This window comes from Pieris rapae, chromosome 17 (genome assembly GCF_905147795.1).
Source record: "Pieris rapae chromosome 17, ilPieRapa1.1, whole genome shotgun sequence".
NCBI classification, from domain to species: domain Eukaryota; kingdom Metazoa; phylum Arthropoda; class Insecta; order Lepidoptera; family Pieridae; genus Pieris; species Pieris rapae.
Window position 1 is genome coordinate 6665344 of NC_059525.1, and position 236606 is coordinate 6901949.

The 236606-nt window shown below is 32.2% G+C and overlaps 11 protein-coding genes, 1 long non-coding RNA gene and 2 other non-coding genes across 22 annotated transcripts; 5 read left to right on the top strand and 9 right to left on the bottom strand.

Annotated features, from left to right (window-relative positions):
• Nucleotides 1-47989: 47989 nt before the first annotated feature.
• Nucleotides 47990-48063, bottom strand: Trnat-agu. Its single transcript has one exon. It is a non-coding gene; the product is annotated as a tRNA-Thr (tRNA).
• A 23588-nt stretch (nt 48064-71651) lies between these two features.
• Nucleotides 71652-71725, bottom strand: Trnat-agu. Its single transcript has one exon. It is a non-coding gene; the product is annotated as a tRNA-Thr (tRNA).
• A 17207-nt stretch (nt 71726-88932) lies between these two features.
• Nucleotides 88933-92176, bottom strand: LOC110994160 (D-aspartate oxidase). Its single transcript, XM_022260676.2, has 2 exons — nt 92047-92176; nt 88933-90651 (listed from the first exon to the last, which is right to left on the bottom strand). The coding sequence occupies exons 1-2, from the start codon at nt 92109-92111 to the stop codon at nt 89628-89630; spliced, it is 1089 nt and encodes a 362-aa protein (XP_022116368.2). The 5' UTR covers nt 92112-92176; the 3' UTR covers nt 88933-89627.
• A 718-nt stretch (nt 92177-92894) lies between these two features.
• On the top strand, nt 92895-94185 carry LOC110994162 (protein transport protein sft2). Its single transcript, XM_022260681.2, has 3 exons — nt 92895-93198; nt 93298-93449; nt 93673-94185. The coding sequence occupies exons 1-3, from the start codon at nt 93016-93018 to the stop codon at nt 93941-93943; spliced, it is 606 nt and encodes a 201-aa protein (XP_022116373.2). The 5' UTR covers nt 92895-93015; the 3' UTR covers nt 93944-94185.
• LOC110994163 lies at nt 93944-96493 on the top strand. Its single transcript, XM_022260682.2, has 3 exons — nt 93944-94067; nt 94819-94906; nt 95234-96493. The coding sequence occupies exons 1-3, from the start codon at nt 94016-94018 to the stop codon at nt 95388-95390; spliced, it is 297 nt and encodes a 98-aa protein (XP_022116374.2). The 5' UTR covers nt 93944-94015; the 3' UTR covers nt 95391-96493.
• Nucleotides 96494-96587: 94 nt separating this feature from the next.
• LOC110994158 (fragile X mental retardation syndrome-related protein 1) lies at nt 96588-109983 on the bottom strand. 3 transcript variants are annotated; one of them, XM_022260673.2, is made up of 15 exons: nt 109865-109983; nt 109443-109495; nt 109198-109351; nt 102736-102899; nt 101875-102042; nt 101244-101330; nt 100880-101027; nt 100503-100646; nt 99907-100044; nt 99604-99760; nt 99333-99426; nt 98886-98994; nt 98523-98637; nt 97829-97906; nt 96588-97395 (listed from the first exon to the last, which is right to left on the bottom strand). In XM_022260673.2, the coding sequence occupies exons 1-15, from the start codon at nt 109913-109915 to the stop codon at nt 97271-97273; spliced, it is 1785 nt and encodes a 594-aa protein (XP_022116365.1). In that variant the 5' UTR covers nt 109916-109983; the 3' UTR covers nt 96588-97270. The 3 variants fall into 3 exon arrangements, with proteins under 3 accessions (XP_022116365.1, XP_022116364.1, XP_022116366.1); XM_022260672.2 differs by having other exon boundaries at nt 97829-97921; XM_022260674.2 differs by lacking the exon at nt 97829-97906.
• A 1095-nt stretch (nt 109984-111078) lies between these two features.
• LOC110994161 (GDP-L-fucose synthase) lies at nt 111079-116590 on the top strand. Of its 3 annotated transcripts, none has more exons than XM_022260677.2 (8): nt 111079-111265; nt 111485-111645; nt 111937-112051; nt 112412-112540; nt 114008-114081; nt 115269-115408; nt 115678-115806; nt 116338-116590. In XM_022260677.2, the coding sequence occupies exons 2-8, from the start codon at nt 111488-111490 to the stop codon at nt 116571-116573; spliced, it is 981 nt and encodes a 326-aa protein (XP_022116369.1). In that variant the 5' UTR covers nt 111079-111265; nt 111485-111487; the 3' UTR covers nt 116574-116590. The 3 variants fall into 3 exon arrangements, with proteins under 3 accessions (XP_022116369.1, XP_045487883.1, XP_022116370.1); XM_022260678.2 differs by lacking the exon at nt 111079-111265 and adding an exon at nt 111283-111398; XM_045631927.1 differs by lacking the exon at nt 111079-111265 and having other exon boundaries at nt 111281-111645.
• A 377-nt stretch (nt 116591-116967) lies between these two features.
• LOC110994159 (glutamate dehydrogenase, mitochondrial) lies at nt 116968-124758 on the bottom strand. Of its 2 annotated transcripts, XM_045631909.1 has the most exons (11): nt 124425-124758; nt 123621-123744; nt 122649-122756; nt 122249-122341; nt 121840-121926; nt 121099-121265; nt 120639-120776; nt 120342-120503; nt 119199-119403; nt 117685-117827; nt 116968-117153 (listed from the first exon to the last, which is right to left on the bottom strand). In XM_045631909.1, exons 1-11 carry the CDS (start codon nt 124716-124718, stop codon nt 117037-117039), a joined length of 1638 nt encoding a protein of 545 aa, XP_045487865.1. In that variant the 5' UTR covers nt 124719-124758; the 3' UTR covers nt 116968-117036. The 2 variants fall into 2 exon arrangements, with proteins under 2 accessions (XP_045487865.1, XP_045487866.1); XM_045631910.1 differs by lacking the exon at nt 122649-122756.
• Nucleotides 124759-126386: 1628 nt separating this feature from the next.
• On the bottom strand, nt 126387-130254 carry LOC110994165 (phenylalanine--tRNA ligase alpha subunit). Its single transcript, XM_022260684.2, has 6 exons — nt 129897-130254; nt 129433-129787; nt 128958-129235; nt 128279-128419; nt 127769-127976; nt 126387-126631 (listed from the first exon to the last, which is right to left on the bottom strand). The coding sequence occupies exons 1-6, from the start codon at nt 130167-130169 to the stop codon at nt 126411-126413; spliced, it is 1476 nt and encodes a 491-aa protein (XP_022116376.2). The 5' UTR covers nt 130170-130254; the 3' UTR covers nt 126387-126410.
• Nucleotides 130255-130666: 412 nt separating this feature from the next.
• LOC110994166 (saccharopine dehydrogenase-like oxidoreductase) lies at nt 130667-158898 on the top strand. Of its 3 annotated transcripts, none has more exons than XM_022260687.2 (10): nt 130667-130873; nt 149449-149614; nt 150435-150619; nt 152669-152798; nt 154240-154342; nt 155104-155190; nt 155261-155461; nt 156327-156510; nt 157515-157609; nt 158581-158898. In XM_022260687.2, exons 2-10 carry the CDS (start codon nt 149449-149451, stop codon nt 158681-158683), a joined length of 1254 nt encoding a protein of 417 aa, XP_022116379.2. In that variant the 5' UTR covers nt 130667-130873; the 3' UTR covers nt 158684-158898. The 3 variants fall into 3 exon arrangements, with proteins under 3 accessions (XP_022116379.2, XP_022116377.2, XP_045487811.1); XM_022260685.2 differs by lacking the exons at nt 149449-149614; nt 150435-150619; nt 152669-152798; ... (4 more) ...; nt 157515-157609; nt 158581-158898 and adding exons at nt 131958-132123; nt 134770-134957; nt 139190-139319; ... (4 more) ...; nt 143241-143335; nt 144487-145899 and having other exon boundaries at nt 130701-130873; XM_045631855.1 differs by lacking the exon at nt 130667-130873 and adding an exon at nt 148722-148844.
• Nucleotides 158899-160546: 1648 nt separating this feature from the next.
• LOC110994168 (saccharopine dehydrogenase-like oxidoreductase) lies at nt 160547-166618 on the top strand. 2 transcript variants are annotated; one of them, XM_045631858.1, is made up of 8 exons: nt 160547-160798; nt 162402-162589; nt 163067-163193; nt 163626-163731; nt 164073-164147; nt 165191-165566; nt 165921-166008; nt 166505-166618. In XM_045631858.1, exons 1-7 carry the CDS (start codon nt 160630-160632, stop codon nt 165960-165962), a joined length of 1083 nt encoding a protein of 360 aa, XP_045487814.1. In that variant the 5' UTR covers nt 160547-160629; the 3' UTR covers nt 165963-166008; nt 166505-166618. The 2 variants fall into 2 exon arrangements, with proteins under 2 accessions (XP_045487814.1, XP_045487812.1); XM_045631856.1 differs by having other exon boundaries at nt 165914-166008; nt 166505-166615.
• Nucleotides 166619-166911: 293 nt separating this feature from the next.
• Nucleotides 166912-201207, bottom strand: LOC110994157 (homeobox protein Hox-D1). Its single transcript, XM_022260670.2, has 2 exons — nt 200334-201207; nt 166912-168851 (listed from the first exon to the last, which is right to left on the bottom strand). Exons 1-2 carry the CDS (start codon nt 200899-200901, stop codon nt 168466-168468), a joined length of 954 nt encoding a protein of 317 aa, XP_022116362.2. The 5' UTR covers nt 200902-201207; the 3' UTR covers nt 166912-168465.
• On the bottom strand, nt 171482-180961 carry LOC123689908. Its single transcript, XR_006750779.1, has 3 exons — nt 180952-180961; nt 176696-176699; nt 171482-171676 (listed from the first exon to the last, which is right to left on the bottom strand). It is a non-coding gene; the product is annotated as an uncharacterized LOC123689908 (long non-coding RNA).
• A 16059-nt stretch (nt 201208-217266) lies between the features above and the next one.
• Nucleotides 217267-224253, bottom strand: LOC110994169. The gene is made up of 3 exons (XM_022260689.2): nt 224127-224253; nt 222982-223653; nt 217267-217839 (listed from the first exon to the last, which is right to left on the bottom strand). Exons 1-3 carry the CDS (start codon nt 224139-224141, stop codon nt 217666-217668), a joined length of 861 nt encoding a protein of 286 aa, XP_022116381.2. The 5' UTR covers nt 224142-224253; the 3' UTR covers nt 217267-217665.
• Nucleotides 224254-236606: the final 12353 nt, after the last annotated feature.

The window sequence follows — 236606 nt, forward strand, 5'->3', positions numbered from 1 at the left end:
CTATAAAGTCCATTGAAAACTGCCATTCTTTTCTCATAAACAGGTAAAACAACGTAGATACGACTACTTGGAAACAAAAATCTGAAATTGACAGACTTCACAAATAGCCTTTAGGATTAAATTCTCTTTAAATCCTCGATTTCATGAAGACCATTATGTTTTCTTATTACACATAGAAATTGAGTAATTTATAAAAGTAGTTAAAAATTCGGTTAAATTAAAAAAAAAATTAAAAACTTGCTTTCAAATATGATTAATAAATTACAGTCTCCGAAACAATAAAAACACTTGTATAATGTTTGCTGAGCGGATTTACAAAAAGTACATATGTTTAATGATACATTTTATAAATTATAACATGTAAATCGATATTGTATAGTATTATTATTTTTCCTAAGGATATTGTTCATTCTACATATGTTAACAAACAAGATATTTATTTTGTATGACTTACTTACATTGTATGTTTTATGTACAATAAATTTTATAATAGTGTTTAATAAATATCGAATAACTTCTAAACTATAAGAATTGTGTAAAGAAATACATATTTCATTTCATCTTAATTGAAAAACCGCCACGCACAATTAATTAACTACTATTTAATTATACATAATTAGTGCAAAGGGAGCGTAAAATTGCTTGACCCTTACAAGATTACTGGAACTGATGTTACAAAATGGAGTACAAAATGTGAACTAGGGGGCTTATACGTGGAGAAAATGATTAAAACTGGCCAGTTAGAAATATTACTAATGAAAACTTTTTTGAATTTCAATTTTAGAACTCTTTAGTAACCTCATGTAGTATATTGTATTCATTTGTCATTCGTTTTTGTGAATTGGCGGCAAAAAACTCTTGTTATACGTGAAAATGAATTTAACTTGAACTGACGACGAGTTGAGAGAAACGGAGATTACTTCGATAAACAATAAAAGTATTGGCAACTTTCTAGATTAAGCCGTTCTTCTTTTCCTTAACATTTTTAGTGTTACCTAGGTACAACCACATTAGATGCCCCCTGGGACACTTTAGATTACCCTACGCACTATTTGGACCTGTGAAAGAATTAAACAGAAGATGTTAGGAAGAAAAATATTTAAAGGCGTGTTTAATTGAGAATTCCGTGATGATACATTATATTGACAGTTTGTCATATCAAAATCCCATAAATTTCAAAATAAGACAGCTTGTTTTAGGTGTGCTTAACCAGTAACAGTGATGAGGTTAATGCAAATCATGTCAAAATTCCAAATAAAATTTGTATATTTTAGCCAGAAAAAGTATCATTTGGTTTTGTAATCTATTATGACGCTTTTAAAGTAATTCAAGATTTTTCTAATGAAAAACTATACTTATAGTACCAAGGGAAAACATTTTATTATGAAAAACTTACTCGGAAATATGACGCCATTACTGAAATTACTCCGAGTTGCAATCTATCATTGCAGATTCCTATATATTACTAACCCGGCGTCGTATAGGTGCAATCCACTAATGTAAAGTTAGAAGTGCCTCGATTCTTCTAACCTAGGCCTATAGAACATAATATTTTATTAAAATTGAACCGTATTCCACTATAGTAAAGTTAAGAGTGGCTTAAAACCGGCAACAATCCAACTGATTGACACGTTAGGGCAATTCACTGAAGACCAGCTACATAAAAATTTTATTATTTTCGGAAATCGCCATCGTAAGACAATTATATCTTGTCTGTCCATTATCTGATAATGTTTGTTTGCAGATGTTAATCATAAAAACCTTTGGCAAGTTATTGCCCTTTTATATACAATAACTGCCAAGCGAGCCTTCGACTGGAATATTAAAGCCAAAAAAACGTAGCCGTCCAAAACCTGGTAACGAAGCATAATTGCAGACGTGAAAGAAGCTGGAGTGACCTGGAGTAAGTGCGAAGAGTTGCCCATGATCAATCCGGCTGGTGTTCTACTGAGGGAGAGGGCATTCAGCGGACGTAGGACTCTAAAGAGAGGAGTCATATCTCGGTGTTTTAACAATATTTTTAATGCCTATCAATATGCAAAATTTAATAACCAAGAGAGTCAGTGTAATATTTTAAGTAACGAAAACATAATCAATGAAGAGGTTTTAGTTTAATTCGTATATACCTATTTTTTTACTATGCTCGTAGTAACGGATTATAGTAACATTACTTTTTAAGATTACTCTAAATCCAGTAATACATTAATTACTTACTCTTTTACATGTAATGTTTTTTCGTACAACTTCATAAATAAAATAATTATATATTGGAAATACCGATGCGTTTGAAATAAGTGAGAACCAGTCGACTTCGTGAATAAAAGCTTAGATAATAAAAATCGAAGTACCTTACATGAGTCGTTGACTCGACAATTCGTACCTCAGGTGCCCGTGGAAGCTCACTGTAAGGGCTTCTATAGTTCAATCGATCTGCTATAGGGCTGCCACTTGGTTTAGAATAATCGTAAAGAGCACGTTTAGACTTCCATTTGAATTCTTTCATAACATCTGTGTACCAATATTATGAATGAATGATGATGATATACATATTATTAAAATAATAATGCCAGGGCATTATTTTGGCTTGCTATTTCCTTTTTATTTATATTTTTATACTAAACTTTCCAATTACGGTCACCATCTAGGATGCTAAATGAGAACACGTCACACTGTCGAGGACGTTACTTTAACAAGATCGACACCATTTCTAGACCAGCCCCACTCAAGTAATCCTAGGCCTATTACATTTTTCGTCTATTTTCTGAATAAAATAACATATTTGAAAACGATCATATTTGGTTATGGTTTTCAAAGCGTTATTAATTTATAAATATATTTTTGATTAGTCAACCCTACTATCTCTTAGTCCTCAGTAATGTGATTACGAGGCACCGGGCGCTTACACAAGATGATACCCATTCGATTACATCAAACAAATGATCGCTATCATCTTTCGACTTTTTTCAACATTAACGTGACATGAAAGAGAAGATCGTGTCTTAAAGATAACGCTAACTTTGTAATCACTTAAGTTTCCCCTACTCTTAACATGAACGATACTAAGAGTATTGATTAATTACACTTACGGAAAACCAACCAAATACGGTCAGACCACAACACCGCTGAAACAGTTATTTACTTCACAGTAAAATATACTTTTAAACAAACACAAATTTATATAACTACAGAAATAAAGAAAACAAATGAACTGTGCTTATCAGTCTAAATAAAATAGTGACGATAGACTTTTGTATTGAGCAGTAGTCTAAAGACCAAAGTTTGAAACTAAACGGTACGAAACTAACATTGTTCGCATTGAATTCGTTAAACCATAGAAATTATTTGGAGAATTGATCGGTTCGAACTAAGAACGAGAACTGTTTTTTGAAGAATGAGCCATCAGTGTATGTCATTATTGAATTGGTGTATGCGAATATGAACTTAAACAAAGTGTTTTAAAAAATTGTTAACTAATTTATTTCATTTGTATCTTGGGTTAATATTGTATTCAATATGATAACGGAATACTTTAGCATATTTTACACGTGATTATTAGTTTTTAATATTTATTTATTTATTTCAGATATATACACAATATCTTTACAGCCTAAGCTAATACGACAATGTGGATATGTGGTGCACATTGTATTGAAGGACTTCAGTTTGTAAATATGTGAATTATTGTTACTAAAGATTTAAGTTCCGATAAGAATATCCCAAAGCTAGGCTCTTTGTGAAATAGAGTCATTTTTGAGGTTCCTCGCTCAAGGAAAGTATCGAAAATCCGCGAGGAATAAAAAAGTACACTAAATAATATTGTAAATGCTCTATATTTATATATTTAATCTAAATTATTTTTATAACTTTTGGTCATTTTCGTAGGATGATATATCTTTGCCATGTACCGATTTACACATTCATAATTTAGCGATGTATGTGAAATTAGTGAAGGTTTAATTCTGACATCAAAGCCAATGGACAACAAAAGCGAACACAAAAAAGTATTGAGTTAAAATCGTAGTTCACCCTCAAAAGTTTCCAAGCGCATTGCAACAAAAGTTGAAAAAAAAGACTGACAGTTGCGTTCGAAATGTTCCCTGAAAGTTGTTGACGATTTTCCAGTTTGCATTTTGGGTTTTCATAATCCCTCTGGGATTAATATCCTTCTTAGGAATTGATTTCTTAATCAGTATTATTTTTTTACAGTCCACCCACTAAATTTACTTCTCACTTAAAGATAGAATAAGGATTCGATTGGACTCACCTGAAATCTGTGATAATTTAATGGTGATTATTTTGTCAATAGTGTTTATATATTTTGAAACAAGTCGGAGATTCTAAGCCACGCTGTTGACGTTTTGTGTCTAAGGCATGTCAATTTCCTCATATTGTTTTCCTCCACTGTACAAACGAGTGTTTCATGTGCACATATACAGAGAGTCCTTTGGTAAGAATGACCTTAGGGTTGAGAGTCCAACACTGAAGGCCAGCTATGCCGATCAACTACTTATTTCAAAACTAATGAAGACAAATCTGTGCCTCACACCTCATTGAACGGTCTTAAACCGTAATATTTCAGTCCTTTGAGGCCGACGTTTAATTTTCAAGGGCTCGTATTGTTTCGATAAGATTCGCGGGAACAATGGACATGAAATTAAATTTTCTCCCCAAGGGGGGAGGAGGCGAAGGAGTTGGGATTCTTGTACCCTTATGGTGACTGCGTTTGAGATTCATTTACTTACAGAACCGCTCTTAATTGAAGCAATGTACATGAAAAGTGACTAGCATGACATTAATTGATATTATATAATGCTAATTGATTAAATTACTTTCTATGGGTCATATGTGCATGAATACACGCTTTTTGAAACTAGGGAAGTTCAGTTGCTTTATTATGTTTTTCATTTACCAACAGGAGACTACCAAGAACTAAGCCGGGATTATAATGCATAGTCTCAAGTTAGACTTATTTTATATATGAAATATTATTTTATTTTATTTTATATATATTTTATAACATGTAAAAAGAAGTTAACAACAATGTTTCCAAACATTTCCACTCAAGAAAAGAGTGTGTAATGTGTATACTGCGTTTGTCCTTGTTTTATTGTCCACCTGGGCCTCATTTATAATGATTAGGTATATTAACGTGCGTCCTTAATATCAGTGAATTCGATTGGATCAAAATTAATTAACGAAACCAATTAATGCAAGATGTTTTCTTGGAACTAAGCATTTCAAACGATAATTTTCAAGTTAAGTGAATTTGATGATGGGCGCTGTAACCAATGTGCAAGTTCAATTACCGCCGATTTATTTATTTAGGGTTGGTAGTCATAGTTATCTTCTTGTCTATACTGAGATATGAGTTATAGTTTGGGGAAATTCAGTGGAAGTAAATAGGGCTCAAAATAAATGTATTCGATCAATTTGTGGAGCAAAGTGTATTGATAGTTGCGTACCTTTGCTTAAGAAGCTCAAAATTTTATCTCTTCCATGTATTTATATTTTAGAAATGTCCTTATTCGTGCACATAAATTAATATTTTTAAGTCGACGTAAGAAGTAGACATTAGTAGAAATCAATCTGCAAATATTCAGGAAAAACACCTTTGGTATTGCAATAAGGATTTACAATAATTTACCAAAATAATTAAAAGATATTCCGAGAAAGACTCTAGGTCTTTAAAAATCGACTTGGTGTATTATTTTTAGAAAAAAATATATTAATTAATATATGATTATTTGCGTAAGACACTGTAGTTGATATAAACTTAATAATGTATGATATGATATCTACGATACAAACAATATAAGAATTGACCTGTTCATATGACTAATAATGTGAAATTCCTTCAGGGACAAATTCGCGCGCCATTGTGCGGCAGAACTCCCACCAACTGACACAGTACCATATTCTTGCAATAAATTATTATTATTATAAAAACACAACCCTACCTGTGCCTATAGTAAGTACATTAAAGCTATAACAAACATATAATTTGAGAGAATGATAGCAATAAAGAGAGAACAGGAGACCAAAATAACTAAATTACAATTAACAAACGCTTTACGTTGCTTTAATTTCAAATCTGTTTAAATTAGTGAACTAAAAGTAATTAAATTTACTTTGCAATTAGAAATAGCCGAACTAAATTTAACAATTAAAGTGGATTATACGGATAAATGAATCCTACGCCTAAAATTCATAATTTCAGAGGGATTACGATGACTTTTAATTTCCAACCAGACCGCGCACAAAAATTTAGTTTTTTCTTCAGAAAGAAAATTTTAATTAAAGATTTTTGCTTGTTATCAAATCATAGACAAGGAGAGTTCTCTTTGTATTTTATTTGTAATAACCGTCTCAGTGGATATTTTTGTAACAAAAAGATATATAGTAAATTTTAAATAATTATTAATAGTGAAATCAAAATCGAAATATTTATTTCACTATGTTTTCGGTTACCGTAAGTTATTTAGTAGGTACAGCCGTGTTCCGAAGCTTCACCAAAAATTTTCAGCATTTTTGAGAAATCTGAGGTCTTTAAAAATCTAATCTAGCTGATAAGATTTGATGATAGATTTTTTTCAATGCCTTGTTTTTTCCTGTTCCTAAGACACGTAATACGCGTGCATTTCCCAAGAGCGCAAAAATCAACCAAGTATATATTAAATATTAGATCAATTAGATTTTAATTGAACTAAATGTTTTCGTTCATTAGAATAGAATACGGTTAACTAGCAGTTTGTGAAATAGTTGGAGCGATTAATCAATAATGTAAATTAAGCTTAATTCAAACACCAAGTACTGGATTGAGGTTCTAATTAGTAGTCAATTTAAGGATTTAATTTTAATTAGTATGTATCTAGTATTTAAAGTCTACTAGCTATTTTTAGATTTAAACATAGACATAATTTTTATAAAATTAAAAAATAAAATAAAATAAGTTTATTATGGAACATAAGATAGGTATCCATTAATCGACGTTATTAAATTTGAACCTGTAGGCATCCCTACTCATCGGCAAAGAAGACAGAGGGTGAAGGCCGAGAGAAAAAGCCGGCGTAAAAATGTCTCGGTACTCTTTTAAAAAAGCAAATCATCAAACAACACTTATTTTAAAACAAATATATCAAATGAATTAGAAGTAGCCTGCCCAGCCCTAGTCCCAGACTTTTTTATCAACTAGATAAATCGCTAACTTTATAGTAAGCCTTTTAATACCGCTTTTCTTTAATAAATTTCTTAAATTTATTAAAAGGCAGAGATAAAAGAGCCTCTGGGTTTTTATTAAAGAAGAGTATCCCTTTTACAAAACCCATGAAAAATTATTTCAATGTTTTGTTTAGTTTCAATACTGCTGTTAATATTAAATTCTGACATATTTTTTAAAATAAAATTCAATCAATGTCATTACTTTGGACATTACAAGACATTGTCAACCAGGCTCATGTTTCGCAGTGGTTATAATAGCCTTATTCTAATGATATTATATGTAGCACTAGCTACTCATTCGCTTGCCAAGTGGAATGGGCCTCTTCCTCTCTCCTGTATTCGCTTTCATTTCGCCATAAGTTTTCCGTCATGTTTATAAATATCTTCGATATAAAGAATTCGATTAAAAATACCATACAGGAACTAAATTATATTATATGTGTAAATGTGTGTGTCCCTTTTGAGTAAGTACAAATTACATGTGCCAAGAGACCCAGGTCTTCCGTAAATTATTGGTATAATTGGTAGTTTAACTTTGCAGACTAAGGTAATTTCTGGCAGTATATTGTAATAATGTTTACTTTATTACAATATACTGCCTCATTTCGCTAGATGAATTTATATAAGATTACTTAGCTACGACCGGTGACTATTTCTGCTTACTAGTAATAAAGTATATAATTTTAACAGCCTTTATATTTAACACTCGATTGGTGCCACGTAGACATTTTTAAATCGAATTCTAAGGAAGTATGAATTAATAATATAACGTACTATTTCTAAAATTCTTGACAAAACAATCGATATTTTTTTTCTAGATTAGATTCTGATACAATTAAAGGATAAAATAATTTATAGTAACAAATAAACGTTAGCGCGATTTTTTAAAATTAAAGATACAAATTAATAATTAGGAATATTATAAAAACTGTCAATACATTTTTAGACCACTGAATATTATTGAAATCGCTATTTAATCTACATCGTTCCTTAAAAACGGGTCATATTCAATAAATTTAAATATATTTGAATAATATTTAGCAAGAAGTTCTTTGATGTTACCGTTTGGCTCCTTTCAAAGTGTACGTTCAAATATATTTTGTAATTTCACAAGCATTTCTTTTATGCTCCAAATAAATTTTGATTTATAATAATAATGCTGATGTTTCACATCGTTATTACGATTTCGTAATTAACCAGTTAATTATCTTGTCAAGTTAATAACTTCAGATGTGTGAACGACTAAGTTTGTAGATATCTGTAATGCGAAATGAAGTTTGATTTATATTTATATAAAACCACATTACACATTATATACAATATATACTATTTAATTAAATAAATTATATTTTAAACTATGCTTTAGATACCACCATACATATGGTCAACAGAAATTGTTGCAGCAATGAAAAATCACCTTTATGTAATCTATAAATATATTTTTTAATATTTTTGAAGAACTTGATTGTATTTATTATGAAGGTAGGTGCCTGACTTGGACCATGGACACTTACACTGCCAAAAGGTTTGACGGCGTGCTGCAGGGCAGTTGAGAATTGGTATGGTCATATCTTGCAGGACCCTAAGTTGAATTGGTTCAGAAATTCTTCAATAAGGCATAATAATAATAATAATAATATTATGTGCTTGCTAAGCAATTTTCGTTAGCTTGTAATATTTTAATTTTGTTAAGGAGCTAATTAAGTCTAAGGAAAAAACAGGTCCCTTGATACGTAATGTTATCTTCTGTCTTATCAGGTTTCAGTAATTGTGTAAGACGAATAAGGGTCGCTTTATTTCAACATTCACTCCAACTGTTTCACGCCTTGATATTTCTTAAATTCGTTTAGGAAAGCTTTTCTTCACAAATAGACTTAATACAAATAAAGCCATTTCTTCAATTAAATCTTTCAGTTTTCGGATAAAACATGAGCATTTGTAACTTCTCAAGTCATACATTTTACTGTATTTATTTAATATATTTATGAGGTTTTGAGGCCAGATAGAATGCGTTTACAGCACGACCTTTTAAGGGCGAACGCTTTGGAACTACACTACACGGGTCAGGATCAAACATCACTCTGAACGCAAGAATTTGTGTTGCAAACACAATACAGGAAGGATATTCCTCATATAAAAAATATAAGAGAGTGCTGACAACTCTCTGTCTAAGTTTTGGATATTAACTCCAATGACTTTGTCGCATTGACAGCGCCTACAAAACTAAGAATCACAGTCACAATCTTACTTCTTATATACATATTAATATCTTTTATTCTACTTAATATTCACGATTACTGTAAATAGAAACTGTAACAGTGTTTACAACACAGAAACTACAGTATCGATTCAAAAATTTGATACATGATTATAAAGCTAAGTAATGATATATCTATTACGACAATTATTATTTAGTGTGAAACTGGGATAGTCCGCAAATTATAAATGCTTAAATAATAACGTCTGTGATGGTCAGTTAAAACTTTATTGAAACTATATCAGTCTTATTGCGCCATTTTAGCTAAAGTACGTTTCTTAATTACAGCGTTAACACAATATACAAGAAACAAAGAAGTACTTTAGTTACAGAGCACAATTAGTCCTTTAAAGTTTTTTTAAATGCTAGAATTAAATTTTAACGACAAACAACGTTTACACGTAGAACTTCGTATTTATTTATTATTTGTTTATTAAAAATTAAATGTATAATAGTGAGATGTTTTCGGCTTCCTTTCAGTTAAAGCAAAGAGAATTTTTGAAATAATACTTTGGTAAATTTAATTCCTGTCACCGTTAAATCGACAGTCACCGTCACAATTTAGGAACGTCCGCACGTCACGGTGGCTCAAATTGAATGTCTCTATTTTTTTGTTTTTTTTTTTAATGGAATCTCGCTGTTGGCCTTAAGGGCCCTAACAGCTCAGCACGGGCTGTTTGGCGTGCTTAGCTCAGCCTGAAATGTCTCTAAGTGCGCCGACAGCGCCCTTTATATCACGTCCTACCCTCCGTTATTTGTGACATCTAACAATACATACAAAAATTATAATTAAAAAAAAAATATAAGAACATTCCTTTTAGAGTATAAATCTCACAAATATTTTTACAGCATAATTCGAAATGCAGCTACAGCAATATAATGCAATACAAACATCTCATACAATATCAGATGCAGCTTTAAATTCCGAAAAGAAAATACATTTAAAACAACAACAAACATCCCGGGAACAATGGAGGCTTCATAAATCATAAACTGTATAAAATTTCACCTGTAGTACGACGCAGGCGCGAAGCATACACTCCGAACTAACTACCAAATGGAACTCAGTACTGTGCCATTTTCCCTGGTAGACGACGTCTTTACTTTGAAAACAAATCCCGATTTGACATCAAAACACACTTTTATAACTTAAAATACTACTGATAAGTTAGAAAAATATTATTAGGTTCAAAACATAGCAATATTATTGTGTATTTGTGCTTTGTGAAAGTTTAGAAAAACTTATCATGTGGTGGATTCTACGCAGAGCGAGGTTGACTGGAGCATCGTTTTTCAGCTCGGCTTCGTCTACAAATAATAATAATAATGCAAAAGCAGGTAATTAGACAGATATTGCGTCTTAATTAAAATGATTTACTGACAAATTAACTATGGATTAATTTAATTCAATATTTTCAACATTCAAATAGTAATTTGATACATAAGTATTCAGATAACGACAATACTATTTTAGGAGTTTAGTTAAGTTAGTTGATCTATAAATAAAATATATTTGTACTGTTGTTTTGTGTGGTGTTGGCGCCAAAATCGTAAGACGATTATGTGTTTTTAAGATTTTTTAAAACATTTTTTAAACAGTGTGGTATATAAAAGTAAAAAAAATGAAATTTGGCGCATACATTTGATACACTTAACGTAAAATTAAAATAATATAATTATATAATTTCGTTTCATTTAATTTATTTCGTATATAATTATAATCCAATTGCGATAATTTTAAAACCCAAATTAAAACAAAACAACTAAGTAAAATTATTTTTATTAAAAGTAAGATATTTCACTTTTCTTTGATATTGCAGCTTCATATAAAAATCTTCTGTGAAAACTCAATAATTTGGTAAGAAAATTATGAATGATTATTTTTTCAGGTAATGGATTGCCCTAATTGCTACACAAGGTTTGTAGTACAGACACAAAATAGATAAACATTCGTTTTGAATAAAATACGCAACGCATAAAAACGATTTAACTATATTAGTGAAATGATATTTTTTACTACCGAGATTTTCAAAAATGATGAAGAAAGGTCCTTCTTGTTGCGATCATACAAAAAGAAATTTGGGTATTTATGGATCCATAAATTGGGCTTGCGGCCCATTGCCGGACGCAGTTAGGAAAGTGGGGATTAGGTTACAGATTTCCATGTAATGTCACGATGTAATGGTTTCTTAGAAGATAAAAGTAAAACTAGATTTTGGAAGGTTGGTTTACAGTTGTTCCGATGTCAGACTATATATTTTATTCACTGTATATTTGCTAATTAAATGACATTGACTGTCTTAGTATAAAAATGGACTAAACAGGTGTGTTACCATGGTTACGTTTTTACATAAAAAAGAGATTGTATTTGTTATACAAAGTTATATTGTATAAATTATTATATGTATATTTTGAAATGTATTGTTATACTTATTTAGTACATACGATTGAATAACCATTAAATTGTACTATGATTTCTAAAAGAAAATGATTAACGAGTGTACAAAGTTTTTAAAGGCCGGCAACGCTATCGCGGGGCCTCTGGCATTGAGGGTGTCCATGGCGGCATTATCAATTAACTTCAGGTGAGCCTATTAGCTCTATATTGCCCAGTAATATTACCATCAAAAATAATTTTCCCTTTCTTTACCCGTATTATTAATTAATAAATAATAAACGTATAAATTCGATCACATATTAATTTAGGAAAACTAGTAAAGCCAAATCCCAAATCATTAATCTTATTGAGTTGTAGACAAAGGCAAAGGTGAATGTATTGATCGTGATACAATAATCCTTATTTATATCCTAATATTGCCCAAATTATTTGTAAGAATGTATATTCATCTGACTCTGAATAAGGATAACTCCAAATCTCTTTTCTCCTATTTAAATCAACTTTCTAGTTATTTAAGATGCAGATTGACTATATATATATACACTACACTAAACAACATTCGAAAACCTGAAGTCCAATAAAATCTGTACGCAGCACTTAGTGGCAACTTCAGTACTGGTTTACTAAATATTAACCATTACATACAGTATACACATATATATATACATAGGTTGGTGGATTTAAAAAAAAGGTTTATAATGGTGGAAACGTAAAAATGACTTCAAAAAATGATTTATTTTTTTAATAAGTCTTGAACAAATCAGACTGAATACTTTTCGTTAATATAAATTTAATATTTTCATTCCATTCATTTGGCACTTTACCAACGTAATTTAATTTTATCAAGAAGCGTATAAAAGCTTAATAGAAAAGTTTTCTATATCGTTGTAAATTTTGTTGGAGTGACGTGCTACGACAAATGTAAAATTGTGCTACGGCATGGTCATTTACACGCTCCAAAAATCATTTCTCTAGATGTAGAAATCGCACAACATATTACTACAGTACTAATATCACATATTAATGCAGTTAAATAGAAAGGCGGGTGTGTATTGAAGTGTGGTCTGAATTTCCGCACTTAGACGCTAATCTGGTCCTTTGTGCGTAAAGTCCTGACTAACTGTTAGATAGGTGAAAATTAAAATTAAAAATTAAAAAAAGTCCAAATTTTTTATGTAAGTATTAGGGTAGGTCACCGCTATTATTAAGGGAAATTAGATATAAATTATGCCCCGCAAAAAAATCATATAAATTGGTCCAGTCAGGTCAACCAACATAAATTCAAAATTAAAAAACTACTTTTGTATGCATTTGTCGCGTTCCTAAACAAGACTGCTATGGTTACTTTAATACAAACCACAGCGGTTTTCTAATGTAACATATTGTAAGATACTATATCATTTTGTAAAATAAAGATAAAAAAAATTATTTTCCACCAGTTTACGATTTGTCTTCCAAGCACATAATATCAAAATATAATTGGTAACTTTTTCATAGGTCTAGAGTATGCGTTGACGAATCACAGAATGTTTCATATAAACCATTTTACTATGCCCACATATGTTGTTATTTCACGTTGTAAACTGTATAAGAATTTTCTTGAAACAATAACGTTCAACGATAGAAGAGTCTGAAAAGGCCGTATAGTCAAATGCCATAACCCAGATAGATTTAAAGCAGTACATGAAGTGCATCTCGAAGACAAAGTGTTGGCAGGTTTTGGCTCGGGAAAGGCTTTGTCACTGCTCGGTCAAGGGTCCTCTGACGTGCCACTTTGCATATTAGAACATCGCCGTTCTAATTAGCGCATACTCTTTGTGATGGAACCAAAAATGTAGGCGATTTTCAAGGTACTTTTCGCGATTAAAGTCTTTGATGCGATTGGAGTTATGTTTTATTTGTTATACTATTCAATCTAATTATAAATTTAAGAATGATTACTTTATTATAAGTAATTGTAGATATTATAGAAGACGTGCAGATGTTTATATGTGGAAAGTGAAGAAAACTAATTAATCATTATTTTAATAGATAATATAAATAAGAAGATTTTAAAACCCATTTTAGTATATTCATCAGTGACATTGGTACATACAGAGTTGTATTTTTTTAAATTACGTATATAGTAAGTATTTTATAAGTTAGTCAGTCACTAAAAGATCAAATTTTAATTATTGTTTTTTACACACAGCCATTTTTCTACAGATTACAGCCAAATCTCATGGATATTTTTTATAGGGATCAAATTACTATCAGTAAAAGTAGAAATGACATTAATAAATTAATACATTTTTTATAAATTAATCCATACATTATATTTCAGTGTATTACAAGAAAATGTCTAGACACAAAGTAGCTGTAACGAGAGCAGTCATTTGTCAGTTCTCAGCCGGAAGCCGTCATTTCAGGCTTTTAGCCACCGCCGGATGTGGTTGTACAACTACAAAATGGCTCAGATCAAGTGCAGGTCATTAATCACGTGTAAAGGACAACTTATTATACGTTTGAAAGAGTAGACAAATGTAGGTAAAACGATTTAATAATAAATCTTAGGATGAGAAGAGCACGGCAATCACCAATTCTGTATTTGACACTTTCCCGTAGTTGTTTTTTTATATTGTAGCTTTCTCGTTCATCAATTTAGACTTTAAACTAGTTGCCCCCGCGAACTTCGTTTCTCCTTCGTTTCACAAAATAAATTTAATTTATACTTTAGCCTCAATAACACATGGTAATCATGATATTGAATTGTAGCTTATATGACACGTTTGTCGGTTTACCATAGTACTTACTCAATCTAGTGGAAAAGTATCGACATCTTTTAGAATCATTTGGAGTTAACAGATAATTGTGACTGTCAATTAATTATAGACACATAATTTGCAATAAAATAAAATTGCGACTTTAATTAAAGATCTAAGCTGTCCTATCTCTTAAGTTGACCAGAATGCTCACGGTGTGTCAATTTAATTTAAAATCGGTTCATTAGTTCAGGAGTCCATCGCGGACAAACATCGTGACAGGAGATTTATATATATAACAAACTAGCTGCGAACTTCATGATTTTTTACTAAGCCTACCTTTTTAGTAGTTACATAGTCACTTATGGAACATTCTGCTCCCTTTCCGGAACATAAATCTAAGTGCTAAATAAAACTATTAATTTCTCTCCATAAAAAAAAATGTCCAGCCGTCTTCGAGCTTTGCGCTTAGCAGCATGTATTTTCATTTAAATAAGTGTCAGCAGTATTTATATAGTAAATTTAGTATGTGGCTTAGCAAGCTAATTTTTTTAATAATTGAGAGTAAGAACTTACAACTTTGTGGATCCCTAAATTTTGTAGGTCTATTTAATATAAACATGGCCATCATAAATTACTCTTGCGGTTTTAGCAGCAGAATAGCTCGCAGATGATTTTTAAAAATCTACCATCAACAAACAATGCACAATTGGTTCAATATATTTATAAATTGTTGCCTATGTGTTATTCTTATGTATAACCAATGTTATTGGAAATTTTCATTAAAATCGATTTGTTTTTTTATTGTGTTGATTACGTGAAAGAGTAACAAAAATCTATCCATATTAATTTTATAATATTAGTGGGATAACCCAATTATTCCAAAAAATACCTTGTATTAGATTGTTTTTGCTAAACTCTGTCTCTTACTGTTGAACTTCGTTTACGTTGCGATAAAAAGGGATGTAGCGACAAGCTACGGTTACAATCACAGCGAGACATACTCAGAAGCGCTAAAAGGTATTCCGACCGCTAATGATATATGTTCTTCTAACTTCTTTGCTACCTTTAGGTTGTAGGAATTCCTCATTATCCTTCCTCTATAGAGACATAGCTTTAGTGAAAATGGTGTAATTAAGCTAATTTTACTACGAAATATTTATATACCTAATTATAAGTAGATACATATAATTAGGTATATAAATTATTAAATAAATAAAAAATTAATTCAATTTTGAAGTCCGGTTTAAATGTTCAGTATCGTTGTAGGTGCGGATTTTATAAGTTTCTCAAAAATTTCATCCCCTTAATTCATAAAAATAACGTGTGTGCACTTAAATAAACGCGTTAGACGTTATTCTTCTTTGGCGTAACAAGATACAAATCTTTTCAAAAATTGTATTCTACGTTTGTGGAAAAACCGACACTAACAATAGAAAAAGGTGTTTAATACATTTAAAGTTCTAATATAACGTATTATCTAGTTAAATAAAGTTTATATAAATCAAATAAAATCAAAAATCATTTTTTCATATAGGTAACATAATGTACACTTGTGATCGTCAAAAAAAAAGAAATATACATTAAATGATTCTAATTTTACATTTACTGCCAGTTCTCAAATCAAGGGCGTAGAACGGAATAGAAGATCTGGCAATAAACTCTCCGCCACTCTTTTTTATCGTCAAATTTTTTTTACACAATGTTCGTAAGGAGCTGCAACCATTACACCATGTTCCATATGACATCTTGAGTAATAAAGAATAATAAAATAAATAAAAAAAAGCTTCGTCGCAGTTCTTAGTAGTCTGTACACTTTTTATTCATAAGGTAATATCGTAATAATAATGACGTAAAGACGTTATCATTACAATTGTAATAACCATGAAGGTTAAGACGAAATTGTCAGTATATGTAGGTAATATCCGTATAATCAATTTTTTTCTTTGTGGTAGCTTTAATACTACACTATACTTAATAAACAAGAAAAAAATGATTCTTTGAAAACTTAATATTTCTATTTTAAAATATTCTTTGAGTTGAAGAGTAATAAAGTAGATTGTAGACTGCTTACTTTGTTATCTCGCAGACAGTTTTTCTTGGGAAAATCCTCGGTAAGCATTATATTATATTAGAAGATTTTTTATATTATGACCTGATGAAATTTTCATTTTATTCAATCACCATCTAAACAGTAAATTGTATTCTAATTACCAATTTTCGAATTTGATTAAATTTATTGTTTTGGGTTGAGAGAGAGAAAACAATTTAATTATACAAGTTTGGCAATCTGTTATAGATTTCTAACTAGGTCAAGTTTCTAGTAGACTCCTATATACTATTCAATACTTTTTTTTAAAGTTTAGACTCTAAATCGTACCTTATGTATTAGTACACACAAAGTTGTGTTTTTTTTTTAAATTAAATGTATATTTTTGTATCGGATTTTGTATTAATAAAATCTGTCATCGTAATTAATATTAAGTCCTGTATATTTTTCAATTACCGGCGTGTCTCAGACGCTGCAGGCAGCCGACGATAATTGCGATGCTGTTGACTTCATTATGCACAGCCAGATTCATTAAGGCTACATATTTATAGCTGACATCCTTATAATGTTATTGCACCCGGCAGACTTTTCAGGTCTTAAGATTCTAGCTTAAGAGCTGACCATGCTTTTAACAAATTCTACTTATGCGACTTATATAATATGTTTATACTTCTTTTGACGGGTTAGAGAAAAATGATGAGAGTAAATTTTAAAATTTAGGATGCGCGCACACCCTATCTAAAAACCGACACCCTAAAGTTAATTATAGTCAATATTTTAGTTATTTTTGTATTGTGTCCTTTTTTTCTACGAACTAAGAAAACGTGAAAGATAAAATGTTTGAGAAGATTTTTATCTTATTACGACAGGAAGTAAAACTTCTAACACGTTTTTTTTATAAAACAGGGAAAATGGGAGGCTTGATACAGCCGATCACTTGCAGTGCAAAAAGGCTCGCAAGTATATTGTTGCGTTTAAAGAATTGGTACGCTCTGATGGACCCTAAGTCAATTGGCTCGGGAATGCCTTGACAGGCAGCTGGTGCTGGTGGTCTGCAAAACGATCAGTTGTGGATATCGAGGTGATATGGGTGGAATTACATACTCTGCTTCAATGCCCGATAAAACTCAGTAATGGGCACAACTTGGATATGAATTGTATTACGTAGATTATAATAGTGTTTTACATATACCTAAAGTTTATAAAAATATAGTTATGAGCTGTGCTGTCAACACCATTTAGGTAGCCTAAATGATAGAGAGAATTCATTAAAAAAAGTATAGGCCAGTAGCGTTTACAACCCGATTGGAATTATGGTGAACTTCTTTAATCTTTGCAAAATCTACAAGCTGAATTTTATAACAAGAAAGTTATGAAAAAATACAATACTTTTTTACGACGTAAACAGCAAATAATCCCTTTATACCGTAACAAAATTTCTATATTCTATAAAGAATACATATTTTTTTAAATATTTATCAACAAAAAATTAGTACGCTGATGTAATACATAAATTATAGCGATAATTTTAATTAAAAAAAGACTAGTCAGGAAAAAAAAGACAAATGTTTACAAATCGCCGGTAAACAAATATTTCGAAAAATGAGAACCTCCTTTGTTTGTATTAAACATGCTAATTTGTCTATTCCTGAAAATGACATATTGCTAAATGACGTATCATTAATGTCTCGTTAAGCAATTCAATATTGATAACAAAACTTTAGATCAAGGAGCAATGTTCAATGTTATTAATATTTAAATAGGTACACGTAATGCTAATATGGATTGATAATGTTAAATATTTTTGATTTACAAAGGTACTGAATCCTTACTTTATTCGATTTCACAAAGCTTTGTCGTTTTTATCTGGGATTATTTATTTTGAGTGTTCCTGTCCTTAGGGGCTGAAGTAAATCTAAACATATCGAATATCTTTGTCAGCTACTACTATAGACAATAGAGTTATAGATGATAGATATTATATATTCATTATTCTCTTCTCCTACTTATCAAATATACAGTAAGGTACTAAACAGCTGCGAAAAAAGTTATTGTTAAATAACTTACAAGTAATAAAAATTACAAAATATTATTTATCTGATATTAGACTATTGATTGTCAAAGTGTTTATATTTGTAATTTTAATATATTGGCGTAATTTTAAGAAAGATTTCAAACTCTAAATAAATTTCGTTATAAAATTGCTCATAGAATAGTACCACGAATTTACATGAACATTAAACAAATTTTAGTAAAAATATCCAATGAGTTTTATGATATTTTTCTTGTTTTGTTATCATTTTTAAACTCCAATCTTCACTATCTATGGCTGGGCTTACTTCGGCGCCATGAATAATTTATGCTTGTCATATTGAACTTTTATTAACTAATTGGTTCAACGAGATAAAACTACAATTATAGATTTTTTATTTTTTTTAAACATGCCCCTATCGGTTGCCATTTAAAAACCGTACGGTTTTTAAATTAAAAAATATATTAAAGTGTAAAATTTATTTTAATTGAAATAACATACGAACTGATAAGCCCTCAAAACTAACGAACGAACTAAGCAAATATAAGACTTTATTACAATAATTTATGATTACCCAAGCTAAGTCTGTGTCAAGATAAGCGTTCAAGTCGAAGGATTACGCATTGACCCAGTTTTCAGCAAAAAGCCGACTAAACACTTCTAAGGTTTAAGGGTTTGCTTAAGGTGCACAAAAGATTGGGTAAATGTTGTTGAAATACTATCTAAATTCAAACATATTCCGCTGGCTCTGCGAGCCAAAAAGTGGCTTGACCCCCGAAATGAGAGTCTACCAGCGTCCTTACCCAACTCCAGCCTATTTTCAATGTGGCTTTAAATTCTCACTCACCAAGTTCAGATCCCATTTAGAGATCGTAGTCTAAACTTAGTGCAAACACACACATACACAAACACACACGCATACACCATGTGGTTTCCTTATAATTAATATAATTGTCTATTCTTTACATATTATCATTTTATCGATCCGAAGTGGTGGAGGCCTGATGACCTGTAACACAGGTGCACAACCTTTAACAGGCATCAGTCTCACTTAAGCAATAGCAGTGCTCCTAAGAAGAATGACAATTATTGTATATGTTTTTGTGAGAAATAAAATAAATATTATTATTATTATTATTATTAGTGCGGTAGAAGTCATCTCGGTTTAAATTTTTTTTATTACGCAATTTTTATTTTATTTAGTTATACATTTACGCCCTTTTCTGGAACTAGACTGTTCACGTATTTCACTTATTCTACCACACGTTTCACCACACATACTTCGTAACTCTCATTTCAACAATATTTATTCTACTTTAATTTTTACTCTGCCACACCCAACATCATCATCATCTTCGTCAATACTCATGTGAGGTCTCTTGGCTACACATTAAGGAATATAATAAGTAATGTGATTTAAAAAGACACCTGTGAATTGTAACTTGAAACAATATTTTAGAGTTTGACTTGACGGCGCGCTATGAGAGCGCAACGGACTTTAGTATAAATACAATTTCAATAAATAAATAATTAATATTGAATCTAAAACTTGCGTAAACATTTGTGAGTGTTATTTTTTATGAATATTCGCTTTATTGGTTTACGGCAACATTTATTTATTTTCGTATTAATACAGAATTTTGTTTGGAGGTAGATTGCTTTATGTCAATGTAACCTACTATGTAGGTTAAGCTAATTGTAAATTCTGGATTTATGATTGTAATCAATAAAATAATTATTCGCTAATATTAATATACAATTATACATACATAGATTTTCAGATAAAACCAATAAGACTATTATACAAAATATATATGTGAATTATTCGTGAGTGAGCCATAATGTATCGAGGATAAAAAAAACAATAATGTTTAAATAATATAAAAATAATAACCATCATCCTATATAACAAAGGACTTAAAAAGATCTTCGCAAAATAATCATTATATATTTTGAGAACAGCGTATATTACTACATCAGACTGTTTTTGTATATTGCCAATAGTCTGCTAAGTATTTAAAAGCACTGATGCTTCGCTCATATTGGTTGTTGCGTGATGTAATATCGCTATATTTATTACAAAAACATTTATTTTATTTATTTCGAGGTTAATGTTTGAATAAATAGTAAACTTTACCTCTGAAACGTATTATTTGTCGGATTGAAATTGAGTCAGTTTTTGAATAAATTATTTAATTTCCTATTATTACATATGTTTTAAAATAGTATTTGTCACTTATTGTATACTGTTTTTTCGTTAACAGCTGGAGCGAGAAACTCACATCCCTAAGGGTCAGTAGGTTCAAATAACTAACTAATTAAATGCAACAATGGAATAACTTACTGGTACGGTGTAGGAAAAAGTTGTGGAACCCAAACTAAGGCCTAAAAATGCGTATTTCAGGTACAGAATTTGTAAAAACTGCTGCTGTAGTAATTTATGCAAACAATATATGGAGACAAATATACCAATACCGTTTGAATTACTTTACGACAAATACATGAAACTAGTAGTTAACATCGTCATATTTGTTTAGTTAGTTATACCGTTCATTTGCATGTAACTCATATCTGTATAACTGAAATTTGAATAATGTGGGGATTTCAACTAATAAGAAAATCCTTCTATCCTTACTTCCACAGTAAATTAATTTATATTATTTATGGTAGCGCATTTATGGAAGAGTTTTTATGATTGTGGGCAGCAAGCAATAGAGGACCCAACGCCTCTTTTTAGTGCGTCTCATACTTATATAATTAATTCCGACATCAACGCGAGTTCGTAATTTTAAATAGCTATTATGAAATTTTTTACCTCACTATTGAGTTCTAGTATCTTGTAGTTACTGCGTCCCAGTGCTATAATGAGACTTACAAATTAATAAACAAAAAGCATCGGGCTTTGCTACTGTACAGCAGGTACTAGGAATGTATTATTTTAGAACGGGCTGGAGGTCGGTCTAATGTTAAGTGATACCGCCGCCCATGGACACTCTCAATACCATAGGGCTCAAAAGTCTGTTGCCGCCCTTTTAAAACTAGTACGCTCTTTTATTGAAGGTCCCTTAGTTTAATTGGTTCAGTTTAGTGAGCAGCTGGTTCCAAATTGTGATGGTGCGCGGAAAAAACTGTCTAAAAATGCTCAGTTGTGGAACGACGAAGGTTGCGGTGATACGCGTTGTATTTTGTAATCTGCCTCAAAGTCCGGTAATGAAACAGCTGCGTTTATTAATATAAGAGGTCATTGTCTACATACAGCGGCAAGCTTATAATACTTTGCTGCTAACATACATTAATTAAGCTATTACAACTATTTCTTATATATTATCAATCAGGTAATACGATTTAAATGTAAATAAGTTATTAACAGATTGGGCAAATATCTGAATAATAATATTTTTTATTTAAGTAACATGATCATTAGCCCGTATAAGCTATGTGTCAATTTATTGAGGTATTTGAACAAACACCATTTTTACCGTCCAATGCAAATGTAATCTAGCGATCCTTCTTAACCAGCATCAAAGAAATGCATTTCTAAGAGTATAATATGTATATGGCTGTAGAGTTTTAAGATAGTAAAAACTGTAGACCAGGATGTTAGTTTCTTTGAAGAGGGGTTATCTGAAATTTACGATGCCCTAATTCTGCAGGTTGGCTGCCAGTTTCAATTCTATGCTTCACCGGTTTCATTACAAAGAAAGTTATTTTTGACTTTAGAATGGGTTGATCATATATGCACAACATTCATTATATCACTAAAAATATGGATTTAATTACGTCTCTGTCACATTTGAAATATTCCAGTGAGATGTTCTTTCATATTTTAAATACATACACTATACATAACTTTTAGACGGAATAATATATATGTTTATATAAATGTACATGTAAGTAGCATTTACATAAGTTTGTTCATTAACGTGTCACACACCATATCAGATCAGATTTCAGTCAATCCTTTAACCCACGTTTAAGCAGATAAACTTTCGTTTCTTAATTTTATTCCGAGTAAGTTTTAGAACTGTATCTTTAATTTTCTTATATTAATTAATGAATTAATGTATTCGAGAAAAACCTTATATAATATTGGTAGTTTAATAATTTTAGTAAGTTTCAAGAGTATCTGATAATAATTGTACCTGAAATATTTGCTAGAGGGGACTACGATGCTGTATATTAGTTAAATTTTAATTATAACTGCCTACAAAGAGAAAAATAATTAAAATCAGATTTTTTTAATAATTACTATATGGAGTTTTTATTCGCTTGTAAAAAGCAATTTGCAGTATGTAACTTGTTAACAACACTATCCAAGTAGACACTGGTTTAAGCCTGGGATTGAAAACAGTCTGCACAGATTTCCACAGCCTTTGACATACAACACTCATTGATTTAATTTCGCTACGAATCTACGCTGTGGCTACGAAGCGGATCCCATTACGTTCTACGAATTTATGCTACAGACAAATTAAAAAGTTCTACTTTAAGGTTTCTGATGAAAATACTTTCAATATTGTGTTAAAATTAATTAAGTGATTCATTATTTTAATAACGTTTAATTAAGTTCAAAATAATACTGTCTATAGTTGTAATAAAAGTTTGATTTGATTGCAGTTCACGATAGTAATTTTTTTAATAATTATCTAAAACGAATTTTAATTAATAAACGATGAATTAATTATCAATCACTCTCGCTGTCTAGTTCTCACATGGCTTTATAACAATTACTAAGGGCCTGTTTCACAATGTCCGGATAAGTTCCAAATGAGCTTTTTATTACTTATTGGTAGGATAAACTAATGTTTGTTGCGTTTCACGACTGTCAGATAGCGCTATTTGTCATGAAACGCGAAGTTTCTTATTCGGAACTTTTATCTTCCAAATAATGTATGTTTTGCATAGCTATTTGGAACTTTATCCATACATTGTGAAACAGACCCTAAGTCTGTCAACATTTTAGAAAAATATATGAAACAGAGTCACACCTGACCCGAACTTGACCTAAAGGGTCACACGACGCATTAATTTATACTCTGTAAAACATTTTAGAGTTCAAGCGTGCGATGCTCAGCCCTTAAGCGGTTTAACCACGACTGTACTTCAATTTCTGTAATTTGCAACGCCATTTCTCGTGCCATGTTAGAACCTTGTAGCGAGAGCGAAATATAAAATGTTGAGTTGACTTTATCCTGGAAGTTCCATGAGCAAACGTCGCGCTAAGTCTTACCATTGGATGTAATAAATTGGCTTTGAAAATGTTGAAAGGTCGTTGGATGTAGACAGCAATTTATGTAAAACGACTCTCAATAGGCAAGTCTCATTACAAAGCCAAAGATTTCGGAGACCATATAATACAGAAGCCAGAATTATGTAGTAAAACCCCGGCGCTTTGATCGATGAAGTGTAGCGCCCCTTGAATATTGAGTGCTATCCGTACACGATCATATTGCCTCAATTTTCCGGACCGGACTATAGAGATGACATTACATCCCCCGCTGCTGTTTTATTTGGAACTTGTTCTTAAGTTACTATTATGATGGTGATACAGGGTGTGTCGTTATCGTAATTGGACGTTTGAAGACTTAGATTCAGAGTCGAGAATTTATGTCAATATATGTGTCAAAAATAAAGTAAGTTAATAAGGGAGGTATTGACTTTCGTTATAAATAATATTTACTTCGACTTTTATTTATTTCGACTCTGGTTACATATACCTTAAGTGCTAAAGATGACTTATTTTATTGTTGCAAACGCTCGGCACACTGATACATTGATAAAAGGACCACAATATACAATTTTAATGTGGCAGGCACTTGTAGAAAAACAAACAAAACAGTGTATATTAAGTGAGGGTCAGTGGTGTATCCAAAAAAAACGAAATATATTTAAATTCTTTTAAATAAATTGCTAGAATAATTCAATTCAATTTCAAAGATTCTTTGTTACAATACACAAAAGTTAATGATGCTACATATCCAGTGTACATAAATTTCCTGGAATGTAACTTAGAACTATACAAGTTATTAAAGCCGGTTTGCTTTTTTAAAAACATATAAAACAGATAAGACTAAAGTTATAATGTTTCAAAAGGTTTAACAATAACAAACTAAATTTAACCATGACTGACGTACCTGGTAAATATGCAATCAGTACACGATATTTACATTTTTAAACTACAATAATTAACTTATTACTTGTTGAGAATTTAATAATTAAATGTATACGTAACATGTATGTCAACACGAAGAAATAATATATTAAAATTACTAACGGTTACAATTACAAAAACTAAACGAAAAACGATTTTAAAGAGTGAGCTAATTCAGCTAATCTTGGAATTCTGCGAGCCATATGTTTTTACCACGCACCACCATATGTGGAACCAGCTACCCACAAGCATTTCCGAAACAATTCAACTTAGGGTCCTTCAAGAAAATAGCGTTAGTACGCTATTTACGCTTTTCTTAAAAGAACACAATCGCAGGTCCGCAAGCATTGGGGCCATGGGTGGGTAGTATTTAATATGTATCAGTGAGCATCCTGATTGTTTGCCCCCTGTTCAAAAATAAAACAAATTTATTTAGGAATTACTCATTTGAAGTGCTTAAGGTGCTCAGAAAGGGCCCAGAATTTTATGATTAGTATAAACAGGACGAACTACCCTACTTGTGTCTCTTTGTCTCTTTGACTATATTTAGAAGGCATTACCTGCGTCGGCTTTTTTAATACCTTAGTTTAATAACTACATAATCCTCTATATTCTGTTAAATTTACCCGAATTAATAATAATTTAAATTAAATACGATATTTGTCAACTGAATTACAATCATCTCGTATTTCGTATTCCTATTAGTTAAATGTGTGAATTTATGTTCATTACAATACAAATAATACAAAGATGAAATATGTTTTAATGTTTGCTTTAAATACGATTCCATTAGTGGTAAAAACGTTATCCGCATTCCTCACAAATCATTTTCACGATTTGTTATAGCTTAAATAAAATAAAATTACTCGCGTATTTAGTAATTTGTTTATATATAAATTAAATATCATAACAATATCAATCAATATTTATGTATTTTATATACAAAATTAGATAGTTTAGTAGCAGTATATCAGCAAGTCCACTAAATCCGTGCTTGAATTTTATATCAAAAGTGAAAATGGTTTCGATGTCGTTTAAGTCAGGAAATAGAATGACGTCTGATTTCCCGTTGGCTTCCGAGTGAGGTCAGACTGTATTCAATATACCTAGCTTTTGTAAGCTATGGAAACGTTAATCTATCTATGATACCTGAAGATCTGTAACCGAACTTTTATAAAATGCATTTAATTTAATTTATTTTAACTCTTTTATTTCACCTATAATTACTTATGTAAGTACTTAAGTTAATAATTAGAAGCTCAAATGTAAACAACGTTACGCTTGAAGCAAAAACGAGCCCTATAGTTTTTTATACAGTCATAAATTGAAAATATCTTTCTAGTTTTCGATAGTGCCCATATTGCAAGAGACATACATTTAAGAACCCAAAAATAAGTCAAGTCTTGTAAATCCAGCAACCTCTTTTTTTTTACTTATATAGTTTAAACGATTAAAGTTGACACCTAGCTTTAAACGAAGTGTTTTGTTTTATTTGGACATCCTTCCAACACCTCCACCGAATTCGTTAATATTTTTTTAACTCTGTTTGAAATATTGCCAGTTTCAACGTAAATGCAAATGACCTATAAACAGGATATCCGGGCAGATTTTGGGATGAAAGGTATAGCATAATTTTGATATTAGCAACAATATAAGCCAGTTTTTCATATTAATTTTGTTATAGAATAATGCAAATTATAAATTTATTATGTAACGAAGATTAAGACGGATTTGCCGTGCCCGACATAGATCCTCTATTTTGGATTTAGACATGGTTCTCTCCTAACATTTATCTTATTCTTTATATATAGAATGTAACTTAAACATGTTAAAAACATTATCTCTAACGAAAATACGGGCCAACAATTTATAAACAGGGATATTTTAGATCTAAGAAAAGTTTGCCTTTGTGATGCGAAAAATATAATATTTGTTCAAAGTAAATAATGAAAGTTCACGATTCCTTTGTCCTTTTGTGCGAGTTTTGATAAATATTTTTGACTTAAGTTACGATTTTAATTTCGTATTAACGTTCACTTTGAAAAGAATATATTTTGATAAGTTTTTTGTCATCAAAGAGCACGGCAATACAATTTAAACGATATTCCAAAAAAATCTGTATTTAGATATCCTTACTGGCTGGTAATGCAAGATTTATAAAATATCGTCTGAGGTTCCATATAATAATGACATCAAATTTGTCTGTATTTCCTTTATTTATTTACTCAATAGGCTCAGTAATAATATACATACTTGTCGCTAGATGAAGAAAAACATCGTGAGGAAACCGGCATGCCTACAACCCAAAAAGTTATTGGTTTGTGTCTTCTAAATTACAAAAGAAAAAGTCTACGAAACCAATACAAAAATGTGCGGCGTACGCCTAAAAGTTTGTATCAACACAAATCAACAATCATTAAAAGTTAAATTTTCAAACAGTATATGTAAAACGAAATTTCAAAATGTCAGAATGTATTATAAAAGTCATGCCTTAAATTAACTCAATTTAAGAGAATTCCAACGAATTAAACATTAATTATGCATATAAACATACAGGCGGAAATTCAATTTTCACGAGGCGCAGGGAACATTAAATAATACAAAGAACAAACAAATTGAATTAATTAACATCACAGCCGCGGTTTTAATTGTCTGTGCAAATAGATGCGATTAATTGAGTGTTACTATGTAAGTAACGATCAATTTTAGTTGTTCCGTTTTAGACAAAATAACGACAAGTTTTGTCTTATCACAATCAAACGAAACACGCCATTGTTTCGTCTTTTGTTTTACAAATTAACCTCATAAAGTTTAGTTTCTATATTCTCGGTAAGAATCACAGTCAAGGTTTAGCGCGAACAAGGAAACCCGAAATCCATTTTGCATACGTTTGTTGTAAAACCTTTTTAGCAATCTGAAAAAGGTTTTTACACAGATATGTACCTGTTTCTTTGATACTGTTTGCACATTTTGACTCCAATACAGATTCACCTTCTATTACTCGTAACTAGCTATAAATGTTTGGCCTGACTTTAAAAACGTGCATCCAGCTAAGCTATCACTGGAAAGATACCTACTGAAATACAGTTTTACAGCAAGAAGATTATTAATAAAAATAAAAAAAATACAATTGAGTTTTTTATTATTGTAATAATATTGTAATACGATCTCCGACGGAATGTAGGCTTCCTCAAAATTCTACCACTTGCCTCTCATCTGTCCTTCTATTTTCCTATCTTTCTCCACTATCTCTTTTATTTCATCTTCCCAGGTATCGGTGGGGCTTCTTCTCGTATTAAATGTGAGATCTTTGTCACTAAACGAAAACTGTTACTAATGTCAATCAAAATATTAATTGCACAAAAACAAAAAAAACAAATGCCACCAAGGCCGTAATAATAGCTATGTGACATCCTTTACAGCAAGTTAGACATAGACCTTCGTGAGGAGCGTAAACGAGACAACACATTTCGTAAACTAAACACTTGCGTGAAATTATACGTAATTGCCGTTTCTAAGCTTAATTGGAACACGTTAGAATATCATACGCCTGGCTGGTGTGGGGAATTGTTTCATCCGAATTAAATATCAGTTAATTAAATTGTAATTAAGACTGTGAAAATGACTAAGGGCTGGTGCATGTTGTCAATGTCAACTAATCTGGCCATAAATACCTACTGTTATATAATAAGTGTTCTTTTTTCAAGTTTTTGAATTTGGAACACGTTTATTATTTTAAAATCTTCTTCCGATTTTGCGCTATTTACATATTTTTTTCGTGTTCATTATCAAATTACAATATGGATAATGCTGTTAAGGCCAGAATTCTTCGAAACTCCAAACGAAATTCTTTCCATTAGGAAGTATAAAATCTTATCGCGAGAAATAAACATTCCCGCTAGGACTCTGTCGCGTATTATAGTAGCGAACTACCTAAGTCTGGCTTGAAACCAAGGTTCCGGATTTTATAAGAGCTGAAGACTGGCCCTTATGTAGCCCAGACCTCAACCCTTTAGACTTCAAATTATATAATACTAATATGTATTGTATATTTATATTTATATATATATAAAAATTTAATTTTAATTTTTGTTATGTGTGTTTTTGTATAAGGCAATAAAGGATAAATAAATATAAATAAATAATACTAAATGCTCACATTACTTGACTACACGTTCGGCAAGAAATTACATATTTACATAAATTTTAATAACATATGTATATTTAATAACAAACTAAGAAGGGTTGGGGTTATTATAACTTTCTGTCGAGGGACCAAAGGCCTAAATAGGCAAATAATCCTATTTATCAGACCGTGCAAAACAACTTTTATATTACGTTTCCATATCTATGAATGTTTGTATTATTTTTTACACGTTTTAATTTGTTTAGTGTTTAATTTATTGCATATTGAATATATTAAAGTAGTGATGTATTGAATCTTATGTATTCAATATACTTTGATTTTTGGCAATATCGTAAAACTTAGTATTGTAAACATAGTGTACATGTATTTTTATTAATAATTTTTGTTATAAAGAGCACAATCAGATACGGAAATATGTTGTAGAAATACGAAAATATTTAATACTAGTGCGAAAATAACATTAACTTAAGAAGGGCTTACCAAATCCATGCAAAATCCTCACAATTGATAAATAAATAAAACATTTTGCGTTTTATAATTTTTAGCTTTTTCGACGTTCAAACGATATTACAAGAATAGTATGTAATGACTTTATCGGTAAAGCAGTCTAGTAACCACTAATTAGAGTCTAGAAATACTTGTCAACTATCGGATTCAAATTTAGAAGGAACTATTTGGAGGATTCTAAATAGTTTCAGTCAACAAGTTTTAATCAACGTAAATAATTCGGCTTTACATACTTTAAATTACAAAACGATTTGATAGGTTATCATAGACACTAAATTAATGGGAAATTACGAGATGTACATAATGGCTTTGCTATGCTGGCAATCTCCAAGTCTAAAAATTGAAATCCGGCAACGCACTCGCGAGCCCTCTGGCATTGAGGGTGTCCATGGGCGGCGGTATCACTTAACATCAGGTGAGCCTCCTGCCCGTTTGCCTCCTGTTACATAAAAAACCCTACTAGAATTTTTTTAAATGTACCTGATAGTTGCAGAAATCTGAAGCGAAATCAAAAGGTAGTTAAAACAAACTCTACAAAAAAAACACTTAAGCTTGGTGCCTGAACAGCCATATACTTTTTAATTACCTACAACGAAACACCACAGCTTAAATAATACTATAGAATACAAAAACAAGAACATTTCGTACAGTAAAAACAATATTATTTACCTATAAAAGGTTACAGTGCAGTTGCACTTTATTATTATTTTTGATGTTAGTTGAAAGCTTGCGGTCCATAAAGTTTAATCTTCGCTGGAATTAGGTTGCCTAGATTACTGAATAGTGATTAGACAAGGGACTAGTTAAGAAACTTCGTCAAGTGAAAGTCACCCGATTAACTTGAAAAGAGCGAAGAGCTTAATGTGATTCTTATTAGAGCATTATTTGTGATTGTTACACAAGAAACCTTGAACTTTGCGTAGATTAAAAGATAAAGCAGTATCCGTTGATTTGGCTTATTAAAAGCTGTAGACTGCAATTGCGATGACATCATACTCTTCGCGCTAACGAAGTGTTTTCGACTGCAGAGTATGTTTGTTGATGAATCAATGAGTCATTCGAAAGGATCCTTTAGAGTACAAATCCCTTCTACAAAACAGAGACAAGTCGTTCAATAAAACCTTAAAACTGTATGAATAATAATGATAATCAAAAAAGACACAACTGAAAATTACAACTAACGAAACTTTTTCGTATTTTTTCGATTTAATATATAGGACCTGGGTGGTATTTTTTTTTATTAATCGTGTTTTTTTGGAAATTTTATTTAAGTACGTATTACATACTAATAAAATGATGAAATATGAACAAATAGAATATATATGCTGGAATAGCTGTAGTCTTGTTGCGTCGTTAAAGCTATTTAAAAAAATTGTATTATTATTCGCCGACAGATGTCAGGAAGATTCATTTTTCAGTTTAAATTGGGACTACTCAAACACCACCTTTTTGTTATCTTCTATCATTTATTCCTAGCTAGATCGATTTATAGCCCCCGAAACCCCCCGTATACTAAATTTCATGAAAATCGTTGGAGCCGATCCCGAGATTCCAATTATATATATATATATACAAGAATTGCTCGTTTAAAGATATAAGATATTGTAATTGTATATCATTTTTGGTCAAAACTGACTGAACGAAGACATTAAAAAATTTAGAGCTATAAGCATTCAGGCCTTATATTTCTGTATCTGTTTTGCGATCATTTGTTGAATTAACGGTGGCGGAACGTCGTGAAGCGCATCACATCTGCGCCTTCTACTACATAGCGTTCTCGACCGCTCTGGCAAGAGCGTACCGAATGAGAAGAAGAAGACGTTGTTATTTATCAGCAAGTAGGTGCCTGATGCCGTCGTCTTTATGTTTATCATGTCTCGAGAGATTTTCCTTAACCGGATGAGCGATAATTATTATAGATTCTTTGTTAAATAAATCACGATCGTTATATAAATATGAATATATTATATATACCCTGTACTTAGTAGAAAAGTGACAAGACGGAAGTTCTGCGGCCCGGACTTTGGTGCATAATTGCAAAGTTGTCTCAAGTTTCAGTGATATTTTACCCAAGCTACTTGTACAATGGTTAAGTTCTTGTTAGTGGTTGTCGACATAAATAGCGAACTTTGTTAATTTCGACATTCCACAATCTACGCCATTTATTAGCTAAACTTGCACAACCCTTCTGTTTAAAGTGTTAAAAAAAATGATGACGATTGTGATTTATTCGTAATAAAATATTTTTCACTAAAATGCATGTTATTAATTAGAATTCAAGGCTAAATATTATTATATTTGACATGTTTCTCACTAGCCATTATCATAAAGTATAAAAAAATATTATATGAATTGTTTAGACCTATATTTTTATAGATTGAGGAGAGAATGGGCAAGAGGCTCTACTGGTGTCAAGTGATACCTAAGTGCCTACTACAAGTGGTACCCTTTTTCTTTGAAGGATCCCAAGTAGAATTGCTTGAAAACTTTTACGCGGTAGGTGTCTCTGGTATTGGGAAACACTAATTAATTAATTATATTAGTACCTTGTATAATTCTTTCTCAAATGTGTAATATGTAAAGTCGTTACAATATTTAATTATTCGTTTAAATTGGAAAACGTCAAGACAAATAATTATAGAAATTATTATATAAATATCTTTAAGTCTGAATTTATTGTTAAATACATACATTTTTTGCAGGTAAAAATTAATTGAAGTATCATAATGATAAATTGGGAAAGGAAAATTTTCAAAATTGTACCCTTTGTTACGTGTTTAAAGTTATTTAATTGGAATGCGATAAAAGTATACATCCACAGTAAAATATCACATAACAAAATTAAAATGGTAAGGAACTTTTTTTATACAGAAGTTGACAGAAATTTGAACGCCTGCCTAGGACTTATTCCCGCATCGACACTCTGTAACTTCCAATAGCGGTCCTGACAGCGATACCGTTCTCAAAAATAAGTTTTTATTGCACGAGTGTCCACGGCGACATTAGCGCCACGACTATTGATACAACTTGTATATAGAAATGCATGCAAATACAATTTTTTTTTATCCAACAGTGTGAGTCAAAGCGCCGTTGTTCTAAATTCAAATTTTTGACAAAAACCTAGACAACCTATCAAGTGGTCAATACGAATATCAAAAATTAATACTACATTGACACTTTTAAAATCAAGGCTTACCTTAATAAACTCTCGGCCCGAGTAATGAAGCCAGCTTAATTACTACCGCCGTTGTTCGCGGAACTTTCTACTTCACTTCAGACAGATTAATTGTATAATTGTACCTCCTTATTATAAAAGAAGAAACAGAGACAGCAGAAACTGTCATAGTGTCAGTTTTGAATCTATAGTACATAGACAATTTTTTCATAATATGATGCTAAAAATACCACTGCTGCGTTTTGCAAAATAAAAACAATTTTAGTGGAAACATTATTATATATATATTATTATATATATATGGAAACATATTTGATAACAATATTATAAACATCTCATAAATCTACAACAATAGAAGTACAACTGAATTTAAAATCAAAAATTTATATTATTTAAATCCGGATTATTAAAAAACAACAACATATAATGATTTCTAAAATTATATAACATTTGACCACTTACGGGATATGCAATATTAAAATAGATAATAATACAGGTCTATAAATCTGTCTAGTAAATATTGTACTGTGAATATTTCATAAAATTACGGTGGTCGAAAGTCTCAAGCCTGGCTGCGTATAATAAGTTTAAATTTCGAACGCCTGTTGTAATGTCGTGAGATAGTAAACACAAGACCCACTTAAGTGCCCTTAATAAACGGTGTCCCGTTTTAGTGCAGCGTAGATAAACGTTCCTCCACACGTGTTACATTGTTTCTGGTTTGCTTTTAAGAACATTTAATCACTGCCGCTTGGCTAATTCTAAATATGGAAGCTAAAATGTGCGTATAATTCTTTAATTACTTTTACAGAAAGGATATTCTTTTGAATTTCTTCAGTTATTATAAAATTTCTAAAAGATTATTACAATAGAAAATAATTCGAAATGGCAAGTTTCTTTTTTTAATAAAGTTTTTTTTTATTTCGTAGGTACGTTTCGCATATTTGTTCTATTAACAGGATTATAATATAAGTTTTATTACTATCACATACATAGACATTAATATTATTATAATCCTAATGTCTGTAACTGAAAATACTATAATCGTATGAAGTCTGTATATGACATTTATATTGGATGACCAAATAAGCATAAAGTAAAATTTATAAAACAATATCGAATACTTGTATAGATATTTAGAAATAACTATTAAAGAACACAAATGTTTCAAATACATGGATAACTAAAGGGTGCAGTGAGGGAAGAACAATAAAAAACTTTGCATTATAATTTATTTTATTTTAATTAATAAAATAAAAATAAATTATTATCTATTAATCTTCGTATAGATAGCCGTAAGCAACCTGAAATTAAACCAATTATAAGTAAAAACAGGCGACTGATGAACATTATACAGATCTAGGATGTTTGATATGATTTTGGACTTAAAAAACGAACCTAAAAAGGCGTGTACCGTTGATAATACAAAGTTTTCCAACAAGTTCCAACTTGGCAAAGTAATCGTGTTTATTATCTAAAAAACTTATTGATATCATCCAACTTCAAAGTTTGTTTCAAACATTTCTTATATTCTATTTTGGTGGTTATATCTATAACATTGTTAAGTCTTTTATTTGGGTCGTATACCAGATTTAATTATCGCAGTGATACACAAGCTACAATATTTGAAAGCAAACATACATAAAATATCAAATTCAAAGGACGATTTAACCAGTTTCAACCATATTATCCAGTTCAGTGGGTCTTAAATTATATTTAAACTAGGTTCTATATGGAACAGATATTGTGAGACAAACGTGAGGACTTTTTTGTAAGTTTTAGTTCCTCTCACGACTGATGAGACTAAAATATTTAGTGATGACGTCACATCATAAACGCGATTGCTGCACGCTTCAGTCAGTGCTTAGTGTTCGAGAATCTTCGAGGTTGGAACTGTTCACTATGATTCGTAATGTTAATATTAAAATACAGTACTAAGACTAGTAATCTAAGCTGAATTTTTTAAACTTACAACAGTTCACATGCAATACAAAACCCACAAGTGATGAAGCTCTTGAGAGTGCTGTATTGTTCTTTCAACCATTTATTAATTTTGGCGGCAGTATCACTTAACATCTGGTGAGCCTGTCATATCCGTTACCGCCCTGGTTTATAAGAAAACCTAATAACAATAACCATATTTGTCGGTCAAATCAAATCGTTTATTTGCTAGAATTGTGGTATAATAACAATTAGTTACTTAAATTACAAAAATCCGCACAATCTGCCACAAATGTCATCTTATTTTATAATGTTATATGTAATACTAGCGGATCCGACAGACGTTGTCCTGTCTATACGTCTTTAATTTGAAAATTTTAAACTTTTTTTAATAAGCTAAAACATTCTGGACCATTTTGATGAAAATTATTATTCAAATGTTATGACAATATCTAACGATCCAGCACATGGTCTACAATAACACAATGATAACAATTATATAATTTTTTTTAATTTGATCGCAGCGCTAACTGTCAGGACAGACTAAAATTAAAATTCGAATTAAAATTTGACAGTGCGATGGTAGCGCCGTCTGTCGGATCCAATGTAAAACATTCCAAAATCAACAACTACTAATTAATTAAAAAAAACATTGTCCAGCGGACAAAATTGTGAATCTAAACCATTCTCGAATCTCCACGAACACAAACAAAAAATTTCATCAAAATTGGTCCAGTCGTTTAGGAGGAGTTCAGTCACATACACACGCACACAAGAAATATATATATTAAGATATATAACAATAATAGAAAAGTCAAGTTAGGTATTTAAAATCTCTGTCATACTTATAATCTACATATTCCTTCACGCTATAAAAAACACTGCCTTTAAAAATTTAATCACTATTTAAGAGCAAATCCTAAAAGCCTACCACGTATCTTCGTACCACAGAAGTTCCAACATCAGCTTTAATTATGAAACCATTATTAATTAAATATAACAATATTGTTTTTTATAACTTATAGATGCAATACGTAATACAACAAAGGGATTTTAAGAAGAAATTCAGAATCCGCAAACCCACTTATAGAGATAACGACACCAATATTAAGTATTTTTACCACGAATTTCTCAAGATCAGCGCTACAACTGTTTAAACATTAATAGAATTATCAAAATACAGATTTGACATTACAACGTCCTACAGATTAGCAATACATAATTTAACTTTAGCTTTTGAGTGATTTCAATCAAAAGTATTGTGCAGGTGTGTAGTGCAAGTAATGTCCAATTATTTGTTTAATGGCTCTGTTAAGTAAATTCAGTTGTCTGCGAGTGAGGGGGAAGGGAGGGCGCACGCGACGTCACTACTCGCAGTTCACTCGCAAAAAAATATAACACGCTATTAATCACTTTACTACGCAGGCAACTAATCGCCTGCACTAATCACTTGCACTCGCACTAATCAAAGTGAATACAGGCAAAGTAAAGTTAAAAGTCTGGGTATCTTAGCCATGTATGTGCCGCATCACGAGAATTAACGTATGTCCCCATATTATACATGGAGAATCCAAAAGCGTGCTCTCTCCCACATTTTTTTCATTACACTTTTATAAATTATGGAAGTCTGAATTAAAACTTTTCAAACAGGATTTTCTTAACATATATTTTATAAGCAAAAGCATCATTTATCGTAGAATTCGTAGCAATTTTTACCTTATCATATTTTTTTAAGGAAGCCTTTTGTGATGAGGGATGACGTGACTCGAAATAAATTATGTTTTTCGACTTATCTGAGAGTTGGGCTTATTAAAGGAAATGGCCTGCTAAATGAATAATAGACTGTTGAATCTAATTCGTGTATAAAATATATTTACAAAACTGTATGCTTTCCATGATACTTCTCTATCTACTAATTCAAAACTATTGCTTTGCCTGGAATCAAAGTAAAACGTACATACATGCTACGTATATATACCATTATGGCCTTAATTTAATTTATAACAATGTGTTAAATAGTTTTTATTGATAGCTCTCATACATACAACATTAGGATAACGTTTGTTGTATTTTCAAAAGGACACGCATGTTCTTCAAAAAAATGCCGTTTAATCTAACAATATATAGTTTTTGATTAAATCAACTAACATCAATCAAAACATAATTTTGCATAATGTACGTAAATCACGCAACTCACCTAGTGCCTTATTCCGCCTAGATAAATGTTACGCATTTACAAGTTTTCCAATATTTATGAGAAATGAGACAGGAGAGACGCTTCTAATATTTCCAGCGAGATTCAGAATGATAAACGGTCTGTCTGTGACGTCTACAGAGTTTCTATTCAAGTTATTACTCATAAAAATAACTAGCTTCTTATTTTGCAAGTATTATTGACTGTCCTATAGCCTGTAGCTGTGTTCGTAACAGTGCAAATTAAGCCTGAGGTTTGATAATACGTCGTCGGCATATTTTAATTTCTAAAACCATATCGTACCACTACTTTGTTGTATAATGGGCTAAATTTTAATTATTACACGTTTCTCATCCCAGTTGAAATAAGAGGGGTGCAACAATATATTTCTTTCAAAGTGGGAAGGTGTCATAATAATCTTATTATGATATATTTATCATACACAATAACTCAATTATAAGGCTTGTTTATTTTTATCTACACCACTCTAATGAACTATCGAGTCAGTCATAATGTTAAGTTCTGTTACAAATGAAAATCTGTTCAAAAAACCTTTATTAATTTTGTTTTTAATAAAGAAATGTAATAATATTATAATAAAAAAATATTTTTTTTAAGAATTGGAAATCAAATTTTAATTTGATAAGGGACACATAAAAATATGTGAAATAGCTCAAAATCGAAATAAGTTTATAAATAATATACGTGTTCCAAATTCAAAATAATTAAAAAGTTGAAAAACGAAAAGTTTTTATGTAACAGTATTTATGGCCAGACTATTTAGTTATCCTTTGAAGGAGAAAGGGTTTTTGTTAGTTTAGGTACGTTTATCTAGGCTTACTGATAATAATGAAGACGCTAATACTGATCTTATGTAATATTAAATGTTATATTTTGGGAATCGGTCCAGAAATCGACTTCTGTGTGAGTATCTATTATGTTTTTACTTATATTACAATTTATATATACTCGCGAGCCCCCTGTTCTATAAAAAAAATTGTACTCAATGTCTTCCCATTTCATTAAAGCTGTAGGGTACTTAGAGGAAGAAAAAAAAACACATTTTATTAATTTATAAATTATTCTAAGTTACCATTATTAATTTATATACTATTATTTTACTATAGTGATTTATAGCTAGTATGGAATTTCCTAACCACCAATTTTTAGGTCTAACCGGTGATTATATTCAAAAATCTCTTCAGAAATTGGTAAAGCACTTTACACAAACATTACCAACTTTCTTTAGTAAATATATCGAATATCTACTTTCTACATAAATTGATTTAGTTGGCGGCATTACAAAACCCCTGTGTTGACGAGCACATAATTGTTGGTTGTAATAAGAAAGTTTTCAGAAATTAACGCGGGGAACATCACTTCTGATGTTATTAAATACAAGAAAAAGAAGCCTAACGTTTAAATCGTTGTATTTTTTATATAAGAATTATTACAAATATTGGTGTCTAACTAACTCTGCGCTGTCATTTTTCTAAATGTAAGATTTAATAACTAGTCTTGTTATTCAATAAATAAATAAATAAAATATAAGATGACATTTGCATGCCTATTCATATGTGGCGGATTTTTTTAAATTTATGTAACTAATTGTAAGACTATTCTAGCAAATAAACGATTTGACTTTGACTTTGACTTGACTTTGAATTACCATCCGGAGTCACACATTTCTCTTCTCCGTCTCCGACCACCGCCAGGTTCAATAGTGAGAAGCCGTCGTGGTTTAATCGGTACACATTGAGATGAATGAGTCATAAGTTTGTCAAATATAAATAAAATTTAAAGTAATTAATGAACGAACTTTATCACAACTTAGAACGTTAATTACAACTAACAATACGAATGTATCAAGTTTACACTAAGCACCACTTGTGGCTAGACGAATATTAATTACAAAGGGGCTCAGTGTTAAGTATAACTCCGGTATGTCAAATCCAATACGTTTGTAATTAGTTTCCATAAGTTTCATCGTTTGAATTGTCCTCCAATGAGATATGAGACAATATAAATCATAACTTTTAGTATTCAAATTCTTCTTGGATAGTTGGAAGAAAAAATAGAGGATGCCCATCAGACAAGAATCCTGGAAAGATTGACTAAAAGAGGTAGCGGGGAGGGATTGGAAAATAATGGCAAGAATTCGAGACAAGTTGAAGTATTTGTAGGAGTTCAAGTACGACATATTTAAAAATGATGACATATTATATGTAATGACAATAATCTTTAATGTAAATGAATTACTCGAATAAAGGCTAATTTTATTTTTTTATTTTCATGGGGTGTTCAGAAGGCACATTTAGCCTGTCTGTTTATTCTGATTCTATTTCTTCAATAAACTCAGCCTTTTTTTAAAACCTAATTTGAAATACGGTATTTGTTACTGCCATTTATTTTACAAAAAAATAGGTTGTAACGGTAAGAAACATTTATTAATTTTTAGCCAAATATAACAAGTGTTTATGTTCATATATAATCATGTTCCTATAATCTTAATATTGAAAAAAAGGTTAAGTACACACAGATAGCTGGTCTCCTACTTTATTTAAAATTAACAATAACGTATCTGCATTAACATTTATGATGACTTTCAAAACTAGGCTGAGACCGAACCGATGTGTTTTCATTTGTTTTTCTAACCTCAGTCATTTAAAAAGTTCGCTCGCATAACATTGTCTATGCTCTACTTTTAATAACAATATGGTAATTCTTAATTTAAATACGCATTGTTACGGTAAAAATCTTTATTCGGACCAAATTGAATAATCGTTGGACAGCGAGCTATCTAACTGAGTCGGTCAGAGTTAAAACAAGACTAGGGCGCAGCTGATCTGGAAATAGGCAAAACAATCGCTAAGCCAATCAATTATGATTAAGATGTAGTAATAGTTTAATTGAAGGCTGGGCAGGCCTAGAAGTATCAAATCATATTGTAATAATACTTTTCTAATTATATTATCTAGATGAAAAAAAGTTCAATTTCAAAGCTAAAAATCATAAATAGAACACAATGTCTGTTGAAGTGGTTCAAAAGGCTTCTAGGGCTGGCAATTGGATGTATTGTCTGACATATGGAAGCTTGTGTCGATCCGAGAGCCGATTGAAATGGTGAAATGAAATTTTATATCTTTCAATATGAGGTTTATGATGTCAGAGTGTTCAGCTAGTAGGAGTGTAAATTGATTTTATTCCGATTATATTTTCAAATGAAATCTTAATCGATATTTCAAACATATTTTAATACAACAATGCTAGGTGATAAGTAAAGAGAGAAAATTTAGTTATTTTTGATATTAGGAACAACATATGAGAGTATGTATAACTTTACGCATTGTAACGTAATCTGTGGCTATGACTATTGCGGTGACCTCATATCTAAAATCGCGCGCAAATTAGTGTTCTCAACCGCAACCACTGGTGTGTTCGGGCCAGGCAGTCAGCGGTAAGACTAACCAAAAGGATTTTTACTTTAGGGTGGAGGCACTGTATACCATCCCTTCTCCATAGATTATAACAGCTACTATTTTTATTAACACATTGAATGCTTAAACAATGGATACAAAGTAATAAGCAAAATTTTTATGGCGAATTTTGATTAAGTAAATATGAAATTTTAAAAAGATATATATTAAAATTTCTATTTATAAATTTAATTATATCATATTAAAAAAACATTTTTCGGATCTGAGACGTCGGCGTGCTGTATTAGGTACCGAATACTCGAATCCGAGAGCTAGGGGTGGCAATGGTTTAAAAAAATAAACGGGATGCTAGCACGGATCCGAGTGGGCGCCGCTACGATGACCCCGCTCCACTCGTATTCGAGAAAAGAGCACTTAATGTGTTAATATATGATGATAGTATATTTTATAATATGTTAATATAGACTATTGTAATTATAAAACTAAGTATCAAACCTAATGAAAAATATTTCTAAGTACCAGTCGTTACAGTATTCACAACTTATTTTGTTCATGATCGTTAAATTGTACGTCATTTGACGTATTGAATTCTTGCAACTTAACGAATTTGAAATTTGTATGCAGTCGCAATGTCCAATTATTTCGTACTGTTTTCGTTTACAATTTATCCTAGAATAGGATGTTAAACAAAAATAATCCTTATTCATATCATTATCATTGGAAAGTACGATTTATGGCTAAAGTTCGCTTATATATACTTGTGCAGGTAGAAAAACTTTTAGGGTTTTTATCATTGTCTACGAAAACGAAAACGCGCTTTATCGCGCGTTTGAAATGAAAACAAAACACGCATATCATTTTAAAATAAATCGGTTCACCGCATGTCTCGCTTATCACTCAGCTTAGGGTACATCGCCATTTGGCTAAGCATACATCACAGCACAAGCACAAAATAATCTAATATATAAAAAGAAATACAGGAGACAGCACTTGTTTGTGACATGAAAACTTAATACAGCCACTTGCATTTTCCATTCAAATCTTATGACTGTTCCCTTGGAAGTTTCCGAGTCAAGTTCATAAAAGTTTATTCCTCGAGACAAATTTTCATTTGTTTTTCATACCAGCGTAGTTACGAGACAAGAAAATGAAGATTAAAATTTCATGTGTACCGTAAATTCATTATTAAGGTTTTTGTAAACTATATATTTATTCATGCAAATCGCATAAATCGTAGAAAATTTTAATGAATTTTGTACTTATTTGTGTGTCTGATTTCTAGTATTTATTCATCAACTGATTACGTTTTGCATGTGTAGAGCGCAAGCCGCGGGCTAACATTGATTCAGGCCGAGCTACTCTCGCCCGATTTGCCTGATTTGAGGCCCTTAAGACCAACAGTGAGATTCCATACAATAAAAAAACACTAATGTCTGTACAATATCTATATGTATAGCCTGATGACCTGTAACACAGGTGCTGTAACCTTTAGCAGGCATCAGTCTCACATAAACAATTATTATCCCTCAAAAGAAGAATGACAATTATTTACATACATTAATAAATAGTAACTTATCATATATGAAGTTATGTGAGAAAATAAATAAAGATTATTATTATCTATATTAGTTATAAACGGCATAACACAATACAATAATGATGTTTAATGTGCAGAAGATATATAGATATGACAATGACCATTTATTTAATGAATTAAATTGTAACAAATAAATTGTGCCAAGCCTTACCTTTTAGTCACACAATTAACTCTTGTCATAAGTAGTAGCACTATACTATTTATATATAGAAACAAAATTTACGAAACCATAAACTCACGGAAAACGTTCACAAGAAATGAGACCGTCAATAAAAAGCTCGAATAAAAAGTAAGTTGTGGAAATAGGAGGATGTAACAAAACCTTTGCGCTATAAACCGTGTGAGAGGCGCTCGGGGGCAACACAGGTGCTTTTATTGCTTTTCTAAGTGCCCAAACTTGATTACTTTTCATAGATTCATGGGTTTCAATCTAAAGACGAACTTTTATTATAAAATGTCGACTAAGAAGAATAAGACTATGTCTGTTACCATGGTTACTATTTTTATACGAAATAAATATCGCATTTGCGATTGAATCATATTCGAATTTTAAATATATCTTGTAACTTTGTAGAACCAGCTGCCCACTCAAGTATTTCCGAACTAATTCGACTTAGGGTCCTTCAATAAAAGGGCGTACCAATTCTTAAAAGGCCGACAACGCACTCGCGAGCCCTCTGGCATTGAGAATGTCCATGGGCGACGGTATTACTTAACATCAGGTGAGCCACCTGCCCGTTTGCCCCTGTTCTATAAAAAAACATAGTTTATTGCATGGAAAACGTGAGCAGCGCTCCCTTAGAATTAGGAACTAAACGTGGTCGTAACTCGATACATCGTACGAATAACAAATTATAACAATTAAAAAATATAACTTCTAGCTCTCAACTACGAGTAATACTGATAGTAATAAAGTAATGATAGTTGTTACAGAGAATATTGATTAAATATTTTTAAACAAGAATAACATATTTTCCCAAAATATTTTTTAAGAAGAAATCTCAGTAAATCGTTAAGTTCGACAACGCTTCAAAAGTTCTAAGTGACTTAGTTTTATTCCTTCCTAGTGTAGTATATTGTTCTCGCGGGACAACGTAAGGTACACAACAACTTTATCAAACTTTTGCAACATTCGAAGCCATTAGAATTCAAACCTTCAACAACGCTTATATAAGATTTTTTACCGGATTATAAGTCATTGCCACACCATTTTTTTTTTCATACAACTTTGACGGTATTATTTAATGCATCGACAACTGGGTAGTCAAAGAGCCATTCAAATTCTTATTGTTTACTTTTTGTCGGATATCGTAAACATTTACTTGCTCTGTGTGTCATACTTTCAATGGTTTTCTGACAAAACCGACTATGTTAATATAACAAAAGAAGAATGCAACCAGTTTAAATATTTCTTCTAGTACATATACTATCGACGATATTTTTTTTTTAACAAAAACACGTAAAAAGTACACTAAAGTTTAACTCTACTGTAGTGGGAGAATGAGTCCTTCTCCCACTTAATAGCTCATTGACTTGATGGAGATCTACCAAATAGCAATGACGGGACGCTGGTACCCGGTGTACCAGTTGTATAACGTTAATTGATCAGTAAGGTACAATGAAAATTAGAAAAGGATAATGTTTAGTGGCTATAAAACCTACTTAATACACTTTTTTTTATTACTACACAATTTTTTTTTAAATGAAAATAAAGATGAGGTAAGGAATACAATACAGAACTAAAATAAGAAACTAATTAATATTCAAACTGGTAACCAATTGCCTACTACTTTGGGATATTTAACTACAATGTAATCTCATAACCTTGTCATAACACACATTGGTATAGCATGTCATTCGTATGAAGTATGTTTAATGTATGCAACCCGATGCAACTGCATTGCTTCAATATTCCCATTCCACTGCGCTAGGTACATGGTAGAGGCGAAACGCGGATTCAAATATAATGAGTAGTAAAATATGTAATAGAATTGAGCTTTTCACCTTTGCCGCCACTCATGTTTATGTTTCTTCGTTACATTATCTATGTATTAGGTTTATTCTATTGTATGAGCGTAAAGAAGCGTAAAATCCCTTAAAATTAAGTACTATCAATCAAATACTTATATATTAGCATCTAAAATTAATAAAGAAATACGTTTATTTTGGAAGATAAGATCATCATGGTATCACTTATTTCACGTCATTAAATTCGAGCCTGTTGGCATCCCTACTCATCGGCAAAGAAGACAGAGGATGTTGGCCGAGAGAAAAAGCCGGCATAAAAAACTCTCGGTACTGTTTTAAAAAAAAAGCAAATCATTCAACAATTCTACAATATTTAAAACAAATATAGCAAATTAATTAGAAGTAGCCTGCCCCGCACTAGTCCTAGGCCCTTTTATCAACTAGGTAATTACTAACTTTATAGTAAGCCTTTTTACACAGCTTTTCTTTAATACATTTCTTAAATTTAATAAAAGGCAGAGATAGAAGAGCCTCTGGGATTTTGTTAAAGAAGAGTATGTATCCCTTTTCCCAAAAAAGAATTACTAACTTTAGACAGTCTAGTATTGGGAATTTGCAGCCTGCGTTTGTTCCGAGTATGTTTGTGAGTATGTTCTATTCTAGTATACTTATTACTATTTTTGTATACATACATAATATTTTCATAAATATATTAATTTCCTTAAATTTATCTCTCAGAGATTCCCTACATTTTAAATTATAGATTGCACGAATAGCTCTCTGCAGAATGAAAATAGATTCGACATCAGCAGCATGACCCTATAATAATAAGCCATCTATGAAAACATATGAAAGTCAAGAGGATTCATAGATCTTTTAAATGATTATAAAATTAGAAAAATTATAATAGAAAATTCCCGAGAATCTGCAAAGATGCCAGAAGTCTTCCACTTGCACCTTACCAGATACATCGGGTGAATTTTTAAAGTTCAGATGATATTGCTTCTGGATGAAACCGACAGCAGCTAGCTTTATGGTATGATTTCATAAATTTGTTTGAATTTGTTTTTAAAATATATCTTAGCTTTGAAATTGAGTTACTTTATACATAGAGTAGCAGTCGGGCTTCGTGCATATAAAAGGAACGAAAAAAATTAGGATTTTAATAATTAATATAGATGAATAAAATATATTATATTTACAAAAAGTAAACTGCGCGCTATTGTCATTCCCGCCGTAGACTACTTTTTGTAAACATAATGTACTCTGTAAAAGTAATGTATCCATTAATAATCAAATGTAATAAATAATTTTGAAACCCTAATCTTTTTTTAGTACGTTTGAACCTCTTTGATTTATTAATAAAGATTTATGAATACACAAACAAATAATGAATAGTCTGAAAGATATAAATAATAATATACAGTGTATTGGTGTATGATGCTATTCCTTTTTTCCCACCATTCTCACAGTTGAGTCGACGCGATATTACGAGTGTTGCGTAATAAACTAAAAATGAAGACAGCGAGAATAATATCAAAATTGAAATAGTTACATAATGGTATAGTATATAGTTTGCAACAAAACTAAACTTTTTGTGTAATAATAAGTATTTATGTCGCCTTCTATTGATATCGTATTGTCTACTTGTCTATCGTTATGAAACTGTTCTAGGATACTATAAATTTAAATTTTATTTCTTCTTTTGTTTGTATCGAAGTTATGTCGAACCTATTTCGAACCTATTTGTTTAGTTAGACAATAAATAAACATTAATATGCATCAGTTCAATTCGTGTATAACATGTGTGTGTTGGATGTATGGAAAATCGATGCGTTTAAGCTAAAAAAATTGTCTTTAAGTCTTATGTTAGATATACATATTAATTCAAATATTATCACGAAGTAACATTTATAAGTTTGTGGATTGGTGGTATTTATAAAGAAGCCTCTAGAATTTTGTGGATTGGTGGTATAGGCTTCTTTATAGCCTCTATAACTAATGATATATCTTGAACTTTTTTTTGGGGGGGCAACGGGCAGGAGGCTCACTTGGTGTTAAGTGATACCGCCGCCCATGGACACTCTCAATGCCAGAGGGCTCGCGAGTGCGTTGACTTTTAAGAAATGGTACGCTCTTTTCTTGACAGACCCTAAGTCGAATTGGTTCGGAAATACTTCAGTGGTTTCACAAACTTACAAGCATACTGTAATTATCAATAGTGCGGGAAAATAAGTAAAAAAACAATAAATTAACTGATTGTGTATCTGTGTAAACAAAATAATTGCTGAAACATTTACCTTATCAAATAAATTAAGCTAAAATTGTGCACTATCATAAATTAGCTGACATTATTATTAACGCTTCAGCCATTTGCATATTAACTCATTTGCATAATTAAAACACCTTTACCTTGGGAGATGTAATAATTCCTCTTCACTGTTAACATAATTTTGTTCCACGTCGAATTAATTAAATAAAAATAAAGGAATATGTCGTTTTATTATTACTGTAAGAATATTTATAACAAAACGATTTATATAAGGTGCAGGAAATAAATACTTTAAATAAATAATCCGGTTACGTTCCAGCCATAAATAATATATAAAATAACACCACTTTTGGTTATTATATTTAATATAAATAAATAATAAAAATAGCCTTTATTCGATAAACACTAAAGTTACACTAAGTCCAAGTCATTTATGTTTTCACTAGTACTCGACCTCCGACGGAGTGAAGGCCTCCTCCAAATTCTTCCACTTGTCTCTATTCCATTCAACAATTTTCCAATATTTACCGCTATCCTTTTAATTTCATCTTCCCAAGTTTTTAGTGGGCATCTTCTTTTTTATTCTTTCCACTAAGCCATTCCAATAAAGGGTCTTTTTGACCCATCTACCATCACAAATGTGGCCAATGTAACCGGCACATTTCCATTTTAGCTTTTTTGTATATACATATTACAAGTTGTTTTATTTTTGTACTGCTTCCTATACCAACGCGTATTTATCTTGTATATTAGTTTCAATTGAAGAGATATTATATCTCACAAAATAATATCTAATATATGCCACGTATAATTATCTAATACAATAGTTGTATACTTCACGATTATTAAAATTCAGTGAAAAAAACACTTTATTATATGATACGGTTGTATAGATTAGAATAGGAAATACAAGAAGCTACAGAAGTATTTTATTTAAAGAGCCTAGTTCAGATTCTAATTACTGATTTTAAAAAATCTCCACTCCACAGATTATCATTCTGACATATAAATCATCATAGGTGATGAGTATAATAATATTACTTATAAAATAGTTTTGTAACCTACAAAGTAATTTTCATATAAAAATGTTTTTTTACAAAACCTTGTAATGATGTTCTCGGCACATTTGATACAGTGGAACATAAAGCAATAAATACATGCTTTAATGTGACAAGCACTAATAGCCAATTATATAAATCACGAAGGGAAATGTCGATTAAAAAAAATATTAATTTTAAATAAAATATGGTAACCATGGTAACTAAAAACTAGTCCACTAAAGATTACGTTTTTAGTTTTATTGTATTACTTGGATAAAAAATTATTGAATGATAAGGTAAGTTGCCTTAAGCGTCCCATATGATTTAAATTCCCGCCGCGTTTGATCAGGTGCATCTTAATTGTACGTTCTAAAGAATTATAAAAAAGTAAAGTTTAATAAAAAAATATATCATCAATTACGTAATCGCATTAGGTATTTTATTTAATTGCAAAGGAATACAAACTCTTTGCATACACTTGATATGAATGCTAACAGCTGTTATTTTAATATTTCTATAAATATTTAACTGCATAATAGATCAATACGAAATGAACTAGCGCTAGGAGCATAGACAAAAATTATCAATTATGCTAATTTCCAAACGTCATTTCATATTCATTGTTATTTGACGTTTCGCATTTAGTATTTATTTAATATATTATACCGGAGATACTTATGATTTTCACCTGTGCTCTTATTTACATTGATGAATATATTATGAATGATTAATTAACAAAACTAATAAAGAATTCTTCAAGTTAAAAATTTGTCACGCTATTTTTAGTCATACTCAAGCTTTAACTTTAATATCTAAACACATTTTGATCACAAAAAAAAATGTCGAAAAAAATATAAAAAAACTAGGCACCACCGAGATTCGAACTCGGGATCTCCTGTTTACTAGACAGGCGCTTTAACCAACTAAGCCATGGCGCCGATGAACACCGATCGCCAATTTATGGACTGGTTGACTTGGTTTAATTTAATTAGTTCACCTTGACTTGATTTGTAAAAGCTGCATTATCTGTCTTGCCGCGTCATAATCCCGCAAGGTCAGGGGTGGTATAATAGGGCAATTAAGATTGACGAGACGTATAAAGACGTCAATCTGATTTTAAACACCAGCACATGGTAATTCAAAGCTTATTAAAATACTTACTTTAATTTTAATACGACTACTTTTCCTCGAGGATTTTGATTTGATATAAATGTTAACGTCGTATACCAATCCATAGAAATTGTGTTTTTTTTTTACAATTCTTGTTAAAAATTGGTTAACAACTCTAATGTCATAAATAAGTATATTACATATTACTAGCGGATCCGACAGACGTTGTCCTGTCTACACGTCTTTAATTTCAAAATTTAAATTTTTAATAAGCCATTTTGATGAAAATTATTATTCAAATGTTATGACAATATCTAACGATCCAGCACATGGTCACACACGATATAACACAATGATAACAAAACTTTTTTTAAATTTCGGGACAGACTAAAATTAAAATTCGAATATTATTTAAAATTTGACACTGCGATGGTAGCGCCGTCTGTCGGATCCAATGTAAAACATTCCAAAATCAACAACAACTAATAAATTGAAAATTAATTAAAAAAACATTGTCCAGCGGACAAAATTGTGAATCTAAACCATTCCCAGATCCCCTTGAACACACACAAAAAATTTCGTCTAAATCGGTCCAGTCGTTTAGGAGGAGTTCAGTCACATACACACGCACACAAGAAATATATATATTAAGATAATACAATTTGCACCTCAAAAATTTGTGAATTACGTCTTAAATTAATAACCTCTATCTTATTATTTAATGATAATGTTAATTAGCGTTTAAATTTTCCCGCCCGCTTAGTATTTCCTTATGTTCTCATTTCTTCATTTTCATTCTTAAATGTGAGTAAAGCACACCTCAAAAGCTGTCATTGTGCATGAATTTTGACATTTTTGACAGTACGTCAACGTTATGAGTGTCAATATTGATACTCTTATTTAAAAGTCTTCTTAATATAACTTCTTAAAATATTCATTATTGCTTATTATAAAAATGATTTTAAATTCATTTTCAGATATAATCTCGTTAATACAAGTACTTAATAAAAAGCTATTTCTTTTAGTTTCTTGCGATGTTTGTGTTAATTAGTAGCCGAGCTCTCTGGTCTTAATAAATGAGAGAGATGTGACGTCATTAGGAGAGCTGTGACGTCATTTAAACCACCTCCCGCCAATAATATTTAAATAATTAATTTGATTCTCTGTGACGAAGGAATTAACTTACTACCGAAATTATTAGCAATACCAGCAATTTTAAATATTAGGATTTTTTATATTAGATCAACCTTTTGTAGTTTTACTCTGACACTCTGACTTACACTAATACAGTAGCGACCCGCCCTGCCTTTACATGAGCAATCGTAGGTATATTCGAAAAATGAAATACGTAAACTTTTCTCATGAAGTCTAGATATTGGCGAAAATCGCAATAAAATCCGTGCAACGTTTGAGTTTATCACAAACAGACTAAGAGATAGACATGGAAGAGGACTTGTTTATACATAATACTGGCTAACTCAGCGACATTCATTTCGTCTAAGCCGTAGTCTAGCAGTCAAGTTTATGAATGTCGTTTTACAGATTAGCTGAACTTAAATTATGATTTTATAAAACTAATACGTTGAATAAAACAAATGGTATATAACTCTTGGGCCGTGGGATTCAAGTGCACAAACGTTTATTAAAGATTTAAGTGACTGCCTGCTATGTAGTACCGGTGACTCCAGTGCTAGTGCAATCCTCAAAGAATAAGTATAGGAATGCAACGAAGAAATGTTGCCAGTGTTACTGCGACAGTGACCAAACTTTTTGAAGTTTGGTTTTATTTTCTTTTTAATTATTGTTGGTAAGATGGAGGTTATGAATATTTTAAATACTGTATATAGGCGCGTTAGAATTAAATATTTAGTAATTACAAAACTGTATTTAAAAAATTGTTTGTTTGAATATCAAATCCGAGGCTAGAGATAAATAAATAGATTAGCTTTTGTATTTTTTATTATTTAGATCAAGTTTGGTAATTATATATTTTGTAAATGTTGCTTGTAATTTCGTTGCTAATTTAGTATTTATCAAGAGAGACAGAAATTATAAAGAGATCGCTTGTTAGCGACAAGGCCGCCCGTTGCATACGTTATAATTGTTATGTTTTTTGTATTATTCCGGTTCACATTTTTATTTAATAATAATTAAGATCTGTATATTTCGTATTTTTCTTACGATTATTTAAGTTTGTATTATAGAATATATTTTTTACTGCTTTCTTTTATGAGGGTTGCAAGGAATAGTTCGTTCAGTAGCGCCAAGTTTTTAGGTTTATTTTTAATAATTTTATTTTTTATGCAAAAGTGTTAATAAATAAAACTATACTATATTTAAATATCTATCAAAATAAAGATTTGATCAAAATAAGTTTTTCAAAACTTTAACAGTCCATAAAAAGCCATGTCGAGAATTAAGTTCGTAGGTGGTTCTGTATGGAGATGTTTAAATAAAACGCTTTGTTTGAAACTGGGTAACAACTGATTTTAATGCTTTAAAATATGAGTCTATAACTAACACAAAAGGGGTAGACGGGTTGGACGCTAACAAAAACTAACTTGGCTTATCTACGGGTTCATAAATCTAAATGTCACTTATCGACGTTATCGGAAACGAGAGATTTAAATTACAATTTATAAGTTTGGTTAAAACTATTGAGCTCAATATTATCTTCTAGTGTGTTGATTATTTACATTATGTCTACGCTTCCAATTAGTAACTAAAATATTTGTAACTTTACTAATGTTGGGTTATATAACTGGAGCTTAAACATTTATCCGTATTTAGAGTTTGGGATTCATCTGCATAATCCCGCGATTTGCATAAATATGTATTTTTTAAGGATGGTCCAATATTCAGGAGCAGGTGATGTTGACGGCACTTGTTTAACTTTCGAAAACGGTTTTACGGCCTGAGGAATGAATGATGAGGGGAAATAACCTGGAATCCTTCTGGCAGGTGAGATTCCAATCCTCTGTTCTTCATGTTAGAAAAAACATTTTAGCAGGCTAACCATAATGAAAAAGGCTTAACATGTAGGGAGTCATAGTTCGTTTATAAATTTTACCCTAAGCGTAAAAGTGAATTTTTCTAAGTCCCTTTTCATCTAAGAGTGAAAAAATATGAGTTTAATCAAATCAGTAATAAGATGAAAAATGAAAATCGTTTATTTACTAAGATAGTGGTACAATTAGATACATTAATTATAAAAATCCGCCACATATAAAAGGCATGCAAATGTCTTAATTTATTAAAATTAAAAATTTCATTATGTCACATAATAGAAGCATTAATATGATGCCGTAATAATAGGAAATTTATTGATATTTTTTTACATTATGGCGGATAGTGCGAGATGGCTACAAAAACACCTTCTGTATCTAAAAATAGTGTCATGACCAAGTATTAACTAATTTGAATCTCGTAAAAGAGACATTTGACACATGTTGGTGAATAAAGTTTCAAAAAAGTCACAGAGTCTATGTAACGATAGTGGAAATTTGCCATCTAACATTTTTACATAAGGCTAGGAGAAAATCTATGACGAAAAATATGCATCGCAAAATATGTTGTTAAGCGTAAAACTCAAATACGGAAAATATGAAGGCAAAATAGACCAATTCGAGTATTTTATTATTTATTCCTTAAACTCTGAGAAATAAATAAAAATACCTCATTAATGGTGGTAAATATTGCACAGGAAAACCTAAAAAACACTTATTTATTATATAGCTATATAAAAAAATTATATTAAGGCGAAACGAAATTCGTGGTTCGCGAAAATTATTCAAAAGTTACAATGATTAAAAAGTGTTAAAATTTAAATAAATGTTGTGTTTCGACAAGTCAAAAACATTTTACACGAAACCCGATTCAAATAACTCAAGGTGTCAAAGCGATTCAATTTCCTCCGAGCTATAGAATTACTCTGAGCCAGAAATTAGACCTGTATTTTCATTGTTAAATTCACGAAAAACATTTATATAGCAATCTTCATTTTACAAATATATAGAATCTCCGTTAATTATTCGTATACGTCAAAATGGTAATGGCAAATTGTCAGAGGCCATAGATTGTCATTTTTTTTAAAATATAGAACCCAAATTAAATTGAAACATCCATACTTGACGCTGTCTAATGCACAAACCGTGCTAGAGCCAAAAAAATTAAACATATTTTGTATAGACAATTAATTATCTTTTAAATTATATTCCACATATTATTCCTGCTAAGTTACAAATGCTGTATCTAGTTGAAAATTATAGATGTAAAACAATGGAATAAGTAAAATAAAAGCTAAGCGAGCATTCTTTACAATTTGCACAAAGCTTCCAAATTTGTTAAGAATTCGGAACAAAACGTTTATGAAAATTTTACAAAAGTAGAATATAATATACATTCCTTACCAAATAAACTTACTTTCAAGAAAATATTAATAGGTGCCGAAATTATTTAATTTAAGTCTAAAAAAAATAATATTTCATTTTATATTAAAGTAGATATTAAGTTCAGTTTAATTCTAGTGAACCTACAGTTCAAAGTATCTTACAGACGATTTTACAAAATATTACTTTGTTGAAGGGCAGAGTATATTAACCTTTTAATAAAGAAGGGTTTATATTCACCTTTGAACAGCAATGTGCCACGCTTGGCTGCTAGACTGTGAATTTTTCGCATTTTTCATCAATTCTCAACAATGGTTTATAAATAATTGTGATTGGCTTTGAATCAAATGCGCAACATGTATTTACTGGGGATTATTTTTATTGGAAAGTTTCTTGAAATTGGATTTTGTCTACGAATTCTACCTTTTGATCGTCGCGAGTTATGTAACCTAAGTTTCATATATATTTAATTAATGATCAAACGCGCATACTAAATGTTAATCATCTTACTTGTATTATTTTATCTGAGCATTTTATTTATTTAATTAATTATAAGTAATCTAACAGCTTATACCTATACGTATTATAATACAAAAAACTAAGGCAATTCAGAAAGCCAAAACATATAAATAAACAATTTATGTATATATAAAACAGAAAACAAGCAAGTGCATTAATAGATAAAGATACATTAAAAAAATTAAAAAATAAAACCAAAGTAAACTGAGTAAACATTTAAAAACAACAAATAATACTTAATCAAAATCGGAGTCTTCCCGCTTCTTCAAGTAATTCTTGACGTCTTTGTTTTTGTAGACAGTTTTTGCCGGGAACCACCACTATTTTAATCCACTGCCCATTGATGTATTTTCGGACCAATTTGACTCAGGGTCATTCAAAATACGCGTACAGATTCTTAAAATAAAAGTTTTGGTAGTAATAATTGAGCCCTTTAGTTTTTCATACATTCATTAATATAACATTCGGTTATATTTATGAATATCATATGTTTGCTACATAGTTTAATTAACCGATAAATATCTTAAGTACCGCTCCACTACCCCTAACTTTGTGTTAGTTATAACTTCTTGTTCTGAACTATAACAGTTACACGCTTCAAACAAAGTCGTCAAATTGAACATCTCTCCAACAACCGCTACCGAACTAGTGTTTCAAAGAAAAGACAAAAAAGTTTTTATACATGGGGTTTAGAAGACCGTGTGTGATTTGAAGTTATATCTGTGTATTGTAGTATTGTTAAGTGAATAAAAATATAAACGTTACTTGCAATTTACATGTGTGTCGCATTTTAATAGTTGTCGTATTTTTTCTTGGCTATACTTTCTCCTGCCTTTCATTCAATACTCGTGAAAGAATACACCTTAAAAATACCTACATGTTCATAAACAAAAGTTTAAGTATCAGGCGGAGACGACGACTAGAATCCCTACTGTTAGAAAAATAAATGAACACGAAACAGCTACAGAAATCTAAGGTCCGCACCGCCTGGTTGTAACGACATTAATAATAACAGTAAAGTGTATGTGAGAGACTGGTCTTTGTAACAGGAGACCTGAGTGACAGATACCCAGCCTCTCCACCACCGGACGAACACGTACAATCAGGTCATTGTCATAAGATATGACAATGACCTGATTGTCAAATCTTATGACAATGACCTGAAAGTAAGAAGTCTGAAATGACAAGAAAATAAGTAAGTGCTAAAAGAAAACATTGCAAACGGAGTCGTAAAAATAAATTTGGCGTGTGTTTTGTGTGTGTGCGTGTGCGTGTGTGCGCGAGCGCGTGAATGTGTCGCTGTGTGTCTCTGTCATTGTTCTTTTTTGTGGTTACTAATGCAATCGGACTCTGACTGGTTTAGTAATTACTATTATTCATTACTTAATTAGGTAATTACCTACTTTAGAGACGGGGTAGGTACTAATTAGCTACCCGAGCGAGCTGGAGCGGGGATAATATATTCGTGTGAATTCCACGCCACTTGTAACAGGATCAATTTACGTTTCCACTTTCCACGATATTTCCTAACTGAATGATTCCCGGCTCAACGCCCCGAATAACCAAATTAATCTGAGAAATATTGGATTGGCAACGTCGCGTCTAGATTTATTTAGAATACTTGCTCCCGAAACGAAAGCTGATAAATGATAGCTTCGATGGAAATCATAGTCAACGTTCTCTACGTTGTATTGCATGCATGGTAAAGTTGTACGTAATGTAAGTGAATACAATTTGGATTTTTGATGTTAAGTAGTGGTATTAAGTATCCCATTGTTCGACTAGATCCATCCCATCCATATCCCATTGTGTGCCCAATTCGATAATGTTAATAAAAATATAAAAAACTATAAAGTATTAAATACATAAGAAACACAATATCGCTACTGAGCGAACATATAAATATGTCGATAGTGTAGGCAGCATTCAGTAAGCGCTACTTCTTTGTTAACGGGTATCTGTGCAAATTTCTGGCCCTTAGTATCGCAAATGACCTTGGCCTTCGTCATCGCACATGTCCCCTAGGTACAAAGAACACTTATGAAGTTCTTGGATAACACTTTGATTGCACACGGCACCTTGCAAAAATTTAAGTAGATACTAGGCCAACTGTAGGTCCCGTCTTGTTTCTATTTTATTGTGCCCATGATCCCTAAGAGAAAGCAGAAACAAAAATATTACAAGGCATACATAATGTTGGGTACAAATTCAAGATGGCTTTATTCGTATAGTGAGCCAAGTACACTTATGAACGACAACAGAAAAGTTGTTAAATTGAGTTTAATTTATATTGACTACCATTTCGCTAGTCAAGGGCTCTACGCCCAGGCAAGAAGGCTGGCAAGAAACACTCCACCACTTTTTAATCGCAAGTAATACAATTTTTTTATATAAAGAGCAGCAATAAATATTTGTACTGGAGCAAATCAAGCCCAAGGATTATTATCATTTCAATACATTACATTAAGGCATAGTACTGATAGATTTCATATAGTTTGTAATAAGAAAAGGAGAACAACTTCATGCGGTACCCCAACAGTCGAGAAACAGTCTAAAGTACATACTACGTTTAACCAAAACATTGTACAACCTTGATGATGATATTTGTACACCGTATAAAAAGCGTAGATAGATAAAGATATAGCTTCCGCGTTTCAAGCGCTGGACGTTAAAGATTATATCAGAACCCTTAAAACTGCTTCTATGTTAACAATTTAATACGAAATATTGGGTATAGAGATTGCAATTAATTAATTCTATGCAGTAGTTACATACATCACTAAGTCCATAAACGGATTAAACGCTAATACTGACAGCTATATAACATAAACATTATTACAATATGTAAATGAAGACAAATTAGGAATATTGTAATTCGAAGTCTAGTACCGAAGATTACACCTTTTTGTAAAGGTTTTATAGAATCAGGACTCCCAGAGTCTAACACCATACATGCAAGTTCAGGCTGAGGTCAAGGTTGAAGCATAGTTTATTTATAATAAATTGAATTTCATCACAAAATACTGATATTTACAGGAAATATCGATGGATGGTAATCAATTTGAATTACGAACTGACGTGGCGTTATTTAATCAACTACGCAGTTTATCAACCAGTTTGTATCGATATTGAACACTTATGACACTCTGATACACTTAAATCAATATGATAACGACAATAATTGAATTAACAACGATAATACTGTCAATGACCGATGAGGTTTAAGAAATCATCAAAATATGTACCTAGTAAAAAAAAATGTATGAAAATTCTAACATTAGCCTAAATTCCTTCAGTACCATTGATCGGTAAAGGCTTCCTTCAGCTTTTTCCAAATTTCTCTATGAATAGCTTTCTTTCTTCAATCGCTTACTGCTAACGCTTCTACATCTTCTATCTTTTTCAAGGGCACCCTCTTCTCCGTCATCCCTTCGGTCTTTTCCAGAGATAATTTAAAGACCAGTTATCCCATGATTGAGCCCCCCGAAATCACTGGTGCCCGCTATCTTTTTGATTTCTTCGTCCCATCTTGCGTAAATAAATAAAATAAATCAGTGGCGCTACAACCTCTTTAGGTGTCAGCCTCAGATTTCTGAATCTGTTTCATGATCATTCTTAAATCTAATAGGCAAGTAGGTGATCAGGCTCCAGTGCCTGACACGTCGACTTTTTGGGTCTAAGCTATGTCGGTTTCCTCACAATGTTTTCCTTCACCGTTCGGACAAATGTTAAATACGCACATCGAAAGAAATTCCATTGGTGCACAGCCGGGGATCGAACCTACGACCTCAGGTATGAGAGTCGCACGCTGAAGCCACTAGGCCAACACATGCTCCATCTTGCGAAAGGCGTCTCTTATTTCCACTTTCCCAAAAGGGCTTATAACTTGTCTTAGATCTAAAACTTTTTTTTATTTTTTTATTTTTAAGTCTAATTATAAATTATTTTCATGTTTTAAGCACGCGAACTTAGGAAAGTAGTCAAAACGATAAAATATTCATGTACTTTCCAAAAGACTCTCAATATTTCGGAGAAGGAAGTTTACATTTCGACATAGAATTAATTGAGCAATTTTTATTACCCTTATACATTTTAAAACAAAACTACAATAATAATGTTTCATAATCTAAAAACTGTGGGATGGAAAACCATTAAAACACTATATTTCTTTAAAATATGTATAGAAATACGATTATGTCAAAAAATCTAGATTTAAATCGTATTGTAAATATCACTACCACAATAGTTACTGGCACCATTGTATTAGAGTCCAATCAAAATATTCAGTCGCTTTACAAAACGTGTCTGAATACCATTACTAAGGCAGTGATAAAATACTCGATCGCTACCTAATACAATTCTTCAATCTTTATACAAGTGAGTCCTATGTGAATTTGGGCCGGGTCGTGAAAAAGTAATATACGGAAACACTTTGTGGCTATTTTGGACAGCTGCGGGTCTAAAACTATTAAAATTCATTGCTTTGTTCAATCACTATAAAATGTTTTATTTCTCCAATATTTTTTATGACTTCGACATTATTTTATTGATGGTATAAAAGAAAGGCTTGCTACAACATAAAGTCCATAAAAGTGTTTTACACATAAGTTACTGAAACTGATTTAGACGAGAGGATTTTTATTACAAGGCGCAGATAATGTTATAGGTTTCCTCAACTATAAATAATTGATGTGACGGCACATACATCCAGATCCTTATTGGGAAAAGTCAACACATATTAAAATACAGTGCTTCGTGACATTAGAGTTTTACTCATCGTGAGTACACCAAGTTCAGAAGATCATGCAAATGTATACAACTGTTTTATCTGACTTTATCATTTGCTCAATGGCAAACAACTTAATGTTAATGTAAATCAACATATAATTATTGAAGTATGGAATTCTCACTTCACGCATATTTTTGGTGTAATTTAGTTTCGTTGAGTATCTGAATCCATGACAAAATGAGCCTACTGCGTAGAAAAATGACGCGTGGTAGAAGTCGTAAGCAATCTTCTTTATAACGGCTATAATATATCAAATATCAAAGAAATATTATCTTGAAACAAACTCAGATGTCTATCATAGGGAACGGTAACTGAAAATATTCTATAGACTGTCTCAATTGTAGGGTGTATATTCAAATTGATTAAACATATATTTACCACCTAACAGCTGTTTAAATAACACAGCGAAATATGAAACCAATAAGAGTAAATAATGTGAGAAGAATAAATTATCCTGTCCTTCATACTTCATCGATTCATCGTGACACGTGAATTGTGAGAAATAGAGGTCACATCTGGCTGTGAGATTCCCTACATTTCGTAATTGGTCCTTCGGGAATTCCGTTGGACAACCACGCCAACATTGGTCACGCTCTTATTTCATTCAACGCCTTCATAGTTGGAGAATAAAAATCCGAATAGTTCATTTTGTCAGAAGATATATGACCGTGTTCTATTTATGAAAGTATTACTTACTGATTTGAGACTCGATTCAGTTTATTATATTTAGAGTAGATTTACCGTTTTATTTTTTTAGTTTATGTTTTAAGTAAATTGAATTTCAATTAATTTATTATTTTCAATAATAATAAAAAAAATACATTTTATGAATGTATAGATCACTGAATATATATGGTTTCGGCACTGAGAAGGTATTCGAGGTCGAACACCGTAAATAACTTGGCTGATCAGAAGAGCGGTCACGTTTCATCGTTTAATAAATGGGCTGAATAGCAGCCTTTGAGACTCAAGTTTCTGCAGAAGAATTATAATATTAGTTAACTTATAATATAAAGAAAAATTAGCATACTATAATCTTACTTATATATAAAATTCTCGTGTTGCGGTGTTTGCGATTAAACTCCTCCGAAACGGCTTGATCGATTCTCATGAAATTTTGTGTGCGTATTGGGTATGGCTAAGAATCGGACAATATCTATTTTTCATTACCCTAAATGTTAAGGGTAGTCGATATTTTTTTATTTTTTTATCAACTGTATCAACAGCATTAAAAAAAATACAACCCTAAATTTTCAACCCTCTACGATCAACCCCTATTTTTATTATAAATGATGTACATGGCAAAACGACGTTTGCCAGGTCAGCTAGTATTGTAAATAATTAATAAGGTAAATAATTTAAATAGAGTTATTTGTTTGAAACGCAAAAGGAAGTCGTGCAATTTGCTAATGGTATACAATTTCATTATGCATTTTATTTTCCGCTCGATCTTAGACTTTCATTATGGCCGGTAATGAAATCTTGAAGGCTGTGGTCAAGTATGTAGGGATTACGTCATGATGACTGCACATTTCAACTTACCTTTTCTCATGTATTTTTACGATATTTGTATTTGTTCTAATATTTTAGGTACATCAAATAGGGTCTTAGGGTCCTTCAAGAAAATGGCGTACCAATTCTTAAAAGGCCGGCAACGCACTCGCGAGTCCTCTGGCATTGAGAGTGTCCATGGGTGGCAGTACCACTTAATATCAGGTGAGCCTCCTGCACGTTTGCCCCCTGTTCTATAAAAAAAAAACATCATTCCTACGCCCCTAATAAAACATAACATACAAAATTATTAGTAAAAAAAACCAGTAGCGCTACAACCTTTTGAACGCCTCAGATTTCTGAATCTGTTTCGTGATCATTTGTTTTTACCTAATGGGGTGCTCAGTCTTAGGTGTCTGACACAAGCCGTCGATTTTTGAGCCTAAGGTATAAAGGTATCTTCGCGATGTTTTCCTTCACCATACGAGCGTGTGTTAATGCGCACATAAATAAAAAGTCCATTCGACAATTGGCAATCCAAAGCCGGGATTCGAACCTACGGCCATGGGGATGAGATTCGCACACTGAAGCCACACACCACAAAATTGTTCATTGCACTGAAAGTATATATTTATAGATTTATTTATTTAATTATTTATTTACACTTCGTTGCTAAAGAAATACAAATAACACAGTATATATAAATTACAAGGGATGCAACGGGCGGCCTTATCGCTAACAAGCGATCTCTTCCAGGCAACCCTAGTAAGAATAGAAATAAATAAAGAAAAATGATGGGTGCAAGAAGTGCAGAAGTTATATAAAAAACTAAATAAATTTATATTAAAATATAGATCCTTAATCTATTAGTAACTATATATATTATAATAACTAACTAAAACTAATCTTACAAATTCAAGAAAATAGAGAATTTACAAAACGAACAGGAGATACAAGAATTACATAGGTCACGATTGATCAGGATAGGATAAGGTTAGGAAATATTTGTATAGAAGAGTTTTAAAAGACGATTTAGATATTTAGGAAGAAGGCCTAAGTTGTCGAATGTATAATTTTTAATCCTTTTGTCAACGGGAAATATAATATTACGAAGCGGAGTCACTTAGGAGCCTAGGTAATTTTAATTGAAGGTCCCTTTGTCAACATCCTGAATAAACAAGGCCGAAAGAACCTTTTTTACGTACTAAGGCCAACACAACCTAAAACAGATGAAAAGATCATCAAATGCGACAACGTTGTAAAAGGGAATATGTTTTAAATTAGATTGCAAAGAGTCTCATTTGACATTGACAGAACAGGAGAGTTTGCATTTGTCTGTGGATTTTTATGTTAAAACTCTACTTAATTATAGTAAAGATAACATTTAAATAATTAATTATGTTTTCTCCAACTTCTCCTCAAATGAAAGAGTTTGGATCTGTGATGGAAGGAAGGGCTACTTTTCCTACCTAAAGAAACCTTTGTCTAGAAGTAGTATAATATATCCTTTTTTTTTTTTTTTTTTTTTTTTATGAGGTGGAAATGCACTTCTGCAGGCCCGCATCAAGAAACGAACTTAACGCGGGGACTGTGGGGCTGGATCTACACTCAAAACCCTCTGCTATTCAGAGGGGTAGCGAGACCCTACCCACTAAAACCACCTCAGCCCATCACACGCCCTTAAGATGGGCCCTCGGGGTTCGCTAGGCATTCTACCCAAGGAGTATAATATATCCTTAGTTAGGGCGTTCAGGGTATAACGTCATTGCAGTGATGATAGCATCACATTGTAGATGTCGCTACAAATCACGGTTTCATGAAACCGCGTGTCAACAATAAACTAAACGTGTTGTTTTGTCTTTCGTCCTACATTGCAGCAAGCAGTAAAATACTGTAGACTGTAATGCAGTCATAGGTTAGAATAATTTTAAATAAATAATGACGCTCTCTAAAAGGCTCGCACGTAGTCTTCAACAACACTCGACACAAAAAAATATTACTTTTAAAATCCGCTAAATTATTTTAACTGAGCATTTTTAAATTTAATTTATTCCAAGCACGAACATGTAAGATCGTTTCTGTTATTAGGACACATTTATGGACTTTTATTACCTCATTCATAGAAATAATTAGGCATACACTGTTTTAACTGAAGATCCGTCCAATTGAGTTTCGTAGGCCCCAAGTATAGTATTATGGACATATACGAGTATATTTGTCTATGTGCCTGGGTAATAAAGTTCCCGAGTTTAATGCCTAGAGAAACAATGATTGTTTTGTTATTCCCACTTAGGGTTAGTAGACATAAAAATAAACAGTGGTTGTCGAAACTTTAAGAAATGAAAGAAATGACGGCTCCGTCTTATCTTCTGATATTGAAACAGCCTTTAAAGAGTTATTTACGTTGGTTCTTTGCACAGGTTATTTTTTTCTATGCAGTTGTAGTCTATAAGTTAGGCTATAGAATTAGATTTAATTGTTCAATATAATTTTGAGAGTGATACAACGATAACAGCGTCATTTTTCAATACCATATTTATGCGCTGTTGTGACAATTCCAGCGAGGTTCTCTTCTCTCTTGTGGACAGAGAACAGGTGAAACGCCACCCTTTGCCTTATATCTTTTGTATCTGTTTTTTTTGTTATGTGTGTTTTTGTATAAGGCAATAAAGGATAAATAAATAAAACTTGCTGAGGGCCAAATCGGGAAAATGTGAAATAATGGTGTTATTACTACCCGTATCTACTTATTTCTTTTCTTATCTCTGCCTTTTAATAAATTTTGGAAATGTATTAAAGATAAGCTGTGTAAAAAGTATATCGATAACTATAAAGTTAGCGATTATCTAGTTGATAAAAGGGCCTGGGACTAGAGCTGGGCAGGCTACTTCTAATTAATTAGCTATATTTGTTTTAAAATAAGTATTCCTTGATGATTTAATTTTTTTAAAGAGTACCGAGAGTTTTTAACGCCGGCTTTTTCTCTCGGCCTACACCCTTCTTCTCTGTCTTGTTTGCCTATGAGTAGGGATGCCTACAGGTTCAAATTTAATGACGTGGAATAAGTGATAAAATTCATAGTTATATAATAATATTATATAACTATGTATTTAACCGTAAATATATAACGCAGGAATACATTTTATGGTAAATAAACGCATTAAATTTGCTTTATAAACATTTCACACCACATTAATTATATCTTTGCAACACTCAAATATGAATTCATTAAAATGAATGATAAATTTAAAGATAAACGGCGATTTTATACAAATAATGATTATAACGGGAAAATAAATTACAGTAAAGATATATCGAATAACGATTCAATACGTTTCTATTAGGAAATTATTTCAACGTTTATGGAAATTAAAACACAGATTTCTCATTTAAAAATACAGGCATTTGCATGTATTATTTTTAAAATAATACATAAAATGGAAATCGCAGAACACTCACTCTATAACTACTAAAAATTTCTGTATTGTTCTGAAATCTTTACATATTTTTAAATATATTCTTTACTTAGATCGTCACTACGACTTTTCAAAATCGTCATACCGTATATAATAATAATTATAAACGAATATAATAATATTATTTATATTATAAACGAGTTGCTCTACAATTATTTGCCTCAGATTTCTATATCTGGTTTGCCGTCATTATTTATAGTTCTGTAACTGACACACACCGTCGAATTTGGGTTTTAAAACATGTTGTAAACGTGTGTGTCAAAAAAAACTTGGCGATTAAAAGAGTGGCGGAGAGTTTATTGCCAGTTCTCTTCCGTTCTAGCCCTTGATTTGAGTAAGTAAATGTAAAATTAGAAGCATTTCATGTATATTTATTTTTTTGACGTTCATAAGTGTACATTGTTACTTATATGAATAAATGATTTTTTAATTCGAATTTAGAATTTTGTCGGTTTTCTCACAATGATTTTCTTCCGTACAATTCAGTAATTGCCAAGTACATAGAAAAAAGGCCCTTAGTGCATGGACAGTATTCAAAACCACGACATCAGGGATGAGAATATCAATGCTTAATCCACTAGGCCAACTACTATAATTGAATGCGCAAAAATATTGTTCTACATAATATAAGTTATATCGGAAATTGTTGTTTTTATACCGCCTTTGAATATACAAGTCATGACAGCCACATGTTACGTTACGCCCAGCAAAGTAACATTAAAAAAAAACTTGATTATCTGTTATAGAAATGTATTATGAATTGTAATAGTGCAACTGTTAGTCTATAAGCCAGCCTTAATCGCCTTAAGTTTCTAATTGATTGTCTGTAAGAAAAAGGAATTTGTCCCAAATAAAGGCTTTTTTATTCTTAGCATTTGATTCCTTTGGTATTCTGTATTCTATTAGTGTCTCATAGTACTTATTACCATGTAGAGAACAAGTTATTACCGGTAATTACTCGCAACCCGTAGCCTGTAACTAAGAGGAAATGTAGCATTTGTAATGCTACGCACGCTACGCAGTTTCGCTACGATTTACCTCAGATTTGTGTTAATTCACTTGTTTATTGAGTTCCCAACTCAGCCGCTTTAAATTAACAAGTTTCTTGTTCTGTACTCAAATTATATGTTTGTCAAGTTAATGGAAGATTTTGATTTCGAACAACAATACCTTATTGTTCGCGTCAAAATAGAACTTTTATTTCTACAGATTGTCTCAAATAGTGAGAGTAATAATAATAATATAGCTTTATTTTATTCAATAAAAATACATACGACAGAGTAACATTAACAGTAAGTTAAAATAAAATGTATGTGGATCCTCTAAGCCTTCTCCAAGGTATTCCGCAGGAAAAAGAAGCTATCTATCTCCAGCCATCTTTTTGCTGCCGTCATCGCTATTTCGTCTGTCCATCTGGTTCCATCCATCATCTGTCACGCTGGCCAGTCGATCCTGTGCCTCGAGACATCGCCAATTTCACCAGCCTTTGTGTCCATCTATCGCACCTGCCCACGTCACGCAAAGTTTAGATTAATAAAAACTGTCGTTTAAATTAAGCTCTCCGTGCAGCATGCCCACCATAGATACGTTTATTACAAGCACAGGAACTAGGCCCAAAATAATACAAAATGTATGGTCTAAAATAAATATTGTTATAAAATGATAAAGAATTGTACAAGTTATGAAGTCTAGACAGTAGACCATGATTTACTTAATAAAACCTATTTGCTTCAGCTGTAAGTGATAACTATAAATCCCAAGTGATATTTAGGATAAATCTTTGAGGTATGCCCGTATAATAAAATAAGAAAGTGGTCCCGAATTCCAGCCACGTTCAAAGACAAAGACCGTTATCTTTGCGAATAATAATCTTTTATGCCGCTCAGCAATTTTGAACAAAATATTTATTGAACGAGATTATAAGTTACTATTGGAAAAGTTTTGAGTGATGTTTGTTCAGATCTCGTGTTTGCAAATATTTTTTATTTACCGATAAACATTTTTATATTCCCGGTTTTCCATGGAATGTTCGGTACATTACTATTTGACAGTATATTCTATGATAAAATTAAGTGTTGTTTGTGGCTACAAAAGCGTAATAAAGTAAAATTTCTTGTAGATTCATTGATCAAATAATCCATTTTAAAACCATCGATTTTCACACGTCAGTCGTTACAGAATTCGGTCATAGATAAGTCAAATCGGCGATATCGTAACATCCTACTATCTATATCTTGGAGTTTTATTTCTTCGGGGTCTGATTTTAATTTTTAAAGAAAATAGTAATAAAAATTGAATTTATTTGAATTAATAAAAAAAATAACAGTAAATAAAAATGTAATATAGTTTACTCGACTCAGAGAGAAAGACTCGTCGCTCAGGTTTTTTGACAGCAGTTATTTTTTATTATCTATATGAAAGTGAAGAGATAAATAATGTTAATGCTAATCATAGAGCAATAAAAGAAAATTATTGTAATAAGTTGGCCAAGAACAAAGGTAGACCCTAAGGGTAGAAGGTGCGCATAAACCGCGAATTTTATTGGTCATGGCACACGAAAGTTTGGTATTCTTAAACTTCTCAAAGACTTTTACAAAGATTTGGGACAAAACGAATTCTTTATTTTATGTAGAGCGTAGCAGTGATGCGAATTTATATAATCATTATGTTACGAGACATTTCTTTAAACACAAAGAATATTTACTACCAATAGCTTCATATACGTCATTATACTTAACTTTTCGACTCCCAGAACCAACATTGGGTTTCGCGAGCCTTTTCACAGAATGTGTACTACTATGAAAGCAGCCACTAATGTCGACCCTTTTTCTCACTCATCTACTGCTTCATTTAAGAATAAGTTAAAATAACTATTAATGTCCTAAGCCTTGTATCTTTTTTCTTTATTATAGCCACTAGTATGTTTGTCGTTCTCCTAATTTATAAATGTTTTGCTTTCTTTGTACTTATTTTTTATCAGTAGAACTTTGTGTGGATAAAAGCAAAATAGAGATGTAACTGTTTTGTTTCCTTGATAGAAAATGTCGAACTATAATGACGTATTGAACATGTGAAAATGGTAATATGGCACTGTCACGACATCCAATCCCTCAACGGTTCTCTATCTGCATAGACTCTTTAAATTACATCAATTATATACATAATTGAAAAGGTTATTAATATCTTAAAATTAACGTTTTAAATATTATGTATATAAGTTAAATTATATTTGTATAACAGATATCTTAACCAAATTATAGAATTTGTTAATAAATATTATTTTTCCTTACAGTAGTTGAAGAATGAAGAAATGTTTAATGCTATTTAAAGGAGTCACCGGTTTCCCCATTATACTAATTAAATCAAACAATTAAGTGTTCAATAAATACATTATTGCTATTGGAAGTTATAGAACGCGGATCGTGAAGGTTGATGTCACACAATTTATATTTTTCTTCCATATCCCGCTCATAATGGAATCGTAAAGGGGTTGGAAAGAAATAATATTACTCGCTGCGTCGTTTGCATGACAATGTCTTTAACGAGTTCATTAGTCAACGTATTACAATACGCAATTAGTCTTTCACTCGTATACTCGTTGTTACTCCTTTATATAGCATTTATAAGTTCAAAACAAAGGCTGGAAAGATATTTTATTTTTTAAATACTTGGAATATGAAATCTGAATTTTATAGCGCATTTTCTCTATTAGGTCGATTTGGAGGAGTTTTGTGGAGTCTGGGGTCGTTTACTATAACTTTCTTAAACCTGGCTAGACGAATACGGCAGATGTCTATTGTCAGCAACTGCAAACAACCAAGTAAATAAAATAGTTTTATTTATTACTTAAGTTTTTATTTCGGAAAAGCGAACATTTTCCATGGGATAGCAAAGAAAATGTTCAATTTTAGTACAAAGTAGGCAAGTAAAAAAATCATATAAATCCGAAACGAAGTTAAAATATAATTTTTGTATATTTTAATATGAATAGCTCGCAGCGTCTTCGAACGTTACCAATTTGTGTGATTGTAAATAATAAAGTATTACTTTATCTGATTAAATTTGAAAAGATTCAATATATAATCTAAATATCTTTAAAATAAGAAACAATTATGATTGATTAGTAATTATAACAATCAAATATACAGTATTTACACTTGGTTAATTATACTGGTAGGTACCTGTACTATACTATACCAATACCTGGTGGTACTGGTATTGGTATGGATGTCTATGGCCGGCAGTATTACTTAACATATCGTGAACGTGTTGTTTAAAAAAAAAATAAGTTGGTAAAACCGATTAAATGCCAGGTAAGTGACAGATTTTACAAATATTTTCCAGCTTTCTTTTACATTCGATATTTTTTTAAGCATAGTGAATACTCTTTATACATTCTAGCATTAAAAAGACAAAATTTGATTGAAGATTTAATATTAGCATATATATTACATAACAACTGGTACACCGAGAAACCTAATCTGTGGGTTAAGGCATGAAGCTATCAGACCTTAATGACGAAAGATAGGGACTGCTAACGATAGCGGTCGGTATACATTTTAGATTAACCTATATACATTTATTATTTACTATACTAATTATATTATTAATTATATTTACGACAATTAGGGCCTGTTTCACAATGTATGGATAAAGTGCCAAATAGCTATGCAACACATAAATTATTCGAAAGATAAAAGTTCCGAATAAGATACTTGGCATTTCATGACAAATAGCGCTATCTGACAGTCGTGAAACGCAAAAATACTGTTTATCCTACAAATAAGTAACAAATAGCTTATTTGGAACTTATCCGGACATTGTGAAACAGGCCCTTAATACGTCAATTAATTCATCATACACTTGCGGTACAACGTGGGTATGATAATGCTTTTTTTAATTCAGCTCACCTGTTGTTGTTTTGGATGTTAATGATAACGCCACGATGTATCGATACTGCCACAAGGATCGCAAGTGCATAGCGTAATATAAATTGATACGCTCTTTTTCTAAAGGGCCCTAAGTCCAATTTCGGTAACAACTCAGTGGGCAACTGGTTCCACATAGTGGTTATGCCTTCAATTGTGGCACGACGAACTTGGTAGTGTTACGGTGATGTGTGGCCTGCACATGTTTTATTGGTCATTTATCACCAAGTGAAGTTCACCATCGTGTGAAGGCAGAAGCATCACCTAGAATCTAGATGCTTCTGCCTTCACACGATGTTGACTTTATTCGTAGAATGAAATATTAATTGCGTACATATAATGATGTAGGATTCATATATTTTATGATCAGATTTTAATTCGATACATTTATAAGTGATGCACGACTGATTTTTAGCTAGTTTTTCGGTAATTTAGATTTATTCCTTTTGTACATGTATGTGTAATTAAAACACTTGGATTTGACGATGCGAAACGATGAAATTGGGTAAATTTCCGTTTATCACGACTACATCTGCTACGACATATTTTTATGAATTTTTAAATATGTTCTTAACATAACACATAGTTCTTTCATATTTGTATTTTGTTCTTTTTATTTAATAATATAACTACACAATTAAAATAATTAAAACAATTTTTGTATTAAAATATCTGCCTCTTTCTACATTCTGTAAATACAAAGAGAGAAAAAACGAATCATTGCTTTACTTAAAACAATGTTATCATATTTACAAAAAATTCAACTAAAATTTTGCAAATTTTATTTATTGTTATGGAAATGCCTGGAACTCAGGTTTACTTAAAAGGGTCCTCAAATCTAACAATTTTAATGCATATGAACTTATAACTAAACACACATTCTCAGTTTTATTTATAATATAGTTTTTTTATTAATAATTTATGAAAACATAAATATAACAAAACCATTTCTGTCACAACCTAACGACAATAACGAAAAAAATTGCGAAATGATATTTCTATTAGAACCGAGAAATATGTCGCTTGCAGGAATGTCTGCGCTTCGTTTAATCTAGTAAATCCTTACAGCTTACTTTAACTTAATACTCTGTGGAGTCGTAGGTTTCCACTCTCTCCCTATACTAGGATTCACAGACTAAACGGTCCACGCCATATTGTATTCTATTTTTAAAACATGACGCTCTAATAAAACGTGTATTTTTGTGATTACCATGGTTATAATTTTTGCATCGTAACCATGGTAACGGACATGCATGTGTCGGCATAAGGCATAAACCTATTCTTGTTTATGCCTCAAATAGGTGTTTGTCGTTGTCTTTGCGTCATTTTACAAAAAGATTCTGTCATGTCATACAATATTCTCTGATTACAATAAATATTTCTAAGATTAAGAGTAAAGAAATATCGTAAGCTTTCTTAGGAAAAGGCCCAAATTCGATCTTTAATTACATAAATTTCAACTAGCCCTAAGTAAACCTTATACAGTAAATATGTATGAGTATGTTAGTTGAATCTAGCAACAACATGCATATTGAACAAGCAACTGACTACTGGTCAACACGCCTCGTATCCAATTGAAATTTCTTGTTTTTTGTGCAACCTACAAGCCGTGAAATAAAACGTCTTGTTTTTTATAATAATAATATTTAAGCCTCATTTATTCCTTGAAAATTTACAAAATATACATTTTGTAAATTTCAAGGACCTCTTATTGAGTATAGGCCTCCTCCAATTGGCTCCATCTCTCTCTATATTGAGCATTTTTCTCCCAATCCTCGCCACCAACTTCCTTAAGCTTGTCATTTGTTTATATCAATATTGCCGCAACATTGATCCAGGCGCTTCACGATTAAGTTTATTTAAGGGGCAAACCAGCTTACGGGTTAACCATAGAAGGCACTTACCGCAACCCAAGCAGAAGTTACCGAAATTTGAAAATTTCAAGTACCAACATAGGTTGTTTAAATTCACATGTGTTTCATTATTTTTAAAATAGTAAACGAACATTACAAAAACATGGTAAGGAGAAATTGATAATGATAATGAGCGAAATTTTAGATTGATTATGTCAAATTTAAATATGGCCACAGTTTTTTAAAAAACCTTCACTGTACACTCGGTGTTAAATGCGCCCAAAAACAGCTGTGATTAGAACACACGACCTTAATATTCGGAGGCGCACTTTAAGGCCACTAGGCCAATACTCATAATCGGTGTGGGTTTTAAAAATGTTAGGCCATTCAAGTTCTTTCAAACGACTGAACAAATCAGGCATGTAATGCTAGTAGTGGAATTTAATGAGCACAAAGTACATTACCGCCTTCCCATGCAATGAGTAGATACCTACATGCTTTTGTATGAAAGAGCTAAATATGAATAATTCATCTTCCGTACAAAGTTTTGTGAGCTTTGGCGAGCTTGAACAGGTCTAGTTTCTGAGGAAATTGTGCTTGAAAAATGAAGTTTTAACATGATTTTCTTTTGCTTAGAACCTTTTCAATCCTTTGCTTGTGTACCATAGGTATTGTAATTACCTACGTAATTTCAATTCCTTAATATAGGCGGTTTTTATTATTAAAAGAAATTTAATTTTGTTTTACACTATCGCGATCTACAAAAACTTTATTTTTATTTTTATAGAATATTAATTTTTGTTAAAACTACACTAACTAACTAACTAACTACACATAGTTTTTACACACAAACATTTTTATAACTATAAAATCTTTTTTATGTAGACTTCATTACAAAACTTAAAAACATAACAATGAATAAATAAATAGAAATAATTTTAACACAAATTTAATTTTTCTAACACGTTTCTTGTCTATAAAATGTTTCAATTTAAAATGTTAGAAAAGTAATGGTACTCGATGTTCGTTGTAAGAAAATGTATCAACTAATGATGTCATTACATCGAAACCCATGTTTCATATAGGACTGGTAAAAAAGAATCCCTAGAATCGCTTTTGTAAGAATTGTTAATAATTAAAGATGAAGAAAAAGAAGGTGATAGAATTTAGGTATAACTAACTAATTTACCTAAACACTATAATAACCAAATATAGACATTTAAAAAATCTGAAGATAATTTAAACATTTAATCAATGTCAAGTGTCATGTGTCATCTGGCAAAAAATCAAGTTACCGCAAAGCGCGGCAAAGCCTTGAGTTAATTAGTAGAGAGTAAGTAAATAAGTAAGAGAGTAAAGAACTCGCTGTTTTACTAATTTAATGATAAATTTACTAAATGAAAACGATTTCTGACGAAGTGTTGTGAAGAACCGAAAAAATATTTTAACGGAAATAGGAATAACATGCGAAAGTCGTATTTAGTTCACGGTTAGTTTTAAATTGCAGTTACAGCATGCAACGTAAATTATGATAGAAAAAGTTCATTTTATTTTAACGAGATTTTTCAAATACTTTAAAACCTTAAAGGTTTTCTTTGACTGCCTCAGAGACTTAAAAATTATAATATTTCTTACAGCAGGTGTACGTTTTGTATACAAATGAACGTCTTTAAAAAATATTTTAGCCAGCTCTGAAATGAAGGGTGCAGAACGGACTAGAAGAATTGGCAGGAAGCATCCCTTTAATTCAAAGTTTAAGTTTTAAAGATAATAAATAAATAAAAAAGTGTTTTTTCTTTTTAAGTACGTGTATTAAGATCTCATCTATATTTAAATTCCAAAAACATATAATAAAACAATTGCCAGTTTGAAAATTAATTATTTTATTAAACATTAAAATGTCTTATAATTATAAAACTTGGAAATAATTAACAAACATTACCAAGAAAAAAGTAAAAAAAAAACAAAAACTAGGCACCACCGAGATTCGAACTCGGGATCTCCTGTTTACTAGACAGGCGCTTTAACCAACTAAGCCATGGCGCCGATAGGAATGGTTTTGAAATTTTCATACATTCTCGGATTTACCATACATTGATAAAGTTCCTACATGTTTTAATAATGTAAATACATACATAAATGTTATTACTTCTGTGATACAAGGTTAAAGATATACTAAATTAAACAAAACATGTTTACCAATTCTATACAGTGCCTAATCGGAGGAGCGAATCATATTCAAAGATATAACTTAAACTTAAATATATATAATTACATACTTATTTATTTTATAATCTTTGTATCTACTACTTATCATTTATTGCCAATATTTTATGACCATAATAGTTATTATATCTCTCAGTTTATTATCTCAAGTTTAAATCTTTATGGTACTCTTTAACAGATAGTAAAAAGTTATTAGGAAAATACGTGTTTTAGTTCGATAATAAATGCGATTTCACGTTTAAAAATATTTAAATATTATATCTTATTACAATAGTAATAAGATTTCAATTGTAGAAATATATGACCTTGGCAGTAAAGTGACCGTAGCTTTTTTAACTTAGGAAAATAATAAGCAAAACATGAAATTTGAGTTAGATCTTTATTTAATAATACCGCTGGATACGCTTTAAAAAGGAATTCCAGGAATAGGACTGATCTTCTAAAAAGGGCTAAGATTATTTTTTTGTTTGATTCGCTGTATTACATTAGTCAACGAATTATATAGGTTAATGGATCTTTTTGATTGTCTCTTGAGTGATCTGACAAAAGTTCTACTGTTTGTTAGTGCATATAGATAATATACATTTTGTTTAGATTTTTTATATAATTCTTTAGCTTGTGTTTCCTAATTACTTTCTTTAATTCTTTCTTATTTGTGTTAATATTTTATTTGCATTTTTAGTTTTTTTTAAACAAATAATATAATTTAAAAAGCAGAATGGATTTATTTTTTTAATTTATTTTGCATATAGATTTTTTTTAGTGGTCGAATATCTCAATCACCGTATACTTAAAGGACATAAAAGATATTTTTCTGAACCGCCACAGTAACCTCTATGTGTCATATTATAAATTCATTACGCTAGACAACTTAAAAAAATCAGTGACAATAATCTTAAATAATAGAAGTAATAAATAAGTGACAAAACTACGTAAATCGAAATCCTATTGAAAGTTTGTAGTAAATCCATTAGACCCCAAATTCATCTAGTGTTGTTTCCCACGGTGTGTCCCGACACCCGGATAACTAATTAATTAGCATTGTTTAGGAGGCAATTTCAATCTGATGAATTTATTCTATACAGAAAATTCGCTACTAAAACTGTACGGTACATGATTTAATTTTAATAAAATTGATTTTATTATAAATAGGCGAATTTATTACACTATTAACATAACGCCACTTTTTTTTAAATAAATATTTTCTTGATATTTCCCCGACAATGTAGTCTTCGGAGGTATTAAATAGCTTACATAAATGGTATTGGTAACTCGGATGATAAAACACTACTACCTATTTCTTTCAACTACTTTTTGTATGACCTTTACTGCAAATCGCAAAAAGATGCCTCTTAATTTAATGTTGAACATTTTTTCCTTTATCGTCGGTATAAGTCGCTCAGAACATGTATCGCCACATTAAGAGTCTCGCTCTTAAAAATCCGTAAATAATTACTGCGCGAAACATAAAATGGAAGAAGCCTTTATTTTCCTCCGAGAATTGATGTACAAAAAGCTTTACAAAAATTATGGTTGCTACATGATTAAGCGGTTGGCTAATGGTCGTTCTGTCTTTGTGCGCATTAAGCACTCGCTCGTACGGCGAATAAAAACAAATGAAGAAGACCTTTAGACCTTTAGACCCAAAAAGTCGACGGCGTGTGTCAAGCACAGAATCACCTACTTGTCTATTAGAAAAAAACAAATAATCATGGAACATACATACATACAGAAATACAAAGCCCAGACATTACAAGTTACATTTTTGTTCACATATTATTAAAGCTATAAATTGATACCCCTACGAGTAGGGTTAGGGAGGAGCATGGAATGAGCATCAAATGGCCATAGACAAAATAAAACTAATAATGTACCCGTGAATATAAACTACATTCAAGAAATGCACAGTGAATAATAAAGTTAACGCGAAAATATTTCCATGTTAACGATTTGAAAAGTATGAAGATCGCAAAATTTTGGCTCCACAGACCTGATCCACATATGAGTTGTTGGAGCCGTGCCAATCCAGCCTGTGAGTTTGAAATATTTTCAAATGAGAGAGACGTGGCACTAAAATTGTTTTCCACTATGGTCGCTGTACAGTATAGTTAGGTGACTTCAGTTGAATTAGTCTACACAAATTAATACATTACAATAATTATTTACCGTCATTCTTTACCGACTTTGAAAAATCCGAGGACGTTAGCAATTCCAATCTATGTCGATTTGATTATATAAATTGACTTTTATTTTTTTTTAATTAGGGTTATAATTTATTAAATCAATTAAAAAAATCAATACAGAAAAATAGTACTAGCAGCTCTTATGTATAAGTGTGACTTTTAAGTGGATAAGGAGATTTTATTATTTCTTGAATAATTGTTTATTACAGCTAACACATAATAATACTATAAAATAATACACTTATGCATTAAACTTACAAAGCCGAAAAATATTACAGATTATTGAAACAGAAAGTAGCATAACTACGTTAAAAGGCAAAAATAAAATTTAAATAAAATCTTTATCAAAAGACAACGAATACTTAATATTTTTAAATAAACACTATATTGTTACTGTTAAATAAACTCAAAGTCTTCCCGCTTCTTCCATTATTTCCTAATATCCTTTTTGGTACGTGGAAAATACAACATCTTAGTTACAACCCGAAACATTGGCAAATAACGCAGATAATTCGTATTCGTACAAGATAACAATTATTGTGAATATATTGTCGCATACGTTGAAAGGATTGACAGTAAGAGAAATACTATGTACCGCCCATTGAGAATAGCGTGGAAATGAATAAGTCTATCTGACTCCGTACATATTCCTATAAATCTTAGTTAAAATATTTGCAAGGGCAAAAATGCAAAGGAGCGTTGGTACACTCTCTCACTCGTCTAATATAAACTGAGTTGACAATTCGTCTCAAAACGGTCGCAAAAAATCTTTCCAAAATACAATGTACGCAACCAAAGCTGCCAAAGGGCTATTTATTATTATTGCTAAGGCATTTGAACAAACTTCACACCTCGTATTTTACTGCATCATGAATGTTTTTTTACGCAGGTGATAAATTACATGTCATATGATACACGTGACTCGTAAATGGGGTACATTGATTACTGACTTGAAAGTATATTCTTTCTTAACTCGAAAACCCACTTAGCCAAGGATATTCAAAAGAGACGTACTACTAACGATGATTTTTATTTGTCCAATTGCCAAGCAGTCTTCTAACCAGTTCAGGACGTCTAAAAAACAATTTAACATAGTGATTGCTGTTAAGCAATCATTAAAAACAAGCTTACCTGAAAGGCCATGCCAGGCGCCCGTAGTAATGTTTTTTTTTTAATTTTATATTTGCAAAAAGCTTGTCTGTGAAGTAAAAATAAAAATCAGTTATTGTTGTATATATTCGTGTTTTTATTTATTTGCACAGCACCCGCTATTTTATATTTCTTTTTATAATTACTCTCGCAGAAACTGCAATGATATATAGTTAATTACGTACAGGGATTGGCTGTCAGCGCTGGCGCACAGTTGAACAAACTAAATTGCCTTTTGTTTCTTAATATTGAAATATACAACACTATTCAATATTGAATAGTGTTGTAAATTTGTAGATTTTATTAGTAGTTTCTGGCAGTATATTATTTATAAATTTAGTGATTTTTTTCTACTATTAGTTTTTTATTACAATAACTGATAGCTAATATAATTATTGATTGGTGATAGCTTTTCTAAATAAAATGAATACTCTTCTTCAGATTGTTCATTTTATTGCTAAAGGTCGGTTGTTAACAACTTGAGCACCTTAATTCCTAATAAAATAATAGAACTGCGTATTGACGAACGTGTAGAAGACGAAAACGCGTGGCAATAGTTCTAGTTATATTGTTATAATTTGTTTTGTTATCTTTGATGTGTTTTGAATATGTGTGTGATGGTGAATGTGGTAAATCACAGAATATTTTTTATTTTTTTACTTATGTAACTTTAATGATATTGTTGTTTATGACATTTTCCTTTGAAAAATTCTTGCCCGTTCTTCACAGACCAAGGCCTCCTGGTAGTTTTGCGAACGGATGGCCTAGTCTTGCTCTTTCGCGAATTTTATAAACAATCTTGACATTCATAAGCATGCCCTAAGACGCATATAAACTGAATAAACGTATTACGATTTTGATTTTGTAACCTCAGCGGATGTGATGCCGGTCCAATCAAGTACGTTTCGCAACCCTTTCACCCTTTGGATCCAACTGATGCGAAGCATACGAGGTTAACACCATATCTCAAAGCTTCGTGGTGTTTCTTTGATAGTCCAAACCTCACAGGCCAGTATAGAACTAAGGAGGCGATTACATAGTACTTATTAAAAGAAGCCCGCATCATATACATATGTATATAAACGTTTACACTTGATCTCGACTTTAACATTTCTTAAGAACGTAGACTTCTTTCACATTATTCACGAGCTCTTGAAATATACTTATCACTATATTAAAATGTGTAAGATTTTGGTACAATAATCGTACAATACAAATTCTTTACAAAATATTCGACAAAACTACACAATGACACCCCAAGATGTCGCTTACACAAAGGCTCCGTTGACCCCTGACGGGTCTACCATTTCTTAGAAGGGAGCGATTAAGTAACAAGGTAAAGGGGAAATTGAAAAGATCCAATAGTATAAGGTATGTAAATATAATTTAATAATAATGCTTCTATGAATCGTATTTACATTAGACTACGGAAAGTAAATTTTCTCCTCTGCATATCCTGGCCAAGAGAATGACGTGCCTTGCGGTTCATTACGTAAAATTAGTTGGTAATATTGATAATTCTAAATGTAAATTGTGTCGCTAACAATCTAACACTAACACCGACATCTGCAATCCTTTTGTTAAGAATAAATCATTACTTTGATACAATTTTCATACAATCAGTCTAGTTTTAACTTTTAAGCATTTTACTTCTCTCTCACCGAGCACTCTCTATAGAACTAAGGGATATATTCAGTCATGCTTAACAAAGTCCATAACTTTTCTTTTCACCTTCGCGGAATGACGTTGCGGCACCGCTCCGCACCTTAACCTCATCTGTTGGCGCGCTCTTATGCCGAGATCTATAGAGCGCACTTACACTTTGCTCAGACTAAACTATCGAGTTAAGTCATATTTGGTATTTATAGAGCAAACTACGAATCTATCGGAGTGTTGGCTTAGCTTTATCTCAAGTCCACGAAATCGACGACTTACCAAAAACTTTTACTATAAGCCTAACAAAAATAATGGCCCAAAATTTACTTTGCCATCATATCTTTTACTTGACTTTTTATTTTGTCGTATCTGCCCTATAGCAGTGACATATGTTGACAACAAAATTCAAACTAACTTCAACTCTCGCTTCAAATCTGTTATTTTCGTTTGACTAAAAATATTAATATCTTAGATATTTAATCTTCTCTACCGTGTCACATACTGTAAGTATCTACACTATCTATAAATATCAATATGCTGTAAGATAAATACAAAGATCTTCATACACTTCATTCACTAATTAGGTATAAGCCCGCGGCAAATATTTAATGGTTATCTTAGCCAATAAAAGACATTCCTAAATGTTTACTTATTAGACTGTTTACTTTTTTAGCTGGTACTGATCATGACAATAATAGTGAAAGCTGGAGACTAAAGAGGGCAAGAGCGTCCACTATAGATGCCACATTTAAATATGTAAATCAGCCGGGAACAAGCCGCAACTGGACTGAAGAAGCTGGGTTGACGGAAACCAGTGTTATAGTCACCACTAAAAGTGAATCAGCAAGCAGAAAAAATAAACCTTAATTTGAGGACCTTAAAAAAAATTGCTGTGGCAAGAGTTGGACAACAACAAAAGAAAATATGAGATATAAATGGAACATTTAAAATTAAAAAATCAGTTAGAAATAGATTCTTCAACAAAAAAATAAATTATCATTAGAAGCTTTACAGTTAAAAAAAGAATCGGAAAATAAATGATTAAAATACAATAAGTTTTGTTTGATTTTCTTTATTACCAAAAACCTAGTTAAATTGGGCAATCACGGATTGCCGGAATGCTAGACCGGTAGGGTATATTTCATTGTTTTTGTGTTCTTCAACTTCTGGTGTCTGATCAGCAAGATCGCCATCGTCATAAGCATCCCATCTCTCTATACCTATATTATGCAGTACAGCATAAGCAATATTTATATTACTGGTATTTGTAAATTTTGACCGTAGTCCTAGCTTCATTTTGGTTGTGTTCGTTCCGAACATATACTTTTGGTATTCGGGGATTCATATCGGCTGCAGTTCCTACCCTTTCAATGTTTTCTATTAAAGATAGAACTCTCTCTCTATATTCTCCATTATGTCACTTTCGATAAAGCTAGGTCCAGGTCCAAGTCAAAGCCAGTCGTTGTTTTAAAGTATAATTAAACATTTGTAACAGCTCACACAAACAGAAACAGCAAAAGTGAAAAAGCGATTGAACATTTTTAATTGTAAATACAAGTTGTCATAACAATGCGATCCGTTCTACATAACAAAAAATTATTGTCATCTCTGTAATTATGTCATTTAACTTTTAAATAATTTTTCTAAAGGTAAACTTGTAAAATTCTAGTTATTGCAATAATAAAATAAATAGATATCAATAAATGTGTACCGTTTTAGACATTTAAATATTTGTTATTGTTATACTTTTTTAAAGAATAATAAAGAAGGTATTCCGTGAAATGAAACATCACTTTGTATTTTGTCATTTTCTGTCTTAGCTTGTGCTTAGCTTAATCTTACCGTTAAAATGTCTATAAATACCAAATCATAGTTTATGCTAAGTGTACACTAAGCTAAGTTTTTCGTTAGTAAAGTTTGAGCTAAGTCAAAGCGCGCTCTATAGATCTCGGCATCAAAGCGGTTTGTTTGTCACAGGGCGACACAATCTTCCCTCGGGCAGCGTTTTGGTGGGCTTTTTAAAATTATGAACATTTTAATTGAGTTCTTAAAACGTTATAAATTTAAAATATCAATTTGTATATGTTCTATAGTCTAAATATCTGAAACGTTTCGGTAAAATAGCTTTTACTATCAAGAAGTCTTAAAGTTTTAAGAACAAACAAGAAAATAACAAAATAAGCTTGTTAAAGTAAAACTTTATAAGCCATCCAATTTTTCCGGAAGGCTCGATTGGCCCTGTGCGTAATGAGATCTATGAACTGCGAGATATTTCCCGGCTGATTGCGTTTCTCCATCTTTTCCGACCTTCAGCCGTAGATTGGTTTAACTTTTATAAACTGGATGACTTATTTCGTAACATTTTGAAATATGTTGACATGCTGATAGAATTCATACAAGTGGCTAGGAAAATGTATAGTTATTACAAGTATTCATATTAAAAGGTATAAGATTCTATCATGTGTGATAAGTGATATGTAACAAGATACTTTGCCGTAGTGTAAAATTTTGTATTTCTGGCTAAAAATATCAATCTGAAGGCCTCTTTATTCATGATTATATTATAAATTATTAGCGTTATATAACATGCCATCCTGTTGTTGATAACATATAATGTGGGTAATACTTGAGAGAAAGATACACTGTACAGGTGATTAAATCATAAAACCCTTGTTATCATAACCGATGTATAATTTAAATGTTTAAATTATAATATATTGTCTATGGATTACGCGAGTTCATTTAAAAAAAGCGTTCTTCATTATGTGAAGAACAATTAATGTTATCAAATATATAAATGTCAAGTTTTTTTAATAACAAATCTTTGTTTGTTACATTAATAAGTAAGCTCAAATAAAAAATCTGTTATTTACATATTTACAGTTACAGTTATAATCTGACAAACACAAATAGCTATCTAAAGCACATTAATTTAAAACCTATTAATTGAATACGAATATGTGGCATCCCATTTTACATATAAAATGCTTTTTATAGAAAAAATCTGTCGAAATGGAAGGTTAGAATATAAAACAAAAGACGGTGTGTTTCATTGATTGGTCAATGGAACCAATGCATCGTGTCGGGTGATTCGAGACGGCGTTGACTAATAACAATCAAACGAAACACGCCATCGTTTTAATCTTTTCACGTCTTAAATATACGTATTACGCGTAGTTGAAACATAAAAAAAAAACGTTTATTTTGGAACATAAGATCATCATGGTATCACTTATTCCACGTCATTAAATTCGAACCTGTTGGCATCCCTACTCATCGGTAAATAATATAAAACAACATTATCGTATTGCTTTTATTTTCTAAGGTAAACCATGACCTTTAATATAAAACTAATAAAAGAGAACAAATATCAATCAATGTTTGAGTTAATCTCGCCGGTTCAGTTTTCCGTATTTATAGCAAAACTTAACTCCCTGCGGACTTCCGAACGTGAACTTCGGATCAGCTTCTATGGAACAGTTTGACAAGACTTTGTATTTGTACGAAGCTTGCCTCTTAAATATTAATTATGTTAAATCTAAACCATCTCTATAGCGGAGTTGTATTTGAATTGTGTTTGACTAGGAGGTACTTGATATTTAGACTATAAAATAAATAAATATTAAAGGTCTACAGAAGCAGACGTTTAAATTGGACCTCAAAAGAGGTTTTGGATTGGGGCGATGCGAACCTAGTCCATTTTAACACAAATAAAACTCAGGCGTGTCTTTATTATATAAAGATATGTGTGTCTTGTAAGAACACCACTTTTGGATTCAGTTCAAGTTTCCGGAGAGTGTCTTTGGAAAAAGCTGACCGTCTTGAGGTGCTTGGCGTTACTCTGTCTATCTCTTTGTGTGGTTTATTCACTCATAGCCCCAAATGGCAGGTAAAAAGCAGTTTTTCACATTGAAAGTGCTTCGTATTCTTTATAATTTTTGAAGACTTGACCATCGCCGTTCAGCCGTCTGCCTTTCAGTCTCCTTTAGATTGCTCTGCGTAGAATACTACACAACTAGATTCCGTTGTATCCTTTCAAACAATACTCAAAGAAGTAGGTACGTTAAAGTGTGATTTTAACGATACCCCTTCATTTTTGATAACACCAGGTGCCAGGTGCCAGCACTACGATTTGGATCGTCGTTTCATGTAGAAACAGCAAAAGACTGGAACTCCTTGTCCCTTCAATCTCCCCTAGACAGTTTAACATGGGTTCAGCCGAGGCTAAAATAGTGTTTGTAGGACAGCCGTGCTTTTTCATAGGCAGCATCTTACTTAACATCAGGGTATATTTTGGCTAAACGTATGTCCAGTTCTGTATAAAAATTAGAGCTGTCACGGGACGCCTGGCAGATGTGAAACATCGACATTATTTTGTAAAAGTATTATGCAGAAAAGAACAGATTGTGACAGAAACTAAATATGTCATAATGATAAAATCAAATATTACGATTTTTTTCCAGATAACGATGACTATTTGTTGAATAAACATTATTTTCATTAAATATTTTTAATGTGAAATTTACTACTGCATTTAGACTGTATATCATATAGTGTGGCGATGCGTCGCCACGGCATGCGTCGCCACGCCAGAAATCGGTTTTACGTGCGGCTATAGATGTTTCACATCAAAAATCCCCATACATATCAAATTTTAACCATGTCTTGTGCGCCAATTATTGTTAAGTTCGTGTGTGGTTGCACATGTTTGTTTTATTTCTGCGTCTAAATAAAATACTTATATAATAAATAAACCAATTGCGTTGGAAGCAGGTAATATCGTGAGGATTGCACTGATTGATGTGCTCATTTTCTCGGCCCATAATAAGGTGCCTCGACAAATGTTGGAGGCAATTTCTTTGGCGACAAACACACCTACGCCTATACGCTGACGTAATTATATTACGCTTTCTACCTGTTTAACGTCAATCCTTTTTAGTGAGTTGTCATATATAACTCTGAAAATATTCAAATATAAGAGTAACTTTGTTTGTCAGTAACATGTAATCACCATGTAGCATAATGAACTAAAAAAAAGTGAAAAATTCAACGGAAAACCAATTTCGTTTTACCTCAGATCTGATACTGTTTCGTTATTACTTCTCAATCTAATAGGCAAGTGGGTAATCGGCCTTCTGTGCCTGACACTTTATGTGTCTAATACATAATAATAAATTTCTTTACCAACGAGCGAGTAACACCTAAAGAAAAATCCATTAGTTTACAGCCGAAGATCGAACCAACGACCTCAGGGCGAGTCGCACACTGAAGCTGCTATACTGCTCATAATGGAGTATGGAAAATATGTATTGTATACATATTTTCCATACTCCAATTCGATGACTGGCTTATATCAGAGCGTGGCTGGTTTTGGGTGGAATTACGATATAATAATGGAAAGGCAAATTAATAAATGTATAGTTTCAAATTTAGAATCATATAGCATCTATAAAGCAATCATAAGCTTTTCATTGTTAGTGGCCAATAAACATGTTTTTCATTAAAGAGGTTGCTTTACCTGATTATACTACAGGCAATGGTATATTTCATAAGATATCGAACAGTTTGCCGAAGGCTAATTCGATTTGTAAATTAACCGTCGCTCCACAGATCAATCGCAGGCTGAATGAATAATGCAGATACAATATTCCTCAGAAAGCTTACAACTTAGTTATTTGTTTTGGGTTTTCTTATAAACTCCGATTTCTTTACTTTTTTGTATCAGTATCTAGGACACAATGTAAAACTAGCTGAGTTTTTTTATACAAAGTGTTTTTTTATACAAATTGGCGGTCCGATCCGGCTTCGCAAGGCTATTTATTTTATTAAATATGGAATAGTTAGACATATGGTATCACGGTGTTTTTGTAGATACACTGATCTTCTGTGAAACATGAATATGTAGTACCTCACTTTGCTCTATTGTCCATACTTTCCATAGCGTATGAGATATAGGTTGTCTACAGAATTATCTCGCCAGCTTGTCTAGAGCCGTCAAGGCTATACTTCGCATAGAACTAGCTGGCTTCCGCCCTATCATGTGATTACCAAATTTATACATTACCTTAAAGCCATAAATGTCATTATTAGTAGACAAATAATAACCCTTACTTTAATGTCAAAATTCCGCAATTTAACATTATTAGTGGATTCAGGGTGAATGCGGTTTGTGTGAAGGAGTTAAAAGCTTTCAAACACACGAACACCGCACGTTGTAACAAAGGCACAATTTGCGTAAATCGGGTACAGACGAGTACAAAATTCAGTAATGAATGACAAACTAGATTACGGAATTGTGATCGCGTCGCGGCCCCAATGCCTTTATCTCCTAAACAAAACGAATCGCTCTTATGTATTACTATATTCTTAAGTAATTAAAGGGTTTTGGTATTTTAATTATAAATATTTATATTTTGTAGCTTAATTCCTAAATACATTTTATATTACTAAACAAAATTATAAGCCTAGAGTTGTTGTTTTGTTTGTTAGTTTTCTAAATTATAAATTAAAAGTATTTCCAGTGTCCATGTGATACCATTTACTAATAGGGTTCTTATTACCTTTCTGCACTGTTGTTCCTACAGTAAAGTAGTTGCATGCTCCTCTTTCACCGTGCCTTGCTGTAGAAACGTTGGGTTTTCTTATTTTTCATCTAATTAAAAAGCTTAAATCTGACGAGGATATAAGGTTGCAAGCTTACAAACAAAGAAAACCTTGGCGATTTAATGGAGACAGATTTTATTCCCAGTTCTGCTCGTCCGTTTTTCACCATATGAGAACAATAATAAGCCGTATAAGTGTACATTAGATAACTAACATAATTAATAATATTTTGTTTATAATCTTTGTTACGTTCAATTGCTATATCAATGCTTTAAAACATTTAATGCGACAAAAACAGCATCGAATACGTGAGAAGACTAGGAGAAGACGAGACCCATAGTTATCACACTAGCAACGAAGGGATTAAAAATAAAAATCCTTAAACAAAAGAAAAAAATTGAGTCATCGCCGTATTACGTTAAAGAAGATTATGAACATGATAAATGGATAAAACCCGAAACATTGGCGAATTATGCAGGTAATTCGACTTCGTACGAGGCACACTGAACAATTTTGAATATCTTGTCGCATACGCAGGAGGAATTTTAAAAGAAATTAACAATAGCAAATAGGGGCTATCTATCCGCCCATTAAGAATAGCGTGTAAAAATAACAAGTCTTGCTGACTCCGTCGATATTCTAGTGTGTTTAAATTAAAATATAAGCAAGAACCTGCAAAATTATTAAAACAAAGAAATTTGACATAAATACAAAACAAAGATGAATTAAATTAATTTTCCTTTAATCATTTTTTCAACTGAATTAGCGAATCTAAAGCTCTGTAGTATAACTTTTCACAATCATCACTAATTCAGTAAATATTTAAATATAAAAGTTTGACAATTTTCGTAAGTCGTAATAAGGAGATTAGGAAAATAAGTTTTATGTTGAGGATCCCGCATAATTTTTTTTCAGTAGAAAATAATATAATTTACCTCGTCATAAGTTTATATTCTGTTAGATTGTTTAAGACTCGACTTAGATATAATTTTAAACAGTTATTAATATTTATATCCAAAGATTTTACAAATTTATACGAACCTTGTTGACTTAGAGCAGTTGGCCTAGTGCCTTCAGCGTGTGACTCCCATCGCTGACGTCGTAAATTCGATCCCCGGCTATGCACCAATGGATGGACGTACGCATTAAACGCTCGCTCGAACGGTGAAGGGAAACATCGTGAGAAAATCGCCTTCCACCCAAAAGTCGGCGTATGTCAGTGTATGTCAGTGTGTGTCTTTGTTGGTATATTTTTCAGAGAAATAAAACACCAAAAACAATAACGAATAAAAAATACTCGTATTGATCCAGTCTTCAAGACTTCAGCTTAGCAACATATTTTGCTATTCATTTCTATAGTATATAGATATTAAATCTTAGTATAATTCCGTTTCTAGTTAATCAGGACATTTATAATAAGATTTATTTATTTAAACATCGTTACATTAAAAGACAAACATTTTTTTTTTATTAGAGATGCAACGGTTATTATCGCGATTTCTTCCAGACAACCCTAGTAAAAAAAAGAAATGTTAAAGACATATAAAATTCTATATTCAAAAACGAAATACAAAGAGGATTTCCTTACATTGAATAGTTTTGTTGAAATTTGTGGGTGTCCAATTTTCCCTACTCCTCTGAAACTTATAAAGCAATAACCATTCAGTGAACGGCGTACTAATAATTTAGTATGCTAATGCATATACCGTAAATGCACAGGTGGGCTATAAAACGATTAAAACTCCGGCCGAATATGAAATGAGCAAAGTCGCTCAACATATCAACATTAAACAGCTGTGTCAGACAAGCATAAAGTACTTTTACATAAAACTTTCAGATTTAGACTAGAAAATAATATGTTTCTTTAAAATCCTGGAAGATTGGCCTAGTGACTTAAACTCTTAGTTGTGCGTATAAATCACGGCTGATGAGATTGAGATGATTTTGGATTCTATCCGCGCTATCCACACTTGCTAATACGGTAAATGCAAATGTCGCAAGCTCAATCGTCATGCGACGACAAGGTCACACCTACTTGTCAATAAAATATAAATTACTAGCTGACCTGGCAAACGTCGTTCTGCCATGTATATCAGTTATGGTCATTGTGCCTCACTTGACAGAGATAGGTATAGTGTGTCGTGGACTTTTTTGTACATATTTATAAGATCTACAATTACTTAGAACATTTCGATACCTCCTAAGTATACTGAGTCAACTAACAAATTTAGGTATTTGGGTTTTTTTATATAAACGTACTAGATCATGGTTAATTATTAACCATGATCTTCACGTTAGTGCAATTTTTTTTTAAAAAAGAACTATAGTTACCGAGATAATTTCACGTATACTAAATCAATTTCAACATCTGTTAAAATCATACATTGTATACTGATCCAAATAACATTGTATCAGTGTTCGCGGGGCGTGAGAAGGGACGCATTGATACAAGTTTATTTTGGCTCAGTATACGATGAATGACAGCCAGGGCGCATGCAACTTAAGTTAATATGCTCCTTTCATAAGTTTTTTCCAAGCAGTCAAGAAGATAATATTGAGACTACAAAAATATCGGTTTGCAAAACTATGTACTTGGGAAGTCTTCTAAAGCGTAGTCGCTTTAGAAGACAGAGACAGTATCGAGATATATCAGTTAATACAAATATCAATATATGTTTTCATAAACCCAAAAAAGGTGTTTGTGAACAATGTCACATTTATGAAAATAACAAGCAAGTTACCCAGACAGATAAATAAAAGCATGAAGAGCATTTAAAAGAAAAAGAGAAAGCTAGAAAACAAAAGATACAGCAGCATTTGATCATCAAAAGTGTCTTAATGTACTTCACGGGAGCGTTAGTACTTTTTATTATAAACGGAAACTTATCTTCTCACGATATTCAGTCTGGGATCTCGACAAGGTTATTGTTTTTCATGGCATCAACAGAAAGCAAAGAGATGTGCAAATGACATTTCTATATGTGTTTTTAAGTTTATAGAAGATACGGTGGGTGAAGGTGTCAAAGAGGTAATCTTTTCGGTTTCGGTCAGACAACCGTGGAAGCCAATATAGAAATAGGATTGTTTTTTTAATGTATCTGTTAGCTACTTCGCAGTTCTGTATATATATTAGCCATCGCTTTCTAATAGTGGGTCACACTCAAAATGAAGGCGACAGTATACATGCTTTAATTGAAAGACAGACAAAAGATAAAATGCTTTATACGCCTTATCAATGGTATACAGCTTTTAGATTTGCTATATCCGACGAAAAACCATACAAAGTTATTGAAGTGTTGTTAAAGCAGAAAATCCATTTAGGATATTTTATAAAACGAGTTACCAAGATGATGCTTACAAGTAGATAGATTGTGTAAAAAAACCTAAAGCTACACCAAATCGAAGAGAGTTGAATTTTAACATAGATAATATTTCTTAGGCTTATCAGACCCATTCCTATTTACCAAAATAAGTACAAACACTTAATGGATCTTTGTAAGACACTGGTGATTCCTAAGGAGTATCATTTGTTTTTTTTAATAATTTGATTTCAAAAAACTCTAATGGAGCAGATGACAGTGATTCAGACTGATTTTTTATACGTTAAATCTTTAAAATTTTCATTTATTTTGATAAAACATAAGGTTTAAAGCTATCCTTTGAGCGTCCTTTACTTTTTATATATTTTTGTTATACATTTATATTATTTTTAATAATATTGTTTAACGTTAGTTACTATTTTTAGTTCCTATTACTTTTATTGATGTTTGTTACTTTTTATGAAACTTTAATGATACTACATTGATAATTTGCTTTAGTTGCATTGTTAAACTTGTAGCGTTTGGTAAGGCTAAATAATATTAACAAAAAGGTTAAAAATTAAATAGTTATAACTAAAAATACATTATAATTCTTAAAAATGCGTTGTTTTTGTTAATGAGTCTACTTCTTCCTAGCTTTTATTAATATCGTAAGGTATTAGAAATAAAATTAGTAATTAAAAAGCCTCGATTAATTATATTAGTCCAGTATACGTTGTGGTTTAAAATTCAGTCAGTCAGTTGACTCATTATACTTAGGAGGTATCGATTTTATGGTTCTATCTTGAATAGTTTAGGCAGGGTACGCAAAATAAGTAACTTTTTTGGTTGATTTTTTACACATTGTGTCCGAAAAACCCTAATATCTTACGGAACCCTATTTTTGTTCAAAATTAAATATAGCCTATATTACTCGTGGATAATGTAGCTTTCGAATGGTGAAAGAATCTTTAAAATCGGTCCAGTAGTTTATGAGCCTATTCATTACAATCAAACAAACAAAGTTTTCCTCTTTATAATATTAGTGTAGATAAGGATGTTATCTGAAATCAAGACCCAAAGTAATACTGCATTATCGTTAATGCCGCAAGTACTTTTCATTTTGGAAAAACATTAATCTGAATTAAAAGCAGTAACTCCCAATAGAGGTAGGCGAATGCGTTCCCGACTCCAATTTTGAGTGTACGCACTGTGTGATCCCGAGATTAAATTGGCTCTTTATTAAATAAATAAAATCGAACTCATAAAACTGTAAGCATTGATATATAATAATAATAATAGCCTTTATTCATATACATTTTACATTATATATTTTATATACATTTAAACAAATTTCCATTTAAATCCAATTTCGGTGCATCTGTATGCCCTTTTTTGGTAAGGGCCTCCTCCAAATCCCGCCATTCCTCTCTGCACTGTACCACTCTCTGCCATGTACCACCTGTCGTTTCTTTAATGTCAATCCACAATTATTAAATTCAATTCAAACGCGTTATCATACGTGGGTAACACTGAAAATGTTTAGAACTGGCCAATTAGAAACATTGCTAATGAAAACTTTTTTAAAAACAATTTTAGAACTCTTTGGTAACCTAACGTAGTGTATGCATTCATTTGTCATTTGTTTTTGGGAATTGGCGGCAAATCTTAAACTCTTGTTACATGTGAAAATGAACGTAACGCGAGAAATTTTTCAATCAATGGTTTATTATGACTTTCGTTGCGGGCTTACTTAACAACAAAGCTATGTATGATAAGCTGCGATTAGCATTTCTTAATGAAGCTCCATCTCGAGCCACTATTTACAATTGGTTTACCGAGTTTAAGCGTGGACGTTGCAATGTCAATGATGATCCGCGTTAGAGACGACTACAGAAGATGACATTAGACGTAGGGATGGCGTGCGGAGTATTTTGCCTGCTACTAGAATCTATGTAGATTGGAAATTAGAAAAGGCCCTTCTTTTCGCACAACAGCGTAACACAAAACGGCAGCGTCACTTGTATAAGTTAATAATTATTGTCAATCCATTGTATTTTTACAACATTTAATATGTTGCTTGTTGTAAAAAACGAAAAAACATTATTAACAGATTTAGTTCAAATTTTGAAAATCGTTATCTTGATAACGTGATAACCTACGAAAAAGATTGTATACTATAGATTAATAAAAGCCGATATCTATAATGTTGTTCGTAGAAGTTTTTCTAAAAGGGAAGTTGTGTTCACATAACTAACAGCCTTGATTCATTATCCATTATTCGGAATCCCAATTCCCAATCTCAATTCGGGTTAAAAACCGAATGACAGTTTAAATAATTAGGTAACCGTGCATGTAATGCCGTGGAGTAGATTTGTTAAATAGTATATTCGGGTTTCTATTTACCTACTTATAACAGAAGCATTACGTTTTTGTAAAACATTGTTGACATTTGAGCGTTAAGTTAAGATTATTTTAAACCACTATGAACAATATTGATGCTAAGTAGAACAATACCGCGTATCCAGATGCAGCAACTGCCATCTATTGATCGGCAGGATAAGTAACTAATTTACTGAACAATGCCATATATCGGATTGATAACTAACTAATTGATTGAAGACTTTCCGAGAAAAACGTTATCGCCTAAATAATACAGCCAATCTTAGATTTTATCGCAACAAATATAAAGGAAAAAGTGGCAAGAAATATAAAGGAAAGTTTTACCAATTTATGTCATTAAATTTGTAAAACTTACTGTTAAAACTATATAAATGAAATACAACTGTATTCCCACTCTATAATTATTTTTTTAATATTGTGTTTCTAAAATTAAATTTTACTTCTGATACTAGATCTCAATTGATCTAACCCAATCGCTACGGCGTCAATTGCAGTGCCGGGAGCGCACATAACTCCATAGCCCCCATGACCATAGCAGTGAACTACTTTCAAACCATTAAGCAACTCTGATTCCACCCTCACAGGTACTCTATGAGGCCTCAACCCGACCCTTTGCCCTACAATCTCCACATTCTTCAACGCCGGCAATAGCTCAACACATCTCTCCATTATAGCTGCAGCATCATGCTTACAAACTTTGGTGTTATAGCTATCATATTGTCTCACACCTCCAAGGGTTGCTATACCATCCTGTCCTGGAATTATATACGCATCGTAATCGCCGTAAAAAGCAGTCTTCAACCATGGAGCCTTTACCTTAAAGACTTGCCCACGAATTGGAACTAAGTCGTAATCATTGCACAAATATTTCGCTCCCATTCCTGTGCAATTGAATACTAAATCATACTTAGGTAGTGATGAAAAGCTTTCTACCTTCCTTGTGATGATTTTACCGCCTTTAGCCTTAAATGATTTCTCGATCCAGGGTAAGTAGCGATCGCAACCAGTTTTAACAGTTGAGAAATAGGATCCATACTTCCAACCTTCGCTTACGATCTTCAGCTCGTCTTTATCGACTGCCCGGTAAATTGGAACTATGTCCTCAATCAATCTATTTCTTGTAACGTGATAGTTTTCTTTGGAGAATATATAGCTACCGACGGATATAACACCAGCTTCTTCAGCCTCCCGAGTTTTGAGTATGTCCTGCCAAAAGTACCAAGACTTGTCGATCCAACGTTTCGTGATCTCTTGCGTGGGGCCCCGAAAGCTTAGGCCAGGTCGAAAGATCCCTGCAGCAATGTCACTGACTGTTTTCTCTCGAAATTCGTCCGAAATTACAGTAATATCGGCATTTCTAAGTTCATCTTGTAATATTTTGGAAACTGTTAAACCAACAACTCCAGCGCCGAGGATGGCAATTTTTGGCGCGTTTTTGTCCATTTTATTGAATCTGAAATAAGACTTAATGGTTTTAATTGAGTACTAAACCTTTCTGTCGTTAATTTCTTTAGTAATACAACCCGTATTATTTATGATAAGAAATTAAACTTTATTAACAGTTTTGGATAGACGGAGTTAAATTACATTTTCTTCCTATTAAAAAGTGTACAATACAATTTTTTTTTAATTTTATTCTTAATATTGGAATGCTTTAAATAGATAGAGGTGACATGCATAATGTTATATTGTTGTTATTAATTTAGTAAGTATATTTCTGTTGTTATATTGTTTACGATACGCAAATTGCTATCATTACATCTACTTATCACAAGACCGCGAGATAATAATTCGTTTAAATATCCAGTCAAATTAACCAGTTCTCTTGTGATAAGATTAAAACAAGCATTCCTGATAATGTACCATACATTGCCAATATATGACTACTTAGTTTAGGAGGTATATTAGAAATTAATTTCCAATACTACTTAAACAGTTTCGCTCCAAAACTACTTAGACAGTCTTAAAGAGTTACGAATGTACTAAGCTATTCTCAGTGAGAGTTAAGCTTTGTTTCTGACAAATCTGTTGTCAGAAACAAAGAATTAATTAATTATTGAATTTTACAAGCATTCGCCTGTTAAAAATTACATAGCAAAGTGTTCTCAGGCGGACATGTGTCTCTATGATTAAATTAAAATGTTGGTTTTGGTCAATACTCTACACCAGTGTAGAGCAGAGTACGGCCCGGAAAAATCCGGTAAGATGAAGAACGATGAATAAAAAGTAGAATCTACTTGTGATGTTATGATTAAAAGCTTAAAACACACAATGCATTTGTTTTTATAATTCTGGCCCTCCTCTATAATTTCTTTAACTTTATGGCCCGCCAAATGTTAATGGTTACTAGGTATAAGTATCACACCTAATACGCGGATAGAATGGATTGCACCAGGTGCAGAGGAAACCCCGATTTCGCGTAAATCAAATCGTGGGCACCAGTTGTTTTTTTAGTAAACAATATTACATAATATGTATGAATGCAAACGAAAACAATCTAATAATTGTTATGGAAGGTGTATATTATGTCGTGCTAATTACTTAATTAATGCAAACCAACCAACCAATCAATACACGATTTTTAAAGAATGAGGATCTTTAAAAATTACGATACCTACTTTTTAAGTGTCGATCTTAATGTCAAGGTTAACTATAATTATCATTATCAATTGTGTACAAAAATAACGACGTAAAACCTTATATTTAATTTTGATTCCTATTAACAGATTCCCGACCGCCCAGAAAAAACTACAACCAGCTTTCATCTAACGAGAAACTTGATAACAAACAAAGTGAAGACATTCATATCAAGGAAGCTGAGGTAGATTCAGATGCAAGTAGTACTGACCTGGATGAACGAGACACGCGTGGAGTCTGTCCGCCCTGTGCGCACGACCGATACAACAATAACATACGACAAACACACGATGACTTCAGTGACGACACAGACTACGGTACGTAAAAAATTTCGCCAATAACAATATTATTAAATCATACTCAAGGTTTTAATTCCGTAGAATTCTGACAGCTACCATTTTTTGACATGAGATAGCAAACCTTTTTGGCAGGGCGCAAAGTGAAAGGCAAATCGTGTATCCAATTAGACTACCTAAAATGGCACTTTTGGACGTTAGTTTTTCAATTTCAATACATTCACATTTTTGAATTTCAATGAAACATGATGATAAAATTACGATTGTTTGTGATAATGAAATATTTGTTATTTTTGTATTAGGTAACTTGGGTAAGTAAATATTTAGATTTACGTTTTTAGGTGAAGGATAAAAATAATATAATTTTAACATTTTAAAATTTATTTTTTATTTTATATAATTTATTTGTATTAATTAATATAATTTGTCCACAAATGGGTCAAATTTGTCCTTTTTTCGTTGGAGAACTTATTTAGTAGCAACACTTATCAAATGTCAGAATTCCACGGAATGTAAAATCAGAGTATGACAATTTATTTTAACTCTATACTAGACTGACAGTGGGGTCTGGTCAAGACAGATTAACAGTAGTGTATGTAGAAAGTCAAAAACTAAATTTGTATGAAAATGACTACTAGTGTCGACAGTTCGTACCAACTACAGCTGTCATTTTCATACAAATTTAGTTTTCGACTTTCTACATACACTACTGTTAAGCTCGTAAATAATTGGCTACTGTCACATTGATAGAAGGTCAATTGTCAGTTGATGGCTGATTCATTCGTCAACTTTTTCTGTTTAGCGTATTGTTTGGTACAAACATTAATAAGTATTCGCAATTATCCAGAATTATTTTATGCCAATTATTTTAAAATTAAGCAAAAATGGCCACATTGAAATCGGATCTAGACGATTATTTACTTCAAAATGAAAGCCGTCGAAGTTATAAATTCAATTTACCCTTTTCGACGTCAAACTTTTTTACCAGAAGTAATGAGGAATCTCCTACTAGCTCGAGTACTACGGCCTCTTGGTTTGATGAAGTACAGAAGGAATATTTCACACTGGTAAGTTCCATATCATATTAATTACTAAATACTTTGTTTACATATACTAATGGGGTCAGCCAGTAGTAATATTTTGATATAAACATATCATTGTTTCAGAGTCGAACACAGCGATTTATGGGGTTCGGTATCTGTTTATTCTTTGGCATCCTATGTTTCATTTTGTCATTTTTGTATATACCTATTCTTCTACTAAAAGCAAGGAAATTTGCATTGCTGTTTACTCTGGGAAGTCTCTTTTTTATTTTTAGGTAAGTTAAGTAAAATAATAAATTTCGTATGCTATATATAATATAATAAAACCATTTATTTTCTTTAACAAAATTGTATTATACTGGAACAGGTTTGAATTTCACTCTAAATTAGGATCAAAGTTTACATAACTCTTCATCCATTCAATTTTAGCTTACACTGTATTGTTTACATAATGTTATTATAAACACAAGGAACAAACTCTAATTATATTTCAAACAGTTTCAGTTTTCTTTGGGGGCCTTGGTCACACCTCAAATCTCTATTTTCAAAGGAGAAAGCATTATCAACATGTCTGTATGGTTCAACACTAATTGCCACTTTGTATTGTGCATTGCACCTACAAAGTACACCGTTGACAGTCATCTGTGCTGTGGGACAAGTGTTGGCATTGCTTTGGATGATGATGGGATCAATTCCGGGTGGCGCATCTGGAGCAAGATTATTTGGAAGCATGTTTAAATCATCTGTGTCCAACACACTCCCTATATAACACAGATATCTTGTTTGGAATAGCTATGTTGGAAATTCACTTGCCTATTTCTTAGACATGCCTTACTCCTGAATGCTGCTAATTCACATAAAAATGGATGCTGTTAATGTGACCTCTTTCATAGGTACTTAATACCTTGACTGAATTTATAAAACTTTTCATGAATCTTATGGAAACAATTTTTATAACTATTTATCATGTTCTTTACACAATTACACTTTATTGAATATATTAGTCTATAGCTTGTATGATAATAAAAAATGGTGCTGATGGCATTATAGGATACTTTAATTTAACTTTTATCTTTATTTTAATGTAAAAAACGCAATTTTTAACAAAGATTTTTTATCTTTTTATATGTAAGAAGTTAGTTATTATTGCATTTGTATCAGATATGCTCAATTTAAAAAATGTATAAAACATATCAATATAATGGTAATATTTTATTTCTTTACAATTTAAATGCATATTTGTTTTTTCTCTTTTTAAGTTATATGATAATTAAAATGTACATAACTATTGGTTATATTCATTAAAATACCCCAACAAATAAACCTAATGACATAGTATAAGAAACAAAAATTAATTTATTGGTAAAATTAAATTGCTTTAAAACCACAAAATATTATGCTTTTAATATTGAATGTTTCCAAATTACCATTGATTCCTTTGACACCAAAACTGTTATAAAGGATATAATATCAACTGCCTCAATTGCATGTTTCATTTTGATGAATTGGTAAGGGCTATGTTTGAATTATACTGTAACAGTAAATACAGTAAAAATTTTGCTCTACCAAATTTACCACATATATTAAGAAGTATTTTTTATTTCACTCTAATATATTTGGTTTTAAATGAAATGTTTGTTACAGATGAGGCATTGACTTGCAATGTTTGCGACAGATCGTTTCCCTCACGTCGTCTGCTAAGCGACCACCAACAGAAAAAGAGGCACTTTGGGTAATTGTACTCTTTATAGATAGGTATAGATATATTAAAAAAAACAGACTACCTTTGTAACATTTTTGTTTGTGTATGACTATATTCAGATTTGACAAAATAAAATTATGGCTCTGGAAGGCAGAGTAAATACTACGATAAAAAAAAAATTATAAACGAAACATGCAGAATTGCATATAGAACATAGAATACATCTGCTAAGGGTTTACCTATTAAGTACATATCGCTCCTTGATCAAAATAGGTTTATGTTGTGCTAACGTTTTTAAGGTGATAAAAAAAGCATAATGAATATTAGTATTATTGATAAATTAACTTTTTATTGCAGATGTAGCTCGTGCGACAGTCTATTCCCATCCCTGATGGCACTAGAGCACCACAAAGAAGAGTTCCAGCATTGGAGTGACGACTCTTGCTGCGACGCGTCACGACACTCTTCTGACAGCGAGTCGGACGACTGTCGTGATGATGGTAGACTCATATAATGCCGCCATCTCATTATTGCCGGGGACAGACCGCAACACTTGGGCACTTTTGTTTAATAACTGCTAGTATGGAGTACCAAGAAATGAAGATAGTGCCAACTTTTCAGTGGCACTAAAATCCTAATTTCAACTGCTATTAAACAAAATTAATAATCCAAATTTAATATTGAAAAATCCAACGGCAATCTAACAAGCCTCAAGAATTCCATGTTATGTATAAAATTGGACTAAAATGCTTTATAATACAAGGCCTATTGTTCAAAGGATTAAAATGTCAATCATAAAAATATGTACTAAATGTTAATGAAATATAAACTGAAGACTTTACATATCAATGTTTAGCTGTTGCTTTCTGTGAATGTTATTCCCGGCAATAATGCATATTAACGCGTTTACGACTGATGATCTGTAAATATTATATATAATAGTAGCTTGTGAACGATTTGAATATTTTGTGTAACAAACCTGTTTATACAAATCGTTGACGACCTTAAAGTACTGTATATCTGCACTCGCCTTAGTTAGTTTTTAGATATTAAACTGCACATTAATTTACCATATGCCCGGCCCTCATTAAGATAAGCGTAAATAAATAATACTCAAATCATTTTAAATGAATTTATAAAGTAGGCGCTGTTCACATATTTTTCAAGGTGAGGGCAGTTTGTAGCAGTAGATACGTAATGACCGCATAGTATTTGTTTCTTTTTATATCAAAGGTTAAAAATGCTACGAATATTAACTAGAAAGGTATAGATTTTAAACAGGGCAATATACATGTCAGAGAACATAAGGTTTCAAATATTTTTGTATAGAAATATTTCTAACTAGATTAAGATTCATCTTATAAACCTACATTTACTAGTAATTAGAATGTCAATATTTGGTATATGTTGTAAATGTGTTGCCTTCTCTAAATAGGAAATTTATCCATTTTTGTCTAACGTAATTAGTTTTATTTAGAAAATCATAGAGAATGGCATAATGACGCAATATTGTTAATATCTATAGTAAATTATGATATATCAAGGATGTATCATAACAGTATTATAGTTGTAGTGAATTATGTAACTTTGTACAAATAAACTGACCAGTGACATCTTTTTATATTTTTTCAATTTCCTTGGCAAGCTGCTAGTAAGACTAGTATTTTCAGGGCTCCTTTAGTCAACGTGAATGGTAAAAATAAAACCAAAGTTGAAAATATGTACAGAAATGTTATATTTATAGGAGTCGAGTCGCGCGTGGCCTGCTTCGGCTCGGCGCGCTCGGCTCAGTATCGTCCGGGGGAGCGACGTACACATTGTTTAATTTTTCATATAATCGAGTAATCACGAATACAAATCACGAATCTCTTACGAAAGCATAATACGAGTGAGTCTAGTGGCGTGGCGACGCGCTGCGCCCAGCCTAGTGAGTCCAGTCAGTAGAGCCGCCTTCGGCTGAGTCCGTCCGCGTACACCGGTAAACATAGTACGTACGTACTGGACAGGGCGTCACAAACAAGAGTGGCATGCGACACTCGCTTCAATAACATATCAACTCAATGATATCATACAAATAAAAATAAAATCGTACCACACGACGTGACAGCGTCTCGGACGCGATACCGGGACGAGATAGAGGCCTATATCTAGTTAGTCAGAGTCGAAGAAACGCTATAACACACGCAAACCTAAACCGTCGATAGCGTCGCCGCTCGGCGAGCGCGGGGTCGGCCGAGCGAGGAAACTTATAATGAAATGACCTATATGACGAGTGATCCGCTTGGCCGCAGTCGGTGTCAGAATCGAAATGTAAGTTGACGAGACGGGGTCACGGCCGGCCGAAGCGAGAGGTGGGGCCTCGTCCCGTATAGCGACCGACGGCGACCGAGGGCCCTACGCCGTGCCGTTCACGAGCGCCTCGCCTTTGCCTTTGGGCTCGCGCTTGCCTTTGACCGCACCCGCTCGCCCGCCCTCGCCGCCGCCACCGCCGCCGCTCACACCGTTCTTCCACCCGCCGCCTGGAAACATGTTTACTAGCATTATTGCGTGCTGACAAAAAATTAGTTGTAGGTTAGATTTATCTAGGTTTTAATCTGAAAATCTTACATGAAACATAAACAAAAATAATATTTACTAAAGTACAAAGACACTAAACAAACGCTATTAAAACCCCTGTATATTAACTTAAAAAATATAAGGAAGATCAGAGTTAAAAAGACGTGATAGAGCTCATATTTAATCTTAGATAAACCACATATAAAGAGTTAAAAACATAATGTGTTACATTAAATACCACTAACTATTTAAATAGGTTTGTGACTCAAGTTACAGGTGCGTGCATAGTTATCAATGTATGCTTGAGTGCGTATATGTTACATACAATACGTCATAGCGCAGTTATATTTTAATTAATGAGCGTGCAGATAAGTGTAAATGTATGCGTGCGTATACCTCCTTGCTTGCGTCGCCTTCTCCTGGAAGTAGCCGGTTTTCCTTCGGTGTTCTGCGTCCCCTCCGAAGACAGGGATTCTGCACACGTCACCACTACACTACACTACACTACAGCATACTCACTACCACACATGCCCTCTTAAACTATTTAACAAAACCATACTAATTAATATTAAAAAAAACTATTAATAAATTAATTGTTAAAGATATGCCCAAATATCCATCCATAATATATACCCGAAAAATAACTTGTTATTAGCATTTTCTATCAAAAATATTTCATGCAAGCCATGCTAAATTAAAACCCCATCTTAAATTAATTTTAAAATATTAAAAAAAGAGAATCATTAACACATAAATAGCTGTAAGGAAATATTATGCAAAATACTTAGTTTTTTCCAAAAAATATAAAATAGTATACAACTATTAATTACTTTACATCCATGTTATCAAAATAAACAATAAAATTATATACTATATACTAGAATTAAATTTACTATACTATATTTAGCATGTAATATTTTCAGATTTTTCAGTACACATAAAATCTAAGAAAAGAGCAAAATCACCCAAGCAACATGCACTAAGGATGGGTTTCAGAGTCCAGGCCTTACTTTAAATCTGGATAGGTCTTTCATATCCGGTTTGATTCAAATTAACTTGACGTCACGTGCGCGTTGAAACCCTTACGTACCTCGATCGGCGCTGGAGACGTCTTGACTGTCAAGAGGTGAGCTGTCATCATCAGTCTGCCGACGGCCGGGTTCCCTCACTTCGCGACCCTCACGGCCCTCGCGCCGTCTGCCGCTCTACATGAATATCATACGTTAAAATTTACATTCATTCAATTACAATACAGACGCAAGCAAAACAAAAACCTGAAACTGTGATTTTATTGAAAAGCTCATATAAATCATAAATCAGATAATTTAGATAAGATTTTTTTGATCTTCTTTAGATTGAGATTTGTTGAATTTTAGACATTCTCATATGTATGCGTTTAGCATGCTTTGCTACATATTTCTTTAGTAGAAGAAGTACATAGTTCAATACTAACATTTTCCCTCTGGTCTCGTGGAGCGTCCCTTGCATCTCGTGGCGGTCTAGGATGTGCACGCCCGTTCTCTAGTGGGACGCGCCTCTCTTCACCGCGACGCTCACTCGACCTGATGAAACAATTTTGATTCAAATCGCTAAAAGCACATTTCTGAGTATATAATCATGTATCTTTATGTATAACATGAACACTATGTATATCCCTAAAATAAATTCTTAAGCCTAGGAATTAACTACAGAGGTAGAAATTCAATGTTATCTAAGTTTCATATAGATTGTAGTAGCAGGTAGTTTTAGTAGTAATTAACCTCCTAATGAGTTTAATAAATCCTAAAGGATTTATTATACTTATAAATTTTAGTAATAAATTACTAAAATTTAATCAGAATTTCATGAATACCTTTTAAGTCAAATCTATAGAAAATAGCTAGGATTCATTGAAAAATACCTGTTAATTCGCGGCGGCCTCGTCCGCCCGCGGTAAGAACCTTCGCCGCGTTCAGGTCGATCATCTCCTAGTTCCGGTGTCGTGCGTCTGCCGCCTGCAAAGTATAATGTAACTATTCATACCTTGTAATAATTATTAGTTTTGCACAGAAAGGAAATTCAACAGCAGTCGATTTTTACCTTCATGATCCATCTATTATTATTATTATTATTCAACATAATTAAATTTATAAAACAGGTTCTCGATTGGGAGTAACACGTCATTTACGTACCAGGTGGATATCTCTGAGTAGTGGGCGGAGGCCTCATGCGTCGTGCTCTTTGGGCGGGCGCTCCACGCGGAGGCGGGTAAGACACGGAGCTGCCACCCATTACCACGCGCAGCTGCTGGTCTATCTCCTGCTTCTCAGCACGGAGCTGCTCTACTTCCTGAAACACACATTAACTAGTCAATACCAATTTCCTTAACTAATAATCTGATTGATCTTGCTTTATATATGGACTATAGCATCCATTTTAGTCTTAAATTTGAGTGCTTATATTTATAAATATTCATATCGATTATCGACGGTTACCTTGAGATGTGCCACGTGGTACTCCACTAGCACCTTGGCGTCGGAGATGTTCTCCCTCGTACCCACGAACACAAACGGCACCATGCCTTCCTCACGGGGCCCTACCGGTTGCGGCTCATTGTCACCTTCAACTTTCACCTGTACAAGTCACCTCAATTATTATAATAGCTTTGTGACCATCACATGTACATAAAATATTGTCGTCACAAGTTAGCTGGGTTAAGCTTAACCATATTTTGCAAAGCAGGTCTTTTCGCTAGATTAGCAATGATGATTAGCCGAGAGCAGTTTAATACTTTCAACTAAAAATATACAAACAAATTTTAAATAAGTTTTGAAAAATATCTTGTGTATAATACATAATATAAAAAGTTTAATTTTAAATATATTAACAAATCATGGATCAAAACAAAGTTATGTAAAATACAAAAAAATAACAAAATAAATATATATAGAAGTAAAGCTTATAACGATATTTCAAAATAAAGGCTCCCATTTTTTGAATACAGACAAAAAACTATTGTATTTGACTTTTGTTTTTTGTTATACATAAGTTCATTCATCATTTATTATATTTATTAAACGGATATGCTCACCCTGACGACACCAGTCTTGTCCACTATCTCTTGTATAACTTTGCCGTTTTTGCCAATCACCTTCCCCACTAGCTGCCTTGGCACCTTCACCATTTCCTCGGCGTACTCAAGTAGCGCGCGAGCAGTACGGACAGCTTCTGCAGACTGACAGACAAACACAATACATACATAACCATATTTTGCCAGTCCTTTCTAAAGCAATTGGTGCTACAAGCTACTTGTTGGTATTGGTCTAACATTTTGTTTGCTGATTATTTTTTTCTTAAATGGCAAATATGTGTTTTTTAGTGAATGGCATTCCAGATTTCTCAAGACCAAGCACTGAATTTGTTTAATTTCTAGTGATATAGGCTGATTAACAATCAAGTGAATCTCACCTCTCCACAAAGCTTGAAGGTACAAGTGAGTTCTTCCAGCTCGATATTGGTAATTCCCGCAACTTTCCGGGCCTGCTGAATGTTTGCACCGTGCGTGCCAATCGCCAGCCCCATTAAATCTTCGCGGACGCTAAACTCGTCCGTGTACCTGAAACAATACCCATGATAAATAAGCTTGATCCAGTAACTATTCCATATATGTACCAGTATATTCTGTTGGGTCAAAAATAAGTTTTGAATATAGTATCTTAATGGTCAAGTATCTGATTTTGACAAGAGTCCAAAGTTGGATTTGTAATTAATTAAATTATATTAGTAATGTTCTTAATACTATACAAAAAAATAAAACAATTTTAATACGAACCCGCCTTGATTGTGTATTTTAGTTGACTCCAGCTGCCTGGCTGCTTCTTCAGTCTTTTTCAACAATAATAGCTTTTGTGTTAGATTTCTGAAATAATATTTGCATAAAATATTAAGTATGGACATAACTGTGATGCTGTGACAAACTAAATAAAAAAGTATATATAATTTTACTAAGGCATAAATACGTATAAAAAATCTCAATTGATAACTCTGTAGGAAATACATACTACCTATCTGGGCAATATCTCTGAACCCTTGGCCCTGTATTTTCCATTTACTGTAAGCACTAAGTTTGCATAAGCAGTGAGTCGGCTGCTTTAACAACAAACAAGACCTTAAATGTTAACTGAGCAAATAACGTCTTATGGAGTGCTATAATTACATTTTCTTTCTTTATTTTCTCAAATTACTAGAACAAATTATTTTGTTATACATATATTATTTGGTTTTAAAATATAAAAGGAACCGACCATACCAGTATTTGTAGTGAAAATTCATTTATTTGGAACTTATACTTTCTGGTTTTGCTGTGATTTAATTTCCTTAGATACGTGGATTTTTTTTTTAATTTAATTAAAATACGGATATGAAATGTCGATCCGGAAATTCAAGCAAGCTCAGCTATTTACCTGAAATGTATCTCATGGAGCATCTGCGCGCGCTTCTGCGAGGTGTCACACCGAGAGATAACAGCGAGCACGGCGCGCTCGGGCACGTACCAGACAAGTGCCGCGCCGATCGCCTTCTGAAACTCCTTGTGCGCATTCTCCACTTTCGCGCTATGCATATCGTGTAGGCTACAGATTAAAAACTAGAGTTATAAATTGCGTTAAATAAAACACAATATAAAAGCATTCTAAACTTTCATAATTAGGAATGCTAATTACCTTACTTAGGGGCCGTTCATAAAATACGTTCGCATACAGGGGGGGGGGGGGTCTGGCTGAGTGTGACAAGGGGGGAGGGGGTAGGGGGGGGGGTATAGGGCAGCTTGACGTTCGCCGTTTATAATTTTTTGACATGAGCGCTAGCTCTGTGGCGCGACTCTAGCGGCGTTGCGATCCGTCACAACGGGTTTCTTTGTTTTTCCAATACTTGATAGAGTAACGTTTCCACGTACCCTGCGCTCTCGATTCAGTAACAAATGAAAATACTATTTCTCTAGAATTTATCATACTCAGCAGGGGGGGGGTTCTTAGTTTTTGTGACGAAATATTTCTAGGGGGGGGTCCCAAATGTGTGACACAGCGTGACAATGGGGGGGAGGGGGTCAAAAAAAGCTGATTTCAGTGTGACGTATTTTATGAACGGCCCCTTACTAGAATTTAATATTTTAATGAAAGTATCACAGTTTTCTATATAATAAATCTATACATATACATAATTATCATAGGTACTTTTGCAATACCAATATATTGTTTGCATCAACCAGGGCCTCTGTAACTACCATGTAAATAGTGATAACTCTTGAAATATAAAAATATACATACTAGTCTTTAAGGTCTTCAGGCACCGGTATCTCAAACTTGTGAAAGGTGTTCTTATCAATGGGCGTCTTGGTCTGTTTCACCCGCAGTCTGTCATTTGGCACAATCTCTGTATAGCAGTTGTCCCACTCCAGGTATTCTATGACCAGGAATTCACCCCTCATCATCTGTAAATAAAATGATCTAATTAATTTTGAAAAAAAATCCTGTTAACTTTCTTAGGACTGCCAAATGCATACTAACTACTACTGGATGTGACATTTCAATCATACACCATGTAGATTTTATAATGTAATAGTAAGAGTGGTTTAATTCTTTACTAAATATATTTGTTCAGAAATAGTCAATGTGTTTAATACTGTCAACAGTACTTAGGCTGTTATATCTGTCTATCATAAGCTGAGCTGTGTAATCCATTAAAAACTTAACAATAATAATTATTTACAATATAGCTATAAAAACAAAATGGAAAAAGAAAGCCAGATTAAGCTGTAAAATATTTGAGTTATAAAGTATATATACTATATATTTATAAAGTAATGTAGTAAATGTTGCTTCAGGCTATGTTAAGTCTTGACAACAGATTAGCACTCTTAACAAGTATCACTATCAGACAGTTGAAATTGGATGGCAGATGGCTTGAAATACAAAAATATTTATTCTTGAGGTTCCAGGTCCCATTATCAATTCAAATCGAAATCATTTATTCAGGTAGGCACCGTACCTTAATGTACACTTATGAACGTCAAAAAAAGAAATATACATTAAATGAATGCTTCTAATTTTAAATTTACTGCCAGTTCTCAAATCAAGGGTGTAGAACGGAAGGGAAGAACTGGCAATAAACACTCCGCCACTCTTTAATCAAACACCATGTTCCATATGACATCTTGAGTAATAAATTAAAAACAAAGATTTGTCCTCTATCAGCAGGAGGCATGGTGAAATAGGAGCACACACTTACATACTCGTGGGGACAACACGCAAATACGTACTTGTAGCACATAAGGGTAAGAGTATATCAAAGCACTAAGAGAATTGTCTATTCTATAATAAATTTAGTAGCACAATTTAATATAATTAAATTGTGTTCTTACTAAAATACCTTGGATTAGAGTAAACAAAAGAACAGTTGTACACTTACACATATAACTTAAACTATTGGGTCATTGAAAAAATAACAATGCCTAGAACGATGTACAAGGCGTAATTAGTAATTAAATCATAAAGAAAATAAGTTGGATCCAGAGCATAGTCATAATTATCTGACCAGCCAAAATAGGCTAGCTTGTTTAAAAATGTTGGATAGTTGTAAACTTACAAAAAGAGTTTATAGGTATGTACCATACCTATAAACTCTTAGCTATAAAATCATAATCTATACAAGCATTATTAGGCTTGTAATGGAGAAAAGTAAGAGTAAAGATATGTGGATAGAGTATTATTAATTATAATTTACTGGAAATAATAATATGAAATATTAGTCATATTTGTATATGGCCAAATCAAATATTCCAATAACACCACCTAAAATTTCACTTTTAAACATAAAAAAAAGATAATTCTAGTTGCCCCCTTCAAAAGATAGTTTCGTGTGGAAGAGAATGGGCAAGAAACTCCACATTTACTCTTTTAAAATAGAATTTACAATATTACTGTATACATTAGTTAAATAATTATAAGTGAAGACAATGTACTCCCAGAATAAAACTACTATACAGGTCTATTACCCAATAAAAGTAAAACAATATCCGTATGAAAGTTTCACTAAATTTAATTCATATTAATTTGAAGCTGCTAAAAATTAGTTTAAGTCGCGTGCGTAGAACGCGTAAAACATTTTTCATGTATAATCCGCTAGAATCTTAATCTAGTGGGCGGTTAAAAATGCGTATTTAAAGATTTCAGCGTGTCCTAGTTCTCACTCAAGGTTGCCGCAGAATGTTGCGGCATGCAGTAAACGAAATAGTAACTTATTGGTCTCCTCGTTAGACAAAATAACATGGCATAACCAAAAAACAATCGATTTATGGTGGATGTCTCTATATATATTATATATTTTAAAACATTAGACGCCGAAATGGGCAACGATTTACGAAAATGTATTTAGTTCAAATAACAAAATGACACTTGCCACTGGAGCGTTTTCATATATATACAAGCTGCCCCGGCGAACTTTGTTCCGCCTTAATGGCAATAAATAAGCAGTTTGTTTTTTTTATTGGAAAAAATACATAAAAATTAAATACCTACATTAATCATTCATTATTATTTCTGTATTTTAGTACATAGGTTGTTCTTCACTTAAGTACCTTGTGATACACGACATTTTTTGTTTTATTATCAGGCGCAAAAACAAACAACGCTGATGGTCTTCCGACCCGTGAACATGCCACGTATAATTGACCATGGGAAAAACATGAATGTTCTAGATTTAAACCACAAACTTTTAAGGATTGGCCTTGTGATTTGTTGATGGTCATGGCAAATGCAAGACGTATCGGAAATTGAAGTCTTTTAAATTCAAACGGCATATCGGTTGGGATCATCGGGATCCTCGGAATAAGAACTTCCTCACCTTTGAGATTTCCTATCATTATCGTAGCGTAAATTACATTGTTCTTCAATTTTCTAACCACCAAACGCATACCGTTGCAAAACTGTGCAACGGTTGGTTTATGTTTCGAAGCATGATTACTACGGAGCCAACCTTTAGGCGTAAATTGTGCGGTGGTAAGCCAGGCACGTCCAAAGAGTTTAAAAATTCAATGGGATAGTTGGTGGCTTCATCTTCATTTGTGACGCAGTCAATAGATTTGAATGAAGCATTGTTCCAATGATCTTATTTTGAATTATGTAGTTCAGGTCATCTACATCTTTATTCTTAGCCGCTAAAATTGCTCGCTCACTCAACCATTCATTATTTTTGTAGTTAGAAATAATGTTTGGAAACACATTGTTAATAAGTTCGTCTTTTGATTCCATTCATCGACAGGTACTTGACCATTACCGATAGTCAGCAATTGCTCCGAGAAATCTTCAGCAGATGTATCATTAAGCAATGTAACTCTCATGTTTGTTGTCAGCTGCAGTTTCTTCACATAGCGCCATAGGTTTGACGATTTGAGGCAAGTGTTTATTTCGTCGACAGCCGTAGATCTTGGAATTACTGGCAGTATTTGGCGGAAATCGCCAGACAGTAAAATCATTGCTCCTCCAAAACATCTTGAGTCATTGCGTAAATCTTTTAATGTTCGGTTAAGTGCTTCTAATGCACGTTTATGCGCCATTGTGCATTCGTCCCAGATGATGATTTTCGATGCCGCTAAAACTTTTGCCATTGCTGAGTGTTTTGCAATATTACACGTTGGTTCTTCAATAGTTTGAAGATTTAACGGTAATTTTAATTCTGAATGAGCCGTACGGCATCCTTCTAACAATGTGACTGCTATTTCAGAAGAAGCAACTGCAACCGCTATGTTGGATCTCGCCCGAACAGTTGCTAAAACTAATGACATGAGGAATGTCTTGCCATTTTCATCATCGTTTGCCTTCATTAAAGTATCATAAACTTGCTGGTAATTCAACAGGGTTACATTCGTTTGAACTACTAAGTCTAATTCCTGGTGATCATATTCACGTTCCCGCTCCAATACTCGATTAAATGCGTCTTTCGACAACAACAACAAATAGAAACATTAATCATTCTTTGGATGAACTGAATACATACGACCATGTCGAGTTTTATAGTTCTCTTCACTGTTTATACGAATGGGCAATGGCACTATCATTACATTTAATTATTTATTTAATAGAAATATTTTGAATATTGATTTCTTACAAATATCAAATTATCATATATACGTCATTACATAGCTGTCATTATACGTCAATTACATAGCTATCATTTGCGTTTTATTATTCTTTTTTGTTATACCACGTTTTATAGTGACTGACGTTTCATGTCAAGTCCCACGGGAACGCTGCCGAACGGGATAAAAAGTATCCTATGTCCGTCTCCTGGCTCTAAGCTACCTCCATTCCAATTTTCACCCAAATCTGTTCTTCCGTTCTTGAGTTATAAGTGGTGTAACTAACACGACTTTCTTTTATATATATAGATTTTTATATTAAGTCAATATTATATTCTTAATTATTCGAAAATACATTCAAATAATAGAGTAAAATAATGAATCATTCACGTTTGTAGATCTATTTTTAGAACTATGATGAAATATTGATTTACCATTAGATATATGTGTATATAATAGGCAATTTATTCATGTAGTTATACATAGTATTAAATCTACCGCTTTAACGGCTTAGTAGCTTAAATAAAGACATTCTGCATAGCTCTTGTATGAGTGATCTTCAGCAAAGACAATGATTTTGATTTGGAAAGCACTCAAAGCTGCCATTAATCACCAAATTGCCTATCAAAAATGTATGCAACTTACAGCCTTAGCCTTATGCTTCATTACTAAATGATAGTATTATTCCATATATAGAATAAATAATCTTTATCAAAGATTAGACAAAAGATGAGATTCTGAATAAATTAAGAAAATTGTAGGGCCATTAGCCATATAGCCAGGCAACTAAAAGAAAACAGGTTCATAGGAAGGCTATAAACATATTACTGTTGACATTTTTTTTTGTCAAAACCAAACATAAAATAAAAACTATAATCACGATAAAAAATATATATATATATAGGTACTCTAAACGAGACCCAATTATTGCAAATAAAAAAGCTTTTAGCTTACAAATGGCATCACATTTTAATTGATTTGTTTTCTAAGTAAAAAATTTTGTTAGTATGGGGTTTAAAAGGAATCTAATTACTCGAATAGTTTAGAAAAGTTGTATTATAATAGCTTTCATGTGAGTTTTGCTGAAAACAAATTATATAACTTAACTCAATTGTGATATCTGGAATACAGGAAATCTTTAAATTTGCTTGATAAAGCTAAATTGTCCTGAATTGTAAATTAGGTTTCCATTAACATTATTTTTGAGATTCAATACAATATTTACTTGTTACACTGATCTACTAAGATTTTATAAGACATAATATACTTTTTTTTAAATAAACATACATATAGCTCCAATATCAAACATCTTTGCTCTTATATATACATATATATAGATAGTTACTACATTTTTCAATTTAATCTACATGGAATTATAAAATCACATTTTTTGTATTCCCTATATCAAGTGGTTCTGTTGATGGATTAATTATTCAGAATCACTAATGAAATAAAATAATATCACTTTTTCCACGTCATTAAAATGCAGCAATGTATTTCAATATCATAAAGTTCTTATAGAAAATTTATTTAACAGTAAGATAAATTTCAGTTATTTGCTTATGTTTCAATAGATTTGGGTAACAACAGTTTTAATGTATTTTTATCAGTTTATATATAACAAATATTGTTCTACCAATAAAAAAAAACAGAATTCAGACCAATAGCTTGTGTGTCAGTAATTTCCAATATGATTCCAAAATGTTTCCAACATGATGATGTTATCAATTAAAATTTATCAATCAAGAAACTATTAATTACAAGTTACTGATTGTAAAACATGAAATCTTAAATGGATAGTAAATCCATTAGGGTATTTCTTTTAATTCGTTTTAAACAGAATATACAGAAATAACATTTAAGATTTTTTCAAAGTTTTATTTTATTTTACAATTTTAGGGAAACTTACAGCTAAAAAAGGTTCAATTCATCAAATCAGTTTCCACATTTAGGTATTTTTACATACTAATGCTAAATTAATCATTCAAAGTATTGATCATATAGGGCTTTCTTCATTCTAGTAACACTAGTGCAGAATTAATCCAAATCAACCTCCCGACATGCCCCATTAAAGGAACGATACACTCGGAATAGGTATGAATTTTGTCTATATAGTTCTTACTATAGGGACATATAATAAATCTGGCCTAGTAGTAAAAATGATAGATATTTTTCTACACTCAGCCAAAGCCAAAATATGAATTTTTTGCAGCGAGTATGTCAGACAGATAACAGTTAGATTTAAATTGTATGTACCTTAAGAATTTTCTTTGTATATAATTTCAAGGCAGTCTATATAAACATTATATATTGACTACTTTATTGTGCACCAATAGTTAATACAATTTGTATTATTATTTATGTAATTCTGATTAACTGTATCTGACTGTAACTGATCATTAAACCAAAAGATTAAAAAAACAAATTCTAACTAAAAAAGATTTTTATAGTGTGTTGTAACAAAAATTTCCAGTTTAAAATATAAATCTAAGAATGGTGAAACAAAAGAACTTAAATTTACTTAGTTCAAATTGTGTTTCTTTTTATACTTATTAAATGGAGACAAAGTCAGTCTTATTTAACATAAAAAATAATAATAAGAGGAATTAAACAATCTAACGGATACCTACACATAATATTTAAAAATATCTACCTTGATATTTGCAGTCCACCACCCACATGCTTCCTTCTCATTTGATCTCGCTAAAACTTCCACCTCTTGATTAACCACAAATTCTGTCTGTTTGTTTGTATCTTTAGGTGGCAAGAAGACTTGCGAAAATGGGAACTTTGATTCTGGCTGCCAGCTGCAACATTGAAACAATGTAAATAGCGGCGAGCGTATTATAACCAAATATTAGACAAACGCTTTAAAAAACCTTTACATTGGTTACTTACTCATTTTCAAAAGCTACGAGAACCTCGTTGTCGAGCACGTCGGTGACAATGGCCTAAAATAAAAAAGGATTTATAAAACATTGATGCTACCTTACAGATGGTAATGCTCAAGAAACAAGATGTTTCTTTGTTCCACCAGGCAAAATATCGCTCTAATATAATTTTGCGGCAAGAGCTCGATGTCGATTTCACAATTCCTGTTAAAAATATTAAAGTTAGCAGGAATAAAACACATAGAAAAATCACGCCCTGTCAGGCGGACATGGCGTCCATTCCAGCCGCGATCATCTTCCCGGACAAAATATTTTTGTAAGTATATGACTAAAGATGAAAACCATAGCGTAAGAAATCTAAATATGATTAACAGGAATTGAATGTACGTCTTTTCACTTAAACTAAGGCGTACTTCACGATTTACAAACCTTATAATAAGCACCATTTTCACCGTACACCTCGACCGACAAATCCTCCATTTTGATTTGAAAGCGTATTTGGCGTTTTCAGTACAAGAATGAAGCACCAAATGATTTTAAGGACCAATCATAATTTAGAACAACGGCATAGACAAGTTAGTTTGTTTTTCTGTTTATTACTGGCAATCTATAAGTAAAACACCGCGACATTTAAAATGCAGTTCATTAATTATTTGGTTACATGTACAAAAACGATAAAGATATCAGTATGTTAATAGTTTTATGGTAGTATTTAGAGTTGAGAACCTTTTCTCTAAGCAAGATTCCGTTATAATGAATTGGATTTGTTATAACTTTTTAGCAATAATATTTATTAATGACACTTAGCGCGAACTATGACTGCTGTATCCATCCGTATAGAATCCAATATAGTTTTGACATGCGGAAGTCACACTTAGTGCTAATTCTCGTTTCTAAATCTTACCTTTGGTCTCATTAAATAATTTAAAGCTAGTTATTATAACCTTTCTTCATTTCATTTTTTTGTACAATTTTAACTTGCTCAATCCTTTATTTCTTCCTCTAGATTTAATAATTGCTCAATGTTTACGTTTTGAGCCTATTCCAAATTTTACTGATTTTCAGTTTTATCGGTTGCCTATTTTATTTAGGTACGGTCGAATTACCTTACCTTGGCCTACCTTAACCAAAATAAACGTCATTTCGTCACCTTTAGCTTGTAATTATTGTCAATTTATATATGACAAAATAATTGCCATCGTTTGTTTTTAAAATATCCTTTCTACAAAATCGAGCCTATGGTATGGGGTTTTTTTATAGAGTGGTCAGTGAATCATAGGGAATTTACCCTTTGCCCTTCTTTAATATTTTTTCTTCAACCTTATTAATATTATATAGAATAGAACGAATATTCGAGATTTATAATAAGAGAACGTGTGTTTTACTGTTTTGTACTCGCCACACGGAAGAATGAAACTATGCATTATGACAAATATTTAAACAATAATTCTTCATTAATTTCAAGAAATAATTATAAGTTTAAATACAATAATACATAACTTTAATCCGTAAAAAAGTGTTTTCTTTAAATAATTCTTCATGAACCTTTAAAAGAAAAATTCTAACGAAATACTAGGCGGTGTGGTCGAAAAACTATAGCGTGCGCCATTGGCGAACAATAATTCTTCGTGCATTATTAAACACTCAGTTTTCTTTTTCTTTTCATGAACATAATATTTAATAATATTGCGTTTTAATTTCATTTAAATAATATTATCCTTCTTAAACGTTAAAATGTATTAGTGATTTTGTTTATATTTTTTTATTTTATCATATTCTATTAATAGAAAGTAAAGTATTGCCAACACGATAACAAATCCTACAATCCTTGTAAGTTACTTCAATTAATATTAATTATTAAATTAAAATCATTTTTATGCTCGCAGATTTAGTAAAAGCGCATTTAGCAAATTAATGGAGAATAAGTACATACACTGGTGATAGAGAAGTCTTAAAATAATTTGTAAGACTATATAGTATATAACCATACAATTATTGATGAACGTAGATTTAATTATATAGATTTTCTTATTTTTGTGAATTGATAAGAATATGGGGTCAAGAAAAGAAAAGGTAATACTGATTACGGGAGGGACTGGTTTAGTCGGACAGTCTATAAAAACTATAGTGGAAGAAGAAAGAAAACAGGGGTCTCAGGATGTTCTAAATGAAACATGGATTTTCTGTGGCTCAAGTAATGTTGATCTTAGGTGAGTTTTTTAGTGTATGCTACCATATCTTCCTACCTCTTTGGTATTATTTCCAACTTATTTAGCCAAAAATAAATTTCTATCAGTTAAACTCTCTTACTTAAAGTTTTGCAATAAAAGTCCATAAATTACAGTGTTCTATGTAGTCTTATTAAAAAACAGTCTAAACCGCAAACCTTCCTTTTCCACTCCTTCTTCAATCCTTTTTTAAAAAATTTTTTCATATAGTAAAATAATACTATAACTTAAATAAAAGATAATCTACTTTATTGAAGTAATAACTATTGACAGAAAGAAAGATGAAACAGAGGCTTTCTTTGAGAAAGTAAAACCTACTCATGTAATCCATTTAGCTGCAATGGTTGGAGGTCTATTTCACAATATGGCTCATAATCTGGATTTTTTTGTAAGTTTTAGATCTATTGCATATTATGTATTCAGGAGTAGAATATATGTTTAGATAAACTTATAATAATACAAGATGTACAAAAAACATTGTGATGTCATTGCAATTATCTACCAATATGGATGGCCAACCATAACACAAAAAATAAATATTCTGCTTAGATAAAACTTCTTCAACTTAAACTTAACCTAATTTTTTTCATAAAACAAAAGCTTTATAGCAGCTGTGGTAAGCTAAAAAGAGACATAACTTAAATACAAACATTTGCATTTATATCTTTATCAATCTTTACAAATTAATAATCATTTTGGCAGTTATAATATGTAATGTAAATAATTCAATTAAAACTTCTATTTTCAGAGAGATAACATGAGTATAAACGACAATGTTCTTCATGCTAGCTTCAAATACAAAGTTAAGAAAGTTGTTTCATGCCTCTCTACATGTATATTCCCTGATAAAATCACATATCCTATAGATGAAACTATGGTGAGTATTAAAAATACAACAATAATATAAGTCATATTTTATGTGAAAATTCTTTGGTTGTGTAAGCAAATTTCATTTTCACAGTATTTATATGTAATGTAATGTGTACAACATATATTTTTTTCCCTTCTTTTCTCTTCTATATAAACATGAAGTTCTTCAGTTGTTACTATTACTATTCTATGATGCCTTAATCTAGTAAAATAAAACATAAAATTTTAAAGTTATTATTACATCATACAAAAATTTGTGTAATTATGTTCTGAATTGTTTAAAACATTCATTCCTTATAAAGGTGCAGGAATGTGGAGGAACATATAATATTAAATTTATTGATATCTAGCAATACACCGCGGTTTCACTCGCGTAGATACCTATCTCTTGGTAGTGGAAAGTCTACTAAGTCAGTCCATAGATATATTTTTGTTATCATAAAAAAAATATTTTACTTATCTTTCTTAATTTTTATATATATTAATTACTTCTTATAATTTTATGAGATACATACTTACATTCATAATGTAATCAATATACAGCTTTTACTTTATAAGGAATGTACAATCTAATCCGTTTTTAAATTCGTAACATCATTTACGTAGATTGTCCGACATTAGTAAATTTAAAAATACCATAGAATGTAGATATTGAAAAAAATCATGATTTTAAGTAAGTAGGTACTAAAATAATATTTTTCATCAGTCCAGGAAGTTTTAACATGAATTTTATAAATTGTTAAAAATAGAAACAAACATTCAAAATGCAATACTTTCTTCTATAAAATTAGGAAAGAGATTTATTTGTAGAACTTCCCTATACACAACATTTGACGTAGTTTGGTTTTGTAACCGCAAAATAATTTCATATTTAGAAGTCCCGACTCGGCATAGGGCAACATATACTTGCCTATGGATAAAAGATTCTTTTTGGAGATACATTCTATAATACTGTACGACATTGTTTGTTCTTTCAGCAACAGTTTCCACAGCTCACGCGCTTATTGATTTTTTATACATAACTTTTTCACACCATGGGTTATATTATTGCATTTTTGCAAAGATGCATAGTATATGCATGAATTCTGATAGTGAAAAAGTAGTTATTGTGTGAAAAAATTAATAAAATTAGAATTGATATATTTTTTGCTCATCAGCTATAGAATAAACTCCATTACTTAGTATTTAAAAGTATATGTTTATTGAAATAAAATAAAAGATATATTTAAAATATAGATTATCTTAAAATATATATGGGTATATTTTAAGAAATTTATGACAGGTATGTTATGGAAGTGCTGGGAACCCTGGCACAGGTATTTTTCACTTAAAAGGGTTCCAAAATCTTACTACTTACATTGTGATGCATATGTACTTAAAATGAATAAAAAAAGTCTTATATAAAAAAAGGCAGGCAACACCACAATATAAAACTTTGTAAAGTAAAACAAGTAACTTTGAATATTGTTCTTAGGTACATAATGGCCCACCACATACCTCCAATTATGGCTACAGTTATGCTAAAAGGATGATTGATGTTTTAAACAGGTACTTTATCTTTGTCACATTAAAAAACATTACCATAGTCTACTCAAAATTATAGAAGTACTGGCAACATTTAATTTAATTTAATTCAGTATATTTATGGTTAATCATATCTTCCGCGAACGGTCGGCTCTTATCGATGGTCTCATTTCCCTTCAAATTCCTTTCCCTTCATCCATATCCTGTTTACTTTCAACAATGGACCCACATATATATAAACTTTTAGCAGCTTTTATCTTAAGTAATGATATAAAAATTTAGATCCTATGAATGTGTATATATGTAAATATCTTTTCTTACACTCCTTTTATATCTATCTCTATAAGAATTGATCTTTTATTTTATAGATTTTCCTTTCCTTAATTCCGTTCCATCCGTTACGTTTATTTTTTTACCCGTTTCCCTGTTTTGACCCTGGGCCACAATGCACAAACCGTGCGGGCCATAATATAAAAAAAAAAAAAAATCATATCTTCAAAGATAATTAGGTGATAAGCTAATTCTGGAAGTCTTAAATTTTTGAGTCTCAAGGGGAATTCAGGGCCTAGACTTAGCGCTAAGTAAGGCTCATATGTTAAATAGTAATATATAATTTTTTGGGAAAAGGCATACTTTTCTTTAATAAGATCCTTGGCTTTTATCTCTGTATTTTAATATATTTAAGAAATCTTGTTGATAAAAGGGCCTGGGACGAGTGTATGGCATATTTGTTTGAAAATAAGTGTTGATTGATGATTTGCTATTTTAAAAAAGTACCGAAAGTTTTTACGCCGGCTTTTTCTGTCGGGCTACAAGCTCTGTCTTCTTTGCCGATGAGTAGAGATATTGTGCCAAATTTAATGACGTGGATTAAGTGAAAACAGTATCTTGGATTCCAATATAAACATATTTTTTTTAACGACAAACAGAGAATTGCTCACCGAAGGATTTCCAAACCAATTCTACTTTGTGTCCTTCAAGAAAAGAGCGTACTAATTAATAAAATGAAGGCAACCCACTTGCGAGCCATTTGACGTGTGTGTTCATGTGTAACACGTAACACATGGTGAGCCTACGTTTCTATAAAAAAATGTGTTATAAACTTATAATTGGTAATTCCTTATCAGGTTTTATATTTTTAAGCAAAAAAGTATGCAAAGGAGACTTGCTAAATTTTTCATTAAACACAATTTTTTTTATTAAATTTTCAGAGGTTACCATGATCAGCATGGCTGTATGTTCACATCAGTGATTCCGTGTAATATATTTGGTCCAAATGACAATTTTTCGCTCACATCAAGTCATGTCATACCCGCACTGATACGAAGAATGGACGATGCTATGACAAATGGTATATAAATAAATTAACTAAACTGTATACGTCATAACATATTCAGATTTTGTGAGACATATGGTCTCAGCTTGAATATAAATGACAAACGCTAAGTGAAAAAGTGTTTAAACAGTGGCATCATAATCTTTTTCTTTTTTTGCATTCAGGTTTTCTCAATATGGCCTTAAGTTACGAATGAATCTTTATTGCGTAATAAGATTAATCTATTGAGTTTTTTTGAGAGTTAATACTTAGGAGTAATAAATTAAAAAAATAAATGGTTTCAGGTGACAAAACATTCTCAGTATGGGGAAGCGGGGCTCCATTACGTCAATTTATTTATTCATTGGATATTGCAAAGTTGTTTGTGTGGACTTTGAGACATTACGAAAGTATTGAACCACTCATTTTATCAGGTAAAAATAAAATAGATCCTGTCAGACGCTTCTATTGTTTTTGGTATTACAGAAATATGTTTTTTGCTAATATGTGATAATCTATAAAAATGCAATAATGCATTATAATAACATTTTTAAACATATTAAAAACATCTAAAACTGCAAGTTACATTTTAAAATTGAAAGAGACAATAAATATGCGAACTCTTCATTTTTAACATATTCTCTATTTTATTTAACGTAATCAATTATTTTTCGGTTGTATTTGTGTTATGCGTTACACATACATTATTATTATATGTATTTAACTACACGATTGCCCGTTTGATGGCGCCAGTTTCGCAGCTTAGTCTTGCGTCTGCCATTTTCCATCACTTGGCAGTCAAAGGCGTTTGTCATCTGTCATCAAAAATCTGATTACGCTAAAGTATCCTTGTTAAGACTTGACCGTATTCTAGAACGTTATTCGTCAAATCTAGTTCAATGAGCTGTCAAACGGTTTCTTCCTAGTGAAGTTAACCTTAAATCTTAAACAGTTTCACATTTCAGTGGATGAAGAAGACGAAGTTTCTATTAGCAAAGCAGCCGAAGCTATTAAGAAAGCTCACGGTTTTACCGGTGAAATTATATATGATACTAGCAAAGCTGATGGTCAGTATAAAAAGACTGCGTCTAATAGGAAATTGAGGTCATTGTATCAGGAATTCAGCTTTACGCCATTTGAGCAAGCCATTCAGGAGACAGTCACATGGTTTAAACATAATAGGGAAAGTGCTAGGTTATAATAAATTATTTATTGGTTTTTGTTTTATTTAATACACAACGAATGTTCCCTAAAGTATTTTTCCTTACGCTAAGGGGTAAGGTTGGCAGTTTAACCTGTCAGTATGTGATATTGTTTTAGCTACATAGCACGTAGCTCAGTTTCATAATCACACGTTGAGGCAGAATACGAAATTCCACAACTGAGCGTTTTTAAGGTAGTTTTTACTGCGCACCATCGTATTTCCAATTCAACTTAGGATTTTTGAATATTCCTAAAAAGTAAAGTATTTATTTATTTAAAATAAATAAATACTTTTGACTAACCCATTATGATACGCTTCTACAATAATTGTCTCTATTAACAAAGCAATGTCTTCACATTATGTATTGGGTTTGATAGAATAAAACAAGAACTCAAATTACAGTACTTATATAATATACGTTTTAATACATGATCTAATTAATCTCATGTAAAGCATATAATTAAATTGCGACTCCTTGTTCGTCGTAGGTAACAAATATTTTTTCAATTGCGTTTATGTAGGCGGCTGTTCTCACGTCCATACCCAAATTGTGCGCACACGCAGCTTGTTTTACGTTCTGCAAAGTAAGAATCGATCGTAGTTGTAAAGAATTCTAAATTCAAACCTAATTACGAAGAATTGTGTCGAGAAAGCCAGTTACAATTTAGTGATCAAATCATTTGTTTTATGAAATTAGATTATTCGGGGCTCAAGTTCGAGATGATTAATTATATATTATGTATAATCTAAAATAAGCGACACTATTGAGTGGTGCAAGAAACTAATATGTTATGGTTTTTATAGAATACGGAGCAAATTATTGTTTTTGTAGAATAGTGGGCATTCACTGCAGCCCATGGAGACCCATTTTAGTCATTAGTGTTTGCGTAATTAAAGTAGGAATATCCTCTTTTGTAATAATTAAAGGGTTCATTATAGTACCCTCAAAAACACAAAGACAATTTAAAAATGATCGACTGCTTCTGCCTTTAAAAAACAAAACTGTCTTCGTTAACAAAGGAAGATTACTAAATTATTTGTAAATCGAATTTAAAATTGCAGACTTAGTGTCCGATGGTTCTTTATTGTAATTTATATTCCTACTCACATTGCAAGCGTTGATCATAGAATATTCCAGTCCTGATGTCACAATGTGGTGTTCGCTGGCACCCGACATCAGAGATTGGAACAATGGTGTTGGCTGGATCTTTGCGTCTATATTTGAATTCTTAAGGGATTTCTCCACTGAATCTATTAATTAAAAACGGTTTTAGTTTAGTGGCCTTAGATGCCACGTTTGTTATGGAGAAGTGATTAGTTTTTGCCGTACAAAAATCGTCGGAATTTGATACTAAAGCCGGGTTTCCACCGCGAAAGGGTAATGAGTGGGAAATGGTTAGGCGGGACGGACGCCTTTTATATGAAATAGGTTTACATTTCCACCAACAAAGAGATTTGTCTGTTGATTTCCACTGCAAAAGGAAAATGAGAGAGAGGAATCAGCGGAGCGAGCTGAACGAAAAATGAGAAATGGAAAATGAACTTTCAGTTTACACAGAGAGCGAGTTCAGTTGGAGTTTTGAACGTGCGGTAGTGTTTTGTTGCGAATTTGCGATGTTGTCGAGTGACACGGGATCAAGTGAAGAGAGTGATTATGTATACAGAAAGAAAAAGTACATATTATCTTAAGCATAGAAAAAACGTGCAAGACGCGAGATTTTGGTTATGCCAGCACATTCGAGAAAGAACATTGAAAGGGGAAAAATTTAATAACTATTACAGGGTTAGTATTTAGTAGAGAACAATTTCGGGTGATGGAAACCGCGAGCGAGTCCGTTTCAAACTAGTCGGCGAGACCTTGACACAGCGGACTCGTTTCAATCACTTTTTACTCGTTCGATCCGCCCCGCTCAGCACTTTCTGTGTGGAAACGCTACTATGTAATTTGTCACTGCGAGTTGAACGGACTCCGTAATTACTCCTCTCCGCTCCCTAGAACTGAGCGAGTTCCTTTCAACTCTTTCTGCTCGCTCAGTCCTTTCCGCCCGACTATTTGTTGGTGGGAATACAAGTATGCAGTTTACGCTTGCGAGTTAGACCGAGTCCTTAATGGGTCCGTTCCGCTCGCGGTGGAAACCCGGCTTAAGACATGCCAGTTTCCTATTACGTACCAGAACGTCCTCAGAAATAGAAATCATTTGAATGTTGTAACAGTTGACAGTTCACTAAGCTACATATCTATACTTATACATAGTCTGATATAACATAGAATATTTTTATGGAAATTAAAAAATGAGAAAACTTTTTTGGAAAGATAAAACGTCACATTCGGAGATTGACGTATCGGGGCATACTTAAAACAAAAAGGAATCTCGCACTTATTATTTATTAATATTATTAATTTTTAGACGAGACCTGGTCCCTGAATTTTCTAAGGTGTTATCGTAATAGTATTACGTACAGACACTAGACAGGTTAAACCTTTTTGATATAATTTATGAAATGTCAAGCTCAAGCTTGGTCACGTGACCACTTACATACAAATTCGATAGTGGGGCAGTCGATTTTGAGTAAGTTGATCACGGCTTGAACGAAATTTAAGGGAAATTGCCAATTTCTCACCTAAAAGTGCAGTATTGGAATCCCTCCAAAACTTAATACTCAACTTTCCAAAGCTGACATGATTGATGTTCTTCAGAAACTCGAAGTATGAGACAGTTACGCCTCCTGCATTCGCGAGCAGATCGGGAAGACATAGGATCTTCTTCTCGCGGAGGATGACGTCAGCCGATGGAGTTGTTGGGCCATTGGCACCTTCCACTATTATCTGGCGTCCAAGAGTTTGAAAACATTATATTATTTGGTATTATAATAGGTCCGAGAGTTCATTTGTTATTTTATTTTACCAATGTTTGTTTTATTATTGTGCTTTTTAAATTACGTGATGACGGATGTAAATTGTAATGTGTTTGTTATGTACATGTTATGTGGAGAATGGATGGTGAACACAACGCCCCGGTGGCCTAAGGTCTAGAAGTGGTACGTAGGTGGTAGTGGAATAATTTTGCGAGCTCACTTTAGGGTATGATGTCATTGCAGTGACATTCAGGTTTTTGCTACATATATTTACTAGCAGTGTTCAAGAAAAAATGACAATGAGCATGACGCAATTATATTGTATTTTATGTTATTTAAATTTTCGAAGCAGTGACCGATGACGGCTTTGTATACCTATATCATTTTTCTAAATCTAAAATTCCCTTTAAATTTTGCTCATAACCCATATAAAATCGTGTTTAGCAGCGTCTACTCCGTCGTCTTAACACGTCAAGGCCTGGGATATTCGTTCTGGGATAGGGTCTTAATGGAAGTTCTCTCACTCTCAGAACTCATTTGAACTTGGCAAACGGACGCGCAACTGTATCAGGGAGCATGACTCCTTACGTTGCTTTCTCTCTTACCAGCCCAAAAAATTCCAAATACCAAAAAAATTCTTTACCGCGAAAACGTCAACTCATCCATTTTTAAGAACACGTTCCGAGCAGCGTCGTGATAAATGAATATCTTTAGAAAACAAAAGATTATTGCTTCTCTTTATTATTATTCTATCTAATCTCTGGGCTATGTCTGCCAGTATTTAATAATTTTCTTACAAAGTAGAATCTATTATCACTATTTGTGAACCACCCCTCATATAAAACGACCTTATAACCAGAACTTATTGTGCATTCTATAACCATAGTTTTGTATTAGATATTGTGTTACCTTGCAATTGAGTTTTCCTGCGTTTTCATGTGTGATGGTTTTTTCAAAGGCAGCCACGACAAGTATATCACACTTCTCAAAAAACAGCTCAGGCCCACATTCCTTGGCGCCTTGGAAGCCTTTGGCACTACCACGGTGCTTTGCCATGTACTCTTGTAGTTCCTTAAACATTCTATTATAAAGAATATAATAAACGTAAATTGACTGTAATAGCATCTGTGTACCATTGTTCTAAGGTGCATTTTACATTGACTATATTTATGTTGTCTAGTCCGTCTTTCACGGTTTTTTCCTGACCTTACACTTGATCCCTTCAGGGTTGGACAGGTTGCAGTTTGACTCCAAAACTCCGATGACCTTCACACCACTTTCCTGGAAGTGGATTCCTGCCCAACTGCCCACGTTGCCGAAACCTTGGATTATTGCAGTCTTTCCCTTTAATATTTTTAATAATTACAAAGTTTACTATTAACTAATTAAACATAAAAGTTATACCCTTTAACATTAATATTATTATTTTATAATGAGTTTTGGATTTGTTTGCTTTAAAGCAAACATTGTCACGAGTTGACTTGATAATTTTATATTTTGGAATGTTTTGAATGATTCATATGTCAAATTTAAATTTATTTATTTAATTCTATTATTATTTTTCTTAAATGTATTATCTGATATGAAAATAAATGGACAAGTCCTTCACAAATTACTCACTAACGATGACGCAAAAACCTTTTGGTAGCTATGTCCTATAAAATACCTTGAACCCCGGTTCCAGGTCTATAAGTTTCATCCACTGTTCGTCGTGTATGAACTCACTGGCTGTTATAAATACACCACGGCCAGTGGCTTCTACTCGTCCCCGAATACCTCCGCCATTTATTGGTTTGCCAGTTACGCATGCTGCTGCGTTGATATCGTTATAACCTGCAAATAAACATTCATACACAGACACACATACACAAACACACACGCATACACCATGTGGTTTCCTTATAATTAATATAATTGTCTATTCTTTACATATAATCATTTTGTCGATCCGAAGTGGTGGAGGCCTGATGACCTGTAACACAGGTGCACAACCTTTAACAGGCATCAGTCTCACTTAAGCAATAGCAGTGGTCCAAAGAAGAATGACAATTATTGTATATGTTTTTGTGAGAAATAAAATAAATATATTATTATTATTATTAAACCTCCAACTGAACTGTAATGATTAACCAGGTCCCAGGTGACAATAAAAAAATACAAAACTATTGTGATTATCGTTTCATCAACCACAAAAACAATATTACGCTTTTCAATTTTTTTATAATCTTCACTTACAGTTTTGTCCTAACAAAAAAATAATGTAATCGAACAGATTATATTGGCACCAGATTTTTTTTATTTAATTTATCATTCAATATTCAAGTATTTTTATAGCCACATAATATGAAAGCTTTTCTTTGCTTTCAAGATTTTTCCTTTATGGTAAGTTGTCTAACTTTAGTCTTACCTAAAGTTTTAATATAGGTGTCAACTATCCAGGACATTTCTCTTCCAGATGTGTTAACATCAGGAGCTGGGACATCTATTCCTGCACCTGCAAATATATATTATTATATTAGACTTATTAGTCTAGTAAGTAACTAATGATTTGTTGTACTAATTTATTACATTATTTTAAAAGATCGACGTCTCGATCAGTAAGCGGGGAAATTCGATAAAACATTGTTTAAGCCGCCTATCAAAGCTGATCTAGTTCTTATAAGAAACAAAGTTATTTAATATTAACAAATACGTAATGCCTATTTGAACCCTATATATGAAAAAAATCCATTAGATAAAGATTTTTTATGCGTACGAAATTCGCGGTCAGGTAGTTACTATATCACTCAAACTTGTATGTATAGAATTATTTTTACCTATGTAATGCTTTTTCGCTAATTCTAGGGTGTAGCGTCGTGTTATTCTTTGTAATTCAGCCACCGTGTATTTCTTTGGGTTTATCGCAACACCTGTAAATGCAGTATAAAAATAAGTAGTTTGTTGATTACAGTAACGTGTTCCATTGGCGTAGGCGCAATGGCAATCAATCTTCCAAGCTGCATTAACAATATTTTTTCCAATTGAAATACTGGAAATGTTACTTTTTTTATAAGGATCCAGGGGCGGATCTACCGTGGATACAAAGCCTCTAGTCTCCACTTAAAACAATAGGCGATATTTGTAATTTAAAATATAGTAGTATTAAAAAATCCAATTATAATGTTGCATCAACTCATGTGATCCATATCTTTAGTAAGAATCGATTATATAAAATACCTCCTTTGGAGCCCCCAAAAGGGATATTGGAACAAGCACATTTGTACGTCATGAGTGCAGCTAGAGCTTTCACCTCTTCAAGGTCAACTTGGTCAGAAAATCGTATACCTGTGACATTTAAAATCTATAACAGTAGCTTCCAAAAAGATATATATAACTTTTAATTATTAATGTCACTCATAAGCAGCCTTCAATAAGAATAATGACATATTTAAACGAAAGCGCTTCCGCACAGATCGATATTATCTTACTACACAATATGTATGGGGTGGAGCGGCATCGTCATAAAAACTAAAAAATTCCCGTGCCCAACGCGCATATCTAAAGATAATATAGGAAATCTTTTCGCTTCTCAATTTCAAAATTGTATAATGAAAGAAAAGTTTTAATGGTTAGAGATAGATCTCTTAGAGATATTGTATTATACAAATATACTACACAGCAATATGCAGGCCTTTTTTGGAAGGAAACCGACTACACCTACTAGGTACATCACAACACCTCCACATAAGGCAAATCCAAAAATGAAAAAGCGTAAGTACTTTCATCGCTTACCGCTTTTTCTCCTTCAGAGGCCCTTTCATCTTTAAAAAAAAATGTTCAATAAAGATTGCAAATTTTATACCTACATGCCCGAATACATAATCTTAAACAACATCTTTTCAACTATGCTGAAACAGAAAATATTCCTATTGTGTAACAATATTGTTGTGTATGTTGTCAACTACCGTTATCAAGTTAAAAGGAAAAGACTAGCTGCCTACGACACAGTAAACCTAATTATCCTTTTTATTTTGTTTGATAAAGTTCTTTCTTTCTATATATATTAAGATATCTTTCTCCACCTCACCTCCACCATCTAACATAGGTATAATACTCATCAATGCTACTGTAAAAACGTTTTGCATCGGTACCACTACACTTCATTGCTGAGTACTGAGACCGAGCGAGATCTTTAAGGATTTTTATTACCTCCTTTACAAGGAAGACGATGCACGCTATGTTGCGAGCGATACGCGTGTATGATTTCGTAGTCTCCGTTCTTGCGTTGTAAGGGAAACTCTAATTGTAAAGAACTGTTGCAAGAGCCCATAACCTGAAAATTTACAAGCTTATAGCCGGTTATATGTATTAAAATATATGTATTTAAAACTATTAATTAGTGTAGAAGTTGAACAAAATTACTCTCTTGACGGCTTCCAAGCTTTTCACTTTTCTCTCAGCGACTCTGTCAGAAACACATCAATATTCAAAACGTTTCATGTAGGTACCTATTGTATGTATGTGTTGTGTCTACAGTCAACACCAATTATTATAAAAGCTTTATCTTTAGAGCAGCGAGTCTAACAATTTGCTTGACTTTGAAATTTTTTGCCACAAGTATTGTATCGGTAAGGCATGCTCGCAAATCTGATTTATTTAGAAAAAAAATATTGTATTATTAAGTTCATAGTTCTAAGTGTTCCTCGTGTAATTTATTTTGGCGTTTTCTTGGTAACATTTAGACTATAGTAAATTATTTTAGTTCTATTAATGTCCCTAAATATTGGGTTGCGTGAATTTTTTTTTATTGGCGTAAAAAAGTTATTTATATACAGTATATAGTTTTGTTATAAGCTGAAAACCTTCTTAATAAATGAAAATAAGGTACACATAGATAGGTGTACAGTCGCCTATACTTTTAAATTCTTCTATAAAAATACAGCATTTTACCTTCAGTACTTCTATACAGCTTTTTAACGTAATACCAAAAAAAATGAAAGGCGAGAAACACACCTTTAAAATGCCAGCAACACGCTGCTTACGTTTCTTGTCTGAGAAATGTGTATGTTTTTTCAAATACTCTTCAAGACTTGGTTCACACACCTTCACGGCGTAGTGATAGAAATATTGGACCATTTTATAAAAACTCGGATTTGGATCTTGTGCTACATCTTTTAATTTTTCAGGAATCTCATAACGTCTAACACTGATCCGCAGTGGACTTCTTTTTAATATTGACTCTAATACGATATTCTTATTTAATGTTATTAATACCATATTTAAAATTATTAATGACATTAGTGTCATAATTAACAGCTGTCATAACACTTGACTTTTATTATGTATTAGGTTTTACTAGATGTAGTGATAATATTTTTGCGATGGATATTAGACTTGAAATAAGCAACAAAATGAAATAAAATTAAATTTTCATTATATTTAATCTTTTAATTTGCAACTGTTACAAACTACAAAAGTTAACTACACCAAACTCAATGATATTATGCTTGAGCTTTAGTTTAAAAATAATCCTTGATTTTTGATGAATTTTATGAATTGATATTTGGATGAATTCCACTGATACAAAGATATGTCTTTGTATCAGTATAGTATAGTAACATAAAGAGTTTTCGTAATATCGTCAGTCTTGAAGGTTGTGTTGATTGGTTGATTATTAATTAAGATTTATTTAATAGAAAATACACGAAAATAGACGAAGATAAACTATAATAAACCATAAAAAGCGGAAATTAACGAAGATAACCGAAAATAAACGGAAATTAACGAAGATAACCGAAAACACACGTAAATAAACGAAGAAACACGGAAATTAACAAAAATAAACGGAAATATACGAAGATAAACGGACATTAACGAAAATATACGGAAATTAACGAAGATAACCGAAAACACACGTAAATAAACAAAGAAACACGGAAATTAACGGAAATACACGACGATAAACGGACATTAACGAAAAAATACGGAAATTAACGAATATAACCGAAAATAAACGGAAATTACCGAAGATAAATGGAAATAACCGAAAATACACGGAAATATAAGGAAATTAGCGAAAATAAATAAAGATACACGAAATTAAACAGAAACTAACTAAGTTGAACGAAAATACGAAAATAAACGAAGAAACACGGAAATTAACGAAGATAACCGAAAATAAACGGAAATTACCGAAGATAAATGGAAATAACCGAAAATACACGGAAATATACGGATTATTAGCGAAAATAAATAAAGATACACAAAATTAAACAGAAACTAACGAAGTTGAACGAAAAGACGAAAATAAACGAAGATAACCGAAAATAAACGAAGATACACGAAAATAAACGGAAATTAACGATAATAAACGAAGACAAACGCACAAATCAATTCTTTTTCGAATTTTCTAAGCTGCGAAAAATTGTTTTTTTGTAGAAAGCGATTTCTACGTTGTAAGTTGTGCGAACAACTCTACGTCTTCAAATTTTAGGAGTAAGTCTCGATCAACTCCATTTGCAAGTGTATTGGAGCATCGTGTACATTACATTTTAAAGTTACCAGACAGCACCTGTGACTTGAACTATGTGATATATACAGATATATTCTCGGATATCTGAAGATTAATGACATTTCGACACTGAAAACAACCTACAGACAATATGCAATACAGAGTATAGTAGTTTATAGCCCTTTATGCAAATCACTATTAAACTTATTTCTTATTTCTTAACATTCTTCTTCGATATCGCGATATCGAAGAAGAATGTGCGGTGATTCTAGTCTAGCAAATTGTACCTATATCGTAGATAACGTTAAACAGAGTTTAATTTAAACACCTTAAGCTGATTTTGTTCCTTCGTTTTCCTGAATTTATTTAAAATAAATCATAATCATATTACTCCTAGTTTAAATATATTTTTCTAATTTTATATGTATGTCTAATGTTCCTATGAGACCGAATAAATGAATTAATAGACATAAATAAATTATTTATTTTCACTTATCAAGCCTACAAATCGGATTGTTTTGAACCATTTGAAGGTCCACTTTGGGTCCAACCAGGTCCCTTATATTATTAAGGCCGTATTTGATCATAGTTGGTCGTTCTAAAGACAGCCCCCACGCAATCACGTTAACATCCTCAGGCAGGCCCATGGGCAGAAGCATTTCTGGCCGGAAAACTCCGGAATTTCCAATCTCAATCCATTTTCCAAGACCTGAAAAATTCAAAGTAGATTTCTCCAGTGAAATATTCATTTTTTGTATAGGTTGACATATATGAAGAAGCCTTTGACACAAAAATAGAAGTTTTTCAGGTATAACTGTTTAAAATAATAAATCAGTGGCACTACAACCTCTTTAGGTCTTAGCCTCAGATTTCTGAATCTGTTTCATGATTATTTTTAAATCTAATAGGCAAGTAGCCTCCTCTAAGCCAGTCTAAGACATGTTGGTTTCCTCACGATGTTTTCCTTCACCGTTCGAGCAAATGAAAAATGCGCACATAGGAAGAAAGTCCACAGTGGTGCACAGCCGGGGTTCGAACCTACGACCTCAGGTATGAGAGTCGCAAGCTGGAGCCACTAGGCCAACACTGCTCTAAACTCTAAAAGAATGTTTAACTATTAATTTATAAAATGATAAATTAAAGTTACAGTTGAGGCTAGCACGGGTACTCTATAACTCTAAATAACGAGGTTAAAGGTTGCGACATCAGCGCGACGGAAGTTAGAGAAATTTTTGCATAAAATATCGGGATCGGTATCAAAGTTACACAGTACCGGTAATGACTCAAAGGCTTTTAACGACACCAATTAATTATATTTCGTTGTGAAAATTAATCTTATTTAACGGCTAGTCCCAGTTAGGCTGTAAATCAAACAATAGATGTGCTAGACGATTGATTAGATTATTAAGTTAGATTATTATCATTATATCGCCTTATCTTACCTATTAAGACAGCAAAATTTTGTAATTCATTTTACCCGAGACCTCCAGGTAATCAAAAAATATATATTATTGTATGGAAAGAGTCAAAACTGGCGTTTGTAATATGTACCGTTCAAAGTAAACTATACAAATTGTATGGAATATATTTTAGTTGTTAAAATGATTGCAATTATTTTATTGCTTAGGTGACTAGTTAGTTTTGTTATTGGTAGCGCCATCTAGTGGAAGTTAATTATACTGAATTAATATTATTTTGTTTCCATTAACGACTAAAATGTAAAGTGTGTTTGTAGAAATAATTTTGTTCTTATTTATCATCATATTTTAATTTAAATAAATATTTTTATTATAGATACCTCTATTTTAACAGCATTATTACTTCTTATTAAAAAAAAAAGTCTTACCAGTATGATATGCGAAAATCTCCATACTAGGTTCCGTATATGGGTTGTATGCTGGTTTGAACTGTAGCTGGTGGAAGCCGAGGCGCGAGAAGAAAGCATCTAATTCGCTAATGAGATCTGCCAAGCCAAGTCCTCTTGCTGCTACCACACCTTCGACCTGATGGAATTCTGCCAGATGGGTAGCATCAAGGGTTTCATTACGGAAGACCTGGACAATATTTTCCATCATATAATTTAAAAATCATAAAAGAGATTCTAATGAAATTAAACTTATAATTGAATGAATAATACAAGTAACTGGCAGAAATTTTTATGATAGTAGATCTTCTATCCTCAAATCTTCAGTACTAACCAGATGTCTTTCAGAAATTGAAATAACTAAAACTTGTTTCATTTTTATAGTTTATTTTTTGTTATTGTCCAATTTAAAGATAAAGAGAAATAAATAAATTGAATGTCAACCAGTTCATATTAAGAATAAATTGATCTAATTAATAATAAAAATAATACCTTATCTATACTGAAGTATTTCTGTGGTTTGAAATTATCCTGCTGAGCGAGTTTGTACAGCATACGTGCACTGACTGCTGTTGTGTGAGTGCGGAGCAAATTCTTTTGAGCCTCCTCTATTTTCCAATCATATCTATAACCCTACAACTCTCAAATAATAAATTACTGTGTTAAAATAACTAACTTTTTGTAATGGTGGTATCAATAGTTCTTTCATACATACATTATCTATACAGTTTCTGGGTCAGGAGAAGGTATTAAATAACATAAAATACATTATATTTATGACTTTTTACACTTGTGTATTACAGAAGAATGAATGCTATTGTATAATGTTTGCAATTAAGAACTCAAGTCTTAATTTAATTCAGATTTAGGTTATTACCACGCTTATACTGAGAAAATTATGAGTTGATAACTGTGTAGAAATGAAGTCTACTAATCTGATCTAATCTCAATTTTTAAAAGAATTGTTAATATGACTGTAATTAAAAAGGTAACTATAATATATAATATTGTGGTGTTGCATTTCTTTAGGTAATGTATTCAAAATTTACATTATAACACCCTTTTAGTACTCATTTTTTAAATTTCCCTTTTTAATAAAATAGTTATTGTAATTTTTGCTATAAAAGTAACTTTTTCCTCTGAAAAGCTAAAACAAGTGGGACCAACATACCTGTGATCCATAGCCGCCTTTGCTATGCACTTTTTTAACTTTTTCTAAGTAATCCATAGGAAAATCTGTACTATTAGCAGGTGATGATATGAAGAATGTATCATGAGCATCCCTAGCAGGATGCTGCTGTGGTTGGAAGAGCGCATCAAAGTTCCAGAAAGAGCTCTCAACATATTGGTTAGTTGGCATCTCCGTAAAACCCATTTCAAGAAAGATTTCACGGAATTCAGACCTCACCTTGAGGAGGGGATGTAGGTGACCACACGAGGGTGGTTGACCTGGATATTAAGAATATGACTTACTTATTTTAAATTTTCTTAAATAAATTTAAGCAGTATTAATTCATATTTTAACTTGAAATTTAAAAATGTATTTAAAAGGCTTGCCAAGCCCTTAAAATAAGATAAATAAAAACAAAGTTCATCAAAGACTATCTTTATACAAAAACTACACTACACTTTATACAAAAACTTACCTAGTGCATCAAAATTGTATGGCTTAAATTGCAATTCTTTCCATGAACCTGTCATCAGCATCTCACTTGTTAAATCTGTTTCTAATTTCTTTATAGATGTGGCAAATTGTGGGCCTTTAGTCAGTTCAAAACTTTTTAATGTTATTTCTTGCAGTAGTTTTCGTTTTTTATAGTCATTCCTAACATTATCAGTTAAATTATCTATACCTTTTTTAATTTCAATCAAATTTTCTTGAACAGTATCTGATATAGTTTCAACTTTACGCTTAACTAAAGGTGCACCTCCTGATTTATCTATGTAAATCCAACCAGCTGACATAGCTTTGCTGAATCCAACTTTTGCATTAGGTACTTTCTAGAAGAATATAACATTAAATTATGAGATTACAATTATACAAAGAGGAATGAAAAAGTGCTTTAATAGATAATATCAGTTGCTACGAGTCGAAATAAAATAGACTAACCTTCATAACTTCAGCTTGTGGCGAGCCGTCATCAGGAATATTTCTGTATAAAACAGCTTCGTGGCTTCCGTGGTCAGCGACCATTTGTCCTTCTTCCGTTAATCCCCATTTCGTAGACTTTACAGCTTCTGAAATTATCATCTCTAAAGCCTCGATACTTTTTACTGCACCAACAATTTTCTGATGATCTTCGTTAAATTCATCTGCAAGTTTCAAAGTGTTTACTTTATCACATTTTTCTAAATAATGCAAAATTCTCTCATTTAGTTCCATGATTTCAAATAAATTTAAGTTATCTAAATATTTTTGGTTAGAAGAAATAAGAATAAGGATATTGTAAAGTGTAAACGAAATGTTCAAGACGTGACAATTGAAAGCCGGCTCTGCTGTCACTGTCAAATATTAGAAGTCAAGACTAGAATAATTATTATTTACTTTACTTTTCTTTTTCAAATAGTTTACTACTAACAAGCATAGTCTATTAACTATTTGATCGAGATATTCATTTTCGTCAGATCAAATGCACTAGACATATGATCTGCGATTCCTTATGCGACCTCAAATACCAAGACGGTTCTTTTTCCGTACATACTCAATCATAAATATTAGACATATTATAGAATTTAATTATTAGAATCTTTATATAAAAATTTATCTTGATCAAACAAAAATTATATTTAAAGATGTTTCGAGGTAAGAAAATCAAATGGGGAAAAAGGATTATGAACGATAAGTGTAGACGCAGTTCATAAATTTTTACTCTCTATAATAGTTATTTAGTCTGTGCAAATCATGTATGCTCAATGCTCATCATTTTATAATTTTGTTTTGCCCTGCCGGCGCGGTTCGACAGTTTTTTAGATCACAAAATATTACTTCCTTGTAGTTATAAAATTATTGAAATTTATCAAATATACATCGAATTAATAGGAGTTCATTTCCACAATTAAAGTAATCGCAGTGTTAAAATTTTAAAGGTATGTATTGAAAACATTTCTAATATTTCGATTTTCGAGTGTTATATTTTCTCTACTTGTGTAAACAACTTAATCGTTACATCGGCACTTTGTTGAAATAAATTCACAGTTTCTTCCAATGAATTGTTACAAATATCGAGAAAATAATATTTTATCAAGAAATCTGAAATTGTACTTTGATTGTAAATATCATGGTAGTTTGTTTGTATATCGTACCAATTGAATTATTGCCATTGGAGGCAAGTTATTTATTGTTTATGTATTTAAAAATCCACTTCACCGGATTATAACTATTTAAATTACAACGGATATTTATATAAGCGTGTGGCTTTCATTTAATGTAGTATTAATATAATATGTATTTTATAATAATAAAGAACTTTACGACTTTTTCATAATGAACTATGTGTTTGTGTTGTGCGTTTTATTTTACAATTATTACGTTGAAGCGTTCATTGGAATTGGTTTGGTTCTTCATCTTCAAAGGAAAATTTAATTGGAAACAATTCCTGAGACAAGTAGGTTCAGTTAAAGCAATATATGGCAATATCACGTTACTATCAATGTATCAAAATGAAAATGTCGCAAAAACTTAACAAAAATATTCCATATTAATTTTGAGAGTTTCTGTTCCGTGCGTTGCATGAACGGTGAAAGTTTTACAAAAATGTTGTAGGACGGTATTTTTCCTTATTACATTTTATAAAAAACATCCATTACCACATTTCTATTTTTTAATGTGACGCGCTATAAACCTTTTAATTTCTAAATTATTACAAGTTCCACGAAAATATATTTCTCCAAAGTTGTTTTTTAGACATACGATCACAACTATTTAATTTTTAAAAAATGCTCTGGATAAATAATTTTAATAAATTAGTATGTAGTACGCGTATATAATGCACATGGGTCCTATTTATTAGTTAACCAACCAGTACATTTTACTCAGACAATACTTGATCCTGCATAGTGCGCAGCTTCGCTAGTCTGTTCCATAAATAGCCCACAGGTCCATCAGTGACTCTGAATCTTCGATCCAGCAGTGATTATCGATCAAGCGATTTTATCTAAATTTCTTTCATAGATGTCTCGCCTGGATCTGGTGATATTCGGTGCGACGGGGTTCACGGGTAAACATGCCGTGATGGAAATGAGTCGACAGTTGAAGCAGTATCCGCTTACGTGGGGTGTCGCTGGACGCTCCCAGAGCAAGCTGGAAGATGTGCTCAAGGAAGCGGCACAGAAAACTGGTGAGAGACATAGCGTTAATATTTATTACAACGAATATAAGTTCTAATAATACATATTGACGTTCACGATACAAAAAATCTTTTAGGTAATTTTTTTTACTGTACTGTACAATTATTTAACTGGACATTTCAAATGGTTGACTGCAGTCCGCTATTGTTATTTTTTTTTAGTGACGCAAACCAAAGACAAGGTTATTATTATAAATGGCCGACGAGGTTCACCCGAATGTAATTCAGGAATCCTTGTGTTCGCGTAATTCGCACAGTAAAAATGTGTTATTAAATTGGCTGGTTAGCGATAAACAGTATTTTTATTACGTTTTATTTAACGCTTATATTATGGATACAACGTAAAGTATGTACTAAGTTCGTTGCCATGGTTACGATTGAACATATAGAAATGGTAACCATGGCAACAAAGACCGAACTGCCTTTATTTACACAGATTAATTAAAACACTAAGATGACTCACCGAGAGTTAGAGTCAACGAAGCATAAAAACACGCATATACTTAATTCATTATCGTGACAATAATTTTCAAGGTCAGACTATTAAAATTTATTTTTTTGGTACAGCTCGTAAAACAGGTTTATGTACTGATTCTGGAAATGCAGGCTATGCAGGGTCTCTTAGGATCGAAAATTATTAAACCGTCTGCGAAATTATAGCCAGAAAAATTGCCTGGGTAAAATTAATATGCATTCACGATCATGACTTTTCAAAATCTTTTATAATATTGTCATTATTTATTAGGCAGATTAGTAGACCATATGATACCACACATCGAGTATCTACTTGCTGTTGATGCATTTCATAAATGTTGTATTTATTTTAATATGTACCTTTACATATTGTTGTCTCAGAAATTTACGTATACCAGTTTCAGTGATGTGCAATTCAATCATTTATGAGGCTATTGCGTCATTGATATCGTTCAAAATGCCAGATGGCTCTTTTTTATCTGAATTGCGATGCAGTTACCCTCCCCGTCTTCTCGAGGTCGTGAGGTATGTGGGGCTCAATTCAGAATAAGCTTTGAACAACTGAAGTATTTCCGAACCAATTCGACTGAGGTTCTCGTCGTGTTCTGTATTAAAAAAAAACTACGCTCAGAAAAGCTACCTTCGTCATCAATGATTCTTCGGTTGTGATCTCTTTTACGTTATGAGAAATGAAATAAATGAATTGTGAATTAAATATCAAGTGTCTATGATACGATCGACATAGATAATTAATAAGAATAAGACATTCGAAACAACAACTGATACTTATCTCAGATTCAGACTCAAAAATCCATAGAACGTGTCAGAACAATTTTACTTATGTCAATATTTTGGGGTATTTTTCTCAACTTAGGCGGCAGTCTCTACCAGTCATAGATAAAAACAAAGTTTCAGTTACTATGTGGTAAATATTATGGTATGAAGTCTAGCTCTTGAATTTATTTTAATTTAACAAATTGTTTTTTTAGTTTATTTAATAACCTTTTGTATTACTTTTTTTTCCTTTTGTTATATAGCAGCGATAAGGCCTCCTTACCGTTTATGTTATATTCCTGTATATGCATTATTGCAACAAATTGCTATTAAATAAAACAAAAAATATATGATTCCTTGATGAAACGCACTTTAGTTGTTGAATGCCAGTACTTTCTAGTAGAGGTTATCGGTCAGATAAGAAATACACCGATAAGGATTTATTAATACTTAAGTTTTTTATAAATCATTTATGAGTGTTTACATTGAATGAAATTTACTAGTGTACGTAAATCACAAAGATTGTAGCTTAGATATTCTGAGTTCTTTTTTTAAAAAGTTTTCCAACGTTCCATAACATATGTATGGGATTGTAAGCAAAATAAACTCTGGATAGAAAAACGAAACGGGCACAAATACACGTTTATCCTATGTTGTACGATTATAGGACTGGAGACAAATATTGATAGGAAGTAGTTTGCTCGTTTATGTGTTACTGACCTCTTAAACTCGTGACATCATATTTAGGACGCGTCATTCCATTTATACGTTTAGATCGGAAAGAAACTTAGTTGTATGTAACCACAGACGGTTATGCAGATAATTATTCTAATAGGTCATGTAAGGTTAGACTCATAACTACGTATATAAGTTATAATTATGAGGCAGTCTGGAAATTATATTGCAAACTCTTTAGTGAATTCCTATTTATATCGATAAAGTCATGGTCGGGGCGACGCGATAACAAAAGCAAATTTTGGCATACTATTGTAACTAAACTTGAAGCTTTTTCACACTTATTTTTGGCAGATAAAGAATTAATAAAACCTTATTTATGACAGAAATATGGTTATGACAAAATTAATCCAAGTAAGCCTAGGCCCTTTTGTTGTGGGTAACTAAATTACTATTATTACTTGGAGTATGTTTAGACTTAAGACCTAAGTATGCATGAATATATGAGTATGTGGATGTGTGTGCGCATACTCTGTTTTTGAAAGGAGTAGTTGCAGTTTGATTAAAGTATTTCGAATAAAAATACCCTCCCTCCTCCTCCTCTTATAGAACGATCGTAAAAAATAACCTTGAAACGCGTTTTTTCGCGTTTCCATTATTATTTTTTTGTTTATTTGTCTACAGACAAAAACCTTTAACAATCCATTGTTTCAGGTAATGACCTCTCGGGAGTAAAAATAATAGTGGCTGATGTGGGCGATGAGAAGTCGCTTAAGGACATGTGCAGTCAGGCCAAGGTGTTGGTGAACTGCTGCGGACCCTACCGGCATTATGGCGAGCCGGTCGTGAAGGCAGCTGTCGAATGCAAGTCGCACTATGTGGATGTGTCAGGGGAACCGCAGGTACAGAATAAAATTAATCAAAATGTGGCAATAAATTTTAAGCCGCGTACCACCGCTATATGAGAACTAGCTGCAATGTATTGAACAATTAGACTAAGTCCTTCAAGAAAGTACCTTGCCGATTCTTAAATACCGGTGAAGTGCCTTCTGGCAGACTGCGTCCATCACAGCGATAACTTCAGGTGAGCCTCCTGTCCGTTTGCCCCCTGTTCTATAAATAAATGTTATGTCAACATTGTTTCTCGACCAATCACAATAAAGCAGTCATCCTTTGTCATTATGTTTTCCAATTGGATATTCTAATAAGGTTATTTTAAGCTGCATTTACATTTGAATGCATTTGGGCTCTGTCCGATTTCTGTCGATACGATGTTCGTATATAATTTTGATTGGAGTATATTAACCAGCTTTATTATCAATCATTCCAACTCGCGTATATTCTTTAAATATTATAAATTAACACAGAAATAACTATAATGTGTTTTGTAAGTACTAATGACCATGGCGAACATGGCTTCAATGTACTGCGAAAAGTCACGGAAGATCATCGTCAGAATTTGTGTCACTAGATTTATTTACAAGTTACAGAGTACTAGCCTAATGATGGATCTCAGAAATATGATGATTTAATTAGATTCTCGACTGTTATCAGTAATAATTACTTTATATATTAGTCACTGTAAACAAATTTAGCTGAGATGGTTACATTATGTCATCAACATTAGTTTTTTTTTTAATAAAACAATGCAGATGCGATGATTTTTAACTGACTTCAAAGACAAGGACTAAATAAATTGTTCGTTTTTATTTCAAAATTCTTTTACGCTTATTGAACGGACAATTCATACTACACCAAAAGATGACGACATACCCTGAAACGCGCTACCGATATTATTCAGCCGCTAGAAATATATACAACTTCATGACGTTAGCCACTGGGGCCTTGGGTACAGGATCTTGCCTTTGGAGGAACTGTTCACCTTCCTACCTCTACGAATCTAATCAACTGATGCCACTTGATTTTATGTGCTTTTTGAAGGGATTTTCGGAAATTAGATTTCTGTTTCCGGTGCGTTGTTTAGATAAAGAAATATTATTTTTTTGTTGCATTCCCACTAAAAAAGGAATGCCCTGTATGCAAATAAGTTTTAAGCGTGTTAAATACAAGGCAATACACAATGAACGTAATTTTTCTGTTTGATCTTCAAGCGACCTTGGCCTATGATTTAAATGTTTTGCCCCGTCTAGAGTCTTTATAAGCTACGTTTAAAAACATTCTACTTACCAGAAATCTCATATAAATTCTAGTTTCAAAGTCGCTAACAAAAGCAACTTGTATTGCTGTATTTTTAAAAATATATCTTTATTATCGTAGTATTTACACATTCCACGCTCGAGAGACGTATATACTTTTATGTCTCTCGATCGTGGACACAATACAGACTTCAAGTACCTACATTACAAAGGGACAAATATTTGTAAATCAATGCTGTTATACTAATATTATTATAGTGTGGTATCACGATTCAAGTCTCATAAACTATATAATATATCCCTGACAGCGCAGGTGACCCTGTAGGTCACTAACAAACGGTTAGAGTTCAAGGTTATGACAATATATAAGCAAACTACATATTAAACGTCTGATAACGCACCGCGCTCGTAATTTTTATACAATTTTCATACAATTCGTATCGAAAGATAATACATATGATTACGATTTGATATCATTCCGATGATTATAGCAATGTATGGAGATTTGGGATGTCGTTGTGTGTGTAATATTATATTATAACAGCCATTAAATCTTACACTTTTATATCAATTCAGGTCATTGGTATAAATATTGTTTCAGTCCCATCCAGTAGCCAGTATGGGATCTCTGTCTGTTATTTAGCTTCATTTTTATATATATAGGTGATTTTTCGTTATCGAATTTTATATACCTATTACATATAAACAGTTCTTTTTCGGTCTACCATTTCCCGATTTCAAAGTACTCTTGAAAGGTTATCTCTTCTCTATAAAAACAAAATAGTTAGTTAGGGTGATCTCAACACCTGCTTAAGATCTTTTCTTTGACTGCCGATCGAGAAAGTTGCTCTCCATCACCAACGCTTATAATCTTCTTAACCTGCCACTTCGGGTCACTCACAAAGCTCATGGCTGCATTCCTTCCCTATTGCTTATACTTATTTACCTCTTTTCCTGAGCTAGTTACTAACCATGGCATATTGCTTTTTCTCATCACGACCTATCTATCTGAAACCTATAAAACTAAAAGCCTCCGTTGACTGGAGTAAACATTTTGGTCTACTAATCAATCCCAACAACAGTAAGGTAATAATTATTATTGACAGCCTTTATTTGTCGATGAGAATTGATTGGTCCAGGATACCTACTGTACAATATCGACGGTGTGACGTTAAATATGTGTGTGTGTGTGTGTGTGGGGACTCCGTTTCCGCAATTAGACTCTTAATAGGTCCGTTGTGCGTGAAGACGTTAAATATAAGCCGTACAGTAAAGATTTCTTTTTTTTCAAGAGTTGGCTGGTTGGCTGGAAGAGGTCGGTCGAAGCAATAAGGTCGCCAATTGCCCTCCTTTTTATTTAATTTTGTTAAGTTTATTATGTGATTGCGACTAAGTATTAATAAATAAAATAAAAATAAATAAATATCAAATAGGTTAAATCAGATTTTATTAATAGTAAATCCAGTGTAATATATGCATCATTTGACTTTATTGGCGGCGAGTGCGTGCTCAGCTATCGCAGAATGCACTAAAACGTTAAACACGCGAGCTATAATGAGAGAGCGTGGAAATTATTTTATCGTTTGGTTTCTGTAAAAAAATCTAGAAACTCTCAATTTAGGAGTATAGGACTATACAGTTCTTTATGCTCTTGGTACACGCGTCATTTATATTGGAACGACAATATTATAACACCAGCGGACCCGACAGACATTGTCCTGTGCACAAAAAAGGTTTTTTTACGCGAACAACATCTTTTTATTTACCTATATAAAGATCTGTAATGATAATTAATATGTAGTGTTTGAGTAACGCGAGAACGTTTTTAAATAAACATTTTTAATAGCATTTAAACGCGATTTTATTAAAATATTTATCTTACTGGACCAACATCTAGAAAGGTAAATATTTTAATAAATGTTGTTGTAAAAAGTGTCTCGCTTATACCTTTGAATTATTTGTTTGATAAAGTGTATTATAATTTAAAGCCAACACCAAAAAGGGATGAAAAACTTCTTAAAATAAGCCGATTAAAAGTGACTTTTACGAAAAACGTTCCTGCTTCTTTTTAAGAACCTTAAAAAGAAGGGTTATATATAGAAGGGAATATTTACCTTTCTAGATGTTGGTCCAGTAAGATAAATATTTTAATAAAATCGCGTTTAAATGCTATTAAAAATGTTTATTTAAAAACGTTCTCGCGTTACTCAAACACTACATATTAATTCTTCTATCTTGCTTGAAATAAGTAGATTTTATCCTAAATTAGTTTATTTTAAGTTTAGTATATGTATTGGTACGATTTCTTGAAATATTTTGTAAACGTGAAAATCAAATTGATAATTCCCTCGCCAACGCAGTAATCAATGACTACATAATTTTTGTTCTATACATGAGTCATGCTTTAATATGTTTATTCAAGGTCGCGTTTGGAGACATGAGACAGAAAAGCTTATATAGCAAACCTATGCTTATATATATATGATAATATAAAATTAACATGAATCTGTTAAACGTATATGAAGTGACCTTAAAACGAACTATCGTATATTTTGTCTGCTTTCAAAGTATATTTTCATAATTGGTAAACGTAGACCGCGGACTATCTTATATTTGATATTAGGAAATAGGGGCGGTTTAAACTTTAAACTTAAATTAACTGCAAATTTATCCCCCCCTCTTGTATTAATTAATTAATACATTTATGTCCAATGTATTAATTTTTTGTTGGTATCTTCGAAATAAATTTCGTTTTCAAGCATAGACAATTTGTGGGTAATACTTAGTAATTACTGTTCACATAATCAGCAAGTAAGAAGATTAAAAACCCCCTCTGTAGTAATCTTACGTAAAACAGCCCCATGCCAACTTATTTTAAAATGGACGTTCTTGATGAATTTAAAAAGTACCTTCATATAAATCAATTATAATATCACTAGTTAACAATACTTTATTGTAAGTATTTATATTAATTTCAGTTCATAGAATCGATGCAGTTGAAATACGGCGAAGCGGCTCGTGAGGCGGGCGTGTATGTGATCAGTGCTTGTGGTTTTGACAGCATTCCCACTGATCTTGGGGTTGTATTCCTGGAGGAAAAATTTGAAGGTAACAACTTGTTAACTCAAGACTTTGGGGCCGTTCATAAACTACGTTCGCATACAAGGGGGGGGGGGGGAGGGGTCTGGCCGAGTGTGACAAGATGTGACAAGGGGGGTATAGGGCAGCGTGACGTTCGCCGTTTATTACATGACATGAGCGCTCACAACGGGTTTCTTTGTTTTTCCAATACTTGAGAGAGTAACGTTTCCACGTACCCTGCGCTCTCGATTCAGTAACAAATGAAAATACTATTTCTCTAGAATTTATCATACTCACCAGGGGGGGGGGTTCTTAGTTTTTGTGACGAAATATTTCTAGGGGGGGGACAATGGGGGGGGGGAGGGGGGTCAAAAAAAGCTGATTTCAGTGTGACGTATTTTATGAACGGCCCCTTTCCGGTAGCGCTAAGAATATAAATAGGATGTGTATTTGTTAATTATTATTTATTATTATTACATATTTTATAACCTGAAGTTTCGATTTCTTCATGACTATTAAAGCAGTGTTTTCTATCAAGTTTTTTTAAATAGAAAGTATGTGTGAAAATCCCCGTAAGCCTCCATATCACAGCCACATTTAAGTGCAACTATTTTAAGAGATTATTTACTACTTACGACCTTCTTCCACAACCTAGGATCAAATGAGCTTAATATTTTTCAGGCACAGTTAATTCCGTGGAGTCGTATCTGAGTTCAGAGGCGAAGGGTTCTGTAAGCAGCGGGATGATTAACTATGGTACCTGGGAGTCGTTAATTTACGGGTTAGTATTTTATTGTTATAGTTAATAGCAAATATTAGGTACAATTAGTAGTGTTAATATTAATAATTTTTCTGAGTTGTTCATTTGTACAACAATTCATTTCTAACACGGAAATATATAATATTATTAACCTACACTAATAATAATTAAAAAACACATTTTAATAGTTTGGTTCCTGCGATACTTTTTCGGTGAACAAGAAAAGCACCATTTTTGTGTAACCGGTACTATCTTCCAGGCGCCAACTTAAATATTTAATTAGCGCATGTGCACTTGAAAGCCACGTCCCAAGTTTATAAAGGGAACGAAATCAAAATCATACAATAAGATAAATGTTTTCAGTAGATGCACTGAATCTTTCTCATTCGAGAATGTCTTAATCACTCCTGAACAAACATTTATTTCTTGAATTTCAGAATAACACATTTAAACGAATTGCCGAGTCTGAGAAAGAAGATCTATCCTGAAAAGTTGCCAGAGTTTAAACCTAAGCTCAAGTCTAGGTATGTTGCCATATTTTTTAGTTGAGTTTCATTTATAGACCATAGAGTTTATATATCAAATTTAAAAAGGTCATATATATTTTTTATATTTCAAAGCCCAGTTATTACAATAGTTTATCTATGGATAATTTTTAAATACTTAAGAGTATTAAAAGAAACTTCTCAAACAGATCAGTCATCCACCGGCGCCTATCTGGATGGTGTCTTCCCTTCCCGGGATCTGACTCATCCATAGTGTACAGAACGCAGCGTACTTTATTGGAACGGGACGGAAAACGGCCCGTACAAATTAAAACATACGTGAAATTCGACAGTTTTTTTACTACGTTAGCTGTTGCATTCTCTTCTGTGATGCTGTTTATATTAACCAGGTATTTATCGCAATTTAATTTGTGTATGTGCGGCCGTGCGTTCGAATCCCGGCTAAATGTTTTTTTTTGTGAAGGGCGGGCGTCGGTACACGAATTTTCAGATTGTATACCGTTTGAAGTAATTTTTGTTATGAATAAGTATCCTATTTTGTATAGCTTATTTATATACAGAATCTGTAAATAAAAAATGACACGTAAGAAGTGAAACTTTTCTATTATTTTTTTTCGAAAAATGGTCAACTACATGCAACTTTACAGAAATTAGTTAAATAAAATCAAATTAGATATTCAATTCAATAGTAATTTTTTTCATTTACTACTAAGATTTATATAAAATTTCATTAATTGTTATAGAATTATTACTACCATTGCTATCGTTATTATATATTTTTTGTTATTAATGACTTCGAATCTCTTCGAATCAACCGTGGTAGGGACAAGAAAAATTGGCGCCTAACGGAAAAATGTGACGGTAGTTTTTACTTCAAATATAAGTGTTTAGTAAATTTCAATAAAAAATTGTTACCACTTACCACACACAGAAGACATTTTTTTAAAAATTGTTCAATTAGGTTGTGTTTAAATTTATTACCAAAACATGAAAAGAAAAAAACAATGATTTGTTGCACAGGGTTTTGGAGGCGCCGAAGTCGCTTCCACTACTTCTATAGAAATTTTTAGATTTATTTAAAATTTCCCCTCAGCCCTCAGCATGTTTGTAACGAAACCCATAGAATTGGATTTTTCTCAGAACTAGGCTAAACGATATTTTTTTACCACTTTAAATATATTTGTTAGTATGGCAACTTACCGGAAGCCATTGAAATTTTTAGATTTTTGAATTTTTTTTAAGTTTCAAAGGCCTATTTCAATCAGAGCATTATCAAACGATTTCTTAAAGTGATGAGGCTGTTTCTTATAATATTATTCCGGTTATTTGCTTGCGATACTACAAGCACCCTCAATCAAAGTTGCAAATTTTATTTTATATAATAATATGTAAAGTTCTGAGTAGAGAGTAATGAAAATGTCTAACTAAAGTATAATCTTTGGATCTACTAAACCAATTTTGAAAATTCTTTTACCAATAGACAGTCACGTTTCAAAAGACATTTACGATCCAGTTCAAGAATTAAGTTGTAGAGTATGATAATTCATACAAAAGTTAGCGATAACTTTAAAAATTTGCAAAAACATTTTTTTTTTCAAAAAAATAAAAAAATTAAGGTGATTGTTCAAGGTCTACGGGTCATGAGTGCCTTAATAATCATTATTATAAATGAATGGATCACGTTTATTGTTATTGTATTTACTCGTAAAATAATGTATTAATTTTAGATTAAGTTTCACGCGGGACCTTCTCCTCAAACACCCTCGTTTGTTTACTATGGGTGCGGTCACCCGCGAGGGCCCCAGTGAGGAAGTGATGAACAGCACCACCTTCTCGTTTCTACTGCTGGGTGAAGGATGGAGTCAGGGGTCTGATGTCACCTCACCGCCCAATAAGAAACTTGCAGTTAAGGTAGATTTTTCATCATCATCATCTTTTGTTGATTTTATTTTTCTGCTGTTTTGTTGTATTTTTTTTGTTGGCTAGGCAATATTTATTCTCATAAGAAGATATTTTATTAGAACCATTAAATATTAAACGGAATATAAATATTTTATACTCCAGTAAATGTTTTGGGATTCTATACAAGTATATCTTCGATTTGTAAACTGCCCTCATATTTTTAGATAATTTTTTTGGCGTATATTTAAATGAATAAGCCATAAACTTTTTATTATATGTGTCCTGGTATTAATAAATCTATAGGATATATGTCTGGAAATGGTGTCAGAGGGTGTCAGTCAATGTTGTAAATATCAATGACTTATACCGACTAGTAAAATTACCAATTTTTTCCTATACAATTTGAATAGGACTTTCTTCTATGATCTTCTTTCTACGAGCAAGAAATTTCATACACCCTTCCATCATTCTAAAAGATACATTTAATCAAGCGGCGGTTACTTCACTTAAAATCAGGTTAACCACCCACCTTGTGGCCAAACGTCAATGCAGCACTATATATATATTTTTATTTAAAAATTTACTATACTAACTTGACTCTTATAGAACCACTCTTGTTTGCGTACTCATATGTGCGCTAAATGTTGCTTTCGATTGTGATTGGTCAAACACAGGTTATATGACGTATCACGTGACTAAACTAAAGCTATTGACGAATCACATTCGAACGTAACGCGTAATAGTTTTGACAGCCCTCTACATGTTTTGCAATACTTTCAGGTGTCAGGTGTGAATCCCGGATATGGTGCGACAGTTGTAGCTCTCTTGTTCTCAGCACTCACAATCCTTACTGAGAAGGACAAAATGCCGAAAGAGTTAGTATTTTTAGATTATTTAAAGTGTTTCACTTGGATTGAATATTTGTCGGTCCTTCGGTGATAGGCGATGGGCAATTTGACGGGATTAAAAAAAATTGTATATTCTAATTATTATACTTAGGGTCTGTTTCACAATGTCCGGATAAGTTCCAAATAAGCTATTTATTACTTATTTGTAGGATAAACAGTATTTTTGCGTTTCACGACTGTTTGATAGCGCTATTTGTCATGAAATGCGAAGGATTAAAATTATTCGGAACTTTTATCTTTCGAATAATTTATGTGTTGCATAGCTATTTGGCACTTTATCCATACATTGTGAAACAGGCCCTTACTATATTTAGTTTATATACACTGGGGGCCATAAACACTATTAACGGTCCCACGACTTAAAATAAGATACTTGACCGGTATCGTTTTTATTTTTGAGATTAAACAATAGCAGGGACAACAATGTTCAAGGATTCATTACTTATTACAAAACAATATAAATCCTATTACACAAGTGCAGTTTTAATATTATATTACGGAGAGACATTTAAATAAGTTATAGGGTATTAACAACCACAGATAAGTATTTTATGTATAGGATTATAAAATCTATACAATTTGTGTTTTTTAATTTAAATTAAATCTAACAAATCTTAATAATTATTCATAAATTACACAAATAAAACAGCTCCAAAGAAAAATATACTACAAGATAGTATTAGCTTTAGACAGACTAGAACATATTTACAAATAAGCTTCGTCATCGTCGATTCTTCTAATCTGTGACTGTGTGAATCTTTTATTGTTTCTAAAACTTTGTGTTGCGCGTTGTTATCATTATTTACAATATTGTCATCGGTAATATCATTATTTACAATATTGATGCGAGATCCGTTATTGCATTCGTGTTTGCCTTAAATATTTCATAGATTTATCGCAAAATTCATTTCGTTCGCATTCCAGCCAGGGTTCGAACCTACGGCCTCAGAGATGAGAATCGAAGAAACCATAACAACTATATTATTTATAACTACTTGTTCAAAATGATTTGTTATCAAAAGATTTTAAAACATCTCGCTACCAGTGAATTAACGAGAGATACCGCGGGTCACACTTACCGAAATATATTTATTTATATATGTATATTTATATTTCAGGGGCGGAGTTCTTACCACGGGTGTGGCGTTCAGAGATACAAACATTATCCAACACCTCCACGAAAATAATCTTAAGTTTGAAATTGTTAATGATGAATTTAAATAAATTAACATTGTTTTTAACAATATTTATCCAGTAAAATTTTTTTGGGAAGTTGAAAAAAATTTAATGAGCAAAGTGTTGTTTTTATTAACTTTTTGTTATTTTATGTTAATGAAGGGTGAGAAAAATATATATGGGCAGTGGTAATTGTATAATGTAATGAGGGTGTTAAAACGTATAGATAGATAGATAACCTAAACGTAATAGATTATATAAAACTCCAGGAGATATAGAACTGTACAGAGCGTTAACAAATGAAAATCATTATAATTCCCGTTCTTAGGACTAATAATATATATGAAATTCATGCAACAATTGTTTAGTGATCTCTCCTTCAAATTCTCGCTGTCTTGTATCTAGGTTTTCTAGTATAACGTAAGCATATTTACTGCAATGTATCCCCACAAAATATCAGTAAAATTAAGAAAATCTCTCAAAGATAAGTACGTATTAATTTCTGTAGGAATCATTGATGCATTTCTTATTCAAGCGTAGTCAATGTGTGGGCAGTATATGTAAAAAGTAAACAAATCATCGACGTCATCACCATATACGAAAAACAAAGTGCTTACGTTATACTTCTTAATTTTATTAAGAGACATTTAATTTAGGCTGGTTTTACTGTCACGCCGACCGCACGCGTCCCGTCGGCGCTGATGGTCGAGATATATGAACTATGAGCGTTTTTGAATGACGCGTAGCTATCAGCGCGCACGGTGGTCAGCGCTGATCGCTGCGGCCGTACGCGTCGCGCGTCGGCGCTGCGTTTTGTCAGCACTGCGTTTTGTCAGCGCTGCGTTTTGTCAGCACTGCGTTTTGTCAGCGCTGACGATAGCTAGAGCGCCTCTGTTTTCAATGAGCGTTTTAGTGTCGAACGGAACAGACGTCGTCAGCACGTACTTGTCTTCGTCTGTACAGTAAGGCAGTCAGTACGATACTAAAACGAGCTACGCTGAGCATCATCGCTGATCTATGAGTGCCGACGTTGCGCGTGTGGGCCGCGTGACACTAAAACCAGCCTTAAACTTACGTGGTCATTATAGTCTTTGTAATTAAATTTATATTGTAAACCGTTGTGGTATTTTTACTTATAATAAATACGCGCTGCCATTATTTCATTTTCATTTTTCATACTCAATGTTAACAGCGATTTTTAAGTTTTAGACGGTGTTTTATAACGCATTTAGAGTTAACCTTTTTTTAGTAACTATTCATGGTGCTAATATCGCATTTATTACTTATTAATGTGTTTTTATATTATTAACTATGTGCGTAAATTGGTGTATATTTGTGAAATTAAAATGAATATATGTAAATGGTTTTATTTCTTCTTGAACCATCCTTATTGATTTCTGGCTTTCACGAGATTAAAGAAAGACAACATAACCCGGTTCTGTTTATATGACAATCATTATTTAAGTACAGTAAATCTCTCCAAAAGAAGCCAACGAAAGAAGTAGATAAACAACGAAACTGGTCAGTTTATTTGTACGCTGTGATATCCTTAATATATTTGCCTGTTGTTCCCACGAGAATGTAAGCGCGTGTTTCTATTTCACCATGCCTCCGGCTGATAGAGGACAAATTACTAGTTTTCGTTTTTATTGAAAAACCTTTTTAAATTGGACGTAAACATCAAGAATGAAGAACGAATTTCTTAAAATATTTTGTCAGCATAAAAACATGTGTCATATAAGTAAAAATAATAAATCAGTGGCGCTACAACCTTTTTAGGTCTTGGCCTCAGATTCTGAATCTGAATCTGTTTCATGATCATTTATAAATCTAATAGGCAAGTATGTGATCAGCCTCCAGTGCCTGCCACACGTCGTCAACTTTTTGGGTCTAAGAGATGTCGGTTTCCTCACGATGTTTTCCTTCACCGTTCGAGCAAATGTTAAATGCGCACATAGAAAGAAAGTCCATTCGTGCACAGCCGGGGATCGAACCTACGACCTCGGGTATGAGAGTCCAACTCATGCTCATATGTATCATAAGTTGTTCTACTAATAAAACATTGCGAATGCTATTTTGTATTTTTATAAATTATATGATCCAATTTACCATTCGGTAAATTACTATTTAATCAGTCGTAGATACCTACTTCAATAGATATTCGGACTATATTATGATTCTTGGGAGAACTTTAGCTCAATATGCAAAATGTCAATAAAACCTTAATATATTGAATTTGTATTAAAAACTGCAAAACAGTCGCCTTTATTCGCGACCTCGACCAATTACATTGTGGTTAGTAATTAAATAAATAACATTGCAAGCAAAGTAATTTCATTTAATATAGTATAATATCGTTTTTATTAAAGAATTCTTATGTATATTCAAATGTATGCAAGTTATTGAACTATTCCAGTATCAAAATCGCTTCATATATTAAAAAAATGATTTTGTCGAGATATTAGATGTATGATATTTTTTAATGCGAATATCTACTATATTACTTATAGATAATACACAGTCAAATCATAATTTAGGGATTACGTTAAATAATATGAATTTGAAAGGCTCTAAGTATAAACATATTTTGTTGATGAAATTATTTAATCCACCATCTTACGTAGGCAGCAATTATACAGTAATAAGTTTTTTCTTTGCTTTTCGACCTTAGAGGGTCTGAACGAAAGGTCGTTGGCGCGGGCGTAGTCCTCGGCCCTCCGTCGGAGGTCAAGAGAGGCGGAGAGGGGGCTGTAGTCGTATTTCTACCGAAATGTTTTTCGGTACATACGGTTTTTTAAGGACACTACTGAATTTGCGTACTTGTGTTTTCAAAAATGCTTCGTTCGCAGCCACGGGAGATGTTACGATTCTACCGCAAAGTCGGCAGCGTAGCTTCCAGCTGCTGTTCGTAGCGCCTTATTCCGTCATATTGTATCTGGATTAAATGTATTCATAATGTCACTTTATAAACCTAAGGTAAAACTTCACAACTGATTATTGATGATTGTTTAAATTGGCAAAAGCAAGCAAATGAAAATAAGAATGCGTACAAGGTCGTACACATTTAAGTGGATTGTATGGAAAAGTACAAAGCGACATATTCCATTTTTAAACGTTTCCGTCAAAAACCATCCATCTAGAGGTAGACTTATTTGTTTGTACGCTGTCTGAGTTCCTAAGAGTTGCTTGCTATATTGTTAGTTATAAGATTTAGGAATTTAAGTTTAATTTTTTAATGTTTGTATGTAGTTTAGTTGGTGTGGGTAATATTATGGAATTCTATCGCATTAGTTGTAACTGTTGAGATAGGAAAATTTACTGGAAATAAATAAATAATTAAATAAAATTTGATAGTAGCTATCAATATTTCGTTGCTTACAAAATTCCAGTTAAATAATAACAGTTTCACAAATTAAATTTATTAATATAGGGGTATTGTTCACAAATTGGTTTTAAATTCTTAATACAAAACCCTTTGTAAAAGATAACAAAAAAAAAACAACATGATTATCGAAATCATAAGTAACTTTAATATAAAAATTAATTCATGTTATATATTTTACTTATAATTGTCTTGACAAATTCGCTGAATTGAGGCAAAAATGGCGAAGAAGAGCCCCAATTAAATAATCTATGAAATGTATAAAAAATAAATGAATAGGCTGTTTGTCCACCACCGCCGTCACCGGGTCGTCACTGAGAACGAGATGACGGTGCAGATTTATTTAGTTTTAATTGAAAAATTGAATTTTATATGTTAACTCCTCTTTGGACACGTTTGACACAACGAATTTTAGCAAAAGCTAACTTTTTAGAATCGTTTATAGTATACGTATATAATATATATAGCGTAGTTTGAAGGCACAACGTTCAAATTTTGGTTCAGCCACGGTCGTGGTACGAATTTTCATACAAATTGTTTGAATGAAATCTGATAACCCAAACACAAACTGTCTCGTTTTATCGCCTGGCACGAATAACTCAGTTGTAGGTTGTCAATAGGCTCGCAATAAGAGCCTATGAGCCTCATGCTCCCGGACCTTTACTACAAAAAAGCGTAAGGGTTAATGTGTGAAGTTCCGTAGCACTGTCATAGCTTATTGTTAACCGACGCACGCCTTAAGGGCCAAGGCTATTGACTTGACACAAACTGTGTTTAATTAATATACAGATGTTGTTTTAAACTTCCCGCATGTACCTTCGTTATTGCGTCTTGACTGAGCCCTCAGTTACAGCGCGCGCGCGTTTGTGTTATTAGTTCGGGAGAAGTTGTGTGTCTTGAAAACCAAATTCGGAAAATGTGAGTACATAAAAACTATACAAAAAGATTATTTGATTTAGCCAAACCGTTTACCAGCGTAATTACTTTACAATGAACACTATTAATTAAAAACTATTTACGAAACTCGGTTATGTATCGCATACCTACTGATTACAACATAAATTACCAGCAAATCGATATATTTAATATGACTTAAAAATTATTAAAAAAATATTTAAAAAACTCAGGTGTCTTTTACTAATAATGGCTTTATTTGTTCGTTCATATTAAATTTATATTTTAATCTATCAATCAATCAATCTTACAACTATGCTTTGTAAAACTGTGCTTTATGTTTCTGTTTCAATGTGTATTCCGTTTTGGCTTATGTGTAATGTAATTGTTTTGTATATTGTATAGTTATTAGCTGTAGGAATACTTACATAAATAAAAAAATAAATAACAATCACTACATGACTAATATATATAAATACAATTAAATTATTGGATTTTATTTGACCACTAAATAGTAGTTTCAACTTTCAGCATTATAATTATGAAGGTACTTGCCAAGTTAGACTGCAATCTCTCTGCTGGTTTGGCAGAATTAAAGCTATTTATAACAATTTTATTTACATTGCAGATGTCTCGCCTGGACCTGGTGATATTCGGTGCGACGGGGTTCACGGGTAAACATGTCGTTATGGAGATGAATAGACAGTTGAAGCATTACCCGATTTCTTGGGGCATCGCTGGACGCTCTCAAGCCAAATTAAAGGAGGTAATCAAGGAGGCCGCAGAAAAAACCGGTAAATAAATGCGATATTTCATGACCGAATTTTATTACGACAACCTACGGAAACCTCTTTCGCAAGGTTATAAGGACCACATAACCACGAATTATATTCGCACATTTATTCCAAATTTTAATCGCTAAGGTTTCTGAAAACTATTTTATTAGCTTCCGTGGCTTAGTGGTTAACTCCCGGAGGTAGGTAGTTATTATTCACCATTTAAAATAGATATTATTTATGTATGGTATTACATTTTACATTTCGTTAATAACAATTTGACCGTGTTTTATAAACGCTATAAGTACGTAAACCGGTTAATTAACTTCGACAAGCGCCTGCTGACGAAAACACCTGTTCGATCTTATTAACTCAAAATGAGTAGTGTTGGCCTAGTGGCTTCAAAATGCGATCTTTTATCACCATATTCGTAGGTTCAAACCCCAGCTGTGTACTTTTCTGGCTTGGTGCGTGTTTTAACACTCATACGAACTATGAAGGAAAACATCGTGAGCACTTCATAGCCAAGAAGTCGACGGCGTGTGTTGGGTACAAAAACTTTATCACCTATCTGCCTTAGTGTTAGAAAAACAATTAAAGGAAACTGAGATTCAGATTTAAAAGGTTGTAGACACAGAACAAAAATTCATGACACACAATTTCCTTGGTTTATGCAAGCCGTATACATTAATTAACTTCTTTATTGGATTAAAACGCAACTAGCAAGTCAGGTACAGCATTCGAAACGTTATTTATAAAAATCACCGCTTAAAATCAATCATCGATCATAACAGATATTTCAATTAATTGTTGATAATTATCCTAATTGTATTTGTAGGTAGCGATGTGTCAGCCTCAGTAATAATAGCTGATGTGAACGATGAGAAATCACTTAAGAGCATGTGCAGCCAGGCCAAGGTGTTGGTGAACTGTTGCGGACCATACCGGCATTATGGAGAGGCGGTGGTCAAAGCTGCCATTGAATCCAAGACACATTACGTGGATATTGCTGCTGAACCCATAGTAAGTTAAATAGATTTTTTCACTGACTGAAAAAACAGTAGCTCTACCCAAAAAACCTCAATCGTCAAAATGACGATGGTGTCATGGGTCTCGGGTATTAACTAAATGAAATTGATATGGAAATAGCTTTCTATAATATTTAATTAAATTAATTACTTCTCTTAGGGTCTGTTTCACAATGTCCGGATAAGTTCCAAATAAGCTATTTATTACTTATTGGTAGGATAAAAACAGTATTTTTGCATTTCACGACTGTCAGATAACGCTATTCGACATGAAATGCGATGTATCTTATTCGGAACTTTTATCTTTCGAATAATTTATGTGTTGCATAGCTATTTGGTACTTTATCCATACATTGTGAAACAGGCCCTTAGTATTATAATCTCTTATAATACCAATATATATAAATACGTTTATTTCTTCTTAATAATCCTAATAATGTTTTTTGTCGGCCGTATTAGGAAAGGGGAAAATTCGAAAAAAATCATGATTTACGTTGGGTTTAAATTTTTATTATTCAGATATTTTTTTATATTTATATTAATATACACATATATTAAGCAAAAAATATTTTTGAAAACATATTATATATGCATTAAAGGTTGTACAGCTTTATTCTTGACATTTTACATAATATGAACATTGAAAGATTGATTCTTAGAGAAAACTGTTTTAAGTTTACCATTTAACTTTTGTGTATTTTTTTCGTAATTTTGACGAGAGCTCATAAGGCTGATAACCTACTTTTCTATTAATAAGAATCATCATTTATAAGGATGTGAAATGTATGTTTGTTTCTTATTATTATTTATCTCACGTTTTAAGGACCCTTTTTTTAAATCCTCTGTGTGTTATGCAAGATTATTGATTCTACATTTTCAATTAAATTAAATATACTAAAAACAATTATATTGAGATTTAGCCAAAGATGGAATGAGGGCGTACCTTTGGCTACTGTTTAAATATGGTAAATCTTTCACTCGATAGGCCTAAGCCGCGCCGCTCATAATACCCTCGAGTTTGTACTATAAATGCGGAACTGTTGCTCGGGTGAAATCATAATTTTTTCTAGCATATGACGCGCTCATAAGCTAATTCTTCGATAGGTTAAACAAGTCAAAGGCTTAAATAGGGCTAAGCGATACAAAGCTGAGATTTGTGAGGAGCGTAAAACTTGTTTACGAGTATGGTAGGCAGGAACATGAAGCGCACATTTCTAGTAGCTAAAATTAGTATAATTTAAGATAATGTCATGCAGTAGCATTTCATTGTATTGTTTTGGTCCATTGTCTTCATAAATCTTGTTTTATAATGGTATAAAAATAAAATTAAACAAGATCCCATAAGTATTTAGCCACAATGTTTGTATCTATAAGCGAAGTTTTGTATCGCTTTTATTTAAACAAGGTTATGTCTTATTGAGTTCGTAAACAAAATACAATTTAGTATATGTCTACCTTAGATCAGTTTATAACACATAGCAGTTTTAAATAATTTTAAATACATAATAGCATACCAAAATACTGGCCATACAAATGCGCGGCAAATAATATTTAATTACGTGACCCTTATACTGTTTATATGTTAATATGTTTAAAGTATTTTAGTGTTTCATATATCCGATAATTTATACATTCAAAAAATGTAGGATAAAAAAATTAAACGAAAATTCTTGGTCTTTCAATCTGTATGTGTTTCAATGGAATGTCCTTTACGTGTTTTCTGTTTTAATGACTTTGAATCGTTATTCAATACACACGCCACTTTTTAATTTTTGGGTTTTGACCCAAGGCTTTTTTCGTTCGTTTGCTCGTGACGATTCCTATAAAATAAAATTACAGCTTACAGCTCTTTAGTTTACAAACTTAATATAAAGTAAACCAAAAGTTATATAAAATGTATTAGTATTTCTACCTAACTAAACACGCGTTTTCTTCTACAGAATATCTACACATTTGTCTATATACCTAGTAAAATTGTATCTTTTGTTCATGGTCATTTAGAAAAGTTGTAAAAAGTTTACTTCAAAATAATTTAAACTTTCAGTTCATAGAATCTATGTACCTTAAATACAACCAAGCTGCGCGTGATGCTGGAGTATACGTGATCAGCGCGTGTGGCTTTGACAGCATTCCTACTGACCTGGGAGTTGTCTTTCTAGAAAATAACTTTGGAGGTAACTATTATTGGGAATGTGAGGATTGGAAACGTACGTAGTTCGGACTAGTGTGTCGTAGTAGTTAAACCGAGGCTTATATTTTGTGTGGAGTTACTAAAAAAATTATATAGTTTTAGACTTTAAATCCGATAACATCTCAGTTTATAGTACTTTTTATGAAATCTACTGACCCTTACATATCGTAACATTATTTATAATGCAATGAAATCCTAATAATAAATATAAATAGAGAATCAAGTAGACACAATAACAGAGATATAATAACTAAATAAACGAAATATTTGAGTTATTTATCAAGTTAGTAGTAAGTATAGCAAGTTACGCAGTTTTTTGGGATACTGTCGCATTACGACACAGCGTCGAATGATGCTGTGTCGTGTGGCAATGACATTATGCGTGTTTAAAAAAATTCCGCTTTCCCGTAAACCGGTTTTGTTATGAGATGTTCGAGTTGGATCCAAAAGTTGAGATATTCAAAATGTTCGCGTACGAATGCAATTAAATCTTTATAACAGGCATTGTTGAATACGATGTAATTCAAAGGAATTAATTGCACTAATCGATTATATTAAATGACAAATATAGTAAAATAAATTCCGCATTTTTTTCTTATTGTAATGATTGATATTGTGGTGTAGTAATTGTCAACAATTGTTAATTCTTATGTGAAGCGGTTTGAAGTCTAAAGTCTTTTGGAAATAAGAACCCAAACATCGTTTATTTATTTGCAAATTTAAAGGATAAGTTTAAGCATTTGGAATGATATCTGCACAAACCGATAGTACCGAATCAGAAAATTTACTGATTAAATATTGAACGCATAAGCTGTAAGATCGGGATTTTCGTGCAATGTAACTTAAAAACATTCATACAACATCGGCCACTTAAAGACATCAGTATTAAACACAATTAAATCTTAGTTTATCATTTCCGATAAAACAGAATTTATATCATTTTCCTCTGATGTTCTCTTTGCCCCTATTTCAATCTTGTAATCGCCAGAAACGTTTCTTGCGTTTCGCTATTACCGCGACTTGTTCAATTTCAAGCGAACTGATAGCACCTAGTTTATCTAATCTTGCGTTGGTTGTCTACTCTGTAGCCCGGGAGCATGAAGAATATTCCCTTCCTGCTACACTTTCAAGAGAGACGGAGTAGTGTTTTGGGAATCGGTTTTGTAAGGACAGAAAATAAGAACAGAAAAGACTATAGATATTTGGATGTCGTGAACACATAAAATAATTTAATCCGCCTATTATGTATTTACTGCAAAGATTGCAAGTGCTTTCGGTACGTTTCATTAAATTATCATAAAGAAGAGAAGCAGGCAGCAATGTTTAGTCTGATATCACGTCGCAGGTGGCTAATTGCTATTTACATGTTGATTTTCAATAAATAGTGCATTCAGTATTAAATTAAAATTTATAAATGTTTGCAGGAGTCGTGAATTCAGTTGACACATACATTACTGCTGATGTGTCAAAAAACTTAATAGGAGGGGGAATGGTCAACTATGGCACCTGGGAGTCTCTCATATATGGGTTCGTATATTTTTCTTCTATATATCCTCATTATTTTGCATACCGTGTGTCACGAATATGATCAATTAATTATTTACAATCCCGCTTCTGACCTGAAACGTTGGTTCATTCTTTTTTTATTTAGTTTGACAAATTTCTTTCTTACAACGTCTTTCATGGCTAGGCGAATGTGGTAGACGGTTGTTGATTTCTCCCTTCAACGTACGGAGTATCAATCGCACCGCTAACTTGACCGGCCCGCCATGGTTAAAAACAAATTTAATACTTCGATAGTGCGAGTTAAGACGCCATTGTAATGATCCTAGTTGCATAGTATATATACGATATTATTGTTTCTAACGCACTGACAAGCCCTCTAGCATTGAGAGTGTCTATACCTTAAATTTAAACGTCAAGCGAAAAGCGCTTTAAACTTCGTCAAAAACTTATACTTACATGATAGGTAAAAATTCCTACACCCAGATATATTTAAAAGCTGACAAAAAAACGAACCAAATTTTCTTGCATTTGAAAAATATGCTCTTTAAACTAACTCAAAGCAAGGAATTTTTCTGTTTGGGCCATATTTGTATTTGTATTTATCGTGAATGGTTTGGTCGGTTTTTTAGTATTAAATTATAAACGTTGGCTTATTTGTAAAATATTAGTCTCTGTATAAATGGACTTAACAGAAATTTCTTATCTTTACACAATATAGCTTACAAATTCGAGCCATTACATTATTTTATTTTCATTTCTATTTAATTTTCATTGTCTTTCAGGTTACTAGACTTTAATAAATTACCCGATTTGATGAAGAAGATATATCCCGAACAGATGCCAGAATTTAATCCAGAACTTAAATCCAGGTATTTTCCTTACCATGACAAACTGCACTCTTGTTGCAGCGGAATAATTTTATTAATACAACTCTTACAGATACCCATTCCATCGTCGGATGACTGGAAGAAGTTTACCTCTGTTCGGCGCAGACGCACCTATAGTATACCGAACCCAAAGAACCTTGTACGAGAGAGATGGAAAGCGGCCGATACAAATTAAGACTTATATCGAGTTCGCTGGCATTTTATCCGCGATGGCAGTCGCCTTCTTTGCCTTGTTCGGCTACGTACTCATCAGGTAAAATAAGTTTTTATTAACTCACGTTCACACACATTGATACATTCGTACAATATTTAACGTGACAAGCACTTATAGTCAAGCGTAACAATGAAAAAATTAAGGAAAATTGATTTCAAATTGGGGGAGGGGTAGCAACTATGGATTTATTGATTCATTATTATTTTTATTTCCGAATTTCCGAGGGCCGTGGAGTTTTTTACGGATGAAACGCAATAATAGTAAAATTGGCGTCACGTAGATGTGCAGTGTTTTTGTCTAAGAAAAGAGAGAGAGCGATTGAGACCTATTGAGAGGGAGTGAGAAAGGGAGAACGTAACATGAATAGCCATGAAACGAAAGAGGAGATCAAGAAAAAAAATACGCTATTGGTTGATGTATTCGTTTAGTAGGTATATATTAGAGCTTTAGCGCGTTATATGGCAATGCCGCATAACGTCTTGTGCAATAAATGCAGATTTTTTATTTATTTATATTATCAACAGCGTATCCAGTATGAAAAAGTGTCAATATAGATTGAACATAATTGGAATGCTTAGTTTCTATTAATTTTTTTAGATGAATATTGGGTCAATTTTTTACAGCAATTACATTATGTAATATTTATTTGCAATTATTAGACAATATATAAGATTAATTTACAACAATATATAAGAATAAAACCATCCAACAATAATTCTGTTTATAATGTCATTATAATCAAAAGATTAAGTTATTGGTTAAGTGGTTAGAGTTCCGAGGTCGTAGGTTTGATCCTCTTGTCTATGTGCGCATTTTACATTTGATCATGAAACAGAAACAGAAATTTGAAGTCCAGACCTAAAAACGTTGCAGCGCCACTGATTTATTTTTTAATATCTTACAGATTAAGGTGCATTCGAAATCTCTTCCTGAAACACCCACGTGTTATCACGTTGGGTGCGATCACCCGCGAGGGTCCCAGTGAAGAGGTGATGAATAGCACAGTCTTTTCATTTATGCTGTTTGGTGAAGGATGGAGCAAAGGAACTGATATCACCACACCACCCAATAAAAAACTAACTGTTAAGGTAAATTTATATTATTTTACATTATTAACCTTTATCCGACATTTTTTTTTGCGGGATCCCTACACCTTAACCTATGAGCACGCAATCAGGCAGATTTGTGACCGAGTGGCCAAGCAGCAGGGGAGTGTCGAAATCTCCCCTTTGCTAAAAAGGGCCATCATTAACATGGAGGGTTGGCGTCTCCCGCCGGGCCCGGGCGACAACTACTCCGGAAATATTGTCAAAATATTTATGGGAAGTTGGGGCCGCGTCTGACGATCTTGCCGCAGAATTTTTCCAGCTGCTATCTATGCTCAAGCAACAAGTCGGATAGCCCATTCTGGGATACCCTCATGCCAGTCTCGAGCTCCAGATACCACCTGGCCCTTTCAAAGGTAGCACTGTCAACAAGTAAATGAACCACCGTTTGGTCGGTTCTGTCGTCACAGTCGCACGTGGGGCTTGTCTTCAGTTTGAGTCTGTGTAAATAGTGTCCAAAATCCCCGTAGCCATATGACGTGCGAAACGCCTTGTCTTGATGTGCGAGGACGAAAGATGTTCTGCAAGGATCCTCGACCAGGTCGGCCACTGACTGGATGGCATAAACGCCTCAGTGGCAGATGTTGAGATGTTGCATACATACTTAGCGTTTGAATACACTTTGAAAGTGCGATTTGAGAGGTTTACACAGATAGCTTTGAATTCAATTATGTATTTGTTTTTTTAATTTTATAACTTTGCTCGCAATCAGTAATAGTAAATTGTGCGGCGGCGTTTACCGAATGGAGTGGCTTACATGACATTACATTTACATTGTATTAATTTGACATAAAAAGCAAACCGTAGCGCCGAAAACAGCTCATGCGCTAGCAATGCCAGAGATAAGCACAACATTTTTATATATTATAATATATATATATATATATATATATATATATATATATATATATATGTATTATAGGTTATGCTATTTTCTCAATCAAGGTACACGATTTTAGAAGGAATAAAATATAAATGTATTACAGGTATCAGGTGTGAATCCCGGGTATGGTGCGACAGTTGTAGCTCTCTTGTTCTCAGCACTCACAATCCTTACTGAGAAGGACAAAATGCCAAAAGAGTCAGTATTTCATTAATATTTTTTATATCTTACAAAAACAACGTCTATGCCGAAATAAAGTTGAGCTATTTGCTACCGCTGCTAATAAACGGATTGCCCACTTATTAGATAGCCTAACGTTAACCAACCTACTACCGAAAAACTACTTTTATATGCATTTGTGGAGCTGCTATATTACTACTGCTTTGGTTATATACAAACCACTGATTTTCTAATGTAACAGATTATATTATTCTATAAAACAGTGTTTCTCAACATGGGCCACGCCCCAAAGGGGGCCAATATATCTACCTAAATAGTAAGGGGCTATTCAAAAACTTATTAAAACTATTCTTGACTTTCAGGTTTTCATTAATGTTTTCTTTAAACCTATCATTTAAGTTACATAATTAAACAAAATTTTTTTGGTTAATAATGATGTAAGTTACGTAAGAATTTCAAAAAGGCTAAAGGCATGGGACGATAAAGGTTGGAAAGCACTGTTGTAAAATAAATAAATTAAGTAGAAAAGATTTTTTTCGTAATATCTTATTCTTATATCTTTAAACGAGCAATTCTTGTATATATATATGTAATTGGAATCTCGGAATCGGTTCCAACGATTTTAATTAAATTTAGTATACGCAGGGTTTCGGGGGCGATAAATCGATCTAGCTAGGAATCATTTCTAGAAAATTTCATTTTATTCGTGTTTTTTTTCTTTAAATTAATAACTTTAAAAAAACCAGTTCCATTTTTTTTATTATTCTATCGGTAAGATCGAAAAATATTATTCATATTTCATCATTTTATTAGTATGTAATTCGTAATTAAATAAGATTTACAAAAAACACGATTTATAAAAATAAAAAAATACCGGTCAACTAGGTCCTATATTTAATGTGAGAATGACCTTTTAAAAAGTCCTATTTGTTTACTAACCTATAGAAATACATAGACAATATGGCTTAAACTTAATTATTACTTTTCAGGGGTGGTGTCCTTACGACGGGAATAGCTTTCAAAGATACCAACATTATCAAACACCTCCATGAAAATAACCTAAAGTTTGAAGTTATCAATGAAATAGTTTGAGATTTATATTTAATTCTTTAAGTGTTAATAAAAAATATTTCTAACAGCATTCATTAAGAGCGAACATTTATGTACTTAAAGCCGACGACTGACCTGTAACATTTTATCGTAACAACGTATTTATATTAAACATTTACGAACCAATTCGACTTAGCCAATTACCAATTTTTAAAAGGCCGGCCACGTACTGGCGAGCCCTCTGGCATTGAGAGTGTCCATGGGCGACGGTATCGCTTAACATCAGGAAACCTCCTGCCCGTTTGCTCCCTCTTCTAAAAAAAATGTTGCGTGGTTTTATAAAACCACGGTAAAAGTGAAACTTTTTTTCGCATTATAGACATTTAACTAAACATTTTTGGAATAATATTCCATTAAGTGTATAAAATCGCTTTATCAATCTTAATTTTATACTTGGAAAATTGGAATAAAAATGGGACTAATAAATGTCTCCAACTAATATTTTTATTGAATTCTGTGTCTTAGAGAGTACGATATACATAATACTTAACAATTATTTAGATTATATACACATATTAAAAGCGTGGAGCACTGGCACAAAAGAATAATAGTCACCACTACACCGTAATATCGTAATTTAACACGCTCGCCTTGAATACGACCAAATGCTCATGTGAGTCGCCACCTTTAGATATTAAGTTAAAATAATAAGAAATTGTATCCGTTCACCAACCAGATGGACCGATCGATCAACTATCAAGTAAAAGAATCAACGTAATCATAACTTTACACTCAATACATAGTCCGATCTATATTATATCACAACGAAGAATAGTACAATACCGAGGGTTTGTTCTTTATGAATAAGTTATCTGTGATATATAAATATCATTTAAAATTAGTCTTAGGGCCATATTTTAGAACGTATATCTAATGTAAAGAGCTGTCAATCTGTTTGTTTGACACATTTGACATAAGATGTGTAGAAAGTCGGAAACTATATTTGACTAAATTTAGTTTTGTATATTGATTAAACTATATTTTTTTTCGTGTCGAAAAAAAATTCGTTTTCGAATTTCTATATACATTACTGTTATGGCATCTTGACTTAGCGCCTAAGAACGTCAGTCAAAAGTCAATCTGTTTGTTTGACATATTTGTCAGCGATCAAGACGAGATTACGATTTCAGGTACAAATTAGAATATAGACCGTAAACTGTTCGACATGTCTTATAAGAATACTGTATCGGTATCGGTAATTGCTATTATTTTAATTAAGGCGTTATAATTTTTAATAAAATATTTTTTTCTATATGATTTCATTTAAAACGTAATATAATAATTTTAAAAAAATATTATAGGTTGTGACTATTTTTTGTAGCTAACCTATAGCTAATTCAATTCATACCAACTCCCTTAACATACATTTAAAATTAAGTTCATCAAACAAACAAAGTTTTGATAAACGAGTGACGATGGGATTCCCTACCTACCATGAAGACTTTCTCGCTGACAACGACAGCTTTTCGTTTGTTCAATTGAAAAAAACAAAAGAAGATTCAAGGCTTCAACTATAACTCCCGTTTGTCAAAATAGGATTAATTTATCCTGCGATGTTTCGTTAACAGCCCGGACGTGCCCATAGAACTATTTTGTTCATTTATTTTCGCTTATAATAAAAATAATAATAGAATATTCATTGAACTATTCAAGAACAGTATAATAAAATGAAATAAAAACTCACTTTTGTATATTTACAAATGTAGCTGCGTTACTATCTTCTTTTTTGTGAGTTTTATTTAGTAGTTAAGAACGTCAAATGTAAAAAATACAAATGATTTTTAATGTTGCAGTGCCATTAAATATTAATTAACGACTTTATTATTGTGCTTGGTTCTTCAGTACACAGTTGTTAATATCATGTTAACGTTGTTTTGCGAACAGCGGAACGTAATTTTTATTTTATAGTCATTTTAAAATCTATAGAAATGGGGGATAAATTAGATATAATAATTTTTGGAGCAAGCGGCTATACTGGCCGATTCGTGATTGCTGAGATGATACGAATATGCCGGAATTACCCGGATATCCGTTGGGCAATCGCTGGTAGATCTAAACAAAAATTGGAGGCTGCTTTGCTAGTTGCCAAGGACAAAGGTAAGAAGTTCTTCTTCTTATTTCTGTTTTGTAATGAGAAATAAAGTTCTTTAAACATTATTATTAAATTTAAAATTCGAATTATTTCTTAAACATTTCTGTCGTATCAAACAGATTTTGATGTGTTATTTTAGTACAAAAAAAAACCAATAAATGATTTTCGGCATTAAGACTTTCTAATTAACATGATAAAATCCTGATAAGCTAAAAACTATATAAATATATAAACTTTATCGCTCCGTTTCCATAAAGGTTTTTCATAAAATACAACGCCTTATACTATTTTAATAGCACTTTCGAGTTAGTTTTATTATCTTTGTCATAAAATCCATGAAGGTGGGCAACCCTTATTTCTGTGTAGGACTACTGTATGTCGTATTGCATTTCATATAAAAATCAATGGCGCTACAACCGATCTGGGCCTTAAAGTTCTATATCTGTTCCGTGTTCATTTGTTTTTTTTCTAATTTACCTACTTGGTAATAAGACTTTTGTGCTATTAACGACTAAATACATACATTGTAGAAATAACTAATATCACCGCATACACGAATTCAAGTACGACCAGTCACCACAAGTAGCACCCGTTCACGAGTATGAAGCATGGCCAGCCATCAGCGCCCTCGCCATATTTAAGGGAGGGAGAAAACCCTCCCAATAATTTCAATTACATTACGAGCAAATAAATGCTCATATAGTCTCTCTACTCCAGGGAAGAGAGTCACCGCGGGCGTCATCAATCAAATCTGTCAGATGTGACGAAGCACCACATTGTGTTATATGTGCAAGCGAGAACATGGTGGCGAATCACGTGTTGGGTGCAAGAAATTGCAATCCTACTATAAAGACTTCTAAGGCGATGTCAATGTAATGGAAGATGGTTGCTGCAGCAGCTAGTCACGGCGTCTCTTGGTAGAATGCTGACGCGACCCCAAGTTACCCCAACAGTGACGTGATTGGTGGGAGGGGTTTAGTGGGTAGGACTTTTAGAGCGAGTCCCACACTCTGTGCGGAAATGCAATCCCCCTCAATAAAAAAAAAAGAAGGGAAGAGAGTCACAACCTTAAGCCACTAGGCCAACACTACTCTTAGATTTGTTATGCGGGATCTTATTAACATCGACTCTGTAGCTCATCTCAAGGATAACGCCAACTATTTAACCAAATTAAAACAGAATAATTAGAGACGCAATAACCGTGAAATGATTTTGTTTCTCGTCGATAAATTTTTGAATGTTTATGATATCAAGTACCTCTACTTGAGTCCGAATTCTTTAAAATAAAACGTTTACATTATTAAACTTTTATTTTATAATAATAATAATTAAGCCTCATTTATTCCTTGAAATATTTACAAAATACAAAATATACAGACACATAATATTCTTTCCAATGACCTCTGATTGAGAATAGGGTTCCTCCAACTGGCTCCATCTCTCTCTGTTTTGAGCATTTTCTCCCAATCCTCTCCACCAACTTCCTTAAGCTCGTCAGCCCACCGTGCAAGAGGGCGACGTCGCTTTATTTTTTCCGGTGGCCGTTATTTATAATAATTAATAATAGAACTTCTTTATATGTGAATGAAGCTCGCTTTAAATTTTCAGCAGAAGACGTATCCAGAATCCAAATAATAATAGCTGATGCGGAAGATGAAGAATCTCTTAAGGCAATGTGTCGTTGCTGTAAACTCGTAATGAACTGTAGCGGGCCGTTCATGTGCTATGGAGAGGCACTTGTCAAGGCAGCCATTGAATGTAAAATACATTACATAGATGTGTGCAGTGAGTTTACGGTAAAGATTCTAATATGAAATATGTAGTAGTAGGTTGGACTCACATTGGGTCCGTTGTATATTAATCCCTGGCTAATTAAGCCAGCCCGGCTTCCAAAAGCTCAAACTTTTCCTTAGCACTTCGAAGGCTTGAAGAGGATTTCTATTCGTTGGGAAGACACGCATTTCAGGACTATGTGGGTGACTGATTCCTGTACGATGCAGCCTGTCCATCGCGCCAAGGTTAAAGAGATGTTTATTTAGGAGATAATGGCGCGTAACTATACCTATCATTTTGGACTGACTGCAATCCGTGTTTTGTGACCAACGGTGTTTTTTGAGGTCTATGGATATTTGCCGAATGCAAGTTACAACTTGTCAGTCTATAAATGTTATATTGTTTAATTAAAAAACTTAATAAATTTCTAAAGTTTTTGTCTGCCAATCTACGAGGTCTTTTTCTAATTTACAGTAAAATTATGACTTGTATTGTTTAAGTTTTTGGAAACCATCAAGAAATATGACGCCGCAGCATGCGATAGTGGTGTATTAGTGATCAATGCGTGTGGTCTTGGATGCCTAACTGCTGACCTGGGAGTCCTTTTCCTACAACAGCAGTTCCAAGGTATGGTACCTTGTTACCTTACACCGCGCCTACGCAAGTTTGTCCCGCCAAATAATAATATTATTTAATTATTAATAGTTATGATCCAAATTTTTATTTAAAAGAAGAAACCCTCTGCAAAATATTATTTATGTATAACTCTGATTGGGGTACTTTTTTTTATGGTTTACTAGAAATAATTGGGGTTGCGGCCTAAAAATAGACTTCAATTCGCAATTTTTATTCTAGAGCTGTACATGTCCATCGGCGAATTTGCAACTAAGAAATGGGGGCACGTCACGCTTGCTTTAACATTGTATTCGTATACTTAATAAGTAGTATGTTTAATTTTAAGACGCTGAATTTAATTTGAATCATCAAAGGAAATTACTTTTTGCGATAAAGCTTTTAGAGGTAAACTTTGATATTGAAGAATATTTCCACTTGTTACAGGAACATTGAATTCGGTAGAGGCATATCTGACGACGCAGCCAGAAGCGATCAGAGGTTTGCCAAAGAACGTCATCAGGAATAGTACGTGGGAGGCTTTGATCTTCGAGTGAGTACTTTTTTGTAATATAGCCTATGTCAGTGAAGATGCAGCTGATGGTGAAATAATTTTGCAATCGGTCTTAGAGATTTTGTGTGAAAACATTACCAAAGAGCGTACCAATTCTTAAAAGGCTGGCAACCCACTCGCGAACCCTCGGGCATTGAAAGTGTCCATGTGCGGCGGTATCACTTAACATCAGGTGAGCCTCCTGCGCGTTTGCTCCCTGTTCTATAAAAAAAAATTCAAACATACAAATATTTCCACTTTATAATATAAGTTCTAGCTATCCGCAATTACCGAGCTATGATCATTCCCGACTGAGATAATAAAAAAAAAGTTTGTTACAGTGCTATGGCGAAGCCTTTTTGGGGCAGTTCAAAAAAAGTAGGAGATCTTAAATTGGAGCCGGAATTGAAGACAAGGTTTGATGTTCATATATACTTTACTTAAACTTACATACTTATGTGGGCTAGTAAAGAGAATATAAAGTAAATAGGGGTCGTTAACGGTATCATTATCAGAATAAGCTTCCAGTGAATGTCCTCCTGATCGAATTGGGAGATATGAACACCTGTTTTTTACTGCTGTTTTGAGGTTAGTTTACTTCCCGTTGCTGTATGAAATTAAAAATAAAATAACATTTTTATAATAACAATTACGCCTCTGTGATATCAACTCGAAAGTTTTTCTGCATCGGGGTATAACCCCAGCTAAAATAATAATATATGTAGATCTTTATCTAAATAATGTGTATGGGGCCGTTCAAGTATTACATAAGCACTAACACACATACTCAATATCTATGTTTGAAAACGAAATGCATTTTTGAGGATTCCTACAAGAAATTATTACGTTTATGTACTGTTATTTTTGAGATCTTTGCTTAATTTTGCTAAATTAAATACTAAGTTTCCTCAATTAAATATATAATTTCAACATGAGTTTGACAGAGTTAATTTCATAAAATAAAAATTTGTGTCGTCGATGATTATGCGATGCGACATATGAAATGTACTCGTAATATTAATTTTTTACTGTATTATCGAATTCACTTACTTCAACAACGTAGGGATTTCCTTCTTGTAGATTCATTATTTCTTGCAATATTTTGCCGTTATACTAAGTTTTAAATTGTATTTTGATACATGCATATCACAATTGATTCGACCTTTGTTTACTGTAAATTATATTAAAGCAAACAATAAAACATACATAATTGCTCATTGATAACCAAAAGGCGCAAATTTTTAATCACAATTGTTTTTAAAGCGAGTTTACTTATTAAGTATGTCTTTCATGTATAAGCACTATTCATATATATGTATATACTTCGAAAACAATTTATGTATTATTAAACAACAACAGAAATCAACAAAACGAAAGTAGTTTAAGAATTTATGTACTAATGACAAAAAAATTGTTTCTATTATATTGGTGTCCATAGTTGATTATATTAATATTACAGGATTTTCGTGCATAAGAGGTTCAATCGCTGGTGCGTACCATTCCCAGGGTCAGAGGAAATCGTTGTTCAGCGAACCCAGAATTATTTTAAACACTCTCGCCCAGTACAGTTTAAGCGTTACCATTCCCTACCATCTCTTATCACTTCTCTTGCTTCCTTTATTGGTGGCTTCTTCATCCTCTTTCTATTGAAAGTCTTCTGTTTATCTTCGTTCTTTTTAAAATACCCACGGATCGCCTCATTGGGGTTGGTAACGTATGGGGATCCAGATGAAAAGATAATGGAAAGATTGAGATTTGATTATCTGATGGTAGGAGTTGGGTGGAGGGGAGATGTAAAGGGAGCTCCGCGGGACGAGATGATAGTCGAAGTTTACGTGAGTATTGTTGTATTAAAATGACTAGCTTTACATATTTTTTTTTATTTTAGGGATATTTAGTTATAGGTTATGTATCTGAAGGCGATTCGGACGGTCCAGCGAATATCGATAATTAAAATATCCAGTATAGATAATTAAAAAATCTGTTATTAAATACTTTCTTGTATTTAAATGTATATTAAGTAAACATTTTTTTGCCAAGTACCGTTAATATGTCAAAAGGTGCCCATGACAAAGGGAATCCTAGTGCACTTTATATTTTAACTAAACATCCTTTTTTATGGTGTAAACGAGTTTTATCGTTCTTTCTTTATAATTTTCTAATACTATGTTATATTTTCTAGCCAATAGGTAAACGAAATGCGCCATACGAGGGAACGGCGATTGCTGTGATCTACTCTGCCCTCACTATTCTTACGGAGAGAGAGAAAATTCCCAAGTATGCTTTTATAAGTAACAATTATTACAGTATTCTTCATAGTCGTCTGATCTAAGGAAATTTATTCCTTAAACCATGTTGTAACAGCTTTGCTGTAAAAATTCCGAAACATATAAATCTGTCTTATTAGACTCTCTAATCACATATTAGTTAGTAAATGAGTTTAATATAATCTTAACAAAAATTTACGTTAGATATATTTAACAAAATAACGTACATATTACAATTATAATTGCTAGTAAACTAAAATCTATCGTATTAGTAATATATTTTAACTTATGCTATAGAAAATGCATTACGAGTATAATGTGTTTCGTAGTGGATTAAATAAATAAACAATAGACAAAATATGACTCAAAAGTATTGCGTCGCGTATCTGCGATTTGACCATAGATGGCGCAGACTGTTTAAATTTTATCATAAACAGAATTTTACAGAAACAGATAATTTGTGACTTTTAAAGTCAGGATATTATGATTTTGATTGTTATTTCTAGGTGTGGAGTTTTAACGCCCGGAGCAGCCTTCAGAAACACATCAATTATTGATAAATTGAACAACGATAACTTGAAATTCGAAATCAAGGCCACGAATAAAATTTAATTACAAAGTACAAAAAAATATTAATTCCATGTTTTTATTATTTAAATAAAATTTTCTGCCTAAAATTATTTCAATGTTTTGTCATTGAATATTTTTAATTATAGGTTGAAGCTTCGGGATTTCGTTTATTATTTCACCAAAGACCAAATATTTTTTTATTAATTATAAAAACTAAAAATATAGCTATTGGCTGTAATGCCAATTTATTTGATAAAATGTTATCCCAGAATTTATAATTTATTACATTCTTTAAATTAATTGCTACGTACACTATACACACATATGGGCAATAAAACTTCAATTGAAAATAGAGCAATTAATTTATTGATGAATTTAAAATACTTAACAATACAAAAATTTACACACAGTCAAATCTAAAGACCAATTGTAATTATATACAGTTATTTTATATCCTGTACATTACTTAGAATTATTGTAATGTTGCTTAATAAATAAGTTTTAGCAGCTTTGGTAAAAATATTCTATAAACGAAAAGCATTATACAATGTAAAAACGTATAAAATTGAGTTGCATTTATTGAAAATACCCAGGCGTTTATTTCAAAACCAAAGTTTTATGTGATGTAGTTAGTTGTAGTTCAACCTCAAGAGCACACTGAGATACTTAAAAGATAAAACATTACTGTAACATTAGCCATGTAAGTGTAATGGTGTGACCCATGGATATTAGAGTATGATACTTGGTAAGAAATACCCCGTAGAAACTGGCATATCTTAGGGTAAGATTCAGAAATTCAATTCGCGAAGTTATTTTTGCGAAAACTCAACTTTACCCTAATTGGGGTAAAACCCAGGACTTTACAATATCTGGCCTTTTTATAAAATGCCACGCTAAAATGTACGCCACTAGTATTTTTCATTTAAAAAATAATGTTCTCGTAAAACCATAAATTTAATGTTAAAAAGAAAATCGATAAATCGATATTTTACTGAACCAAAGACTAACATTTATCTACATTTTATTTATTTTCCATTTGTGAATATATTACATAGATGGCCCGGGTATGTTCAATTTTAATGTTGCAAACTTAAAGTAAATAATCTCATTCCACATTTAAACAATGAAGCACCTATAAAATTATTAAAAATCTTATAAATTAACAATACGCTAGCATCATTTTACGCAAAAATTACAAAATATTAAAATAATTATCTGCAATTATTACGACTAACGGAATTCTAATCTACAATATGAAGCTTAATCTATTTGAGCTTACATTTTGACAGGGATATTTATCATCGTAGACTAGCCACTGTTCTCAAAAACCTTGGGAATTGTTTTTATTACTATTTGCCAAAATTATACATTAAATGTAAATAATGAATCGCAAAATACGTTGCTAAGCGCAGAACTTGACCAAATCCAGTATTTTTTATTTATTCCCTGAAGAAAGGAAGGTTTTTTGAAACAATTTGATGCAAGAAATGTTCCATTTGTTGGCATAGCAGCCAAGGCGAAACGAAGTTCGTGGGGGCAGCCAGTATTGAAATTTTAAAGATTCTGTTTTATCTTAGTGGACAACCGCTATTGTTGAATATGTCTGGCGCAAATATCTGTATGGAGAATGTTGTAATTCGGAAACGCTAACCGTTAAGCATGACTCCCGCTCGTCTAGAATGTATTGGATTTTGACATAAGTACTTCGCGGTAAATCTCGTTTTCTAAACTCATCCTTACGGTCGTCACGAGTCAGTTTTCAGTTGAAAGTATTAAACAGTCAGCGGTAACTGTCAAAAAATCCTTAAGACGGATGGATTTCACTGGTTTTGGTAGTAAAATTTTGGCACATAGTCGAATAATTTTTTAGATTTTCCACTTTAATGTCAATATCACTCTAGCTAGATTCTCGGCTGTTTTCATTAGAGCCAATGCCGTGAGAGGTGGAAGGTGTAACTTCAGGAGCGACTATTAAACCTTCTTTGATCCTTTTCTTTTGTTTCATTCGTCGATTCTGAAACCAGATCTTGACTTGCGTCTCATTCAGTTGTAGGGCGGAGGCTATTTCTATCCTTCTCGCTCGCGTGAGGTATTTGTTGAAGTGGAATTCCTTTTCCAGTTCTGTAAGTTGTTTGTTGGTGAAGTTGGTTCTGCCGGTGTTGTTCAAGTTGAGGATAGGGTTGTTTAGCATTTGGCTGCCAGTAGGGGTACGGATCCCATCCTGGGGACTTCCTAGGACACCTTGATTCACAAAGTCCGCCGGAGGAATCATCAGTTTGGGTACTGTGAACAAATAATACATTTTAGTTATTTATTTATTTAATAATAAGTAATCCAACAGCTACTTAACACATATTATTACACAAAACACAATTAATTAATTTAATTAGGTATTTTTATTCATTAAGCTAAAATATGGATTGTTGTTTAACTTAAAGTGGTCTGCGGAGTTCTGCATATGTTTTAGGCAGGCAGATGTTATGAAAAAAATAAGTGGCGCTGCAATATTTTTAGGATCGAGCCTCAGGTTTCTGTATCTATTTCATGATCATTTTGGCAAGTGATCAGCCACTTGCGCCTGACATATGCCGTCGACTGTTTAGGCCTAAGGCAACCGGATTCCTCGTGTTATTTCCTTCATCGTTTGAGCGAATGTAAGACACAAAAAGAAATCTATGAGTGCACTGCCGGGGATCGAATCTACGACAAGAGTCGCACTAATGTAACATAGGTGCATACCCTCATAATGTTTATCAGAGTTCGGACCAAGTTTAACCACTGAGTCAGTGCGATACATGTCAGCATACATACATTTCTATCTTAAGATTTTTATGATTGCAATCATTTGGTTGGTCATCAATTTTGAGTTAATGTATTGGTACTTTAATAAACCCTTTACGTTTTGTATACAATACCTAATTGCAAATTGATTTCAAGTATCATTAAATGCTAATTATACATAATTAAAATATGTGCATAAATATTATGAATCAGTCCATCCGCAAGTCAATGAACCGTACGACTTTTTGTCTCGCATTCGCAACTATTTATACAAAAGCGACGTGGGATCTTACTTATGACAGGTGTCAATTTTTTCTAATTCAAACGTTGAGATAAAAGATATTTCAATGCAGGCTCTTAGCGGCCCCCTGCGGCGGGGTAACCTGCAGGCCGAAAAGTGAAGTTTTGACGTTTATTATTGTAGAAGAGTAAACAAGATCGTGGTGTCGAACATGTCAGGTTAATGTGTCTCTGAATTTGTTTAGGCGTTTTGTATTCCTTGTTTGTGATTGATAAAATGTAGACAACCTATGTTAAATAATCATTGCTTTTTATTATAAATAAGTTTTATTGTAATATAGCATGGCCTTGCGAAACTCATATATGTGGTCAAAGGTTCGATCTCTGGCTTTACACTAGGTCTTTCTAGTCTATGTGCATATTTAAGGTTGAAGAAAACATCTTAAGGAAACATATTGGCGAATGTCTGCCACAGACGGCTGATCGCCTACTTGTCTAAAAGAAAAAAAATGACGCGATCATTTGTATTTTTTTTCGTTTCGGCGTATAGCACAGAGTGACCTACTTGTCTATTGGACTTTCTTGTATTGTATTTAGTGTGAAGCCAATGAGGCATGAAACAGACTCTAAAACTTTTCTTAGTTATAATCTTTTAATTCGATTCATGTAATTCATAATATACATAAAAAACTTCTATATAATTATAGATAGTATTAGAAATAAAAAGAGAATGGCTGGCCTCTATATAAATATTCAATCCCTTTTTGAATATGCTTATAACATTTATTACAATATGTATACTATAATTAGATAAACAAAACTTAAATATTACAAGTACAAAATTTGAAACTCTAGGCTTGTATTACTGAACATAAGTCAGAAGATTCCCATTCCGAATCCTGGCGATATATAAATCCTACCATTTACCCCGTCCTTATATATTGATTTAATACTATTTGAGATACAATTATTGAATATACAGCTAACTATAGGAACTAGATAATTTATTACAGATGACATATTCCTTTGTCAGATTATTAGAAAATCATAGAATTTCTAGAGATATAAAAAGATCAATAATCATTTTTTTTTGGAAATGTGGTGTTAGAAAATTTTTATACATATACTCAATTCACAGTTTTTGTTGGATAGAGCATTTTCCAAGTTATGTATTTTTATTGAAATCTAGTGTCATAAATTGCGATTAGTCATATAGTTTCATTCCACGCCACAATTAAGCTTTTCTATGTTATGTAATGTGATATAAGGACCCGGATATATAACTATTCTTTTAAAATCCTTGTCAACCGATCTACCTAAGATAACCGATTTGTCACAAATAACAAAATGAAAATATCGCATGAGTCGCAAATTAACAACCCTATCGGTCCAAGTTAATCCCTTGTTTTCGTAATTGACACGTCTCACTGTCCGCCTGTCCGGCCCATGTGCCCTCGGCTTATTAGTTATTTAATTAACATCTCCATAATAAATGCCTATTTTATTACACTAGCTCTTGCTCGACGTCACGTGGTAACGGAAACATGCCTAGAATAAGTTGCTTGACTATTCAGGCATTAATACAGTTTTTATAAATTCTAACGTGTACTTCTTTTGTCTCTCTCTGTTAAATTATGTTGATAAAAAGAGACAGATTTATGTTTTCTAATTTAGGAGACAGTATAGCCTAATGAAATATGTTAGTACTTATCAAATTATTGTATATTGATCTGTATACACTGTATTATAAACGTGTAATAATAATATTAATTGATTCGGTCAGGACGACTATATACAGTCAAACCTGGGTAAGTGAGAACTGGATAAGTGAGAAAACTCTATAAGTGAGAGTAATAGCCAAGACCCGTCATTTTAAGCTTCCAAAACCTCTATTAGCGAGAAACAGAAACCTCTGTAAGAGGGAGTCGTTTTTCCCTCATGGACCTCCGTAAGTGAGACTGCTACTTATAAAGATAAGATAACCTCTATAAGCGACAGTCGAGCTTCATTTATTTATGTATATTATTTGTCATTTCTTCCTAATGACAAAACAAATGACAAATTTAACATCTGCTATTTTATGACTCCTATATTTACGGGTCATTGGCGAATCTATTATTCAGATTAAATCCATTAACAAATAAGATGAAACTGGCAAGAGTGGACAAATGCCCTCGTTTCTCTATAACTCTTACTCCGATGACTCTAACTCCGACTCAGAACGGGCAAGAAGAACTGGCAATAAACTCTTCGCCACTCTTTTTAATCGCCCAATTTTTGTTTTACAAAATGTCTGTAAGGAGCTGCAACTATTACACCATGTTCCACATGACATATTTAAGTATTTAATTAATTAAAACATATATAAACGAAAACAAATTGCTCACATCAGAAGGCATGGTGAAATAGGAGCACGGACTTACATTCTCATAGGAACAACACGCAAAGTATAGGAGTCATAGTACTTAGCAACCCTGAAAGTTGCCCTGTCGCAAAGGTAATATGTTTGGTAATGTGAGACAGTTGTCCACCAAACCGACGCAATCCGTTAACAAAACAAATACTGGCGGATGTGTGTGTTTGTGCATTGCCCGAAGCACTTGAAGTTTCGGGTGCAAATGCATTATGAACGTTTAACTAAACTTGATGTTAATTTAAAAGTGTTTAAATCGTAAGCAAAATATTATTTTTGATTTTAGCAACGTCCCAATTGAAATCGTGAATAATTTCTTTATCATTATTAAATATTATTAGTAGGTGACTTAAAGTTTGTGCATTGTTCTTATATTAAGTCATCGCAACCAAATTTTGTCTGTATAATTTGGTTATAGCTCCTCCATATGTACCTATATTGATATTTATGTTTTAGTTTCAAATTCTCATAGATTAGCACCTTAGGTTCTTGAATGACGGTTGTTATTTGTTTCTCATCTATCTATATCAATCTGGATCTGGATCTGTTATGCTATATATGTATGTGACAATTTCTTGTCAAAGTCTAGTCAAAATATATTTACTCTTTTTTATTGTATACTAATCATTAAATTAAATAGCTCTAATATCATTAAAAAAAAGGAAGGTTTTATTCCATCTCCAGTGGGTATAGACAGATAGAAGCACGCACTATCATATTACCTAATCAAATTTCAAACATAGTGGTTCATGTAAATCGCAGATAAATAACTAAAAACCAACTTTTCTGTCTCGGTATACTTCTTGAGTAAGTAATTAAAATTAAAACGATATATTAAATTGGGCCATATACATTTTCCAGAATGTACCTAATATTTTTTAAAATTTTAATTATATATAAAGTTCTTCAACCTTTTACGGTATTAGGTCTGGCATGATCTTGAGATGTCTGAATCTATTTCGTAATCATCTGTTTTTTTAATAAACAAGTAGGTCAGGCTACACGCCTTTTGGGTATAAAGTCGTCCTCACGATGTTTTCCATCACCGTACGAGCGAGTGTTATATGCAGACTTGAAAAGAATGTCTCTAGGTGCATAGCCAGGGTTCGAACCGTCATAGGTTTTAAACCTCACAGATGGAAGTATCACGCTAAAGCTACTAAGCCAACGCTACTTTCAAATTAATACTTGTTGCATAATATTTGTTAAAGAAAAATCTTGGCGAATAAAAAGAGTGGTGGAGAGTTTATTGCCAATTCCTCTCTTCCGTCCTACGCCCTTGATTTGAGAACTGGCAGTAAATGTAAAATTAGAAGCATTCAATGTATATTTTTTTTAGACGTTCATAAGTGTACATTGTGTTACCTACATGAATAAATGATTTTTGACTTAGTCTTAAATTTAGTTAACAAAAATTTATAATATATTTCTGGTATTCCATTTATAAAGTACAGCGATGCTTGCGTAGCGCTGACGAAGTGGTAATATTTGCTTGTAACAGGAGACGACTGACGGTACACCACTAATCCATTACGCGCCCAAATGTTTGCGCAGGCGAGTTGCGTGTGATTCTGTGCGCAAACAGCGCCCGAGTCAATATTGCGTGATTCTGATCAAGGTGAATCAAATATTTTGTAGATAATTCAATTATAGCTAGACGATATGAAGACTAAATTTATGCCTCTTTTTAATTTTTTAAGTATGTCTGTAGGGCAATGTTGAAGATCAAGATTCAGCGGGCAAATCTTATCCCTAATGTCCTAGGTTCAAATCTCGGTTCATAAATGGACTGTCAGTCTATGTGCGCATTCCCTCGTACGGTGAAGACATCGTTAGGAAACCGAAATGCTTTAGACCTGGATTATAATGGCGATTAAAAAGAGTGGAGGAGAGTTTATTGCCAGTAATTCTTATCCGTTCTACGCCCTTAATTTGAGAACTGGCAGTATATGTTAAATTAGAAGCATGTAATGTATTTTTTGACGTTTATAGGTGTACATTGTTTTACCTACATGAATAAATGATTTTTGACTTTGACTTTGAATGACCTACTTGATTATTATGAAAAAATAAATAATTACGAAATAGATACAGTGGCCCAGACGTAAAAGGCTATAGCGCAATTGCTTTTTCCTCTTTATTTATTGTATTATGTATAATGATATTGTATTATGTATAATAATAATAAAGAGAAATTTGTAACACAAACTTGACACAGTTTATTGTTTACGGCATGATATATGCGTTTTCTTTCACCGTTCTAGCAAATGTTATATGCATATATAGTAAGAAAGTCCATTAATGTTCAGCCGGGGATCGAACCAACAGGGATGTGAGTCGCACGCTGAATTCACTAGGCCAACACTTCTTTAAATCTATCATACATTATTCTACCATGGAAGATAAATTTAATGCATTCGACTAGGTACCTCTTAGTAAGTCGTATATTAATTCAATTGATACGGACCTAACCATTATCGTAACACATAATATAAAACGCAAAACACATCGTTACAATCAATAATCCAAGCAATTATGCAAAATCACTTAACATTAACATTCAACAAAGTTGTTATCACGATATTTGCTGTAAAAGCTTGCAAATAACCCTATCATGCGGGTGGTAATGGCTACACAGATATAATGGTATCTGAATTGAGTATAATTCAATCAATTCAATTGTTAGGGCCATGTACTGGCATGTCAACGCCCTGACGAGTAAAAAAAATTGGAATTTGACAGCTAACTGGCAGCTAGGGGAGCGGGAATGCGTGCGATTGGTCGGCGATTGGACAATGCGGCAGATGCGCTCGCTTTTTAACCGCCATGTTTGCTTAAATTCTTTTAGGTAAAAAGTTGGAAGGCAGATGTTAATTTGCATTAGATAGTTTAAGTAGATATGTAGAAAAATTTATGATGTGTATTTCATGTGTTTATTTGAAAAACAAAACGAAAATACACTACAAAAATTAAATACTTCAATATTGCCATATTTCCAATCTGTTGTTGAGATAATATTTAGCTTATTATGATTTTATCAAACCGATTTTTGAGATGTTAGTAAAACTTTAAATAACTTTTGAATGGAACAATTCTTTTTTTTAACAATTATTTATGTCATTGATTCATCGTATAAACCAAATTCAAATACATCTAGGTACAGTATATATAACATTCATTTAAAACAATGAATGCAGTCTTTAATATGGCGTATTACAGATTTATGCTGTAAATAATTTTACATAAGCAATAACATTTTCTGTCAGATTTATATTGACGATATAAATGTTGTTATTATTTTAATCTTATCAACAACAACAACGCTTTTAACAATAAATTTATAGTATAGATAGACGGCTGGACACAGATTTCATTTATTATGCAGAAATTAATATTATACAAATAATAGTAAGTGTGCTATTACATGTTTTTTTAGTTATAGATATTAATTTTGAAATTAAGAAAAAAGGGTAATGTTTTACCAGTTAGGCACTGCTAGCACATTCTCTTAGCCCATGCCTTAAACAAAGTATGCAAAATTGGTTTAAAAAAGTAGATTCAGTAGGTTTTTAGATAAATTATTATAATTGTTTACTAGATTTTGGCATGTATCGAGAATGAAGTGTGTAAGATTTCAACGAAATAGATTTTACTAAATAATCTACACTGGTCTTATACTTTCTATAGTATTGAGTCCACCAAAAGCCAAAGGAAAATCGTTCGAATTCCGCAAAAATATTAATAATTTAGCTCCATATATTACGGGTTGACGGCTTGACGGATCACCCCGTATTTACTTGGGGTACGGGGAATGGGGCTGATGACAGGATTATCTCGTTTACCGTACGGAAAATATCTCATTTACGGTTTGGCCTAAAAAAACAAAAATACTTAATTTAGTTTATCAACTGCTGTAATTTTTTAATTTTGTTTTGTATGATTTGTTTTAACTCTAAAAATTATTAAAACTAATGAAGTCTACAGTAATATTACAAAGAGTAATGCTTTTTTTTATGTTTGTAAATAATATTAAGAATGGTAATGAATTCTAAATCTATTTCGCCATTAGAATGCTATATTATCCCTGTATCCATATGTATTAGCAAAACATTTAAAAAATGGCAAACCATGCAACGCTGAGACAGGCCCCTAGTGTACAGTATATGTATTGAATAAAGTAAGGCTTATGTGGATATTCAAATAATTCTCGCCCTTAATATACGCATTTTTATGTTAATCAATATCTAATATCATAATATCTAATATCAACGAAATCGCGGGTCCAAATGGATGCAAATAGCTCGGGATAGAGAAAGAATGCAAGCCTTGGAGGAGGCCTTTACCGGAGAGAGTTCCTGATATATGCTAACTGTTAAAAATATCTACTAACACATAGTAAAATTTGATATAGGTGGATCAGGAATTTTTTTTTATAGAACAGGGGGCAAACGGACAGGAGAGTCACCTGATGTTAAGTGATATAAGTAAATAATATAAGGCTAAAAATAAATAAATAATATATAAAGTAACAAATATTAAAGGTGAGGATGTTTTTCAGATATACTATGTCTGGTACAAAAAATATAGAATTATAATAATGGAAACAAGACGGGAACAGTGTGCGATCAATCGTGTATGACAGAGGACGGTTGGCTCCCCTGGGTTTTGTCCAGGGGCTGGTAGGTCTATGAACATTCCTTTAATTTTAAATAAAAGGTGTTAGCAATATTTTGTTTATGACGATTTTAATTTCAATCTAAAAAGGACATATTTGTTTTACCTTTCCTAATGCTGGTTGCTTTTTATTTACTTTTATAAAAAAATTCTTATTTAGGTAACTAGGTAATCTAGGAGGTCAATTCTTTAATTATATAGTGTATAATATATAAATATATGTGTGTAATATATAAATCACTCATAATAATTTTTACATTCTTACAACACAAAACTCAATTGAATTGTCTTTGGCTTCCATTGTATTACAGAATATATTTATGTATAAAATGTTAGTGTGTTAACAACAGAAGATAATTTGAGCTCCGTACATCGAGAGGACATTGAAGTATTTGCGCGGCTAATAAATGGACTACCCAGTCAGTTAATAGAAAGCCTAACGTTAACCAAAATAAAAAGGAAGTTGAAAAACTATATGCGTTTGTAGCGCCAGTCTGCTATGGTTACATTTATACAAACCACGAAGGTTTTCTAATGTAATATATCATGATTTTATTATATTATTCTGTAAAATAAATAAATTTTATTGAGAGTTACATAACTGTTTTCACAATCCTGGAAAAAGATTTTAAACAGTTTAATCCTTCTAAACGTCTGTAGCAAATCAAAATGTATAAGGCAGAAAATTGTGAACTGATATGTTAATATGACAAGTATAGGCAATGTATGTAAGTTTAGGGAAATCAGAAATTCAACCTCTCCAACCTGTCTGTAATTTAAATTTATTACAGTTATCTGATACGTGTCTACACCGATAAATATAATACTTAAGAATTTGAGCAGATTTATCACAATAAATACACAGATAAAAGACACTTTAGTCAATGCATTTGCGTCTTAGCAATTCATAGACGATGATGATTCAAGGCGATCAGGCGGAAGAAGACTTTGTACTACGAAAATAGCGATAAAAGGGGCTTATAACTTTGGCAGCACAGCTTTCATCCTATTAATTATATATAGAAACATAGTAAAATTGAAAGTATTAAATTTTTAATTATAATAGTGGTGTTACAACATTTTAGGTTTAAACTCTAATAGAGAAGTAGGTCAGGCTCCTGTGACTGACACCCGCCGTCAACTTTTTTGTCTAAAGCATACCGGTTTCCTCGCGATATTATCCTTTGCTATACAAGTAGTAAATGCGCATAGATAGTAAGTTAATTAGTACACAGCCGGATCGAACCAACAACCTCAGATGGTTAATAGTACCCTGTAGCCACTAGGCCAACTTTGTTCAAATTATTAAAACAATCAAGAAGCAAAAGAAAATAAATATATGAATATGTAAAACAACCAGTAGTTAGCTTAAACCTGATTAATATACCCATAATCTGATAATAGCATACAAAATATCTAAAACTAGATTCATTTTTTCTTTTCCCCTTTACTAATGTTATAAATATTGCATATCTCAACCTATTACTGGATCTGAAAATGCCAAAAAAAAAATTATCTTTGGTTTATCTAATCTGTGTGTAAAAGTCACGTATGCCTGTTATATTATCTTAAATCAGAGTACATATCAACTTAAAAATTCGCCAACGTCGCCAGATTATTTTCACAAGTACTTGAATAATAATCATTAAATTAAATATATTTTACGAATTATTACAATGGCTTTCACTCGCAGCTAGTTCAGACCATTATTAATTATACATATAAACCTCTCTCAGGAATCACACTATCTACAGCTAAAAACTGTCTAAGAATTTACGCCTAGTACATTTGAGTTTATCGCGTTCATACAGACAAACGTGGACGAGGAATTGCATGTAAAAATGTCAGAAATAACATATATCTGTTTAAATTGGTTTATAGATAGAATGCATTTTAGCCATGCATTTCTTAATAATCCCTCTGTTAGTTGAAGCTAACCTCTCGGCCATAAATTGCCACAATTTTTTTGATTATTTATTTTATCAACAAGTTCAGGCTTTTGTGCCGGACGTAAGTTGTTTGTTTAAGACGTTTCCATACACAATCATTTTCATGGAACAACTATATATCGCCCTAAATCCTTTAGAACTTGAATATAGGGATCTGAACCCATCACTTCAGGAATAAAAGCGTTTTAACTACCAATACTTATCTCTTGGTAAAATAGATTTTTATATCGCCCTTGTATGTTCAGAAATAGATGTATAAAGCCTAGAGAAGTAGATGGACAAAAATTGTAGTTTAGGTGTAAATATTATGTAGGTACCAATATAGAAGTTAATATTACGCAAATTAAGCTGCCAAAGTCCATGCAGACTTTGATACGCCTTTATGCTTATTGTTTACTTATATGCTAGTGTAAATAAATAATATTGTTATGTTTCGTTGATAATATATGATAAAAGGCTATCTATACGTTATTCAAAGCTAAATATATTGCATAGGTATAGGTTTACAGGGTAAATGGTAATTCGGGTAACATTGAGAGGAGGTGACAGTGTTGACTATTTGTGATAATTTTGAACCTGCATATGGGTTGCTAAAGATACTCATGTTTTAGGATTTCAACAGGTTTTTTCACAAGTCAAAAATTGAACATCAAAAATATTATTATAGTGAGTATGATATCCAGGCAAAAGATGGATATTTATAGTAACGAAATTGTTCGCTCCAAAAAACGCCAGTCAGATGAAATCATCAGCTGTAGCGAGCAAGCAATTGATGGAAGAATTGAAAGACAACCCTACATTGAATGTATATTGAATTATGATCTAGATACTCACCCACGCTATAAAACCTTGCCTTTAAAAACCTAATCACCTTCCCCTTGAAAATATTGGCAGCGATCTATAGCTTCTAGGATGATTAAATATTCTTATAGCCATGGCGTAACAATTTTTAGAATATCGCGTGGTGCAACATACATTTTCGTGACAACGTCAATACAAAAGTTTTATTTTAATTTCACAAACGCTTATAAGAATCTAAATGTATCACTTATGTATCTATATTTTTGTTACAAATCGCTCTTATCGATATTTTATCGAATATCCTGGTGTACTATATCAATAACATTAATTTATATCAATGGTCAGCGATGTCCTTCGGTAACTGATAAAAACGCCACTAGATTATCTTTTGTTATCAAATTAATAAGTAACAAAATTTTATTGGAAATTATCTGTCAATAGATATTTAAAAATATTTATGAAGTAATACTTCGTTGCAATAACATAATAAGCTTGACAAAGTTAAATGAAAATGGCAACTGGCGACTTTATCGCTTTCGAGCGATCTCTTCCAGTCAACCACTGCTGAAAAAAAAAAGAAAATATATAAAAGTAGTTGAGGTAAGCAAAAAGAATATTATATAAGTTAACTATAAAAGCCACCACAGAGCAAGAGGAACATAATAAACTGTTAAAATATAAGTCTTTCCTCCAACTATGATTACGTTCCCATTGGAGACTCGTATACAGACTTAACTATTATATAAAAAAACTGTATGAGGTATAGGGGTTTGGAGGTTGCATTTTTATCCTTTTCGTCCAATTAAGTTTTCTGATAATGTGTCTCATTATTATTTTTGGGATAGGATAAGAAGCAGTTACTTTAAATTAAGTGCTTATCAACATCTAACTAAAAAACTGCCCATGGACCTGCAGCACCAGGAGGTTTGCCAACCATAAAGGAACGCTCTTCTGTAGTCCCGTTCGTTTATAAATCGTATCGAATGGGAAATAGCTGGAATGGCGGTTGGTTCCATAAAATGGTGGTGCATGGCAAGAACTGTCTTAAAAGATCCAAATCGACGCAGACGATGCAGTCTGAGGTCCAAAAGATTTTAACTTTGTAAATTGTGATAATTTTATTTGATTTTTAGACAGACAATAAATGCCTTGTCGTGTGCCGATTTTGTACATAATAAAAATAAACGCCTAAAATGAGATTTTTTAATTACATCTTTATTAACGTATGTTTAAAGATCTCGTTTATCCTTCATCGTTAATCTGGAACGATTATAGATTTGAAAAATATTTTTTATTAAAATCAAACTGTGCAATTCATAATGAGTTCTATTATTGCTGTTTATTGTCTGCTGACAAATAAAAAATGACGTTTGACATTTCTCTGCTCAATCACGAATTCGTCTTAGTTAATAATGGCGCCAAATTAAATATAATATAGTTAGATATTTATGAATACTTTCTTTGCTGAAATTTAACTACTACGATTTCATTGATATCTACAAACTATTTATACTAACGGTGTAACTTAACTTTCGAAGTAAATTTAGTAAGAAACATTGGCCATTTTCATTGTCAAATGCAGACATTTCTTCAGATAAGATAAATATGGCGCTTTGGATTGTCCATAAGTAACAGACAGAGGATTATATTATCTCAGGAAGATTTATAGAGTAGGTACGCTTCTTGCTTATCATGTAGAAACCTGTGAAAAATCTTAACCTACGAGAAATTTTAAAATATCCCGCCATTTCATTTTCTATAGTAAAAGCAACTACATTTAGTAAGTATATAAAATATAGGCTTTATATATATTAGAAGAGCTCGATGGTTTATAGCTACGGCGGCTATAAATCAAACGTAGCGTGATTTTATACATAATAAAAAAATATCATCGGTTTTAAATTATTAAATTGATAATTTTTTATCATTCGGTTTGGAATTATTAAATTGATAATTCTTATCCTTTATCTGATAACAAAATGGTAGCCTTCTACTGGTTAAAGATTGGAAAACGGATCCAGCAATTACTTCAACAAACAAAGTTTACCCCTACGTAACATTATAGTTATGTGATCTGTGGGAAAAGACTAAAATTCCTTGGTGAATACAAACAAATGACGTTACATGTATGAACAGTGGCGCAATCAATCACTACTATCTCCGGTAATTTATTGATAACAGGCTATCAGCTACTGAGCTGATAAGGATGCGTTCAATCCAGTTTGGCAGCGCAGAGCGACGCTTTGGCTGGCTTAGGTCGAAGTATCGTACTTAGATTCCAAGAGTGAACTAACTCTATCCGCTGTAAAATTTTCAACGGACTTTGACAAGTGGCTCAGTCAGTGCGTTGTCAACATTAATGTGACACACCATGTCCCAAATACAGTTGCGATACTTTTATTTATCTTTTATTCGAATATCAACTGTAAGCTAAAATGTACACCGACGTGTATTTTGTGTAAGTTATATAGAACGGGACTCAATAATGATAAGGATAAAATATTTTTCAATCTTTCTTTCTCGCTCTTTCTTCTTCACTCTCATGTTTAGTGGAACCATACGCTTTATGTGACAGCTATATATATACTGAACAAAAGAAAAAGTTAGCAATTAAAAAAACGAATCGAAAAAAATATCAAATACAAACAAAAACAGAAGAAGACAAATTCCCAAACCAGCAGACTGACATCTTCAAAAAATAACTTTAACAATTTATCTTTGAAAGCAAGCTTTGAATGTCGCGGAGGTTGTTTCAGGGAGAAAGTAGAGTTTCATTAGATTTAACTCCAATTTTGACGGCTGGACCATTGCTTATAACTCTGTCTATAATATTAAAAAAAAAACACATACTGATAAAGTATGAAAATGTTTAAACGTAATACGATAAAGAGAAATAAATGTTCTAAAAATATTGTTTGGATAATAACTCAATTATTTTTATCATTAACAGTAATAATTAACCATTATGGTTCCTTACTGGAATAAATAAAACGTTTTTATCCAAATGTTTGCAAGCCCGTTATTTAAATAGCTCAAACAAACAGAAATTAATAAAAAAGTGGTCCATACTTTGAAACTTCCAACCATTAAAGTGCTTGGCCTCATTTTATTTTCATTCATGAAAATTTTTAGAGGTATTTTAGATAAATTAGTTTCATATATATGTTTCACAGTCAGCTCTGAATAAGTTTGAACTGTTAAAAATAAAGGACTGTAATCTCATTACATTAGTTTATATTTGTCATACAAGAATGGCAAGTTCAAAAAGTGTTAACGAGTCTCGTTACGAGAGTGGTAGCGGAATACTATTAGCATTGCCAGGGATTGATCTACCTGAAGTAGAATACAGTTTACGTATTATATTAATTACGGTTGGACTTGGAGATTTCATCGCCTTCCTCTTTTACTGCTTTAAAAAATTCTTTAACAACACTCCATGTGACCTATATGAAAATGTCAATCAACTGCGAATTATTCTAAGCCAGCTTCAGATTGTATTATACATTTTGTACGCATTCCTAAACGATGCTACGCTTGGTGACATTCTTATTTTGAAATTTATAACCTATGAAAGTATAAGTTTTATTAATCTGTGCATCCCGTTGTTATCTATGTGTGCATCAGTGAATTTATTTTGTGGAATATTTTTCTTTCCAAACGGATCAAATCTATTTACGTTGAAACAAATATCACAATTTTGTATTATTTCTGTCGTTTTGTTGCATTTCTATGAATTGTTTTTTGTATTTCTTATGGATTATTTTCATCAAGATTTAGTTGCTACTGTACTAACGCTTCGATTGACTATTATTTTGTTAATTTTAGGTATTTTATTAGCGCTTTTGATTGTTATATCTATATTTCGTCTCCCTAATGTATGTGTAAATATATTATCTGTCGATACCATACATATTTTGTTTCTAACTGTGTTATTCGTAAGTGATTCGATTTTTGTAGCTTTTAAGTTTGTACTCAATTTAAACCCCGAAAAAAATGCAAGATATTTGTTTGTTTGGTTATTTTGTTTACGTATTCAATTGGAAATTGTTTGGTGTATTTGTTACAGATTTCTAAAATCAATAATTGTAATGGATATCTGATTTCTTAAAAAAACATTGGGAAAATCAAAATTACTCCGATTATTAATTCTCAGTTACGTACGTATTTGTTGCAATTAATAAATAATTAGTAATGATTACAATTATATTTGCTACGTATAACTGTGGCCAATAGTAATCTATATTATTAATAATCTCTTAGGTATTTATAGACAACGTAAATTGTTCATATTTCATCTTAAGCATTGCTTTTATTCGAATTTCAAAAATATTTCGTTTTTCTATTTAGTATTTTTTCTGTATATGACGTGTTTCTGTGTATTTAAAATAATAATAATAAATTCTTTCATTGTTTATGATATTACGTTTATTATGTTCACATCCTCATTCTCTGGTTTTTACAGATATTTTAATTGGAAATGGCAACATTTTTAATTATAAGATAAAATGCTTCATGAAAGCTAATTCATTACTTGCGATTAAATCTGTATAATAAAACTGATGAATTAAAGGAATTTAAATAAATAATTGCAATCTATTTTTACGTAATTGATATTGTATGTACAAAGTTTAAAGTTTTTGTGGAATAAACAAAATAATTGAAGATTTTTAATTTTTAGTTTTACAAAAATTTTGAGGTAGGTATTCATTTGAGATGTTTAAATAATGATTAGTATGGTAGTGTGGACGGACTGTGTTTCCGTACTTAGACGCACATTTGGTTGTTCGTTAAACAATGAGGTAAGTACCAAGATGTTTTATGTAAGGCTTCTAAGGCTTTATAACTGTAGAGCAAGAATAGTGCTCTAGACTGTTATAATGGTGGGAATCATTCCAACTCCGAGTTAAGATAACTGTGGTGTGAAATGAAATTGCACCATTATGCTAAAGATAATATATTAATTTTTATACGTTATAATTTACCTAGACATACATTTAATAATTAAGTAGATAAAATTATTCGATTTTAGTTTTACGGGTAATCACCAGGAGCGCGTGTTAATTTTATTATAGAATTCTTTATTGTTAACAAATTTAAGTTGACGTTTCCTTCGAATATCGTAACACCAAATTCATAGTGAAAACATAGTGTTACCATATAGCATTTTATACGAAGCCTGGTCAACTGTATTATGCAATACTGGTAATATTTTTTGGAAATATCCAGTCCAATAAAAGAAAGGTTATATTTGTTCGTTAAAGCAAGCGATCGGCGTTATCGTTACGTGTTTGAGTGCATCGTTATCATGGAGACTGAGATGTAAAGTTTAATTGATTTATTGAGTGTTGACAGGTTACCTGGCCTGCATCCGGACTTACTCAAAATATAATAAATTACTGAATACCAACACGCGATAGCGGATGATCGATCGCGGGTCCCTAATCGATGTGACAGTTGACAGCGCAAGATGGCCGACCAAATGTCAAACGTGACGACTTCATTGTGTTGGTAGTATTGTTAGGGAAATTTTTACCGTTATATTAATCTTGATACTATTGTATCTATTGTAAATGGACAGTACAGTTAATGTTTAAATTAATAAATTTATTAACATAAACGATAAATAAGTATTTTGAAATTAACAAGACAGCAGTTCAGCTAAATCATGAAAAAAAAAAATTTCAGATGGGAAGTGTAAATAAATTTTTAATAGATTTATTCGTTTGTAAACAAATAATATTTGGATTGCAGAAATAGCCAGAGCTCTATTTATCTTCTGTTAGCATTATGTAAAATTTACAAATAACTCTAAATGCGATAAAACTACCCATAGAAATTTTGTATAGTATCCGAGAACTTTTTTTGGGCCTTAAGTTAGTTGTGATATTCCTAGAGTAACTTTAATTTGCAGGGTTACTACCACGGTAGACCCAATGCGCTTTTTTTGTTAAAGACTGGAGGCCGGTTTCCTGAAGATTTTCTTTACTGACAGATTAAACATAGACCAGCTGTTAATCTGCATGCAGTTTAGTGCACTCAGTTGAATAAATGGTGCACAGCCTTAATTACGTTTACGAGTTTAGGTTATGCAGGTATAATCTATATATGTACAATATTTGGTATGTGGAAAAGCTAGTAAAAACATACAATTTCGGTTATTGTGCTACAACTAAGTGTTACCGAGACTTGGCACTAAGTATGACTTTCGTATATCAAAAATGTATTGATATACGGACTCTGAATATTCTCCTTATAAAACAATAGAGCTCCTTGGTCTTTCAGATTTCTGTATCTGTTTCCTGTTAGGCAGTGAACAGCCATTCACCGTACCGAGGTTTTACTTAATCCGCGAGACGAGACTGTTGCCTGAGATATTACAAAAATCTCAAGGTTACTGACATTTATCTCCACAATATCAAACGATTTCGCATAGCTACAAATCAAAAATATTTTTATCATATTTATATCACATACTTTGCACTCGAATCCACGTTTATATTGACAAAGTCCATGGTTGATTTAAAGTATCAGAAGGTAAACAAGAAGTCGCCAATAAATCGTGATTTAAAGTTTACGACCGATAGGATTTAGCTGATAGTAGTTTTTTTCAGTTACATTTTGTTACATTATAATTGCTATTTTTTTATAAACTGTCTCTGCACAATGACATTATTTAACATTATGATCTAGATTCTAGGCTTACTTAATTCCTTAAATAGCTATCATAACTATATAACATATATAAAACAAAAAACAATTTAGTAAAGATATAGCCAAAGATGGATTACATAATATGTATACAGAAAAAAGGTTCACACATTTACGAAAGGATAAAATCAATAAAAAATAGTCAATATGTCATTTATATTCACGCACACGCGTTCTTACTTAATTTATTTAAAAAAAAAAAGTTTTTTTATTGATTTCTTTTTCTGCATATTTTAGGTTTTTGCTCTTTTGTTTTGCTGTTGTTGAAGTAAAATTCTACAAAAATATAATATTTGCATACCTATCTTAATATATATATTTCTTGTATGCGTGTGTATGTGACTGAACTCCTCCTAAACGACTGGACCGATTTAGACGAAATTTTTTGTGTGTGTTCAAGGGGATCTGGGAATGGTTTATATTCACAATTTTGTCCGCTGGACAATGTTTTTTTAATTAATTTTCAATTTATTAGTTGTTGTTGATTTTGGAATGTTTTACATTGGATTCGACAGACGGCGCTACCATCGCAGTGTCAAATTTTAAATAATATTCGAATTTTAATTTTAGTCTGTCCCGAAATTTAAAAAACGTTTTGTTATCATTGTGTTATATCGTGACCATGTGCTGGATCGTTAGATATTGTCATAACATTTGAATAATATTTTTTTTTTTTTTATAGAACAGGGGGCAAACGGGCAGGAGGACAACGTCTGTCGGATCCGCTAGTTAATAAATATAATTTATACATAACTTAAAATAACTCTTCAGAAACCGCTTTGAAAAAAATGATAATGGGGAAAGGTAATTTTTGTTTCGCCCAATTAACGTTATCTGGTAGCAATTTAGTAAAATCTAGATCAATAAAAATCCTATACGATGTTAACAGATTAGATATACAGTGCCACTCACAACGATAACTTCCTAATCATTGATGTTATCTAGCTAATCCGTGTGACGCAAATTGATAATTTTATACTTATTTGAAATAGGTAAACAAATATGTTATTAATACACGAAATAGGGCGCTTATCAGTGAATTACTATCATTAAGTTACAGTAACTTCTACTAGTTAAACTGTACATCAATTTAATTTTAAAACATAATATGTTTAATTCTTATAATTGCTCCTATAAAATTAATATCACAATATAAAGAGGACTGCAGCTATTTGCATTTTTTAAATTATACCTATACATGAGAAAGTGTAGCTAGGGTTATTTATTTATTAACACTTCGTTACATTACAATTAATACCATCTTATTTTTATTTATTTTCTATATTATTTACCTATAACTATTTTATTTATTGTTATTAATATACTACTTATACAATATTTGCTACTATATATATCATATTTACTACTAGATAATATTTACTATTACATTATTTTATTGTATGATTTTTTGATTTTAGTATAGTTAAATAATATTATTTGTAGGAACCCTGTTATTGGGTGAAGGCCTCCTCCAAAGATGCCCAAAGATGCCCATTTGTCTCTGTCTTACTTTGTTTTTGTTTGGCTATTTTTAATGTTGATCTAATTAATCGGTGGTCTGACGGATAGTTTAAATTCAGGACTTCAAGGTTATTGAATAGTTTTGGTTGGTTGGATAGTATATAGTCGATCTCATTTTTGTGTTGTCCATTTGGGGATCGCCACGTCCATCTCCGGCTACGGTTTTTCTTGAAGCATGTATTGATGATAGTTAAATTGTGTTCAAGTGCGTAGTCGGCAAGTCTCTGTCCTCTATCGTTTCTTTCACCGTCCCCATGTTGATGCACTATTAAGTATTCACCTTCTTTAGGAGCCCCTACCTTCGCATTAAAGTCGCCCATTAGTATAATGTTCTTATGTGTTATTTCCATAGCTTTGTCGATAGTTTTATAAAATTCCTCTATTTCTTCTTCTTTTGCGGATTCGGTGGGTGTATTAATTTTAATTAGATAAGTAAGCGCTTGGAGATGGGCCAATGTAAAAAGTTATATTTGTAGGAAATAAAAAGGCTTTTTTATTTATTTTACATTACAATATAAAAATTGAAGCAAGTTAAATGAAAAGCAACTGGCGGCCTTATCGCTTTCGAGCGATCTCTTCCAGGCAACCACTTATTAAATGGACACCTTCCTTCAGTACCTTCTCACATTTGAAGATTCCGATTTCAATATTAAGTTTTCGTACCTCCACCTTATACCAAGTTTGTATCATCATGGATAGGTATTTAAAGAAATATACCTATTAAAATTGGGGTTCAAAGTACTTCATAATTATCATAATCGACACTTTGTTAATGCCAATTCTGGAAATCGGTAACTGATTAGCCCTGCTGTAGGATAAGAATGTGGTATTTGTAATTTTTAAGAAATACACTTAATATAAATAGCGGTAAAAATAAGTATTGTATAAAAATAGACTTTGGATTTAATGGTTATAAGATAATGTTAAATATCACACTAAAAATAATATTCGAATGATAAAATTATTAACGACATTGTCTGCTGTCTACAGGTAAGATTTAGGTCCTTATTCTAAATCGATTCTCAAGTCACCATTTCTTATGAGCGCTTTTAAAAATGTCAATCTTCATATAGAAGAAATGGGTGACAGCTCTTCAACGTAGGTTTACAATTTCAAACTGTATAAGACTTTTTTAGTAGGAAATTCATAGAGAACTATTGTATTTTACGATTTTAAGTTAAATGCACGCGGAACCCTAACATGTCGTTATTAATGACTTAAATATCCAGAGAACGTCCCACGCCGTCATTCGACTTATATCAATACAAAACAATGGTATCTACCGGAATGCGAGTATCTCGTTGAAACTTTAAGTATCTAAAACTTGACATTTTTAATATCTTTGAATTCTTTATAATTAAAACATAGCCTCTTTGAGTTGATTGTTTTTTCTTTTGCTTAAATTTCAGTAAGTACTGTTCCAAAAACCATTCATACAATACATAATAACTCTTCAAAGAGAAAATTAGAATAAAAACTATAAGCACTAATGTCACTGTCATACTAGTTTATAAAAACAACATTTTAAAATGGAATTTCACTCCTCACAACCTCGACTTACGGGAAAGATGGCATGAAAACTGACATAAAGTTAAAATTACTGCCATAAAAAAAGATGACATGAAGATTAAACACCAAAAAGTTTTGACATTGGAAAAATGTTTCTGTTATCTATTTTACACCGAGGTTTTGGCGCCACATAATAAGCGAATCCCGTGATCAAAAAAAATAATATGAAATTGAAACCGATTTTGTAGTTTCTGCACACAACTTGGACATGTATGATACAATATGAATGCATGTTTTGATTTATGTAACTTTGTTTAGGAATTAGGGCTTGCATTGCTAATAATTATGAATTAAATTTATAAAATAACTATACTTCTATATTAATTACCAGAGGCGGTACAACCTAGTCTTGGTCTCAGGTTCTGTTTTCATGATCATATATTCTTCTTAAAGTCGCCGATTAGGTTAGCCTTCTAGTAGCACAGCCGGGAATCAAACGTTCACAACCGCAGATTAAAACCACTTGGCTAGCACTGGTTTAAAATTACTATTAGACCATCTAATTATCAAAGACCGCGTTGTTTTGTTTCATTATTGTAATTAGGCTGAAGGCTGAGGCCGACTGTCAATACCTAGAAAAACGGCAAAAGACTTTTCTTTGGAACACGCAGTTTATAAGTATAATTTTTATTTTTGTACACTATCTGTGAAAAAGTGGTTTGCACAATACCTCATAGAGACACGTTCGGAATACAAAATTTTAACAGTAAGTTGAAGTTGTCGTATGCTGATTGTAGAATAGTTGCCGTCGTAAAACACGAATTGATATAGGGGTTGCTATGCTAGCCTAGAACATAGTCTAGGAGACGTTGACTTTTTAACTTCTTACTTAAATTAATATTACAATAAACATGGTAATTTTATTTGGATAAAATAATTAGATTATTTTGATAGTTTGGCTCGTTAGGATATTTATTTTTAGTGCTTTCTGTGAGAATATATATATTGTATTTATATATTCAACCGCCCGTTGTAGTTTGGGGTTGATATTATTATTTAATTATTGTGCAAAAGTGTACATTGAAAATAAGTGGTAATAAAATAATAAGTATAATAATTGTCAAATTCAATAATTTTACATCACTTTTCTAGCAAATTAAAATTAATTAAGTGCAAAACTGCAGCATACATTACATTTAACTGCCGTCTAAGCTTGTTTAAAACACAAATTTAATTTTAATTAAGTAGTCAAACAAAGGAAGAAAAGCAGAAGAAAAAAAAATTGGAAATAAAAAAATTATAAAAATTTAGTGCGAAATCTCTTAGAGCAGAATATTTTCGTGCGTGGTTCGCGTGCGAGCGTTTCAGATCATGATAGCGGCCCTTACCGCCTTCCCGCCACCGGCCAAGGGTCGAATGGACTCCTAATCGCTTTACTAGGTCTATGAGCTGATATTCTCCAATGCATACGAGGTAGCGAGCGATTGAAATATTATTACAAAAAATAATTTATCTTTTTAAATCTTTTAATAGCAGTAAATTTTATGGAAAATAATACAGAACCTTCCTAGTAGTATTAATAGTATAGTGTTTCTCATCCTACTGTTTTAATTGACTACAAAATACTGTCGTAAAAAACATGGATGACAGGAGCTCCCAACTTGTATGTGATATAGTAATGAATGGCTTATTGTACACACTCCTTATTGATGATATAATTTTAATGGCGGTCTCGCTTGTTACCATTAGGTACCATAAGGTATGATTACATAGACAAGGAGAGGTGACTTTGTATTTTAAATATGTAATAATCGGCTGAAACTCAATGACTATATTTGTAACTCACATGTGTAAGGCGATCTTAAAACATTTTTATTTTAAAACTAGCTAACCCCGAGAATTTCGTTTAGCTATAAAATAGAATATATTTTTTTATGTAATAGGGCGGCGAACGAGCTTGCGGAACACGCAAAAAGGCAGTCATCACAGCCCATAGACCCATTTTTAGTACCCACGTTGCCGGCCTTTGAGGAGTACGCTCCAATTAATAGCAACATACCATCATATTGAACATTTGTTAAGCTTCCCTATAGAGACTATTCGCCTTTTCGGAATGAAAACCTAAGTATTAAAAAAACAATTTCAAAACTCGAATTCATCTTTTTTACACCATTTATCACACAGGTACCAATTAGATAAATGTATTTATTAATTGTTATTGCTATTTGCATTTTGAAACTGTTTCTATATACATATAAAATATTATATATATTAGCTGTATCGAAATAAATATACTAAAGTTTTAAGTACTTTTTCAAAATTGTAGCAGAGCGCTGTCCTCTCATGACTCAACCCATCGGCCTATGCAGGTGACTTGCAAGCGTTATTAGCTGTGACCGCCACTTAATGATTGGCCGAGATTCGAACCGGCGGCCGCGCTTTAAAAGCATTGAGCTATTATGTAAATAGCGTCATAAAATTATGATTGTAATAGGACCTTTTTATCGTGTAATGACCGAGGAATCGCTTTACTTTGTTGCTTTCATATTGCGGCATATAAGGGAAATCTTGAATAATTGTATGTGTTACTTATTTCTTGAACTCTGAGCAAGGTTTTTATGGAAAGAGAATTTGGAACAGAAAAATTTAGTTTATTCAGTACTTATAATTAGATTATTAAGATTTTATTCCTGAAACGCGAACAGTCTCTATGTTATTAGCTAGCTATTAAAAAGGTAGGATCGCCGCCACAACCACAATCTCAGATTGAAACCAATCTGAGATCAGACCGTGACAGTCGATCGATCTTCTATCTGCATGCCAATAACCAAACAACAGACAATCCATTTTTGGCGACGGATAAAAAATCAAATATGAATTAAGATAGGTTATTTGGGCGAAACAAAGTTCGCGGGGTAAAACATTATAAATCCATAAAAACTAAACCAGTCTAATTACACTTTCCATTGAAGTACTCTTTTGTCTCTTTCTATCAAATTGTTGCCGTTGTCATGAAAAGAGACAGATCATCAGACTCCAAAACTAAAAACTGTTTTTGTATTTATGAATGAAGACGTAAATGTTACCCTACACTATAATCACATTCACGTACAAATAAGGTCTTAAATGTGTTTTGTTTGATGAGATGGAACACTAAGATTTTCTCAAAAACAGTTAATCATTCATCATGTACCACGTTATAATAATTGTAATCTAATAACCCGCAACACAGAACTCACTAGCGTGGGGCTCGTTAAATCAAATTATTCACAACCATATTTCTGTCATGAATAAAGTATTATTATTACTATTAAGGTGCGATTAGTATATTAAGTACAATATTATTTGAACGTTAGTTCATTCTGTGTGGGAAGCGTGACTCAAGCCGTCGAGTCCCAACCGATAAACGATTTGTGTCTTTATAAATAAACAATTAATTTGGTCATAAACATCGTAAAAAATTCGACACTTTTCGAATCACTTTTTTTTATAGAACAGTTAAGTGATATCGCCCATGAACACTTACACTGCTAGAAGGAGCTCAAGTGCGTTGCCGCCCTTTTAAAATTGGTAAGCTCTTATAAGGCCCTTAAGTCGACTTAGCTAGAAATACTTCAGTGAAATTCTGGTTCTATACAGAGTAGTAGAATTTTATTTCATTATCATTAACATATTATCAATTGTATATTTTCTTTTGTGTATTTCAGCTGTGGAAGGATGATTAACAGGTCACCATCCATAGGACCTCTATAGTCCTATTATTATCACCGGCCTCTCATAAAGATGGTCAATAACTGCAGCAGGTAAACCTGCTAAATGTAATATTGTGGAGAGGCAAATAAAATTTATTATTATAATAATTTGTTCAATATTCATTGATAATAAATGTAACCCATTTTATTCCAGTATTAAGTTGAATTGCTTAGAAATCGCTCCGCAAAGTCTTAGGACCTGTCTCAGGTCCGATAGCATCGTCCATGTGTGGTCGTTTTTTGCAACGTTTAGCGTGACTCGCGTATTACTGACGTTATTTTGACATTTGAATGTACGGAATCTAGATAAAAGGTTAAGCCAATGTTTCGTTTTGATGTTTGCTGCAACATACAACATATCTAGGTGTTTTTATTAATAATTCCTACATCATTTGTCAGAGCGATGGCGTTGCTGTCAGTTGCCATTGTCATTATGTCACAGAGCTTATAAATTAACAACATCAATGTCAAATCGGCTTTAAACTGGTTAAATTATTGTACTTTTTTATTTTTTTGGCTAGTTGCCAATATTACGAGTACTAGGTTTAATAATTAACAAATCTATCGAAAATTATATTTTCGTAGCGTTCATTTTTTATTCGTTGTGTGGCTAAAGTTCACTACAAAAACAACACTATTGCCTTTTTGACAATTAAGTTTATCAATGAAATTTATAATATATTATTTCATATATGCTTTAGTAGTTCGGTACTTTTGTAAGTACTAAATATATAGACCACATACCAGGTTCCTATAAATTAATAAATACACAAGAAAACGACTACTAAAAATATTCTATAATACGTCCGGTGGCAGACTGTAATTAATCGTATAAAGTAAATTCTGTCAATTTGTCGTGTCATGTAAAGCGTTGTGACATAGTTAATATCAGGGCGAGCTCCGGTATAAAGCTAGTCATCGTGCTTTGCAACTAATGCTTAGTATAAGAGAGGTTGTAAGGATATTTGACAGTTTAACTGTCAATCTACTAAAAGACTAAAAAGTTTTTTTTTTGCCCTTTTTCTGTAGTATTTTTTTCGTTTATTCGCGTACGCTTGGTGGAGTCTGGCGGCTTCGGCACAGAAAGTAGCCGCGGGTCATGTATGCAATGTCGCGGTTCTAATCGATTGTGTGGAAGTTTCATGGATCTGGTTAGCGCTGTAATCTATAACTTCCAAAATCTACAGTGATCCCGACCTCGAGTTTTTGCAACGCGCGTTCCCAATGTTGTTTTCAGCGCTGCTGATGTTGAAAGAATTACGTCGAACTTGTGGCCAAAATTGTCGTTCCGTATCGTTGTCACTATTGGAAGTAACAGAGTACTCTGTTACTTCATATACATATCTAGATCTTTTGTTTTACATATTTTTAAATTGTTTGCCTCCGTTTTAACATCGGTGGGCTTCTGAGATCGTAATTTTATTAATTACATAAGGTGTAAGTTTTAACAGAACAATTAAGCAACAAGTATTTAAAAAATAACAAAAATATTTTATTTATGAAGGTAGTTAGCAAACAAGCTGTTCCAGGCATCTTTTGCAATTAATAAAATTACCTTTAATAATGATTAATATTAGCTGAACAAAATAAAATCACAAGTAACAGTGAAAAATTATACAACTTTTAAACTAAATTAAAAGCTATAATATTATTAATTTAGGTAAAAACAAATAAAATCTAGAACGCTTAAAAATATTTATTTAGTAAGTCCAAAATACCACATCTTGCAAAAAGGTGGAGCAACGTCATCTCCTCGCCTATAATGAATTTAGATTCGTGCAAACATTTGCCTTTTGTCATTGAACGTAAATATTTGGTTTCGGATGAAGGTCTGAAGCAAGATCTCGCGCAAATATTTGTTTAAAATAATTATGGGTTCCAAAAACAATATACGAAAAAAGCGTCGTGATTTCCTAATGCCTAATGATTTTGTAAATTCGCGAATACTTGGCAGAAACATACGACTACTTCGACAAAACGTTTCTTGTAGTATTTATCGCAAAATTTCGGAAAAAAATACATAAATAATTTTCAAATGTTTAAGAGTCTTTTTTTCAACTTTGATTTTCTTCCGTTTGGAATAGAGACTCTTGGGCCGTTGAGTTCAAGTGTACAATCGCTAATTAAACATTTAAAATGGCGCGTGATAGCTAGTATCGGTGACCTCAGAGTTGTTGCTTTTTTCACTTAACGAATAAGTATTATACAGCATTTACAGCCAGTATTAAAAGTACACTGGAGGGACTGAATTTTTAAATTAGTTTTCTATTACTCTATTTTTAATTATTATTGTTACTATACTATACTACATAGGTTAATAATCTTGTACATGCTCTCTGGATAATATATTTTTGAATTATGATTAAGCGACATCAACAAAATTCTCTTGCATATAAAAAATACTGAAACTCGTATGTTAAACTAAATTAAAATCTATATTTATTTCTTGAAGGAGCCATCTAGATTCTAGACCACTTATCATCGATTTAGAGGCATCTAATATCTTACATAATTCAAACTCAAACTTAAAATAATTTTATTCATATAGGTAAACAAATTCGCTTCTGAACGTCAAGAGAAAAGATGTTAAATTTATTCTAAATTATCATTTACCTTCTACCAGTTCGCGAGTCGCGTAGAACGGGCAAGAGGAACTGGCAAGAAACTTTCCGCTACTCTTTTTAATCGCTAAGTTGTAAGTCATACGAATTGTTTCAAATGGAGCCAATCAATACCAAGGATTAGGATCATATACATTCGTAAAATTTATACAAGATTTTATTTATTAATTTACGTGTAACGAGAGCTTTGAAATTATTTAGTGATAATTATTTAATTTCGCTTAGGAGTTTGTTGTATAAACGAATACAATTTCCATATAAGGAGTGGTTTACCTTTTTGAGCCTGGTTGGTCTTAGGCTTGAATAAGTTCTGTTTCGAGTATTACTTGTGATCTTTGATATAGGGTCTATTTTATTACTTGAATTATTATTTTTAGAGTATGTACATAATTCTTAACTTACATAGTAGAAATAAAAAAAAAAAAAAAAAAAGTTTGGTGCCTGTTGCAACTTGCAATGTTCGTTTGCGGGAAGCAATACTGTATAACGATACTAATTCGTTGAGCGAAGAAATTAGTTTTAAGGGTCATCGATAAGGATAGAAAGGCTACATCATTGTACGACCAAATTGAACAGTTAATACATGATATGTGCTATGAGACATGTCTCACCTACCAAGTTAACTGCTTAAAAAAACAAGTATGTTTTCTTAATTGTGAATTAATGAAACTTAAAATATCAGTAGTCGGCACGCGAACACGTCTAATCCGACATTAGGCCGACTGTTTGTTTGTTGTCACGCGACGGCCGGACAAGAGTGACAAAACTGGTATACACGCCATTTTTTTATTAGATCTAAAAAAATTATAACCATAAAAATTTTACTTAATAAATCTAAATAATCAAGTAATCCTAATTCTTGAATATATAGCAATCTTATTAAAAGCGCTCTTTGCTTAACATCCTAACTAACCCTACAGTTTACAAAAAATTGATTCAAAAATCATTTATTCATGTACTTAGGTAACATAATGTAAGTACACTTATGAACGTAAAGAAAAAACATTAAATGCTTCTAATTTTACATTTACTGCCAGTCTCCAAATCAAGGGCCTAGAAGTGCATGATAGTGATTTAATATCCAATAGAAAAAAAAGTTTGACACCGCACAGTCAAACTAGAAATACCTATATTTATATTTGTTAATTTGGTTATTCACTTTGCCCTTACTAATTTTTTTTTTGTGAAATTTTCCTTAAGATAAGATGCATAAAAGAGATCGCTTGTTAGTTGTTAGAGCCGCCCGTTACACCCCTTATAACTTATATTGTTTGTTTTTATTTTAATGTAACGAAATTTAAATAGATATACCAAAATTTAGTATACACTAGTTAGCTTTTGTATATCTCAGATTTATAGAACGATATCTTACAGGCCTTTATGATTAACAGTTTTGAGTACAAGTTTCAGTATTTAAACAATATCTTACTTGTAAAAGAAAGAAAGAATTCTATTAGTTAGTAGTTAGTAACTTTTACAAATTTCTTTTTTTAGCTTAAATTAATTTGAATGATAAAGTGACAGTCGGCTGTTAGCAGTGAAGCGTGTCTACGGGGCGTCAGACACTTCTGTCAGATCGTCAGAGTCGGGTCATAACCTCTGACACACCAAATAATTTGATAGATTTCACATACCGTCACGAATTAATAGTTTTTGTTTAAATTGTTTCAAGAAGTTAAATCATTCAACATTAATTATCTTTAACTGTTTTTATTTCGACGTTTCGTTTTCTATATGAAGGTATTAAAATTTGCAACTATAATTTAAAAAAAAAATAAACGGATATCAATCATGGCAATGAAAGTAACTTTGGTATGGTATGTAGTTTAGATTTATCTTATGCAGCTGTAGGTACTTAGTTATTAAGAGTTTATGAGTACTTAATGTGTAAAACCTATTTTAGGATATGTGCAATAAAAAACAAGTTAACTGTTAATTAAATTGGACATTAATTATATATGCGTTGCATATATATTCAAGTTATACTTATTTTGGCGCGATGGAGAAAAATGACGAGAGTGAATTTTTACGATGCGCGCGCACACGATCACATAAATTCGACATCATCAAGTTGTATATTCTAGTATTTTTATATTTAGAACACGTGTTTCGTAACAATACAATTAAACAGTGTGAATAAATAAAACCTATTTTGGTGCTTTTAAATCAATTTCATATACGACGGTGATAGTATTTACTAATAATTTATTTCGATTTTTTATAATCTATATTTATAATCTTTTTGATTAATATATTTATCGGTAATCACTACTGCATTTTAGTTATTTTTTTCCATACGCCAAAGAAGTATAACTTCTAACGCGTATACATAAGTACAAACACTCTTTTTATTAATTATCATTCTACAATACGAGATATTTAATGCAAAAGTGTTATAATATGTAAAATGTGTCCAATTTTAATTTAAAAGAGGAAACATAATTTAAGAAGAGACGTTTTTAGGCGTTTAAAAATATAATTAATCGGATATTTTTTCCAATAAGATTAAAAATACTCGACGAAAAGTTTATTTTACTATGTTACATAGATGATAGACTCTAATTAGACGTGTGTAAGTGTCAAAGAGATTTCGATAGAGACGTCTATACCGTGACAGGAGGTGACATATCGCCATAGACAATCTAGTCTATTAATTACAGACTATGGGTATAAGGTATAAGTTAGAAATTATTTTATTTATTTACTAAGCTATAAAGATTCTATTTCTGGGATTAGTCCTTTGGTTAAGTGTTTTTTGTAACACGCGAGTTGGGGGATGAAATGACGTGAAATGTATGCTTCAAAAATATTTTTCTAACTGTTTCCATGCCATGTATTCTTTATTTTACGGTAAAAATATATCATCATTGTTGTAATATTAAGTTCAGGCAGAATTACTAAAGTATTAAATTATAAACTTCTATTTTTACTGGTTTACGTAACCAAGAACAAAGAAAAATTTGTTCATAATTTGTCGTTGCCTCATTCAAAGTAGTTAGCAACAAGAAAATAATGAATTAGATGTCATAATATCGGTTTAATTAAAAAACGCTTGTACGCATTTATACGAATTGTTAATAAGTCACGAAATAACAAGTAGTAAATGTTACCTGTCATATATTAATTGGTCTTTAATTAAGCGATTCTTTTAAATACTGGTGCAGCCTTGATTACCTTGTATTAGATTTGTATAAGGTTATAATATCTAAGGTTTTAATCCCGGGTGGGGCCAAAATTTAAATATGGAACAGTTCTTAAATGTAAATGGAAGCCCTACGTTAGGAAGGTGTTTGAAATTAATACCTTCAGCTAAGTTTCGTCATCGGACGTCGAGGCAGAATATACATAATAGCGTACCAATTCTTAAAAGGCCGGCAACGGACTAGCGCGACCTCTGTCATTGAGGCCATAGGCGGCGGTATCACTTAACATCAGGTGAGCCTCCAGCCCGTTTGCCCCCTGTTCTATAAAAAAAACTCCGTATCTCAAATAAGGACATATGGTTTTCCTGGTGGTACACTGCTAAATACGAAAAGGAATGTAAATTTGATCCAGACTTGATGATGCAGTGTTTTGTACTCAAGCTTATGAATCCGGCACTACGGTTATTAACAGAATAAATTTTGAGATTGTATACAAAAACGCCTGGATGTCACCTGTTGCTCCATCATGTTCCGCTTCAAAGGTTCGTTCCGACAGAGTATGAGAGTTATGGACTAGATCTCAAAGGACGACAGAACGGCCGAGTTGAAGAACATTTAGGTATTTTACGGCACAAGACATAAACTCACTCCGACGCCATTATTGAAATTTTATTATTCTATTGAATAAACTCAAGACTTATAAGTCTTGAGCTTTCTTAACTTCTGATGCGTTTTTTCTGGCTCGTGTATACCTAAGCAAGTTTAAGATATTTTTCTTAAGAGAAAGTTTTCGTAATGAAAAATAATCTTATATTGTTTTAAATTTGTTGCCGTTTTGTTACGGGTTATTTTTAATTTCTGAATATAACACGATCGATATAATATAAGTAACATATTATGATAATCTTTAAAGGGGTAGAGTTGAAAATTACCGCTAAGAAGGTTTTACGTATGTTTATTCATTTTTTGACATATGGATAACTACATTCACAAATGTATTATAAATCTTGAATGTATTTTCAATATTGTGTGATGTTACAGTTCAATTTATAATTGAATGAATTGATTTCTATTAAAATCTAATTCAAATTAGATTTTACCCAACGTCTTTTGTTAATATATATTATTTTATGTACAGGTAATATGTGAATTAGTAACTCGTTAAAAATAATATATTATACAATGCTTTGTTATCAGAATTGATATTTGTATGTCACAATACAAATATGTAATATAATAAATTTAATAAAAAATAAAACAGGAATGTCCTGTAAACCTCATTGAAACAAGAGCAAACGTTAAAAAAATTACGGTTTTTGTAACATTTAAATCCAGGATCCGAATACAACTCTGTGACAAACTGAGTCTCAGAAGAAATTTAATTCATAACATAAGTGCCTTGCGTTTTATATATTAGTAAAATTATTGTTTTATATTTCTAAGACCCAAGGATACTTGGGACGTAAAACTTTATAGTTGATGATGAACAGTTTTAATTAATAAATGTGGTACCGAAACTAGTAACTACAGAGCCTAATACCTAGGGGATTAATTCCCGCTGAATAATACTATCCATTGGGTGGATACGGGACTAAACAACATGATATTTTCAATAATTACTTTAAATTGTTCGATAAATCTTTAGAAGCTTACCTGCTGGCTTCGGGACGTTCCGTTTGACCTGCATCCACTTATACGTAGGCACAGCATGCTGCGGATGAGTTTGATGAGACACGTGGTGTTGAATGTCCCCCTCTCGAGGGAACTCCCTCATCCCCCCAAACTCCTCCTTAGGGACGTACGGAACCTCAAACTCCCCGCACGGCAGTGGTGACCCATGACTATATTGCATTGTGTCATCCACAAAGTGCATGTTATATTTTGTCTCTAAATAATGATTGTCTAACTTATGTTCGTGAAGCATTTCGTCTTGCCTTTGATCTTCTCTATGTTTAAATGTCTCTGGGTGCGGCGGTAACGGCTGGATTGGGTATTGGGGCAGTTCTCCATAATCCAAGTTCGTGTAACACAGCCCCGTGTCGGTGCTTATAACTGGGTTCGTTTCAGGCTGTCCGTGTAGAATCGGTTCGTAATAGTGCGTGCTTGGCTCGTAGTAGCCTTCGTGGTAGCCCTCATACGGGGTCTGGTAAGACCCCTGCTGATAGTACTCAGCGTTGTACCCATTCTGGTTATTGTACATCCCGATATCCATAGTCATCATGTTTGTTATCGAGACCGAATTACATTACACACATCACTTAACCGGGACTGGACCGGCCGTCCGCTTGCCCGTCAGGTGGAACGAACACTGAACGCGAAAGAAACACCACCGCACGACAAATTAATCGTCCGTCTTCTTCTTACACGTAGTGTATCGGTAAAAGAGAAGGATGGAATGAACCAGTGATGCAACTTATGATAAGCGGATAAGAAACGTGATTTTATGAGACTCGTTTCACGGCTGTGGTGTATCTTGTAACATTCTTTGCGTTATACTTGTGACGTTGACGGGCGCGTACTGTGGGTAACTAGCATGTTTTTGCATGAAATGGGCGGAGTTTGAAGAAGGGGCGGACTCGTGGGGATTATACGGGCCAATGGCTCTCCGGGTATGGTCATCTCTATCTTGGATTGGTTGAAGCGAGATAATAGTTGCGAATCTGGGAGGCTGGGAGCGAGTGCTTTTTATTTACCCCGTAGTGAATGGTCCAGCTGACAGTTAGTGGAAATAGTTCAATTTATTTGTTGGACGTAAATCGATGGAAGGTGTGAAATGCTGCCATGTTCGCGGTTTGTTCAGTGGCAGATGTTATATATTCTTATTGTCTGAAACTGTGACGAATCATTTATGTAGCTTATTGAATTGTTCATTATTTCAAAGTTTCTTAGCATAAAGGAATGCTTCTTTAGAATAACTTAGTTCTAAATCATGTCAATATAGGTAATTTAAATAAAAATGCATATGTGTGCCTGACCTGGAATAATGGGTATCCTGGAGAAATGTAGAGTGTGATATGTCGTTACAGATTATTTAAAATCTTACAAATATTTTTGGTTTTTCTTTCTACCATATAGGTAAATAATTTAAGGAAACTATTATACTACTTACTAAAACTAAATTATTCAATAAATCAGTGGTACTACAAACTATTCAGGTCTGAGCCTGAGATTTCTGTATCTGCCTCATGATGATTTGTCAATCTAATTGAACTTTTAAAAAATCTAATAAAATTGTTTGGGTCAAAGGCATGTCCTCATAATCTTTTCCTTCACTGTTCGAGCGAACGTTGAATGAAAGGCAAAAGTTGCACAGCTGGGGATCGAACCTACGAACTGTGTATGTGAGTGGCGCAACTCTCATATCTATGATCCAGAGTGTCCAGTATGGCACAGATCTAAAAAGCTAGTGCCACTAATTTATTTATTTAGTATATTATTGTGTTCGATAAAACGGCATTTTTGAGATCGAATAATATGTACATTTATGTAGGTAGGATATGTGTGGTAAGCTTATTTTACGCACGCCAGTTATTCAAAGATTATCACAATGACAGAAAGAGATTTAAAACAAAGTGATACTTAGATCTTCTATCTCACATTAACGATGTCTCCCTCTACCGGAAATGTTCGTTATCCAATAATCATCAATTACGGAGTCCAGTGGCAGGTATACGGGCAATTATTATGGAAGGTCGAGAATTATTACCTACGTACATTTTTCAGTTTGTATGATTTAACTATGTAAAATTAAGAACCCACGCTTTGAACATACATATACATAAATTATAACGGGAAAAAGTTTGTGAATTAGTATGGGGTAAACTCTGAAACTACTCAACTGATTTTGATATTATATTTAAAAATTTGCGCCGCGTCTATGTGTTTGTCCGTTAACACAACACGGAATTCGTTGCAGTTTTCACCAAAATCTAGAATGATTTACGAAGAAGGTTTAAGTATATTTTATTTTTATTTTAACAGTTGGCTTTGCGAAGGCGGAACGTCCCCAGATGGGTTAAATCTAAAGTGTAGTCACCAAACGTAGACGATAATCAAAATAACGTCGTCCCTTTCTAATATTTCGATATAATTATTGTCAAGATGTAATATACTGCGTCACTTCTGAAAGTTGTAAGATGAAGGATTAAGACGCACTTGAATCACTTTGGTTTAAGAAAACTTACGATTTCTTAAACTCCTCACTAAAATATTAAGATGTCTATTTTTATTTATAACTTATTTATAATTTAGGTCATCGTTTCTTGTAAAAATCTTGCCTAATCATGGGGTTTCTCAAGCGGCCGCTAATTAGGTATCAACTGGATACAACCCTCCAAAAGACCAGATCTCAATATCAGGTGGGAATCACTATAAATGTCTTTACGTAGGACGAGTAACAAAATTCTTATATTTTTTTCACCTTTTTTTATATCTGTATTTCATAGGCTGCTGCACCATTTTTGTCGAGATTTTAGTGTGCTTAATAGGTATGCTATATAGTTATATAGCATAGGCATAGATTAACTATATACTATTTTTTCGATACCTATAACTAAAAATTTTATTGAAGTTAGTATACCTACAGCATATAGTCTTGACCCTTTATTGCACTTGAATTTAAACTATTAATATGAAAGCAACCTTTGTCTGTACCTACTGTTTACTTGTATGTTATAAAGGGAAAACAGTTTTGTAATAAACTCAGAAAATTCTGCACCGATTAAAAAAATATACTTCCAAAAAAAATTTAACCTAGTATTACATTAATATTATATATTTTGTTTCTTACTTTAACTGGACTAACTATACCTACAATTAGGTGCGGCTTATCAAAATCTTTTACTAAAACTGATAACATATACGAATTTAAAAATACTTTGCGATAATGCCCACTGACTTTACCATTATTAATCAAACACGTCACAACACCATGATACCATTTCAATAACGACTAATAACCCTTTTATAAAAATGTACACTGGAAACACACCCGTAGTAGTTATGTAATACAGATCAAAATACTATAACAAATTTGACGCGACATTTTACAAGACAAAAGTGTGGATTATGAAATATGGATTCTTTATCAAAATTCAAGCTTAATAATTTTCTTTTTGATTGCTGTTTTATTCCAAACCTTATATCATTAGATGAAGGTTGAAATTGGAACACTATGAATAATTTTAATGGTGCCGTTTTTATAAAGACATCCACTGTCAGTCTGTCCTTATGACGATAATTTTGACTAGATTATAACGAGAAATGGAAGTAAGATTATCTGTCGAGCTTTAAGTGCGTTTCGATATCAATTTATATTTTTAGTAGTCTGTGGGAGCCGTTTATAGCTTAGAATAGTATCTGAACTGGTTTCTATGGCAACATATCGATGTACTTATTTGTTATATACCTATTTAAAATCTAGTTAGTCAAACCAAAATTATTTACGTTTAAATCATATTACAGTCAATCAATTTGCAGTTTTATTATCTGTAATACAATGTCTCAAATGCCTCTGTCGTCTGCCGCTTGCAGAGGCCGACGACGCCCTTTACGAGTGTCCATGGGCGACGGTATCGTTACTTACACTTAACATCAGGCTTGCTCGTTTTCCGCCTGTTCTACAAAAATAAATGTATGTATTGATACACAGCATACACGTAAAACAATAACTATAATACATATATTTAAAAAAAACCTTTAACTACTAAAAAAATAACTTACTTTTCATCTCTCAGTATTCTCAAACCTTTCAGAGACATATCCAGATCTGGTACATTGAGTTCATAAACGGAATTGTTGGCAGCTGAAGACATTTCGTGAGCGCCACTTAAATAGCGGCATACTTCTGGAATCTGAAACACTTATTGCTTACAGTTGCAGCTGTTAAAGCAGCTTAAAATATTGAAAACAATTATTTTATGACGGAATAAGCAATAAAATTCTAAAGGAGTGAACAATATGTACCTACGAATGTCGGAACTGGAAAACCAAAATTTAATTTTCATACACATTATACAAAAAAATTTAAGGTGTTGAGAAAAAGCCAACATTAAATATCGGTGACGGTACTAAGTGGGAAACAAAAGAAAAGCAGACACACAAGAAGATTCAAGTTAACGGGTCATCAACGTTCATGAGCGCAGAGCGACTATTAAAACTTAATTATTATTTATCTTATTTAGTTATTAAACTATATTGGACTAGTCGTTTGTGTTTCCCATAACTATAAAAATATTGCGGTCTGAAATATAGCGGGACGAAGGAGGATCCGTACTGCTAGAAATCGCCAACATTGGATATCTTTAGAGGAATGTCGAAGTAGCTGTAAACAAGAATGGTTTGCCGATAGCTTTTAAAATAAATAGATACTAAATATTACCATGTGAAGCAGCAGGAAAAGCATTTTATTTATTAAACCTATAATATTAACAGCGTGTAAATTGCAAACCCAAACCATGATTTGGGTAGTTGAAGATGTAAGAGAATCACGCCAAGTAGAAAATTTGCGTGAGATCCCGCGAGATACGATCTTGCATGTCGCAAGTTTGTCCCGTGTCAGAGAAAGATGGATAGCCTCCGGGGACGCTCCCTAGAGACTATACCCCACTATTTCGAAAATTATACCGTATCGTTCTTTACCTACATAATAGAAAAATCGGCAATTTATGCGTTTAGATATATTTAATCGACTTCTCGTACGGGTAGACAATTTAAAGTTATAACCCCCTCATTACGTGTGTTATAACTTAGATATATATACATATATATATATATATATATATAATATGAAGCATATAACCGAATTAATTTGAGTGTTAGTTTCTTAAGCGTAGAGAAACAAAATTTAGTCCATTTTAACAAGATTTAACAAGCTATTTCAGATTATTTATTGTAGAAATTATACAAATTGTTACTTATTAGCTTCAAACTGTAAATTGATGAATAAACTACGAGTCCAAGCAAAACAAGACCACCAGAAAAACAACCTATGCCCAATTATTAATATCTTTATAAGCAGATCAGGTAAGAATGTAAAGTTATTAGAGGATTATAAAATCCCCAATAGGTAATTGAAAGTACTATTCTCAGTAACTACTTATTACTTCAGCAGAATAAGCAATTAAAGATTTTATATGAAATTTATATCAACTTGATTACAATTCATAAACGCCCAAATGTAAAAGTTATCCTTTACAAAATTATAATCACATGTAATAAACCATAAATTCATAATTTTACCCGCCAAAACGCTTCTCTAGGCAAGATGGCGTCGCACCACTCCCTGCGACGCATAAACTATAAAGTCTCTACAGTGTACACGTAAACAACCTTCAAGCTAACACATGTTTATTAATCATTCTTAAATTATTCACAATATGTTTATTTTTCGATTAAAATCCGTCTCCGATGAAATAAAACTCCAGTATTAGAAAAGAATAGGCCAAGTCATATTATTGCTAATCTGTGATCGCTTTGTCACGATATTTTTTTATTTTATAAATTAATGATTATTATCATTAAATTATACTCTATTACGTTTTTTAGGGCAAACTCTTATACTTTAAATAACAATCTGTTTTTCATACTGTCATGCAGCCTATTCTATCCTAGTAAGATATTATATTCATTTATCACCTTTAACAATTAGACTTCTGCTCTGAATTATCTTAATAAATAGCTTGACAAACTCTTTTTTCATCAGTAAAAAATTTACCAACAAATTTATAACAAGGGAAAGCTTCTTCACCTCTAGGGTTAATTATAAAGCATCTCCCGCCAACATCTATCCCGGTGGCATTTCATTATCTATGGCTGATTGTTTTGAAGGAATCAATAGACAAACATTTGCGCCGCTTATCTGTACCGGTGACTTATAATAAACGTACTTAAACGTTATTTTACGTGGGAAGGCTGATGGGAAATTTATTAGAATATATTGTATTAATTTACATACAGTTATTACGGTTATTATATAAATTTGGTGGTTATTTTATATTGGGAAATAGGTTTATATGGTAGCCAAAACTCCAAAATTTGCCATCAAAAAGATTGGGGAATGGTTCTTCCCAATTATTCTTGACTGCTTTGAGTCATTTGGGAACTTTAGACGCAAATTTTGATTTTATTGACGTATACAAGTGTGCATTGTCACGATACGATTCGATTTTTTCATATTTAAGTATAAGATTTAGATTTAGATTAAGCGGGCGGTCACCGCCGGTGTAGGATTTTTATAAAAATGTTTACTAAGGTCAGCGTAATATGTTCTCAAAAAAAAGGTAAAGTAGTACTTTCCCGTCTTGTGCTTTAGGATCTTTACAAGCGAGCCTCCATATCACAAACTTAAACGCTTCCTATAACTGTAGTCAAGACGAAGAAGAGTACATATTACTACAAACACAAGCATAGAATTGGAGGTGGAGGCATGACCATATCAAAAAATTAATTCTCAATCTGTCATTTTCACAATGTAATTAAGTGCATAGGTATGACTACTTATAAATGAGATTAAAGACCGTTAAATCTGTTAATTGGTCCAGAATTAATCACACGCCATTCTGTCGAGTGACAGCAGTAAGCCCGCGTTGATTGCTGTCACATCTGACAGTTCAAGGTCGTGACAATTTAGAAATATAAACTATAATTTAAAGTAGAAAAATACGTATAAAGATACTGTTAAGGAAGAAAAATCATCGCAAAAATCATACTCTAATTCCCGTCCTAACGATGACTATTCCCATCTAGCTTAACAAAAACATTATCCATACATAGATAATAATTGCCTTCAATGACCAGCGTTGTATCTAATCTAGTCTATGGAACACAAAATTTATCAATTGGTTAGGTATAGGTGTTTTTAATCTATTGTAAATTATCTTGTTATATTATTAATAAAACTTTATTCTTGACAGAAATTTTACGATAAGTCTGTGTATTCATTCATTTTTTTAATAGAATGACATTTAAGTCGAATACAAGCAGAAGCAATATTAATTTTTTGACCCTATGGTTAGAAAACAAAGGTTAACCTTACTTTTAAAAAAACTTAACTTACTGTTAAAGGTTGACTTTGACCTGGTTGGGGACAGCAGTTTATAATAGGAAAGTGGTTGGTTCTCTGTCGGTTAGAGAAGAATGAAGCAATATTTCATGTTTTTTATGTTTAAAAAAAAATTCGCTGATTATTATGACTTCATATTGAAACTAGTTTTTGCGTTTGTTTATACTTTTAAATTATTGATTTATGTGTTTTTTAATATAAATTTTGTAAACATCACTGATATATTTGGATTTTGGATGACTGTTTTTCCTTTCGATAGACAATAAAGACAACACAATGGAAGGGACCACTCGGCAAAAGAACTGGGCAGGTCAAAAAGAAGTTCGGCCAATGAGACATCTGGAAAAGATTGGAGGAGGCATTCAAGATGCATTCATATCCACAGACGAGAAATATTATATTACTACTAATATTTGAAATGTACATTAAGGACATGGAATAGAAGGCTTTATTTTTATTTATCGTTGTTTATGTATTATCAACTGTTTATGTACAATAAACAAAATAAATATATGAACATAAATATGATATCTACGATGCAGTATGGTTATGATCGCTACTATAAATATGTTTTTTAGTAATAGGTAAATACTATATCAGAGATCGACCATAAATATAAGATATGAATGTCGTAAAAATCAAAAATGTGGACATAATTTCAATGTTTCGAGATATATGATTTCGGTTATCACATACTGATAACAATTTGTCGCTACTTATCGATAACAATTTTTATTTTTGTTTTCATTCCGTTGATATCAATTTTTTTAATAATAATATTTTAATGTGTGTAGCATAAGCGCATAAAGTCTTACGAGTTAAGTACTGTGGCGTCGCTCTCCAAGCACAGTGATATTTGGTGCGACAAGATAGTGTAAATATTAATTTATATAAGAAAAAAAAAAGTTGTTATTTCTTCCTTTTCAAATCTAAAGGCCGGTAACGCACTCGCAAGACTTTTGGTATTGAGTACCTTTTAACATTAGATGAGTCTTCTGCCCCTTTGCACCCGATCTTTTAAAAGTTGTAGTCAATTTGTGATATCTCTCATGCAAGAGTGACCTGTTTTTTTTTAAATATCCTGTTACCTCTAGTTTGATTTCCTACCATAGACTAAACTATCTTTAATAACTGATCAAAGTATTTATTCGATAAATATAACATCATTGATTAAGGCCTAATTTTGAAGTATTTCTTTAAGTAGGTACCGGACCTGGAATTATGGCCTTGTAAATGATAACGTATAATAATAATGAATTTTGAATTTAGAATGTGACTGAAGTTCGGTACGTACGAACTAATTCCAATATGTATATATTCTAGTAAAAATAATTTGATAAACTTGCGCAAGAAATGATAAGGATTTTGAAGATAACAGTTGGAAAAATCCAAAACGTTTCAACCTTGTAATACCTAAAATAAAATTCTAAATATAAAATTTCAAAAACTAAATTAGTACAAGACTCGTGTTGCACTATGGGTTATCACATCAACACAATAAAATACTATTATTTGAGTCTAAATTTTAATAATTTGTATTCAAAATTAGTAAAAATATCATAAAAAACTATGAAAATGTGTAATATATTGAATGTGAAGAATTATCAAATTATGGTTGATTTTAGTTATTATTTTAACGGGCTCAGCAGTTGTGATACCACGTACGTTCACATTATATTGAATAAATTATCTCTGCACAAAGATGCAACTTAACATTACGATCAACCTAAGTTAAGACTAATAGTTCATCTAAAACGTACCCAATTTACCTTAAAAAAATAAACAAAAGTTGTAATAATTGTAGTTTACGTTCCAAATTTAAACTTGCGTTAGATTTTATATATTCGACATTTGACGTTGCTCTTTAATCTATGTCAATTACGGCTATTATCTATAGCGATGTGATGGTAATTTTGACAGTTTTATCGTGGGGGCTAACGGTAGCTAATCGCGTAATCCCAGATAGTTCCAATATTAGTTTACATACGGCTCACTTGTGTTTTTTAATTATTGTAAGGGTGACGCTGCTATTTGATACATACAAATATATAACGCTAGTTTTCAGCATTATGTTTTGGGTTAAGCTATTACCGTCTCGTTTTTCTATAGGAGAAAAACCAGAGGGAGAGATTTTTGGTCTGGTTGTTTCAGCGTGCTCTAATCCCCGAGGTAGATTCGATCCTCGACCAATGGAATTTCTATGTGTAAATTTAATAATTCCCACCCAAAAATTGATGGCTTTTGTCAGGCACTTAGGCCGGAAGGCTGACCAAGTATTGTTATAAGTATTGGCGCTGTAATCGTCGTCAAAGCAATACCTATTTTTTTTCCTATTTGACGATTTAAACATTGTTATTATGTAGTACTAATAACCACTATTAAAATGTATGTAATTAGACAATTAACATTACGGACGACATAGTACCCGAACATTATAGACCAGTGTCGATAATTTTTGAAACCAAAAAAAATTACAGTAGGATGAAACCCATTAGAAATGCAGGGGAATATGATCAAAATGAAAGGAAAAATAAATTACGGTCGATCCGAGTTCGGGAAGTCGGAGGGGGGTGACTTTTAAGGGGGAAAAATTGTTTATCTTGATTTCTGGCGAAACTACCAGTCCTATGGAAAAAAGTTAAATGGAAAAGTTGTAGGTCATCAAAAGATCTACAACTTTGGTATTTACAATTTTTTCACATAACCTCAAAATTTAGGTGAAAAATTCAAAAAACCAAGTTTTTAGTTTTTTATTTATATCTTTTTTAAAAAGTTTTTTTTTTCTACGAAATTTGGTGAAAACTTACCTTATTATGTCCCAAATATACTGTAATTTATTTGATTAAAAATATTTATTTTTTCGCCTCATTTTAACTTAATATCAAAAAAGCACCCTAATTTTCAATCGAAAATTCTGACGTCAAAATTTCAGCTTTTTTCAAAAAGTTTGGGGGCTTTTTGTTCGTTGAAATATCTACTTTCTGATGGTGTAAAAAAAAATATACATTACTATAGGAAATATTATTAGAAAATGCAAAAAATTGAAAAAACCTCAAATTCGCAAATTTTCTTTTAATTATGTACAATTTTGAGGTATTTATTAAAATTTACACTTTAATTACTCAAAAAACGTAAGATTTCATGCTTCATTGATAAACGAAAAAATTGCAAATTAAAATATACTTCTATAATTAACAAACAAATATGTTAATAAAGTTAATATTTAATAAGACATCTACAATATTTGAAAAAGTTGTAGAATCTTCTGTAAATAATATTTGTAGATGCCTATTTATTGCTGTTTTAAGATAATTTATATACCTGAGTGACCTTCGGTGAATTTTGAATTTTTCTTTGAATAAAGTAAATTTCTCACAAATCACTTAGAGTAACTCAGCCTGCAGGTGTATTTTTAAAAACGATGTTGTACACTACTCTGTATCTCGAATACTGGCTAACGGTTTTTACAGCTGCTACGAAATAGCAGGTATGTAGTAAGGCCCAGACCCTCCTAGGTCCAGCCCCACTTCTCAATGAAATAACTTACACTGGGCTAAAATTCACCGAAGGTCACTCAGGTATATAAATTATCTTAAAACAGCAATAAATAGGCATCTACAAATATTATTTACAGAAGATTCTACAACTTTTTCAAAATATTGTATATGTCTTATTAAATATTAACTTTATTAACTTATTTGTTTGTTAATTATAGAAGTATATTTTAATTTGCAATTTTTTCGTTTATCAATGAAGCATGAAATCTTACGTTTTCTGAGTAATTAAAGTGTAAATTTTAATAAATACCTCAAAATTGTACATAATTAAAAGAAAATTTGCGAATTTGAGGTTTTTTCAATTTATTGCATTTTCTAATAATATTTCCTATAGTAATGTATATTTTTTTTTTTACACCATCAGAAAGTAGATATTTCAACGAACAAAAAGCCCCCAAACTTTTTGAAAAAAGCTGAAATTTTGACGTCAGAATTTTCGATTGAAAATTAGGGTGCTTTTTTGATATTAAGTTAAAATGAGGCGAAAAAATAAATATTTTTAATCAAATAAATTACAGTATATTTGGGACATAATAAGGTAAGTTTTCACCAAATTTCGTAGAAAAAAAAAACTTTTTAAAAAAGATATAAATAAAAAACTAAAAACTTGGTTTTTTGAATTTTTCACCTAAATTTTGAGGTTATGTGAAAAAATTGTAAATACCAAAGTTGTAGATCTTTTGATGACCTACAACTTTTCCATTTAACTTTTTTCCATAGGACTGGTAGTTTCGCCAGAAATCAAGATAAACAATTTTTCCCCCTTAAAAGTCACCCCCCTCCCACTTCCCGAACTCGGATCGACCGTAATTTATTTTTCCTTTCATTTTGATCATATTCTCCTGCATTTCTAATGGGTTTCATCCTACTGTAATTTTTTTTCGTTTTTTACTATTTTTGAAGGCTTCGGCACTGGTCTATTACGACGGCACATTTCGACGAATGTCTAGAAAGTAATAATTAAGAAACCTGGGTGAAACAAAGATCCTATACTATACATATTGCTACTCTTTATTTGTTTTTAAACTGTCTCATTAACTTTAATGTAAGAGTAAAATTACCATCTAAATTGTAGTTGTTGCTATCTATTTAAATCAAGTAAAATTATGTAAACGAGTATTACTAACATTGTGCACAAAATAATTTCCGTAGAATAAAGACGTCCTCGTGTTTCTTTAAAATAAAATCAATAACTCTTAAAAAATCACAGTAATAAGCACAAGTCTCCCATTAAAAGAAGTTTAGAAGAAGTCAAGAAGTTTCGTAACGAAAATAAACCTAACACACGATGACGTAATATAGATGCGGCCACTACGCGATAGAGCGGGACAGAACGAATACTGCGTATTCACATCTCTCTGACAAGATCGGTGATGTAGCATACGCGGCCGTTGCAGCGGGTGCGCGTTAGAGTGAGACAGATTATATAGACGTGTTAGTTGAGTCAGGTAGAGTGATAGATTGAATTAATATTAAAAAAAACTGCATAAATAGATAAATAATCATAATTGCATAAGTTGATAAAAAATACTATGCATGTATAATTGCTACGAATGTATGCTTTAGCGCGGCAGTCCATGAGTGCCACACTTTTTTATACTCGTGAATCGAACCCATCAAGGCGAGCATGTCCCATCTCAAGTTACAACAAATGTCAGGCGTTCAAGATAATCAGACATTGCACGCTGTCAACTGTTTTTTCAAGACCGGAAAATGTCATATTCTTATTTGTTTATCTCCAGACCTTGTCAAATGCCTCCATCTCGTAATTAGAAAGACAAGACGATTTTTTTCATATTAATTGACCAATCACAAGACAATGGTGATATTCTATTTTAAACTTTATGCTAATGGAATAGAATTGCAAATGCAAAGTTGTGTTGTGCTATCCACAACTTTTTTGAAATATTACTTTTCGGTGACGAAGCTATTCTTATGATAGCCGTGTTTTTTGTTTATGCCCTAATGCTTGGAGTGTGTTAGTTGATAAGTTTAATTTGTGTTGATACGGATCAATGTTTTGGTTTTAAATTGATTCAATATGGCGCAATACGGGAGACAGAGAGATTGTTATGTAATTATGTACACTTATTAACGTCCATATATGTAGATTTAAATCTGCCACCAGTTCCCAAATGTATTTACCCCAATCTAGGGCATCGTTAGCCACAATGTTAAGGTGGATCCAGGGTATCGTCACCCACAGTAATTCCCTTCATAGTATGAAGTCTCGAATATCGAAAGAAAAACCATTATTGCAGTTGAGAATGGCTAAGGGCTGGGTCAAAAATATTATTTTAATAACTTATTAGAATGTTAAAGGTATTTTAAGTTAATTTGTAATTTAATCTACAAGTTTTTGTATGTATGTCCGTGGTGAACCGCATAACGCGCGTGCGCATCGCGTATCGATTACGAGATTGATATTTATCTAATTGGGATTGAGAGGTGTAAGGAACTTATCGATTAGATTTTCTATATCTTGTTTGTATTAAAATATTACAACTATATAGTATACAAAATAACGCTAGTAATAATAATGAATTGAAATTTTTGTAACAAAGAATAAGTTGGAATTATCAATTAATATTTTCTTCTTAAATGTTATAGTTAATATCTGCGTAAAATTCATATTTGTATGTACATAGCCCCAACTGTATGATTAGTATTTTTTTTAAATTAATGTAGGAGTTTGTTCTCAAACATCACTTGTTAAAATGAGATCATTACATACGAATGCAAATATGTTATAGAAAAGGTGCAGTGCTAACCAGATCCTTGCAACTTCCTCACAATCAAGTAGCCCGCAATATCGCAGCTCACAGCTCTATTCTTATTGAAGATGTCGTACGGTTCTTGAAAATTATAAATACATTCTTCTTGTTATCCGGGACACTCTTGACAGAGTCTGAATCGCTATGTAATGTGTATGTTTGTGAGTGTCTTTATATAAATATTAGCAAGTATATTTATATATATTTATAACATATATATGTTCAACAAAATTCAACCAAATTGATTCTTTTTTTAAATTTTTGATTGACGTCAGAATTAATGTGTAAATGTAACAAAAGTACCTACTTACTGTATCAACAAAATTCGTTTTAAATATCGCATTTTGTTGCCACATATCGATATTAGCTGTCTTAAATTCCTGATATTTTATCAACAAATAAATTTAGCGTGTCCTCCAGGGAATTGAGTTATTTTAAGCCTAACTGTACAGGTAGTATCAAACTATAATCCATTGCAATCTAATCCTTATTACCATGTACTAGAGTTTAAGTTCCTCATATTAAGCACTGCCGGTTGGTGGTCGGTTTTTTTACCAAAATGCTTTTATCCTAATACTTAAATGGGCTCTGACCATGTTTACAGAATACAATACCAGATTATAAGTTATCTGTTTTGTAAATTGTATTACGGAAGTATCAATTTCTTTAGACTTTTTTGTGCAAGGCTGAATATAAAACGTCACTGGCCCGTTTGGTAAACCACAGATAACACATCTACCTATGTAGGATGTGATTCAGATACACTCAGCGCGAACTTCTGTACGTCAATATCCAATACGGATTTACGGAAGTCAGACTTAGCGTTAAGTCTCATCTCTACTTACCCAAGCAATGATGTCAGGCACATAATATATTTTCTCTCCAAAAAAAATATTGGTGAAATAGACAGGGTCTACCCGGGGCTACAGGCAGACCTCACCCAAAAGATTTGCTGTGAATCGCTTGACCTTAGGGTAATATCATCTGTGTAATTTACCATAACCACTAAGCTACAGAGGCAATTCAAAGTAAGCAAATTCGTGAAAAAAGTTTCTTTATTATCATAAGTATCAATGAATGCAAACATTGTGGAAGCATTGTTGTGAGCAGTTTTGACAGGTTTATTGTTTGTTTTGAGGATTAAGAAATCTCTTTTGTTCGCCTGTAACTTACACCTGAGCAATGTTAAGCTATGCCAAAATAGTAAACAATATGTACCTATGTCCAAGTTTTATTTGAATAAAAAATTGCTAGAAAATTGTAAAGGTTTGAGAAAATTCTGTTTTTTTATTAACAAAAATATTATCAAAATCAATCAAAATCATTTCCTTATATAGATATATATAATAATGCTTCTAATTTTACATTTACCGCCAGTCAATGTAAAATTAGAAGAAATCAAGGTATCGTATAATGGAAAAGAAGAAATTTTTTATCACCAAGTTTTTTGTTTAACACAATGTTTGTAATGAGCTGCAACCACTACACCATGTTCCACTTGACTTCTCAATTAATTAATAGTTTATTAAAAATAATAAAATAAATTAAAAACAAAGATTTGTCCTCTATCAGCAGTAAGCTCGTGCTCTTATGAAAATGTTATGTTAGGGAGAGTGTCGTTGATTGACTTATCTCCTGGATTTTAACATCGATGATTTAGAGAATGCTTATAAAACCAAGGATGTGGAAAAACATGTGTGAGAAAAATGAACAGCAAGGCTGTCTTATATTTCTTTCTTGTATATTGTTCTGTTTATAAAAGATATGAGGTTTATAGGTATTTTCATGTATACAACTCCGAGGAGAATTTCATATAAATAAGAGATTACAGTATTATATAGGAAAGATAATTACATAGACGTATTTGGCTCTTCCATGGGTAATACGGATAATGAGTACAAAACCGGTAATATTTTGATTATGAGATGTAGGCAATATAGAACAGAAAAAAGAGTGCTGCAGTAAAAAGAGGCTGTATAATGCCTCCTATCTCATTTTCTTCCACGTTAAATCTTATGAATATATGTTTCTGTCTCTTTTTACTGTCGCTATTTCCGTTGCATCCGGTTTGAAATCACAACGATTCTAAAGAAGTTTCACTTCAATAATATCACCAAATCATGCCATCAATTAAGTAAATAAAAATCATTGCGTATCGTCGTTGTCACCTAATCCTGATTTTGGAGATATAGATCTTACCTGTCTTTACTATCATAATATATTAGCAATTAATCAATTTTTATTTAATTTTTATCAGTTGAACTTATCATTACATGATCGTAACTTTATCGTGCTGTTTGTGATTACGTATAAACTAAAAAGTTATTACTTCATGATAGCTGGTATAAATATTAAACACTTAAAGTTTTTTCTGTAGAATTGTGTTTATGCTAGAGATAGATGGGTACTATACTTACAACAGGAGCTCGGCTTACACTGATTTTAATGAATAAGAAAGTCTTTGGTAATTGAAATCGTTAAAGATAAGGTTTAGAATTGTTTCTAACAAAACAAGATATATTGAGCAATAAAAAATCGCAATTATGCCTATGAAGACTACGTTAAGCTATACAGCAACATTCAACCTGTCATAGTAATCTTTATTAGTATATAATATATTTTATTAGCGATGTGGTTTTTTTATAGAACAGGGGGCAAACGGGCAGGAAGCTTATCTGATGTTAAATGATACCGCAGCCAATGGACACTCTCAATGCCAGAGGGCTCGCGAGTGCGTTGCCGGCCTTTTAAGAATTGCTACGCTCTTTTCTTGAAATACCCTAATATAATGTTAAAAACTTAAATTTTGACATTATTCGTCGTCGGTCGTGGTATCATATAAATGTATGCCTGATTTCTTTAATGTGTGATTATTTAAAAAAAATAAAAGATAACTTCGTGCGCATTTGCGTGATTATTCGTTTAGGAACTTAAGAATATAATGTAAATATAGTTGAGGCTTTATTCATTGTTTTGTGGATTGTTTGTGACCTACTGTACCTACATTTTTGGAGGGTTTTTGATATCAGGTAGAGTATTTAGAGTAAAGACACTATCACACCCAAATCATAATAGGCTTTTACAAATTCGATATTTTTATTCTCGGGGAATCTTGGTGATTCCAGGTCCTCAGATTGCTAAATGTATTAAAAATACTGTTTACTATAAAAATTAAGGTTTTATTACACAAATTTTATTTACAATTTATAATCTAGAAGACATCTTTATAATAATTTGGCAACATTATTACACTTTTAGATTTGATCTCCCATTCACAATATTAAGCTTAAATCATAGTTTAATTATGTTGAAGCTCTGATACACACACCAGATACACACTTTATCAAATTAATACGATTTACACCATATTATCACAATAGTTTAATAGACAGTAAAATATATTTCTCTGTATTAAATGTACTGGTGGTTAAAATGCGAAAAAATTGCTGATTAATTTTTAATTAATCTTTTAATCTAGTAATAAACACATAAATGTAAATTCCGTGGTAAATTTTAAATCTATCTAATTTATAACTATTAAATTTAATTCATCTAAATTTAGACACATTTATAAATAAGCTAATTAAATTAATTTATTGTGTATTCATATGTGTACGTTGAACAGTAGCCCTAAAACCGAATTTGTCGTCAGCTGTGTAGTGCACGGTGCGTTGTTTGCCGTCAGGGTCGACAAATGTGTAGTACCCCTTCACTGACCCGCCATTTCTACTCTCGTGCGCTGATTTTGAGTCGCCTGTCTTCTTATCCTGGAATACGATATTGTATGAGTTTATAATTTTGAAAAAATCAATAGGTGTTAATATCAATATGTAATCAATATAAGGCCTACAAATGATCTTTTTAAATAATAAAATATTGCTTGAAGACAATTCAGAAGCACTATGATTGTCTTTTGATATGTTATGACGTCTTCAGCACTGAATTTCAAAAATTATATAATAGCCTTCATACCGTCCATGTAAACAAAAAAATATGGTTTGATTCTGTTATAACCCCAATCAATTTTTAATGAATTATCTTAAAAAACTTCCATAATTTGTAACTATATTATACGTTATATAATTATGATCAATCGTAATATCCTAGTGTTGCAGAGATTTTTCGCAATATTTTGGAGATCTAGTGTGTCATGACGCGATTAGCGTAATAAATATTGCAAGATTTGATTACTTTAGCTGTTCTTGCTAATGAGTAACTAAAGACAATTGTCAAAGTCAGATGATGGATCATATAACATGCGCTGTGCGTGAATTAAAAAAAAGTGACAACACGAAGTAAATGTTAGAACCTGTCGACATTATAATTTTTGGTAGTATTAATATCACGCATATGACATAGTTTCCACATGTAATTATTTAAAAGTAACTCATTTATAAATACATTTAAAGGCGCGTTTTCAAAACGTCATTAACCCTATTTCAAATGACAAAACCTGTCAAATCATAAATTTTCTTAAAAGGCCGGCAACACACTCACGAGCCCTCTGGCATTGAGAGTGTCCATGGGCGGCGGTATCACTTAACATCAGGTGAGCCTCCTGCCCCTATTCTATAAAAAAAATCTACGCGTAAATTTCGGGCAGCAAATGTGACGAGAACATTGATTCATACGCATTTACATTTGCTATATTATATTCAAAACCTTGACATTGAACTAGATTACTATGGTTTTGGTGTAACAGTGCGATCTTGATAACAATATTTGCAAATTAGAGATACTACATATTCAAGGAAAATTTCATAACATTACTAGCTTGGTGGACGTAACCTTATACACATTAATATAGTCATAATAAAACTTACGCACCAATGTTATAAAATAAAATAAATAAATCAGTGGCGCTACAAACTCTTTTAGGTTTTGGCCTCAGATTTCTGAATCTGTTTCATGATCATTTTTAAATCTAATAGGCCTGTAGGTGATCAGCCTCCAGTGCCCGACACCCGTCGAGCAAATGTTAAATGCACACATAGAAAGAAAATCCATTGGTGCACCGAACCTACGACCTCAGGTATGAGAGTCGCACGCTGAAGCCACTAGGTCAACACTGCACCAATGTTAGATTTTATCAATCGTCGGAATGCTACAAATTTTAGTATGATAAATCTTTGTACCAAATTTGTTTTACTTACAACTGCTATTCAAAATTCAGTACTAATAACAGAAAATTTATAATTAAATTTTATCAGACCCTAAAATCCTAAATATATTCCTACATTTCGTTTCTGAAGGGGCGTTTCTTTCCTTTTAGCGACACCTACAATCCCGATTCCACATGCACATCACTATATTTCGCTAACAAAGTGTTACGATCGCTTAGCATATATATTGCTTCTCGACCTTAGCCACTGAGGCCTTCGGGCCAGTCAATGGTTAGACTGGTCAAGACCCTTTGGGATGGAGAAATCGTGAATAGCTGGCAATATATTAAAATTAAATTATACTCGCACACGAATCTAAATACGATAAAATTAATTCCTAATATAAACTCACTTTCGCTCACTTTCACCGTTTATGCGTATTCCGGTAGAGGCCTTGCGACGCTCGTGAATATATTAGTGATTTGTATGTCACGAGATATTGCCTGCGGTCATCATTGTCGAACACAAGGGCTTCTAATCCTTCCTCTTAAATCACATCGTCAAATAAATCTTAATCTTTCGTAATTTTATAAGATTAGCGCGGCGCTTTTTGTTTCAACAACAAACATTTTTCTCCCTCAAATAACTATAAAATGTATGATTTCCACCCGTCTATGAAATGTATTATAAATTATTTCAGAAAGTTAAAATAATTTAAAAAGTATTTCTTCTAAAAAAATCCCTATTACAATAAATTAAAGACAAAATTTCTATTACAAGTTGTGGCAGTAATATCTCGTAAATTAAATTAATACCGTTTATTTCTAGTCTATTTGTCATGCTGTTCAATATTATTAGAAAATAAACAAACACAATAAGTTATGTATTACTTCCTTATGTCAAAACGTATTTGATTTGACAGACGAGAGCCCTGGTTAAGTCTAGATCCGTATCGTAATGTCAGACAATTATTAAGTTTTTGAAATGGAATGCAGACCCTACTGAGTCAAGGCTTCGTTGGTGAAACGGAACTGTGAACTTGGACATTGGCTCAGGAGGCACAAGGCCTGGAATCCGATCAATTTACTGGTGAAGCCTAGGTCCCATTAAGACCAACGGCAGTTTGTATGCGGGTTCGATGTGGTCTCTTTTTTATTATTTGGATCACAAAATTAGGACAAACACTTGATACATTTGACGTACATACAAAAATATAAAAAGCAGTGCCGTCCCTATAACTAGACAGGCGAAATATTCGTAGAGCTAATATCGCAACTATTGAATTGCGTGGATCAAAAACACAATATTGATATCGGGAAAGTTGTCAGTATCTATTGGAAGCTACAGAAAACTGGTGCTGGATAAAATACCCCTTACGATATACAAGGAATAGTTTGTAGTAATGCGGAAATCCCAATTTTTAATACCAAGGTTAATACCAATTTTATTAATTACACTTCCCCATTAATTTTATTTGACAGTTTAATGCTGTCATTTATTATATGTACAATCTCTTCCTCAATCCACTTGTTGACGGATCTCCCTACATCCTTTGACCAACGTCAAATCGATGATTGCATTTACTTTACATTTTACTGTGTGACCTAACGGCCTAATCTACTAGTTTTGAGTAAGCAAGTTAGCTACTTGTTCAATAGAGGTGTTGCCGTCTTATTTATTTATTTAATTATAAGTAATCTAACAGCTTACTTAATATATATTATTATACAAAATACTAAAACAATACACAAAGCCAAAACAGATTACACAGATTAACAAATATGTCTTAAATCCTAAGGACAGACTTGGTTCGGTTTAGGTATTCTCCGTAACTGGTTTTAAGTTCATCGTTTTATAATAAACTCCTTGTAATGTAATAATTAAATATAACGTAAAATACAACTATCACTAAGACGAACATAATTGTCACTCATTGTACCTCAGGGCGACTCTCATCGCAAGCTGAAGCCTCTAGGTAAACACTACTCTTCATTTAGCTCGAATTTTGTATGTACCATTGAATATATACCTCGGAACAGTGTCTGGTCACCTATACATATATGTCCCTAGATATTATTGTTAATAAAAAATGGAACGTACCTACGTTAACTAACCTAACCTAACGATTTACTTATTAAGTATCATTTTATCAACAGTTAAACTGTTCCTCTCATGAATGATAAAGTATTTTAATTTTTTTTTATATTTTTAAACACAAGTTACAATGTTCTATGCGCTGGCAACAATTATTTTGCCACATATAGAGTATTACTTTAAAGAGAAAATTTGGGATAGGTTTATCACTCTGAGGGCTACCGTTTTTGAAGAGTTTGATAACAAACGCTATGACTCGATATTAAATATCATCGCTATGAATCGAAATAAAGTGTCCTGTGTGGTCTCTGTCTACCGCGGAACAATGTCCGTACTTTGTAACTACCAATAGATGTTACCGATTCTGAATGTAGTTCCCTAAATATTCGTTGATGTTGCAGCCTTGAGATCGCGGTGCAAAAACTATTGGGATAGATATCGCTATCGGTATTATTAAAAGTACGGCCTCTTGCCTAACCTAATTATAATAATAACACGGTAAAACAAAATGTCTATTAAAATTATCTTTGAGATTATAAGTAATTCTATGTAGATATTAAGATTTGTAGAAAGTATGATTCGCATGTTAGTTTTTACATGTTCTATTGTTTATCTGTTAGTTATGTCCATTGTCACATTGTGTTTATTATCCAGCAAATTCATCATTATGATGTTATTTTTATACAAATACGCGAGTATTACTAATATGCCTGATGTTTATCGTCACAGAACCTGTAATATTTATTAAGTTCTAAAGAGTTTTAATATGTAATTTATCAATACTAAAATTTAATATTTTTTCTTTGTAAACCCAAAATCGGGACAGTTGTATCATTATCACGGCGACTTTTAAGGTGCCCCAAATGCACCCCAAAATGCCCCAAATTTGTGTATCTGCTCCGTGATAATCCTTCTGTACCTGATACACACCGTCGACTTTTTTATCAAATATACGCTCGAATTCATACATGCTTTGCGTTGATATTTAAATGCGCACATAGAAAGAAATACCATTGGTGCACAGCTGTGATCGAACCAATGACTACATGGATGAGTCACACATTAAAACTATTGGGCCAACACATTTTAAAAAAGTCACAATAATGTGTTAAGTTTTTAAAAGTAGCTAATCAGATAGATATGAAATATATTTTAATTGTGAAATTATTTAAATACTGAAGTAGATTACGATGTAATTATAATTTGCTGAAATTGACCTTATCATTTTATGAATGAAATTAAAGAAATATTGCAAGGTCAATATGCACGTGCCATTTCCTTAAATAATCGAAATTTATTGTTTATTTAAAATAATAATAAAAGTGAAGGTTTCATGTAAATTAACGAGTAACATTTAATTTAGTGAGATCTGTCAAAAGACGGCTACAAATATATTAAGCAACGCCAACTAAAACCAGCGGTTGGCTGTGAACTCTGTGGAGCCTTCAAGAACTAATGAGCTTTTGAACGACCCTAAGTTATTGGAAATACTAGCGCGTAGATGATGTTGAATTGTGCTCGACTTATGTCCCTAAAAATGCTTGGTTGTTGAGAAACTACCGGATGCTTACATATAGGCACACGTACAGTTTCTGCACGTTTGCATTTATATTATTAATATATCATAGTTCTAAATACATATATATATTCTTGCTAATTAATTTAAAAAATTTTGGTTTGCTAGTACAAAATTTAAAACATTTTATGACTTACATGTACTCCATAAGAGAACGTGTACTGTGGGTGAGAATCGTAAGGCCGGTCATTTAACTGCGCATTCTGCGTATAATACGCCTGATTCACTGGACCTGGAACTCTTTGCAATACATATGGCTCTAATCTCTCACTTTGTAGACTCTGTTTCAAGTCTGATCCACGGAAATCAGGGAATGAGTTCTTTATGTTTTGGTTCTGGAAAAAGAGTTTTTCTGGCCTATATTTAGCTGGATATGGTTGGAATGAGGGTTGTGATAAAATAGGCTGGTATTGAACTGGCTGGGGTAAAAATTGCTCTTCCTGCTGTCTGATTGGTGGAGGCTGTATCGGCCGTCTCATGGGCTGTAATTGGGGACGGGTGGGCTGTTTCAATCCAGTGTATTCTTCTACAGTTTTGGGGAGTTCCCGAATCGGTTGACTAAAGTCTGTATTAACAAATCGTTCGACTTTAGCCCGTTCATGTTCTGGTAGTTTTGTGTCTGCGTCATCGATGTAGGAGACCAGGGCTTCTTCGAGTGTTTTGTACGTGTTGTATGCGTATTCTGGACCCTTTGCGCCTGGACCTGTTTCGTCGTATCTGTTCTCAAGGGCGAATCTTCTTTGAGATTCTGATGCTGCTGAGTAAGGTGCCTGGGTGTTGACGGCTACGCTCAACGAGATGCTAAGGATCTGTGAATTCAAAGATTTTATTGCAACTATTAACGACCATTTTTTATTTAATTAAAACCACTCTTGTAGGTATGTCGTAGAATTAACTAGTGTTAAATAAAAAAATAAAGTTAAACAGACATATAAATCTGAAATGCAGACCTTAAATGCGTGTAGCGCCTGAATTATTAGTATAGATAAACAACAAATTAAGTAAAAATACAGACAACTTTCTCCAATCAGTGAAATATTTAATAATTATTCTTAAATTTCGCGTTATTTATCGATATAAGACCAAGATTGAGATGAGAAAGTGAAAAAAATTACATAAACGAATGTGTACTCCACATTTTTTCACTCAACTTTCTTGTCGAAGTCTCATTTTAATTAAATTGTTCAAAATTGAGCCGAGAACGTAAAAAAATACAATAAGTATTAGTAAAAAATATTTATGTAAGAATCTTACAGTTACGGTTGAATTTCAAAATACTTACAATGATACGCAACATTATTAAAACTTGTAACACTAACACAGATTAAATATAAATTGTCAAAATTGGCGCGCTTCAAAAGCGGAACACTGTCAGCCGCGGCGGAGTCGCACGGCGAGTGACCACTGTTTAAACAATCAATCAGTTAATGAATGCAAAAAGTTTTATTCGCTATGATTCCGGACGTTGCGGAAGCATGCGGAAGAAAATACGGTATTTTAACGTACTACTTGTTTATTCCAAATTATTTACGTATAAGGATTTTAAATTGGATCATTAATAATCCGAATTAAAAAAATATCGTTCATTGGTTGTTCTTTTCTTAAAGCAGCTTAAGCAGTGTAGGCCTAGTGGATACAATGAAAGACTCTCATGCCTCTTATGTCAGTTCAGTCCCCAGGTGTGCCTATTAAAAAAGACCCAAATATCAAAAGCGAGATCACAACTTAGATAATTTACCTATATAGAAAAAAAATATTAGTTAAGTGTATTTTAGGAACGTAAGTGTTATGTAGTCACAATATGATAAAAAATTGTAACGAGGTTTAATACCTCTATGGGAAATTATGTTTATTATTAGTAAGTAACACAAGCAGTAATGTTGGGTAAAAATTTGTATATAAAAAGCAACTTTCCTTTAGTCTAGATAATGTATGACCGGAATATAGCATGTTGCGTTAATGTTTTTTGAAGCAAACGGTAAGTTGTACTTCGGTGCCAATTATTTTTTTTATGAGCGAAGCAATGCCGAGGCCTTTGGACATTTAACAATTCAATAAAAGTCCGGTATGAGATAGCGACATAACTTTTCGCCCGATTTAATCGTTGATAGAAATGTACTCAAATCTATTTAGTATATCTATTTAGTATTTAAACTCGACAAAACTCTCAAAATTGTTTCTATTCATATCCTATTAGTCTGTTACGGAACTTCCAAAAAGAGATCGACTGTATTTTATTTATTTGTAAAAATATTAGATCGTAATAGAAACTGTGATACACAAACATGTGCTAAGAATACATTTACAAAGTAAAAGCTAAGTACATATAAGGCATAGAATACGTCCTAATAGATATGAAGGGCTAACAGCTAAACTTAGAGTCGTTACTTAAAAGATAACGGTGATAAAGGCTTTGAATAAGTTCACTATATGATACAAAAATGTTATGATTGTACGTATATTCTGTAACACATACTGGCGTCCAAATAAGTCTTAAAAGGAATTTTTATATGGAAGTAACATACATTTAGAGTAATATCATAATATTTAATACATAATAATATATTATTTGATCACTACATCATCAGATTATTAAAATACATCAAAAGGCGAATAGCCGTTTCTTACTAACAAGTGCTAAGGAAAATCTTGTTAGTGAATTTATAATATTTTTATTATTTTAGTTTAATGTATCAATTAGAATTTGATAGTCACCACGACCTATTAAGCTATTATATCACATTTAGAAATGAATTACATAATTTAAGTTTATATATATCTACGTAACCATATTACCTGATATTTTTATTAATATAGTGTCAAATATTGGATAAAGCATTACTTTTGCATTTTTATTTAGAAATTTGCTAATTTATAATAAAAAAAATAAAGAATTTAATTGGCAGTTGCATAACAAAATGTTCCACGAAATAAGTTAAGTAACTCGTCCTACTTTACATGACATGATCTCACGTGATGTCTTTGTTAATGAGATTAGCTGAAAAACATGTCTATATTGTTTTTACTTACAATGATACTTGTATAAAAATTTAACTTTTAGAACTTAGACAACTTTAAATATGCAATACCTGTAATAATATCATATTTTTTAGTTTCTTATTATTAAAATGCAATGTCTTTCTCTCTAAGAAGGTAATACAATTATGAATAAATAATATTCTATAATTAAATTATATGTATTAATACAAAGTATATTATTAATGTCATAAATTGGAATAATATACAATAAAAATATAAGAACATTAGAATTTATTATGTATTTATAATTGTTTTTTAGTAATCGACGAATAAGCTTGCTTAACGTTTGTTCTAATGCAAGTAAAAAAATTATGTCGGGACTCTAACTTAGTACCTACCTCAACCTTCCCAAGTCTGTTTATTGGCTGTTATGCGCTTGAATTTTAAAGGCAGTTCTGCAGGGAATACTTTATAGATTTTAGATATACTTTCATTTTTATTTCGACATTTCTTTCTTTTTTCGGTTCGTGGTAGACAAATAAGAAGAAATTAATGTTGATTTATAGGATTTAATTTATTTTTTAATTATAGGCAGTATGGGCCTAGGTCGTAGGTTCGATCGAGAGCTCCAATTGACTTTCTATATGGGCTTTAACTCTTGCTTGTCCGGTGAAGAAATACAGCATGAGGAAACCGAGCATGGCTGAACATACAGAAGGCTGGTTACGGCTATTAAAAAAAACAACCATCGCAAAGCAGATACAAAAATCTAAGGCCCAAGATTGGACGTACAATGTCTTATAAAATAAAAATTGTACTTTTTATATCAAACAACTCATAGCATCAAAAGGCGTTACATAATTTCCCATACGCGACAAAATTACGTGCACGAAGTCACGTGGTACACCTTCCCAAACAAAATCCACTTTCATCGCGCTTAATATCTTAATTCAAGTTAAATTTATGTTAAACAAGTGTTAACTCTGACTTCCTGAATACATCATCGGTTCTCACATGCCTACAAGGTTCTTCATACAAGTGAAAGTAACAACATGCAGAACAAATTGCTTCAAGGTCACGTAGTAAATTCCACAGCACTCGTGATCAATGAAGACACGCCTTTGTGAGGTCAATTAAACAGATTACCTTCAAACCGACATCAAAATCTTATGTATAACGGTTTAGTTATTTTTTTTTAATTTGTTCTATCTATAGGCCTTAAAAGTGTTTTAGTCACGTCGCCTGATGGGACGGATAGAGTTGTACGACTATGCCACAGATACAAAACAAGCCACTGATTGCTTTACTATAATGCAACCAACATACCAAAATTGCAAACATATTTAATAATTAATTATTAGAATGTCTTCAATCCCATACAAGTCATTCACGAACATGTTTTTCGTTGTTATGAATTACGTAGAATTTAATTTTTTCTTGCATATTTTCTTTGGCTAATTCCCCGACTATATAGTCGTCGGAGATATTATGAAGTAGCGTGTGTATGTATATATTTTATCATTCGCAAATAGCACTTGTAACTAGTATGATTAAGTACAATTTATTTCTGTTAACAACTTTTTCAAATATTCATTGTTCTTAAGTTCTACATTATTTATTTGAAGTTTTGGCTCTGTTATGTTCTTTCCTATTATTTGTTCAGTGTTAATCCTCCGGTAACAAAACCTGGAACACAAAGATGGATGCACCGCATTACGCGGACATTTTAACATAAAGCATTATTCAGTAATATACAAAATTCAAAAATCATTTATTCATATAGATAACATATTGTTCATATATGAACTTCAAAAAAAAAAGAAATATACATTAAATGCTTCTAATTTTACTAGTGTAAAACTTTTAATTTTGTTAAAGTGAAAAAACTAGCTGTAAGTGTATGTAAACATCTCAAACCGGAAACAGGATTAGCTTTAAACATTTTCTTTAAATCTACTTAGTATTTATTTAGTCTAACCTTAACCTATTACTATAAATAAAAGATCAACCAATTGCATACAATTAATAACTGGTTATGAATAAATAATGGTTATTGGCAGGCAACAATCATAATTGTTGGGTTTGTTAGCCGGAACATAATGATCAAATATAAAGCGAGGTTAACATTGATTTTTGATTACAAAATATTGGCCTATATTCGTCTAACAAAACAGTTACAATAACGGAACTGAAATATTATGATATATCCAAATAGCATATTGAACATTGTAATTCTAAGGCTTCCTACAGACCTTTATACTGCCCGAACTATTAAATGCCTGCCACAGCAGTTAAACTTTTAAATTATGAATGTATCTTTTAAAATGAATAATATAATATAATAAAATAATTGTAGTTTTTTTCCTATATCTGTTATCCGATATTAAATTTAAGTAATATTAATTATTGCATAACATTCCGTTGTGGTCATACTGACCGGAACCGCCAAATTGTTTTCAATAATTAATAATGGCAATACAAGGCTAGCTTACGACTTATATGATGTAATTTTTCGTTTATCCCACGTGAAAAGTATATTGTTATAACTAGGTTACAAACCAGTGTACTTTGTTTTTTTTATTAAGCGGCGTTTGTGTTTCAGGTAACCTAATAAGTTAAAGAATTATGTTACACAGAAAGATAAAGACGCAAAAAAGAAGTGGCTATTTGATGCACTCTTCGCTCCTTGCTTCTTGTTACGTTTCAAAAGTTCTTAATTTGAAATTGTTACAATACAAGTTTTTTAATTGTAATAATTTTTTTATACATTAATTAGCAAATGTTTCACGTCCAGGTTAACATTAATGTACCTACATTTGTTTATTGGATGATAAAATACATATCATTAATTATTTGCTAGAATTAGTCTCACAATTAGTTACATAAATTACATAAATCCGCCACATATGAATAGGCATGCAAATGTCATCTTATATTTTATTTATTTGATCTATTGAATAACAAGACTAGTTATCAAATCCCACATTTAGAAAAACACATTTAGAAAAATGACAGCGTAGAGCTAGTTAGACACCAATATTTGTAAAAATTCCTATCCAAAAAATACAACGGTTTAAACGTTAGGCTTCTTTTTCTTGTATTTAATAACATCTGAAGTGATGTTCCCCACGTTAATTTCAAACCTATGATCTAGGTAGTCGCCCACGCTATAAAAGCACCTTGCCTTTAAGAACCCAATCACCTTCCATATATCGTCTCATCATTGTCATTAGGTTATGATGGAGTATTAACCGTACGCATCTGCCAAGGGAGAGCTAAACTTTATTGTATGTAATCTTTCCATACTTTTATACCTGTTTAATGACTGTTTCTTTTCTTTTTTTTTGTATAAGAAATTAGTTTTACCCTTATATGAATTATGAACTAATCCTGGTGGTTATGTGCCCTACAACAGAAGTGGCAATGGCGGGACATATAGCAAGATACACAGATTAAAGGTGGACTTTAAAGACAACTGTATGGAGAGGACCAAAGGGAAGAAGAAGAGGGCGCCCCAAAAAAAGGAGAAATGGAAGCGGTATCAGGAAGCGAATAGAGAAAGAAAGCCATGGACAGAGTCAGACGGAAAAAGCTGGAGGAGGCCTTTACCCGCGAAGGAGTTCCGATCGACGGTACTGAATTTAGCTAAGATATAGGATATATAACAAGATAAATAAAACAATGTATAAAATTTAAAAAATATAAGCTGTTTATTATCTTTTTTGTTATGATTGGAAATAAACGAGATTTATTATTATACTAGTTTAAGTGGTACTCAACCTTCGAGTCTCGGCGAACCAATGTATTTTTCTTAGTGTTCCCATTGACGGAGTGCTATATACCCTAAATAGTTTGGAAAATTATACATATATAAATATTACATCAAAAAGTTTATGCGGTAGCTTATCAGATTATCCTAGGATCGCGTGCCAATCAGTCACGTAGTCTAATCATTATCCCGAAGCCATTCATCTAATAGTACATACTCAGGTTAAGGGCAACAGCGGTTAGTACCTCTGAGATGCCTATATTGCCTGGTGTTAAGTAATACCGATTCACATTGGCAGAAGGCTTGCAAGTCCGTTGCCAGCCTTTGAAGAATTGGTTCGCTCTTCTATTAAAGGACCCTAAGTAAATACTTCAATGGAAAGCTGCTTGCACATAGTGGTGGTACGCGGAAAAAAAACACTCCACTGAACATTTGCCGTGTAAATGAGGTAGAAGATGCAGAGAGACATCGTCACGAAACTTAACGATTTTAATAAGATATTATTAAAAGGCCGGCAACGCACTCGCAAGCACTCTAGCATCGAGAGTGTCCATGGGCGGCGGTATCACTTAACATCAGGTGAGCCTCCTGCCCGTTTGAACAGGGGTCCATAAAAAAAAATATAACGAAATTATACAAGATATTATGATCGTTTATTTGTTTCGAAAATTATATAAAAATTCTACGGAAATGGATAATATTCATAAACGTGAGGGTTTCATCTGGTGCAAAAAGCGGCTAATTCAGCCGAAGCCCGGCTCCGATCCATCACCCTGTCACATGCCATTAGCACTACCCTGTGGTATGGCGGACTGAAAGTTACTTCAGCAACTTCAAAAAAGAGTGTATGTTTTATGTTAGTTGCTTGAATCTACTTTCGATTATTATTTTTCCATTAATCAAATTAAGATCCACGATTCCATCACAATGTGAAACCAGCTAGTCATTGACGTATTTTCGAACCAATTCAACTTCGCAGAAGAAAAGAGCGTACCAATTATTAAAACGCCGGCAGCGCGTTTGCGAACGCGACGCCTGCTCTTGCCTTATGTAACATAAAAAAACCCCTGCTGATGGTTTTTATATAGGCTTAAACAAACTATAAAATCATACATTTTATAACAAAAAAATGTGATAAAAAAGTATATTAAGGAAAGTCCTATGCAAAAATGAATGAAATTACAAAAGACATTATTTTAATCTAGTACTAAATAGAAAATGTTTCATAATAACATTGTGGGTGGAATATAACCTTTACATCTAGCCAACCTTAGACCCATTATTATAAATACCACTAGAAGTAGGTTACTACATTTATAATTCAAACTAAAGATAATAAATGAATAATTATTACCTTTGTTTACCAAAAGGAGTGTTTAAGTTTAGGCAATTATCACAACGGCATAGAACGATTATTTTAATGGTTATATTAATGTAGTTTTATATTGTTGGCAGTTCATTAAAATAAGAATTATTACTTAGCTTATATCACTATATAGAAATGGACTGAGTGGACAGACGTCCTGTACACACGTCGTACATACAAAAAATATCTAATAATGTAAATCATTCCCGACTCCACTTGAACGCACAAAAATTTTCATCAAAATTTGTTCAGCCGTTTAGATTTATATATATCAGTTGTTTATTTGCTGTATAGATAAATCTCCTAGATTCCGACTGCGCCATCTGCCGTGCTGATTTATGAATCAAAACCATCCAGGGCTTTGCAAACGCATACAAAAAAAACATTCAAATCGTTTAAGAGGAGTTCAGTGTCATACACACGTACGGTAGAATTAAATATATTAAGTTAGGAGTCATGGATATATTCTGTAGTGAAGTATCCAATTATCCAACTTTCTCGCGTCCGTACGGAGACATGTAACGCCCAAGCAAATATACAAGGAATACCACTATCCATACAGTTAAGCCTGGCCCTAAATTATACGTTATATGCTGTCCACATAATTATATATAAGGTAATTACACAAGACTGCTTACTATTAATGTTTTCTGAATGGCTTGGTTATAATGTACGGTAGTGTCAACAATTTTGTTGTATTGCGTAAACGATATTTTATCTTCGTTAAAATAAATTTGTTCGACGTTCTGGTGAAAACAAGAACTATGAATGGTTTTTCTACCGTACTATAAGTTCGTTTTTAATAACAAAAAAACGCAGCTTGGTGACGAATGAAGGATTTAATATTAATTTAAAAAAACATTACTATTGACTGAACCTTCCACGCAGGATAGGTTGAATTACTTTTGTAAAGCTACTAACTCCTAGTGCAGGAAGATGATGGAATAAAAGGAATTTCTGAGATCGACTGTTTGTTTATTATGTTCCGATATTATATTTATGAACATTCATCTATATCTGTGCTGAAGACAGTCGCTGTTCATCGAGCTGGGCTAGCTCTAACATACCAAGACTGATTACGTGTTCACCTCAAGCAAACATTATTGACTATATGTACCAGTGTACCGAATACATACAGAGAAGAAACATAATCCCCTATTCAATTACAATAAAATAACGTCTAAAAGCCGCGACCGCGCCCCATTGACTTTAAACCCTCCTCAAATATTCAAGAGGGGTTCAATTTTATAGAGTGATAGCCTTTCAACGCTTCACCGCCGCCTAATCCACGGGTTTTGCTTACAGATTTGTAAATTAATTAAAGCGAGACGGATTTATGATTAATTTTATAGAAATAACCTTTCGTAGTGACTTTTTCCGGAAGTTATAAGTAATTTAAGAGGTTAAAACTTAATTTTGTCTTTCATATTATTTGTACATTTATTTCATACATACATAAATTTTTAGACTTGATTTAAAGAACGATTTTGTTATATGAAGTAAAATTAATTAAAATAATGTCTGTTTACGCGCCATTACTTGAGCTAACTTGCAATTGTCATTGTTAGTTGACAACTTTGACAGCTCTACTGGAACTTTAAGATGTGGTCTTTTGTTTAAGTGCCAAACCAACTAAACATAAATTTTATTAATCCAATATCTTAATATAATATATACGTAGACTTAAAAAGCCACTAAAAGTTGTGAAGTATAAGCGAATTAAATATTTTGATCATAAACAAAATTAATGCCCAAATTATTTGTTTTAATTAATTATGAGCCAATGATAAATATCAGTGCATATATACATATACGTAAATACAGTAGATTTAAAAAAAATAGATTTGGCTTCAAACTTTGCTTAGGAAATATCCGCTGCCGAACTCCCTTATTTGTAATTTTAATTCTATTAAAAACACGATGGAGTTTGATATAATATTGGATTAATATAATTAAACGTTTAGTTGGATTGGCACTTAAACCAAATAAGTTGTTCACACGTTAAAGTTCCAGCAGAACTGTCAAAGTTGTCAGCTAACAATGTCAATTGCAAGTTCCAACGAGGCGAGTTGATCGATCGCTTCGCCACTGGTTTTTGGAGTCTTTAAAGCAATAGATTTAAATTGATGATGTTAGAAGTATGGAGTTAAAATTACATTAGTGACTAGAACCTAGTTGCTTTTATATATATAGTAAATAAACAGACGGGTAATTAAAATAAAGAGGCCAGATCTCATTTCTTACAAGCGGTCTCATCAAGGCTACCCTTATATAAAACATATACAAATAAATAAAAGATAGCACGCATATTCCTTGTGAATAATATATATGTATTGATATCGTTATACATAAATACTTAATACCATAAATTAACTCTGATCTATACTAACTACACTAAATTCAATTTAAATACGTAAAATTTAAGAAATAATAGTAATGATTTTAAGTCACAATTCAAAACAATAATATATGTATATTGTAGGAAGTCAAATCAAATGAAGTATAAAACGCTAAAATATATTTTCGTTACTTTCCGCTCTTTTTGTCGTAGCATCGGTTTCTATCTAGTTTTTTTTTCTAATAAGCTTGTACAGAAAAATATTGAGCGAAAATCCATTGAGTGTATTAGTAGGTTCGCACGTGCGTCTCCAAACTCGGATGTCCTTGTTCACTTGATCGATCACCGAATTACCGAAATTCACGAGAATTACATTTTATTTCTGAACGAATTTCGGAAGATTAACGTTTTCGTTAGGCCCGTATTGTGTTTTTGCGACGGGATTAGGTTTGAAATTGAGATGTTTATAATTTTTTTGTTAATTTACTTTAAAAATTACACAGAGACACATGGGCACTCCAATTATAATTTTAGATTAACTTTGTAAACTGTACATGGGTGTAGATCTTAATATCTTTTATGACCAACAAGTATGTTCTATTAGATTATATTCTTTTTCTTATATATAAAATTCTTGTGTCACGGGGTTAGTAACCAAACTCCTCCGAAACGGCTTGACCGATTCTCATGAAATTTTGTGTGCGTATTGGGTAGGTCTGAGAATCGAACAACATCTATTTTTCATCCCCCTAAATCTTAAGGGTGGTCCACCCCTAATTTTTTTTATTTATTTTTTAGACATTAAATTTTTTTTACGATACACCATACAAAAATACATGCAACCCTAAATTTTCATCCCTCTACAATCATTCCTTATGTTTTTTTTGTTAATTATAAACTTTAATTTTTTGGCACAAAAACATGGCAAAACAACGTTTGCCGAATAGTATCTAATAATATTCGATAAAGTCTTTTATATTTATATTGTAGTTGATAAGTCTTATGTGCTTACATATTAACAATATTGTTTCGATTCTAATGCCGTAGATCTCTTCATGTATTTGTTACTAATAAATCAATAAGGAATTTATAAACACACTCAAATTTATTTTTATCGGAAAAAAAACCGTCGGCGTACATGTTATGTTACCCAAAAAGCAATAGAGGAGGCAATATCTGTATTATATATGTGATTCTTACTCTCTTCAGGATGATACTAATGTGCCAACAAACAGAAAATCTATAGTTTTGAATTCCAGATGAAGAACTTAAATATAATTCAATAATTGCCATAGATTAGCGCGCAGTTTTTGGTAAATTATTTTATTATATAGCTAAAAACAAAAAAAATGTTATGCATACATTCAATATACATTATCTACACAGCTTTGTCTATGATATTTAAAGTATTTTAACCGATTTTAGATGTGACAGGTAAAGTATGACTGTTCCTGAAGAGTTAAAAGACAAGCTAAATCTTGGCACAGATCTGTTGCAAAAAATACTTAACACATTTAAGTGCTTGCAAATGCATTGTACATAGGTACGTTACATTTGGAGTATATCTTTTCAATCTATTATTAAAATAACAAAAGCGTGGTAAAAATCAGTAGCATAGTGGTGGATGTAGTTGAAGGGGGCAGGGGGAGGGGTGCGACGACATTTTGATGGATCGGCCGCTTTGTGCGCGGACGTGGGACAGCCATTGTGTATATCACTTTATTCTGTATATTTTCGGATTTCCCCTGGATTTATATTATTTATTTTATCGTATGTATAGTTATCGTTATACAGGCATTTATTAGGTTTTAGTGTGCGTCAGTAATTTCTGCTACAATGTAGGTAAACATCGTAGGAAACCGGTATCTTCTTCTTTCTGTGTGACATTTAATTCTAGTAAAATTTGTTCAGGCGTTGATAATTGCATTACCGAGCTTATTAAAACCTACAGGCTTGTATAAAAATGTTAAGCTAAAATCAAATCGGTCAGTTTATAAAATAAAGAAATGTATTACGTAATGTATCCACAAATATTATGATCTTAGTTTAATTATATAATTTTACGAAAGATTTATTTATAAGAAAAGGATAAGTTTTATTTATAAGAAAATAATTAAAATGTCCTTAAGGTGATCTTTAATCACCAATAATGAATATCGAATCAAAAAATCACACTCAAACTAAATACAAACTTGACAAACAATTGAAGTAATAACTAATAATTATAGGCACTAACAAATAATATAACTTATATCACTTCACTCAACAGACGATAAAGAAGGTCCGATTAAAGCAATTAATATATGCCAGTCTGGTCGTACCTGTCTGTGGGCACGTGTAGGAACGGTTAACGCCCGAACCCAATAATTAATCCAGAATCTCAGATAGAAAACAATCTGAGATTGTGGATTGTCAGACCATGACAGCCCAATAATCAAACCCTACGAAGACAATCCATTTTTAGCGACGGATAGAATGCAATCTCTTCCCTCTTTACACTCATTATTGATAGTCAATATAAACCAAATAAAGTAAATAAAACCGAAAGATAATAATAAAATATACATGTCTATCTTTAAAACATATCAAATAGCTTTTTAATTATATTAAAAACTGGTGTAACTTAAAATCTTAACATAGGATACTGGCACAGTTGCACGGTCATTTTCATACAAACGTCTATCAACATACACCGACCCTCCTACCATGGATAGCTTGTATCGACAGACGGCAATATTTGGATTAAGGTGTCTAGATCAGATGGCCAAAAATGCATTGAGATAGGTTATAGGGTTTGGGCGCAAGATCCATACAGAAGCTAAAAAGGTATTTCGATTCGAATGAAAATACTGAGGCATAACTTGTTATGCGAAATTGTTTGGTTCAAAGATACTTTATTTCTCAAAGAATTACATTCAGTAGAAAGAAAGTTTAGACTATGTAAGACATCGTGTTATGGAATTATTTCAAAATAAGCTATATACCATAAAAATATTTGTTGTTAGCAATATGTACTATATTTTTTAAAAATTGAAGGTAGTTTGCATCGACGTTACAATAGGCATTTTGTGACTTATTAACAGTAATCATTTATTAGACAAGCACAGATATAAATAAATGATAGAAGTGCATTTTTTTGATGTTTTGTAAATACATATTTATTCTGTTCATTTATATATCTTTTCATATATTTATATTATTATATAGTACTAGCGGATCCGACAGACGTCCTGTCTACACGTCTTTAATTTCAAAATTTCATTTTTTAATAAGCCATTTTGATGAAAATTATTATTCAAATGTTATGACA

Bases quoted from the DNA above. Each gene is read 5' to 3' on its own strand.
- LOC110994160 (XM_022260676.2), bottom strand. From the start codon at position 92,111: ATGTTATTGTTGTATCGGTCGTGCGCACAGGGCGGACAGACTCCACGC. The intron at 90,652-92,046 runs GTCAGTACTACT...GTCTTATTTCAG, and splicing joins CGCGTGTCTCGTTCATCCAG to ATTCAATAAAATGGACAAAA.
- LOC110994162 (XM_022260681.2), top strand. From the start codon at position 93,016: ATGGCCACATTGAAATCGGATCTAGACGATTATTTACTTCAAAATGAA. The intron at 93,199-93,297 runs GTAAGTTCCATA...TCATTGTTTCAG, and splicing joins AGAAGGAATATTTCACACTG to AGTCGAACACAGCGATTTAT. The intron at 93,450-93,672 runs GTAAGTTAAGTA...TATTTCAAACAG, and splicing joins AGTCTCTTTTTTATTTTTAG to TTTCAGTTTTCTTTGGGGGC.
- LOC110994163 (XM_022260682.2), top strand. From the start codon at position 94,016: ATGCTGCTAATTCACATAAAAATGGATGCTGTTAATGTGACCTCTTTC. The intron at 94,068-94,818 runs GTACTTAATACC...TGTTTGTTACAG, and splicing joins TAATGTGACCTCTTTCATAG to ATGAGGCATTGACTTGCAAT. The intron at 94,907-95,233 runs GTAATTGTACTC...TTTTTATTGCAG, and splicing joins CAGAAAAAGAGGCACTTTGG to ATGTAGCTCGTGCGACAGTC.
- LOC110994158 (XM_022260672.2), bottom strand. From the start codon at position 109,915: ATGGAGGATTTGTCGGTCGAGGTGTACGGTGAAAATGGTGCTTATTAT. The intron at 109,352-109,442 runs GTAAGTAACCAA...TCAATGTTGCAG, and splicing joins CTCGTAGCTTTTGAAAATGA to CTGGCAGCCAGAATCAAAGT. The intron at 98,638-98,885 runs GTTAGTATTGAA...ATATTCATGTAG, and splicing joins CACGAGACCAGAGGGAAAAT to AGCGGCAGACGGCGCGAGGG.
- LOC110994161 (XM_022260677.2), top strand. From the start codon at position 111,488: ATGGGGTCAAGAAAAGAAAAGGTAATACTGATTACGGGAGGGACTGGT. The intron at 115,409-115,677 runs GTATATAAATAA...AAATGGTTTCAG, and splicing joins GGACGATGCTATGACAAATG to GTGACAAAACATTCTCAGTA. The intron at 115,807-116,337 runs GTAAAAATAAAA...TTCACATTTCAG, and splicing joins TGAACCACTCATTTTATCAG to TGGATGAAGAAGACGAAGTT.
- LOC110994159 (XM_045631909.1), bottom strand. From the start codon at position 124,718: ATGACACTAATGTCATTAATAATTTTAAATATGGTATTAATAACATTA. The intron at 121,266-121,839 runs GTAAGACTAAAG...GTTTATTTGCAG, and splicing joins CACCTATATTAAAACTTTAG to GTTATAACGATATCAACGCA. The intron at 117,154-117,684 runs GTGAGTAGGAAT...CTTACTTTGCAG, and splicing joins CTATGATCAACGCTTGCAAT to AACGTAAAACAAGCTGCGTG.
- LOC110994165 (XM_022260684.2), bottom strand. From the start codon at position 130,169: ATGGAACTAAATGAGAGAATTTTGCATTATTTAGAAAAATGTGATAAA. The intron at 129,236-129,432 runs GTAAGTTTTTGT...CTTAATATCCAG, and splicing joins ATACAATTTTGATGCACTAG to GTCAACCACCCTCGTGTGGT. The intron at 128,420-128,957 runs GTATGTTGGTCC...TGAGAGTTGTAG, and splicing joins AAGGCGGCTATGGATCACAG to GGTTATAGATATGATTGGAA.
- LOC110994166 (XM_022260685.2), top strand. From the start codon at position 131,958: ATGTCTCGCCTGGATCTGGTGATATTCGGTGCGACGGGGTTCACGGGT. The intron at 134,958-139,189 runs GTACAGAATAAA...TATTAATTTCAG, and splicing joins ATGTGTCAGGGGAACCGCAG to TTCATAGAATCGATGCAGTT. The intron at 140,577-140,746 runs GTATGTTGCCAT...CTTCTCAAACAG, and splicing joins AAACCTAAGCTCAAGTCTAG to ATCAGTCATCCACCGGCGCC.
- LOC110994168 (XM_045631856.1), top strand. From the start codon at position 160,630: ATGGGGGATAAATTAGATATAATAATTTTTGGAGCAAGCGGCTATACT. The intron at 163,194-163,625 runs GTATGGTACCTT...CACTTGTTACAG, and splicing joins CCTACAACAGCAGTTCCAAG to GAACATTGAATTCGGTAGAG. The intron at 165,567-165,913 runs GTGAGTATTGTT...TATATTTTCTAG, and splicing joins AGATGATAGTCGAAGTTTAC to CCAATAGGTAAACGAAATGC.
- LOC110994157 (XM_022260670.2), bottom strand. From the start codon at position 200,901: ATGATGACTATGGATATCGGGATGTACAATAACCAGAATGGGTACAAC. The intron at 168,852-200,333 runs GTAAGCTTCTAA...ATTTGTTCACAG, and splicing joins GAACGTCCCGAAGCCAGCAG to TACCCAAACTGATGATTCCT.
- LOC110994169 (XM_022260689.2), bottom strand. The intron at 217,840-222,981 runs GTAAGTCATAAA...ATCGTATTCCAG, and splicing joins CGTTCTCTTATGGAGTACAT to GATAAGAAGACAGGCGACTC.